Source organism: Colias croceus, chromosome 17, assembly GCF_905220415.1.
Source record: "Colias croceus chromosome 17, ilColCroc2.1".
In the NCBI taxonomy this organism is placed as follows: Eukaryota; Metazoa; Arthropoda; class Insecta; order Lepidoptera; family Pieridae; genus Colias; species Colias croceus.
The window spans coordinates 6225137-6509038 of record NC_059553.1 but is presented as its reverse complement, the minus strand read 5'-3'; the positions used below and the strand labels follow the sequence as shown (position 1 = coordinate 6509038).

General features: G+C 34.0%; 13 protein-coding genes and 2 long non-coding RNA genes across 20 annotated transcripts; 9 read left to right on the top strand and 6 right to left on the bottom strand.

Moving 5' to 3' along the window:
• The first annotated feature begins 5059 nt into the window (after nucleotides 1–5059).
• LOC123698849 lies at nucleotides 5060–15279 on the top strand. Its single transcript, XM_045645633.1, has 12 exons — nucleotides 5060–5750; nucleotides 6164–6396; nucleotides 6685–6815; nucleotides 7267–7365; nucleotides 7789–7911; nucleotides 8154–8325; nucleotides 8651–8866; nucleotides 9265–9475; nucleotides 9705–10287; nucleotides 12968–13120; nucleotides 13233–13366; nucleotides 13454–15279. The coding sequence occupies exons 1-12, from the start codon at nucleotides 5186–5188 to the stop codon at nucleotides 15178–15180; spliced, it is 4347 nt and encodes a 1448-aa protein (XP_045501589.1). The 5' UTR covers nucleotides 5060–5185; the 3' UTR covers nucleotides 15181–15279.
• A 4890-nt stretch (nucleotides 15280–20169) lies between these two features.
• On the bottom strand, nucleotides 20170–22938 carry LOC123698860 (tRNA selenocysteine 1-associated protein 1). Its single transcript, XM_045645656.1, has 6 exons — nucleotides 22705–22938; nucleotides 22488–22619; nucleotides 21634–21862; nucleotides 21283–21500; nucleotides 20754–20919; nucleotides 20170–20358 (listed from the first exon to the last, which is right to left on the bottom strand). The coding sequence occupies exons 1-6, from the start codon at nucleotides 22729–22731 to the stop codon at nucleotides 20237–20239; spliced, it is 894 nt and encodes a 297-aa protein (XP_045501612.1). The 5' UTR covers nucleotides 22732–22938; the 3' UTR covers nucleotides 20170–20236.
• Nucleotides 22939–25019: 2081 nt separating this feature from the next.
• Nucleotides 25020–26322, bottom strand: LOC123698861. Of its 2 annotated transcripts, none has more exons than XR_006752470.1 (3): nucleotides 26281–26322; nucleotides 25629–25823; nucleotides 25020–25181 (listed from the first exon to the last, which is right to left on the bottom strand). It is a non-coding gene; the product is annotated as an uncharacterized LOC123698861 (long non-coding RNA). The 2 variants fall into 2 exon arrangements; XR_006752469.1 differs by lacking the exon at nucleotides 26281–26322 and adding an exon at nucleotides 25925–25962.
• Nucleotides 26323–26725: 403 nt separating this feature from the next.
• On the top strand, nucleotides 26726–28730 carry LOC123698857 (lipoma-preferred partner homolog). The gene has a single exon (XM_045645653.1). It carries the CDS (start codon nucleotides 26870–26872, stop codon nucleotides 28283–28285), a length of 1416 nt encoding a protein of 471 aa, XP_045501609.1. The 5' UTR covers nucleotides 26726–26869; the 3' UTR covers nucleotides 28286–28730.
• A 566-nt stretch (nucleotides 28731–29296) lies between these two features.
• Nucleotides 29297–34851, bottom strand: LOC123698851. Its single transcript, XM_045645637.1, has 7 exons — nucleotides 34491–34851; nucleotides 34202–34385; nucleotides 33796–33983; nucleotides 33419–33622; nucleotides 32732–33022; nucleotides 32445–32646; nucleotides 29297–32291 (listed from the first exon to the last, which is right to left on the bottom strand). The coding sequence occupies exons 1-7, from the start codon at nucleotides 34621–34623 to the stop codon at nucleotides 30173–30175; spliced, it is 3321 nt and encodes a 1106-aa protein (XP_045501593.1). The 5' UTR covers nucleotides 34624–34851; the 3' UTR covers nucleotides 29297–30172.
• A 1288-nt stretch (nucleotides 34852–36139) lies between these two features.
• LOC123698856 (angiogenic factor with G patch and FHA domains 1-like) lies at nucleotides 36140–66008 on the top strand. 2 transcript variants are annotated; one of them, XM_045645651.1, is made up of 11 exons: nucleotides 36140–36571; nucleotides 36668–36961; nucleotides 37366–37512; nucleotides 37766–37813; nucleotides 37897–38104; nucleotides 38573–38739; nucleotides 38943–39071; nucleotides 39520–39625; nucleotides 40028–40232; nucleotides 40694–40793; nucleotides 65266–66008. In XM_045645651.1, exons 1-11 carry the CDS (start codon nucleotides 36389–36391, stop codon nucleotides 65431–65433), a joined length of 1755 nt encoding a protein of 584 aa, XP_045501607.1. In that variant the 5' UTR covers nucleotides 36140–36388; the 3' UTR covers nucleotides 65434–66008. The 2 variants fall into 2 exon arrangements, with proteins under 2 accessions (XP_045501607.1, XP_045501608.1); XM_045645652.1 differs by lacking the exon at nucleotides 37897–38104 and having other exon boundaries at nucleotides 37766–37841.
• A 27690-nt stretch (nucleotides 66009–93698) lies between these two features.
• On the top strand, nucleotides 93699–121086 carry LOC123698858 (follistatin-A-like). Its single transcript, XM_045645654.1, has 6 exons — nucleotides 93699–93935; nucleotides 107237–107428; nucleotides 109995–110204; nucleotides 118265–118480; nucleotides 118772–118999; nucleotides 119323–121086. Exons 1-6 carry the CDS (start codon nucleotides 93731–93733, stop codon nucleotides 119397–119399), a joined length of 1128 nt encoding a protein of 375 aa, XP_045501610.1. The 5' UTR covers nucleotides 93699–93730; the 3' UTR covers nucleotides 119400–121086.
• A 6-nt stretch (nucleotides 121087–121092) lies between these two features.
• Nucleotides 121093–121681, bottom strand: LOC123698862. The gene is made up of 2 exons (XR_006752471.1): nucleotides 121325–121681; nucleotides 121093–121192 (listed from the first exon to the last, which is right to left on the bottom strand). It is a non-coding gene; the product is annotated as an uncharacterized LOC123698862 (long non-coding RNA).
• Nucleotides 121682–123772: 2091 nt separating this feature from the next.
• LOC123698854 (mitotic spindle assembly checkpoint protein MAD1) lies at nucleotides 123773–139258 on the bottom strand. Its single transcript, XM_045645648.1, has 14 exons — nucleotides 138992–139258; nucleotides 138747–138907; nucleotides 138485–138673; nucleotides 138014–138172; nucleotides 134069–134263; nucleotides 132809–132991; nucleotides 131855–132028; nucleotides 130138–130280; nucleotides 129670–129833; nucleotides 127844–127977; nucleotides 127245–127322; nucleotides 126444–126544; nucleotides 125776–125874; nucleotides 123773–125394 (listed from the first exon to the last, which is right to left on the bottom strand). The coding sequence occupies exons 1-14, from the start codon at nucleotides 139134–139136 to the stop codon at nucleotides 125190–125192; spliced, it is 2130 nt and encodes a 709-aa protein (XP_045501604.1). The 5' UTR covers nucleotides 139137–139258; the 3' UTR covers nucleotides 123773–125189.
• Nucleotides 139259–142611: 3353 nt separating this feature from the next.
• On the top strand, nucleotides 142612–146281 carry LOC123698859 (probable protein arginine N-methyltransferase 6.1). The gene is made up of 6 exons (XM_045645655.1): nucleotides 142612–142784; nucleotides 142998–143234; nucleotides 143402–143595; nucleotides 144149–144360; nucleotides 145672–145894; nucleotides 146072–146281. Exons 1-6 carry the CDS (start codon nucleotides 142728–142730, stop codon nucleotides 146259–146261), a joined length of 1113 nt encoding a protein of 370 aa, XP_045501611.1. The 5' UTR covers nucleotides 142612–142727; the 3' UTR covers nucleotides 146262–146281.
• A 1119-nt stretch (nucleotides 146282–147400) lies between these two features.
• On the top strand, nucleotides 147401–154017 carry LOC123698855 (gamma-tubulin complex component 4). 2 transcript variants are annotated; one of them, XM_045645650.1, is made up of 13 exons: nucleotides 147401–147586; nucleotides 147657–147789; nucleotides 147907–148201; nucleotides 148398–148578; nucleotides 149166–149374; nucleotides 149544–149670; nucleotides 150065–150221; nucleotides 150996–151136; nucleotides 151866–152040; nucleotides 152433–152631; nucleotides 152999–153162; nucleotides 153494–153641; nucleotides 153676–154017. In XM_045645650.1, the coding sequence occupies exons 1-13, from the start codon at nucleotides 147527–147529 to the stop codon at nucleotides 153688–153690; spliced, it is 2004 nt and encodes a 667-aa protein (XP_045501606.1). In that variant the 5' UTR covers nucleotides 147401–147526; the 3' UTR covers nucleotides 153691–154017. The 2 variants fall into 2 exon arrangements, with proteins under 2 accessions (XP_045501606.1, XP_045501605.1); XM_045645649.1 differs by having other exon boundaries at nucleotides 153494–154017.
• A 4894-nt stretch (nucleotides 154018–158911) lies between these two features.
• Nucleotides 158912–228978, bottom strand: LOC123698850 (dystroglycan 1). Of its 3 annotated transcripts, XM_045645635.1 has the most exons (20): nucleotides 228887–228978; nucleotides 216950–216985; nucleotides 187684–187731; nucleotides 175277–175433; nucleotides 174468–174614; nucleotides 173246–173413; nucleotides 172619–172783; nucleotides 170861–170980; nucleotides 170339–170494; nucleotides 169709–169834; nucleotides 166955–167113; nucleotides 166247–166519; nucleotides 165617–165759; nucleotides 165106–165246; nucleotides 164106–164457; nucleotides 163398–163628; nucleotides 162935–163105; nucleotides 162297–162535; nucleotides 160977–161350; nucleotides 158912–160430 (listed from the first exon to the last, which is right to left on the bottom strand). In XM_045645635.1, the coding sequence occupies exons 4-20, from the start codon at nucleotides 175379–175381 to the stop codon at nucleotides 160144–160146; spliced, it is 3357 nt and encodes a 1118-aa protein (XP_045501591.1). In that variant the 5' UTR covers nucleotides 175382–175433; nucleotides 187684–187731; nucleotides 216950–216985; nucleotides 228887–228978; the 3' UTR covers nucleotides 158912–160143. The 3 variants fall into 3 exon arrangements, with proteins under 3 accessions (XP_045501591.1, XP_045501590.1, XP_045501592.1); XM_045645634.1 differs by lacking the exons at nucleotides 216950–216985; nucleotides 228887–228978 and adding an exon at nucleotides 202285–202419; XM_045645636.1 differs by lacking the exons at nucleotides 166247–166519; nucleotides 216950–216985; nucleotides 228887–228978 and adding an exon at nucleotides 202285–202419.
• Nucleotides 228979–237789: 8811 nt separating this feature from the next.
• LOC123699308 (carboxypeptidase B-like) lies at nucleotides 237790–241588 on the top strand. The gene is made up of 10 exons (XM_045646235.1): nucleotides 237790–237864; nucleotides 237976–238003; nucleotides 238083–238184; nucleotides 238483–238608; nucleotides 238997–239047; nucleotides 239116–239170; nucleotides 239483–239836; nucleotides 240072–240317; nucleotides 240834–241022; nucleotides 241412–241588. Exons 3-10 carry the CDS (start codon nucleotides 238111–238113, stop codon nucleotides 241586–241588), a joined length of 1272 nt encoding a protein of 423 aa, XP_045502191.1. The 5' UTR covers nucleotides 237790–237864; nucleotides 237976–238003; nucleotides 238083–238110.
• Nucleotides 241589–247975: 6387 nt separating this feature from the next.
• Nucleotides 247976–254026, top strand: LOC123699248 (carboxypeptidase B-like). Its single transcript, XM_045646159.1, has 7 exons — nucleotides 247976–248121; nucleotides 250981–251035; nucleotides 251391–251603; nucleotides 251815–251896; nucleotides 252400–252550; nucleotides 252917–253077; nucleotides 253379–254026. The coding sequence occupies exons 1-7, from the start codon at nucleotides 248094–248096 to the stop codon at nucleotides 253982–253984; spliced, it is 1296 nt and encodes a 431-aa protein (XP_045502115.1). The 5' UTR covers nucleotides 247976–248093; the 3' UTR covers nucleotides 253985–254026.
• Nucleotides 254027–254174: 148 nt separating this feature from the next.
• On the top strand, nucleotides 254175–258110 carry LOC123699174 (zinc carboxypeptidase A 1-like). Its single transcript, XM_045646064.1, has 5 exons — nucleotides 254175–254295; nucleotides 256161–256260; nucleotides 256467–256562; nucleotides 256681–256896; nucleotides 257061–258110. Exons 1-5 carry the CDS (start codon nucleotides 254213–254215, stop codon nucleotides 257676–257678), a joined length of 1113 nt encoding a protein of 370 aa, XP_045502020.1. The 5' UTR covers nucleotides 254175–254212; the 3' UTR covers nucleotides 257679–258110.
• Nucleotides 258111–283902: the final 25792 nt, after the last annotated feature.

Genomic DNA, 283902 nt, shown 5'->3' with positions numbered 1-283902 from the left:
GAAGCATGGTGCGTGTCATTTAATTATTGTACTGTTGTAAATAAAAAATTAAATTATTTTAATTCAGTGTAAAGTCGTTGAAAATGTGAATAACTATTCGGCACAATTCATTATTAATGTGCCTCTGGAAAACATACAGCATTGTTATGAAGAAGCAATGTATACTCAACCATAGATACGGAATGATTTCCATAGACTACATACAAACTCTAGTTCCAATTTATTCCGCTAGAGGTCGTCGCTGTCACCAGCAAGGTGATGGGGGAACCAAATTCATTTTTCGAATCATAGCGTTGTGTACTCTCGCCATAGGCGGTCGTTTCAATAAGCATTACTAGTGTACAAGTGTTCAAAAGTTTAAAGTGCTAGTGTGTGAATAATTTAATAATTTTTCAAAGTCAACCGTTACTGTTCGTAATGAATTCGCCACCTAACGACGACTTCGAGGAGCCTTCTGGGGCCCCTAGGGGCTCAGAAGGTCATTGTTCTGCTGCTTCGCCCTCGTCAGCGAGCCGGAGCGACAACAAACGGAAGAAATGTACTTCAAGTTCGAGTGACAGCGACTCGGACCCGGAGGTCGACGTGCCGACGACCAAGAAACAAAAATCGAGTACTGAGGTAACCGCCGATCCTCGGATCGACGTACTATATGCCCAGGTCAGTTTTCTTACAAATTATTTAATGCAGCAACAAAGTGCTCAAAATATAAAAGAGTCTAATAATAATGTTGAAGTACCCGCAACCGAAAATATCGAATTTTTGTCGAATCCATCAACGAGTACAAGCAAATCAATAGATTTAGGAGTTTGTAAAACGGTTTTTGACGAGAGAAAAGTTCTTAAACCCGCGAATGAAAAATTATTACGTCAATTAATCGAGCTTCAACAATTTAATTCGCCAACGTGGCCTCATATTCGCTATTCCAAAGCATTAACGGACATGCTAGCCGCGCCAGGGTTTTGTAGTTTAAAAATTAACGACGAAATGTGTTCTTTAAACAAAGGTAAAGATTTCTTAGCATCAACCGAAGAAATTATGGCCGCGGTTACAAATGCATTATTACAACAAAGGGAATTATTACAATCGGGCTTACAGGAGCTCATTAATTGGGCCCACAATTGTCAATCAGAACTTAATCCAGATAATCTTTTTAAAAAAATTTCTGACGCGTTTGGTACTTCATCTCCGTCATATAAGCTATCGGAACAAACATTACAAATTGTGTGCGGTAAAAGAGCCGAGTGTATCGAAATTAGGAGAAAAAGATTATTAGACGGAATTATGGATAAAAATATTCAAAGCGCGCTTAGGAATATCCCTCCGAGCGAAGAACATTTATTTAATAAGACTAAACTCTTAACGTTTATACAATCGCTAGGCGGCCCTCACTTTTGGTTACTGCCCTCACAATCACAAATTTATAAAAAAACGGAACCACTTAAAAAGAAGTACAAGGATTCGATACCTTCTACTTCCAAGGCTCAATACCGTTCGAATAAAAACGTTACTCGAGATACATTTAAAAATTCGCAAAGTAATTTTAAAAAGACAAATAATTTTAAACAAACTAAAAATAATTCCTTTCGAAACAAAGAAGATAGGAAGTGACTATCCGACACACTTCAGGGGGGGTTGTTTAAAAGCTTTCAAGAGCCGTTGGCAAGCATTGGGCGCGAACAAGTTTATAATTTCGGCAATAACACACTTTCGATTACCCCTGGTAAAAAAACCACCATTAATAATGCCAACAAAGGAAATTATGAAACAATATTCAACAACCCCGTCCCCTGCAATGTCTCAATCAATACAGGAGCTTCTGGATCAAGGTGTACTGAAGATCGTCACCAAAAGAACTCCCAGTTTTATTTCAAAGCTTTTTCTGAGGAAGAAAAGCGACGGCACTATGCGTCCGATATTCGACCTGCGGGAACTGAACAAATTTATAAATGCAAAGCATTTTCGCCTGATTTCGCACTCCACGGTTCCCGAGTTTCTCCAGCCAGGGGACTGGATGGTAAAGCTAGACATCTCGTCAGCCTATTTTCACCTGGCCTGCGCCAAGTCTCACCGGCCTTTTATGAGAATAAGTTACCAGCTCCAACTTTACGAAATGACGTGCCTACCCTTTGGCCTAGCGTCAGCGCCGTACCTTTTCTCTTCAGTAACATGTTGGGTCGCGGAGACCCTGCGTGCAAAAGGTTGTCGAGTTCTAGTGTATCTAGACGACTACCTTCTGGTCAATCAGGACCAGTCCAAGTTATGTCGTCAGGCTGCGGAAGCCGTGCGGCACTTGGAATATCTGGGATGGCAGATAAACTACCAAAAATCGGTTTTGACCCCCACTCAAGACTTGGAATATTTAGGCATACGATGGCAGACTGCAAAAAATGTTATGTCACTACCAGAGAAAAGGAGGGACAAGCTGGACAACGCCATAGCTCAGGTTCTGAAGAAACAACAGGTAAACCTTCGAGAACTACAATGCCTTTTGGGTCAACTGAACTTTGCGAATTTCGTTATCCCGCGGGGCCGATTACATTGTCGCAGAATGCAGATCTTTCTGCGTCGCTTCAACAAGAAGAGATCGCGACAGAATCTGCCAGTCCCAGCCATTGTGGCACAAGAGATGACGTGGTGGCGCGGAGCTACCCGGCACAGCATGCCAATACACAAAAAACCTGCCACCCATTTCCTGGCGACGGATGCTTCGGACTTTGGTTGGGGAGCCCAATTGAATGGGAAGACTATGTCAGGAGTCTGGTCAGTCCGTCAGAGAAGGTGGCATTGCAACAAAAAAGAGCTATACGCCGTAGTAACGGCTATAGAGAAGAATGTAGAACTGTTGCGCAATGCACACGTTCTAATTCAGTCAGACAACAGGACACTGATTGCTTATATTCGAAAAGAAGGGGGGACGAGATCGATAGCCTTGTTAACACTAACTTCCAGGTTGTTACAGATAGTGGACCGCTACAAGATAACGGTGAGCGCATATTACCTACCGGGTCGGTACAATATAATAGCGGACAGGCTATCACGAGGAAAACGTCCAGCAGAGTGGCATCTATTACCAAGAGCAACAGCGAAAGTGTTCCAGAAGTGGGGACAACCCCAGATCGACCTGTTTGCTACAAGAAAGTCTGCAGTAGTACAGGAATACGTGTCGATAGACTGCAGAGATCTATCAGCAAGTTATATAGACGCCTTCAGCAGGCCATGGAAGTATCAGCTAGCATGGGTATTCCCACCGCCAAGCCTCATACCACGGGTGCTAGCACATCTAAACAGTGCAACGGGAACGTATCTTGTAGTAGTCCCAGAATGGCCGAAGGCGTTTTGGCTCCAGGACCTGAAGGTCAGAGCCCTGGAACACCCGTACCAGATCATGAACCTGCCAGAAGTGCTGATAGATGTAACGACACTGTTACCCCCACCACAAGTGCAGACATTAACCCTGAAAGTTTGGAGGATTGGGGGTGGGGCGAACTAATAAAAGATTGGTCAGAGCAGGAAAAGAACCTGTTAAAGAGAAGCTGGCGAGTTTCCACATTATCAACGTATACGCCAGCCCTCAGAAGATGGCTATCCTGGTGTGTCAATTGTTCAGTTAATCCAAAGTGTCCAAAGCCAGCGGATATCGCCCGTTTTTTAATACATCTTAACGTAAATGAAAAATTATCATACAGCACGATACTGGTCCATAAATCAGCTATTTTAACATTCTGCGGTCCTCATATAGAAAAAGAGTCATTTTCAAATTTTATTATTAAACACACCCTTAAAGCAATTGGCGCCTGTAACCCTAAGGCTGTTAGACCGTTGATTATATGGGATCCGAGAACTGTTCTTGAGTGGCTCTCGTCTAACCCGCTAAAGGATACCCTATTTGATATTTCTCGTAGAGCAGCTACGATATTATTACTAGCTTCAGGACGACGAGTTCATGATCTTACTTTGTTAAATATATCGGATAATAGTTTCTTTGATAATGGTGAAAACATCTACCTAATACCAGCTTTTGGTTCAAAAACAGATACTCATAGTTCTCGTCAATCAGCTTGGAAACTTACGAAACATCCGGATAAAAACATCTGTCCAGTCACTTTTGTACGGCTTTTAATACAAAAGAGTTATTCAAAACGTAGTGAAGCTAATAATTTAAAAAACCTATTCATAACATTCGGTAACAAAACTAAAGCTGCTTCCCGTACAGTGATTGGGAATTGGGTACGCTCTGTACTCAGAGACAGCGGAATAAATGCTTCTCCAGGCAGCTGTAGATCGGCGGTAGCATCATTAGGATGGCTGGAGAATCAGCCTATAGATGAAATATTATCACGAGGAAATTGGAAATCCTCCGATACATTTTTTAAACATTATTGTCGTGAAATTGAGCTATCTAATGAAAATAATCGAAATTTGATTTTTAATACTTTTACATTATCATAGAATATATATTTTTAACGTTAATATTTTTATATTGATTGAATATTGATTAAAAGTTAAAGGCTACTTAAAATAGTATATTATTTTAATTTGGTCTAAACATAAAATATTGTGCATATTAATTATGTGAAATGATTTAATGATTACAAGTAAGGAAATATGAAAAATGCTATAATAAATTGTTTGAATATTATATATGACTTTTATTTTGTATATTTTATATTCATCATAGCGTTGTGTCTTTTTATTTCACCAGCAGATAACAAACACGTCTTCATAACAATGCTGTATGTTTTCCAGAGGCACATTAATATAACGGTTTTACATTACAATAAAACCGATATTATGTGCCGAAAAGGAAAACATACAGCATTGCAGGAAGTCCTTCCTGGTGAAGACTATGATTCGAAAAATGAATTTGGTTCCCCCATCACCTTGCTGGTGACAGCGACGACCTCTAGCGGAATAAATTGGAACTAGAGTTTGTATGTAGTCTATGGAAATCATTCCGTATCTATGGTTGAGTATACATTGCTTCTTCATAACAATGCTGTATGTTTTCCTTTTCGGCACATAATATCGGTTTTATTGTAATGTAAAACCGTTATATTATTCTTGAATAACGTCGACGTAGCTTGTTACCACCTTATAATTAAATAGGTATAGGCCAGTAAGTTGTGTGAACAGTTATTGTTAAATATTTTAACAATAGGGTTCTGATATTAGTATTTGAATTAAAATGTCAACAAGAAGAGCAAGAATTAAAGCTGTTACAGCACTACCACCAAGAAGAAAAAACGCAGCCACTTCCGAAAATAATAAACATACTAAAACTGAGAGTCCAAAAAAATCCGTTCCTCTAACTAGTGATCATGATGACAATAAAAATATTCCGCTCTCTGAAAGTGTCGAACCTACCCTAGCCTCGGGCAATGATAATAATTCAAGTCCAAAAACCGTACCTTCCGAAAACGTAGCTACAAAAGAGAAAGAGACGCGACCAGTTACTCCATCACCATCCACTACACGTAATGTTTTCGCCTCTCCAATCATAAGGAATAGTCCGAAAAGGGCTTTCGCTTCACCTATAATTCGCAACAGTCCAAAGAGACCCTTCACTTCACCAAATAGATTAACTCTTCAGAATCCTCCAAAAGGCATAGATACTTCAAAAGACAAAACTCCTCTTCATCAAGCCACTCCTACACGTCATGAACTTACAGAAAATACAGAATTGAGAGTTGCAAGTAATTCTATAAGTAAAATAGAACAAAACAATGTTAGAAGCAAAGCAAACACAGATGGTAAGTTCCTATTTAAATAATGATCTGCAGACAACTGAATAGATATGAATTTCAATTGTTTCAATAGTACCTAATTGAAGAAACAGAAGTTTTAGTTATAAAATTAAAATGCAATGCTTGATGATTTAAATTCTCTTTTTTATGAATATTAAAAAATTATGCGATTAATATTAACTATTTCTGTTCTTATTTACAAATTTCAACAATTTTTAGAGGCGGGACTCAAACCCGTATCCTTTCGCGCCATTCCGGGGCGGACGCCTGACCAACTCACGGGGTCACGATTGGCTGATTTTATTGGTGGTTTTATGGCATTCAAATGCTTTATAAATATAAATTTATAAAGCATTTGCAATTTAGCAATTTTTCAATATAAATTATAATTATTTTTAAATATAAATTCTAAATTACAGATTATAATGTACCAAGTGTACCAGAAAGTATTACTGAAGACGCAATGGATGGGATTGTACCATTACAGCCTGCTCGTAGTGCACCAAAACCGCTAGAAAAATTAAAAAGTGAAATCATCTCTGAAAATGCAGAAGTCTTGTTTGATCCGATTGTCCCATTACCATCTCCCAGTAAAGTGCGGCCAAAACTCCGTCCTGTACCACGCTTGGGACCGAGAAGAAATAGTATACAGGTAATAATTAAATAAAATTAATAAAAAATTGAATTTGTTTCAGTTATAAATAGTGCAAAAGAAATATGATTGAAAGTATAATGTTTTTTTTTCATATTATTTGACATTGCACTAACCATTCAAATGTATTTCTGTCTGAAAACCTTAACTTTTATTTATTCAAGTATACATGTTTATTTTAGTTTTAAGTTCTGATAGCAGTTTGTACAGAGAACATTTTAACAACTTTTTAGTTGCTCTATTCAAAACATAATATTCTAAATTGCTAAAACTTCTCTATATCATTAGGGTAGTGCAAGTGAATCAGAAGATGAGAGTCGCCGCAGTCTCCTAAGTAGTGGTACCACTACGCCAGCCCCTGCAAGACAGAGACATGACTCTCACACACCACACCTCACTCTGCAGGGACTGTTAAATAGGTAAGATATGCCCCAAATTTAAAAATTTGATATCAAATGTTTAAAAATAACTAGTAGATGCAGATCAAAAATTCAGATTTCTCATACTTTGTTTTATACATACTATGTAGTGATTTTGAAATATCATGAAATACATAAAAATAATACACAGAACTAGAAATTTTTAAATTACTGCATGAAAATTTTATATTTATTTTGCTTTTTGTATAAAATAATTACATATATATTTTCACACTATCAATATATAAACTTTAATTTGAGAAATTATCTTTCCTTTATCTACCACTTAACATCATTTCCATTATTTTCTGTACTCACATGTTGTTAAAGCTCTCAAGAAAGATAAGAAAAACATGCACTTAACTATTGCCAATTACTTAAGTAAATAATTACTAATGTAATAATGAATAAATAGCCTGATTGATTTTTATTGTAAATGTAATATTTGCAGGGAAGTGAGTCGGATAAGGAATGATTCAGTGTGTTCAAATATAAGTCAAGCAACAACACAACCAACACCAGCATCTCCACTCAAAGAAAAAATACAGAAGTATGTTATATTTATTGCATACAAGCTTACCGCCCGCGGCTTCGCCCACTTTGTCTAAAACCTAATAAATTATATACTAAAACCTTCCTCTTGAATCACTCTATCTATTAAAAAAAACCGCATCAAATCTGTTGCGTAGTTTTAAAGATTTAAGCATACAAAGGAACATAGGGACAGAGAAAGTGACTTTGTTTTATACTATGTAGTGATTATCATTAAAAAATAATTGAAAAAACTATGGCACGCGTAAACTGCAAATAACTTACTTTTTTACTATGATGCTTATGAAAATTATCCTAAACTTCAAATTCAATACCAAGTTATCCTTTTTTATTTTTCTCTGAAATACCCCAAGTCTATTTGCAAACTTAAACAAAATAATTTTAATACAGAAATTGCATATTTTTTTACTGTTACACTAAGGACTCGACGAATGGAAGCTAGCAGGCGTTTAATGGCGATGAGACGACGACGGGAGGCCGTAAAACGTGAAGCCCTGACTATGTATGATCTCATATTCTACAATCCTACGACAAATCCTATTGTGTAAGTATACTTCTTCTATTTTTTTGTTGTTCCTTGTATATTATTTGCTTTCCAATACAAACCCTACTTAATAAATGGTCTATAATTGTGCCTTGTTCAGTTTGACTAAATAGCGAATAAAGAACTAGCCTTTAAAACACTGGTGAAAGAATTTAGTTTAGTTATTAATTTAAAATTAAATTTTGTCTTTGTAACTATTATATTGAGGAGCCCTAGTTATTAATTTTAATATGAATTTCTAGGCCTGATCAAGATGAACTAAAAGCTAAAGAAGAGAGTGTAAAAGACTTGGAGAAGCAGAAAAAAGAGATGAAAGAAGAAGACGCAGATGATCCGACAGAAAGCGATGCGGCGCCTGTTCCACAAATTAAACTGGGGCCAAATGGAGAAATAGTTCTTGATGAGTCTAGTTTAGTCAGTAATACGAAGTGATATTATAATAAAAAAAGGCGTAGTTAGATTATTAGCACTCCGGGAATCGAAACGTGGCTAATTAGTCACATAATTTTTTTTTTTAATTTAAATGAAATTAAAATCTAGTAATGGACTCGTAACAAAGTAACATTTCTCATAGACACGCAATTTCATTGATATACATATTGCAACATTTAGATGTTAAAAAACCGTCCGCATTGCAATGAATGAATTAATGAAAGAAATGAAATAAAAAAGAATGTTTTATGAAATACATTGATGAAAATAAATGATGAAAAATAAATTGACCTTTTTATATTCCCAGGTGATAAAACAAACGCGAACCCAGAAAGTGTCTTCCATAGTACGCGAGGGTGCGTGGCTAGCTGGTCGTGGTCAGTACAAGCGCAGCGCCCGCTCCGCTGACTGGAGTGCCCCTGAAACCGTGCGGTTCTATAGAGCACTTGCTGCTATTGGTACCGACTTCACGCTGATGGCGCCTCTGTTCCCGGATCGGACGAGACGCGAGCTGAAAGTGAAGGTGAGTGCTGTGTTGCCGGACCGGACGCGGCGTAAGCTAAAGTTGTAGTTGAGTGTGCTGCGTTGCCGGATGGTTGATGTCTGTAGGTAGTACTAGTGTGCTGTGTTGCCGGACCGCTCGCATTTGACTACGAAGACTTTACTCAAATAAAGCGAGTGCATGCTTTGTTGGCGGATCGCACGATACGCGAACTCAAGCGTATATAAGTAATGCGAAGTGCACTATGTTGCCGTTCCCTACGCAAATAAGGCGTATACCCGCTAGCACGCTCTCTTGCCATATTATGGTTCTGTATCGCATTACATTTCGACATCGAAGAAATTTTATTACAATGAAATAATTTTATTATTGCAACATCATCAACTTCTAAAACCAATTATGTAAATGTTTTATTTCAGTTCAAAAAAGAAGAGAAGTTCAATGGTGCACAAGTTGATAAAGCGCTACGATCAAGAATAGAGTGGGACGCTATTTCACTCAAAGACGAATTCACAAACGAAAGAGAAGCAGAAAAGCGTAAAGCGCAAGAAGAGAAGGACAAGTTTATGCGACAGAAGAAAGAAGAAAAGGATCGGTTACGAGCGGCTAGGGAGATTGGACATAGAAGAAGTGAGTTCATTTTAATAATTAATTAAATTTTATGAAGTTTTCATTTTTGATTAAGCTTCTTTTGGTAAAAGGAAATAACTTTTTTATAATGTTTTCATTTCATTATCATAGCATAACATGACTTTTACGAATACGACATTACTTTATACAAATTTTGAATTTATTTTCATAAATTTTAATGCTAAGCATTTATTTATCATTTAATAATTTATTTTTGTCTCTATTCCAGGTCGAGGTTTAAAAGCACTAGAAGTGTCTGTAAAATCTAAAAGTATCCGGCACAAACCAGAGATTGCAACAGCAGACGATTTGCTAGAACGAGCGAAACAAACACAACCATTGAAACGGACAATACCAAAATCTCCAGTACCAATACCACCAAATACTCCAACGCCACCCACGCCAACCCTCACCACTCTAGCAATGATAAATAAGAGACAGAAAACTAAAGACACTCCAAGTCCTGCAAACGCAACAACTTCTAAGACTCCAAATATCAACAAAACACCTGAAGTAGTTACTTCTCTAAACAACATTCCGGCAAACATCGAAACGGGATCGCTCATAGTTCTGACAGTGAACAATCCAAAATCCCCCGGAAAAAAGATGCTCCAAACGTACATAGCACATGAACCAGGGAAATTAACTCAAGTGGCTTTACCTACAGTGTTGTTGAATTCCGTAGTTGGATATATGAAGAAAGGAACTCCAAAAAGTACAGTGTCGAATAGTTCCTCGCCTCTAATGTCTCCGAATAGTGGTGATAGTCGAACTAGTACACCAAGTGCCAAGTGTTCGGATACCTCGAAACGGTCGCGAAATAGTTCCTTTTCCATTACACAGCTTTAATGTTTAATTTTGTTGCAAATTTGAGACTTGGAAACAAATGGATGTTTTATGTATAAAATAGCGGAGTGACTTTAAAAATTTAGTACATATAAAATAGGCAATGTAAACTTAATTATACCAAGCATAAGTTTACTTAACCATCCATTTGTTTCTAATTCAATTGTTATATATTAAGTTTAAGTCTAAAGCTTTAAAATAATCGCACATGGGAAATGAATAGTAATCCAATTTACATTCAAATTTCAATATAGATGCAACTTATAATGTAACAAACTATTAGGTGATCAGGGCCTCTTATTTCCAGACAGTTTACGCCGTGAATTGAACTGACTGGCAAAATCATATTAAGATTTATTTTTTCAACATTCTTATTTTTATTTTTCTCTGTTGATAAATTAAATATTGTTATTATCATTGACTCGTATTGAATTTAAGACTTGTGATCCGCGACATTGGCGAGTTGCCGGTAGACCAGGGTCTCGAGACTGCCATGCATCCAAAAAGGATGCGCATGTGGCCGTAAGTAGTTCCGTAAAATGCTGCAACTTTGCACGGATTTTGACGTTTTCTTCGATAAATCTTTAATCGTTAAGAAATAATAATAATTTCTTCTTCTTTTGAGGCTTAACTATATTACCCCTATTTATATTATTTTCTTCATCAGTGCTACTTAAAGTACCATGAACGTTTACAAGAGTAACAATTTTATTTAGTAAGTTACACTCACTATTCTCATCTATCAAAGATTTTGTGTCTGAAGGTTAATTTAGCGTTGAAGTATGAAACAAGTCAGTATTTATATGAGTAAGCTGTAGAGGTGTGTTTTCTAAGCACCTAAATGGGGTATTGAGTGTTCTAAATTTGATATCTGACAAAAGACCTTTGACTTTTTCATTTTGGAGTTGTTTTCTGAAATTTGTGTAATAGAATCAATTTCACTGAGTGGTGCTGCTAATATGTTATTGTGGTTAATTTCCGAATTTGCAACATTCTTTGCTTTTACTTTTGTAGGTTTCACCTTTTTGATGGATATTTTTTCGTCATCTTCTGTTGATAATGACTTTCCTGGAGTAATTTGATATTTTTGATTTTTACCACTTTTTAACGGTTTGTATTGTCGACTGGTCTGTAAAAAGTCTAAAAGAGCTGTATCAAATTTTTCTTCTTTCTTCTCCGTGGTATTTGATATTTTGTCGTTAACTTTAGATGGATTAAGCGGATAAATGCCAGCTGCCAGAAATCCACTTTTCAAGTTTTCATTGTTATTCAACTCTATTTTCTCCAATAATTCCTTTAAAAGTTGAGGAAAATGGCATTTGTTGATTGAAGAAACACTAGGGTTTGAAAGTTTATATTGTAGTAAAATTTTCCGCCATTCCCTCTTCAGTGGTCTAAAAAAAGCCAAGTCCAGAGGCTCTGTTAGATGTGTGGCATTTTTCAGTAAAAACACAAATTTGATATCATTTTCCAGACATAATTTTATTGTTCTAACACTGAGATGTGACGACAAATTATCACCAATTACAAGTTTTGTCCTATTTAAATCATTGGCCCAGGGTAAAACAATAGATTCAAACCAATCATCAAACACGTTCATGTCAAACCATCCAGACTTGGTTCTGTTGTATCGGGCGTTTGGGGCCCATCTCGACACCAACGTGCCCATAAATGATCGGATTTATATACTACGTATGGAGGTAAACACTGACCAGTTGCTGTACCAGCAAACATTATTGACACTGAAGTTTTGGTTGAATTTACTACGCGCTCCGGATGCTTAGTTTCTCTTTTAAAGATGGCTTTCGTACCTGGGTCGTCACTAAGATTTGTTTCATCAAAATTTAGTATGTTCTGGGGAGGAATGTTTAGAAGAGAATTCTCTAGATTTTTGTAAAATTCGAGCATTTCTGAAACAGACTTTTCAGCGCGACATCTTAAAATATTTTGTGTAGCACGCTTAGTAAAATTATGACGCGCCATAAAAGAACGTACCCATAGTTCGCCGGGCATTTTTCCATTAAAAACTTGCAATTGGTCATTTTTTTCTAAATAATCGTGCAGAACAATACGCAAGTCAATCATACTCAATGGACAACCGAACTCTGCTGATAAATTAACAACCTCAGCTATATGCTTTTCTTCTTCTGCAGATAATTTTGTAGGATGGCCCACAGATTTTACATGAAGATTCTTACATTTTTTAAGAATAGTACGCCTAGGAATACCGAATTGTTTCTCCGCCTCGTATGAAGATATTTTCTTACATGTGACTTAATCTAAATCTACCGCCACATTCAGCATCTCCTGCGAATAATCGGAGTACTGTCTAGCGAGTATCTGCACTGAGTACTGACTCTGACAGTTTGTTAACTAATGACAGTTTGTTAACTAAAATTTGGAGTGACGTATGATATAGATTGCCTTTAGATGTTTTTAGTAATACCATAGACAATAAAAAACATTTCGCAGCGGGAATAATTTACCTTTTGTGAATTTAGGCAATGTTGAGCTATAAAGGCAATGTTACAGCATTATACGGTTCTACTTTAGTATCTTGTCGATATTATTATAGTTTTATGGTTGTGGTATGGTTGTAATACTATATCAGCAAGTGTTAACTTCTGTTTTAAAATCTTCATCTAGATCAAATAGTAGACAATCACCAACACCATCGGTGAAACCACTACCATCACCGTCGATTTCACCACCACAGTCACCATTAGTTGCACCACTACCACCATCGCCATCGGTTGTACCACTATCATCGTTGTCATGTTCGGTGCCTTCGCCGGCAATGTAAGTATCTTACAACTTATTCTTATTTTATTTATTTATTTATTTACATTCACATTTCATAATCTTATTTATCTCTAAAAATATCAATACTACCACACTGCTTTTATTTTAGCTTTGTTGAATGCGAGGGATGGGAGTCTGATCAAAACACGCTACCACCCGACTCTCCGATACAGCATATGCAGCAATTACCTCCTCGCCCACGGTACCTGCGAAATGGAAATATTTCATACCTAATCAACTACGGTAAGAACCCGCTAATATGGTAGTATAATGGTTTAGGGTCGTAGCCAAACTACTGGTTTTTACCAGGTTTTTAACCATTTATTACAGGAAGCGAAGAAGACTCCGACGAGAGCGATGACGACGAAGAGACAGTCGTGTTTCGTGGTATTCCAAGAGTGCTTCAGAGCACCATGGTGACACCCTTGGACCAGGATGAGGATGCTGCCGAAGAGTATGCACCCACTGATGACCCAGTGCCTATCGCTGAGCCAGTGTCTGTCGCTGACCCAGTGCCTGGTGTACCCCTTACGGCGACGAAACAGCCTTGGCGCTGGTATGATTTTGATTGGAAAGAGTTTCCGAATTTTCCAATGCCCCCTACATTGAGACGGGAAACGTTTTCCGAAAATAATGTTGGTCCGACAACTTCTCATGACGACCCGTATGACATTTTTATTGACGTATGGGATCTTCAAATTATGGAGCACATTGCCTCGGAGACGAATAAATATGCTCAGCAGGTGGCAGACCAGATGATTAATAACAACCTCATGTGTCCCAGAAGCCGTATCTCTCGGTGGAAGGACACCGATCCCAATGAGTTATACGCATATTTTGGGATAATTTTGGCTATGGGGGTTATTATTAAGACCCGCATAGAGGAGTACTGGTCTTCCACCCCTGACATATTTTATACTCCCGGTTTTAGCGCACACATGTCTATCGGTCGTTTTTTAATATTAAGCAAATGTCTCCATTTTAGCGATAACGACGACATGTGTGCGGTAGAACTGGACTACTCCGAAGCCAAACTATTTAAAATACGGCCAATACTGTCACATTTGAACAAAAAATTCCAAGAGCTCTATACACCGGCTCAAAATATTGCACTAGACGAGAGTCTTTTAATGTGGAAAGGTTGGCTCGAAATGAGCCAACTTATTCCCAATAAAGCTACACGTAGAGGGGTGAAAACTTATGAGATTTGTGAATCTCAAACCGGCTACCTATGGCGGTTTGAGGTTCACGCTCATAAAAAAGCCCCTCTACAACATACAGAAGATCCATTGGAGGCCTCAACACCATCAATTGTATTGCGACTGATCCAAGGCCTAGAAAACAAAGGATACACATTGTGGATGGACAACTTTTACAACTCCCCAAGCCTCGCTCGACGTCTTAAATCCTTGGGGTTTGACTGTGTAGGAACCCTGCGAACCGATCGTAAGTACGTTCCGAAGGCTCTACACAGTCTCACCAAACGAATTATGCGCCCAGGTCAAATTGCTGGTCTCACCGCTGGGGACGTCGATGTCATGGTATGGAGAGATTCTAATAGGGTGTCTATGATCTCTACATACCATGGCAACGGCCAGCGCCTAATTGAAAGCTCCACCAAACCCATCCTGATATTGGATTACAATATCATTATGGGTGGGATGGACAAAAAGGATCAATTACTGTCAATGTACCCAGTCGAGCGAAAACGGACCAGGGTGTGGTACAAAAAATTTTTCAGACGATTGCTAAACGTGTCCGTTTTAAATTCTTACATTATACATCATCATCACTCTTCTTCTTTAAGTCATCGCAATTTCCGAATCTCCCTTATAAAATCACTCCTTTCAAAGCATTCCTGTCCTTCACCACTTCCGCCTGCACCAACACAGAACGTGCACGTCGACGTTTCTCACCGATTGGCTGAGTTCCCGATGGGGAACCACCAACGCAAACGGCGAGCGTGTACGGTGTGCAAGAAACAGGTGCGTACGTTCTGTGTTGGTTGCAGTAAAACTGTATGTATGGACCCCTGTTTTCTTTCTATTCATTCATAGTCACATAATTTATGTTAAACTAGCTTCCGCCCGCGACTCCGTCCGCGCGGATGTCGGTCTTTGCGTGGATGGTTTATTTCTCCATTTTGAGTAACTCGGACAATGACATCTTATAAATATCTATTGGACCCAAATACGGCTAGGTCTATAATAATACGCAACGTGTGTTCGCGGTACCTACTACAGAACAACGTCTATGGATAACTGAAAAATTGAGATTAATTTTTTTTCTACGTATTTTTCCAGGATAAAAAGTATCCTATTTTACGCCCAGGATAATAAGGTATAATTATACCAAGTTTCATCGAAATCGAACCGGTAGTTTTCACGTGATGTCTTCACATACAGACAGACAAAAATTTTTTTAATCACATATTTGGGTTTGGTATCGATCCAGTAACACCCCCTGCTAGTTATTTTTTCAATATTTTCAATGTACAGAATTGACCCTTCTACAGATTTATTATATGTATATAGATAAGCTTTTGCCCGCGACCCACACCCTGGTTTTACACGCCCTAGATCTATATTTATTTGTATAAATATGTCCATCCACAATTGTATCTTTTGTTGCTGGTTAGGTATTCTTACGAAAAGTTGTCACAACACTTTTTCTAACATTTACGACCCTTTTTAAACCTTCATAATTTTTCTGCTTTCCGAGTCGGTGGTAAATGTTAAAAATATGTATTGACGTTTCAAAAGTGCTTCTCGAAGAAGTCTAATTGAATAAATAAATGTTTGAGTTTGAGTTTACAATAGGAACAAATTATAACTAAAAAAAATAAAAATATTACAATTCCTTCAGTAATTAATCGAAAGGAACTTCGTTCCATCCGGGTGTCCCTTGACACCTCTCAAGATTTTTTTTTTTTTTTTTAAAAGACTCGTCTGCAATTAATGTAATTATTGGTTCAAATAATTATTATAATATATGATGTTACATTTATTACATTATTTTGTAAAATTAAATTGTAAAACTGACATGATTTAAAAGAGCAACTATGGAGTTTCTTGCCGGTTCTTCTCCGTAGATACTGCTTTCCGAATCGGTGGTAAATGTTAAAAATTTGTTATAAATGTTTGAGTTTGAAATGTGAGTCTTGGTCGTATCCATACTATGTTAGTCATGTATTTTTTCCCCGTCTGTTGAGCGATCACTAAGAGATTGATTTTGTGGTGAAATTGTTTAAACTTTCATTTAGTAGTCGATTTTAGAAATATTTTACAAAGGCTTCATGTCTTTTATTGTGCTGATCGATTTGTAATTATCATTGTAGAATATTGATTTTTATTTCAAATAAATGCAACAGAATTCATCCTGTTATCCAAAGTTTAAGAGGATCTTTTTTGCGCTTATTTTCAAGTGCTTTTTTTATTGTTTCATTTCTCGTAAAATAAACACTTCGTACAGCCTAAACTCTTTTTAGGCAAGTATGTGAACCAAACCACTTGACCTACAGTATTCTCAGGATTGAAGAATTAACGGACCTTATTTTTTGCCCGGCGCTCGGACCGCCCGGAATGGCTAATGTACCTATTTGTAAGCCTTGTATTGTAAAAAAATGTAAAGGAATGTTTGTTTTTTTTATTTAATGTGTTTGTATATTTATTACTGTAAATACAGTAAAACCGTATAATAAAAGTGTACGAATAATTGTTTATTTATTTATTTTTAACGACTGTACAATGAACTAAAAAAAAATTTGCTCATCCTGATTTCAAGCTAGAATTATTTATTTATTGAAAGTAATTTAGGACTAAGATATTTTTTATATACATATTAGCTTGTTTCATAACGATTCGAACGATATTAGTTATACAAAGTAGCTCCCTACAAAATTTTAGAGATATCGTCATTTTAATAAGTCGCGCGGGGCCACCCAGAATTGCCTTCCACAGATGCGCGAACCATGCAAAATGGCCACCACAGAAGAAAGGATAAGGCTGGTTGCAGAGCTTGACCGACCGTCAGTGCGTACCGTCGCGTCGGTCCTGACGATACGCATCAACAATTATTGTATGGCCGCCTTTACACCTGTAAGTTACTTTCGTAAAAATTATGTAACTGACTTACGGTTGCATTTACACTTAAAATAAACTTACAGTAAATAATGCTTACGTAATTTTTGTGAGTTTAAACTTACATAAATTATTACACGCCCGTTTACATTAAATCAGTAGGGCAAGTCGTAAGAAAGGGCATTAAAATACCGCCAATTTGACACATAAACTTCGTTAGTACCGCTGCCGCTCTTCTTTTTCTTTAATTTTGTCACTTCTTGGCTAAATTGTCCTTTCAAATTATGCAACTTTCTAATGATTTCATCTGGAGTGATATTAAACATTTCGCTAAGTTCAACATGTAGTGAATTTGTTTTTACGCGGTTTTTGTATTCTTTATTTTTGTAGTCCCACAGTATGGGACGTGCTTCAAAAGCGGTAATTAAAGCTTCTACCTCGTTTGGTGACCAGATTTTATTTTGTTTTTGTTTAGAGGACATTGTTTTGGTGAGTTCTCAACTTATCAAAATAATTCAATAAGCTGCGAGTCGCTTCCGTAAGCAAACTCGAACACGTTTAGACTTGTAATTTTTAAATTTACGAAAGTTGTAAAAAATTACAGTAAGTTACTTACAACGAGTGTTTACACTTGAAAATTTATCGTAAGTAGCTTACGTAAGTGACTTACGTAAGTAAAACTTACAGGTGTAAAGGCGGCCTATGACTATAATGACACTAATGCGCATGAAAATACGCGTGCGTATGGTCGGTCTAGCTATGAACGGTTTTATGAATTTCCATACATATGACAAGCGCGACTGACGTACGCACTGTTGGTCGGTCAAGCTCTGCAACCAGCCTAACTGGCCGTGTTTATATATGGTACAATATAAAATTTCCAGTCAGTTCAATTCGAGGCGTAAACTGTCTGGAAATAAGAGGTCATAATGCGGCCCCAAAAGATATATATTTACATGGATAGGGCATTAAATATACAAATAATAACCGCTATTACGACTCGTGTGAGAGTAGGTAATATAATTCTCATTTATATAATGTGCCAATTGTAAGTTTGTAAATCTCTAGCTTATTAAGTAGGACTTTGAAAACAACTTCATCATCGTGTTTATTATATAAGACGTATTGTACTTGGTCATTTTTGTATCATCACAATATTTTGTTTACAATATACGCCAAAAATGACTATTATTTAAAGGAGTATAATTTTGTAAAATACAAAATTCTATATCAATGGTTATCTTGAAGTAAACAACATAAACGTACATATTTAATTGCGTAATATATTGTTACATATACCTAATAATTATTGTTAGTAAAATTACCGGTTGCTTGAAAAATATAGGTAAGCATTTTATCAGGGTGTAATCGTTAAGTGTGCACAGGCGATTATTCCGTAACTATTGCAGTTATCAAAAAAACTTAAACTGATATCGAAAACCCTTTACATAATGATAAAAATGACAATTATAACTTTAAAAAAATAAAACGGGAAATATCCAAAAAAGTTACACATTATACACTCCCATTTTTCCCATTCAATTTTCCATACATTTTGTGTTTAAAGCAAATGTTCGAAGTGACGTCCTCGTTTTGGAATACCATTGTAATCCACATCGAGCTCTATTTCCAGTTTCTACATGAATTTTTATTAAAAATTGCGAAGTAATTTAAGCACAAATACAAAAAAGAAAAATTTTTTTTCATATTACATGTTTAGGATAATCGTATCTTATACTAAATGTATGGGAGTGATTGATGTAAATTTTTTGGATATTTCACGTTTTATTTTTATAAAGTTATTATTCTCATTTTACTCATTAAGTAAAGGGCTTTCAATATCAGTTTAAAGTTTTTTGATATCTGCAATAGTTACGGAATAATCGTCTGTGCACACTTAACGATTATGCCCTGTATAATGAATAGGTCAAAATAATTTTCTTATGCATGCATAATACTTTGTTTAATTTAAGATATTATTTCCAACCATGTGATATATTAATAGAATGGACACATGATATCATCAAGTGGAAATTATTAAGTTTAATTTGTTATTTTATTGTTAACAATATACAATGTGTTTGTCCTGATTGTAAATAAATATTTATGCTTGTATCCAATAAACGTTTTCAGTAAAACTCGTGTTTCTTTTAATCTCCTTACTGCACTGTTAGTTTACCCGTCCGATTAGGGCCCTTCTGGCCTCCTCCACTCAAGCGACAGCTCAAGCCGAGGTTCGTGGTCCCCGTCAAGGGGGGACGCCCTTGTGCATGTCGCTACCAGGGTGAACCTTCAGTTCACCCCCGCGTCCGCGTTAAAATGTAGAAGCCCTTCTGGCTAACATTGAGAAACACCATACATAAAAAAAAAAAAAAAAAAAAAAACTGTTAGTTTAAATAGTTGATTCATCTATTGCTAAACGATAACATAAAAAGCAAAGAAATCCGACTACTAACATGACGTCTCCTCCGTACACAGCTGCCCGCAAATTCACTTGGCACCATTGTAATAGTTAACTACAAAATTATAAAGGTATTGCATAGCTTCTATCGCGGACCTTGAGCGCGGGGACCAAATCCAGAAATTTCGTAACGAAAAAACCTCACGCTCCCCACTCCGACGGGCACGGAGGTGTGGCTTAAAGGCATCCTATGCAATAGCTTAACCGCTGCAGTCCCCGAGTGCCACACGTCTTTTTTATTCGATACGGGATATTGAGATACCATAATGATTTCGATATCTGAAGTTCTAGGTCTAAAACCATTTTATTTGCACACCTCAATGTACAATTATTATTAGCTAGATGCCCATAGGCCGCGTCCGATAGTTTTTTTGCAGCTTTACTTGCTCACTAACATGAGTTACTATTTCCATTTGTTGTTGCACGCAGTTGCGATTCTGTGCTTTACTTTATCCATGAAGTTATATGAAAAACGATAAAACCTACCCACTAAGAGAAACACCATATTTTTATATTAAAGAAGATTTATTCAATTATTATTTAATTTAAAAACCTATTTAATTAAGTCATATCTTAATGCGCCTCTATAACCTCGTGCGGGAACCACTGCGACGACTCTAGTCCATCCCACAGCGATAGCTCAGGGTTCAGGAATTCTTGATTCATCTCATCAATGTCGATCGGTCGTTTGTGTTCTGTATGTGCATACAAAATGTTTATTTCTAATATTTAGAAGAATCTTCATCGCGAGGAGAGATTCGAAATTTTACGTTACACAAAATGAAACCATTACAATAAATATAACCCAAAACTGTTTCAAATATTTATTTAATACATATTTCTGTATATACTAAAAAATGGTTATGAATAATTAGGGTATACACAAATTATTGTTAAAAAGATCTTTGCTTAGCTGGATCATGGATGTTACCACACCATCACAGAGTACCAGCAGAATATGCGTTATTTTCCTAATAGAATTTGTTTACACATTTTTCACCGCTTGTGCTTCTAGTCAAATAATCACTACTACAAATATTTTTGAAATAAACATAAACAAGTAAAACAAACACATTAAACAGAAACTCACCAACAAGCGCTAATTCATCGCTCTGAGCTTTAGCAGCCACGGCCTGCGCGGGGTCAATTACCGGGGCCGCCTGCACCGTTGCACTCGCGTCCCCCTGCCCATAGTAGCCAGACCACGCTGAATAATTTTGCCAATAGGCTGACGGATCATAATATTGGTTGTACTCCTATAATCACAACTCCTCATTAGTTCAACTACACCTACACTCAAACTACACCAACTTTATGCTCATACTTTCCTGGTACCTTACGGTAAGCAAGGTATGCAGCAATCCATTTAAAACAAGAGAAGAAGCCTGCGTTATGCTGTCATCTGTACAACGAGCTAATCTGAGCAATTTAGCTTGATACAACATTCATTATAAGTTTGCATATGCAAGTGATGCACGAAAACGAAAATTATATTACTTTGGAAGAGCCAATTAATAAGCATTTCAAATTGAAATTTCAGGCACACATTGTGTATTAGTTAATGCTGATTCATATAAATAGTTTATGTGAAATTTGCTATGAAATTGTAAAAACCATACCGCTCCAGAAGTATAAGTAGCATTTGTAGAAGTACTAGTTGTAGTGCTGGGTGTTGTGATAGCACTTTTAGGTTTTGGTACTGCTGTGCATATTTTCAGGGGTTTCGTTCCAAGGCCAGTGTACCCATTCATTGCATATAATGCATTCCGTTGTTCTTCCTCATTACCAAATCGTACAAAGCCATACCCTTTTGTATAACCAGCATTGTCTAATATTACTAAAAATTATGTAAAATGTTAATGACATTGCTTTATCTTAAATTTCATTTAAATACAACAGATATAATATTTTAGTAGTAACATAGCATGGGATGATCTATAATGTATATAATTGGAGAAATAGAATCTTACCTTTTGCTGTCTTAATTGACGAGTACTTTGATGCAAATACCCTATACAGTGAATAGTCGTCAACATCTGGACTGAGGTCCCCGACCCAGACAGAAAATTCTCTTTCTGTTTGCATATTTGCTCTGGCTTCCCTTGAAGCTGTGTTAAGTCTGAACCTAACAACTGGAAATGTTCCCGGTATTGGTTTGCCGTTCAATTTGTGCATTGTGTCAATAGCTTCTTCATCAGTCTGTAAATATGAAATATTTATTATCTATTTCATTATCTTAATACTCTATATTTTGTATGCTTAAGGGTCTCAGCACACATATGGGATCGGAAAGGGATCGGAACCGTATCGCCTCGAGCCGTTCAGAATGGTTTGTATTAAACTTCCTACTGCAACGCACACTAATCGGAATAGTAACGTAATCGCCTCCCCTCGGAACAGGCTCCGAACTTGCAATTCCAGCGCTAACGGCTCATCGTCCCTGCGCTTACGTCTCTCCGTCCCCGCGCTTACGTCTCTGCCCGCTACGACTTGCCGTACTTACCGTTTTTAGGCGTAACGCCGGTGTCGCCTAGCCGTAGCCGAGTTGACGTACAGGCGCTGCTGATACGCTTTCGTCACGTGCATACGGTAGGTTGACGCCTGGTTGACAGCGAAGCGAAAGGCGTTACGGTTACGATCCCTTTCCGATCCCGTGCTGAGACTTTAATTATTATGTGGTTGATTCAGTTCATTGACAGTTTTGGATATAAAGTTAGTAACTATATTTTTGGTAGTGGTGCTTATTTAAGCTGTATTGAAAAGTATTTTCATGTTAATAATTTTAAAGAATCTGCAACATATTATACAAAATAATAAAAAATACCTGAAAGTGAACGAATGCATAACCAGCCGGTTCACCTGTGAACTTATTTCTCATAACTTTTACATTTAATGGTCTTGAACCCATTCTATGAAATGCGGCCAATATAAAGCTCTCAGTCATGTTCGGCTCCAACTGAAAAGGAAATTCAAATTTAGAAAAATATTATCGGCACACAGTTCATTTAATTTCAATGAATTTTTTAAATTTTACTACTTACACTGCCCATCCAAAGTTGACACTGCATGGTGATTTATTTAGTTTTATAAAATAGTTCTTATAAACTATCTATTGCACTTAAGAATTTCTTGACGAGAATATCGCAAACACACGAGATGTAAGATAGGTAGGTACTTATGTTTATTATTTTGTGGTTTGGTAATTGGTTCACGAGTCAAGTCACAACAAAATAATTAGAAATTTATACATTGACATTCATATTATTTCATTTCATAGTAATTCATAGACAAACCACTGACACTAGCTTCCACTAAATAAAGCAAACTATTCTCCCATCGACTTTTTTGAAATAAAATTAACATAACGGAAAATACGAAAATTATTGTTCAGTAATCTGTTCTAAAATTGAATAATTTCGTCTCATCGTCTGTTCACGAATATGAGTCGTCGTGGAGTCGTCAACTCTGTGATTGAGAAAAGACGGGTTGCACTCCGGGAGTGCCGGCAGAAATGAAAACTTGATTATTTATTAACGTTGAACAGTAGGCCCAGGCGTACATTTTCGCCGCGCCGGCCGCGGCCGTAGAGAGGGCCGTTTCCATCCGTCGAGGTAGCGCGCACGAGCAACTTTGTCCCCGCAACTATTTTGTCTCCGCAACTAATTTGTCTCTCCCACCCATGGGCTAGTATGAAAGTGCGTAGTACGCACTTTACGCACTGCGTACACGTAGCGACGCAACTCCCCATACAAATTGATGGGAGACTGTAGGGATGGCGATTCTTTACGAAAAAGATCGATTTTTAAATCGATTCGAATCGTAGTCTAATGAATCGATTCACGAAAAAATCGAGGCCTACAAAATCGATTCTTAAAAAATCGATCTTTTTTTCAAGTTTGCATTTACAATGTAAATTTGTATCAATTTTACTAAAAACAAGATTAATATTGCAATTAACGATATCTTATCAATAAAATCAGGGAATTCAAAAATAACAATTATTTTTATTACCGTATCAAACTATAAGGTCAACTAAAAAAAAAAAAAAGTATTAATAGGTATACTGAATGTTTTTATTGATTGCAAAAAAGTAAAAAATAAGGTAAGAGACACAAATGAATAATGCAATATCAATCGTCACAGATTATAGATACATAAAGTCAAAGACTACAAACGTAACTTTTTTATTAAAGAGAGGCGAGTAAAGGATACTAAACATACAGCCATTTCGCGAGTTTATGAGTAGTTAACTCTGTAATAAGTACTCTTATAATAATTCAGGCACATTCAACTAAATGCAAATAATTGTATGGTTTATACCAAAACAGAAAAAATCGAATGTCGATTTTCAAGGGTGATATATCGATTCAGTGAATCGACACAGTACTTCATATCGATTTAAAAAATCGATATTTTCTGCTCGAAAAATCGATTCTTCGATTAATCGATCTCAGATCGCCATCCCCATGGGAGATACAAAATAGTTGCGTAGACAAAGTTGCTCGTGCGCGCTTGCTCACGCTTTTTCGATCAGGTCACGTGTCCTGACGCGAGTTTAAGTGCCCTTACGCACTAGCGGTTAACCGCTAGTGCGTAAGGGCACTAAGATTTTATACCCATTACAGAAAAAGTGCTCAACGCCGCTAAAGAAGTTTTCACTTCAATAATCACTATCAATTACACTTTTTGAGTCAAGCCGCATGACAACCTTGAAGAGTACCTATCTTTAATGTGTGATTTCAATTGTGATTTGGTCATGCCATTTATGCGTCATGGCTCATGTCAAGTAATAAATCAACTTTAATCAATGAATAAGGAATCACATGGAAGTGACATACCTACAAAAAAAGTGTGGCCGGCGCCATATTGCTTGTAACAAAACATGGCGGTGTTTAGTGCCGAGAATATATCGATAAACATTATTATGTTTATCGATATAAAAATAATATTAATATATTTTTTTTGAAGTTATACTTCTTTTGGCGCGTAACTTGTAACGCGTGTACATAAACACACACTCTTTTTTATTTATTTTAACTTTATTGTACAAAACATAGAAGTAAAATTACAAATGGAAAAAATGACAATGCCAATTAATAAAATTAAGTATGACGATGGCTGCTCGTGACGGTAACACCTATACAGGGTTACTTGTAAAACACCAGCAACCTCGCCGGACAAGATAGCTAACCCTGTATAATTTGATAAATCCAGTTCAATTTTGACTTCGATATAAGGATTACGGTAGACTTACAATTTGGTAATTTCAGTTTTGAGGAATGTAATATAATGAAACAACATAATATATACTAATATAGGTATATAATAGTATTTTATTACGATGAACAACACAATATACAGTAATTGTATTTATTTATTTATAAATAATAGACAAAAAAAAAACAATAATATATAATAATAGAGAAAATTATAGAGCTAAACTATTTTGTGTAGCCTGGAATGCACTCAGATACACTCTGTTCATTTTTGAGTTCGGGATTTGAGGCTCAACTGGTACCTGGAAATGAAATGTCACAGTTTACATTAACTAGCATTGTTCACTTTACATTTAAACTAAAATGCAATACATTTTAATTAAAAGGGCAATGCTGATGGTTTGAAATTAATATCAACATTAGGGCTTACAATAGCGGAACTTGAATTTATATTTTTGGTTTTATGGCATTGAAATGCTTTATAAATATAAATTTATAAAGAATAGAAAAATAACTTAAAACACCCCATGTATTTAAAGTAAATTGCACTTTCCCTCAGTCAATAACATTTCAACAACCAAATATCACCCAAGTTTGTACTCAAAAAATCATATAAAACCATCTCAGTTTGTTCACAGGCCTCCTTCAAAATAGGAGAAACGTTAGATTATAAATGACAGCCCTAAATCTAAATAAAAAGACCAAAAGTAAATTGGAAGACATCACGTGTCTACAGATAAAAACCTCACCCTGTGTGAATGCAGCGGCAGACATACTGGTATAGCATCATCGTGCAGACTAATCACATCCATTGTTCTATTGAAAGCACTTTCGGGGAAATGTAGGGAACATACTATGATATTATATCCTTTACATTTGGCTTGATATTTTCATTTTCAATTGCTTCTAACCATTCTCCTTTTCTATTTTCACTTCTTGGTAACCTTCAAAAAATGAATTTTTAGGTTATTATAATTTTAGTCCTGACCTGACTTATTTATAAATACATTTTTAAAGTACCTACTATAAAAGCGATTAATCTTACTTAAGTTAAAATTCATATTAGGTAAATTTAAGTGTTTTATTTTTCCTTCTGCTGCTCTTGGCAAAATTAATTTGTTATTTTGGAAGTGTATTCACCAAAGCAACTATTCTTAAGATTAATGACACAGCCTTGGGAGACGCACGTCTTCATCGAACATTTTGCTGATGTCGATATTATAAGTCATCACTAGCACCCAAATTCATTATTTTACTAGAACGAAAATATACAAAATAAAGCTATATTTGGTAACAATTTTACACTGAACATAGTCTGTGAATACTCCTCAATTCAATATACATGAAAATAAGTAAATCAGCAAAGTAATAACTAATATTTCAGTCAAAACGTATACATACCGGTGCAAAGACAAACTTTTCTAGTTTTCATTCTTTCCGGAGCCACATCCCACAATACTGCGCTTTGGTATTATGCCACTATTTGTCCTTGACCACTCTATATGTTTTAGACACAAATGTTTGTCACAATCACAAAAATATTCAATATTTTTCAATGTTTACTACGGAGCAATGACAGAGCATGTACATCATAATAACGAGAACATAAAATGGCGCCCGGCCACAGTAGGTATTTGAGCTAACTTCAAATGTCAAACGGTATAGAATTAGCACTGACTGACGTATAGTCATATATTTTCACTTAGCAGAATATTCATTAGTTAGAAAGAGACAGTATTCGTTTTATTATTTCGGTATCGAAATGCATGATATTTGTATAATCAGTTGTTTGTATAGAACATTATGCCCTGTCCATAGGATTCCTTAGTCATTGACTTTAATGCACTTTATTGCCTAGCAGTTGTCACTGTCAAGAAGTGTCTAGTTTCCAACAAAGGGTATAAGGTAGGTATTTAAAAGTTTTTGGTGATTCTTATCTTATTAGTCAATGGCTCAACGAGTTTACACGTCTGCAAACTGAAGTTTTAATATGTCGCGACTTGATAATATAGAAGCCCTAGAACAACAATTAGCAGAATTGCAGGTGAATAAAGATCTAAATTCTCCAGGAAGAATCAAAAAGATACCACCAGCTGTGCCGCCAAAAAAGAAGGCTCAACCACAAGTTCCACATAGTGCTGTGGTGCATAAAGTATGTGAACCATCATATTCTTTAAAAATATCTACATTAACCAACGAGGTTCCGCCTCCACCACCGCCGCCACCACCAACTTACAACAATGTATTGCGACATGCCAATCATATCAACAGCCATAAAGATTATGCTAATGTAACTCAACTCTCCCTTCCTAATGTTTCATTCAAAAACAATGTTCCATTGCCATCTAAGGTTTATAACCCTACCTACAGTAACATACCGCCTTATCAAACTTCCAATCCACCGCCACCACCACCTATCAACATGAGTCAATTAAAAAATTATGATACCAATCATAATCATGAAGAATATTTGCCTCCTCCTTCACCTGTCAGTTCCAATTATAGTGAGCTTGCCAGAGCCACAGCTAACATAAATTACAATCAAGAGAGACCTACATATCCTCCTATTTATCAGAATGAATATCCAGAGTATGGAGTGTCCCAAGCTTCAACCTATGAATCACTTTATGAGCCTATCAGTCTTCATCCAAACAATAAGTCAGCTTCTGCAAGTACTACTCCTACTTTTAAAAATAATTTAATGAAAAAGGGAAAATCACCTCTACCAAAAGAACAGGAAGTGGATGCCTTAACAGATCTTCTTGTTCAATCTATATCTGATAGCCAAGATTTGGATGTGTTTGGAACATGTGTTAAATGCAATGAGAAAGTTGTTGGTGAGAGTTCTGGATGCACAGCAATGGGAAATATGTACCATGTTCAATGCTTTCGCTGTGAACACTGCAATACAAATTTACAGGGTAATCCATTCTATGATGTTGATGGCCAACCTTATTGTGAAGTTGATTATTATGAAACATTGGAGAAATGTTCAGTTTGCAATAAGCCAATATTGGACAGAATTCTTAGAGCAACTGGCAAGCCGTACCATCCAACTTGCTTTACTTGTGTTGTATGTGGCAAAAGTCTTGATGGCATTCCATTTACTGTTGATGCAATGAACCAGATTCATTGTATTGAAGATTTTCATAAGAAATTTGCACCCCGTTGTTGTGTTTGTGAGCTGCCTATCATGCCGGAAGGAGGGGAGGAAGAGACGGTTCGGGTTGTGGCCTTAGATCGCAATTTCCATGTACGCTGCTATAGATGTGAGGATTGTGGTCTCCAGTTATCATCTGAAGCTGAAGGCAGAGGCTGCTACCCTCTAGATGGTCATATTCTATGTAAAGCATGCAATGCACACCGTATCCGTCTTTTGACAAATGTCATGACTACTGATCTGTAGTTAATTGTTTAAAAATTTATATATTTTAATATTTTTTATAACATTTCTACTTATTATATATTTATAGCTATAAGTGGATTGAGATATAGATAAGTATTTACATTAAAAAGTCATTATTTATATATTGTAATGCCAGTCCTTTTATGATGGCAGCTAAGGTTGTTCAAAGTCATGTGACTTATAATTATTAAAATAAATATCTAAAATATATTAAATTATTAATTAATTATTTAGATGACATTGTATTATGAACAAAAGGCTGTTGATATTTATAGGTTGAATCAAAATTGATTAGCGTGATATATCTGTATGAATGCCAAAATTTTATAATTGCATTTAAATGCTTATTCTATTTTATACAAATTTTTAAATTATAGTTATAGGCATATTTTGTGACTTTATACACTTATTTAGTTGGTTTATATTAATAAAGTAATATAAAGCTTTTGTGTGTTTTATTCAGCTAGATTTTGTTTGATGAAAAAGGTAAAATAATAATTATTTCTTTAAAAAAAAGAGAAGTCCCGTGTCCCCAAGGGGGGTAATCTGTTCACTGATTGATTTTGTTTGACTAGAAGGTGATCAGCCTTCTATGTTCTGCCAGACCGATACTTTTTTCCACATGAATCATACCCAGGGCCTCTTGTTTCTACGCTCACGCGTCAACCACTGTACCGACGAGGCGGTCAATTATTTCTTTGAGATCCAATAATCAACATCTATAATATTATTATAGTAGGTACCTACCACAAGTAAGTAAGTATTAATTAATTTGTCTCGTTACTTTTCGTCTTAATCTTTTCCGTCTAGCCCCCTTTCGCAACGCGCGATAAGGAACTTCGTTCCACCCCTTTACCCTTTTTCAAAATTCAATCACAGATAGGTAATAGTGATAGTTTACGAATTACGGTGCATTATTGATAACATGACATATTTTAATAATCACATTAATATAATATTAAAACCAAAGCTTAGAGCATGCGATAATTTATTTTTATTTTTAAAACCGCAAACGCTGAAACTAGGTAGTATTAATTTACATTGCTCAGTCATATTATTTATATACATTATAAATGTATAACTTAACACGTAAAATGTAGGCAGTAGGTACAAGTTATGGAGTGTACCCTATAGGCCATGAGTAAACTTATTACTCATAGAAACTGCAAAGAAACGTATATTTATTGTTGAAAAACTTTAATATAATATCCATAAATTTACAATACTGGCGGAAAAATACATAAAAAGGCACTTAAATCACAGTTTTTTAATAACTAAATATACATACAACTCTTTCCTCGTAGTCTCCTATTTAGCCATTGTGCAGATATTAATGATCACACCAACGATCACATACCTACAACGTGATATAATATCAAAAACTTAGAGCCTTAGCTTAGAGCATTAAACCAACATCAAATATGTCACTCAAACAGCAGCAATAAAACCGATAGTCAATTAAAATAAATCATAATATTTTGAAGGTATTTGATAAATTTATAGTTTAAAAGGCAAGTCATCTAGCTTCTAAATAAAAGTTTACACTTATATGTTTAATGCTAATGGCACTTAAAAGTACCGCTTACATTAGTTACATTCGAGGTAACGGCGCCTAAAATTAAAATGTTTATAAACATTGCATTGACTAAATTTACGTTGAGATCTGTGTTCGAAATGACTTATCGTTACAAAGTCTAAAAATGTATACATTTTATGAGATAGGAACCACATTAATTTGAAGGAAACTGGTTAGTTGTTGGAACTATCAATTACTTACAAAAAGAAATTAGAAATATCATGTTGTACAACATTCTTATTTTAATGAATAATAATAATATATTCTATTTGATTGTTTAATCAAAACGAAAACAATTAAATATTTATCTATTATATTTTATGTCTTAACTTTGTGTTAAATTTTGGCGGACTCAATACTTGTTTCATAAAGATAGATCGTTTTTCTTTTATATGTTTCGTCGCTGAACTAAGTTCATCTACAGATGTAGAAGTTATTTGGTCGGAAATATTAAAAGTCTCGGCATTACAAAACATTCCATCATTCTCATTACCACCATCTACTGTCGTTTCTTTTCGGTCTTGATTGATGTTGTTTGAATTGGATAACTTTGATAAATTATTATCAGAATGGTTGTAAAGTATTTCTTCATCAGAATTCAACTTTGGTTCAAATTTTTCCCGTAGTATGGAGAATTTTCGCCGAGGTCTATTCCTAGAACTCTTTTTAATATTAGAAGATTTAGATACTGTGTTAGCACTAGAGTCCTTCTGAATAAGGGATTGCAATGATGGTGTTTTACGACTTAATGATAAATTTTCAGTGGAATTATAAGGTAATGATGAATTTTCGGAAACTAATTGCCAAAGAAGATCAATATCTTTATTTGAAATATCATGAAGGCGATTTGGTTGATTGTTAATCTTTTTATGATCATTTTTTAAGCTGTTATTAGATTTTTGTCTTCTTGGACAATTTTGAGTATAGTTCGTTACATTATTAGAATACGAATTATCGCCATTGGGTATATTATTCATTTCTTTCATTTGTGTATCTAACTTAGCTGCATGTGAAGAATCTAAAGCAATTTGTTTTTCGGTCAAGGTATCCATCGTGTTACTAGAATCAAACTTGGATGGTTCTTTCCAAAGAGCTTTTTTTAAATTATTTTCACTTTGATTAAAAGTTTTAAACTGGGGAGATTCCCAAGTGTGTTCTCTTCTATGATATAGATTCCTTGGTGAATTTGTAACTGTGGCTTTCCTTATTTCATCTATTGTTGCCACAAGTGAACTTTCAGAATTCAAATGCTTTTTATTTGAAGGATCTATATCACCTAAGTCATCTAACTCCTCTATTATGGGTTCTAAATGATTTGGATCCTTATTATTTTCTAATATATAAGATTTAGTTAAGAGAGCGTCATCACTGGTTTGGCACATCACAGTATTAGCGTAATCATCAGGATTTCTTTCGACTTTTACGTAAACATTTGAATAAGTATGAGGCTTTTTAGGAAATGGCGGAGCGGACAGTATTGCGTTCTTTAGTTCTTGAGACAAACAACTACTTATTTCTGAACTTTCAGACGTAAATGTATCCCGACTCCTGTCCCTCACTACACTGCCGTCGTGCAGCCAATTTTCAATATCACAATATCCATTCCAAGATCGGAGACCCCAAGCTTCTCGCGCAATATTAACGGCACAAATATTTTCATAATCATGTACAGATAATATTTCAGTTGGAGTATCTAAATCACGTTTAACGTGAAAGAGGCCCGTACTTACACCATTCTTCTTCCTATCCTTCTTTGTGTACATTTCCTTAAGAATATCTAATGCTATTCTCTGAATATTTTCTATATCAGCATCTTGATTGCCGACTTTTATATTTTTCAAAGCGCTTAAACATAATTTCTGTACAATATTCTCATTAAATGTGTTAATATCAGAACTGTTTATATCACTAAAACTTAAGTCTAGATCCATATCAATGGAATCAGATGATGTTTTCTTATTTGATCCATCTGTATCGTGGCTTAATTCAGAACTTCGATCAGTCTTTACTTTTGAGAATTCTTGATTGATTATATTAGACGCACCTAAGTTCATATTATTAAAATCATCTCTTAATTCATCAGAGGAACAAATTCCTCTACGTTTTTGCACATTAAGGACATTCGAAGTAATTTCATCGATAGAGCTTTCTAGATTTTCTATAGATGATAGTTTAAGGGTCAGTTCAGTGGGAGAACATATTTTCTTTTTGGGTTTTATGACTAAACTATCATGTCTATTAATTACTGTTTGTGGGGTGTTTTCGATAGTATACAGTTCAATGCTAGATGTATCCATGCTAATATTACCAATAGGTGCTGAAGTGAATGTAGGTGTTCCAGATCTTGCAATCCAATGGTCCAGGAGAAATTTTTTATCCGCGTTTTCGCTTTCATTTGGTTGACCAGTTTGGGAAGCATTGGAATCTTTTCTGTGAAACAAATTAAATTACAAATTAAAGTGACCCAGGCTCCTAAGATAGTAAGAACTGTTTTGTTTGAAACACCGAAAATATGTGCTATGAGTTATTTTATAAGAGTAAATAATATTTTTAATAGTTTTTTCTAAATAAAAAGTAAATTACCTTTTTTCGTAGTTTGTTACTTGAGACAAGTTGGAATTTTTAAATAATCTTAAGTTATTTAAGTTACCACTTTTTTCAGTCTCTGTTTTGGTATTATCACATACAACTTTATTGTTCAATTCCACATCCTCATGCACATATCTCCAAGGAATTGGTCCTTTGGAATGGAAATATCTATAATATACAATCATAGCTGCAATGCCTAAAACAAAGTTATAGTTTTATGAAAAGAGTAATAGAAATATGGTACACAAATAAGCACAATAAACAATCTTCAGATAACATACCAATCAAAGTGCCAAAAATCACACAAACTGTGGCAGCAATTGACCAAGGTTTCTTCTGCCTTTCAATGTCCGTTATTAGCATGTACAGAAGCATACTACCATAATTCTGGGTGACTATCAATGTATAGAACATCATTAGTCTATATCGAGTGTGGCCTTCCTTAACATTTATAAAACAGAAACAATATACAAATCCCATAACAGCATTGTACAGAGTTTCTTCAAATTTGTTTGGGCAGAAAGTTGTTTTTTGTGTGATTATCCAGAATGTCATAGCAGACCAGTGCAACCCTAAAAATGTTTTAAATTTAATTAATAACAAATTATGCCTGTTGTTTTAGAATAAGTAATAATAAGGATTTTACAAACTAAAATAGAAGCGATTTCTTCATGAAATTATTCAGTCCTATGTTTCATGAGTGTTTCGCAGGGTAGACTGGACATCTTAAATTTCACAATTCACAATTAAATTTGTAAGAAATCTTGATCATAATTATTGATGTTGAAATATGTTTTAATCACAGGCAGACACACAGGCTAAAATTTACCTGGTAAACCCAAGTCTGATCAATCCCTACTCTTTGTATAGCAAATAGTCAACTTATAGGTACCAAGTTAAAAAAAAGATTTGAAAAGGTAACTACATGTTATGTTAAAAATTATGTAAAAAGTTATGATTAAACATACCTAGAGGTATGAGAGTCCATACACCAAAAATAATGCTGAACATAAATATTCCAGTTATCCTTCCAATGAGAGTTCCAAAATGCCATGTTAGTTTTAATAATAAAGATATCCAATTAATGCTATCAGACGAGAATGTAGTAGTGCTATATATGTATGTAACACAACCCCATATCACAGATGCTATAGATGCAGTCAATGAAAATACTGAAAAAAAATTTACAATACATTTTCCCATTCCCATGAATGTAGTTAGTTGAATATCATTAATTATTACAGAAATCACTGTTAATATAATACTTTTACTGAGTGATTCAATATTGTATTTTATGAACAATCCCATTAATTGAATAATTTCAAAATCATAATTGTAGTCTTACCCCTTGTTTGGTAGTTTTCATTCAACATCACAATCGCATAAGTCTGTAGAATTATCTGAGGAATTGTCCCCGTAAATGCATATAAAAAATGCAATAAACTCAAATCATTCCTCTGTGTTAAAAGTTTTTGTGATTTAACCAATTCTAAGTTTTTACATGAAAACACTTCATATAAAAATAGTATATACCTGCAATATAAAGAATAAAAAAAAAATTGAGATAATTCAGTATAAATTCCAGTATGTAAATTTAATTATGAATTAGTTAAGGCAATCTATTAATGTTTAATAAATTTAATATGTATGTTATCATGGTTCGCTGCTCCTTTAAGTATATCTATGAAGAACTATACATTTAATTTATGTATGCATGGTATATAAAATACTTATTTATAATAAATAGGTACCTTTCCAATAGTCCAACAAGAAACCCATGTGTAACCCAATGGTGAATATTAATCTTTTTATCAATAACAAACCATCTTAATGAAAATATATTTATTAATATATTTGGAGTTACAATAAATGTAAGGGTTATAAGGGCCCAATCTAAGTATCCATCTTTGCAATATTCTACAAACACCAATATATCTGAAAATATAGGTAAATACTTAGAAGAAATAAATAATTCTTTTTTTTCTTAGTTAATTAAGTAATATAAATAATAAACAAAGTATAAATATAATTGCAACAAACCTGTCGCTAAATCGGCAAGTATTGTAACAAGGGATATAAATACACTTATAACATTAAAAACACAACAATTTTCATCTTGATTATTAATATTTTTTTCCTCTCTGGAACTTCTTATTTTACAGGCATCAGCCATTCTATATAAATTTGCTCATATTGTTATGTTTATTTCATTATTTAAAGTGTTTGTTACATTCAAGCCTGTTGTTTTACACAATTTTATTCATATCTTCAACTTTTAAAAACTTTATTCAAAGCTGCGCAGACGCACCGCAAACGCACATACAAACAAGACAAAGTAACCACAAAGTAACCATAGATGATAGACATCGCAATATATAGAGAGGTAGAACTTGAAGCATAAATAAATAGAGGTATTCATTATCCATCTAAAAAAAATATATAGGTACTTCACCAAATAAAATTAACAATAAACATTACTGTTCAAATTTTAAAGTATTTATATAAACTTAGAAGTCAGAAACCTTTACATTTTCACATTTCTTCTTAAAATTCCCTTCATAAAAGATAAAGGTTTAAAAATATATTTATATTGAGATGCCTGGTCCAAGCTAAGAGGGTCCAAGGCACGCCAACTTAGAGTATATATTATTATTATTACAATAATATATAGCGCGTGTATTGCACAAAATGCTTAGTAGTTAGTGCGGATTTGGTGCGGATCAGGCAGATGAGCTATAGATAATAAATAGATGTGTGTGTGACAAATGGATGGGTAGGTATCAATTTCGTGTTGAGCTATCGTTAAGTTATGTAAATAAATATGTATCATAAGTAAATTTTATGTTCAATATGTTATTAAAGTTACAATATAATACATTCGCATTCATAATATTAGAAAGTGTATGATACAAAACACACCACAAAATTATTTTTAATGCATTTTTAAAACTATCGAGTACAGCCTTGATCAAGTCACATCACTACGATCATGTTGCGGCAGTGAGGTGTGTGAAGGGTGCGCGAGCGAGCCTGCGCGTGTCCGCCTCCCACCTCCCCTTCACCCCGGTGATGCTAGATTTATTTTCATAAAAATAAATACACAAGTCGATTTACCGATGAAATGTGATACTGGATTTAAATTTTGTGTTTTTTTCTACTAGTATCGTTCTTGCACACATTCTTGCAAGATCGAACTGCACATTTCACCGTGTTTATTCGTAAATATGAAAAAAATCCTTAGAGAAACGCACTTCGATAGCACTCAACCACGACTACGAGCGCTCGCGGCGGGAACGTCGTGTTGTTCCCACCTGTTCCCACTTCGTTGATCGCACTTTAAAGATAGTACATATACTCTTATAATGTAATAATACTCTATTATTATTATTGTACTAACTTGTACAGTTTGCGGCTTCTTCTTTATTTTTATTTCTTGTTCTTCTACTTTTAAGCTATTGCATAGCTTCTATCACAGGCCTTGAATCGAGAAATTCCGTAACGAAAAACGCTCCCCACTCAGACGGGCTCGGAGGTGTGGCTTGAAGACACTTGAAGATTTGCTATGCAATAGCTTTACCGCGGCAGTCCCAGAGTGTCACACGTCTTTTTTTTTCTGGCAATACTTTTATTTGCCATAATGACATAATATGATGTCAATATGTCATCAGTCATTTGTCAAAATACAAGAATTTATTTTGCTGTAATCCTGTAATGTCCAACTATTTAAAATTTTACAATTATTATCAATTTAATCAATTTTTTCATGCAGTATTATAAATGGAACATTCATTTATGTGATATAGTACAATTTTTAAAAACTCTTAAAAATTTAATTTTAATTCACACGTTTACTTTATTTAGAAATATTTAATTTACTATATTTCTTATTCACTTTATCCGGCAAACAAAATAAAGAAAATTCAAGAAGTGTACTGAGAATGGAAATTCAGAAACAACAGCATGAAAACGCGAAGCCTCAGAGATGTGTATATAGCGAAAGGAAACTTCGTCGCTCCTTAAAATACAGGCCCGATATACACAAACTAATTTTAAAACTTAAACTATGCTTGTCAAAGAAAAATATACTCATTAAAAAGCTCAAAAAACAGCTCCTACAAACGGTAAGTTAATATAAACTTAAACATACATAAACTTAAGCTTGAAATTGTAACTTATTGTACTTGAAAAGGAAAACAATTGTTTGTAAAATATTTTAGACCAATGAGAAACCAGAACACACACTGAAAACCTGTGAAGTATCCACTCAAACTGATAAACATGAAGAAAATGGACAGCAAAACAATATTTCTACTGACAATACTAAGTCCAATTCCAACAAAGAAAGTGAAACAAAAGATTCAGGTTGGGAGTTAAATGAAGCTGATGGTCAAAAAAGTATAGCAGATCAGGTGAAAGAAGTTGCCCAGTCTGCTATGCAAGAATCGGGGATGGTGTATGTAGAATCTGCTGGAATGTATTATGATTATAAGACTGGATATTACTATAATCCAGTAAGTACTAACAAATTACTATTTCAAAATTATCCTAATGCTTCACTTCCAATGTTAAAGCGAGACTATGGACAGATCAACTGTTTAGTCAATTAATATATGCGCACTTCAATATGTTGCAATACAATATGTGATCAATAGTTGTCCAACTTTTTAATCATAAGCGAATTGATACAGCTTTTTGACTTTTTTATCAATCAACTATTGAGTTGACAGTATGAGTGCGTTTATATTTGCTATATTCTTATAAGACACAATAAAATAGTTGTTCAACTTAAAATTGTATGTATGCGCTAGCCCTTGTTGCATCTATGGCATCATTCAACAACTGTCTTGAATGATAATCATCCTGGTATTTCTGAAATCATGAGTCATTTCTGATTATGTGTCTATTTTTTTTTCAGGAACTTGGACTATATTATCACACAGACACTGGCTGCTATTATTATTATTCAGAAGAAAAGAAGTCATTTGTGTTTCACTCCTATCCAGATAGAAGCGCTGAAGTTCCTGTCCAGAAAGAACACAAGAAATCTAAGAAAAATAAAAGGGTATATTTTATTTTTATATTTGAAATAGGATTTCTGATTACTTATTATTTATTTATTTATTAATAGGATTTATTTTTATTTCAAAACTTCACACATGTTGTATAAACTGTTTACAATTTACGTAGATGAAATAGATAGGTATAATATGAAATGGTTCCAAAGGATCATTTTGATTTGCAATATAATATCTCATTTATATTCTCTTATTTGAGCAAAATACATTAATTTAAAAAATAATTGTTTTTATTTTCAGGACAGCAAATCCGATGATATAGAAAACCTGACGAAAAATCTCTCTCAGGTTTCACTCCGAGGCGTCACAGCCTTAGGTAAATAGAATAGTAAAAGTATCTCCAAAATACCAACATTGCCATTGTATTACAGGATGAGGAACCGAAACAGAAACGGAGGAAAAAAGATCGAAAGAAAGAAGAAATTGATGAAAATACTGATTCAAAATCTGATAAAGAGGGTGTTAATGAAAACGATGAAGTTGTTGAAAAAACTGAGTTAGAAGATGGGGAGTGCAGTGAGTCTAGTGAATCGGAGAGTGATGACGATGGCAATAGTACAGCTACAGCATCTGATGATGGTAAATTTAATTGGGAATGGGTGTTTGTTTTTATGGCTAGTTACTAAGTTACTAAGACTTAGCAGCTTATGTGAAATGTGTATTGTCGTGTTTAAAAATTGTATCGTTATCACATAGATTAATGAAAATATCCTCACTTGAAAGGATGCAGAAACCATAATAAAGGCAGTTATTAGTTAATCTATATTATTATTAACTTCAGTTGCTTAGAAAGTAATCTAGCTAAATGTATCAAAATTTATGAAAAAGATTAGTTTACAGTTATTAAAAAAAAATAAACTTTTGTTTTCTTTTTTTAAATAGATTTACAAAAAAATCATGTACAACATGTCGAATTTCATTTCATATACCCAAATTGAGCAATCAAAATTGGAACATGATAGAGGCTGACTTGGCCAATTTGACTAAAAAAATCCTGTCACAAAATAATGATAATTGACTTAAATTCACTAATAATTTCGTTCTCAGAATCAGTAGCAAAACATCACCCGCCGTGCATGCGAATCATAGTGCGAGAGACGACGTTACCGAAGTTAAAAGTCGGTAGTCTGTTCCTTATCACTAAAGATGGCGGCACTATAGGCAGGGAGGGGGATCATCATGCTGTTGTGTTACGGGATCAAAATGTATCGAGGGTAGGTTTCTTTTGTTAAACAGTTATTTAAAATCTCTGCGATTTTTGCAATTTTTATTTTTTTATTAAATGTCTCCATTTAATGCAAACTTTTTCAACATATCAAATTTATGTAACCTAATTATAATTAGAGTGTGTTTTTAAGTTCTGTTTAAAGTATCTTTTGCATTACTTTCTCTTAAACTGTAGTAACTTTTATTACAGAATCACTTAGATATAAAATACGACATGAATAAGCAAATATATGCGGCTGTGGACCTTGGCTCGAAGAATGGATCAGTTTTGAACGGAGTTAGAATGTCGCAAAGTCAAGAAACAAGTGAACCAATGGAGGTAAATATTATATGAATATTGTCATATATACTAGACCTATATTTGTTATATTTGTTATGTATTGAAAATTTTTTAATTAAATGTCGGTAGTTAATATGAATAATGATATCGTAAAGAAGAAAAGTTCTTTGTCATTATATTCTTCAATTAAACAGCGAAAAATAGTTTATGTTAAATATTATGCTTATTGCAACTTGTTTGACTATTATTTTTTTATATAGTACTCAGTTACTTGGAGCGTTTCTAGTTTTTATGTATCAAACTCAAACTCAAACATTTATTTATTCAATTAGACTACTTTTAGTAGCACTTTCGAATCGTCATTACACAAGTATTTTTAACATTTACCACCGATTCGGAAAGCAGTATCTATGGAGAAGAACCCGCAAGAAACTCCATATCGTTTCTATTTATTTAGTTCTCATATAATAAAATTTATTCTCCACAGATAGTACACGGCAGTACACTACAGTTGGGAGAAACCAAACTGCTTTGTCACATACACCCCGGCACAGATACTTGTGGTCACTGTGAGCCTGGACTTATTATGGAAAGTGAGTATTTTTACATTATAAAAAATTTACTGTCCACAAAAAAGTTCATACAGGGTTTATCTTTAAGCGCGAGTTCTCTTTAATCTGATTTTGTCATATTTCACATAGACAACTGTATCTTTAACAGTTGTCTATGTGAAATATTGTTTTTAGTTTAGACTGTGTTTAATTTGTTTTGAGGTAATACCATTAAATTTTAAAATATTATATTATATTGTCTATGTTCATTTCAAAATTGTTATATGCGATTTCATCCGAAATTCGTATAATATAAAAGCACTTTTCGTTTAGTTTAAATTTAAAACTCCAAAACAACTGTTCTCAATCATCTTTATTATAAATATTAGAACAATTACAAGTTATTTAATTTCTCATACCTCTACAATATTTATACACCAACAGCCCAAGAGAAAGAGAAAGTAGCGTACACACGAACATGCAGTGTCAAAAAGCAACACGAGCTCGAATTGGCGCGACTAAAGAACAAATACGCGCCAAAATTGTTGGAAATTGATGAAATCTCTTACAAGGATAGAGCTCAAGCGAGAAGGGATAAAGTGGGGTCTTCCCATCACGCTGAGAAGACGCAGAGCACTGATATTAATACGTGAGTTAATAGTTATGTAGATTAATATAGAGATATTGAGTTATTTTTCTAAAGAATAGAAAAATTCCATCAAGCGGTGACTTTGCCTTTTTTCAAATGATTGAATATTATAAGTTATCTCTTTTTTCTATTCTTTAAAATATATGTATTTGTAAAGCATTCAAAAGCTATTGAACTAAATATTCAGAACATTGAGTTTTGATTTTTTTTTGCATTCTTTTTTCAAAATTTGATCAGCTGTTCATTGAAAAAACAAAAATAACTTTTTTTTTAGATTTCACTATCCGTTAAACATAGTTTAGCGTTTATAAATTGTTAAATAATTTTTAAAATTATCAGTTTTTCTTGCAAGAATATTGTCACTTGCACATTGTATGCTGTCTCACTCACACTTATGATATAGCATGTAAATTATAATTACGCGACTTCTCTTCTATTTATCATGTACACTTTTATAACAGGTTCATAGCGCCAGAAAACAAGGGTTTCAAGCTATTGGAGAAGATGGGCTGGAACAAAGGGGAAGGTCTAGGAAAGGACAACCAAGGGGAGAGGGAACCGGTATGTTAAGATATAAAATATATAAAAAAATATGTTAGAAAATATTTAAAAACCGTGTGAAAATTTATATTACATTTTAATGTCTTTGAAAAAAAATTTGCTGAACCATAGTTGTATTGACAAAAATTTATCGCCAATAATTATTGATACCTACTACTTAAATGGATTTTCCACTTAAAAAGTTTACTCGTATCATACTTACTCGTATCAAATATGATACGAGTATAGCGTTTATAATAAACTAGCATACCGCCCGCGGCTTTGCCCGCTTTGTTTAAAACCTAATAAATTACATACTAAAACCTTCCTCTTGAATTACTCTATCTATTAAAAAAACCGCATCAAAATCCGTTGCGTAGTTTTAAAGATTGAATCATAAAAAGGGACATAGGGACAGAGAAAGCGACTTTGTTTTATACTATGTGGTGAAGCAGTAGTGGCAGAACGACGCAGACGATCTGCCATATTATAATTTAGATATTCAAACAACTCAATTGTTACTTAAAGCCTCAATTCATTTTCGCTCACTTAATAAAACATGGGAACCGCAAAAAAAAGATAATTAATAGAACCTCTGCAAAACGGACACAGATACAACCCGTACCAAACATACGAAACTACAAAAAACAATGCAATGAAGTCCTCCATCAAAACACGACAGTCGAGTAAAGCCAACGATGTGAATTATTATTTCTCCATTACCGTTTGACGTGACTAATTAGTCCGTCCGAGGGATATATTTAAGGTGCCCGCAAAAAATGGCAACAAAAAGACAAAAGGTAATCTTGATTCGGAGCCGCTTAATTTGGGTGCAATAATTTGCATCTCCTACTGTCTTGAGCGTTAAGGCGACATCGCTCCGTGTCGCACGGTGTTAAGGGACAGTGTGCTTCTAGAATGTTTTAGATGTGGGAATGTCATATCCGTTTTTAACCGACTTCAAAAAAAGGAGGAGGTTATCAATTCGGCCGGTATGTTTTTTTTTGTATGTATGTACACCGATTACTCCGAGGTTTCTGAACCGATTTACGTGATTCTTTTTTTTGTTCGATGCGGGATGGTGTCGAATTGGTCCCATAAAAATTTTATTTGGATAGGCCCAGTAGTTTTTATTTTATGAGCATTTTTGTCTGTATTTGTAAATGTTGCAAGTGCAAGTTTGAAGTCGGTTGTTTTTAACACAGTTATCACTTGTACGAATTATGTTCGTCCGTTTCAGTGGTACTTTCAGAGTTGAGGCGTATTTTGTTCCGTGATGTATACCCGGCGCGGCCTAAGATGATCCCTATGACACTGACAGTTATTCTCAAGAGACAAACTTGTAATGGCGTCACCATTAAATTAGAAACTTAATGGAGGCGTCTAAAAATGGCATTTATTAATTTTTACGTAGCTTTATCCTATTACAATGATATTCCGTTGGAATTATAACAATCCTTATCATTTACGAGAAATTATATCAATCTGACTTTACGTTTACGTCCTTCAAAACTTACATCGTTGGCATTTATCGACTAGTGCGGAAAGTATCGATAAACAAATTTCGATAATGGAAACGAGTTCACATTTTTTCCATGCTTAAGCTATAGTTCATTCACTATTGAATGGAACAGAAGCTCGCAGCATACTTAATTAATAATTACCGTTCGCGTTAATTTACTTACCTATGATAATATAAGTTTTTTAGAAAAATTAAATGGGGGATTCCATTTTCATGATAAAATAATATACACTGTGTTAAACGGGTTAAAAATTACGAGAAAATGATAAGGTGTATTTTTATGTTTTGGAAAACTTTCGTTTTACTTACCGTTTCGTTTACATAATAGACGTTAAAAATTCACTTTATAATATTTGTAAAAACATGTTTACCGAGGTGGCTGAATGCAAACCACGCCTTTGCCTATAAAATAGTAAAGTATCGACACGATCCATCATACGAGCAATCACTAAGACGAACTGTCATAGGGATCATCTTAGGCCGCGCCGGGTATAATTAGGTATAAATTGGCGTGCTTTAGCTGAATGTGGTTTGTATTTTAATGACTCGATAAATCATATTTATCTTGGTATATTGAATAAAATATCATAGGTTAACTAAATAAACATAAATATTACGATATATTCAAGTTCTAACTTCTTAGCGATACCTGTATCGCGTTTTTTCCTCAAGCTCTTTAGCCGTTGCGGGCGCGTTGATGTGACGCCTTAAGCCCATTTAATTACGTCTAATCTCAGTCACTTCGACCACGTATCGGATCGTTTATGCGCGCCATTAAATATTTTACATTCATTAACGAGAAATCATTTTTCAATGATTGTTTTATAAGTACAACGATTATTTTATCTTTAACGGCGAGACCCTAAAAGAGGTTTTTTATTCATTTTCGGTAATAACAGGCAGTCTGTAGGTCAAGCGGGCGTGGGCCTACCTGGTCATTTAAAACAATTTGCTTACTTTTTTTGTCCGCGATTCGTATTAGGCTCGGGCGAATGACGGCTCGCCATTAACTTGCGGCCAGACGGTGACGTTCGGGACTCGCTGACTATATAATTATTGCGAGAGCTATAGAGCTATGCAGGCTGTACGGCTGCGGGAATTACAAGCCATCGGTCGAAACATGACCGAAATACAATACTTCGGCTACCAATGTATACCCGCTCTTGGCGGGTCGGAATTGACAAGCGAACTTTCAAGGTCAAATGAAGTGTGGAGGCACGTGAAATGTATAAAGGTACTTGAAGTTTGGAAAATAAATAGATTCTATCGTATCGCTATTTGGTGGCAGCACAACTGTCAGTCGTAGTGACGAGGAACGCTACACAATACCGATTTCCGATATTATTACATTAAATGAAAGGTATTGTGTATTGGTTCGGTCATATCAATCGTATTGAGTCGCTTCATCGCTTGACTGAACGTTCTGTCGCATTGTATATCTATGCTTCTCGTCTCGAAGCAGAAAACATACAATCATATATATTATAACATATATATTATCCAACATTATAAATCAAACTTCAAAATAATAATTTCCTCCGTCTCGCCTGTAACATACGCAAACCAGTATTTCATAATATAAAACAATCATACCTAAAATATACGGCGAAGACAACGATAATAATCAGTCATTTGTCGCAGTATATTAATGTGTTTCAAAAGTAAACTTTGGGTGGGTTCGGCTCGCGCAGAAATACATTTTCTCACCGTGTGTTTGTATTGTCTGTCATCAATCATCCTATAAGGATTTTGGATAATGAAATACTTTGCGTAGAGCACGGCAAGCAATACTGGGCTGGATGTTTATGGATGTGTTTGTTTTGACGAGATCGGAATTGCCTTCGTTTTAACTTGACTGCCCAAATTATGGGCTTGGGAGTTTCTTTAGCCAACTGTTACTTTATAATTAGTGTGGAAATGATTTATTTATATTCTGTAACGATACATTAATTATTATGTAGATTTGCATATATTCTCTTTGCTGATATTAGTTCAGGATACATCGCCCATTTTTGCAAGTGACTACTATCAAGCTAATTTTCCGTTTGTAGCTTTATTTTGATGAGACGCCCAATAATTTCGTGTACGAAAGTCTCGATTGTGGTAGCTAACAGAGATAACAAGGATAAAAATTTTTGATTTGATGGTTCTCAATTTATATTTATTACTAACTGATTTTTTTTTGTTCAATCTCAAGATAATTACCTAAATTATTCGATAAAATATTTGTCCTACAAAATCTAGGGTTGGTTCAAAGAGTCCCCCTTTCCAAAGTGTATCGATAACGAGGTCATCATAAATGATTACTAACAAGCTGATTTTTTTGTTTTCACTTAGTTAATGTTTATATAATTCAACAGACATATTGTCCTACAAATTGCGTAATAAATATTTGAGAACCATCAAATCAAAAAATTTTATCCTTGTTATCTCTGTTAGCTACCACAATCGAGAGTTTCGTACACGAAATTATTCGGTGTCTCATCAAAATAAAGCTACAAACGGAAAATCAGCTTGATAGTAGTCACTTGCAAAAATGGGCGATGTATCCTGAACTATTATATACTATTCGATTTGTATAAAGATTCAAAACTATGATTAATACAACTATTGTCATAAGTCGCGTCTCACGACATATTTTTTCTTCTATGAAACCGTGTTGTGAAGCGTAGGCGATGGTAGGTGGTATAGTTAATGTTCAAAATGCAAACGGCACATAAAATATGGAACAATTAGTTCTTATTATTCCCATTTCTTATTACGTAAAGTTTTATATACGTTTAAATGTTATAAAAAAGAGTATTTTATTTTAATATGCGCAGACGCAACCTGATCCTTTGTCATTTATATCGCTCAACATATCATCCCTTAATGTCCTTGACAGCAGATGAATGCAAATTGCTTTTATAATGTTCCCTTAAATTATATTTAATGCTAATTTTTTATGTTTGCAACAAAAAATATTTATGTTATTACTCCTATGGTTAATTTCATATACTGTGTTGGCGAATACAATTAATTCTTTGATTTTATGATTTTTTATGCATTTATTACTTGATTTATGGTGGCCGTTTATGGTTTTATATTCTGAATTGTGTTCGATTTTCCTTTTGTGTATAAGCATTTCGCATTTTTTGTTAGATTACGACCAGTATATTATACCTGTATTTCTAAAAACGCTATCTTGCACAGCTTTTTTTGCAAAATGACGCCTTTCACATTTTGAACCAATATTAACATAGTGAATGCGAAATAAATAAATAATAAATAATAATAAATATAAATATTATAGGACATTATTACACAAATCGACCTAGTCCCACAGTAAGCTCAATTAAGGCTTGTGTTGTGGGTACTAGGTGACGATAAATATAATATTTAATAAATACATATGTATATAGATAATAACACCCAGACCCAAGAACAAATAATTGAGTTCATCACACAAATATTTGCCCTGACCGGGGATCGAACCCGGGACCGTCGGCTCAGTAGGCAGTTACTTTACCACTGCGCCAACCGCGTCGTCAAAATAGAAACTTATTAAAATTCCAAAATAACTAAAAACTAGAAATAATAGAAATTCCTCAGGAGTCAAGGCATGTAATTAGCAAGAATAAATTGGATAATAATAGCCATAGAGTAAATAAATCCCCGGCTCCGGACCGTTATATTTACCGAAGCGATTTAGTCATTTGTCGTGTGTCAGGCAACATTGTAGCCGATCACGTTTTGCACTTCATATTTCATCGTCCGACCAGATAATACTACGCTTGTCAAACTTTACAACACCTTTTATCACGCACCGATGGAGTATTTGTGAAAAAATGTACGTAAAAAGCGGTCGGTGTTTGTAAATGCATTCCCCGTTAGTAACGATGTAAACGGCGCTCATTTTTATGGTGAATTTTTTGTTGGCGATAACTCGAAATCGCTGTTTTAGTTGTAGTTTTTAGTATAGTTTCTAATGATCGCAGTCATTATAGTCTCGGCTTATGAGTGATATGAATGCATCTATGTCTAATTAAGAACGTAAAAAGTATTATTTTTTGTCTGCTTCAGTATACCAATAGATTATACTTTTCAAGTGAATGATTCGTGAGGCGTTTTTTCTAAAATAATTGTTAAGTTGTTTTCTAAAATTTATAATGAAGATATTATGTATGTCTAACCGTATGTTGAGCTTGACGATAATTAAAGTAAATTTCCACTTCTAGACCTTCAAGTTCAACAAGTTCTTGCTGTTTTTCTGTAAACGTTTTCCTTTGAACTCATTCAATACCGAGTAGTTTTTACTACAATCTTCGCAAGGTTATAAGAAATCGATCTCGCATTTATGCATGTTGAGAATCGCCGGTCCAGACGTCCGCGATAAAACCATAATATGCATTAAGTTACTTGTGCACAATATAAGTAAATTATTCTAGAGATTAGATGACGGAGGTATAACCCGAGACACGTGTTTTAGCGCTTGCGGTTGCATCAGGCATTCTTTGTGAGATCGAATTAAGATAAAAACTCGCATATAATATATTACTTTTATTAGACTTCGGGCCTTATGCGGATCCGTTTATCTAAAAGTATTACACGTCGCCGTTTATGCTGTATAGATAAAACATTTAAGTACTTTAATAAAATGAATGTCAAAATAATGGTTAAATGTAATTGCAGTTATTCTTTGCAATAAAAATGTAATTTTTTGTATTGAAAAAAAGATTTCAGTCATAAATTTTCGTTTCCTTCGTTAGCGAATTATACAAAAAATTCCCGAGAAGGTTAACTATTTCCATTAAGAAATTGTATTTTCTAACTTTAACGCATGAAGTAGGAATGGTAGTTTATAATTTCGATGCATAGATTCTCTTTTTTTCGTTTTAAAAATTTACAACACATCTCTCATAGGCCCTATTAGTTCTTAACGGTGGTACATGTCGCTTAAAGACAGGAGATCCAAAAGCCCTTGCCCACTCTACTATAAAAAGTCCACATTACCTACTTCAAACTATTGAGGCCAAGTCCCATGCACATTTGACGAGTTTCTTTACAAGTGACGACTCGAAATCTCGATATGCGCTGGCCCTTAACCCGTCTGCATGTTACTTGTCATGCACTTTTGCATGTCGCGATGGGTTTGCACACTCGGCGTTATATAATTGACACGATGCGACAACGACACGACAGATACGATATTGGATTTTGTAGGAGATAGTTGTGCGATAGATCGGTAGGTAGGTATATTTTGGTGGATATGGATGGGTCTGGAGATAGATAAATTGTTCAGGTTAGGTACTGTGAAAATGTTTAGATTATTTAATCGTATTTAATAAGTATGATGGTATGATTGTAATTAGTACAGATGTAGCATGAACTGATTTGTAAATTGTTTAGTAGATAAACATTCTGTATTTTGGCGTACTTATATTGCAAAATTGGAATGCATGAAAACTTATCACTTAATTTATACAGAAAAATTGTATACGATAGTGACTTCTACATGTTTTGTTACATCAATAGAGTATGCAAATTCAGTGTATTTAGATACTACAATTATTTATTTTCTTTTTTGAAAGCAAATACGCAAATGCTATATACCAAGGATGCCATCCCTCGTACAGATATCCATACCACATGAAACGATTTATTATACTACATTTAGCCTATGACTTGCTTCCATCGCAATTTACGATGATGACGTATTATGTGGCTTTTCTAAAGTCTAAATTATATGCATCCGCACGACCGCTCTTATCGTAAACTTTATGTACGAATTTATTATATGCGACTGTGCAATGAATCTTAAAGTTTCTAATATCCTTTGATTAAGGCTCTGATAAATAAAGTTTCTTACTTTCTCACTACAATTTTTCGTCTTTATTGTATGGTTATTTATTATTTTGTATATTTTCTTTATTCTCCTATATACGGGCCTGGGCTTATCATCACAGAGATCTCACAAAGTTTGATATGTAAGTACATAGTTATTTTCCGAACAATTGAAGTATCGATCTTTTCGTATAATCTAACCTAACCTAAACCAGTCAGCAAATTAGCTTTATATTGTTTTAATTTTTTTGTATTCTGTCGCAAAAAAATTCCCTGACAAGTCGTGTCCTCTTAAGGGTTGTGCGGTCTGTCGCCTCAGTCGCGCAAACAACTGTGAGTGTTGTGTCAACAGCACGGACACTTGCTCGCCGTTAATGTGTTTGGAGTCAGTACTCTGGCTAAATTATTTGTCACCTGTTTGTATGTGAATGGGGGAATGATTTTTATATGGGCTAGTTGTGATTGTTATGATGTACTTTAATGAATAATTTAAATGTTAAGGGCCCTTAACATTTAAATTTAGTAGGTGAAAACGGCAAAATGGACTGTTTTCTATGAGCTATAATTGAAAATATTGAAGTTTTTTCGCACTGAAATTTCTAATACGTATTACAGAACGTATTTGTGATGGGATGACTGTTTCCAAAACACGATTGGAAAAATTTTGCTCGATAAAAAAAAATCCTGAAGTTACCTCTAAAATATCATATAAATGCTCAATACAACTGTAATTTACGATAATAATTCGTATAAAATCACAAATACATAGGTATTTACCTTCCCGATTTCTTGACTGTTTTAGATTTCGAAAATACTAAATATTTTCATTCACTTTTTGATAAAAATGTGAATGGCGCTTACGATTTTTAGTTTCGAGCACGTTGATTCCATACTAAACGCGGACCCCCTCACCGCTTACCTCAGGCCCGAATAGCTGAATTTTCGCTGACCGCTTAACCCCCCTTAAATTGATGATTTGGAAGCAACTAGGTACTTTCATGCTGTGTAGATGTTTTGATTCAAAAGTGCTTCTTCAAAAATAAATCCTAAAAGGTTCTAGTTACATATATGTACATATAAATTTTTGATGTAAATGTAGAACTTTTACAAATAGTCACTATTATTATGATTTATAAATCCGTTTATTGAAATTTAAATTTTAAGTTACGGTAAGGATACGTGAAAAATTTTAATTCATAGCATAGCTGACTACAATTTTCCATATAGTATAATTGGCTCGATTAATTACTAATTTACATATTGACTCGCACAATCGATAAATAATAGGTAGGAACTGTGATGGTATAGGAAGTAATCATGTGTTGGATTTGCAATCAAACATTAATTTATCTTTGTTATAGATGTACAGTATTTCTAAAAATAATAAGATATTTATAACTTATAACGATCTACGAAATTATTATAAATACTACAATATTTTTGAAGCAATCCACTATCATCTTATTAAATAGCTTCCCACCCACGGCTTCGCCCGCGTCGATACACAAACACTCGCATAGTTACCGTACCCGTGGGATTTCCATAATAAAAATATCCTAGGTCCTTTCTCAGGTCTCAAACTATATTCGTACCAATATTATATAAGTAGGGATTTATAAATGTTTGTCCTTAATAATAAAACTAAATAACTCAAACTTTATTATAACGTGGTATATGAGTAAGAGTTTAACGGTTAGACATTTCCACGAAATCCTAAAGGAAGTTAGAACAAATACCGACAAACACACGTGTCACCATATTCGGTTCCTTTATTACCTCTTTGGTCTTATATGTTATATACGTGTTTATTTGATGACTAAAAATTACACTTTGAATCGTCTCATCTTTATGACAAAGATTGAAAGACGAATAGCATTCATTCTTTTCTGTGCACACATTTGGAATTATATTTGTAGAAAATAAAAATACACATTGAGTACCTATACAGTCCATTGTTTATTTAAGACTGTAAAGTAATTGTGCGTATGTGTCATTTCTCATATACTCGTAACATAATGAATTTGGTAAGAACAAAATGCTGAAAGCCAGCCACTTTGTTTCTCATTTACTCCTGACGAAAGTGATTTAGAAATGAGATCATTCATCAAATAGAATTATTCCTCACTTATGTTTTCGTTTATATTTTTATAAAATGATGAATACTGGTCGCATGTAAGCAGTCGCAGTTGTTTACTTCGAATATTATTAATTTTGTAAATGTTCCCCTACATCGTCCATACAGTAAAGAATTCTAAACTACATTTTTTACTAGGCAATTATAGGCACAATTATAGTATACAACTATACAGGTCGGTGAGTCTCAGATTTTACATGTCCCATTTAATTACTCACGACACATACTACAGGATATATAATTCCGCCGGGCCGTGTAATGTTTCGCCTGTTATGTTCTATTAGATGTGTACCATTAACTAATGAGTTCATGATCGTGAGATGAAATTTCATACACGGTGCGTTCGTACGCACCTTGCATGGAGTTTTTTTTCTCGGCTGACCAACGCAACGGCGTCATGTGGTGGATTACATTGTAACGTAATTTATTAAAATATTTCGTTATTAAATAATCAAGAGTGTGAGATGAACTAAAAAGTTGTTTAATGATCATATCTAAATGAAACAATTAGTACTAGATCCCACCCGCAGGATAGTCGTTCATAGTTTTTTTGATGAAACTGAAATCTTAGGCTGGTTGCAGAGCTTGACCGACCATCAGTGCGTACGTCAGTCGCGCTTGTCATATGTATGGAAATTCATAAAACCGTTCATAGCTAGACCGACCATACGCACGCGTATTGTCATGCGCATTAGTGTCATAGTCATACAATTGTTGATGCGTATCGTCAGGACCGACGGTACGCACTGACGGTCGGTCAAGCTCTGCAACCAGCCTTAGACTAAATTGACAATTTGGTAGATCATCTTACCAACACTTTGTCTGGTTTTGATAGTAATTGAATTTCGGCATAATTTAGTAGAGCTCATTTTTAAGCAAAAATATATCCTGCGGGTGGGATCTAGTACTAATTGTTTCATTTAGATATGATCATTAAACAACTTTTTAGTTCATCTCACACTCTTGATTATTTAATAATTTTGGAAGTGGGAGTCGAGCATGCTTCGGCACGAATTGGGCCACGCTCGCACCGGGGAAGGTACCACACCCTCACAGAATATCGGCGCCATAGTGACAGTTTACTGTCGCGTTCCGTACGGTGAGTGAGGGGTCCGGAGGCCCACATCCCTTCCCATCCCCTACCCATCCTCTCCTTCCCTATCCTCATTCCCTCCCATCCTCGCCCCTTCTCCCTAAATCCTTCCTAATCCCTTTGAGGATAGCAACACATCCACTTCCCAGTGGAGTGGATGCTTATGGGCGGCGTGTATCGCTTAACACCAGGTGACGCGTCTGCTCGGTTGCTATACTATAGCATAAAAAAAAAAAAAAAAAAAAAAAAAGCAAAAATATAAATGAAAGTGGTAAAACAGTATAAAACATATATGTACTTGATTACGGGGAACTCTACAACACCTAGAGCACAAACTCTTGGGCGGAAAATTAAGTCATAAAATGCTCTAATCGACACGATTTAAATTCATAAAATAGTTTAAATTAAGATAGCAAAATATAATAATAAAAAATTATAATGTATAATATTATTTATTATAAATGGTTATGAAATCGCTGTCATTTCAGAATCAAGCAAACATGTAGGTACCTTCATTTTATGGACACATACCTAGATTTTAACAAGCACTTAACCCCTTTACTGTGTGTTGTTCAAACCACGTTTATGATGTGTACTTGCGTATAAAATATTTTCACAAAATGTTTAGTTAAATATTAAAATTACACCCATGTATGATCAAATTCTGTTTAGATATGGAGAGTTCTAGTGTAGTCCTTACTCTGGATTACATTAAAAATTATTTTTTAAATGTGCTTGAATTTTGTTCACTATACTGAAAGTACTACTAGGATAAAAAATTTATTAATAACACATATTCGTTTATCTTATAATATCATCAATACATCCGTCTATCTACTAGTAATTAGTATACTAATAAAACATTATAAGAGCATAATTTTATCTGCTATGATCTATCCCAATACGTGACGTGCGAACCCTAACCTACCACCATATATATAAGATTGCGTACATAATATATCTACGTGGTAACTTTATATATTAGTATATTATATTTCTATTAATTTGTTCATATACTTATTAGCATTATGAAAGTACATAGTAGATAGGTTACTATTGAAGTCACGGACCATAATTTTTTAGCATTCTATCACCAGCAGATAGCTACGTTTCTGAGTTACATAGGCTATAGGTACGTATATTTTCGATGTAGGTACCCTGCCTGCCTCAAGCCTGGTTTAGCAGCTAACGTTAGAATTACGTAGCCCCCAATTCAAAGTAAACTAACATGCTAGATATATGTGCACAAACAGCACAATGATGCCGACTTGCCGCATCTCGCATACGTCACGTTTCGTCGGTTAGGAATAATAACAATGCTTAGATAAAATCTGGCTCTCGACAATCGTCGACATAAAGTAAGTATTAGTTGAGTGCAGTCGTATGCAAGCTCTTCAGTTAATGAACTTATGTGAATGGTATGGCAAATGTGTTTGTTACATTATAAAGGGTATGTCGCGACTTGAGATCTGTTTAAGTGTACTGTCTAGGATGGTTTGGAATATGTTAAGGTCTGCGTTTGTTTGTCTGTTCGGATTGGAGTAAATTTACAACCCAGTGATATTTGTACCAAAATTGGATGTAGAGACTATATGAATTATACTGTAGACTAGTTGTCATAGGGTGCTTTTCCACCAATAATGTGCGAAGATGAGTAGCGAAGAATAAAATGGATTCAAAGTTTCCTTTACCATTTGTCTTCTCGACTCAATAAAACTCTCATACAGAAAGAAAAAAGGGATTTTAGTTCGATACTAAATAACGAAATAAAAATCTTCATCATAGTTAAGTTTCTTAACATTTTCATCAAAATGATAAAATTTTATTGCCGACGCCAATGTAAAATGAAAAAGGAAAGATTAGCTTGATTGTAACAGGACTTGGAAGCGATAGGTGTAAAGAATTGGAGATCCCGGGCAAGGGATCGCGGGGTCTGGGAAAAAGTACTGGACCAGGCCAGGGCCCACTCGCGGCTATAGAGCCTCAGATAGGATAGGATAGCTTGATTGTAAGTTTTAAGATAACCAGTATAAAAACATCAAGGATTTGAAAATTCTTTTCGCAAACAAATGAGCATTATTCCTGAGTGCCGCACCCACAGCCGCACCATGGCCGATCCTGTCAAACGGTTATTATTTATAATTAATATCAATCTGAATAATAAAATAGAATAGAAAAAATCTTTATTAAAAAGTTATAAAATAATACTAATAATAAGTTATGAATATCATTAAAAGTTATAAAATAATACTAATAATAAGTAATGACTATCATAAAAAATTAACAATTTGTTCAAAGTAACACTTTTCAAATGGTGACACGACCGCAAAGCATATGTTGTAGGTAATATGCTAAATGATGCCTAGCGACGCTAAATAGTCAACGACTGTACCTCCGCTGCCCCATACAAATTACACGTGCCAAAATTCACATAAACCCGATACAACATTGTGCTCAAAAATATACAATGTTGCCGAATGGGCAGATAGCTGGACCTTTATATATGAAAAGCGGACGCGCGGTCTTTTATTTTTTTATAATAAAAGCGAGTCCCATCCCACGCCCGCTGACAATAAACTTTATTTTGGGACTTCAAAATGCAAGTCTTACAATTTTGCTCATTTTTTCCTTTTACTGAAACTGCACAACCGGTTCAGAGAGAATAAAATGAAAAGGTAAATCTTGAACAAATGCTTTCATCAATCCAGCTTTGACTTCATTTCGGTTTGATGTTATTAAGACGTGTATTATAAAATATGTGGTATACATTTATATTGCTTACATCTGATGTTATGTTTTATAAAGCTGCCTTTATATTACTTTGGATAATAAATGAAAATATATTGTATAATCTTGCGTATCGCCTTGAATTAATTAAGGGATATAAACTTTATTTCGTCGCATGCGGGTTTAAAAATATTTTTTGTAGTTATTGATTCATATTCCCGTCCATGGATCATCTGCCTTAATGTTAATAGTCAGACATTTTAAAAATACATTAAAATTGAGAGCAACAATTTAATGGTTTTTAATTATCTTTTATTAATCATCAATGTATTGATTAGTTGCTAATTACCGCGACCTTTTGCGATACATAAATTATAGTATTTTATTATAAGTCCTTCATTAGAATTCAAAAAAGTTACGATGTGCACTAATGTGACCTATCTAAAGATTAGAAATTTACATAGCAGTAATTATATGTATCTGTTAACGGAAATGTATGTAATCCGTCATTGTATACAATTCCTAGGAAATGTAAATGTATGCAATTCCTAAAATCACATGGAAATGTGTGAAATAAATAATTTTATACTTACATATTTCCCAGGAAATCTATACATTTCCTAAATAGCAATCGGAATTGTAGGTACACATTTCCTAGAATTTGTACACAATTCCTTGATTTCATACATTTCCGGTAACATATCTACAACGTAGCCGGATATGATGAAAAACGTGGTCGTTCGATTAATGATATCCAATAGATAGGGGACAGAAATTTATTTTTTTATAGTTTAGTGATGTGCAGGTGGAAATCTGCGCAGAGGCAAAGCTATGTATATAGCCGATACACACCTCAATGTATAGGTTAATTGTAATTACATTGCGTAGGCATGCTAACCTGCATTTATAAATAGGTATCATTTTTATTTCAAGTATTATTTGAGCGCAATTTAGTTCAATTATGCAGACTTTAGCAACATATGGCCACATTTTAATACAACTCCAATTAATAAAATGTCAATTTTAATCAATATTAAAAAATAAAAACGTACTTAAACAAAACGAGTTAACAAACCATTTAAATATAGAACTCGACTATTCGTAACTACAAGATCACGATGTTTAAATTCGTAAAATTTTATTTGCTCGTTCAATAAAAATATTTCTCTGGGCAGTTAAATAATAACAAAAGGCTTATAAAAGCGCGAACGCAGACGGACATTTAAAAATTCATGTATTTTCAAGTTCACCTTGGCTCGTATTGCAGATAAAGAGCCCGCTACAGCATTAACGACCTTTTCAGCGTAATCTCATACAGATATTTTCTATAAACCCGCCCGCGCAACTCATTTTACATTTAATTTATGAATGAATAGTATAAAAACATTGTCATATACATTTCACGTTTTTGTCGTGAACTTTACGTGTTTTAGCGCGTTATCTGCGCTTTAAACGTGCAAAATATTGTCACGATGTACTCCAATTGAATTTTTACGATTGGCTTTTATCGATATTACATTTGTATGGATAAACACGGGACGCGATGCGTAACCGATTCAAAAACAGCGGTCGCGTATCATCGACTTATCTATTCCTTAAACGACTGTTATTTATGCGAATAAAATATCAATTTTATTGCGAATGAGTGGATATCAGTATTATATGAATTTAATAATGTTGCTGATTTTGTTTTGATTTTAATATTGAGAATCGAGTTTGTCGTGTAAGTTATGCATAGATTACGCTGCTATCCATCGTCTTTTTTCGTCTTCAGCCCAAGAGAGTAAAAATCTACACAATAAAATTATATCTAGGACTATTCACAATTTCACTAGGTTTTAAGTCTGCGTAAAAAAATAACAAATACATATGTACATTTTCTTCTATATTTATTTGAATCGATATATTTTGTTTCATTTTAATTGTGTGAATGAACTCGGAATAAACAAACAATAAAAAAATGTGTTACCAAAGTTATTAGCCCGTTCTTCAGTTATGTCTTATTGCTTTTCAGTCTATTGACTCATTTATATATCAACGTCAGCTTCTCATAATGTCAGAATTATTCAAATATACGTAGCTTATTTTTCAGGTACATATTATAGTGTAAACGGATTGAGTTCCATACAACGTATACATTTATAGTATCTAATTATGTGTGCTAGCTATACGTCAAGTCTGGTTACATAAAAAAGGAAATCAATTTTACTACAAGCGTCGCGTCGGTGCAATCAAGGCGAGCTTTGCATGTCGGTCATACGAATGTTACATGTATATAGAGAAATTATGCATTTTAGAATTTTGCGTGGTAAATTATATGAAATATTGAAGTTCTATAAAAATACTGAACCTTTTTGGATTGTAGATGGAATCGATAAGCGGAGGATAAAATTTATTTTTTTAGACAGGCGTTTCCCGTATAATTTTATATTTGACCTCTTTGTTTTAGTATAAAAATAGCAAACTTTATAAAGTTTTCATTAATCCTTATATTGATATAATAAAATTAATCGTTAAGATATTACAAGAATATTATAATTGATGTAAATTTATCTGTCGAATTTGAAGCAGCCCAGCAACTTTTCCGAAAGGAAAAGGGGAGGAATAGGTAGGTATGTTTGCAAACATGTTTGTTTTAGCTTTTTCAAAATTTATTGTTACATTAGTCTTTTATACATTTTTAAATTGTTTAGAATTATTCTAAAACATCAGTTTTAGCTCATCCACTGCGACTATACAGTTGACATTAAATCGTGGCTACCGCTCGTAAGGCGCCGGGCAAAAGATTAACAATTTGTATGCAGATTCATATACACCACGCGATTCTAACTTTACTGTCACCTTCTATCTGAATAGGTTTGATTTTATTCACAAGTACAGACATTTTACGCATAAATGGTTGGGATTTTAAAAATATCTACGCGTAAAGATGTTTTATTTATTTTTCATGCATAGATTTTTACGTTAAATGCGTTTTAAGGCTATGTTATATATCTTAGATATGCAGGCCAGTTGAATGAATGATTAAATGAAATAAATTTTTATTGCAAGAAAAGCTTTCTTGCCGTCCAGTTAACAGTTAACTAAATCTGAATTTTTAACGACTTTTTCAATCGAATTTATTTTGAAAAAATAAGTGTTAAGAATATAATCTACTATACAGGGTGTAATCGTTAAGTGTGCTCAGGCGATTATTCCGTAACTATTGCAGATATCAATAAACTTTAAACTGGTATCGAAAGTACTAAATTATTATGGCCATTTTACTCATCAGGCTAAGTACTTTCGATATCAGTTTAAATTTTATTGATATCTGCAATAGTTACGGAATAATCGCCTGTGCATACTTAACGATTACACTCTGTATAAAAATGAGTCGGGTTTTCCTTCTTGACGCTATAACTCCAGAATGCAATAACCGATTTCCACGATTTTGCATTCGTTGGAAAGATCTCGGTTTTCGTGAGGTTTATAGCAAAGAAAAGGTGTCTCTGCAGGTGGCGAAATGGAGTTCGCCCGGTTTACTAGTAGGTATATAATGAAAATAAAATCTATAGACTATAGAGTAAGTGTCCAGAAGTAGGTAAAAAAATTATAAAATAGAGATAGTGTAGAAGTCGAATATAGTTCGTTACAAAAAATTATAAAATAGAGATAGTGTAGAAGTCGAATATAGTTCGTTACAAAAAATTATAAAATAGAGATAGTGTAGAAGTCGAATATAGTTCGTTACAAAAATTATAAAATAGAGATAGTATAGAAGTCGAATATAGTTCGTTACAAAAATTATAAAATAGAGATAGTATAGAAGTCGAATATAGTTCGTTACAAAAAAATATGAAATAGAGATAGTGTAGAAGTCGAATATATATGTAGTTCGTTACAAAAAATTATAAAATAGAGATAGTGTAGAAGTCGAATATAGTTCGTTACAAAAAATTATAAAATAGAGATAGTGTAGAAGTCGAATATAGTTCGTTACAAAAAATTATAAAATAGAGATAGTGTAGAAGTCGAATATAGTTCGTTACAAAAATTATAAAATAGAGATAGTATAGAAGTCGAATATAGTTCGTTACAAAAAAATATGAAATAGAGATAGTGTAGAAGTCGAATATATATGTAGTTCGTTACAAAAAATTATAAAATAGAGATAGTGTAGAAGTCGAATATAGTTCGTTACAAAAAATTATAAAATAGAGATAGTGTAGAAGTCGAATATAGTTCGTTACAAAAAATTATAAAATAGAGATAGTGTAGAAGTCGAATATAGTTCGCTACAAAGCGCGGTAGAGCAATGCAAACTAATAGTTTATTCTTATTGATGAGCTTTTAAATCAATGTCGATACTAGGTGGAAATTATTATTATTTTTTATCTTTTAACAGATATTATTATGAGTTAAATCATACACGCAACGCTACTGTATATAATTTTAATGAATATGTTTAAAGTTACGTTACCACTTTCATAAATAAGTATTTTTATTGAATTAACTACGTGTGCAGTATGGGAAAGGAGAGGATAATTTCTTCAAATAAATATGCTAATAAGACAAGCAATAACTTGCTATAATGAGTAGAGTTATCATTTAATACCTGTTTCAATTCTTGTTTGTAACATAAACTTATAATATTATTTTCACTCATAAAGATTTATCTTTAGGTTATAATTTTATGAACAGTGTTAAATAGGTATATTTATTTGAGAAAGTTATGATATGTTTTCTAAATACATTTAGAAATTAAAGACTTTTTAACGGATTTTAAACACGATCAGCCAATACTGCCAACATCCGGAACAATACTCCACATACCAACTACGGAGAAATAGGTGGAGGTAGTTTACAAATAGCAATTTTTGAATGACCGTCAAGACGTATAACATCTCAGTCTCCCCGTGACCACGCTCGCTGTATAGTATTCGAAACGTTGGGAAAATAATATAATGAATAAATCGCGTTTAAAATCCGTTAAGAAGTCTTTAATTTCTAAATGTATAATACTCGCGTAAAATCAAACACTAGAAAATACTTTCCAAATACATTTCAAAATTTATCAATATAATAATAGCCGTTTGCGATTCACTGGCTTTAAGTCATTGAAAAGATCACTATTATACATTTTTCTGGATGAAGCCGGCATTAAACAAAATCAAATAATACAATCCCATGATTTTTTTTTTTAATTTTTAATTTAACATTTAACACAAAGTATCCGCTTTTTTTAATTGTAGAATATTTAAATATATATAAAAAAAAAATCAAAAATTTTGACAATTTATAATATGTATTTAAATAAAAACTCAGTCATTTATATGTAAATCACGAACAAAAATCACCGCGGATGTTGTTCGAAATAAATAGTAAACGTTATTCATACTGAGAAACGATTATTTCGAAGGCGATCGTACATGGGACAGGCCATTTTTTGAAATCTTATTAGTCATGAATTCCTATGACTCGGTCACGAAACCGCCGCATGGTAATTTGTCGCAATTATATTTGTATTTCTGAGTATTTACGGAAACTGTGTCCAATTCATTGCGAAGATAATTGTTGGAAAGCCTCCGAAGTATTCCACAGTCCACTAAAAGGTAGTTAAACGTCTAGACTTCACCGGTCGGGCGCCGACGCCTCTTAGCAGACGTTTTAATCGTTCATGAAAGTTATATGAGGGATTGCTTTATTACCATATTGTAAATGTGGATAATAATAATAATTAATACATTCGATGAGTTCTTGATATATTATGTTTAAATGAAAGGATTATAGATATGACCGTTTAATATTTTCTTAAATATTAAACGTTCAACAATACAAGCAGTGCTTTAAGTTTCAAGCTATGGCTTACATTTTATGTTTTTCAATGAATATGTAATTATTAGTTAAAATATTTAGTGGAATAAAGACCCGCCTGCTCTCACATTCTTAGAAGTCGCTTAATAGATAAATGAAGTGCTTTTCTTCCTGTTTGAAAAAATCCTACTTGATTATAAAAGCCAGTACCGTTATCCTTTAAAGCTCTTTATAAAATAGTTATACGCTTATGAAATTGTGTTTCCTTGCGTCCTGCGGTATATAGTATAGTCTATAGACTATAGGTGCATAAGCTTATTATGACGGTTTTTGTCGCAAACGATGCATCAGCTATCTAAACTGCATCGCGCCTTACGTAGCGCCTGCGCAGCCATTTGCTCTCCACGCAAAAAATAACCATAATGCCAAAACAATAAACGCAGTAAAATATTTGCTTTATAGTCCCTTATTGTTGTTATGTGAACGCAAAATGAAGCGATAACTTTAAGCACCATTAAACATTACTTGTTCGTAGATAGGTCGAACGGTAAGGAATTCACTGTATTTTTTAAGGGAGTGAGTTTGTATGTTTTGCTAACAAATGTTGAATGCGCGATCAAGACAATATTAATGAGTTTTTCGTTTTTAAATTTAATGAAAGGTATAATAAACTTAACAATGCAGGCAATAGACGAGTGTATGTGCTATCCTTTTAAACAAATTGGTAAATTGTTGAGCATTTCACAAAATCTCTAGCCGACTGATAAACTACGTACGATATGCTTCTATAGTTTAATAGCTGCTTATTTTCCTCGTGCATTTTATTATTAAATATAATAGTGTAATTTGTATGTATGGCAGTCTTGTATGCACATGCTGCATCTACGGCGATATCGCTTCGAACGAGCTCCATCAGCGACCGTATTCGTAATTTGTATAGGAATGAACATCGTGTCGCGGTAATTTATCTTTACTGACCGAGCCAAGATCTCAATCATGTTACAATACACTCATATTGAGTTAATAACTGTGTACAGTCTGGTACGAGAGGGCTCTTAGGTTTTTTGTTTGGTGGATATCTGGATATGCTCGTAGAAGCAAATATTCAGTAAAAGCAGATGAGGGGTTTATAGATTTTTCGTATTGCAAAGGCCGATACCAGATTTCATAGAAAGTTATGCTGCCTCTGTTGTACGCTTGCCTCGAATTTATAAATTCATATAATTTCTGGGTGGAAAATGGAAAATTTTTATACATTTTTTTTTGATGTCACAAATCTGCAATCAGTCAAACAACTATAAGCAGATCGATTGAGTTTATTTGGACGATTGGACGAAGGTACGGCCAGTTCCTTAGTTCGTCTTAATAAGGAAAATTTTATACATAACAAAATTTTTATTCGTTTAACCTTTTTAATTGTCTTAATCTTAGGTCTTCACGTCCAACGTCGGCATTCGTATAAACAAAATGTAGGTATAATTATAAGGACTATCAAAATAAAGAGCACGGATGGTTCCCATTTATTCACCGCTCATGGTAATTTATTAAAAGTTGCAATTAAAAACATTTTTTATGACGTGTAGGTATCACGGTGCAGACCACTTCTTTAGGGTGCCGTTTTTGGAACTTTTTATTACCTTATTTTACGTATAAATTCAAGAAACTGGGTGTCGTGTTACAGAATATTATAAATAGGTACTCATTTTAAGATTAATACATACATGTAAATATGTACGTATATAGTCATTAGTGGTGTTGAGAATGATACATGTTGTGTAGTTCTAAGTAGAGTCGGGTCAAAGATTTATAATATGGATGAATATGTTATTTATTAAGTTCAAAAAAAATATTACACAAAATATTTTTTAAATATTGTTACAGGATTCATTTATCAGTAGATATAAGTAGCAAGTTGAGTTAGGAAGGCGTGAACGAGACACCTGGTTTAGATATTTTTATTAAATATTTTAAGCAATATTTTCACAATAAATTAGAATTAAGTCATATACAAAATCCACAAATTTTCAAATGTGCCGCACATTAAACAAACTTATTATTCAGATCAGCAAAATAAGCTATAAATTAGGATTAAATACTTGTAAAGTACTACACGTGTTGACGACAAAGTGACTCGAGAGTCGAGAGGCTAGGTGGCATTGGATGCGCCATACATGGTGTTGTTTTGATCTACTACATTGACCCCATGGATCACCATGCCGCGACGCGATTGGGACAGGAAATCTGGACTTCCGTCCGTCTAGAACGTTCGTAAAACCGACTAGACAATGAACTCCTAATAACAATGCGGCTGTCCGTCTGTCGTTGTATGTAATTGATGCATACGTACCGCTTATGGTCTAGTGCTTTCTGCAGTTTTTACTCGAGACATGATATGGCGAACATTTATAATGTGCTCGTCCCGTTTCGTGATTCATGCCAAGACACGTCTCAGGCATTAGGTGCCATTTTAAACACCCCGTACAACTATGGTATGCTAAAGTTCTTGAGATGACAACATTCACTCACAACAATGTATGTACCAAGAAGCTTATATCTAAAACACTGGAGATTTCGGTATGAACATTGACGTGTAACAAGAAAATATTGCCCAGTTCATGTTTTTTATCACTTTCACACCTAACTTGGTATTGCCACTGTTAATACGAAGTTTTCCCAAGGCTACTATGTATGCTGTAATATTCTGTGCAAAAGGTTAGTTTTTGTACATGAGTTTGTTGATAAATTGCCAAAAACGTCATTCAGAAGCATTGTTGGATGAGACAATTATTATTTATGCTAAATAAAATAAGTATCTGAACCAATTATTAAAAAGCGATACTCCCTGATTATGGGTAGTCACAATAATAAAATTGTAGCAACTCTCACTTTGTCAATATGGCATGTGTGTCAAAAAAATTGCGTCGCTTCGAATATTTAAGTTAATATTGTTGCTTATTTAATGAATATTTTCCGAATATAAAGAATGCATTGTATTGTGCAAAATTGCAGAAGCGTTTGGACACCGAATTCTGGCATAGAATTTCACAGGCAAGTGTATATTTACGTTATAAACAATATTCCTCAATACTCCTGCATTTACCTGTTTAGAATCATTTCAATGGCAAAAATTGTCTAATTTAGCATCATTTTAGTAAGCAGTCATGTTAAATTTGTTATTTCCCCAATACTTTATCATTTTTCAACAAGTTTTCAATAAACAAATTTAACAAGTAAGGTAACCATGATGACGAGTTTTTATGGATAGCGACTAGCGAGGAGAATGTATTGTAATAACAATATTATGATGAAAATTTAGAACACCATTTTAAAGATTGTTACTAGTAATGAAACAACACACGACATCGGTATTGCACTCACATGTAGTTATAAGATTGTTCGTTTTTACATTGAAATTTATACTTTTTTAACTTACCTTATATTTTTTTGTTTTACGTATTTCAGCTTTCCAAAAAGTAAAATAAAAAGAAATATATGTGCCCATCAAGGTTACTGAGGATTACGACCCAGAAAAAAATACCTTTTGAAAAATAAACTTTGTAAAGTTAGCTGAAATTTGTGCAAGGCCGCTAAACAGTTTTTCTTTGATGATTTTGGCTTGAAATTGACCAGTCGAAGCAACGCGTTTCAAAAGAAGATCTGAGTAGCTTACAATTTGGTAAACAGCATCTGATGCAAATCACAACTTTCCTCTATTTACAAAGGATGTTAATGCTATATATCGGTTCATATCCAAGCTTTGTAGCCAAAAGTTGTTTAAAACTATCATTCTATACCAATTAAAATTGTATGTACCTATAAAGTATGACCATAATATTATAATATAAATACTGTTAAAAATATACCTTTGTCGTTATTATTTATAGACCATGATTTTTAGTTTTTTCTATTTTGAAAAATCCTGAATTTAAAAACCAGCGTGGTCACTCAACAGAAAGAGACAAAAAACATAACTGACGTCATTCTAGATCATATTTTCTTGTTACAAGTTATTGGTCATAGTGCAATCTCCAGTGTATTAGATATAAGCTTCTTGGTATGTACTGAAATTGATTAATTAAATGTCAAGTAAGAATTTATTTCGTCACGTGGCGTAACGAACTTTAAATGTGAAACTTTTTCAATTAAAATTCCGTAATAGGTGTATTTAAATTAATCTTTTGAGCTATTTTTGTAGCCTCTTTATGTTTTTATAACATAACGTTTTAATAATTCAACTATATTTTCATAATTAAAAATGAAAATCATAAAAGTTCTGTACAATATTACTTATTAATAAACAAGTTGAGAAAAAGTTTGAATAACAATGACGAAGCATCTTTTTCATTTGTTATTGGTTATTACCGTAACAACCTTATTTGGAATACTAGAAACTTTCTAATAAAAAACTGTCTAGCCTTACCCAAGTTTACCAAAACAGATATATCATTTTATATTAATATTGATAGCATTGGAATATTTATATATTAAGTTGAACACTCGTCTGCATGTTTTAACAAATATATGTTGGTTAGCAAAAGCGGCATGCTTTTAAAATAGGTTAACGATTTTTGATACTAAGGAATGACATTATAGAGTTTCTGCTAAAAGCCACTAGTCACGGCCCAACGAGCGTTATCCTTACATGAATGGTTTTTGCTCAAAATGGATAATTATTATACTGTTACTTTCTCGAGTTAGTGTTTGTAGAACAGGTTCAGTAGTCGTTAATTTTTCTGTTCGACTGTTGATGCGTGAAGTTCGGTAATTTTATGCTAACGACGTATAAATTAAGTGAAATAATTATCTCATGAACTGTGTGGATCGAATTATAGGTAAGCTGCAGTTTATCTAGCTTGGATAAAGCGATATAAATTGTATACAATGGCTGCAGTGTCGGTTTTTACACGCCGTTTTGAACTTATAGTTTCGATATAGGACTATGTATTTGCGAAGACCGTTAAACTATTTTTTGTAACCTTTTAGTAATGTAGGTTTTTGCTGGTGATTTGTAAGTGAGTGGTAGTTCGTTAATAATGTATTGTATTTTTGATATTCAGAAGGCATTTAAAAAAAATCTCGCAGCGGTATATAAACGAATAGGTATAAAAATGTTAATATTGTAATATCGGAATGATTTTTTTTTTAATTAAGAAACGATTTCAATAAAATCAGTACAAACTTATTTAGTTACTAATAGCCATTTTTTTAATATTAAAAGGAAACTGGATTTTTTTCTTTATGCATCAATGACGGAGCAAAACGTGTGGTACCTATTTATTTTTATTAACAGAGAATGAATCAGTCGATTTCTTGTTCAGTACATATTATGAATGTACCGCATTATACCCACCTGAAGTTTATTACATTACACGTATAAATAAAGTACTTTCTTCCACAGATACCGCTCGTCAGCAACGAAGGTAAGGCAGGTCTCGGTACGGTACCAGTGCCCGAAACACCCATAGGCAACCTCGGCTCTGCAACATTACGACTTGCAGCTAGAACCAAAATGTTGCGACCACCGGCTAAAGCGTTTCAGAACGAACCTGATGAAGATTCTGAATAATTATTGTATAGGTGCTATTAAATAAATGTAATTATAATAAATATAATATAATGTAATTGTATTTTGGTTGGGACATACCAGCTCGGACCTGACCTCGGACCATACATATAACGCCTGTCCTTAAGTCTCACTAAATCTTAAACATGGAGAGTAGGCGGCGACTGCACTAGCTTAGCTTCTCTACTTTTTTAAGTGATCCTGACTAAAGCTCCCGCCTACCTCTACACCAAACTCAAGTGGATGGATAACGGCAATCGGTTATATGAAACACGGGCGTCTATGTATAAACTCTCAGTTCCCAGAAATTGCACAGCGGTTTCAGGGGAAGCTTCACATACAGCTCTACTATCAAATTATAATTTTAATAATTGTAATATTTTTTTACTTACATTGCTTTAAGAAAAAATATTTTTGCAAGAAACTGAACTGTTAACGTTTTATTATTTTAAATATAGAAATAGATAATTAAGACTTATTTGCTTGAGATATATTATAAATGTACATATTATATTTAAACTCATAAGATATGTATCTTTATAGGCTATTTAGTTAAAATAAAATTGTATATAGAAGTATTTTTTGTTTTATTTTTTCCTTTTTATTCATATTTCCGAAGTTTAAATAGTTAATTACTTAATTAGCTATTTGGGCCGGAGACGTGTATCGCCATGTCAAAAAACACGCAATTTTCCAAAAGATAAAGGTTGTTAAAATTTGGTCCCTTGAATTAAATTCCGATTTTAAAAACTCCAAGAGCACAACCCTGAAATTTTTATAACACAAATTAATTATGGTACACCCATAGGGAAAGTCAACTATCTCGCATAACCTGTATCCGAACTATCATTTTCCATTTTGACACACAAGAAACTTTACTAAGAAATTCATTACAATCTTACTTTCCACGTGTTCTACGAACGGAGGATGTGGCGAGTCTATTGCGTATAAAATTCCTTTTAAATGAATACAGTATAATATATTCCCATATGAATATTTTTGCATTGATACTTCTGGAATTTGTGTATTGGAAAGAGCTTCGTACAATATTTAAAATTAGAATAAAAATTTCAAACCTTACACAAAATCTAATATATATTATAAAGGCGAAAGTTTGTAAGTATGGATGTATGGATGTTTGTTACTCTTTCACGTAAAAACCACTGAACCGATTACAATGAAATTTAGCACACATATAGAGGGTAACTTAGATTAACACATAGGATAGTTTTTATCCCGGAAATCCCACGGAAACGGGAACTATGCGGGTTTTCCTTTGCAAGCGCGGGCGAAGCCGCGGGCGGAAATCTAGTTATACATAAATTGTTAACAGCTCTATCCTTAGCTCTATCTCAATTATATGCGCATATAAGTGACATAATATATACATTGTACCTCTATATAACACGCTATAAAACTGCACATAAGTATTCGAACATTTCTATCTGTAAACCCTGAAAGTACCTGATGGGCGTTTTGCGTGTACTATGCATCAGTGATAGTGGCCCGTGTACTGGGTGATTAGTCGAACATAAAGTACCTTGATTGCAACCGGACACGCATTCAATTCATGCAATGCATTTCCACTCAGACAGAAAATTATTGACATACATGTTTCATACGATTTAGAGGGTTAGGAATTAATCCGTAACCAGGCTCAACTGTACCGTTAACTATTCTGTGGCTCAACATAGTAGAGTAAAAACGTTAAATTTTCAAATTGTAATATCGTTTAATTACACAAATCTTGCCTTATCAAATAGTGTATCTGTAATATAAAAATAATATGGGTTTATATAAATTATGATTTTCCATTTAAATTTTTACAGATTTTATATACAGATATAGGTTTATGCACTTAACTCCTTTTATTATCTATATTTTATTATTAACAAACACATTGGTTAATTCTTAATATCATATTTTTTAAATCTCTCTAAGAAATAAATTTATTGTCATGTCGCTCTCCATTAGTTTGTGATCACCAATATTCAGAAGAACGAGCTATGGGACGTATAAAGCATTCCAAAATGGTAACAGAATAGCATAGTATAACACAAATTCGAAAGCACGCAAGCCTTTTTAGTCATTGAAACATAAAAAAAATGTATTGCAGAAAGCTCCTAGACCATAAATAAAGTTTTAATTCAACGTCGCGAGGATAAATTGAACAATTTATAATCCAATAAATGCTATCTCGAATGTTATCTATTTAATTGAACAGCAAAACAAACACGAAACAATGTATCGCAGAATTTCATTTCATTTAAAATTGAAACGTGCGTTTTCGAAATTTTTTTCAGTGGAGAAAGTTCAGGGTGACCTGCGGCAGGTGGCGCCGCGGTCATTAGTTATGCGTCGACTACTACGCTGTCTGAACCGTTTCCTGTGCACCCCGCGCCCCCTCGCCACCCCTTACACCTGTAATTAACTCGACCTCTGGTATTAAATTCACCCAGAGAGCTCTAATTGTATAGACTACTTGCTAGATGTTACAATTTAATGTTTAACGAGTTGCCCGGTTAAGTCTTAACAAACGTTAAATCTGCTTGCGTTTTTCATTTGTGAAAGCTGTTTGAAATTATTGCTGTGTACCGTAAAATAATAAAAGATGAAAACATTCCTAAGCTTATTCAAAGAAAACATTTCGTAAACAATGATAATACACACCATTAGATAAACCAGAGCTAAAGTTCGCCAAAAACACAGACATTGCACTGAAACTAAACGCCAATAAAAACATCCGCATGCAAACATGTTTATCGTCTAGTTACGCGATGTCTATCGAGGCTCATTCATAAGTGTTTATTTCGCAGAAAAGTTTGTAGAGTATGAACTAAACATTTCAGTTTGAAAATAGCTTTCCCCGACTAAACAAAACTAAATTTAGATGATAAAAACATTAACCAGTCTATGACGTGGCCTTAGATCGAACTATTGTGTATGTTTAGTATTACAGAAATTGTATAACCGACAAAAGGAAAACTGAAGCTATTTAGTTGGTCCGAGTGTTTTAAAAATATGTCATTTTGATCGCGCCATATTTTTTTTAGCTTTATCTGTGCTAAGTTTAAAGACTCGTTCCTGTCTATGGTACTCTGAATTCGTTGTTCGTTAAACGCAACAGATGTCTTCAGCCTTGAAGGGCGTATCGCCGACTACGTTACATATCCTTTGGGCTTACCTGATTTGTTAACATGTCTATCATTAATTCAACTGCAAGTTGCAACATTGTAACGACTGCAGACGTACATGATGCGAAATTCTGCGCTGTAGAGTTAAATAATAGGGATTAAATGGTACAGTTAATACTCCAGTAAAGCCTCTTTCAGATGTATACTTTATTTGTTCAAGTTGCCTTTCAAAAATGTATATTTTTAAATCTACAGATATTTAGTTTTTCTTAAGTAGTATAGGTACTCTGAAGTCTGAATTGGTAAGTAGTTTAGAAAGAAAATTTATATTCCTAAACATTTCTGAACACTCTACAATTCTACATGATTAAAATAATTTCAAGTGAAGTAACTTTTACAATACTTATGATTAAAATGCTATAGGTTTTTACGTTACAATTTTAATTGTGTAAGCATTTAATACTTGCAAGTGTAAGTAAAGTGAAGTAAAAAGTAATTAATAACCAACAGATGCGCTAGGAAATGTTCATCATTTTACTCGTACACTATAATGGTTCTACTACAGTGCTAGACTAGTGCTTCTATCAAGCTTTTACGAATATAAAATATATTTATCAAATATATTAACAATAGATAAGATAGATATAAGGTAGAGTCAAAAGTAGAGGTAAAGTCTCATATTAGGTAACTACCTATACAATTTATACCCATAGGTTTGTGCAAGCATGTATCAAGCACGTCTGTCTGTCTGGACGGACCACAACAGGTGCACGTCAAGGTCGAGATTGGCAGACGCCGTAACCGCCTCGCGGTGACCTTCGAATTGATACCCTGCACTTTTTCAACCGCTATTGCACGCCGGTGAAAGTTTATAATGGGAACTTTACTTGATATTTTTATACTTTTTTGCGAGGAAAGCCGATGCCTGACGCGCCGACCTTCGAATTTGATACATCCGCGAAAATTTTAAAGAATTTTGCACGAAATTAAGCAGAAATTCGTTTTTTGTCCCGTCGTATTAGATTACGTTACGTAAGCGAAGATATTAATATTTTTCTGTTTTAAACGCATCATGAATGAGTAAACCTTATAGAAATATGATAATATTTTTATTTAACATACGCATCTTCTCAGGAAAATATTACAATATGATTATTCAATTCTGCCCATTAACAATCAGCTCGTTTATTCATATTTATGTGGCTTTATCTCCAGAGTCAAGACTGGCATAAAAAGCAAAAATAGTAACAATATGTTAATTTTTTGGTTTTAGAACCAAAAAATTACATTTACATTACATTAGTGTAAAACATGCTAAGTGCGTGTTTCGGTTATGCGTGAAGCCAGTGAAGTTAAACAACGAACTAACGTATTTATTTTACTTTATTTTGATGCGAAAAAATTTTTCTAGACCTCATGTTTTAAATATTTAATTAACTTGTGTGTTGATGTGTGCTGTATGTGGTGCTGTATGTATTGTTTATGGAATTGAAATAGTGTTTCTTTTGTTTTTTTTTTGTATCGATAGTTATGGAACTTGGAAGAATTATGTAGGTACACAGACATCACAATCCATTTATGCTATACATAGCTTTATATTATAAAAAAATATTGGTTCATTAGATGATGTTCTATATAAACGGTATAAGCTACTAGAACAAAGATTAAATTCTTAATTACCTATCTAGGTATTTTTATATAATTGAGAGTCATAATTTAAAAAAAAAACTTATTTAATTATTATTAATGCAAAAGAAAAGCAGTTCGGTATGTTCGTTAATCATTTTTTATTAAAAATATTTATTTAAGTTTAAGTTTATTTAACTTTAAACGTTTGAGTTTAACATATAATATTATTTCACCAGTTACTAGCTTAGATATCACGTATCCTAATGTATATAGAACCTTAAAAATTACACCATCAGGCCATTAAAGCGTACCCAATACATTAGGTACATGACAGATCCATTAGATAAATCAATTTACTATTGTCTTCGTCGGAGGTGCGCATTTACGCAATCAAACATTCGCCGGCCTACGTACAAAAGCTATCCATCCTTGCCCTGGATGTCAGAAAATTCTCACGCACTTGTAGATACGGCATTGCATTTTCGTCCTTGGGCAGAGACGTCTCGAGCACGGCCGTTGACCGATTCGGTCGTGTGCTATGATTACGAATCTGTACACTATGTAAGTGGCCAAATTGAAAAGTCGTAAATCATTCAATTTCGTTGTCTAACATAACAATTACCGTGTGTCGCGATGACGCATTTTGTTGGGCCAGTGGTTTAATGTTAGGACGTTGCTTTATATGATATTTTTTAAACTTTATATAGAATCATCTAGACTTTTTTCCTGCAATTTTTATGAATGACTGTCTTACTTTTATAGTCTCAGAAGATGTTCAAAAGTTTAGGTATAATTCATTTATTAAATATCAGTTTATCCCTACTAAAAATATAACAAATGATTCGCATATTATGCACTGAATTATAATTGGCCTCTTATACTTGCTTAACAAGTACCTATACAAGTTAAAACGGTTGTTTTATTCTGTACACAACAATGTAACGATGCTGGAGCACGCGGCGTGCCGCAGTTGCGTGATCGGCAATCAAACTGTCACATCCCGCACGTTTCATGGATCCGCGGTCCACGTATGATGCTATGCGGCCAGACATGCACTTAGCATGTTCGTCCGGCCGAAACGTGATCTCGCAAATCGCAGTGGACCGTCTAGCGTCTAGACACCGGAGGCCGTCTGTCTGGCCTAGCCATACTCCGATGGCCCATACAAAGCCACCAATTATCAAGCCAGTAGCACACGAGAACAATTGCGCGATGTATGCGGCGCGGCGCGTCTGCACGCAGCGCGTCCCACGTCGCCGTAAATTTGCGCTATAACTAATTCCTCTCGAGAATAATTATAGCAAAAAAGCTCTTTTCACTACATCAATGACCCTAACGAGGAAATTTACAATTCTAATTGCGGAATAAATTCTATATACGGAATAAGTAAATAAAGCGATCACTCGCTCGCCGGTACGGTAGCACTTTTTTATCTAATAAAAATTCCACGACTGGTTTCTAAACGGCTACCGCGCTACGCTCTGCTATTTAATATTGTTGAAATTAGACGTTCGCCGTGTAAACAAACGGGCAGACGTGGTGTAATCAATCGAGATGTTCAGAAAAACATGCAGACGGAGAGGCGGCATAAAAACTAGTACAGACGCGGATGTTGCTTCTATATGAAAAAAGTAGTTGCAACCTCTCCCGTGGCCTGCCTATGAACGGTCCTGCGTCGATGCATCACTAGGCATTCAATGAGATATCTATCGCGCTATTTGTAGCGACCGAAGGAAATGACTGGTGTTATAAACAAGTGTAAAAATAAAGCACGATCTTGTATGAATTATTTATTTATACCTTAACAATGTTACTTCTGAGATATCGTCAACCTTACGTTTTAAGTGCTTATTCCTTGAGATTTTATTTATTTAAGCTAATTCATAAAAACTGGCTAACATGTAAAGTTTTAACAGTTTGATTTAAAAAAAAAAATCTAGATTTTAATATGAAAAGTCGAATGTGACCACACCTTTCAATATTCGACCCATTCTTTTTTCACCGTTTTGAGGAATGTTCACAAAAACAGCGTGGAATTGCACCTCGACATTTATGATGTGTTCGATTCCGCGCTACTCTAAACGATTTAATAAAGCATGTCGATTTGCGTGAAATTTTTAACAATTTTAAGAAGATTACTGAAAAGTGCGATTCAAAATAAAAGGAAAATTTAATTTAATAATACACATTACTTTGTCAAATAGAACGCTAATTGCTCAGCAAATTAGAAAAATAAAAAATATAATGCGACATAAATTAGGTAGGTAAGTATGTAAGTTTTGTATGAACGGGCTAGGTAGTTGAAATAATGAATAGGTACATTGTATTTGAGTTGTTTGAAAGCCTCATTAAGTGTAACGTAATATTTCCAGTAAGCTATCGTCTTATTATAAGTACTAAAATTACGCTAGGACTCTAGGGAAGACGATGGGTAGGTGCACTGAATTTTTTTTATGATTCTCTAATACAATATTAACAAAATCGTTGATAATGTGTTGTATAAAGTTAATTATCTCTCCGAAGGCTATTATAATATATGAGTATGAGTTTACAGCTTATGCATATTCCTCAAAAAACACATTACAATTTAAATAGTTAATAATATACCTAGTAATACCTAAGCTGTATAGGCAATGTCTTTCATTTTCCTTACAAATTAAAAATATCAACAATAACACGTGTATCATACCTATTTTAAGCAATTCAATTATATTCTTATTAGTATTTGTTTTGAGACAGGACGTGACTAATAGTTTACATAGATTACATCCCATTACATGTACCAGTTTTTGCGGCAGACTCAGGTGTAGTGTGCACATATAATTATTTATTTTTTGTCAACAGCGAATTAGTTTTCAATACTTCCCAGAATTATGGGTAACTAAATATGTAGTTACTAATATTAGTACATATATTAGGTAAATATCGGAAGCGTAAAGTAACTATATTTACTAAAAATAGTACCTAATATACCTATAAGATTGTTCACATACGTTTTTAAAACAAAGATGCGAAGAAACAAAATGTGTATCTTCGCATCTTTTATAATAATTCACAGTCTATTTATATTTTATCAGGCATTGGGTAACCTAGTTCAATCTTTCTTAATTCCATTTATCTATTCAATTAGAGGTACTTATTCATTTATACTTTTTCACTTTCTTTACTCTCGGTTTACCATTTATAAGATATTCTGTATGATCTATAATTAAACAAATCCGACCATTTCAATCCTTTTCAAATAAAAGAATACCAATAAAAGTAGTTGATAGAGATATAAACTTAACAACTAGCCTGCATTATGCACATAAACTAAAAAGAAATATAAAACAACGGATTCCCATAGTCTAGACATTTTTCTTTAATTATACAACTCGTATTTGTAAATGCCTCATGTAAACTAGCTTGTAATGTTTAATTACATGTAGTTATGTCAAGAACGGATGTACAGCCATTTGAAAGTATTTGCAAGAAAGAAAGTTTTACCACAAACATAAATAATTCATTGGCCTTGGTGTGTAATGTTAAGGTTATTATATATAAAGAATAAGTTTTTATTGTTGCTAACAATTAAACGAAGACACAATAATACTTTAAAGGTAGGTATATGAAAAATAAATGAAACAAATCTATATTTGTATACCTATGTATAGATTGTTTTTATGTCTGTGACGATAAAATTATTCTATACTCCATTCATTATAATCTTTAAAAGATTTGCCTTTATTATGGATTGTTAACAACTGGGCAGTAAATCTGGCTTGAGATCTAACAGCCTGTTTATTTCGTAAGAGGCAGCAGCAACTAATTACAATCAAACAGACATAGTCAAATAGGTACGCATATTTGGAGGTTTTTTTAAAAAATTATAATTTAATAACCTCTACAGTAATAATTATGCAACACTATGCAACATCATTTTTTGTTTTTATGGTATTTTTATTGTAATACGAAATAAATGCCAAATGGATGACATCAATGAAGTTCAGTCAGAAGCATAAATATATTACTATTTGCAGATTAGCAAAAATATCTGTCACAAGAACGAGTTCAATAAAATCTGTCTGCCCGTATACAGCAAAAATATCTGACAGTAGTAGGCAGCATAATAAAGTGGCATCAAAATTATGTGACGAAAATGTACAGCAAATAATTGTGATAACCTCACACAGCATAAATATGTGACGTCACCTAGGAGGCAATAATATCTGACACAATTTTATATATCTATATTTCGATGTGATTCCTCATATAAACCATAAATATGTGACATCAACTAGGTGGCAATAATATGCCGGGCGGTGGAACGGGGAATGTAATCCATCGTCCGGTGCGGTGAGGCGACTTGAGACGTGTTCCGCTCATGCCGCCAACGTGGACGATTTCAAAGGCCTTTGACACACTAGACGGAAACTCCGTCGCCGAACTTCCGCGGCGGTCAATCCGTTCTATACGGTACCAGCCACACTGAATATTCAGTGGCAGATCATCAGTCGGCTGCCTGCGCTTATACGGTGTGCTCGTGAATTCGTCGTCACTGCGAGTTATCCGCTGAATGTGGCGCGATGCATACAAATACCTGTAATGCGACGTTGCCGATCTTACGCTGACGGAAGATCGGTGCGCGGACGACCGATCAGACGCGAGCGAGTGACGGTCCGCTCGGAACGCGGGATCATCCGCGACGGAACGACCGATCTTCCGCGTAGTGTGCCCGTTATTTGTATTTTATATGCAATAACATGTATTGGCGTTCCGCCGCGGAAGTTCGGCGACGGAGTTTCCGTCTAGTGTGGCAAAGGCCTTAGAGTACCCGCGGCCCCGGCTAACTGCGCGGCTCGACGGAACACAGTGGGGTTTTAGTCGGTAAGAATCCGACATAACCCTTGGCTCCTTCCCCGGGGGCCGTGGGTATCTTTGGAAGATTTCCCCACTATAAAAAAAAAAAAAAAAGGTGGCAATAATATCTGGCGTCCATGACATGTTTGATATATTATAACATAGAGCGCCGGTATATGTCTAACGCGATCATTGAATGACGACATTCAATTGAATGACTAGGCCGAACGTTGATTTTGCAACCGTCACTCAACGTCCAACTAGTTAGCGGATTATAACATAGCCTAAGGGCTATGTTATAATCCGGATGTAAGGCTCAGCATATTGTTGAACTAGCTTCCGCCCGCGACTCCGTCCGCGCGGATGTCGGTCTTCGCGTGGATGGTTTATTTCTCCATTTTGAGTAACTCTGACAATGACATCTTATAAATATCTATTGGACCCAAATACGGGTAGGCCTATAATAATACGCAACGTGTGTTCGCGGTTCTACAGAACGACGTCTATGGATAAAACTGAAAAATTAAGATTAATTTTTTCTGCGTATTTTTCCAGGATAAAAAGTATCCTATTTTACGCCCAGGATAATAAGGTATAATTATACCAAGATTCATCGAAATCGAACCGTTAGTTTTCACGTGATGCCTGAACATACAGACAGACAGACAGACAGACAGACAAAATTTTTTTTAATTACATATTTGGGTTTGGTATCGATCCAGTAACACCCCTTGCTATTTATTTTTTCAATATTTTCAATGTACAGAATTGACCCTTCTACAGATTTATTATATGTATAGATAGATGACTATTGCGTTCATTGAAAAACAAAAGTTGCTGAGAATTTACACTATCCACAAGAAGACGGTTGCGAGCAGCGCTGGCGCCTATTTCTGTGTATTTATAAATTATATCGAACTCAACCACACCACCATATCCAGACCAACGACTACTGTGCTAAATGACGTTTAGAAATTGACGAGTTGTCCTTTAGTCATTAAATAAATGTCGCCATGAATGAAATGAACGCGCCAGTCATTCAATCAAATAGCACATTCTACCAGATGACTGCGACATAGGTATATAATTATTATGTCAAAAGCCGCTAACGTCAAACAAAACAAAATAAATTCGAAATGTGACATGCTAGCCGCGGATAGATCATAGAAAATATATCACTTAGTGAATATTTCAATTTAATCGTGATATAATATTATGATATATCTAGACATAAATGTAGTATGCATACAATAAATAACGTAAATAATATTTATTTGTTTTGTAAATTTTAAATTCAACTGAAAATATAATCGTGTCAGATATTATTGCCTCCTAGGCGACGTCACATATTTATGCTGTGAGAGGTTATCACAATTATTTGCTGTACATTTTCGTCACATTATTTTGATGCCACTTTATTATGCTGCCTACTAATGTCAGATATTTTTGCTGTATACGGGCAGACAGATATTATTGAATTTGTTCTAGTGACATATATTTTTGCACATCGCCCCCTAGGCATATATTATTGCTCGTGACTGTTCTCAAAAAATAATGTTACAAAAATGAGTGATGACAGCTCTACTGATTAGTTAAAACAGGAACTTTTGTATTTTTTCGATAGTTCAACACTGGCTGTATGATGGCAATAGACAAAATATGAGTGAAGTTCCTCATAAATGCGAAAAATTATGTGTCAAAGTGATCAACACAACGGCTCTGATTTTGTGACGAAAGAATATTTCTATTTTTTTATTTATTCATTCATTTATACATCTTTGACTTACAGTACAAAAACATACCAAAACGCACAAAGATAACAATTATTAGAAAGTCTGACTTAAAAATAAGGTACAATTAGAGACAAACGATACAATATTAACATTAAATAGGTCAACTTCAGATTTAGCACGTAAAAATTTATTTAACAAATTGAGTGCATGATGGGTGGGTGCACTCCAAGCGGCTCGCGTCCGGAGCAGGCTCTCCGCGAACAGCGGACGCGAGCGCCACTGCACGGAGCAGCTCGGTGCCCACACACCACAGGCCCCCAGTGCCACGGGATTGTCAATTTTGTTATTTAACAGCAGATAATAATGAACCATAAGCGCACGCACGCGTCGTAGTTCCAGTGTATCCATTCCAACCATCCCCGTTACGTACAAAGATGGATATAAGTAGGGATAATATCCATACATCTTCTGGAAAAGGCATCTTGAGAACTTACGTTGAATTTTCTCAATCATTAACGTGTAAATTTTTTCATGTGGGCTCCACACGATAGCGTTATATTCGAGCTTACTACGTACAAATGCATAATAAAGGCTAATGATAACAGTTTTGTCATTAAAACGAGCAGTCTGCCTAAAAATAAATCCAAGGGCTTTATATGCATTCTGACATAAATCAATTATGTGGTCATTAAAACTTAAGGTACGATCGAATAATACTATAATAATAATATAATATTTTATTGTTGTCATTACAATTAGTGATCAATACGGTATCTCCGTGCAGTGTTATTATTTTCCTGTTGTTGAAACATAAGAGGGTAAGTCAGAGTTTTATAGTTTTTGAAAAAAGTGTCTAAAACTGAATTCATTCGAATTAAGAAATATTTTGGGGTGAAAAGAAGTCGTCTGTGGGGTCAATAGAATCTAAGTATGGGGCTAATAGAAACGAGTAAAGGCTAAATAGAAACGCTTGAGGTGTGAAAAGTAATGCAAATGGGGTGATTGAAAATGATATCGCTAGGGCTGTTACGCAAAATTATACCTGATACTTTTTTGTAATAGTTAGTTTATCTTTATATTTTCATTCGTATTGAAAATAAATGTTTATTTTTTTGTTTAGATTACTTTGGACAATGCCGCGCATTTATAAACCTGAACCTGGAGGCTTATGGCCCGCTCCAAGTTTGAACTCTCAACCAATGAGAGCGCCAAACGTGATCGATGTGTATAATGAAGTCTATCGTAATGACATGGTAGAGGCCCTGGATTTTAATGCGCTTTAACCAGCGTCAAGTTTTATGGGATTGTGAAATCTCTTTATACTAAAAGTGTACTCATAATATTGTGACATCAATCGAAGTCTTGTTGTTGTATCATCCTCATTTTTATTTGTGACAAAATAAAAATACGTTGTTACACTATGGTTTAATAATCTAACTGACAAACTAAACATAATTTTTCAGTAAAATCCACTTATGTTTATTACTTAAAAGTTTTTTTTTTTTTTTGTATGGGTGATTTGCCCTAATTGTTTTTGCATTGTTCATAATATAATTAACTACCCCTGTTCTATTTTTTTAAAGTTGATGGTACTTACTTTATTAAATAATTTGTAGGTATATGTACTAAGTACCTACATAAATAAATTTTGACAACCCTGGCATTTTTTTCTATTGACACCCTTTTCGTCTCCATTCACCCATATCGCGGGTAAATAGAAAACGTGCACTTAATGTGATTTATTAAATAAATGACGAGGAAATTAAGTTAGTTTTTCATTGAAAACAGTTTAATACACTTTAACTCACAAGACTCAATTACTGCTACCTTCGGAATTTGCTAAAAACATACTGAAATATCGATTCAAAAGTTGAAATCGTTTCTATTCACCCCATTTTACGGTACTAAAATCTTATTGCCAATCGTAAAATGCATTTTACGGCGAATAATTAAAATTATTTTTTCATTAAACAATGAATACACTTGAGTGCTAGAATTACCGGGAGATCTATAAAAGGATTTTTTTTTAACAATTTCCGGCGGTCGTTGATGGCTTTTTATTGGATTGTAAATACATCTCTGACCGGAAAGAGCGTTTTAATAGTTTCTTTAGCGCGTCACGTAGCTCCAACAACATTGCATTTCACGATAATTTATTTCTTTAGGACTGATAACACATCCGACTCACTGCACTCTGTGCATCACGATTGTTGCTTTATTAACCGAGCAAGATAGCCTTTTTATGCGTTTGATCGATTTGATTTTGATAAGCGTTAATGAGGCAATCATCGATTCAGAATGTTGCTATCAACTACCAAGCATTGAGTAAAAAGAAGTAAAGTCTCAATTCTTATTTGCTATATATTTTATCATGATTAGGCATAATTGAATTACTAGGTTTCCGCCCGCGGCTTCACCCGCGCAGTCAAAGAAAAACCCGCATAATTTCCGTTCCCGTAGGACTTCCGGGATTGCGTCATTTTCCCGGGATAAAAAGTAGCCTATGTCCTTTCTCGGGCATCAAAATATCTCCATACCAAATTTCATGAAAATTTGTTCAGTAGTTTAGGCGTGATTGACTAACAGACAGACAGACAGAGTTACTTTCGCATTTATAATATTACAATATTAGTATGGATGGTTAAAAACTATGGTTACTAAGCAGAATACCTACGTATATGAAGGAACGGATTAATTTTCCTTTACTGTGAAATGTAGAGTTCTGTATTCACAGAACTGTATGAAATTAGTTCTGTGAATACAGAAATTTTGAGTGAAGTTTTGAAATCCAGAAATTGAATACATAATACAGAAATTTTGAAATGTAGGATTTATGTATTCACTTCACAGAACTCTAAATTTTACAGTTTCACAGAACTGTACTTCTTCCTTAGTTCACAAAAAAACAAACATATCCAAAGATACATATTTAACACAGCCATATAAGTAAATTCAAATGAGAACACTAGGTCAACAAGGACGCGTGTAAAAGACGCCAGTCAAAGTCACATAACTAAATGCATCATCACGGCTATTATATTAAATGCACAATAAACCGAAATGACTATAGAAATCGTTTTGTTGCTAGCCTTCAGCTGTAGATCATGTCTGGGACTGTCATGATACATATCTACTTGTTATTATACTATACAAGAATATACTATATCATTATATGTATACAACTGCTAGCTACGGCTCCGCTCAGCACTCCAATAAACATTTTTTGACATTTTGTCAAAATTACAACACATTTTTCTAATCCAGATGGGAGACAAATCCAACAGAACAAAATGTCGTTAAAACTTTTCAGCGGTTCTTAAGTCTTATATTATAGGTAAGTGGTGTTACTAACACGACTTTTTATATAAATATACTTAGATATAGAAAAAAGGACAGGACCAGGAAGTGTCATTTCCTTCGCCTCTAGGAGCACCTAAACCGGTCTCGTTTCTCTACAGTAGATGTCACATTATTGGAATATGTAAGGGTTATTTGCTTTTATTTTTATAAAGTCCCGAGCCACTGAACTATACAATATATTTTAACTATACATTATAACAAACTAAGTGTACAAATTTTTTGATGTAATTTTGTTGTTTAAGTAAGTATTATTTTCGTGATCAGTTTATGCAAAACTACAAGTCCCTTCGCGCTCAGTATACCAATAGTGGGACATTCTGTATAATAAATAATATTATAATTACATTGTAATGATTAAAATATATACTTACTTACAAAATCATATCGTTTTCACTCATATAAAAAAGTTAAAGTCAAATTATTCAGTGGTAAAAATATTATAAAACACCGTTCAATTTAGAGACAACTGCTGAATAGATGATTCATTAGGACCAAAAAATTTTGCGAAATGATCAAAATTTCTCACCACATCCCTTTCCAATAACAGTAATAAAAAGAACCTAACGACTTCATAGAACTTCGAAATGACAACGTTTAAAAAATATATTTTCGAGAAATCAAAACAAGCGTCCGTTCAAGGAACGAGATGGACAAAGGGGAAATTTTGTAAATAAGATCAATTGGTAGCTTGCAGACGGCGCGTTTCCACGACCCTTGTGTTCGCGGAAACTGGGACAATACATCGTGTATTGGCGACCATTTCATTCATTGTGCGCTGAGAGCTGCCGAACGATTAGATAGGAATAAATAATTAGTAATACGTAAGGAATAGATAACCTTCTTGACTTAAAAATACTAAGTTTGTAGTTACTAATTGTCATAGTTATAGTGAAATAATGAAAAGTAATAAATGAGAATTCAACTTAACTTTGATGTACCTATTCATGAATTGTTATGTTTTCAAGAATTGTCAATATGTTAAAATGTACGTCAATATGTATAATTTGTAGGTAATTCAATACTAATCATTATCTTGCTTGGTGTAATTATTTTTTAATTAAGTGAAGTTTTTAGTAGAAGTAATTTATAAAGAATACGTGTGTGAAGGAACTATTCATCCAAAACAGTGCAGTTTCAAAATAACTATTAATTATTTATTCTGTAACTGATTGATATTCTTATAACGCTTATTGTTTCTTAAAGTAGTTTATACTTAAATTACACACAAGTAGATCATAACACAAAAAATCTCCGACATCTCTTACACAAAAGCGTACACGTGTAAAGTGTAAGCTTTCATAGAAATAAAATTTTATGTCCTTATTAAAGGCGTTTGAAAAGCTCTTTCACAGTCTGTAATCTAATACAGTTTTGTCTAGCCGGTGTGTTTAGGGAAAGCCTTGATAAAAGGCTGAGTATCGAGAGAATTTTGTATATAAACGTAATATGAGACGTAATAATGTTTAGAAGTTTTTTACTTAGAAATTATTATACGATGATTATGAAATTTGAAATACTTGGAGAAGGAGAGGTCTTTATTACTTAGTTCTTTTGTTTTTAATAATGTTTCTACTAAATATAAATATTGAAAATAGGACATATTAAGTGAAACCCGTATTCTGGAATACGAAAACAGAACCCATTTTGGGACTTACAACAACAAAGTAACCGCTGAAGTATCATAATAAAATGTCAAAAATTAGATAAATTTCGTACCTAATCTAAAAATTACACAAACAATTTTTTTAGTTTTTATCTAAATCTTCATTTTTATATAACACCAATACTTTTGAAAGTATTTCTTTGAGCGAGATAACATCTATAAGAACAGGTCAATCAGCAGATAAAATTTTATGAAAAGTTTTAGACAAATATGTAAAATTTATTATCTTACTCTAGATCTTGCTATGTACCTACAGATTAACTATTATATAGTATCTAAACTCAAAATATTGTTCTTCCAATCAATTAGAAAGAATCTTCTTCCTTCCATCTTCTCCCATGATAGGTTTCATATGCCTTCATTTTTTTTTAATTCAACGATAGCCTTAATTACGTCTAAAATAAGCAGACTTTACTTATATTATGAAGTAATAAATAAACACTCAACGACGTCGCCAGTAAAAGGGAATTTCGTTCACAGTACTTTCAACTACATTTTATTTGAAGATTTGCTGATTTATAGCAGTTATATCGTTTTTAAATATAATTTTATATGTGCAAACAGTGAAGTTTTGCAATGTCATCACAGTCAATTAAACATTTCCATTATTTATATAAAATTACAAATTAAGTAAAAGTATGCAAGTATAAATCTTTGAGTGACGTGTGATCTTCATTTCAAAATACCATTCTGTATAATGTGTTTTGTGTAGATAAAAATATACTTTCAGAAGCAGTTGTCACGATTGCGTTTTCAATGATTGTTTAAAAATAATTTTGAAGGTCAATAATTTTTGGCAATTTTTTTTCCATTCGCATGTAAAAAAAACTCATGTGTCACAGTGACAATGTCTTTGAAATCCCCACGAAAGAACTCGTTTGACAAGTTTTCCACTAGAACAACACAAGTTCGCTTACCCTATAATTTCCTCCGCAAACAACTCTCATTAAAACGCGGTAGCCTCACAAGCAAGCAATAAAAAACATTAAATTATAAATTAGGGCAGAGATTTTTATCAACATTTTAAGCCGGCCATAACTCTTATTTTTGAATATTTTGTGTCGAAATAACATATTATACCGTACAATTATTCGGCTCATAAATTACAAGAACAAGGTTTTTATTTCACTTGTTGTCCAACACCTTATTTGTCGATGTGTATCTAAAATAAATTGTAGTTATAATGTCGGGTCCGTGAATATATTATCAATTTACATTATTTATACATTTGGTGCATTTGATCGTGTGAGGTTTTGAAAATGTTCATTTCAAATAGCTTGTATTTCCAGAAAATATCTATCAATATCTATAAAATTAAAAACCTGCAACACAAAATTATAACCTATATTGTGTTGTCAAATAAAAACCACTTGCACTTCATTTAAATTTTTACACATTTGGTAGAGATTTTATAATGTATAAAGAACAGGATTTTGACGGAATCACAAGAATTTTGCGAACTTTTTATTTGTCAATTTAGAGCAAAATAAAATAATCCGGCCATCGTAGGTACCGACAGGAATCTCACCTTCCAAACACCGAACAAAAAGTTATAAAAATACAAAATCCGCAGGTACCATTTGTTGTGCGGCTAATTTGACAAACGAAGTCTTAATTCGTCTAACAAGCAAAAGGTGTTGAAATTTAATAATACCTACCCTACCTCCTACCTCTACGTGAGTCAACATTACATTGGTGACAAAAAAATTCTAAGAACGGTAACGTAAAAACCTCGTTTGTCAAATTATCAACGAAATTGCGCTTCTAAATTTGCCGCTCGTACAAGATTATGGGAAAACAGCCGGTGTTTGTCAACTGCTCTGTGTCTAGACATGATGACATAATGATTGTCTGCGCTGCAACTGCATGCCGCCCGTATACTTGCGCGCGCCCGCGGCTTTGATCGCCGTATTTATTTTTGAAGGCTGTTTTATAATTTTCGTTGATATTATAAAGGTGAAAGATTATTTAGTATGTTTGTCATGGACAAACTCTAACTATTAAAGGCATTAAAAATTCGGATCCATTCCATAAATTTTTCCTTCATCACAGTTGCAGTCGTTTAATACGGCGAACAATCGTAAAAATATTGAAATTTTTACGATTAAACATTTACTAAATATAGAAATCTTATCATACTTTGACACTTTTATTAGGAGAACCAAGATCTGTTAGGATAACAAAAAAAAAATTAAGACCGCATATTGTTATTTGACATTTATTAAAAAATATTGAACGTAGGACGACTCTACTTCAAGTTGTATTTATTGTATCGTCGCATACACGCATAGGTATAATACAATGACGTAATAAATAAGTGTGATACTTATCAAAGACTACAAATTAATTCCAATTTGATGGGTGGTGACTTAATCAGTAGGTACCATCTTATCTATATGTAAATGGTGAAGATTTATTTGTTTTGAAAGAAACCGGAGGAAATCGATCAATGCAACAGATCTCTTTTTGAGCTTTCCTTATATAGATAAAATGGAAAGTATCTATATTCAATAGAAAACATAAATTAAATAATAAATAAATAAAATCTTTATTCGAATTCATACATAAGTTTGTCGTCATATTGGATTGGGGTTCAGGTTCAGGCCCCAACCTGTATTAAGGGGACCTGTTCCTTCCCTAGTATTGATCCCTTGCATGAATAAAAACATAAATTTAAAACATGTAAAAACATAAATTTAAACATGTAAAAACTTTATTTATTTGCGTATGATTGAACGAACCCAAAATTAAATAAGTTATCTATCCAATAGACATTTCACATATTACATCGTTTAAAATAAGGTATAATTTTTTAGGGATGGAAAAAAAAGTTACAGCCTGAAATAAAAATGGCTAAACAAATTCGTTCATAATGCAGGGTATGCTGCTAAATAAGAGTTATGGCCGGCTTAAAATGTTGATAAAAATCTCTGCCCTAATTTATAATTTAATGTTTTTTATTGCTTGCTTGTGAGGCTACCGCGTTTTAATGAGAGTTGTTTGCGGAGGAAATTATAGGGTAAGCGAACTTGTGTTGTTCTAGTGGAAAACTTGTCAAACGAGTTCTTTCGTGGGGATTTCAAAGACATTGTCACTGTGACACATGAGTTTTTTTTACATGCGAATGGAAAAAAAATTGCCAAAAATTATTGACCTTCAAAATTATTTTTAAACAATCATTGAAAACGCAATCGTGACAACTGCTTCTGAAAGTATATTTTTATCTACACAAAACACATTATACAGAATGGTATTTTGAAATGAAGATCACACGTCACTCAAAGATTTATACTTGCATACTTTTACTTAATTTGTAATTTTATATAAATAATGGAAATGTTTAATTGACTGTGATGACATTGCAAAACTTCACTGTTTGCACATATAAAATTATATTTAAAAACGATATAACTGCTATAAATCAGCAAATCTTCAAATAAAATGTAGTTGAAAGTACTGTGAACGAAATTCCCTTTTACTGGCGACGTCGTTGAGTGTTTATTTATTACTTCATAATATAAGTAAAGTCTGCTTATTTTAGACGTAATTAAGGCTATCGTTGAATTAAAAAAAAATGAAGGCATATGAAACCTATCATGGGAGAAGATGGAAGGAAGAAGATTCTTTCTAATTGATTGGAAGAACAATATTTTGAGTTTAGATACTATATAATAGTTAATCTGTAGGTACATAGCAAGATCTAGAGTAAGATAATAAATTTTACATATTTGTCTAAAACTTTTCATAAAATTTTATCTGCTGATTGACCTGTTCTTATAGATGTTATCTCGCTCAAAGAAATACTTTCAAAAGTATTGGTGTTATATAAAAATGAAGATTTAGATAAAAACTAAAAAAATTGTTTGTGTAATTTTTAGATTAGGTACGAAATTTATCTAATTTTTGACATTTTATTATGATACTTCAGCGGTTACTTTGTTGTTGTAAGTCCCAAAATGGGTTCTGTTTTCGTATTCCAGAATACGGGTTTCACTTAATATGTCCTATTTTCAATATTTATATTTAGTAGAAACATTATTAAAAACAAAAGAACTAAGTAATAAAGACCTCTCCTTCTCCAAGTATTTCAAATTTCATAATCATCGTATAATAATTTCTAAGTAAAAAACTTCTAAACATTATTACGTCTCATATTACGTTTATATACAAAATTCTCTCGATACTCAGCCTTTTATCAAGGCTTTCCCTAAACACACCGGCTAGACAAAACTGTATTAGATTACAGACTGTGAAAGAGCTTTTCAAACGCCTTTAATAAGGACATAAAATTTTTATATTTCGCTACTGTATACTCCAACTAATAAATACGCAATTTATGTTCTCTTGTTCATTTAAAGGTATTAAGAAAGATTTTACAGTTGACATTAGCTTTTGTTTTCAAATCTAAATGTTTTAAGTCCACCCTTTATGATGTCCCTAATTTTATTTTATAAATTATATTGACTCGAAAATGTCAATGTGGAAGTTTAAATCGATTTTTCTTTGTATGAATTGAGTCGGGTTTGTAGTTGTTTCCAAAAAATAAACTCTTACAAATGACAATAAGTAGGTTTTTCTATATCAATTTTGGCAGCTCATAAAGTAACTAATACTACCTATGAGATTATCACACATTATTTTTTATTTGTTATCCTAAATTAAAGGTGTTAAAGCCCTTCAATTACAGTATTAATTTATTCTAATAAAATACGAAATACTTTGATTATCATAATATTATATCGTGTGTTACTTATCAAGGAACGGTACTGATATTGTATATTCAGAAATAGCCATACTGTGGAGTAAACAAGAGCTATGTAAAGTTGTCGGTTCGACCAAATTCTTGGCATCGCTGGCCGACCCGCATATTTGTCCGGTTTAAGTCTTGTTTCGGAATTCGTTAATGGCTAATATTTTGCCGTAGGAAATGGAACACACGTCGTAGTATTTTCGGCGTTTGTGTCGCTTTTTTCTATTTAAGGCGTAGGATTTATGTAAATAACCTATTGGTGTATTTAAGGCGCTTTTGTTTTTTTTAATAGGATTACTCACAACGTTTCAAATTTCAATAATAAGTTCATGAGATATTGTTATTCTTAACCGATTTCTTCGCTTTAACACATTCCTAGGTTAAATATAGTAAAGCTGTGTGACATTCTCAAATTCTCTTAAAATGATATTCCAGTTAAATTTCCTTATGCATGTTTTCCATTTCTTTTAATATTATGTGATGTAATGGTACATAAAATAGTTAAATAAATATAAAAAAGCTCTTGGTAGGAAACTGATGATACTTCTATTTATTGCACCGTTTAATCTTATTTCCTTTAAATTTATAACATGTGAACTCATTTCCTAAATGAAGATAGACAGGACCTCAATTAACCTTTAGATATATGCTTTTAGCATCTTCAATTCTTTATATTTCTTTAAATTCTATATTCTATATATTTGTATTTGTTAATAGAGCTTTTGTGGAACAATTTAAAAATGCTGTACAGTTAATTGTCAGCAAATTACACGAAGAAGCTTATTCTAGAAATAACCTGAATGAAATATATAAGCTGGTGATGTTTAAATATTACGTGGAACAGCTTAAAACGTTTAACTGTGAGCGGAAACGCGCGTAATAATATGTCGTGTGTTAACGGACTAGTAAATGATAAACAGTGTACACTCAACCGGTGTCCGTACCTTAGGGGAAGTTCATTTTAATACTTTCAATCCACTTTAGTGTATAAATATGATAATCTGAATATGAATTTTAAATCACTGCTTTTGCAGCGAATGGCAATCGTATTTTATGAGTGGAGATAAATAAGATCTTTAATCAAATTCTCAGTTTGTAAATAGATATTTTTACTTAAAATTAACAACAAATTTTATAATTCTGCCCATTTCTAAATAAATATATTATTTAATAATCATCATCATTATCATAATCAGCCCATATTTGTCCAATGTATTATTTAGGATTACCTATGTATATTAGGCGAAAATCAATATTTTTTTTAATGTGAGAAAAAAGTTGTCCCATATAAGTGATAGAGTATATCCTCCCATTGCAATGTATGTACCTAATAATAATAATCACACTTTACAGGAGTTTTCTAATTGTAAAATAAAAAGTGCAAGATACATTTTTCCTAAGCATTTTTCCTTTAGGTATTTCCTTATAAAAAGTTAGATTTGCGTGAATAAATACTGTTTCCAACTCGTAAGTCCATGACTTTTTGAATGTAAAACGAACCGCAAGTGGGTCAAGAAATAAGCAGTACTTAAAATTCCATAAATATTGCAATTCCACTTTTTATACAAACCTTGTACGTTGCAGACATTGTAAATTTGACACTGTAACGTTATTTTTTTTATTAAGAAAAATACAAAAAGGTACAAACAAAAACTATAATTTTATCGCGTGCCGTCGAATACATAGTCAATTAAATTTTAACCTACATTTTTTGCGGCACTATACTTTGAAAGGAAAATAACCAGATTTTCTCAATTTATGTGCATAATTCAAAAATTTTGCAATATAATTTTGCGGAAAGGATAAAATGTTGACGTCATTCCTTGCCCCAAAATTAACGTCAGCTCTCCATTTTTGATTTTGTTCTTGTATTATTGATGTTGATATTATGTAGGTACGTATATGGATTTAATTCAATAATACCATATATAATTATTTGAACGATTAACTAAACTTACATTGAATAATTGAATATTGTCATTTGTCTCCATCTCGGATCCCTTGATTGAATGTACTATAAAAATGAATATACTGAACAGATGCAATTCTTCTTCTTCTTGCTTGTTAAAAGATAATATTACTTACCACCACGGTGGCCTGGAAGAAATCGCTTTTAAGCGATAAGGTCACCTGTTGTACTTTACCTCGAATCTGTACAACTATATATCATATACTGTAATGTTAAATGGTGTGGTACAATAAATGGTTAAATAAATAAATAAAATAAATATTTATATTTATAATGGAAAATATTATATCTAAATATTGAAACACCTGTATACATCCTCAGTTATGAATTACATCATCCATTCCATCATATATTTATACGATGTAGATACCTACATTTTCAAGAAAATCCATCATTATAATCGAATTCAGATTCAATCTGTTCTTTATCAATCAACTTATAAAAAATAAGTTTTTATGACTGCCCTTTTGAATATTTTAATTTGAACACTATAAGAGCAACAAAATTGTGTAAAATTAATAGCATTGTTTGTGTTAACAGAATATTTTGCATCGCAGACAGAAATAAACGAAATAGAAATAAAGAGCTTGTGCGAGTTAATAAAATGCAGTATATCTACAAGATGTGCATATTACGTACGATGGACGATAATGATGGACCCATGGAAATGTTTTTCAACAAATCTGTTGTATGTTAATGTATAATATGATATCGTCTTTATACACGTTTGCATTGCAAATGATTGTACTTGTTATTTCTGTGAATGTGTGTGAACTCAATATTTTTATGATTATTCGGTATTTGGCAGAAATCCATTGATTTACTACCTATCGAAGTAAATCAATTCAGGAATCGACTGACTTGATTGTAAAATATTTTATAGATTTGCTTTATGTATCATAACCTAGTACCTAGTAGTTCTTTCTTGTTTGTGTATGTGTAGGTATTGTGTACCTAAAACAGTTTATAAAGGTAACCTAACAGTAGGTAGTACACATTTTGTAACAGTTATATGCAATCACATCATAGATATATATCTTTTTCCATGTTAATTGGAAAACAGAAAATTTGTTTAAAATATTTTAACTCAATATTTTCCTGCATGTATAGTGTATACGAGTATACACAAGCTTGTATGATTATTACGTGTCATGTTTGAATAATTATGTCGGTTTAATCTTTTAATAATAGTGCTTCACATAATTTGCTAGCAATGATGATATAACATCGACTAGTCTTGTGTTCTTATATTATTTTAATCCAAACTTCGCTCAAGTGAAAAAACAATCTTAAAATAATCATCAAAAGCGAGACATCTTACCGTCAAAATTCAAACATTTTCGCGCTAAGACGCGTCAAATTTTACGGCAAATTGTATCGGCTCCTTGATGAATCGTGATAAATTGAGATGTTGATAGTCATGCTCCATACCGTCGTGCCACGTCTCAGAGTCTGCGGTTTGCTTGCATTTTGTGATAGATAAAAAATGACATTTGCGTGAATGAGGACGCGTCGATCACGAATGCTTTTTATGCACATTTAATTTGACAATAATAAATGATACGGTGATCGACGCGACGATTTGTTTTAACATGCCTCGGGCCCTGATTGTTAGACAATGCTGTTCGACAACTTTATCCAAGGGCGAAAATTGCGTAGGTATTCATGTTTCTTTAATTGCTAGGCAACGATTGTCTCGCATGTTCGCTTGGAATTTTAATGAAAAAATTGTTTATTAGCGTAGGTACAAGAAATAGATTTAATTACGAGAATTGTGGCCAGCTTGCTTGGACTTCGTAACTCGGTGTAGAGTAGGTAATACATTTAGCCTAATTAGCTAACCGCTGAAAAAAAAACAAAGATTGTCAATTACTAGTTTAGTTTTGAACAATTTATAACATCCCACAAGTGTTGGTGCTACATTTTTCATTTACTTTTATAAATCAGTAACATACAGAATCGCTTAAAATAATAATTTTTCATCTCGTAGTCATACCTACTTCCTTTTTCTCGCCTATAAATAATAGTGTAGTCAATAAAATTTCGTAAACAAATTTTTGTAAAAGCTTTTTATTTTTATATCACTGGTCTACATCTATTGTACAAATGTATAATGTCAGCTCTGTAATAAGTTTCATAATAAACCGACAAAAGCGCATTTTGCAGCAGTAGGCGTACTCCATGACATAGTTAACAAATTTCTAATATTAGACGATTCTCAGAACCAATTCGGCTCACATTTTGGCATCTACTACACGGTGTGTGACGTCATCACTAGAGGTATAGTTTTCATTGAATGGGGACAGTAGGATATCCGGATTCCCGATTATCCGGTGATGCTACTAGGCAAAGTACTTAATGCCTTAGAGTTGACGGTTTGAATCGAACTTCATGGGCTTGAATTTCTTTTCACAACATTAACTTCGTGAAATTATTAAAATAGAGTCTTGTACAAGAGCGAATTTTTGTTTATAAAAGTTTGCGAAGCCCGAAATTATTTTATAATGTATTCATAAAATAAATTCTAAACTAATAATTTAAAGAACGTGAATATATTTTATAAGTCACAGACCTACTATTTCCCAAACATCGTAAATTTTTCCATGGTGAGAATTAAATCTGAGAAACACCCACAAGACAAGGAAATTCAACATAGAAAGTGAGTCACTATAGCAGCCTGTATTATGGATTATCAAATATTGTAAGAATGTAATACAGGAATGTAAACCAGACATTTTCATGAATTTTGATAGTCGATAATAACGGACTGGATTACTCTATCACCTAGGAATGTACCACACCCCTAAGGATGATCTGTGTCTGGCACTTTTCCCAAAACATGACACGATAGAACATAAAAAGTAGGATTGTTATTTTATAAGGTGTTTCAAGGCATTTCATATAATCAAATGACTAATGAAAATGAGAAAGGACCGACAGAGGTACCTTTGATCATCTGTAAAGGGATATTTTTTTGCATAAACTTTTATCGAGTATCATGTATTATTTGCATGCATTTAATTATATTTCAAGTAACTCATACGGTTAACAATACATATACAATGTTCTAAGTTAACATAGAAAGATCCTCAACTAATTACATGAAAATGATTTCCCATCGCGACACATAATTTTTGGCAACACAAACACCTCAACGTGAATCGCGGTGACATTTTAACAGATGTTTAGTTAATCATGGTCTACTTAAACACTTCAATCGATGTTTATGTCAAGATGTCAGGTTCATTAATATTTGTAGATGAAAGTTCTACTCACTTTATTAGTGACTATATATTTATTGACACTTATATAAGACAATGAGATTAAATGAGAGAAAATGAGCAATTATAAAAATATTAGGCTGGTTATAGATGGTCTATTAGGTTAGTATATAGGGTTTAGATATAAATTATTTTTCACCCCTGTGTACGTTCCCTAGAATAACGTATTAAGAAAAGGGCCAAAAACTGATACACTTTTAAAAATATTGTGCCTTATTTAGTAGATATTTCTGAATACTCCAATATCATATATATAATATAAATCGACGAGCATATTTGTATATAAGACGTTTTATAATTTCTACTTTAGTGAATATTTATGTGAATATAAGGCAATATACCAATTTTCGTTTTGGGGGATATAATATTATAAATCCAAATAACGTCACAGAAAATTATATTTACTTATCCTATTAAATTCTTACTAAATAGTTCCGTTCACATTGAACTGGTCAACGAAATTGTACTTCTGGTACTAGTATATATATTATCTATGCTTCTGGTAAGCAAATCGTTTAACAATCATAAATCATATAAAATCTAGGTCAGATTTTAATATGAAACTTCTATTCTGCAATGGAATAAACTATGTTACTGCTTATTAACTAGCGGATACTGTTACTACCTACTTAAAATATTTAAATACATTGATGTGTAAATGGTTGAAAATTGTGTAATTTAAAAACATTTTAAATAAGATTTTTAATATAAACTAGCGGTCCGCCCCGGCTTCGCCCGTGGTACATATTCACGTTTCCGTACATAAGAACCATCCTCGAACTACAGGGAATATTATAAAAAAAGAATTAACGAAATCGGTTAAGCCGTTCTCAAGTTATGCGCTTACCAACACATTTTGGGATTCATTTTTATATTATAGATATAAAAAAGTCACATATATATACATAATATACAATTTCTCTTGCAATATTTAGTCTACAATAATAGAGTCAATGATGTTTTGATGAAAATTAATAACGAAGTTTAAATTGTTAAATGGGTAAGGTTTCAGGTCAATGTACATTGTACAAATATTAATCACTATGCTGGTACTACGTCTATAAATTATAATAATTTGTTATTTATTTATTTTGCTTTAATACACTTTTCACGCTCTAGCTTACGTATCAACGAAGATAGAGTCGTACGTTTATTTAGTTAATAGGTACATACTTATGTTCATATTAGTAACGGAAAATTTATGAAATTAATATTACCTATTAATATATTGTTTATTTAAACCAAAGTTCTCTATACCAATTACTTACCAATTAAAAGTTATTCGCAAGAATCGCTGAGATATTCCTAACTTAAAAATGTGAATTAAATGTAAACAAGAATTATAATAAGTTTTCATTTATTTAAACACGATTTTAACTTTAGTAATGTAATGTTGGTACTTATGAAAGTAACTTTTTGAAATATAAAATGTATTTAATATAAAGTAGGGTTAGTCGCAATGAGGTCCAAAGCGAGGTGAGGCGAGCACATGGCTGGTAGCGAGCACATACTCGTTACATAACGTGGTGTTCACACATGGCTGACATGGCTCACTCTCATATTGGAAGTGCGAGCATACCAGGAGAAATACCTGTTCCGCTTATACTTATTATTACTTATAAAAATTCTTGTTGCCAACCGCTTTTTATGAGTGATAACCGAGTTTTTGCAGTTTAATAAGCGCCCTTGAAAAGACTTCAACGCTTAAGTAACGTTAAGTTCATTGATCTGCTACGATTCGGCTTACGTAACGAAATTGACACATTTAACGTCGCTCTAGTAGTTTGGCGCTAAATTTTTATTTATCGGGGAGTATCGAGCATGAATGGGGAGCACGTGCCGAGGGAGAGTTGCATAGACGCGTTTACGGTCGTCGACTCCGGTGCACTTGCAGTCAGTCGGCGGCGACTCCCCGATAGGGCAACACCGATGGTAAGCGCGAATGCGGGTGTCGTTTGAGGCGGGCACGCGTTCGCGGCGACGGTGCGCGCACGTGCGGCGCCGGCGAGCGCGTCGCGGCCGCAGTGCCGCGGCGGCGGGCGACGAGGCCAGAGCGCCGCACGCGCCGGCATGTGACTCTATCCCCATGCGGCTGCCGCTGCTGCCGTTGCTCGTGCTGCCGCTCGTGCTCGCGCGCCCGGCAGCAGGTGAGAATACCTTCATAAAAGTGTTTGCGACCTCTTGCATTTAGCCCGTGCACGCCGGCACAGTGCTAATTTTTATTTTAAACTTTTTTTTAAACTAACTGAAACTGTCCGCACAATATTTTGTAAGTAATTTCAGGGTTTCGTTAGTAAATTTCCGATAGTGATTTGTGATTAGTTCACCGCGCTCCTCAACAAGTAGTGGCGTTCCTGCTTAAATTGTTATTTTGAAATTATTTATACGAAGTGCACTGGTGTGGTGATCCCCGGTAACGTAAAATAATAATTGTTTTTGGCAAGTATGTTGTGGCTTTTTGCACTTTCCAAGGTGACATTCTTGTTGAAAATTACTTTAAAATCTGTTTCATTTTTAATTAAAATGCATTTGGTCGATAAAAATAAGTTTCTTAAAAGTGACAATATTATTTTCTATAAAATAAAAACTCTACTTTGTTAGGTAAATAAGTTTCTGAACTTTTAATATAAGTAATTCAAAGGATTTAGAATTTTTTTTCAAATCGATTACAAACTTCAAAAACTGAAGAACAAATTTACTGTCTATATGTAATTGTAAAAACCGTAGAGTCTAATTAATTTATAAATCTTAGATTAATATGTATTTATATGAGATTGATTATATTTTAAAAGAAAATGCAACAACTTTAAACTTGAATGTCCGCCAAATGAAAATAGAGTTTTCCCGCACATAATTCGTAAACAATACAATTATAAAACTACAATATTATGAAACTTCAGCTTCCTCAAATAAAAAATAAATACCCAAATAAAACTAATACAATATAATTTTATTATCGATATTAAGTATATTACGTTAGAAAAAACTTAGTACAATTTATATATATATATATAATTATTTTTATAAAAACCATTATAAAAAGCTTTAAAAAATTTTTGCAAATCTATTTAAAAATGACAATTTTAACTCTATATCTACGATGGTACTTTACACATTAACTTCACATGTTATCATAGTATTCCTAAGATTTTGTCAAACTCGTTTTTAAATAAATTTCTTATGAGTATCATAAATCATAATAAAATTTAATATAAAGTAGAGAATATGATATTTTTATTGCACTTTTATTTAAATAATAGAGTTATTAATTTACGTTTTAACATTAATTATTTTTAGTGACAAGTATAAAAGGATAATTCTTAAAATAAAAATATCATTATTATTTAGAGATATACGCATAATAATGTCTTATGTATATTAATACTAGCGGTCCGCCCCAGCTTTGCCTGTGGTACTTTTTTCGCAATGAAAGGTAGCCTATGTTCGTTCTCAGGGTCTAAAGATTGTCTGTGTCAAATTTCATCAAAATCAGTTGAGAGGTATAAGCGGGAAAGCGTAACAGACAGACAGACAGACAGACAGAGTTACTTTCGCATTTAACCAAATGCGAATTCTTTATTTTAAAATTTTTAACGGAGACTATCATAATTATTTAGGTACTTACTTTATAGAAGTTCACTTATTAACCGACTTCAAAAAAAGGTTATCAATTCGGCCGGTATGTTTTTTTTAATATGTATTTTATTTTCGTCTAAAATCCACTGCCAGAAATTATTTACAATTTTAAATTTGAATGTTTGAAACATTAAAAATGTGTCGATCTTTAATCAACAAATCGGTATTTATTATAGATATTAGATAGGTACAATGTTGTATTCTCAAAAATAAGTACCTACTACCGTTGTAGTCTGTTGATGTTAGTTCGACGGTACGCTGATTCATTCGCAGTAATTCGACTTAATTACCTGAGTCCAGTATAAACGTATATCTTGTATTCACGTATAGGAATTGACCAAATAATATATCTTATATACTTAACAGCTCAAGAAAAATCTTATCTTACTATCTTATATATTACTAGAGAGTAATGGATAATATCCATCAGCTTTTGCTTTAAAAAGAAAACATTTATGTTCGTCACAAAAGCTCTTTCCCAGAATTTTAATTGAATAAAAACGTTATCGGACTAAAATCATCAAGAAAGTAATAAGTATCGATTTATCTGTGTATCTACTATAAAGTGTAAGTACATACGTGTGTAACTATGTAAATAAGATATTGTTATTTAAAAGTCAATATGTTTTTAAATCGTTGATATTTTTATTAAAATTTCAGAGAAACTTGATTGAAATTATTTTAACGAAATATTTATTGAATATTATATATTTATAGCAATATGAAGTACCTACCTGAATCATTCAGATTCTAGACTAGACTAAAACTCAAAGAAATTTTTTTGTTTGTTTATTTCCACAATAGTTTAAATATACAATCAAAGTAGCGTATTCCCGGTAGCCTTAACAAGTTTTCGCACTAATCAGACTACAGAGAATCATAAACGCAATTAATCAGCGAATACACAATGAGCATTGCATATTTAAATAATAAATTATAATTAGACAAATTAACTATACGTTATTCAATAATTGTTTATTCCTTTTTAAGCATATATTATGTACATAAAGAATGTGGTCATTTAAAAGCAAAGTGCATTACATTCCACTCATAAACACGTCTATATAATTCACAAAAATCAAAACACTTGACCAAAATATATTTTGCCGTCATCAATACTTCGAACCGCGAGCGTACGAGACCGATTAAAAGTGCTTCTTGTCCCAATTACAATCTCGATTTTTTAAATATTTTTACCATAAACGTAGCTGTTAAAGGTAAGCGCGGATGCTTTAGTGAAATTAGAGGTAGTTAGAGCCTATATGTGCGTGTTTCATACGCTTAGGTAAACAGCTTTAGAGGCCGTCTACAAAACATCCGTTAATCTGGGCTCGAGAACTATTTAATATACAATACGTGGGATATTTTGAATTATATCGCTGTAAATCTAGACTATAAAGTATGTTGTCTTGTTATAATTGGCCCTTGTTGTTGTTCTTTATGCACTTGATAAAACTTAATGGACGTACTGATTTTTTATGTGATTACTTTAATGGAAATATCGTTATATTAACAAGTGATAACTGCGTTAAAAACAACTGACTTCAAACTTGCACTTGCAAAATTTACAAATACCTACAGACAAAAATGCTCATAAAATAAAAAATTCTGGGCCTATCCGAATAAAATTTTTATGGGACCAATTCGACACCATCCCGCATCGAACAAAAAAAGAATCACGTAAATCGGTTCAGAAACCTCGGAGTAATCGGTGTACATACATAAAAAAAAAAAAAAATATACCGGCCGAATTGATAACCTCCTCCTTTTTTTTGAAGTCGGTTAAAAATATCTGACAATGCATCGACTGCATATAACTATAAACTTCGTTTATGTAGAAATTTAACAAGAGAAATTTAGTATTATGTAGAGACTTAAAATGAATAGAAAGGCACATCCTCATCATTAAAGCTATGGAAATGAGAAAAACTAAACGGATACTCGAAGTATAATGCATGGTCATTACATACTTAAAATAATCACTACGATTGTAAGTGTTGGTACGATGCACGCGTTTATACGCATACTATGTTAACCCCATTCGCTCTTTCCCTGAAGCAGCACTCGAAACTAATTTTCAATTCAAGATGGCCTATTGTCATTTCGATGCAAGATCGTTGTGTTGTTTTGGTCGATCGCACGTATTTGCATGTGTAAATAAATATTAAAAAGCTGGGTCGTCCGGTCGTCGCAGCGGTCCGGCGCCGCCACGATATTTCGAGAGGAACTGCATATAAGACACCTGAGGGCTGGTGAAGCGCCCGATAGGCAACTATCGATATCGATATTTCGATAAACTCAACTGTCATCACTAGACGTAACGTATATTCTGTAAGATGGAAGCGAAACGCATTACCTAACCAGTTTATTGCATTCTGTGCCCACCAAGTCGTAAGGAATTCCAACGCATCCTATTCGAATGACGCCGCTGCGAATATAGAACAGCGTTGCACTCGCGTATGTATGTCTTAAACAAATTTTATGTTCCACTACAATACGTTGTTTAATGTTCTACAATATGCATATTACGTCGTCGCTAACGGGTTTATTGCTTTGGAATGAACGCGACCGTCTGCATGCCAAACGGCGATTCCTGGTGATCGCCCCTTTGAATTATGCGCATGGGCACGCTTATGGCCTCACAAGATTTATGTGCGGCCAACCAGAATAACATATGCAAATATTTCCTCGAAATTTGATCTTTGCATCTAGTCTTTACACCATAACAATTTATTTATATAAAAATTGGGATTATGAATCAATATTTCTGAACGAAGCTCTATATATTAATAAAAATAGTCATTACTAATCAGGTTTAAAAGTTTAGTTTAAAACCTGATTAGTGAAAAACCAGAATAGACATAAAATTTATTTTTCCGCCAAAAGTTAAGTAAAACGATGTATGATACTTTGACTTTTTATTTTAAAAATCAATGAGTACTTAGTGTTGTGTTATCAATATGTGTTAATCGATATAATGTCGATCATCGTCGCGTCACTAGAGTGAACGCACTACGTTGCAAAAGTGACCGAACGCTGACGTTCTTTTATCATTTACAACTTATGAATATTTATTGCGACGAAATATTACGCTTAATATAATCCACTTAGCAATCATTAATTATATTAATTTGGGTGTGTTACAATAAAACTATATAGAGAACAGAAATTGCCAAAATTTTTGATGGGTGTTTAAATTTGTCCGTTGTTTATTTTGTTCAAACGTTTAGGTAGGTATAGGTTTAACCTTAGGTGATCTACGCAATATAAATGCATAAATTTGAATATTTAGTTTGAGTTAAATTTATTTTCAAAAAAATTTATATAAAATATCCCTAATAAGGACGATTACAATTTTATCCGTTTCTAGGTGTTTGTTCCAGCGTATCTTTAAATCGGTTAACCCACAGGGTTAACCTGAAAATAATTCTCATTTAGGTCTCCGTCATAATTTGTAGAATAACTTTTTTCTCTTGTTACAAATAATTATACAAATTAAAAAATATTTATGTTCACTCGAAATTCAAAAATCGTCTATAATTATTATTTTTAAAGAGTGAACAATAAACAAAGATGGTTGCAAAAAATTTACCCTGCTCTACAATATGTAATCAAAGATACATTATTTTTTACCTACTTTTTATTTTCTTAATTATTGTTAACATCCTTCTAATTTTGTGTTAATAATGTAAAATGTCTAACAGCTTCGCTTCTTCTGCAGGATCTTTTAAAAAATCTTAAAGAATGGATTTTTTGCATTCCTTGCAGGAAGGCCTAAGTCATTGGCCAACCGGAGCCTTTACAGTATAACTAATTGAAAGATAGATACTGAGACGTCGATATCTCGTCTGATAAGATAGAGCAGTTGAATCGATGTCAATGATCATGCCACCAAGTAGATATATCGTATATAGGGTTAGTATATAAGTAATAGAATATTAAATAAGTATTCTACATCTATTGTTGTGAGTTTAGTTTGACACTTTTGAAAGAGCGGATTGTGTAGTATTTATCTGTGAGTTTTTATAAAAGAATATTTAGTAGGTAATCTATGATATTGGTATGGGAAAATAATTCTTCAAAGTTTTGGTCTCTGCATTCGTAAAGTTTAATATTACAGTTCTGTTGTCTATTTCCTAGCTAGGCTCTGTATTTGATAAAATATTCTCGCATTTTATCAGCTTCGTTTTCTTACTTCTGTTGTAAAGCTGGCCCCTGCATCAAGTTTAAATAAATTGACTATTGTTATAAATTTGGCAAAAAGAATCTCCAAGAAAATATATAATTTTTAACATAATACATATAATTTACACATATAATTTTTCACATACTTAATTTTAAGTATGTGTGGTAAATTTATTTAAAGGCTTGAAAGTTAAAAACAAAAAAATAATTCTCACGTAGAATTTTGGTACGTACAAACGTGTTAAGTACATTATAGAGTAAATAGTAATTTGACATAAATCCAGCGAAGATCCCAGTATCACTTCCTTTAATTTTAAATTCATTTGAAACATTCATTTAAAATTATTTGTTGGCTTTGTGCCTATAAGCTATCCGGGGTCACTAAACTGCAAAAAAATCTAGGAATGCTGCGCTTCCGGTTATATTTTTGTTAGTAATTAATGTTTAAATTTCAAATACCAATAATGTTTCACTTCTTTTTTTAATAAAAACACATTTTCTTAAGTATCTTACATGATATTTCATTTCAATTGCTTCCATAAAGTATTTAGTTAAAAAATGATGAGAAATAAATGTCAGGTAATTCTTTCTAGTTCAATTTTGACGTTTTGTAAATATATATTCGAACACCGCTAATCACTAAATATAATACATTCATTGAGGCAGAACAATTGTTTTAATTATTTGATTTATGTCACGACGGTTATAAAATCATCTCGTCAAACCCACATAGATATAACACATTGTGATTCACGAACATAAATTTTGGCAATTTTTCAGGAATTCACATGCATGTTAATATTGTCTTCATCTTAAGAACGACGTAAACGCCAACGGTTGACATTGAATGACAGTGTTCATTATTTACACATAGGGATTATAATTACACAGTTTTCTTAACATTTTGCAAAATTTTTATCATATGTTGCTTTTTTGAGTTTTGTCAGTAAAGTGTATATGTACCTTAAAACAGGATTTTGTATATATTGCAGATGTCGAAAAAATGATTTATTATAATACGTACTTCATATAGTTACCCTCGTTTGAGCCAGTAAATTCTTATATAAAGTACATTAAAATATTTTCCGAGAATCTACGACCAATGAATATACTCATATAAGAAAATTATATCGATACACATATATCTCATTAAAAACATATAAACGAATTCTTGTATTTTACCAGATTTGGAAATTACTATAATCCACCACGGACAGCGGTCAAACAGGGTCAAACAAAGATTATCATATTGTGACGGCGGATGACAAATATTATCCAACAAACATCGATAACGTACCTACTGAAAGAGGATCCAATACAGCGTCAGGTTATTCACTGAAAATTCCCTACACATTACATCAGTAATTAAATTTAATAAATAGCTTCCAAGACACTACGTCACGGACCAAAAAAGCAAATCCGTGATTTTTTGCCTGCAATCCTTACGTCATGCATTCGACTTGTGATCTCACGGCAAATTGATGAAAATTAATTTAGTATATAACAAATTAGATTTCACAGGGTAAAATAACGCGCTTACTCGCATAACACCTTTTTAATGACCTTTTAAATTGGATATAGAATGACGCTTGTTTCTAACCTGCTATCATTTATGAATTTTATGTTAACCACGAACGATTATAATCTGTTTTATTACAAGGTACTTTTACGTCAGCATTGCTTTCATAAAAATAATAATGCTAGGTGTATTTAAAAAGACATCCAAAACGAACAACGATTAATTATGTATGAGGTGTTGGAGTAGACGTAATTACTCATATTACATCACAATCAAGCGGCTAGACGGAGGTTTATCGTATTATACGATCACTTCTGCTCCAGACACCTGCTTAAATACGTCCTTCATTGTCCCAGAAACGAAAACTAGGTCGACTGAAGGCTACCAGACAATCACAATTTTAAATTAAGCCTCCCTAACTTTTCGTCCAGACGGATAATGCATTTTATTTTGTCCCTTGGTAACAGTTCACGCACATTTTAATAGCTCTATAAAACCCTAATGGATTGACAAATTTTGTTATAATTTTTATTGCTCCGTTAATTCAGACATTAAAGTTTTATAGGCGAGACGACATTGATTGTTGGTCAGTAGGAAATTATTTATTTCGGAGTTTGTCGTCGAAGTACAGTTTAATATTATACGAAAAGCTAATTATAATTAAAAGCACATTTCAATATATTAATAACTCAGCCCCCGTAATCACAGACACAATAGAAAATCTATTATGTCGTGGACCGATCGGGCCGCTCGGGGCTCTTGATGAGTGATAAACGACTTGATGAGTGATAAACAAAAATCAATAGAAACCCTCAGCCTGTATTTATTAGTGAATGTGGGCACATAGATAACGTCTAAATACTTAAAGTGGAAATGCGGGATAAAGAAATATACTTATTTGACTTATTTTCTTGTTTCAGCATATGTAATTATTTCCTATTTGTATTGAGTTTTTGCGTGTGTGTAGATACTTCGTTTAAAAGTTATAGTTTAAAATAACAAAAATCTTCTCGTTCTAATTCGATACCGTCGATACGGCTTAGTTATATCTTATATTATGTAGTAGGTAGGTATATTTAGTTCAAAACAATCCGGCTTATAAATAAAAATGACTTGACATCGTTCCATTTACCCAAAATATGAACCCACTAACAATATATTACTGGGAATCAAATTATATTTTGACGTGATCAGTCGCCGTGGAAAATTAAATTAATCCATCGATGCCTCAGAAAGAAAACAAGCGGCGCGTATTATTAACTGCACCGTTTTAGGTGTCTATTATTGGACCATTCATGTGGCCACAAATAACGAGTGGTTGACACAAACTCACTACCTCCGTCCTCCGTCTATTTACGCGCTTGCGGGATTTCTGACGCAAACTGTTTATTTCTCTCAGATCTCTCTCAATTTGTTGGCTAATCTGTAATGTTCTTACGACGCTCGGAATTGTAAACGCCGCCAATAAACTTGGAGTTTTATTGCCAAAAATTGAGTTCTATTAAATGCTTGGTCTGTTATCAAATTAGGTGAATGGTGCACATCTGTTTTGATGTCGTTAAGAATTAATTATTTTATATATTTTAATGATTTTAATGTTCTTCTTTTTTATTTAATAAGTTGATTGTTTATTTTGGCCTATCATTATTAGTGAATAAGGTTTAAAAGCATATCGATATCTTAAGGCAATATCGGCAGCCGTCTACGCTCTACTGCGTTCAGTTACTAATGATGGATTTTATCAAACAACTTGACAATGTCGGAATATTATTCAATCATGACTTTATAAATAGTAACGACACTACAATGAGCTGCATTTCGTAACGGTCTGCGAATTTTAATTGTAACTCTGTATGCACTGGCTGAAATGTATATAATTTCAATTAAGTGAGTGTTAATTAAAATTCCATTGGGTTTTTTGTGTCTATAATTATTAAAAATGCGGCGAAAAAATGCGGCCGTGCATAGTTCGTAATTTTAAAATCGTCGAGCAAAAAACGATAGGCATGTGTTCTATAGCAAGATCCGCATTCGGCACCGAATTGTGGCGCCACATCTGACGGAACTTGACTCAATATCATTATTTATACGACTAGCGGCCCGGCGATACTTCACAAATAAGTATAATAAAACTTTTTAATCGAATGAGATCGGATGTTATTAATATGAGGAGGTGATTCAGAAGTTCTTTGCCAGAAATTACGATTATGGTATTGCGATTTATAATATTCTTCTTTTCATATTTAACAGCATAAACTCTAAAATTTTAAACTTTTATAAATTACAATGTTTCTAGTTTAATTTCAACTGAGTCACGTCTTTCTATACCCATAAGTAACCTGTTAATATTTGCGGTTACATTTGCCGTCCATTAGCCGTCCATACAATAAAATTATTAACAATTTTTTTTAGTATTCAGCACTATACTCCCCACGTTAACCTAATCAAATGAGAACTTTTTATCAGTTCTTGAGAACAAATGAGTGTAATAGTAGTAAGAATACTTGATATAGATAGGGTACAAGGCGTTCGGCTTGCGAGTCAACGGCCGCAGCGCGCCGGCATTAAAATCATTATTCAGTTTCATTTGCATTTTTACCGCTGATCACAAATACAACAGGTATACAGAGAAATAAATGCCCATTCAGGACGTTGCATTGCATGATCTGAATTTAAAAAAATTGCGCTCCGAGGCGGACACTGCGTGGATGCTGTCTGATATCAAAATGTTAAAAAATTACTAGGTTTTTTTTAAATCATACTTATATTCGGTTTTAAAACGAAATCACTTTTAAACTTTACGACCTACCTATAGAAAATTATTTTTATTTCAAGATATACGAGTATTCCCACGCGTTATTTTATTTTTACATATTTATTTGTAAATTTTTACGGCACTCGAGACTACTTTAATTTAAATGCAACACTTGTTTCTATTGTATTTTAAATATGTTTACCGTATCAAACTGAAAAAACAAGCAAAAAACGTGAAATATCTTAAATTCAAAAGTTTAAAACCTAAACTACAGCTAACTAAAGCTCAAAATTTCCATAAATCGACATTTCAGACAGTCAAATTCCATAACTCAAGAATTTGAGGTGCCGCCGACACGCATACAAAATACAAATACTTCAAAATTAACACGTTTAAAAGGACAAGGAAAATAAGTGGACTGACGCGGCGCGACGGGTGCCTAACGGCTGGCCATGTACGGCACAGGCCGCTATGAAAAATAGTGTCTGGTGAGCGTCTAGCGCCCGCCAGTGACTCATGGAGGAATTTAAGTGCGGTCCTACACATCTGCTTGCACCGTGCACGGCCTGTATCGATGAACCATTTGATGTAAAGGATCCGACTTGCGTATACGCTGGTTTCTCTTTATTCGCTTTTGAGGTTTTGGCCGCGTTACTTTGTAAGGTTTAGGTAGTTCGGTTTTTGTGTACATTTTAAATATCATTGGTGTTGGTAATAATTTCTAAGATGCACATAATTTTAAAAGTTTGCTATCTTACGACCTTCTTTATAATTTGTCATGTTTATGTGAACATTTAATTTAATTCAATTCATCCATACTAATATTATAAATGCGAAAGTAACTCTGTCTGTCTGTCTGTCTGTTACTCAATCACGCCTTAACTACTGAACCAATTTGCATGAAATTTGGTATAGAGATATTTTGATACCCGAGAAAGGACATAGGATAGGTTTTATCCCGGAAATCCCACGGGAACGGGAACTATGCGGGTTTTTCTTTGACTGCGCGGGCGATGCCGCGGGTGGAAAGCTAGTAGAATATAAATCGTGACTTAAAAAAATAACTTTCAAATTTTTAAATATTTGTTTAATATAATATGATCTTACTGTCTTACACATTAGCTTATCACCGCTAATAAATAATTAAATATCAAATATTATTCACACATTTTTATTTCATACGCACCGTCTAATTTTATTTAAAACAAACACGTAAAGTAAACAGAATCAACGAAAACAGAAGCAATAAATAAAGTACAAATGTTTAAAAAACAAATTAAAAATCATTATATGGTTTATTACATATGGTGGTATTACAGGGTTTACTTGTTTAAGAAATAGAGAAATCTCGTTAATAACGAGGTCTGGTTAAAAACAATCATAGCACACATGGTGGGGCCCTCCAGTGCTCTCGTAACTCTTTATAAATTATTAGTTTATTGACGTTATTCTGTTCCCCTTTTACATTTCCTATTTCATTGTTCGATTTATCGAAAGCGTTTATTATTCTTTTGTTAGCGTCTAGCTTTCATACTATTTTTAATTTAGCGTAGTTGGATTATGTTGTACTATTTTTTGCCGTGAATGACGCAAAGATAATTACGGTTTCATGAATTATAATTTAAATTAGGGAAAATGTATAATAGTATTAAATTATCAGTGGTTTTTACATGAAATCTAACTAAGTATTCTTCGTTATAATAAATCTCTCCTAAAATAAAGAAAAACACGTTATTATTAAGAGGTGTAATAAGCTACCAGCGGTCTGTCCCGGCTTCGCCCGTGCTACATATTTACGTTTTCTCTACATAAGAGCCATCCTCGTAATTCAAGGAATATAATAAAAAAAGAATTATCGAAATCGGTCCATCCGTTCACACGTGATGCCGAAACGGGTTTCATTTGTATACATAAGCTATAAGTTAGTATTTAATTAACAAGAGGGTAATCAACGTAACTTCCCAAAATTTAAAAATTACTGAAACTGGTTAATTCCGGTAGTCTTGACCTATATGGTATAGTACATATAAACATATAAAACAGGTTTCTGAAATAAAATCCACGTTTTAGTTGCATTTAAACGTCGAGAATTAAATTACATTTGCATGCAAGTGCGGGCAAACGTCACGTTACCGTGATTACGGTAACTAATTATATGTACTATAGAGGCTGAAACAACCGAGAATTTTATATAAAAGAAATATATTTCTCATACTTATTTTTCACCTGATTCTTTTGGTTGGATGAGAATTTTATGTTTGAATTTACACATTTTACAAATAAAATACGGAAAAACAAGCTAGGTACCTATATTTTTTTCGTGAATAGTCATTGATTTTTTCAGGACATAATATTTTCCCATATTAGATTCAGCATTGCACTGTTATCCATACTAATATTATAAATGCGAAAGTAACTCTGTTTGTCTGTCTGTTACTCAATCACGCCTTAACTACTGAACCAATTTGCATGAAATTTGGTATAGAGATATTTTGATACCCGAGAAAGGATATAGGCTACTTTTTACCCCGGGAAATAGGATAGGAATAGGTTTTATCCCAGAAATCCCACGGGAATGGGTTTTTCTTTGACTGCGCGGGCGAAGCTACGGGTGGAAAGCTAGTAAGCAATAAATGAACCACCAGACTTATTGCTTCCAGAACAGAATATTTTTGTCTTCGTTTCTTTGATAACAATTTGAAAAAAAAAATGGCTGCACATGTTAAAACAAGAGTCTAGAATTCGCATTAATAACTCCACACTTCAATTAATGCTACGTTTAATATATTATAGGTTAATTAGACATTTGCGAGTAATTATTGGATACTAGAAGCTCTACATCATTATAATTTCTTGTTATTTAATATTTTACCTTCCTATAAATGTGGCTTACAAAGTCAAACGGTTGATTGAAGGTTAAGATATTCTGAGGAGTTTTTTAAGTGCACAAAACTTCAACAAATAAGTATGTCCTTTTAAAATATTCCTCAGTAAGGTCTCAAACTCCAAAAAGTTTTTTTTCAACTTCAAGCAAACATTTAACAAATCTTTACACAACAACACAGTTTCTTAGGTTTCTACAAAAAAGTGTCAACAAACTCTTGTAGTCATCCCTATAAGTATTGTCATTGCCAACATTTTACTTTGAGACTTAAGTACACGGAATCTTTTGACCAACATCAATCTAAAAATTTCCTTTTAAACTTATTATTAACTCAGGCCCTGGAACCACAGACACAATAGAAAATCTTTTGTGTCTGGGACCTATCGTGCCGCTTGGGGCTCAATGGGTTATAAAATTTCCAATCCAAAACCGTGAAGATATTAGGTACTAAATCATCTTATATCTGCAGCCGGGATCTGCTGGTCAGGCATGGAGCGTGGTGGGCGCTGCAGCTCGGTAGCTGCACTGCGCGTGGGCCGCGCGGAGTGCTGCGCGGGCGGCGCGAGAGCCCCCGCGGCTTGGAGCCCCCGGGACCTGGATAGTGGCGAGATATTCTTCTATAAGGCGCTCTCTGGAGGCGTGCCTTGTACTGCTTGCGCGGGTGAGTTGCTATTTGTTGAAGCTCAGATTAATTGTCAGAAATCAGAATGTTTCGTTTATACACGTATAACCACCGTAATTACCAGGAGCAGTCGAAGAAAAATATGCGTTTAAAAAAGATGAATTTCGAAAGTTTTTCTTTATTCATAATATTTGATAGTTTGTTCAGGCTGATGAAAACAAATCGGACCGTCTTAGTATCAATGGACTAAGCCTTAGTCACTAAGGTATTGTATGATATTAAGTTAGTTGTAAGCCCTTTAGGTAGTCACATTTTTTCACTACTTTACCTTAAAAAATAATCATTTTTTTAAAGATTGCTAGTATGTGTTATTTACCTAAGTATTTTGTATTAATTATTTATTATCTACAATTTATACATACACATTATATATGTACAATTGAATCCACATGTTGTCTTTATATAATTCTATGTTATAGTTGTTAAACAATTCGACCTTCTCGACCTTTAGCCGACAAATTTGAATTTATTTATTTAAATATAGGTAGGTACACATCAATCTCAATTTGATAAGTTACCTTTTTATCTAATAGGGAAAAAACCCATATAATTCATACGGATATTTAACATCTTTGAATATTGATATGTGAACTTTGAACCTTATTATTAACGAATGAAATTATTTGATGAGTTACGCAAATGTATTGTTTAAACATTTAGAGCAAGAAGTTCATTGCACTCGAAACAGAAGCCTACATATACGATTTAATTAGGAAAATTTTGTTCTATTCTAAATAATTAGATATGTCTAGACTATTCACTATTGTTTATAAACGAAAACCGGGCTAATAAATAAAATAATAAATAAATGTTAAAATTTTCTATAATAATTTAATATTTTCTTTAATAAATCAAAAAATTGTCAGGCACTATAAAACTTGGTTTCAAAATTTAATACTTCTAATATTATAGATTAGGTAGTAAGCGTATTACTTACTTACTAAAATAAGTAAGAATTAAGTAATATGTGATAACATCAATCGTGCAAATGAACCTCATTAAAATTGGAATCTAACTCTACTCTGTAGAAAAATATTTAAGGATTACTAATTGATGATGTCTCATATTACGTAACTATCTACCTTAGTAATGAGAGAATTTATATTACCAAAAAAGATTTAATTTTATTGGCAATTAACTTTAACAATACCTTAGTCATGATAAGAATATATTATCCTTATCTTTTGACAAAGTATAATAAATCTGTTAATATATTTCTCAACACCTCTACATCAAATAATTTCAATACAATGGACAGCGTCGGGACAGCATACGATTTAAAAACTAGTGTGACCGGATCGCGTAATAGCTTCTCTTACTCACACGTGTTCTACTGAAACTGTACTAAACAAAAGTGAAGCGTATATTGTACTTACGATTCATTTAACTATGGAGAATTTTATTTCAAGCGCTTCACAATAGCTTATTAAGACCCATTGGCGGGGAAAGCTCTATTCAAGTAATGAGAGAGCACAGAGAATAATCCGCAAACTGCTCCATTTTGCGGTCATTCAGCTATAACTCTAGGTATTTTCAAGCTGGTTCTATTTTAATTACTATTATAAAGCGCGGGGAAATTACTTTAGGGTTGCGAGACTTTCAAGTGAACAGTTGCTTTGAGGAATCATAATGCATGCATGCTATGAAAGACGATTGATACAATTGCTTGGTACAATATGCTGTAGGTATGTATAATGATAAATTTATTTTAAAGATTTAACATAACTTGATATTTAGAATAAATTTGAATGTGTAGAAATTTAATTACCTATGTATAATATAATAAAAAAAATATGCAGTGTAAGCTTACATAACTTTCATTTTTTGTGACCAAATTATATTTATTCTAATTGAATTTTAATTAAGAACTATATATTAATGAAGCACTTAGACACTTTCATTATACAATAATGTATTAGTTATGTTACCTGTGTGATTTAGGGGTTTAAAAATAGCTACCTATAAAAGACCGAAATTTTTTAACGTATAGTTCTAGACATTTCTGTAGATTATGACAACTCTTATTTACTCAGTTTTCTTCTTGTGCCGTCCGCTACTAGATATAGTTGTATTAAGTGAGAGCGTTAGCTGCTTATACCCTTACCAATATTGTAATGTTTTGCGCCTACTAACTACCAATATACAGGGTTACTTGTAAAACACCAGCAACCTCGCAGGACAAGATAGCTAACATCATAAGTAACAACATTTGTTCTACGACTTTTGGCATAACTTAATAAATTATTTTTAAATGATTTTTTAAACTTTTATTGTACTCTCCTAACATTTGTCAGTCTATGTTCTAATAATTATCGGATGGACGACGCGACACCCCCTTCCCCCTCTCGTTCGCTTCTTGTTTACTAATTTTTGGGAGGCGTAGAGTTTATAATATTCAAACGGAAAATTAAATGAATATTTATTTTTGTATGAAAATAAAATCTAACAAATTATCAAAAGTCGTAGAACAAATGTTGTTGCTTATGATGTTAGCTATCTTGTCCTGCGAGGTGGCCGGTGTTTTACAAGTAACCCTGTATTATAGAATCATGCGCCGGCGTGTCATGCGGCGCTGGCCGGCGTTGCGTGGTGCGCGGCGGTCGCGCGCGGTGCGTGTGCGCCGCGACGTGCCGCCGCGCGGGCTCCGTGTGCGGCAGCGACGGCAAGACCTACCGCTCGCTGTGCCGCCTGCGACGGAGGGCCTGCAGGCGGCCCGCGAAGCACCTCACGCTGGACTACCCTGGACCGTGTAGAGGTAGGATAATGTGCTTTATAAGGCGTGGATTGGGAGTTACAGCAGAATTTGGCAGCAGCAAGCTATGCAAATTCATCAACGCACTATCTTTTTGTACGTGTAAAACAAAGTCTACCAATCACAGGATGAATTCACGAAGTTTAACAGTAAACTTAACTAAGACTAGGAACAAAATCGTAAGAAATGTTTCATGTAGACATAGTTATGTGTTCTCAATGGTTTAAGATTTCATTTTTATGTGACATGATTAATCTATCTAGATTGAGTCATGGCAAACTAAGTATGTTATCTTCATTTAACTTGTGCTATCACTAAATCAAGATAGAACTAGAACTATAGTAAGATAAACACATTTTAAGATGACACTTGTTGCATGCAACTTATCTTCATTTAAGGCCGTCTGAAATAGAGCGATTTTAGAAATATAAATACTTAGTTACTTATAATTTAAAGCTACAGTTTAAGTAGATGAAGGTATACTAATCCAGATAAACTGAAGTGGCATTGGAGATTTCATTACAATTAGTGAACTAAAAGTTCCAAACTATTGTTATAGATATATCATGGAAAACTTTAATATTATTTTCCATATATGCATGCATAATATATGTATGCAATTAGGTTTTATATTACACAACTTCTCACCATACGCACACATTTTCATTTTCTATCCTTTTAGAGAGACACTACATAAATACTCGGGTACGTTAATCTGTCAAAGAAACAGACCATATAAGACTTAAACTTTATCTAATAGTAGCAAAAAAACAAATTACCAACTTTTTGTCTAACTAGCACAGTCCGTTTCTTGGGAACATTCCAAGTAATTAGTCTAAGCTTATTTAAACAGTCTGATTATTTAATAGCAGATAAATGTCCAGAACTGCAGACACGATCATAAATTGCGCCACATTTACCAGATATATTAAATAATAAAACCAATGCATTTGGCACACTTCAATCTCGATTTGATTATCATAATTAAATGAATTAATCAAATATTATTTGAGAGCAGCATTAATTATAGAAACCTATTGTAGGTACATAATGTTGTTACCCAATTTAAAAAACAACGATTTGTGTCCTCTAAACTAATAAAAAATGAATAAAAATCTACATATAAAATCATGATGATAATTGTAGCGTTAATGACATTGATTTGGCTTTTTATTATTTTTAAGTAGGTAGTTATTAAATATTTTATGGCCTTTAAATTAATATCATGTCTGCTGCTGATCTGGAATTTATGTAAATAATATGATATTTTATGCGCCGGTATATTAAATACAGACTCGTATTAACAAATTATAGTACTAAAATCCAATAAGCAGTAATTATAAATTTGTTAACTAAGCTGGTTTGTTTTAACCAGCATACATTTAAAGCTGGTTGAGGCTGACCTCCATTATCTGTGTACGCAGAGCTTATGCCGATTTCCTTTTACCTGCTATCTTAATGTCCAATAAATTCAACAGAACGCAATAAACGTGATAATCATAATCGGGCAGTTGAGCTATATTAGAGTATCATTGGCTCGATCGTAAATCATTATCGCACGTAGACACTAGTTACTGCCACGCGACGTATTAATTATTCGAATTATTCATAGGACCAGACGGTAACTCATTGGCCGTCCGCCTAGTAACAACATCTATCATTCTAAACGTTTAGCCACCTAGCAACCGTTTCCCGAGAACTATAGTACAATTCTACTGTTGTTTACTACCTCATCAAACTTAACTGGCTCATTATTGGCGCGCTCAAGCTTGACAGGCGAGCTGACCCGACATGCTACTCGCTTTTAAACGATTCGAACGCTCTCTGCGAGAGCCACTCGTCGAGTTCTCATTTACCTCTTTCTGCCCGTCATATGGAACCTTTTAAAATGTCCCGTAAGCCTCGATATTATGCACATTCGCATCGGAATAAATTTAATGACTGTAGATTATTATTCGACAAAAAGGTGATCGGAGCTGTCTGGGTGAGTTCTTTTATTTTTCGAGACGTGATAGCATAAAGATCGTCGAGATGACTGTCGCTGTCAAACTTGAATATTAATGGCGAATGGATTTCATTCGCGCGAATCATTGTGAAGGTTACAAAACTCCGTGTTTGCGCACAATAGCGTCGCTTACTCCGTAATGTTGCACATGCGAGCCGCGAGGAGCGGAGTGCATCAAGATCGCGCCGACTTCAATAAGTTTTTACGTCGTGCACGACAGCATACCTACTCGCCTATCCTCTCGTATTCTATACAACTTTTCTATAAGGTGTTTTTAATGGTAGCCATTAATCAAACATGGGTTGAAGCGTTCTATCAATGGAGCACAACTATAATTATCGTCTGGTTTCTGCGGAGGGAAGCGCGGGTTTTGTTTTATTCACTCTTGCGGTCCCGCCTCAGAGCATTAATCCCTGTTCCGTAGAGACCGGACACTCCCTTGCTATCGCACTAGTAAATTGCCCGATCCAAGAAGGTTGACTACATCTCTATTGGCATCGAACCCAATAATAGTTCATTGCGATGCGCGATGCATGCTGGAGCATCGCCTGAGGTATATGAATGGATGATCCGACCACGATTATGGATCCAGTTTGTGTACTTTTAGTTTTGTGAACGCATAAGATACATGCGTGTGTATCATTGTAAGTGTATGCGGTGAGACACAATGGTTACGCTACGAAGTACGAAAGCAATGACTGTCCCGGCTTGGGCAACTTGTTTTTATCGATGGGTACGCCTTCAGTAAATAATGGCTAGCAAACGCAAAATGCACTCAAATACGCACGCAATACGACGCTAAATGTGCTACCGATACGGCAGTCATTCATTGGAACTTCGCTGAATTAAATTTCTGGTTTTTGTTCAATTAAAGAAATTTAATACACTTAAAATTCCATAACCTTTCTTGATATGAATTCCGACATTATCGAGTCACAGTCCCAGATACGATTAATTTGTATACGTTTTTAAATACAGGAATTTCGTTATCTATTTGAACTGTAGGTATCGTGTTTTCCTTGACAAAATAAAGTATGCATTCATTTAATATTCACTTGGAGGGCTGATGAAATTATTCGTAACCATATACTTCCAATAAATTATGCTACCTTTTCAATAATAAGCCTTAATAATACTTGACCATATTTACATATTCTCTTTTTCGTTGCGTTTAATTCGCGCGTTAAAATTTAAATTTATTCAAGTCATTAATGCCTATCAGTTATCACGTTAATATCTTTTAATAAATAAAACAAGCAGACTGGTATAATGGTTTCCTTCTTGTAATAGATTTTATATTTAAATTAATTTTGTTTCACAAGTGCAGATAATCTAAAAATATAAAATCTGATTAAAGAAAAAACATGTTTTTTATATTTTTAATGACGACCTTTTTTGATTTTTCGTGTAGTTAGGTTACAAGAGATTTTTCAATTAAACATAAAGACCGTATAGCTATGCCTATACTAGGTATACCTACAATTATAAAAGCACCATACTGTATAATTCAAATTTCTTACAATAAATATACTTAAACAAATTGTGCGCTGTTGAACATGTGACATTCAAACATTAAACAGAAAGAGCAACATTGTAACGACACGGCTATCGGTTACTCGTCAACTGCAAAGATCTTGCGTAGGTGCTAATAACTTAAAACGACATGCTAAGAATAGAATTAGAATATTCCTAAAACTTCTACGCATATGTCTTTGCATTTATTTTGCAAAATATTTACGAGTTTGGAGATGAGTTTCGATAGTACAGAGTAGTCTTACTTTCTTCTTATAGAATTAAAATTTATGTTTATTTAATCTGGCATATTTGCGAAAATTCGGACGGAATTATAAGATAGATTTCTTTACCCGATAGTTACTAACAATACTGAATATAAAAAAAAAAACGATAAATGCAATCGTTGCTTTCACCAATAATACCTGGTTGGACTACGGACTACCTTATTATTAAGTTAATAGAAAATTATAAATACCCTAATCGCTATAGAAACTAGTTTCAAAAAGAAAATAAAGACCTTCTGAATGGCACTAGAATTAATATTCTAGCTGCGTAATCGCTAGGTTCAAAAGTGCTAATTATGAGCACACGTAATTACAACGAGGAAATGTATTCACATGTAGCTTTTGAATAATGGTATGTATAGCGGATGACATCCGCGAGCAAATCAGTGTAATTACGGAAACTGGCCACGCCAGCTACGCACTACACAGCAGCTACAACACTGTTAACAGATTTACAGTTCAGACATTTCATTCCTATTTTGTTGAGACTTTTTGGCCTCAAATGTAGATCTTTGAGTGTGCCGAATATTAAAAAAAAACGTACCGCTTAAAGATAAACAATTTGCAATAATTTTAGTCTGAACGTAGTTAAGCACGAGCGAGGTAGAGCGAATATAGAGAATATATTGGTAATAAAAACTGCTATTTAAGAATTTATGATATCGGAACTCTATCCCTATCATTGCATTTTTTGTGAATTCTACCTAATTGAAAATATTTATTTTTTTTCGGTGTATCTTTCCATTAATCCAAAAATATCTAGGTAGTTAATAAAATGCTCATAATAATAAATTCATGTAAAACAACATGGTATTAAACATTAACGAATATTAAAGTCTTTCACCGCGGGATATAATAGGTACGTAATAAAGTACGAGTATTTATTTTAAACGTTTAAAGTTGAATATATATGAATACGTTACTATTCACGAGTGTACGGTAAAATATGACATCTCAAATATACATTTACCGAGTGCGTGGGTGGGTGTTTTGACAAATGCCGGTACGGCTATACTCGCAAAGCGTTTCGGTTTCGTAACAAGTCCTTTGAACAATTGTGTACGCATTGTGTAATGCGAACTAGGAAATGCAAGTAGAACGTATTAGTATATTTTGCAAGTACCCACGTACAGATGACAACGGTTTGAAAGTTCAGCCGGGGCGGTTACGAGTCGCAATCGTGTGGACTGCGGTTTACGATCAATTTAAAGCGTGTGAACATTGTCGCTTTAGTGTTACAATATGTGCGGATTGTTTTACGAGAATAGGTATGAATATCTGGTAAATTTCCGATGTTAGTATGAGTATAATATGAAGATATGTATACCATATTGATAAAATATACTATATTTAACTTACTTGGTATGTTTTCAATGAGTCCGAAAAGAGACATAAATTTATTATTGAATGAGACTTTGTCAAAGCAAACAAAATGAGATAACGATTGCTTTATGTTGGGATTTTAAGGTAGCCTAAAAAGAGCATAAGATAAATAATAAGCAAAGCAACCAATATTTTAACAACAATACCTTGGTTATCGATTTAACCAACATGAATAACTAAGACTTAAATATATAACTATAAATATATAACTTTTTTGTATATAAATCCACTTTTTAAGTTTATCCTATCCATAGTTAAATCCATACTTAGTAGTTCCGTTTTCCAACTGATAGGTAAATCATAATTGTCACAGTCGATTTTAGCCCTAGATCGGAACATGCCGGAACGGACAGGCGTCCTCTTTTCATCACAATAAATTAAGCATAATACGGAACGATAACGTCACTATAATGGTTCTTCGCAGGAGCCAGTTGCGAACAATCGGATGCTCGTGATAACAATCACATCTAAATATGGATGCATAATGCAAGTTGGAACTGCTAATCCATAGTTTACTTTTTGGTTCAAGAATTGACGGTACATATGAGCTTTATGTTATGATTAATCATTTTGTGTCTCTATGTCTTTATACTCTGATGAAAATCTATACATATAATAAATCTGTAGAAGGGTCAATTCTGTACATTGAAAATATTGAAAAAATAAATAGCAGGGGGTGTTACTGGATCGATACCAAACCCAAATATGTGATTAAAAAAATTTTTGTCTGTCTGTCTGTCTGTCTGTATGTGAAGGCATCACGTGAAAACTAGCGGTTCGATTTCGATGAAACTTGGTATAATTATACCTTATTATCCTGGGCGTAAAATAGGATACTTTTTATCCTGGAAAAATACGTAGAAAAAAAATAATCTTAATTTTTCATTTTTATCCATAGACGTTGTTCCGTAGAACCGCGAACACACGTTGCGTATTATTATAGGCCTAGCCGTATTTGGGAATTGGGTCCAATAGATATTTATAAGATGTTATTGTCAGAGGTACTCAAAATGGATAAATAAACCATCCACGCGAAGACCGACGTCCGCGCGGACGGAGTCGCGGGCGGAAGCTAGTCTGTAATATATTTTATTCAATTATATCATATATGGTACCTATGGAGCTACTGCAAAATATATTTAGACACGGTAAAAGCCTAAGTTAAAATCTACTTTGAATTGAAAGCCTCAAATTCTAAAAAAATAAAACAAATTTTCACACAAATAAACTGTCAGAAAATATCTCGCAGTAACTACTAATAGTTACAATGGAAAAATAATTTACAAGTTTTGTATTATCGAATTTTATTTGTAGGTTAATAAAATATGTTTATTAAAAAGCAAAACCAATAGATAAAACCGGTTGAAATAAAATATATTTACTGCTAAATCACCATACTACAATGACGTTATACCAACGGCACGGTACAAACAAAATTCCTAGACATCAAAATATTCGCGGCACCTACCACATTTAGATGTACGAAATAAACATGTTTTATGATAATTGCAGTTCATTCACATGATCTATAAAATGATTCATGTGGTTACAAATATTCTATTATTGTGGCGCTAAAAGATAAAAAGTATTTCTTCACTATGTTTTACGAGTAAGATTTCCGATCCGTAAGATCTCTGAAAAGCTGAAACTTTTAGTAATTATTTCGGGATCTGTCTTTTGTTCTATAAATAGGTGCACTGAAATTGTGTTTGTTATCAAGCGCCTACGCAACTTTGTACAAATACGTAGAATATAAATGCAACAAGCTTTTAATTATCACAAAACACCACTGTTTGTTCAGAAGCGTTATCTCTTGTCAATTGATTAGCGTAGCGCGTAAGCTTTAAGTTTCTATAATGTCGACCTGACTCCATAAATCTATAGTTTTAAAAGTAAATTTAATGTATAGCGCAACGAGAATTCAATAAAGTACCTGTGTATGAGATAAAACTGTGCTTGATAAATTAATTTCTTATTTTTTGGGTGTCTGGATTATTTAATATGTGAGAAATATTAATTGATGATCGTATATCTAATATATAAAAATCAATGCCACTTTTCGTTGTAATTCCATAACTCGAGAACGGCTGAACCGATTTCGATAATTCTTTTTTTATTATATTCCTTGAAGTACGAGGATGGTTCTTATGTAGAGAAAACGTTAATATGTACCACGGGCGAAGCTGGGGCGGACCGCTAGTCGATAATATTAATTGGTGACGTTTTATACTCCTAATTGTGAAAAACCAAAGCCCTTCTAAAAAGCGCATTTTCATAGAGATCTATGAATATTTTATCACATTTCTCTATAATAGTGTATTGCGATAAAGCTGTGTATAGCTTACACTTGTAAATTTCTAGCGGTATATGGATACAATATCAATATTCCCAACAATGCCCTAGTTTCTTGATATCTTTAACTGATCGTGGCTCAATATAATCTGATGTAAACACGACGAAGAAATGCAGGTATTGCGTATTTACATAAAATCTAAATTAAATTTGACGAATTATCATATTCTATTTCCCGGCAGCTCATGTTATCGCAACCGCCAGATATGAAGCGAATATACGCAGCCGCCGGCCCGATTCGTACCGTGATAAATTTGCTGTAATCTAAGCTCTAAAGTGGCCGCACTTGATCGCCGTCTAGACTAGACTAACTATCGCTCTATAAACCGCAATACGATACAATCAACTGGGAAAGGCGTCAGATATTTACAGAACTCGCTCGTTTGTCCGATTTCTACTCCGTTATTATGTTACATTAGGCGTCGTATTTCCCGCGTAACTGTCGGTATGATTTTTATCTGGTGTGAATTATTCGTTCGGAGGGCGTGCGATCGCGGCAGTTGAAAGTGTTTGTTTGTTTTCAGTGGGCAGCTGTGAGGGAGTGCGTTGCGGCGGCGACAAGCGTTGCGTGTTGGACGCGGAGCTGGGAGCGCACTGCGTGCGTTGCGGCGCGTGCAGCGTGGCGGGTGCGCCCGTGTGCGCGGTGGACGGGCGGACGTACGCGGGCGCGTGTGCTTTGCGCAAGGCGGCCTGCGAGCGGGGACGAGCGCTACCACTTGCCTATAAGGGAGCGTGCATTGGTAAAAACAAATTATTATTTAACAGTGAAAACTTTAGACTACATTATTATCAGATCTGATTGATAATTTTTTGTACAAGATTCTTAAAATGGATTTGTTATAAATTAATTGCCTAGTTACATATCAATACTGTATCTGACGTCCAGCCAATAACATCTGCTAACTCATAAACTATACCTACCTACTATGTTTTTGTTGTAAACTGTAACAAAATTTGCTTTATGTATAGTTATATAGAAGAGTTAAATAACGGTGTATGCCTATTTCCTAACATAAACCGCATCACATCAGCGAACGCGACATGCTCATCCATCTGGTGCGGCGCGGGGCAGCGCTGCGTGCAGGGCGGCGCGAGCGGCGCGCGCTGCGTGTCGTGCGGCGCGTGCGGGGGGGGCGGCGGCGCGCGGCGCACGCTGTGCGGCTCCGACGCGCGCACCTACGGCTCGTGGTGCCGTCTGCAGCGCGCCGCCTGCCACGCCGGCACGGTTGTGGACCCGCTGCACCCGGGGCCGTGTAAAGGTAAACCCTACTTACTAGTACATTTGAGTTTGTAATAGGTACGCTATTCGCGGGTAGCTAAGAGAATACAAATACGGGTAGAAAGCGTTGTTTATTTGAAAAGAGATGGAAACATTTTTCGGAGATTTTTTTATTTGAGATCTTTGTTATAGCGCAAGTATTAAATTTAATGCAGGTATTGATAAGATTCGGAAATCTATGCAGAAAATACAGTGTTATGTTAATTTATACTTATTAGAATCTGAAATTGTAGATGATTGTTTATTATTTGGTTATTCTCAAGCAATGTTGCAATTAATAAATCACGTTTGCTTCACTTACAGGTACTAAAAATATAACGGACAATATTGTGACTGATGAGAAACATAGGAAACATGTGGATACAACGAGGGTTCTTTAAATGTTGAGTGCTGTTGATAGCTTCGGATGAATAGTGTTGGTGGCGAGTGAAAGATGCGAGTACAAGACTGAGGTGGGCCGCGGTAGCCCACGAGCTTGTCCAATGTTTGCGTGATTGTTGGAGCAAAATTGTCGCCAAAGCTACAAGAATTTACATATTGTCTACACGTGTATGATCACATACCTTCAATATTACTCTCGAATAATAGAAATAGACAGTGTAGATTTTTTCTGTGGTAGCGGTATTTAAAAAAAATGTTCGAATTTAGAATTGTCTCGAAGTTGTTAAACTTCAGACGAATTGTAAACTTTCAAACTCACTTCTAGAAACGAAGAGTTTTATCTCAATCGAATGTATTTAGATGAAATTTTAACCTGATACACTGTTTGTAGATAAATAATATTTCTATAATTTTTAACTATTAACACTTTTACATTAAAAAAATTTGAGCACCAAATCGTACTTAATATTTAGTCAAAATGTTATAATTTAGAAGTGTAGTTAGCACAATATGGTACTTCTATGATGTAGGTATTTCGTATTCTAGAAAATTCTATTTTCCGTCTTGACGACGTCACCACTGTGAACGAAGCTTGTAGGATGAACTTTCATCGAACTGACATTTTTTAATTTTATTAACTTTTAGTACATATTTTAAGACTTTGATTATTTTCACGACATATGGCGCTTATGCAATATTTATTATTAAGTTATGAATTATAATGATCTAGTGCAATAATGTTATTGAAAATTGTGTGAAATTTATGTTAACGTTTTTTTTTTTTGTGTTTTTTTTTAATATAAAATTTGATTTTGTATCGCAAAGGTCATTAAAATTTAATTCGAAAATATTTAATAATATGTTGTAGAATACTTTTTTCAGTATTATGTCTATGTAAGATTTAGAATATTTTTTTAATTATTAATTTCGAACATTTTACATTGAAAAAATTAAATGTGTTATAGAATGTAGTTAAAAGTAAATTATTGTTACTTTTATTTATATCCAAAATATTTCAGGATGCGTGGATGTAGTGTGTTATATGTTTAATTGATCTTTTGAAGTGGTTCGGCTCTCGTACACGAGTCTTGCCTAGCTTTAAATAGTCGAGTTAAATTATAAGTTAATGAGTCCACATTAGTCTATGCCAATTTAATTTTATATCAAGCTTAATATCGCGTATTAATTTCGCTCACACCGTTTTGTAACCAACATTATCCAAAGATGTTTAAAATTCACTCGACGAAAAACAAATGGTCTCCGAGCGGTAAAACTTTGCCTGTTCTTAAAATTTATTTGTGTATAAAATAATAAGTATTTATAATTAATATTGTATACTTTATAAGTTAAGATTATTTAACACTATGTGGACACTTGTGCAAAAACACTATTGTCAATTATTTTCCTAGTAGGCGTAAATGTTATAAAAATTTAGGTAGACTTGTAAATTATTTATCAAAAGTATATTTTGTAGTTCTTCATACATTACGGTTGTTGCTTGCCGTTGACTGTAGTCTATTTAAATTTAAAAGACGATTCATATTTTCTTATGTTTAATTCTACCATTTAATAACGCTAACAATGTCTAATAGTTATGCCCTAAGTTTATCTTTAAAGCGAATTGTTTATGTATTTCTCGAATTAAAATAAACTTTAATCGTGTATTCAAATTGGAAAGTTTATAAAATTAAAGGCTGCATATTTGATTCGATGTCCCCGAATTTCATTATTTTTTGCTGTTTAGTCGATAGCTGGTAGTGGATTTTCTTAACAAACTGCTTTTCTTTTCCAACTAAAATGCGTAGTTTTTGTGAAAATCGAAATTGAAAATGATATTTTTCAAGGTTATTTTTGTACTAAAAACGCAACTTTAAGTAAAATCTTAAGCCATTATAGTATCAAAATGTCTAAATATCCCACTCACACGCATTATTTTTAAATATATTCATGTACCTATTACTTTATTTACATATTACAATTTTTTTTGTTAAAATATTATTTTAACAATTTATTATAGCCAAAAATCGTTCCAATAATTTGTATTTACAACAAGCCACAGATTAGTTAATATGACGCAGATCACAGATTAGCAATACAAATATACTAGCTTATCATAGAGTATAAATGATACATTTTAATGTTATTTTTATATCTCACTTTGCTTCAGTTTTTAAAAACGATTAACTTTTACTTTTTTTAGTATTCAAATAGGTAGCGAGGAGCGAAGCGACGAGCGTGTTAGGTTAACTCTTGAACTGCCGCACGAGCCGAGCGAGCGAAGCGAGCGTGCCGCGGCAGCGGCCGGCGAGTGCCAGAAGCGACTTTAGGGCGATTCCCACTCAAACAAAAAAAAAACTACTTTGGTTTAAACAACTTGTTTGTATTTTATTTATGTATCGTAAAATTATTTTTATTAAGTATCAAATGCTTTCTAAGTTAAAATTATTTTTGACAAATTCATTTTAAAAATCAATTTCTAATTATGTTTAATATTTACAATCGTGAACGCGTCATATAACATTTATTATCTATGGCATGTCGTCAGTCGTAAGTACGTGGTAAATACAAACTTAAATTTTTGGCTATATACCTTTTCAGGTAGTTAATATAATTTTAGAAATTGTTATATATAAATTAATAATCCGGCAATCTATTTAAAAATATTGCCTGTGTGCGAGATTATTAGAAGTTTTGATACGACAATGGTATAAAAGTGTCGTTTTTAGTACAAAAATAACCTTAAAAAAATTATTTTCATTTTCGATTTTCACAAAAACTACGCATTTTAGTTGGAAAAGAAAAGCAGTTTGTTATGAAAAGTCACTACCCTCTACCTATTTTACAACTCTAAACAATAAAATTCGGGGACATTGTTTCAAATATTTAACCAAATTAAACCTATTAACACGTATTTACGTGTGATGGTGTAATACAAAAATGTTTTTGATAAAGAAATCATAATTTTTTAAACATAAACAAAATGCTCATTGTAGTATTGAAACTGGCCTAAAATAAATTCAAATATTTTTTTTTTAAAAAAAGAAGTAAAAACGTTCTAAATTTGAATGCACGCAATGTTTCCATTGATATAATCCACAAAGACCAGTCAGTTGTTTAAATCCACAAGCTTACGTAAAATATTTCAAAGTCAATTTTCTGAACTACTTATAATAGGTATTAGCCAGTGTACGCGTACTACTTGAATTGTTATCTTGTTTCAACTTTGTTGTGAACTACTTGATTGTTGTAGTTAACGCAATGAACTTAGAGATGATGTATAATATATTTTCCTTGTTTCTTCATAAATATTTTACATGACTTTCGTTTTTATTTACCAGTACCTCCCCAATGTATTCCTTTAAAAGAAAAAATCTAGTAAAATCGAGTAAAACAAGAAAAATACTTAGTTACATACAAAAACAAAAATACATTAAAAGTATGAATTGAAATGTTTATTGAATATTTACATAACATTTTATATTTTCTCATTTATACATATTTACTAAGTATATTAAAAAATTCAGAATGCACATGAATACAAAAACACATTTTAATAATTTATTTTAGTCATTTTAGTCATATCACTCATTTAAGTCATTTATGTCGAATTATATTATTTTTAGTGAGACATGCATTTTAACAATTATTGTATAATAAACAACTAGACTCACTGTCACCCTCAAAAATTGTCCGAAAAAAAACTCTACCCACACGTTTATTGGGCAGAGTTTTAATGAGCGTATACAATAGACTCTGAACATTGCTGCTACAAAATAAGGTGTAGATTTGAATGAATGTTTTATACAACGCCGCTCGGATATTTTTTGCTGGCCTTACAGTAAGTAGGCTATTGTGAGTCCAGTTTTGAACAATATGTCAACGATTTTAAGGCAAAAACTTGAGATTGTAACTCTGATGTAGGTACTACATATTTATAAAATGAGAGAATATAAGAAAAACTTATTTAGAACTCTTATAACATAAAGTCTGAATATACAAAAATCCTTGACCTCTTAGAATCTATTTTATCAGCTTACTTAATATCTAAAAAGAATACCAAAGATAACCCAACTGTATTAGGAACACCTTAACAGACATCATATCTCAGCATTCAATTTTAATGAGATTTATTACTTATCAAATGAAATTATTAACTACCTGATACAATTATAAAAAAGAGAGTGTGTGCCTAACACACGTGTTAGAAGTGAAACTTCTTTGTCAAGATTCGTCGAAAATCGTCGCCTTACTGACTCCATGACATGACGCGAGTTTGAAATTTTAATCTCAATGCACCTAAAGAAGTTTCACTTCAAAAACATCTTAGCCATAGCAGACAAAAATAGGGGCAAAACAACGATTTTTATTTATGGCTTACAAATTTCATCCAAATTGTAATACACAGACAGCCAGCTATCACTTTTACAATTTTAGAATGGATACCACAATGTCAAGAAGAAAAAAGCAAATGTATATTTTATCAGAACTAACTAGTGGAAAGCAAAAAGGCGTATGTAATCAAATGTTTTTTTCCTTACTCTCAACCTTACACTATTTTCATAATATCAAATGCTAGCATGCTAATACTACATAAATGATAAAACATGAAAGATCTTATAATTAATAATAGACTCATTTGAATAAAAAAAACGATTCTATGCGTAATAAATACATTGTCCTAAATCATATAATATTATGTAAGGCCAATTGTCCGTATTCAAATATATCCAATGCGGAATTAAATCTAGAAAATACAATGTAAGAGCCTATCTATGAAAACATATTCTATAATCTGTATCTAAAATTTGCCTAATGCTTGACCTAGATGATGTGTATGGTCCGAATCAATTACAGTAGAATCCTTTTATTATGACTCCGGTTATATTGACTAACCGCTTATTATGACGTATTACACAGCAAAGTTTCGTTTTCATATAAAATTCTTAATGAAAGTCGGATAAAATGACTTCGTTTATAGTGACATATCGTTTATTGTGACCAATTGTTAATGAATTGTCCGGTTATACTGACCGAAATGAATTCTAAAACTTTCAACACTAATTTCTGTTTGGGAAAATTGTGATATCCGACAACACTTTTTTATGTTTGTTTTGTGTCTCAATGTGTAGGCTTCTCTATTTTGTTTCACTGTATTGAATACTAACAAAAACGGGAGATTGTTTATTTTCTACAAAATGCTTTGTATGACGTCCGTTTATTATGACCTGTTTGATATTCCCCTTCAATGTCATTGTATAAACGGATTCCACTGTACAATTTTAAAAATTACCCAATAATCTTAACGACTTATAAATTCTATGTAAGTAAAAAGTTTGTTTTAAATTTATTGCTTTTTGTTCCTTAAACACTAGCTCGTAATTTAGTATATATCACTAAACACACTTCAAAAAGCCAAACATTTCCATCTTGCTATACATCTTTCACTCGAAACTTGCTTGAGTAACTAAAAAGTTATTCTCTATAACAACAAAATGCGCACACACAATCCATATATTGCTCAGAATCTATATACTATAAGTCCTCACTACACAACACAACACTATCACCCAACTAGCTCGGAACACTATCCCTAAACACTATCACGCACCTTGCATGGTGCGTTTGAACAGCTCCATAGTGAATTTAAGAAACATCGGTATTGAATAATTATTCTGTAAATACAGTTGCACTATCTCACCCAGTGAAGATTAGTTCATGTGCTAACGCTAGCGGGCTACTTGCACTAACACTTTCACTATCCCCAAACCCATCACTATCAGCAAACACTATCACGCCACTTGCATGGTGGTACGTGTAAATAGCTCCATAGTGAGAGCACTAAGAAACACTGGTATTGAGTGGTGTTGGTGCAAGTGCAGTTCCACCAACTCTTCAAGTGTGGAGGAATAATCTGTGTGAACCATCTCTATACCATCCTCGCAGAGTGTGAATGTGAGGTATTCATCAGGTGTGTCTGCGTACATGTTGGATATTCTGGAATACGACATTTAAAATCAAATATTTATATGTATAAAGAAGTCGTGTTAGTTACTTACACTAATCATTATAAATCAAAAACGGCTATTTTAATGATAATAATTATGGTTACTTGGATTCGCACCAAAAAAAAACTAAATATTGTATATAACCTTTAAATTACCATATACGAGCAAATAAACATATTTGATTTGATCTGGGCGGAGCTATACTATGTATAAAAGTATAATTAATGCATTAAGACTAAGTATTAATAGTAATAAAATAGTGTAATACCGCAATGAGCTACTTAACAAATTTTCACAATATGAAATTGATTTCTCAAATGTGTGTGTGCGTGTATGAATTGCCAATATAACTGTTGAATGTTTTTTTTACCTGTAATTTTTATGACCAGTCCTGTCTATTTTGTAACCGAGCAGCATGTAGCAAACATCTCTGTACTCCTGGGCTGATGCAGTGAATTCTTCTTTCATCCTACAAGTTTGAAAAAAATGCAATTATAATATGGTATGAACAGCTGTAAATAAAGATTATTTTCTTCAGAATTTGACTTAATTTTGATGGAATGAGAATTTACGAAAAACAAATAAAGGTAAATATTTTAAACTCCCGGCTTCGCCCGTGGTACATATTTCGCAATAAAAGGTAGCCTATGTTCTTTCTCAGTGTCTAAAGATTGTCTGTGCCAAATTTCATCAAAATCGGTCCTGTATTTTATGAGCCTATTCATTACAATCAAACAAACAAACAAAGTTTTCCTCTTTATACTATTACTAGCTTTCCACCTGCAGCTTCGCCCGCGTTTTCAAAGAAAAACCCGCATAGTTCCCGTTCCCGTGGGATTTCCAGGATAAAACCTAGCTTATGTTACTCGTGGATAATGTAGCTTTCGAATGGTGAAAGAATTTCTAAAATCGGTCCAGTAGCTTATGAGCCTATTCATTACAATTAAACAAACAAACAAACAAAGTTTTCCTCTTTATAATATTAGTGTAGATATAGTGTAGATAATATCGTATCGAAGTTGTTATTAAAAAACTTACCGTTGCAATTTAATCCTGCTATTTTCGAGTTGTTGCTTCAACTGCTGCATGTCTTCAGGGCACGAGCCGCCTTCGCGAAGGGCTGCTTTTAACTTCTTTATCTGTTCAAACAAATAAAATACAATAACTCTTGCACGATTACACGTAAAAATGACTTGGCATATTTTCATGATGATTGCATTTTGAAATTGGTTTTTATAACTATGTAACAAATAGTGTATTTGACATTTTCTCAATTAATTTAAATAAATACAATTTCTTTTAATTGCTTTAATGATCCTCGAACTTTGAAACAGCTAGAGCTAGAGTTGTGTCAATGGAAAGATGACTATTGAAAATTATAATATACTAGCTTACCGCCCGCGGTTTCGCCCGCTTTCTCTAAAACGATTTGAGATTTAAACTATCCTATCTCTCAAGTTGGATCGAACTGCACATGGTGTGCGAATTTTATTATAATCGGTTACGTGGTTTAGGAGTTCATTGAGGACAAACATTGTGACACGAGATTTATATATATTAAGACTAGATTTCCACCCGCGGCTTCGCCCGCGTTTGCAAAGGAAAACCCGCATAGTTCCCGTTCCCGTGGGATTTCCGGGATAAAAACTATCCTATGTGTTAATCCAAGTTACCCTCTATATGTGTGCTAAATTTCATTGTAATCGGTTCAGTAGTTTTTACGTGAAAGAGTAACAAACATCCATACATCCATGCATCCATACATCCATACATCCATACAAACTTTCGCCTTTATAATATATATTAGATTAGATATTAGATTTTATCGAAATCACCAACCTCTTCCTGTGCGGTTTCCAAGTCCATTTGCATTTGTTTGTGGGCCACGTCCGCTGGGTTGTCCGCTAGATGTAATATCTGGATAAAGAAACATACAGTTAATAAAACCCAATAAGCAGAGTTATTTTATAGTTTTTCATTTTAAACCATCATTAATCATATTTTTACTTAAAAAAGGAGGAGGAGTTATTTATGCGTCGGCATATTTTTTAACCATTAAGTATTGGTAAGTATTATACTACTCTTATTTAATAAGTATACTACTATGAGATTTTTAAGCTATTGCATAGCTTCTATCGCGGGCCTTGAGCGCGGGGACCGAATCGAGAAATTCCGTAACGAAAAAAACCTCACGCTCCCCACTCCGACGGGCGGAGGTGTGGCTTGAAGGCATAGCATGCAATAGCTTTACCGCGGCAGTCCCCGAGTGCTACACGTCGTTTTTAAAATATGCTTTGAAATACAAAATCGTCCACTACTATAATAAAATCATGGTTATCTGAGATTTTATTGGGAAATTGAGGTAATTGATAATTGAATCATATTAAAGAAAAGGCCTTTTAAAATAAACTTTTTATTTATAGAAAAGACAGTCTCACCTTAGTAGGTGCAGCAAGTTTCTCCAAATGCGCGTGCATCTGATCTCTCTGCGCGCGCAGTTTGCTCACTTCGCGTTTAGCCGCCTCCGCCTCTTCGCGGTATTTGCTTACTTCAGCTCGAGCTGCTTCTAAAGCTGTTTGAAAAAATAATATAAATATAAGATATATAGCACATTGCCCCGGAAAACTTAGCGAAGCGCGTTAATGCGTTCTAGGCCTTTTACCTTTCCCCCGCTGAGTAAGTGAGTAACACATACACACAGAGGTGGCTCGTCCTAAGGAGCGCTGGTGCAGTGAACTCCCATAAATATTATAAAGTTATACCTCCTCATTCATTTAATAATTGATATCACTATCTATCGAAAATCTATCGTAAAAACTCCATTATTAATATGAATAAAATAAGTACCTTACAAATAAAATACATCATTACACTCTTGTTCATTTCATAAGTAACGCGCGAAACGGAGTTTACGGAGCGCTCTCGATTGCGCTCCTATGAAACAAGATTCAGTACATTGCCTAAATACGAAATCCAATAAGAGTGAAAGAGAAATTTTGCCACAGTCCTGCGCGTGAAACAAAAGATTTACTATGGTAAAATAGCAATTTTCGGAGCGCCGCTCACACGCGACGTTGCCGCATCGCATGTCGGCAGCAATTGCGCGCGACGTTGTCACACCTATATTATAAACAAACACTATGAGTACCTACGCTCGCTGCAAATTCGGGGATTTTCTAATTGTTAATTGATAATCAATAAATTTGTTTTGAAATAGCCTGTACTTTATAATTTTTAGTGTTTAAATATTTTATAATGTGGTGCTCATTTTTTTTCTTCGTAATAAATTATCCCGCTTACGCTATTGTACTTTAGTTGTTTTATTTCAAGTGAACATCCATACAATTTTGTCATGAGCCGCCTCTGCATGCACACAATGCAAACCATCACAATTTACAACACAATCTGCTGTTGCGACCCTTATTGTATCACAAAATTCGAATAACTTTCTAAATTACACCGGTATAATCACCCACTCAAACAAACAATAATAACAATAATATTCACGACGTTAGTTCGCGCAATCGTATCTGACTTAATTCTGTAAAGCCCGGCTTTTTTCGCCATACAAATTGCTATAGACTTCTATAGGTAGGTATGTAGCTACATCGACGAAATGTCATATGTTAGAAGAGATAAGCGCAAAGCCCGGTAAAAGCCCACGAGTGCAAGCGAGAAAGCTATATGTCACTCAAGAACGACACCGCACTATATATAATCCATCCAAGTTAGATTGTAATGTCAAAATAAAAAGTACGACCTTATTAAGATAGCAAGAAGGATGAAATTAAAAAAATTGACACAAATTCGACATTGTTTTATGTTGGGCGTCATCTAGGCGTATTGTAGGTTTTCATTGAATTTCGGAGCAAATTTTGAATTGCTCATTGCGCCCGAGTACTCAAAAGTGAATTTGGGTATTTTCTTGTTTCGTGGCGAATTTCTTAGGCAAGCCGGGCTTTTCGGCTTGTATTACTTGTACGTCCACTGTACTTGTGTGTGTATAGTCTATGCATGTGTTTGATTATTTTGTCGTGTGCGTGTGTAGCGGCGATATCTCAAATAGTTCGTGTTAATACTATTTGTATGTGTTGACTCGTTCCCCCCGCAGAAAATGACGGACTTTTTGGCTATGAAAGAATTGCGCGTGTTGTCCAGTTTGTTTAATGCTCTAAGGCTGACAATAATGATGATTATGGTGATGGCGCTGGTGATGATGAAGACGACGACGTCACAACATCGACGGATGACGCCGAAATCTCACCCTTCGAATGGCCCTCCTGGTCGTGTGTAGACAGCAGGTCTCTGTATCCTTGCAATGCCTTCTCCAACTGTTCGACCCTCGCTGACAATAAAGCTGCCCCACCAGCACCAACATCTCCGCTTAATGTCACTGTGAGTTCCTTTTCGTAGCTGTCTAGTTGTTGCCTGAAAAAAATATCGTATTTGTTTTCGGAGCCATTAAAAAATGTTGATTCTGATTGATACTAATGCAGTTACCAAAATCTATTCAGATTGATATTATATATTATGTTGAAGAATATGCCTACAGATTATTTATTTTCATAAATTCTCATCTTATGCAAGTTAAAAAGCAATGCAAGACAATAAAAAATTATATGTATCAAAATATATAAGAGCATTTAATGAATTTATTTTGCACATAAATTATTTAATTCAGTCATTTGAATAACCCATATGCCAATTTAATCTGTCTTCAAGAAGTTCTTACCTATAGCTGTCCCTTTCTCTAGTTACAATAAGAAGTCTCTTTTGCAGTCTGTGTATTAGACTCTCTTGATTCTTCCGCACTGTTTGCAAATCGTTCAGTTTTGCTGTTGCCTTATCTCGCTCGAACTTGAGTGTTGCCACTTCCTAAATAAAATATTAATTATTAATTATGATTTTAAAAACATGTTTGAATTATAATCAAATTCTTAACTACAAAACAAAAATAAGTATAGAATATCAAATAGTATAGAAAGGAACCGTTACGAATTGGCTCCTTTTACATTGATATACAGAAATAATATTTATTTATCACATTAACACCTGATTTACTTCTATTCTTGCTGTCATAAAAAGCAAATAGACTTAGGGCCGATTTTTCAATGCCCAGATAAACAGCTAGATAGACTTTATTCTTCAGTTAACAAAATATTCAATTTTTCAATAGACGAATAGGACTTATCTATCGAATAACTACGTTATTTGAGGAATAAATCTATCTGCTGCTCCAACGGCCAGATAGCGTGCTATTCGACGATTAGACGTTTGAGTTGACAACTGACGCGTCAAATTTGGGATATTTTCGTATGTAATAACATAGAGCGTAGAATTTTTACAATAAAGCCTCTTTCTATAAAATAATTATCAATTAAAATCATATTGAAATTGATGTTTTTGATAGTACCTACTGATGATCATGCCATTGAAAATTTGCCGGACGCTGCCTTTATTTATTTATTTATTTCATAATAACAAGTAATTAACAGGTGTAAAACCCAAAGCATTACATGTTTAGTTTAAAATAAAATATTAAAATAGGATAAGTTTACAATTTTCATTAATTATCGACTTAAGAATTTAAAAACATTCGATTATTTAAGGTCGTATTAAATAAATCTGTCTCGGGTAGCAGAGCGAGCAAGTCGTTTACCAATTTTACCGAGCGCACCAAGGGGGCGTTACGACCAGACACAGTTCTTACACCTTGCTGGACGGCAAGGAAATCACGACCCCGACGTAGTCCCAACCCAGAAGGAGCCGCTACACTATAAATGAACTTTGGAGGAATTTTAAAAGAAATTCGTTCAAGACTAAATGGGTTATCTATACCACCATTTAGCAACTGAAAAAGCCTGTCATACCGTACACATACAGAGATGGGTACATGTATGGATAGTACTTTATGTCGTTTCCATCGTAAAATATATAAATTTTAACACAAATTTAATCAAAACTCTTTACTCGAATCAAAACAATAATCAACAATCATAGAACACAAGATAAACTTAAAATGCACTCCTGACGTGAGTCATAATGACGGTTGTTGACATATTGCAAGTTGACTCTATCCCGCTCTAACCTGACTAATTTAATATGTTTGTTTCGCCACTCCAAGAGCAGAGCTGCCAATATGGAAATATTTGGTCAGATAGTTATTCATCAAATAAATCACGATTGAAAAATAGGCGAGCCGTTATGAGTTAGATAAGCAATTGAATAAATCTATTCGAGGGGTAGTTATTAGACTGTTTATCTGGGCATTGAAAAATCGGCCCTTAAGAGTTTAGAAATTAAAGACTTTTTAACGGATTTTAAACGCGATTTATTCATTATATTATTTTCCCGACGTTTAGGAGCGTGGTCACGGGGAGACCTAAGAGTAAGAGTTGTCAAAAGATTAAAAAAAAACAAAAAGTTATCTCCATTTATAACGATGTTACCTCAGTTAGTTGAGCAAGTTGCGACTGTGCCTGTGAAGCGCCAGCCACAGCAGAGAGTTGTCCGCTCAACGCATTCTCCAGAGCTGAAGACAGCGCTCGAGCCGTTTCTACCCCGTGCCCCCTAGCTGCACTACGCCATTCTTCTAGTGACGACTCTAGTGATGCTATTTTCACCTGTATTAGTTAAAGACATAAATCAATACTTAATTCACTTCACTTAATTCAGTGTCCAGTGACACTGGTCTGTGGTCTTACTGGTCCTGTGGTACCTGTGTACATCTAATTGTTACACTTGCTGTTTTATAAGAGACTAGCTTCCTCCCACGACTTTGTACGAGCATCACCGTTTTTCCCCGTTCCCGCAAGAATTTCGGAAAATCCTTTCTTAGCTGATGCCTACGTCACGCGCCCTATGCCTGCCTGCCTATACCTGCATGCCAAATTTCAGCCCGATACGTCCAGTGGTTTGGGCTGTGCGTTGATAGATCACTATATCAGTCACCTTTGAGTTTTATATATACATATATATATAGATTCAACAAGATCATACTAATATTATAAAGCTGAAGAGTTTGTTTGTTTGAACGTTTGTTTAATCTCAGGAACTACTGGTCCGATTTGAAAAATTCTTGTGGTGTTAGATAGCCCATTTATCGAGGAAGGCTATAGGCTATTATATATCATCGCGCTAAGACCAACAGGAACGGAGCAATGCGGATGAAACCGCGGAGCTCAGCGAATTGAACATAATATTGAAAATGTAACCATGTGAAATCTAAATTTTTGTTGAAACTAAAATGTGTTATGTCTAAGGTATGTGCAGTATGGTGTCCAGTTTACGAAGTTTAGCTAAAGTTAAATTTGTTTTTTTTTTTTCAGAACTACAATTTATGCTATTTGAAAAAAAAACATACACAAAAAATAAAAATAACAAATCAGATATTTTCAACTTACTTTAGCCTCATGTAGCTCTTGTTGAACTGGCTGTAAAGCCTCGACCTTTGTCGATAGTATGTGTACTTGTTCCTCCAATATCAACTTATTGCAAACCGCGTCTCGTAATGATCGCTCTGTGGCGCGTAACCTGGCCACTTCCTTTTCTAAATCCGCCATGTTTGATAGCCGTTTTTGCGCTGTCTAAAAATCCGATTGAAATAAAAAGAAAATTTACAATTAGTCCATAGAATACAGATTATTCAAAATTTTCAAATAACATTTACACAATATTTTATTAATTTTACAAATTTTTAACAGATTGATTGATCATTATGATTAACAGATTGATTGATCATCCTTCTGTGATCAGCCTAACAGCAATTGTTTTATTTATTATGAACATTGAACAAAGAACCTTGAATTTTGAATAGTAAGTACAGAATAGTAAGTACAGTAGAACAGTAAGTAGTTCTAAAGAGACTACAGGCCAATTAAGGAAAGCTGGCATCTTCACAGTACTCACACTTATGCAATTTTACTATACAGTATGTGCAAAAATAAATGTGATTCTAGTTTAAGTGTAGGCTTGAATTGTAAAATGGGTGCGTTGTAGATAATATGAAAGCTCTCATAATTTATATGTAAAATTACAATTAAGAGCAACTCACTCAATGAACTTATTTATTCTCATAATCAATTTTATTGTAATATAGTATTGATAATCATTCAATTATCAAATAATAATTAAATGTCATGTCATATTCAAAATAACGATATAAATAACACAATACAAATACACTCCCAAGAATAAATACAAGCGAAACCCTAGCACGTACCTAAGAGATAAGGCTACAATAAAAGCTGTATTGTTCAGCTATGCATGAAAATTTTAACTTACGGCGTTTACATTTTGTTTACAAAACTTATTAAAATTATTACATAATTTAACCTAGAGGTAAAGTAAATAAATATTCTAAACCGCGTGCCGCGAAGTATCTCGTCGAATATAGTTAGTAGTATACCTAACGTCTTTGTTTAAATGACATCACCCTGTATTTATAAACAATTGCAAAATAAAAATAATAATTTTCCCCTTCACAATCATAAGCTAGTCTGCGCGCGAGAGAGACGGGCAGACTTTTCATGATGTGTATGCAGTATGATGTCACGCCGCGCGCGCCTTCATAGACACTACACAAGTCATGTGCTACGTGTAAATGTGTTGACGTTCCAGCTCTTCTTAATCGGCCTGTACTTACAAAATAAACAATACCATACCTTTGCCTGTTGCTGCCAGTCTTTATAAGAATCCCTCTCATATTCAATTTCCTTTAATTTATTAGTGGCTTGCTGCATTTCAAATGCTTGTTTCTCTAGTTGCGCTTTTAAACTAGTACATTGGTCAGATTTTTCCTTAAGCTTTTCAACCTCTCCTTTCAGAAATTCACTTTCTTCTTGTGCACCTTCTAAAGCCTAAAACCCATGGAACTAGATTTTAAGTATAGATAGAATTTTACAGAAAATCTCCACCATGCCTTTAAACCTCAATTCAATACTCTTTAATACACATATACAAGTACAACTTTTTTTTTTGCCTTAGAACATTACTCACAAATTTTTATTTACGTTTAATTAAATAAGTCATCAAGTGTAATGTAGAACAGAAATTATATCGTCGTCGTCGTCGTCAGCCATTGGACGTCCACTGTTGGACATAGGCCTCCCCCAAAGACTTCCAGAACGGCCGATCACCAGCGGCCTGCATCCAGCGGCTCCCCGCCACCTTGATCAGGTCGTCTGTCCATCTAGTTTGAGGCCGTCCTACGCTGCGTCGTCCTGTACGTGGTCTCCATTCAAGAACCTTTCTGCCCCAACGGCCATCGGTTCTACGGGCTATGTGCCCAGCCCAGCTCCACTTCAACTTGCTAATCCGGTGGGCTATGTCGGTGACTTGAGTTCTTTTGCGGATCTCCTCATTTCTGATTCGATCACGCAATGAAACCCCGAGCATAGCCCTTTCCATAGCTCGTTGAGCGACGCGGAGCTTGTGCACAATGCCTGCGGTTAGGGACCACGTCTCAGATCCGTAGGTCAACACTGGCAACACACACTGCTCGAAGACTTTTGTCTTCAGGCACTGCGGGATCTTGGACGAAAAGATGTTGTATAGTTTCCCGAACGCTGCCCATCCGAGTCGGATTCGACGATTGACCTCTTTCCCGAAATTGGACTTACCTAATTGGACAGTTTGTCCCAGGTAAATATACTCGTCAACAATTTCGAGAACAGAGTTTCCAACTGAAACCGGAGTGGGCACAGCATGGACATTCGACATGATTTTCGTCTTGTCCATGTTCATGCTAAGGCCCACTTGTTGTGAAACTCTGTAGAGGTCACCGAGCATTGTATTGAGGTCCTCCAGGGACTCCGCCATGACTACGATATCGTCGGCAAATCGAAGGTGAGTGATGTACTCGCCATTAACATTGATGCCAAATCCTTGCCAGTCCAGGAGCTTGAAGACATCTTCCAAAGCAGCGGTAAAAAGTTTTGGAGATATGACGTCTCCTTGTCTGACGCCGCGCTGCAGAGGAATTGCCTTCGTGCAATGCTCCTGAACCCGGACTGACATAGTGGCGTTATCATACAAGCTTCTCAACACTTCGACATACCGATAGTCAATGCGGCAACGCTGGAGAGACTTCAATACGGCCCAAGTCTCAATCGAATCAAAGGCTTTTTTATAGTCCACAAACGCTAAGCATAATGGCAGATTATACTCCTCCGTCTTCTGTATAATCTGCCGCAGCGTATGAATGTGGTCCATGGTGCTAAAGCCTCTTCGGAAACCGGCTTGTTCGGGAGGCTGGAAGTCATCTAGCCTGCGTTCGAGACGATTCGTGATGACTCTCGAGAACAGCTTATAAACGTGGCTCAGCAGTGATATTGGCCTGTAGTTCTTCAACTGGGTTTTGTCTCCCTTTTTGAAAAAAAGGACAACCATACTGCTGCTCCACGCTTGTGGCGCTGTGCCCTCGAGTAAGGTGGAAGTGAATAACCTCTGTAGCACTCTGAGGATTGGTTTGCCACCCGCTCTCAGAAGCTCAGAGGTGATTCCATCCTCACCCGGCGCCTTGTTGTTCTTAAGCTGTTTGAGAGCCATCCTAATCTCGTACAGGCTGATGTCCGGGATATCTTCGGTGTAATGTCGGGTTAGTCGGGCTCTAGGACCTTTCGCCGGACTCGCAACAGGCTCAGCAACGGAGGTGTAAAGGTGTCCATAAAACTTCTCGACCTCTCCTATTAGCTCCGGTTGAGACGACACAATTTTGCCACTTTCCGTCTTCAGCTTAGTCAGCCGGCTTTGCCCAATAGATCCATCTCTTGCGAACACTTTTGAGCCTTTATTTCGCTGTATCGCTTCTTCAATATTTTTCGTATTGAAGGAGCGGATATCGTGTCGCAAGGACTTAGTAATTCGTCTATTGAGCTGCCTATATGACTTCGCATCATCGGAAGTATTCAGTAGCAAAGAGCGTCGCTCTGCCAGGAGCTTGAGGGTATGGTCGGAAAGTTTTTGTGATTGATTCTTACGGGGAATCTTGCAGTGATGCAACCCTACCGTACGAATCGTTTCGATAAGCCTGTTGTTCAGATCGTCCACAGATACGTCATCGCCTAGGCAAGCGAAGCGATTTTGGAGCTCGAGTTGAAAGCTTTCGGGGTTCTGAATCTGGGTGCGGAACGGTCGAAGAGTTGACTTCATCAAGCGAGACCTTTCGAGTTTTACATCTATATTCAATGTGCCTCTTACCATACGGTGATCGCTGCCGGTTTTCACCCTGTTGATCACAGAAACATCATTGAATATATGTCTCTTTGTTGTCATGATAAAGTCAATCTCATTCCTCGTTTTACCGTCGGGGCTTATCCAGGTCCACTTCCTATGTGGAGATTTCTGGAAAAAAGAATTCATCATAAAGAGTCCTTCTCTTTCCAGAAACTCAGCGAGCCTCTGACCCCTCGGGTTGCGCTGCCCAAATCCAAATTGCCCCACTCTCAACTCATCATCGCCTCTTTTGCCCAGTTTCGCGTTGAAATCCCCCATCACAACATTGAAATGTGTTTTCGAGGTGTGTATGGCTCTACTGATGTCCTCATACATTACCTCCACATCTTCATCGGAGTGTGTCGAGGTCGGCGCGTAGACCTGAATGACCTTCAAAGAATATCTATCTGATATTTTGAGGATCAGGTACGCTACCCTGCTCGACACACTTTCGATGGCTAGGATGTTGTTGATGAGGGGTCTGCGAACGATAAACCCTATTCCACCTTGGGCTTTTTGGTCGCCCTCCCGGTAGAAGAATAAATTACCAGACGTCAGGGTTACCGTGTCCTCCCCCTCTCTTCGGACTTCTGATAACCCTATAACATCCCATCGTAATTTACTCAATTCTTCTTCCAGCTCAACAATCTTTTCGTCCGTCCTCAATGTGCGTGCGTTGTATGTTACCAGGGCCAGGGGTCGTCGGGAGTGGTAGCCGGATCGCATCCGGTGATTCTTAGCACCCCCCACCCCGCCGTTACCATGGCCGCTACCGTAGCCAGGAATAGCGGGGCTGCCGGGTACTAGGGGCCTGGTTGTGGTCGTACTTTTCATGTTGTTTTTGAGTCTACGGGGGGAAAAGTGCCAATACTCGCCACGCTTGGCAGGCGGGTTGGCGAGCGCAGTTGATGGTGAGGGAGATCATGCATAACGCTGCTGCCCGTTTGCATGTAGTATAAACCCTTAGTCGTCTTTTACGACACCCACGGGTAGAGATGGGGTGGTGCTATTCTAGGCCGGCACCACACGGCAAGAAACGGCACGGCAGAAATTATATATATCTTACATATTTCAGAAAAATTAAATAAGAACTCCATTTCAACTTTGACAGGTGCACAGACATAACACCATTAATTACAATTTCCATAGATACAAATTCCAACTAAGACCGGCTACTCACGTACTTGCAGCAGGGGCAGTATTGGAAATGGATCCTTAATAGTGATATGGAAAAGCAAATAGGGGCAATTTAGAGAACAACTGCCATTGCTTTGACCGCTGACCAACCAGATTGTACCAATATCGCTCCTGCAGCAGGTACGTGAGCCGGGCATTACTTTAAAAGCCAGATAAAATCGTATTAAAATGATATTAATAACAGCCTTATTACTTACAGCTAACAATTCATTCATATCCTTCTCCATTTCAGACAGCTGGTCCTTATTACTAACATTGGCCTCAAGTAACTGGTCCTTTAATTCTGCCACTTGTCTCTGCAATTCCAACCTTTCACTCTCCCATTTTGCTTTGCTATCTTTAAATTCTTTTACAGACTGTAATAAAAACAATAAAGTGTAAATAATTATTTTAGTTTACAAAAAAGTCTTAATTTCTGTTTGTGGGGTAATACAATGACATTTAGTATTAATATATTTGTGGAAAATATAATAAATGTAAATTTGATACAAACATTCTCAAGCTTTATGCTTTTGCTTCAATAAACAAGAATTATAACAGGTTTAAATAAATAATTGTTGCATTTGTCTGTTCAAAATAATAGCACCAGTGACTAACTATTTATATTTTCTGAAGGGGTTTTGAATAACAGAAAACATATTAATAAATCATAAAATAGATGATATTACCTGAGTGAACTCATCTCTCAAATCTTGTTCTCTCTTCCTCACTAATTGTAGTCTATCTTCTAAGTTAGACATTAGTCGCTCATCTCTCTTATGTTGATCTACTAAAGAGGCCTTTTCTTCGTCAAACAATATTTGCATCTCCTTCCGAATTGCATGCTGATGATTTATACGAGCTTCTAACTTTGTTATCTGTAAAATAAAATATAAATAATAGTTGGCTTTATTTAAAGTGAAGTTATATTTTCAATAAATAGTATCATACTTGTGCTTTCATAGCGATCATGTCTGTTTTCAGTTTTCTAGCTTCCCAAGGTGATGGAGGAACACTTGCTGAATCTATGCGCGTTCGTTTTCCTGGGGTTTCTGCGTCCGCACAAGCAAAGCTCGACTTGCGTTTTCCTGAATTTAGTAGGTTAGATATGCCTAAACAACACAACAAAATTTAATTAAACCCATAAATATTGTTCTCAAGCAAGCAAATCATATTAAAAAAACATTATCTATTACCTTCTTTTATAGACTGATTACTACTGTCTGAAAAATTTAACTTCGCCGAAGAGGATAACTTATCTTTTGGAGGGTCGGTGTTTATAACTCGCCGAAAGGGCTCGAGAACATCATTAAATAACGACATATCGCTTTCTTTAGCCATGACTATTTGTAATACTTCACCATTAACTTTTTGTTGAAAATAGGTTTTTGTGTAGACGTATATTAATTCAGAAATAGTTACGAAAAACAATTCCGAAATAGCGCTTGTATTCCCAAATCCCAATCCGCAAATGCAAACGCTCTAATGTCAACTGTACCGTCGTCTGTCAAAAGTCTGTCAAGTGTCAACGTAAAAGTGACACTAGTGCACAAGTACCTAGTGCACCATGGACGCTGGCGACAAGTCTGCTGACTAATCTGCGTGTGAATGGGTTGTTTTAATATTTAATTTAAAATATACTGCGAGGCTCCCGGAGTCACGACACGATACTTAAACCCAATGATAATCGTTGAACTACTCTTGAGCTATCTTAGCCTTATGCTTAGAGTATAATATTATAAAATACTATCTATAGAGTACGAACAACAAAGTGGGAACAGTAGGCACAGGTGGGAACAACACGACGTTCTCGGCGCGAGCGCTCGTAGTCGTGGTTGAGATAAGAGTGCTATCGATAATCGAAGTGCGTTTCTTTAGGGATTTTTTTCATATTTACGCTTAGATCATTAAGTAATGGATGGAGTACGCTGGCAAATGTTCTAACTAAACTTTCTGCTGATTTTGGTGCTTGGAGGGTACCTAACTCACACTATGAAACACAATCACACATTCACAAAAATAATTTATGTCACGAAAGTCGTAAAATTTACCACCTTTTAAGCGACGAGTTTTTAAATTCAACTCTATCACTAAGTTCATAAAGATTAAATTTGTATTTCATTCCAAGATAGTCTCGTAAGGAATGCGGTTCATTACCGCGTTTTAAATTAAACTTTATCTCTTAGTTGATAAAGATTAAATTTATATATTTTCTTTCCATGATAGAGTCGTGGGGCCGCATCAATGATCGAGTAAACATGACTCGATTATTTGTCTTGATCATATCGCTAAACGTATCGTTTAGCCGTTAGCGATCGCGATATATCAACGATCGACGATTATTAGAAATTGCATTTAATTAGAAATGTACGTTAAAAAAATAAAAAAAAATATACACAAATGAAAGGTTATTCCATTTTTTTTAATAATCGACATGTTTGAATTGCTTCTGCAAGACTTGACAGTACAAAACGGCATTTTTAGCGGAGCACTGGCAGACGTCCTTTCGATGTATTAGGGGCTGTCCATTAATCACGTGAGGCTCGAAAGGGGGGGAGGGGTCCATCAAAATATCACGACATATCACACGAGGGAGGGGGGGTAAAGTAATATATCACGTGTATTTATTTTTCGACAAGCGCGCAATGCTCAACCGAAAAGCGGCGTTACATGTATTTATTTTTAGTCAAACGCGTACAACTTTTTCGCATATCTTTCATTATTTTTATGTCATTCAAAAACTGCAATCTTTCTGTCTACCTGTGAACGTTTATTATATTGGTCTTTAATTTACTATAATAAAATTAGATGATACTTATACCCATGGGCGTAGCCACGGTGGGGCAGGGTGGGGCGCTTGCTCCACTCTAGCTTTGACCTGGAAGGTGGGTAGATACCTAACCAAATCTATTAAAAATCGAAGTACCTACTAACTACTAAGCTTAAAATCCGTAAGAAATTTCACACTCAATTCTCGAAAGTCGACAGGCGACACAGAAAATGCGACCTTTATAATTAGTATTATATTTACCTCTAAATTGACTGACTAACAACTAACAAGTGTCATACGCCCAGCGACCAAACGGCTGAAGATTTTTGGATATATTTCGTGGTGTGGTAGGTGAACAATAAGGTGTTTTGAATAATAATAATTCGAATAACGAATTACACACGAAAACAGAAAATAGCTGAGGCTTCTATGTTACATGAACTGTAAGAAAAATGAGTATAGTACCCCAATTAGTTACCCCAATAACTTATCCAATTTCACTTTTGTTGTGTTACACGTTCTACAACTCACTGATACTTTTTACTTTACACTTTTTTTTTCTAGTGCCTACACTAGAAAAAATGCATTCGCGAATGCCTTCGGAAATGCCTTCGCAAATGCCTTCGCGAATGCCATCGCGAATGCCTTCGCAAATGCCTTCGCGAATGCCATCACGAATGCCTTCGCAAATGCCTTCGCGAATGACTTCGCCAATGCCTTCGCAAATGCCATCGCGAATGCCATCACGAATGCCTTCGCAAATGCCTTCGCAAATGCCTTCGCGAATGCCATCGCGAATGCCTTCGCAAATGCCTTCGCGAATGCCATCGCGAATGCCTTCGCAAATGCCTTCGCGAATGACTTCGCCAATGCCTTCGCAAATGCCTTCGCGAATGCCATCGCGAATGCCTTCGCAAATGCCTTCGCGAATGCCTTCGCAAATGCCTTCGCCAATGCCTTCGCAAATGCCTTCGCGAATGCCATCGCAAATGCCTTCGCAAATGCCGGTGGTACGGCCGCCGGCATTTGAAGACCTGGATATAACTTTGGGTACATACTTGGTACATACAGTTGCTAGTTACATATTATTTTTTATTGTTGCCCCACCTTGAGCCCATGGCTAGCTGCGCCCATGCTTATACCAGTATTTTTTTATAAATAAAAAATTGATTCTTTGCAGGTACGAAAAAATACACGTGATATAGGCGGGAGGGGGGAGGGGTAGTCTTAAACCTCACCACGTATCACCAAGGGGGAGGGGGGGTCAAAAAATACCAAAAAAAAACGTGATTAATGCATGGCCCCTTACGAATTCGCGGAGTATTGAATACGTTACGGGAAATAAAATGTATGGGAGGGTTTAAAGTTACATTTTTAGATATTTCTCGTTATATTAAAAAAAGTTATTATTGTTATTTTACTCATTACGTAAAGTTTCATATCAATATCAGTTTAAAGTTTTTTGATACCTGCCATAGTTACGGAATAATCACCTGTGTAATCGTTAAGTGTGCACTTAACGATTACACCCTGAATATATTATATATTTTGTTTTTTATTGTATGATAGGGAAGCGCAAGACCACGATCTCATATTTCAAGTACTCTTAAAAAACTATTTAAGGGTATGGAATAATAAAAATATTTTCAGTGAACCGATTTCATTATTTTTTTATTGTTATTGTATCTTATAATTTGCAAATTTGTAAAGGCAGTTGGCATTGTAATGATAAATAAATATTATTAAAACACATTGATATTTTACTTCATTAATTCTTAAATCTAGTATTACAGTAAAATTTTAATACGAATAAAATTGATGTATCCATAATTTTTTCCTTAATATCCTGAATTTTTTATCTTTATACTCACCCCACGGAAATATAGATATACTATATATATTTCCATGACTCATCCTAGCTAGAAAGAGACGGAGGGGAAACGATAATTTTCAAGGTCAAATTTCTTGACTGCACTTTTTCTTTGGGAGTGTGGGTTCCAGTATGACTATAGTTCCATGAATAGGACTCAAAGATTGACATGTTTTGAAATAACCTCAAATTTCAAAAACCTAAAACAAACTTTAAATATTGATACATACGTTTTACAATTTTAAACACAAAAATATTTATTTTCTATTTGTATTAACTATTACATGCAATTATGGAGTCCAACCTCATACAAAATAGTAACTATTTCTCTAGTTACGAGGATTTAGAGGTACCTAAGATTTTTCCATATTTAACATAAACCACAGAATACTTAATAGTATGTAGCTAACGCTTACACTTCAATTTGTCTCCTCTTGCTGAATAATATTAGATTCCTATGGGATAATTTTTTTATAGGAATGTAATATTGATTAAAATTTTGTTGTGTAATTTGAAAAGTATATAGTAGGTATGTAAAATAATACTTTAAATAATATTTCAGATACACAAATTAATGTTAGAAGATCATCAAAGAACACTATCATACCGAAAAGCAATATTGGAAAATAAAGAATATTTTAAAGATAAAGTTGTCATGGATGTGGGGTGCGGTACAGGAATATTATCTATATTTTGTGCTCAGGCTGGTGCTAAGAAAGTGTTTGCGGTTGAAGCTAGTAATATAGCTGGATTAGCTAAAGAAGTTGTTAAAGAGAACAACTTTGAAAATGTTATAGAAGTAAGTGCATTTTTAAATAATTATATTTGGGTTTCATACAGTACTACTCAAAAACTGACATATTTTTTTATACTAATTTACTATGTGATTATTATGAAGTTTAAGATATATTTGTACATGTGATCAATATGTAAACATAATTTATATTTAAACATTAAAAATTACAGGTAATTCACAGTAAAGTTGAAGATGTTGTTCTACCAGATAATATAAAAGTTGATGCTATAGTATCTGAATGGATGGGTTTCTATCTACTCCATGAAGGCATGTTAGACTCTGTGCTGCTTGCCAGAGACAAGTTCCTGAAGGAAGGCGGCGAGATGTTTCCAGAGAGTGCAGTTATTTATGTAGCTCCATGTAGGTGAGACTGGTATTTAGTAGTTTGTTGCATGTTCCATAAAATAAAGATTAATAAGTTTACTGCCATAATTCTAGCCATATAATATTATTTATTTGTATAATCCATACTAATATTATAAATGCGAAAGTAACTCTGTCTGTCTGTCTGTCTGTTATTCAATCACGCCTTAACTACTGAACCAATTTGCATGAAATTTGGTATAGAGATATTTTGATACCCGAGAAAGGACATAGGATAGGTTTTATCCCGGAAATCCCACGGGAACGGGAACTATGCGGGTTTTTCTTTGACTGCGCGGGCGATGCCGCAGGTGGAAAGCTAGTATGTAATATATGTTATTGTTAAATTGGTAATATGAAGGTCTATATTATAATTATAGGAGCTTTATAGAGTTTTTAATTTTTTTGATGTTAATAAACAAGGAATATGTATTGTCTAGAAGTTAAAAACAAAATTGGAACTTAAGTTTTTCCTATGAGATATAGATATCACATTTAAATTATTTTAACTGAATACTTAGTTGTATTTATAATATACTTTAAATTTCTTCTAGTGTGTCATCATTATATGAAAAATGGGAAAATTTCCATGGAGTGTCATTATCATCATTTGCAAAACACCTAAGATCAGATAAAAGTGAAAAACCTGAGATTATGCAGATTAAACCTGAAAATTTATTAGGGGAAGAAATAGCCTTAAATTGGATTAATTTAAGGGAAGATACTGTACAAGACTTGGACTCTTACAGTGTCCAACATGTTGTAGGTATGTAAGAATATGAACAATTAGACAAAACAAAGTTTAGTTTTTTATTTAATTGTAAAAAGCAAGGAACCTAACTGGTATACCTAAAGTTGGAAATTTTGAAAAAACTTCATTTTGGCGGCAAGAGATGAAACATGTGCCAATCGATAGTACATCAAAATACAAATAGGAAATACTCTTTGGTAAAATGTCGTAATTGATACGGTTTCGGAATAAATAAGGGTTAAAAAAAAATATTTTTTTTTTCAGTTTTTTGAATTATTTGTTACTTCTTACACTTAAACAAAGCATATAAAACTTCTAATTTGTAAAAAAAGGGTTTTAAAATGTTGCATTACTATCTAAACCAAAGTAATAAACCAACTTTGGGCTAGGGGTAGGGATAAGCACGTGCGGTGCGTCACTTATTACAAATTAGAAGTTGTATATGCTTTGTCTTAACGTTTAAGTGTAAGAAGTAACAAATAATTCAAAAAACTAAAAAGAAAAATTTTTTTTTAAACTCTTATTTATTCCGAAACCGTATCAATTACGACATTTTACCAAAGAGTATTTCCTATTTGTATTTTGATGTACTATCGATTGGCACATGTTTCATCTCTTGCCGCCAAAATGACTTTTTTTTTTATCGCAAATTGGTAGGTATACCAGGCTTCATACTAAAATGTCCCATGCTCTTACATATTATTTTATCTAGCTGCTGCGGCAGACACTGTTCTGTCTTAGGAACCATCCATAAAGTACGTCACACTAATTTCATGAGTTTTTGAGCACCCCCCCGTCCTCCTTGTCACAGGTGGTCACAATTCTAAGACCCCCCCCCTCCCTAGTGTGACGTCACATGTTTTGCAATTTAACATCGAAAAATTATTAAATTAAAACAGCAGTTTCAAAATAGTTTTATTTCCATTTAAATTAAGTACTTTTTTATGAAATCAACATAATATTAAATATTTGAAACAATAACAAAAAAATAAACTAATGAATAAATATAAATTGTCAACAAAACAATTTAAACCGTATTGCCCTAAAGATAGAGTTGGACATATTTTTTAGTTTAATTTATATTTCAAATTAGGCGATTAGTACCTCTAGATTTTGAAATGTGATGTCACGAAACTTAGGACCCCTCCCACCCCTTGTCACACCATGTCACACTTTGTCGACCCCCTCCCACCCTCTTTACGTGTGACGTACTTTATGGATGGCCCCTTATTGCCCCTTTTACGTGCTTTCTCTTCATAGGAACTGTACTACTTACAAATTTTATTAAAAAAGGGGTAATAACTTAACTTGCTAAAATAATTTCAGGTGCTAAGAAGAATGGTCGCTATCATGGGATTTGTGTGTGGTTTGAATGCAACTTTCCAGAACTAACAGGTGAAAATAGAATAGTGCTCAACACAGGACCATTCCACGAACCAACACATTGGAAACAAACTGTTATTCTGTTACCTGACGAACAGACAGTGGAAGAAAAAGAACCAATTGCATTTAAGTTGGATATGAAAAGAGATGAAGTGAACTCAAGAAGGTATTATTTTTTTTTTTTGTTTTTAATATATTTGCAAGTAATTAACGTAATGTGTAAAATAACAGTATTTCTTTTAATGAATTCACAAGATTAATAGTCAAATTGGTAACTAATTAACACAAAATACTGTTCATGTTCAAGCCAGATGTATTCAATTCAAGGGTATTTCTATTCAAGGTATAATCTACAACTAACTCTACTCGACCCAGAAGACATAGAACATCCCATGCCCTGTTCCTGCCACATGACCAAGTGTATCCTAATTAATGCTGTGATGGAACAGCAAACACAACATGCGTTTAAACAAGGAAATGTAGAAACACCTAATGTGTTGGAAGAAGAAGAAATTGATGATGATGATGATTAATTAAAAAAATTGTTTAGTTATGTTTTGTTTTATTTGTTACTAGAGGTCCGCCCCGGCTTCGCCCGTGGTACATATTTCGCAATAAAAGGTAGCCTATGTCCTTTCTCGGGTATCAAAATATCTCCATACTCAATTTCATGCAAATTGGTTCAGTAGTTCAGGCGTGATTGAGTAACAGACAGACAGACAGAGTTACTTTCGCATTTATAATATTAGTATGGATTTGGACATAAAAAAATAAACATTTTTAAATATACGACGTCACTAATTGACACTTAATGTCTTATTTTTATGCCGGCTGTACACATAGGGCCAAGGTGTTGGCTTAATTGGCCTAGTTGGCGCTAACTTTGGCAGGCCATCCGATTGTTGTCGCTTTTTTGTGTACAGATCAAAGGATCTTGGCGCGCTCGGCAAACAGCGTTCACACGTTGGTTGGTGTCTTGTTCAGTTCCTTCGTTGTTTCATTATTCATACTAAAGTAAATGTAACGTAACTCTGTCTGTCTGTCTGTTACTCAATCACGTAAAGTAACTCTGTCTGTCTGTCTGTTACTCAATCACGTAAAGTAACTCTGTCTATCTGTCTGTTACTCAATCACGCCTAAACTACTGAACCAATTTGCATGAAGTTTGGTATGGAGATATTTTGATACCAGAGAAAGGACATAGGCTACTTAGTATCCTAGGAAAATGACGCAATCCCGGAAATCCCACGGGAACAGGAACTATGCGGGTTTTTCTTTGACTGCGCGGGCGAAGCCGCGGGCGGAAACCTAGTATACTATATGTACTTGAAACTAGAAATACACTCCAAATAATATTATGTAGTTTTCTCAGAAAAATCTAAGTTTCAAATCGTGGGATAACATTGTACAGCTGTTTAGCCCGGGCAAGCACTAGAAAATAGAATACCTAGTAGCCATTTTAATATTAAAGTGATAAGATTTTAAAGCCTTTTATGGCATCTTACATTTACAAAATTTAAAAATTCAGTGAATTTAAAAATTGCCCTCGTGTAAGCTGGCACCTCAAAGGGCACCATAAAGGCATTAAATGGGCATTAATACAGCGCTCAGAAGTCAGAAGTGACAAATGACAGACGACACTCGACAGTTGACAAATTTTAATGACTGAAATTTGAACGAAGCCGAAAGTCGAGGGCAGCTGTTTATTTTGAAAAATAAAAAATATCTTATAGATTAGCACTGTATGTAACATTTAACACTTAAAATAATTGGATACCGAACTGTTAACTAGCGCGAAATGATTCACGATGCGTTATTAATACTTTGGGATTGTTCACAAGTATCAGAAGGGCTACAGGCAAGTATATATTTTTTTTTGTAAAAATAACATCAGAATGATTTAAATAATTAATGTATTTACTTCCCAGCAAGAGCCAGTAGCTTACGGTCATGAGGGTGATGCAGCTATTTTTAAAAGAATTTGCGGAATCGCAAAGAGTCACCACAAGATTCAAAACTTTATGTTTGCAACTAGTTTCCAATCGAGGAGGGAACATTCAGGTAATTTACAATGTAACTATTATGTAAGATTTTTGATATCATTTAATAAATTTGTTAAGCAGTCAAATTGAACGAATTTATTCTTTAAAATAACCATAAGTACTTTTTATTTTATAGCATCAGGACACAGGATTTTTGGCTTATACGGCCAAGCTCTTAGTGAAGGAATTACAGAAGTGTTACAAACTTATAAGAAAACCCTTAAAGATGTTGAAGAATTAGTCATAGCCAACAAAAACTATACACTTTCATTTGTATATAGCTATGTTGAGAAGTTTCAGGGCTTATTTAACACATTGAATAGAATTATAACAACTATCAAAGAACGAAGATTGGTTGGTTGTCAAATATTAAGCCTCCTGCATCAATATATTTTGAGCGGTAATGAAATGGTGCATGAGGCAATTGTCAAGTAAGTATTCAATAATTGTATTGAAATCTGCTAACTTTGAATCTTTTGTTACCTTTTTTATGCAATGCCTGACTTTGACTCTATTAAAACTGCATAAGCATGCATATGAGCACAAATTACTGCATTATAGAAGTTGTGGAAATTATGTTTTTCACTTAGTAATATAGATAAAATATAATCTTAAAAATTTTTTCAGCATTTTTTCTTGTATAAATGCAGTATTTATAAACCAACTGTGCACTTGGCTGCTGTACGGAGAACTGAAGGATCCCTATGAAGAATTCTTTGTGTATGGTGTAAAGAAACATGATTCAAATGACACATTTTTGTCTTGTCCGTCTACAACTAACACTGGAGACAAGTCTCTGGTTTCCACTGTGAGTGTTTCAAAGATCTTGAACTTGATTTAATTAGTATTTCATTAGTTCTACTATAAGTCTTTTAATTAAAGTTTATATTAAGCAATGAAATGGACTAAAAATACCATTTTTGTTATCCTAAATGATAGATGTCTTTGTCCATGGCATATTTTTTGTTAAATTCATAACATTTTGTGTATAGTTCTGTGATAGTAGTAGTTTAAATGTATATGTATAAATGGGGGTCTTCAAACGAAGAGTGAACCGATACCTACTAGGAAAGCGCGTACCATCTTAGACCACATCATAGCTTTCCATCAGGCGAGATTGTGGTCAAGTGCTTTCCTATCTAAAATAAAAAATGATAAAAATATATATTTGAAACCAATTTCATCATCACTTTATAGTTTACTAGCCTACCGCCCGCGGCTTCGCTCGCTTTGTCTAAAACCTAATAAATTATATACTAAAACCTTCCTCTTGAATCACTATCTATTTAAAAAAAACGCATCAAAATCCGTTGCGTATTTTGAAAGATTTAAGCATACAAAGGGACATAGGGAAAGAGAAAGCGACTTTGTTTTATACTATGTAGTGATTTTCAGTTGCAACAAACTCCCCTGGATTGTGGCTATAATTTGAATCCCACTATGATACCATACTTTATACCATTGTCTTTGGCACAAGAAATACTATTTGTTGGAAAAACTGTTATATTGTTTGGATTTGATCCTAAGAAAGTGAAGAAAAATAATAATTTCAGTATGAATAGAGCTGTTATGCCTTTGCAGAAAATAAATATTGAATCTAGGAGGTAAGCAAGAGGATTCTTGATTTTTTTATATCTACTTTCCCTTAAAAATATTGTTCTAGTCATTTATTAAAGTCAGATGCATAATTTTTTTAATCTGTTCATAAAGTAATCTCATTTAACGACAATACATATATTCTAATTCATTCTTACTTATTTATTTACATAATAGGTTTACAATTTGGGAAGAAAAAGAAGCTGAGTTTCATGAAAAGTTGCAAAAACTGAAAAATCCTGACGAGTTTGAAGTTTGTAACTTGAAAAATGTGGTTAGAGATATCAAGGAGTGTGTTACAAAGGTTTGTGATTACACTGTTACGTATTTTATTTGTAAATGGCTGTGGTGGATTTACATATTACAAAAATATACATGATTTTAAAAGAGCAACTATGGAGTTTCTTGCCGGTTCTTCTCTATAGATACTGTTTTCCGAATTGGTGGTAAATGTTAAAAATATGTAATGAAGATTCGAAAGTGCTTCTAGAAGAAGTCTAATTGAATAAATAAATGTTTGAGTTTGAGCGAGAAAAATTTATTGAAAAGAAATAGAGCACAGTGAAGAAATTTTTTTTGGGTAAAAAAACAAAAATTTGAATCCTCTTTTTTCATTTTCATTTAATATTAAAAGTTTGTATTTTTTTTTTAAATTTTTAAAAATATTTAATTTTTATATTTTATTGATATAATTTCAGCATCTCTGGACTGTAGCAGTAGAAGAAGCTCAACTCTTACATGAGCTGCGTTTAATGAAGGACTTTTATCTCTTGGGCAGAGGAGAGCTATTCCTCGAACTATTAAGACTCACTTCTCATATTCTGGACAAACCCACTACACGCACTTCTACTAGAGGTAACAATAAACATAACCACAAAATACTTAATAGTAGCTAACTCTTCAGAACGGACACTCTTCGCCTTCCGCCAAAAGTGAACACTTACGTCACCCTGCTCGATCATGAGTAATATGGTTGCGCTTACCGCAGGGATGATACGCAGCGGAGATTACGCTAGATCACATATTATAATGTTTACAAAGGCAATAATTTGTGAAATGTACTAAGTATATTGTGATGTGATGAATGTGTTGGTGATATGGGTATTTAAACCTAGTGTTCTAAACATAGTTTCTAAATAAAAAAAAATTCCGCGTGCAAAACTCGCGAGTCGCGGACATGTTGTGTTTTTGTTTGAACGTACCTACTCGTACCGATGTTGGAAATTTGGTGCAGGGCAATGAATATTTTTGATCGATCAATGTGACATGAACACGTAAGTTACAAATGTGCCAACCCTAAAGCGTTAACACACACATTTTCACTCTGTACAAATGTCTAATGCTAGTGTGATATATATTATAGTCAAAACGATAATTTTGTATGGAGTGTCCGGGGTGTGACATAACTACAACATTTAGTGTGTAAAAGGCTTCTTCATATATTGCATATTGTTGCTGCAAATACTGAATACATGACATACTTACCATATCTACTGAATTTGTAGACAAAGCAGTATATTGGTTTAAATAATATATTGCTAATGTTTGTAACCTTAGGAAAAGTTTAATGACAAACAACAGTTGTATACCCTCTCTTTGCTATATCCGATTTAATATTTATTGTTATAGATATGAATCAAGCATTTCAACTAGCGGCTCGAGCTGTGTTGTTGGGTAACAGTGCTGATATCGAGAAATTCAGTTTTGAATTGCCATATGTTAAGCCGAATATATCTGCTAATTCTTCTCTTGATGACAGCAGTAGTACAGGTATGGATACCTATTATTTTGAATATGATCTTTACAAAAAAAAGTCTCCCTTTCAACGTAAGAAAGTGTAATTAAAAAATAATTGCTATGGAGATGTAGAAGAGTAATGAGATTTTGATGTTAGTATCTCATCACGATATTATTACATTTTATTAATGTACTAGCTTTCCGCCCGCGGCTTCGCCCGCGTTTTCAAAGAAAAACCAGCATAGTTCCTGTTCCCGTGAGATTTCCGGGATAAAACCTATCCTATGTGTTAATCCATGTTACCCTCTATATGTGTGCTAAACATTGTAATCGGTTCAGTAGGTAGGTATTTGCGTGAAAGAGTAACAAACACACACATATCCTCACAAACTTTCGCATTTATAATATTACTAGCTTTACGCCCGTGGCTTCGCCCGCGCAGTCAAAGAAAAACCCGCATGGTTCCCTTTCCCGTGGGATTTCCGGGATAAAAACTATCCGGGGTAAAAAGTAGCCTATGTCCTTTCTCGGGTATCAAAATATGCCTATACCAAATTTCATGCAAATTGGTTCAGTAGTTAAAGCGTCATTGACAGACAGACAGAGTTACTTTCGCATTTATAATATTAGTATGGATAATATTATATTAATAATGTATCAATCAAATACATCAAAAAATATTGAGCAAAATAAGTAGTTGGTTAAATAACCAGCTTCAGATAATGAATTCATTATAAAAATAAGATTTTTTCCTTGTACTAGTGGCAGATGGTTGGTCAACAATTATTCTCAAATACGACTTCAAATGGCCGCTACACTTGCTTTTCGCGCCAGAAGTGTTGGCCAGATACAACGATATGTTCCGACTTCTCTTGCGCATTAAGAAGACGCAACATGACTTGCATAAGCTATGGAAGACGTATAAACATTCTACACGGTAAGATATTTTAAATTTGCCTCTCGAACATTCTTTCTTTTTACTAGTTCAGCATTTATATACATACATACATTTTGTAGTGGGACCTTAAAAATAATTAAGACCCCTAATTGAAAAGGTGTAAACACTTGATTTGAAAACCAAACTGCATGTAAAAAAAACAGCTTTTTTTTTTATTAGATTAAAGTAAATATTTCAAGATTAGCAACATTTACAATATGGAGCTATTTCTTCTCTTAATGAATGTTTAAGACATTTTTAAATCGTTTGTGGTTTCGAGGCCTTTTTAATACAAACAAACAATCAAATCTTTCATCTTAATAATGTTAGTGTCGATAAGAGCTCACTTTTAAACCACAATAATTATCTTTAAATAATTTCTCCACTCACAGTTTCAGTACATGCCAACTGCACAACAAGCTAATGTTCTTAATGGACAATCTGCAACATTATTTACAAGCGGATGTGCTAGAGACCAACTTCTCTCGTCTCATGGCTGAGGTGGAAAGCACTAATGACTTTGAAAAATTGAAGAGGGCCCATGCTAACTTTCTGGCTGATGTACTGAGCCAGTCGTTTTTGACTGTAACGGTATGTGGGAAAATTTTTGTGTACTTGTTGTTTTTTATTGTCAAATTCTACTCAGTATGTATTCTGGGCAGAATGTATTCTGGGCAGAATACATTCTGGGTAGAATTTGAATTAAGGTGAAATTAAGAAATGTGTTCATGAATTTTTTTTCTATTTATTGTTATCTTGGTTTTTTAGGTGAATCGAAATGAATAATATTTTTAATTTACTTAATTATTTTTAGGTTCTTTCGAAAGGATTTTTTTTAATATTTCAACCAATTATATTTCTCTATTTGATTTTATATTTGCACAATTATATTTATACATTACAGATATGTCATTAGAATTCTTTCTTTACTATCCAAAAATCAAAATGTATTTTTCAGTCGGAAGATGGTGACGCATCCAGCGACACATTGGATTGCCTCAACAACCCGGTACTAAGTAATATAGTGGAGCTATTGCGTTTGTGCCACTCGTTCTGCAGTCTCAGTGAGTTCGCAACCGACCCTACTAAAGAAGATTATTACATACGGGGATATTCTGAAAGGTAATAAAAAACTGTGTACGAATGAAATAAATTTATTTTTAAGAGTAATTATATAAACAGTTTAGAGTGTATTCGCAACCTGAAAATTTTTATTGTATTCTTATCAGTAATTTTTCCAAATTATTTACCCCCGTGGCTCCACTCCTGTTGGTTGTAGCGTGATGTTATATAGCTTTACACCGAGAGAATCTTTTAAATCGGACCAGCAGTTCCCGAGATTAGCGCGTTCAAACAAACAAAAAAACTCTTCAGCTTTATAATATTAGTATAGATTTATTATATACAAAACTAGTATCACACACACATTTGAATTTTCATATTTATTTTAAAGGTTCAACAAGCTAGTAACGCAGCTAATGCAGTTACTGGCGTCAGTGCGCGAGCGGCCAAGTGGAGTGCACCTCGCGCGGCTGCTCATGCGCCTGGACTACAACCGCTGGCTCAGCGCACACGCGCACCTGTCGCGCTCCGTCACCGACATGCTGCGCTACTGACGTCACGTCACACGTGTACATGCTGCGCTACTGACGTGACGTCACACGGGTACATGCTGCGCTACTGACGTGACGTCACACGGGTACATGCTGCGCTACTGACGTGACGTCACACGGGTACATGCTGCGCTACTGACGTGACGTCACACGGGTACATGCTGCGCTACTGACGTGACGTCACACGGGTACATGCTGCGCTACTGACGTGACGTCACACGGGTACATGCTGCGCTACTGACGTGACGTCACACGGGTACATGCTGCGCTACTGACGTGACGTCACACGTGTACATGCTGCGCTACTGACGTGACGTCACACGTGTACATGCTGCGCTACTGACGTGACGTCACAATGTACATACTGCGCATGGTAACACTATGTACATGCAAGCTACTGGCGCCAGTGCGCGAGCGGCCGAGTGACGTTGACTTTTTTTTATATAAGATGAGACAACTGAGCAGTCGCGTCACCGCATGATAATAACCGCATAAAAAGTCTTAATTGCTTTACTACTGACTACTATTATAGTACGTTCAAGTAATGACTAATGGAAGAGATCAGAGAGTCGGCACTAATTTTTGCATTCTGCAAGACAGTTCTCAAAATGTACTCGATACCTCGAAATGTGGAGCTTCGACTGATAACATACTTTCATGTAAACTGATTTGAACTTCTAATAATTGCACAATTAATTAAATAAGCCTTTGTTGTAAACATATCAAATGCTAACTAAATATTTTTTGTTAATTTATGTTATACTTCTATTATGAATACTTTAACTACCGACGTCATAACCTAATCGACACCGAACACGTTTATACAAGACCTTTGACTAATGAGTACAACTTACAAGTCACCACTAGAGTAAATATTCGACGCCACGCGTCTGACTTTGTTTAATATCAACCACTTACGTGATCCGGTCTCAATATTTAGGTTATGACATCGTTGACTTTAACTTTATTAAAAAGTGTTAATTGCAATTGTGTATATTTAAAAATGATTTTTTTTAATGTCCAAGTACGTAACAAATAAAACAGCAACATAACAAAATAAATGTTTTATTTAAAATCACCATCATCAATTTCTTCTTCTTCCATCACATTAGTTGTTTCTAGGTACATTTCCTTGATTCAATGCATGTTGTGTTTGTTGTCCATGTACCATCACATCATTATAGGTAAACCAGAATCTGATGGCAATTAGGGAAATCAAAATTTGGAGTGTGCAACCCTAGGGAAAATGGACTGAACGATCTTGATACTGCTTATTTTTTATTTTGTCCTCAATATCATTAGTCACATTACATAAATGGACAATACTGTACTTAATAATGAGATATCCACTTAATATTATGTAGGTACATACTTACATGTATAATATACAATTATACATATTACTTTTATACAGGTAATACATATTATTATTAACACATACCTATATTTGTATATTATTCATTACCAGTATGCCATGTGAAAATATCGATATAATCTTAATGTAGATCAAAACTGCTCATAATTTTTTATAAAATAAAATAAAAAATAAAATAAAACTATGTTTATTTTCGTAAGTATTAACAGATACACACATTATAAAATTGACTTGGACAGCTTGGACTTGACTATTAGCCGTATTGGAAACTCCTGTAATAAGTTTTCATAAAATCATATTCTAATCAACAAACAATATTATAGTTACCTACATATAATATTATTTTAATTTAAAGTATCAAAACGGGTAAGTCCTATGTACCAATAAAATCTTCAAATTTGAAAATTGTGATGTGTTTGACCCTTCTTCATCGAATGTTTTTTTATACATATTATAAACAACACCTATTGCTTGTGATCGCAGCGGCTTTTTCGACATTTTCGAAGATTTTTTAGACAAAATCCTAAAAATTATTCATCAACTGCAAAAAAGACAAATAATTTGACAACCAATTTGATAGTTGTCAAATAAATTGCCACATGAAAATCTTTTATTTCTTAAATATAAATATGCCATCAGATTCTGGTAGACCTATAATTAGGATTATATACTTGGTCATGTGTCTTGTCTTTGTTTTAACTGTTCTGTGGTTATGATTTTTTTAATCTTGTTTTTATTGACTCACCTGTACAAACAAACACCAAACCATAAACTAATAGATATGGCACAATAAAAATTTAAAACTAAAAAAATATAAAATTTTCGAGGGCCAAATATTGTAGTCCGTTAGTACTAGATCTGTGTCCGTTAGGACATTTAAAAAAAAGACGTGTGGCACTCGGGGACTGCCGCGGTAAAGCTATTGCATGCTATGCCTTCAAGCCACACCTCCGCCCGTCGGAGTGGGGAGCGTGAGGTTTTTTCGTTAGGCCCCGTTTCCACCTGCAAGAAAACTTCCGCGAGAAATGTCCGACAGTCTGTCTGACAGCAACTTGCAAGTCTAATTCCGCGTTTCCACCTGCAAGTAGACGTGCAAGTTGCTGTCAGACAGACTGTCGGACAGTTCTCGCAGAAGTTTAGGTACTTGCAGATGGAAACGCGGCCTTAGTACGGAATTTCTCGATTCGGTCCCCGCGCTCAAGGCCCGCGATAGAAGCTATGCAATAGCTTAAAAAATCTGTTCTGTGAAAAAATAAACTTTTTGACAGTTGTTTCACTTGTTTGACATTGACATTATATTTTAGTCCTGACTCCCTTGCCTGACTCCTGATTGTTGATTATTGATCTGTATTATGTGATTGCTCTGAGATTCTGTGTTACTGTGGTGTTAATGATAAGTCCCCGAGAGTCTCGTAGCCCATCATAATATTATGTATTACACTTCTCTTTGTAGCCCATTTTAGCCTGTCATCCACTGTCATGCACCTGTCATGATCATCATTGAATAATTCGTAACTTGTAAGATTTTCTGTAGAAATATTTGGAAAGAAATATTTTAAATATGATATTGTATAATTAAGTTCAACTTTTAGGAGAAATTTAAAACGAATTTTCGCCAAGGACCAATATAAAGGAAATTTCACAGATTGGTTGACGACTGAGCACCGGGCATCGGCTCATCGAGTATAAATTATTACAAAATCCTTGGATCCCTTACTTGGATCCCTTTGAAGACTTTCATATAGAATAAATCCAAAAATATGTTCTGTTTGTGATAAATATATTATTATTACCTATTACATTTTTATTTTATTTCGTAAGTCCTAATTCAATACAGAAATCCTCAATGTTGATTAAGTTAGTTTTTTTTTGAGCGAAGCGCAGCGTAGCGAGCGCCAGCCCACAGAGGGGGGAGGGCAATTATTATTGGAACTTTAAAAGTCATAATTGGCCGTAGATAACCAAAAAGGATCCAACCCACAAAATGTTACTTTTGAGTTATTGAAGTTTGAAGTTTAACCTGTGTTTGTTCATATAAAGACTTGCTTGTGTTAATTGCTTCTTAAGGAAAAGTGTGTGTGTCAATGTATATTTTATTCTTACAAACAAATTTTATTGAATTTAGTTTTATTTCTTGAAATATTCAGCTAAATGTGTGTTAGGATCCTTTTTGATAAAACCTATTTTCAATTATGTTATGTGAATTTTCATTTCGCAAAAACGATTCAAAGTAGCTAATTGCTACTAAGATCCTTATTTTTTTTTATAATTTCATAAATAAAACTACTAACTTTCAATTTTTTTTTATTATTTATATAAAACATATTAATTCTATCCGATTTACTATTCTTCTTCGTGTGCGAAGTCCGGTTTATCGCCATATCTACATCGTCATGAAGTCTTGGATTGCCCCCTTGGATTGATTTATAGAAATCCAGGCAGTATTTAGATAAATAGTCAAAGATTGACTCCAAATCGTCTAATTGGGCTTTTCTTTAACATTTGGCCATAGTCATTGAAAATCATTATTAGATACCTCCGAAGATTTACCTTTCGAGCCCGCCCATACATACAACTTTTGCATCGACTAAACTGATCTGTCGAGCTGTATTCTCCTCTTGAATTCAACATGACGTTTAGTCGATGGAGGTGCGCATACAATCGATTTCAGTTTTAATAATTTATATCCCCAACAAACCTTACAGTCTTCTATAGGCAATTCTTGAATGAAGGTAATAAAGATCACATGAGCGCGTGATCGATAGTTGTGCGAGTAATTTTTTTTTTTTTTTTGTTACTTCGACATATTCGTCAGCTTCGTAAATTTTTTCAGGTATTTTCAAAGTGCTTCTATTTTAGAAAAATCGGTATAAAAAAGGCAAAGATGTGTGACCCGATCAAGATACTTGGAGTGTGAACTTAATGCATGCCTAACGCCTCAAGCTTTAAATACATAATATTCAGTCTATCCAAATGTTCTGAATCGTTTTTGTTATTAAACCAGTATACATTTCTACAAAATTCAGTTTAACAAAAGAGATCCATGCTTTCTGAATCTTTTTAGTGATTTATCTATTGCATCATAATATCATAAAAATTAAATATCTAAAAGGATCCACATGCTTTGGATTTTTTTAAACATTTTAGTTTTGTGTTAGTTTCTTAGACTGAGCGTTTTACAATATGATCCAAGAAGAATGGATCGTTTTTACGAAACTAAAATATGGCTTCTCCATACATGTGGGTTGGTACCCAGTGTCAATTTAACGTCAAAATATTCATATTTTACTTGGATTGTTTTTGCTAATCGAAAATATAGACCTAGACGAGCAGTTTGGTATATTTAACTCATTTTCGGTCATGTTGTGGGTTGGATCCTTTTTGCTTATCTACGGCCAATTAGCGATTTCCCCTTTTATCCTAAAATCATGGGATTTGACTAATTAAATCTAACCTCACCTCAAATACTAAACAAATAGCTATCGTTTGAGTTTGAGTATGAAGTAGGTATTCGATATTATTTTATTCATAATGCAAGCTAAAACACATCTGACAAGAAAATATAGTCCACTCATACTCATGATACCTACTCCTAAATGTTTCGAGTTGGATTTGTTATCATCGTTTCCTTGTAATGTAGGTAGTTCATTAGTTTGTAGCCTCATTTGTTCATTAGCCCTTTGAGATATTAAAAAAAATATATTTATGTGAAAACCTTAGTGAAAACTAGATGTGTGAAGCTTATAGTGTGATACAAGAAACCACAAGAAACGTCCTAAAGAAAAAAGTATCTTCAACTAAAAAGGTATCAATATACTTACATATAATATTTTAAAGATTTTCGTATAATAAATTAGGTATTAAGGAGAATAAAACAAATTCATCACTAGACCATTTTATTAAATTAGAAAAAAACTCATTAATGACAAATTATGTGCGTTCATTAAAAGTGAATAATTAAATAAAATAGCTGTCATACACAAGTCTATGAAATAATCAAAATGGTACGGCTTCTTTGTGGACATCAATTAAGTACAACTACAGTTTAATAACATAATATATTAATAAAAAATAAAATGAAGAATAGAATAGCTGTCCTATAAAATTGTATAATACTAAAAAGATCTATAAATGCAAAAATCCTAAATGAGTATACGGTCGAAAAAAATACATCCAAAGAAAAAAGTTATTTTATAGCTCATTTCATATAGTTACATTTGTTAATCTTACTTCTATGGTAATTAGACAAGTACAAAATGATATTTTCATTCTTAAAAATATATATTCGTAACCTAAAACTAGGGTCAGTTGTATAATTCACGACTCGTTACAAACCACATGCCAGATAATCATGCATTCAACATACGCTATACAAAATCGATGCATTTGTTTAAAAATTCAAATAATTATTGAATAAATTATGTCTAGAAGCGCTGACGTCATTTATCTCAAAGTGTCCATACGAACACGTTCCGATACATTCTTCTATAACTATTTGCACGTACACACATTATCTATTCAGTGTTGGAAGAACTATGCTAATGGCTAAAACGTTACATTTTCGATATGTTTTATTTAAATTACTTTTAAAACAAGTTTGCACACAATGGCACATTCAGCCAACGTCGTATTAAAAGGCGAATAGATTAAGAAGCGTATCGCCATAATAAAATTTCGTGTTAGTACAATATCTAGAGACTATAAACGCCACCTATAACAACCCACTAATTTATACGTGAAGTCTTCAATTTTTACACATAATTGATACATTCTCAACGCCGTAAACACCTTACACAATATATCAACTACTCACAAATTGTGACATTACTTAATATAAGAAATTCGTAGTCACATAAAATTGTGCACAATTCCTTTACGTCCATGAGGTCATTCGACGGTCTATCTAAAATTTGAAAATAAATGCGATTCAATCGATACCGTAAAATCGTAAATGCTTTCGCCGAGATAATAAATAGTGAAACGATCGAGCTGCAAATGTTTTTTAATCAGTTAATCGACTAGTTTTCTTACAAAAAAATATTTTATGAAATAATTTGTCGACCCGTCGCGTCGGGACGGGTGTTACGAGCTAGTTTGGGAGGAGGGGGGGTAGTTTTATGGGGGGACGTATGGCGGGGGTTTCCTGTATGTGGGGGTGGCTTTGGGTCGGGGGGGTGTGCGGGAGGCGGCGAAGGGGGGCGGGGGGCGGTAGGGGGCGTCTTCCCCCGATCTATAGTCGGGCGCGGGGGGTAGGAGGGGGGGCTTTTCTTCGCGCATGATCACCGGGCTCTTATCCACCGGCTCCGTATCAGTCCTCTCTTCTAACTCATCTTGGAAGATAACTGGTATACCCTTCGAACGGAACGCTTGGCGCTCTTCCTCGTCGCCGACGCTCATTTTACCTGTAATTATTTATTGCAATATAGTACTTATTGTGTAGGAAATAGAGACAACATTTAAAGCAATTATAAATACAATTTGACGTTTTCTACGGTATTGAGTTCAGCATGTTATCAGTGCGCAGTATATTTGAACAAGCTTCGTATATAGAAGCGTAAGCGTACTTTTTAAAGTCACAATAATTGTCTAGTGCTATAAATGAAAGGTGCATGATAGTTAAGCAGTCGTCACCTTTTTCTTGTCAAGAATTCGCATGACCTAAGATTAAAATTTGTTTTCGTTAAATCGCTTGATTATAATTATCTACAAATATAAAATCGTTTTAAAAAGACATACATGTATATTTATCGACTCAAGATCGTTGGAAGTTCGAAAATTTAACAATTAAAAAAAATATATTTACAAATGCATACTTTTATCAATATATTAAAAAACTGGGTATCTATAATAAATTTTCTCTGTAAGGGCAAAAAAAAAATATGTAAGGATAGACAATTCTCACATAATCAAAAGTGTAATTTGTAATATTTATCACATAAAAAACATACCAGTACGTCGTCGTCGATACAGCACGCACGCAATGATCCCGGCCAGCAGAATCATGCAAACAATCACTACGGCCGGTATAACGAACGTCACCAAATAGTCCGAGTACTCCGGACTAGCGTTTGGTGTCTTGTTATTCACCGCACCACTCGAATGTGGCGGCACCATTGCTTTTGGTGTCTTTGTGTTTTGTTCCGCACATAAACCAAGCGGTATTAGTCGTATGGACATCACTTTTAGGTCTTTGTCGAAGATCTGGTCGACTTTTTCCTTAAGGTTGCCCCCCATAGTTCCCCTCTCGTCGACGATAATCATGTTGCGTAGTTCTTCGATCTCTCGTTTCGGACATCTGTCCATTGGTAGACTTGTGTTGTACCTATAAACGAAGATGTTATGTTAAAAATATGTTAGATAAGTTACATAACAACTAAAGGAAGGCCAACGAGAAGCGATACGAAAGGTCATTCACCTTGAAAACAACTGTGGCGTTGACAAACTAATATCTATCTCTTTCCATCTTGTGCAGTTGCCGTAATGTCTCGTTCTCCCGGTTGTTCACATGACAAGTCAAGCCGGGTTCGCCAACATTCGGCCGGCAATTTTAAAAAGATTTATTCTGTTTCGGAACGCGCTCGTGGTGATACAAATTATTTGTTAAAGTTTTGTTATTGTCAGGGCCGTCTTAGACTATGTCTTATATTTCTTATATTCTTATATTTCTTGTTTAAGTTTAGTTAATTTCTTGTTTTAGTTACTACTACATTATACAATAATTCAAATTATGATAAAATTTATAAAATAGACTATCCTTTTTTGGATTATTACAATTTGCCGGATATTTAATAAAAATATATTTAAATCCAACTTTAAAAAGGTTACGCACCCCTGCTATTCCGAATGACCTTGACTGTGGTTTGTTTACATTTGGTATCGCTTCTCCTTGGACGGGCTTTATACATGTAGCACGATCGCATGACTTTCATAAGAAAATGGAAAACGTTTTCTGAACTTATACAATAGGGTCAGATATCATACCACAATAATCGATCATGAATATGAAAAAAAAAATCAAGTTTTTATTTAGCCTTTTAGCGATATTTTTTACTGCGAATTAGAAAAAAACATAAACAAGAACAACAACAACAAGATGGTCACATCTTCAATGTATTTTTGTTTAAAATTTAATAATAGGTGAAAGTTTTGTACTGAAACATCACAAGAACATTATTTTTCACATTTAGCAAGCGTATATTAAAGTCTACGTAAACTTGATAATACAGTACAACTACAACCACTACCATAACACCAATTATCACACTCACCATATAATAGTCGGCGGGTTATCACTAATGCTCTGTATCCTGATATTATCCGTCTCCTTCTGGTCGAACAAAGCAGCTAATTTCTCAACAATCTTGCGCTTATTGGCCGCAGTTTGCATGAGATTGGGAGATGGGTCCATTGTCATTTGGAACTCGACTGTGGGTCGGATGGTTGGGGCTTTCGCTACTTCCACTATGAGACTGTCGTATGCGCTCTTTTTGCTTGAGTCTTCAGCGATCTGGAATTTTAATTGAGATTGAGCCTTGGAGACGTTTAACACATCTTTTTTTATCATTTTCAATTAATTTTTAATACAATCGTCAATTTAACGATTAATTATGTGTAGAACAGCAATCTTGCTAAGGTTGCTCAATTCTACACAGTTTATTAAAATTACGACTAAAAAATAACGGTCAAGTTTTTATTCTGCATATAAATAAAATAAAATTTCTCTTATTGTCAAGCTTTTCCTATTGTTCATAAAAACATACTTTTCAGTTTTTTTTTTTTAACTTTATTAATTACGTTAGCAAAATGAATGTCGCTCTGCTTATCAATTTAACCTTGATAACATTAAAAATAATAAGTTTTTAAAATTTACGGTACACAAAGTTAAATTATGATCAAATCATCTTACCAGTTGGTAATGCACACTGCCTTCATCATTACTGGACGGCAGACCATAGAACTCCTGGTTGTTAGCGTCGAATTGTAGCCAGTGTGATGTTTGTAGTTCAGAGCGGTCGCTGAATCGCAGCGAGAGGTGTAGGTTGCGGGTACCACCGTCTTCTGGGTCGAAGAATGTATCCTGAAGATGAAATAAAAGTTTAAATATTTTTTGTGAAATATATGATATGCTTAATATTCTTTGTTAGATCTTTTGTGTTCGTTGCAAATAACAAACAGTGTGTATGCGACTGCAAGGACTAGGCTGCACGAGCATAATATGTTTGATAGATGCATGCGTGTCTACTTATGTCCGGCACTAATCTATAACAAGCATAAGTATGGTGTGTACTCTGTACAAGTACAGATCAATGTCTTTCTGTAGACGCACAATATTATACTATGTAGTGATGTATGTATGTATGCACACTCACCTCGGGCACCTTGTACACGAGCAGGTGTCCCACAGTGGCGGTGAGATGGTCGACCTGGTTGCGCGTGACGGGCGGGTAGGTGTCGGGCGGGGAGGGGGGCGCGGGCGGCGCGGGGGGCGCGGCGCAGCGGCCCAGCCCGCGACAACGCACACTTGACACTTTGAGCTCGGGGGACATGGCCCGGGAGAGCCCGGCCGACGGGCTGCCCGCTTCTGTGTCCGATTCCATTATCTGTAATATAAAAAAATCGATCATGAGACGGGATTTAAACGTGCGTCTCTCGCTGTAGGTATTGGTAGGTATTTGTGATAAATCAAAACAGAATTTTTGTTACCAGCATATTTAAAAACAAAAGTAACTCGAGAAAACATAAAAAATATTTATTTCATTCAAAAAAGACCGATTACTCTAGTCCTAGTCAGTCAAAACAATCATTTCACAATAATTCCAAAAGTTTTCAAACTTCGGTCAAGTGAATGGTACATTGGGACGACAATAAATCTCATTTTGCAACCTTGTCCGCAGTCCGGAAAATTGTTAAAATTGCAATTAAATTATTTTTTGCTGTATGGTCGTGAAAAAAATTCCAAAAGTTCTGCAAACTTGACACAGATATCGGAAGTATATACCGAACGGTTGTATAAATTTGCAACCAACTAATGAAAATAAATATGAGTTATATAACACCAAACTAGAAACAACGCCCACCTTCATCAACCGATGTATATCATCCATGGGACACGCTGGATCTTTCGGCAGCGTATCATTAGTCCACACAAACTCGCACATATCGCCATTAACCGTCGCGTTAAGCACTGTCAAGTGATCCATATCCGTGTCCCTGAAGAGATTAACTATCCCTTCCAGAGCTCGTATTTGCCAATCTATCGTATTCGTGTACTGTTTCATTAGTTTAAATTCCATAGTGAATTGGTGGTTGATTGTTCTGGCACTCTTGTGTTGTTGTACTGTGATGTCAAGGGGCCCTCTAGCTACGAGACCTTCGCTGTCTTGCGCTTCCACTATGAAGTTCCAGCGGGACACGTGCGCTTCGAGTGGCCTGGGAAAAAGTATTTTAAACATTGAGATATACATATGGAGACGACACCGCCAACATCACTTATGTTCCGCTCACCATAAGCCATATGGCTTAACTGCACGCTCATTTTTTATTTGTTTTAAAGTGAAACGCATCAAATATGCCTTGGTGTGTGTTACGATATTGCACAAATAATACAAATAATACGGAAAAGTGCAAAGGAATAACTTTTCATCGGTAAGTACCTAACTAGATAATAATTTTTAAAACTTAGAGCAAAAAAATGGCGAACAGATTTTGTTCGTGGTGTCTCCTCCATACGTATATTATCTCAATGATTTTAAATGGGTTTATAATATTTGAATAAAAGTCGTAGGTACAATCTAGGTAATATATATTTTTATATTGTATATGAAATGTGAATGGCATAATTATTATTTCAATCCTTTACATTAATATCCATATTTGGTTTACTTGTAAAGGTATAAATTTTAGTATAAAAAAATCGACTATTGGAACAATTATCACATTGCAAGGAGGCAAATAGATACAGGATTTTTGTAGAATATGGAAACACGCGGCAGCGTCCTCGTGTCAATGCAATTACAAATAATATTAACTTTTGTAAACTATAAGTTTACTTTTAATTTTTAATTTCTATATACTTACAGGCCATAAACCTCCCTCTCTGACGGGATAAACTGTATCCACGAGTTCTTGCTTAGTGGCACATTTTCAGCTTCATACATAGTAAATGTAAGATTGCTGCCTTCTTCCGGATCCGTGAATAGGTCGGCGGGGATGATGTATCTGTAATTCATATTTCATATTATTTACCTCTTTTACAATACAAAAAGGAATGATTGGCTTAATTATGTATTCTATATTGTTCAATGAGAATGGAAATACAGGAGTCAAAACCGCAAATTTTAATTTGATTATTACATTTTGCGTAAAAACAAACATTTGTGATGACCATCCATGACCATACATTTTGCGTAAAAACAAACATTTGTGATGACCATGACATCAACCATGAATGATGAATATCAAAATCATCTACAATACATTTTGAAGTGTTATTTGTGTTGTATGGAAAGGTATAGTATTTACATCATTTCAACAATTCCACAAGATAGTTAAGCATATAAATTATATAATTATTTTTTGAAGTTTATACCTAAATGCCTTTCCAGCGGTGATAGCAAGTTTCTTCATATGATGCTTGAGTGTTGGCGGCTGGTTGATCGGCATCGCGAACGTCACCGTCTCCGTAGTCCTGCCTACTATTGTGCTCGTCCTCTCCGATGATGTTATGCTCTCCTGGTACATTTTATTTTGTGAGTTAGTATATTTGTTTTTTATATTACCATTTTTGTACAACTACTTGATTTTTTTACGTTTTTTTTATTTGCGTTGCACAATATTTAAGTGTTTATATTTATTTACGCAAAGATTTTTAAAATAAATAAATAATGTTTGATTCAAGAAAAATTTCACACCCTTGCAAAAAGCAAAAAGAGGTGCTTGTGATATTTGAAGAAAATACGCATATGCACATTAAACTCGACTCTTAACACTACGTAGGTATAAAATTTTAAATTTTGAAAAGTCACAGGCCAAATTATTCCCAATCCATTCAAAGGTTAAGAGTTCTAGCTAGGTTATACCTCCACTTGTATCTTTCGATCCAAACTATACGATATCCCTCACCATGATAATATGACGTTAAAACAATGATAAATGACTTGTTAACTATTTGACTATAATGTATCGAGTGTGGATCGAATTCAGGAAGTTCGTGACAAACCTGTTGCGTGACCTCTTCCGTGACCGTTTCCAGTGTTGTCGGAACCGTAGTGGGCGTGGTCAAAGTGACCGTTGGCAACGTGGTCGGCGCTTGCGTTGTCGTCGTCGTCGTCGTCGTCGACGTCGTTGACGTTGTTGACGTCGTTGATGTCGTCGACGTTGTTGACGTGGACGTCGTTGCCGGCGTCTCTATTTCCGTGGTTGCTGGCGACGTGGGGGGTTCGGAGGAGGACACCGGTGGTAGTTCGTTGGATGCGCGGATTATTACTGTTTGCTGAAAGTGCCATGCGGACGCTCACACATGTGATTGTGATTACGTAACGACAACGCTTTTTTATTTGAAATTTATAAAAATTGAATTGTTTACAATAAGCAAAAGTTTAAAAAGATAGTTTCTTGTAAATTGTAAATCAATTCTCTTAAACATATTTTGGAACGTTAGCTTTGCATACAAAATAAGATAGAATTCATCTACACATTTTTAAATGTCCTTTGAATAAATGTTTTTACTTTTTATGCGTTGTCCTTACGTGATATATTAGTCGATGTATGTACAAATTAATCTACATTGTGAAGTTGATGGGCATCCTGAACTAAAATAACCCATGTTAAGAAATTCCAATCCCATTCAAGATAGATTAGTGTTCAAAATTCTACACACGTGAGTTAGATTTTGTGAAAAACAAACTGCTTTAGGAAAATTGCATACCAATTCGGGTTCAGTTGACGTTGTAATATCTTCTGGGACGATAACTATTGGTGAATGTTCATCAAGGTTTCTATTAACGGGAGCTGGTTCCTTCGAGAAGCTAACGCTGCTTGCTTCTGAAGCAGTCTCCGAATATGGAGTGATTTTCACTTTGTGATCCTGTTGGAGATTAAACATTTCAATAAGAAAATATTAACCGAAATATATCTAAAAGAGAGAAAAAGAGCTTAAAAATGTTATAAACAGTGAACATTCATACTAATAACGATATCGATGCAATATTAATATTCAACACACATCTATTAACTAATACTACATAACATGACCATTAGAATCATAACCAAAACTCACACAACCGTAACAAAATAAAATATATAGCGACGGAGAAAAAATCTAAACTAGCTACTAGTACATACGTGTTAAAAACAATTCGGGATGAACAAACAAAACGCCACATGACATTCCTACATCGTGCATAAACACGCAGACATGCGGACGACAAACCTCTGTTGTATACGAGTTAGAGACGGCGTCCTCTGTGGTGGCCGTGGCCGGCGTCAGGGGGGACGTATTGTGGGTTTGTGGGTCGGTTTGGGTGTTGGGGGTCGGGTCGGGGGTTGGCGAGGGGGAGGGGTCAGGGGGTTGCGTGAGCGAGGTGAGGGGGGTTAGGGGTTCCGTGGCCTCCGTCGCGGGCTCGGTCTGAAACGTGTCGGTGGTGGTGTGTGCCGCGAAGTCGTCGCCGTGGTGGTGGCGGTGTGGGTGCGGGGGAGTGGGGGGGTCCACCTGCCCGCGCGACACTACGTTAGTACTGCCACGTGCGTGACAATGTGCTTTGCGGCCGTGGATTACGTACATGTGGACCATTTATTTAAACTATAGCAACTCACATTACTTGATTTAACCAATTTTTGCAAACTAAAACGGCTTTGATATTAATTTATAACGTGAAAGAACTCTTTAATATCATTACATATACCGAAAAGTTTTCAACTGATTTATTAACGTTTAAATAGTCGTGATTGTTCTATTACCACATAATGTAAATAATAAACGGCCTCAAAATAAATTATCTGTCCGATCGTACATGGAGGTATGTATGACCACAACAACCCAAACATTAAATAGCGTGTAGGTTACTGTAGTTAGTTAGTGGCAATTGTTTGTGGATATTTAAAGCGTTCCGATGTTAATTAATTTGTATAGATGTGGTTTTGATTTTAAGCTAATAAGGCATCGAACATTTCATAATTTTGATGAGCAGATAAAAACATTTAATATAATTATCGAATCGATCAGATCTAATTTATAATTTTAATAAAGTGTTTGATACTGGTTTGTCTTTTTTATTGGAAAAGCGAGACCATTGTTATTACTAGTCCCTTTTACTCGTATAAAGCGGCATTAGGTCATTTTCAATAAACAGTAAGTTTTTAGAAATAAATTACACTACATATCAAAATTTTACTATTAAATATATTCAATGTTTTAAATCGAGGCCTTATTAAAGTTAGTATTTATCATGACACAATAAATCAACCACACACAAGCTCACAGATTAAATAGACACCTGGAACACGTTTATAGACCTTAACACGAGTGCAAATGAAATGAATGAAAGATGTCTGACTTTCGTAAGCAACAAAATATATTGAGCGATGGATAAAAAGCGTTTAGATTGTATGTAAGTGATAGGTATGATAAATGATTTGATGACGCTATGTCATTCAACATTCCATGCTGTGGGAATACTACAGAACACTTAATGTACATGATGCATACAATAATTGTACTTAAAAACCAGGATTGTTTGGCTGTAGGTCTCTTTTTAACCGACTTCAAAAAAAGGAGGAGGTTATCAATTCGGCCGGTATGTTTTTTTTTATGTACTACTTTTTATGTACACCGATTACTCCGAGGTTTCTGAACCGATTTACGTGATTCTTTTTTTGTTCGATGCGGGATGGTGTCGAATTGGTCCCATAAAAATTTTATTCGGATAGGCCCAGTAGTTTTTATTAATGGGCATTTTTGCAAGTGCAAGTTTGAAGTCGATTGTTTTTAACGCAGTTATTTATCACTTGTAAATAATGCTGTAAATAAATAGTGGGTATGTTAAATGTATATGCAGATGTAAGCGAATGGTAATGGATAATGTAAGGGTGGTTCTTGGATGGAATGAATTGTGTTTGAAAGGTGGCATTTTTGCTGGCCCTTTTGTTCTTATGCTGATTATACATAATATATTGATAATCAATTATGCCGTAATTATGTAATGTAGGCATTTGCATAATCTATCCTTTCTATAAAACTTACAATTCAATTTTTTTTTCTACCCAATTCTGATCTAAAAAGTATGTTTATCTATAGACTATAGCGAATACTGATCTTTCTCCGTATAACATAATTTCTAGGTATTATACTATTTGGATATTGTGACATAATATTATATTGTAATCATACTAGGTATAATTCTATCTAAGAATCGACACACGTATCACATTAAATATTTTAAAGTTATTATAATGAAACTTTCATTATATGTATAGTATAAAATTAAAACCTAATTTCATACGATCTTTTTTCTAAACATAAACAATGTTAAATTCTCAATTAACGATCTGTCCACAAATACTAGACTTTATAAAATTTCAGGACTTTTAATTCCAACCTACACACGATTATGAATTCAGATCCATTTTTTGCTAACTTAAAAAAACATCACCCTTTTTCAAACAAATTCCTACAAGTACTCACCAAGTCAGGTACAGGTCCTAGATCAATGTTGTCAAAGTCATCATCATCATCATCATACCCGCTGTACTCCGCTGGATCATCTTCACCGTCGTAGTTGTCGTAGTCCCCAGAGCCTTCGAGGGGCGACTAGAATTTTATATAATAATGAGTAAGAAAATATAAAATTTTGATTGATTACCTTGTGTTCGAGGTATTTATTATTGAAAAAGAGATAAAGAAATTATAATGTTTCTCTCAGACATGAAAATTTCAGTTAAATTGAAGTCGGAAATAATTTGAATTATTGAAAATATTGTTAGCACATTATAGTTCATTCAAATTTAAAAATATTATGTTTTAAATTTTCTCCATCAAGAGATTATGATTGCAATATTCATGGCTGGTTATTGCGATCATAATGTGAATTTGCCAGTCAGTTCAATTCACGGCGTAATCTGTCTGGAAATAAGAGGTCATAATACGGCCCCAGATTAGTATATTGAATAGCTTATAAATTGACTTTCCAATTGTTATTCATGAACATTATTTTTATAAGACTCCTGTCTTAATAACACGTTTCCTTCACTCTGAATAACAAATATATCTAGGAAGTAAATTTTTAAATATTTTAAATTTAATATTATTATTCACCTGTCTCTTAAGCCTGTACGTTGGTTTGATACCTAACAGTCTCCAGCCCAGTACTGGCAATTGCAAGAGCTGATGCAAAGTACCATCTCGAGATTGCTCTCGAAGACCAGCTACTAACACTTTGTGCCTACTCCATAGTTTTTCGCCACAACCCACCTGGAATAGAGAAATAGAAAATTATTGAAGATTCACTAATAGATTAAAATGGATAAACTCAAAATTTCTAGCAATTTTTTTTTAAATAAACTAGTCGTTTGTCCTGGGTTCAACCGGGTGAAAACAAGATAAAAATGAAACGAAAAATATAGCCCATGTCTTTTAGGAATAATGTAAGTTAGGTACATTATCTCTTCCTGCAAAACTATTTTCAAAATTTGGTTAATTTATTTGAAGAAGAAATATTAAACATGCTTAAAATTAAATCTTTTTCTTTAAAGTATATATAATACCATTTTATATTTTCATCATACTTAAACTGAAATTATAATGTAAAACTTACTATGTACTAAGAAAATCACTTACATTCAAGAAAATCGCAGTAGTAGCTTCACTGTGCCTGCGTTTGGTCGTGCCGGGCCCGCTCAGTAGCACCGAGTGGCCGTGCGAGTGCTCAGACTTGTATGGCTCCATCCAGAATTCGTCCTGGAAACACATTTAATTTAATTATTATCATGTTTTCTTTTATAGAATCAAATTCTGCATTTTTTTGCAAATTTAACATTCGCAAAGGAACAAAACCTACAGGGAACTTCCCGTGAACACAGAATCTTGAAATTTGGTACGAAGTAACGTTATATAGCACAGATAGAGTAAAAATTGTGAAAATTATAAGGTAATGCGCGAATCCGACGTTCATTTCTTAGTGGCAATACTTTTTAAATAAAAATGTTTGTATCTAAAACCGTGTCGACTTCAACTACCATTCGTCAAACAGGATACGTTAAAAAATACATTTGAACGCAAATAAGCCATTAGTTAAAACCAATATAATATTCAACATCCGTATCATAATAATATGGTCATAAGTTAAACGCACAAAACAGTTAAGACTCAACGCAATAAATCACCACGGGCAAATAAACGTCAATGACAATAGAACGTTAAATAAAATCGCATCGTTAGATGGGCCATTGAACTGTTTGAGTTATTTTTTTAATAAAGGGTCAAGCATCACGCATGCAAACGAGTGCGTGCATATACGCACAATACGTTGACTAAACGAATATCGTGTGTCACTGTCATTCACATTGTAAAGGAGAGAGACAAACGTGATTGCTCTCTGTAAATATCTGTTAGAAGTCAAATCACGGAATGCACGTTTCCTTTCGAATTTACCAACGCTAATATGATTAGGAAGCGCTCAGGCAATTGTACTAAATCCCATATATTAATTGAAACTTAAATTATTTATTCATTAAAAATTAACGGCGTGTAAATTGTAATATATAGTTGGCAAAGGTTTCTTATTGACGCGGTATTTCAATTACGTCGTTAATTAAGGAGCGCCCTCGTAGAACTTTAACCGAACTAATTAAAGTCGATTGAAGCATGGCGGACCGATGTTACAATAAATTATCAATAGCCCTTTTACATTCCATCATGATTCCATCTTACGTTTTAATAAGTATTGCGACATTGTCATCGGTCTGGCTCATTCAGATTTCAAACAATTGGTGACATACGGCGAATAATATAAGCGAAAACTATTCAATAGCAAACACAACTCGAAACAAAGAAGCTGTGAGCTGAACTTGACATTTGGCACAAATGATTCTTTTTCGGCTTTTAGAAAGCAAATGCACCCCTTTCATTTTCCTTTATGGGAATTCCCATGTTTTTGTGAACTTTTCTAAATACAAACAACAAATATGGTTGTTGTTTTAATGTACTTTCAATCTACTCTATGAGGCGTGCATGCCCTTTTGCCTATACGTATGTAAGTATTATTTGGAAATTGTTTGTTTGTCACACTTTTCGGAACGCACATAACAGACATCTTAATTATGTCGACACATAAGCCAGTAAAAAGAACAAGGTATTATTGAAAATTAATAATAAAGGCAAAAGTGTTTTCATAATACCGCACAGCATAAAACATTAAAACTCTTGGAGATAGACATAGAAATCGGCTTTTATTAACTTTAAATTTGTTTCACAATTATGTCCAAATCAACCACGCCTTAAAGGTAATACAAATCTATAATTTATACGGTTGTATATAATAATTATACACACACGAAAAACACCTTTATCACAAAGGACTAAGAACTAAAATCTCACCCCATCAAGCGCCATGAAGCTGGCCAGTTCCATGAGCGCGCGTATCCTGTGCCTCGGCAGTATCTTGTGGAAGGCCGCGTCGATCAGTATAACTAACACTAGTCTATTTTCGTTGTGGATACATGTGCCGTACTTTGACTGCGGCTTCTCTTCTGCCTTCTTTACCTGCGATTTTGAAAAATTATTAATATTACTGAGTTGGCGTTAATTTTAAATTAAAAATTAATACTTGTTAATATACCATTCAGGATGATGGAATTGTTTACTTTCCAAACAATTATCTATATGTTACGTTTTATGTATCTAAGTACCATTAAAATTTAATGATTAAATAGACTTGCATGATCTTTGGCGTATACATAAATGGAACTTTTTTTCGCAAAAACTTAAATTGATATGAAAATGCTCTGCTTTGGACGGAGGACCTGATTTATGTCATCCTTTAAATCATATGAGACCTACAAATCGATTGTACAACTCGAACCCAGTCAGTTCACAGCTAGTGACGACAGTAATGATTTTAATGATGATGATGAAAACAATGATCATAATGATGATAAAAACAACGTGCATAATGATTTTAATGATAAAACTCATAATAATATAAATAACAAATTACAAACTAACTTCAACAGTAAACGTATCGGTAGCGGTTAGCCCGTGCGTCCGTCCGTGCGCGGTGACGGTGAACGCGTGCGAGCCGACGTCCTGCTTCTGCGGCACCCCGCTGATCAGGCCGTGCTTCGTGTCCACGGCCAGCCAGCTGGGTAACCGACGACCGCCTTCACTTCGAACCTAGAATATATATAATAATAGAAAATAGTTGTTGGTATCATATTCGAATTAGAAGCGTTTGTACGTTGATGGTGTCGGGAACAATCTTCATGAGTCCTTCATTATGATACCTGTTTACTTTATTGTAATAGTTTAACTAGTGTAATAGTTAGATCAATAGAATCAAGAAAGTTTTCTTAGATAGTCGACGATCTCTTTCACTTCAAACCCAGAAATAATTCTAGGCAGAATAAGTCTTGGTCCTACCTAATGATTATTATTAATGCGATCAACGTATCTATATGCCTACCTACTTTTGTGTTTGGCGCATAATGCTGAAGATGCTCCAATAACGTATTAGTTATTTAAAAACTTAAGGCATTGCTGGGATTGATTATCTTCACATACAAAACTGTTCATGCAAGAACAATAGAAGTAAATCAATAAACCTTAGTTCCCAATTGCTTATATAAATACGTACGGTTTATTGACCAACTCAACTAAATTTAATTAAGGAGTTGTTTAGTCAAGACATGGAGCTTAAGGCTAAATATTTCGAGATACATAATGCGAAGTAAGAATAACATCCGAATCTTAATATAAAAATGATTACTCAAACAATACGTTTACTTAAATAACGTATGCAAATATTCACGTAAATTGTATTTGACTCTGTTTCGTTATTAATACACACAATTTCATTTCAGTTTATCTACATGATCTAAGGCAAACAGCGTAGGCCCTCACCTCAAATGGAGAACAAAACCTTATAAGTTATACGTATAATGGAGGTAAATATGAGCAATACAATGTAAACATAAACATCAAACAGGTTATTTGGGCAGAGAAACTTCAGCTCGCTGAAATTCAAACAAAAGACAGGGACCACGGATCAGAATCTAATTAAACTGAGAGAGAGCTATAAAATTATAATGCCTTTAAAATTATAATTTCTAAGAAAAGGATGGTTTTAAACATTAACGTATTTTGCTTTAGGCAACCAATTTCGTTCATTAAATGATCTGTAGAGAAATAAAGTGTTAGTAAAATATTCAAATGTATAAAAAAGCAGTACCTTATACGCTAAAACTTCTCCGGAAAACGCTTCTTTAGGGATTTCCATCCTGAATAGGTGTCCCACATAGGCCGATGTGTCGGGAACACCCCATAACCTTTTTAGGCCATTTTTTGCTATTTCTGAATGATTTGCTGTCAGCTCCACCTGTGTAACATATCCTTAGTATAGATTATGTAAATAGAACCATAATATTTTATGTAGGACAGTACTTAATTTTACGCCCATTTATGTTTTTTTATTTCACATATTGATACTACACTTGAATAATTAAAAAAGGTCATGCAGCTGGAACAGGTATATGTGAATAATTCAGTGTGTTTCAACGGAAAAAATCTAGATTACCTACTCATTAATATTAAAAGGGTTGGAATACAAAAAATGGGTTATATTTGTAGTGTCTATTGTTATGAAGTAGTTAATATTGTTATGAATGAACAGTCTGCTTTGTTATTTTACAAAAAAGTGTAAATTTAAGAATACTTTATATCCAGATCTATAGAATGGTTAAATGTAAAATCCATACTAATATTATAAATGCGTAAGTAACTCTGTCTGTCTGTCTGTTACTCAATCACGCCTAAACTACTGAACCAATTTGCATGAAATTTGGTATGGAGATATTTTGATACCCGAGAAAGGGACATAGGCTACCTTTTATTGCGAAATATGTACCACGGGTGAAGCCGGGTCGGACTACTAGTTTTCTATAAACTGGAATTTTTAGGTCTTTTTAATTTTGCCTCTACAAACATCTACATAACCACAATTTATCGTTATCACACGTGATAGAACATCCAAACTCATACCTGGAACTCCTCATTGTTATCAAACGCGAAGTCATCATCGTGCCGACTCAGTGCCCACGGACAGAGCAGGAGTATAGCACAGGCCACATATCTCGTGTGCCCCATCACGAACCAGGCGACGTCCCGGGTCGCGTCGCTCTCATAAACTCATTTCGATCTGTTGACAAACATTTACAATGATTCGCTGTTGAGTGGTTTGTTTGTTTAACTAATTGATAGAGTAAATAATATTGTTTCTGTATGAATAAGCTACGCGATCGTACGCATTCCGATCTTTAAAGTATACTTTGTAGAATGCATCGATAGACTTCTAGGTTTCATTAGAAGTTAAGTTATGTTATCCCGATACTAAACTATCTATATTAAACAACATGAATATAAGGTCCAGTTACAAAGGCCAGTGCGTCATTAGTAATAAGAGCCAAAAAAGGATCAAACGTTTTATGAAATTGTTAATAACTCCATGTGCTTGTTTACACGAGGAGCGTTTTAAAATATCGCTTACAAATGAGTAATAAATACAGCTAGAGTGGGGTGGAACAGAACGGAAACGACTGATACTGTTACACAGTAAAAGGCGCGTGCTGGCGCATAATTATACATAAATAGAAGCTTTTGATCGCCTTCCTTTAGCTGTTGCGAACTTATTCAAGTACGGCTAATGGATTTGTGGATATACTGGGGCATTCGTTTGATGACCTATATATGCTTTACTATTTTAGATGGCCATACGTTCTTACATGTATATTCGTAGACAATAGCGCAATGATACAAAGAGGGCTTAACTTAGCCTTGCAATAAATTGCTCTACATAGATGTCGTCTTGAGGAAGGGGGTTTTTATTGAATATATTAATAAAATAAGTGGCCGTTTTATTGGATAGAGTAGGTACAAGTAACCAAGATAAAAGAATATGTATCTTATTTCTTGTTCCTTCAGCTTCTGACGACAGAACGGCTAAATAACCACTTTATTACATACAAATAAAACCATAAGGATTACCTGATCAAGCTATTGTAAAATTAACTGAAACAATTGCCCAAAATAACGGATAAACTTTGTTAATTCAGTATCGATACGGCAAGCCAACCTGAAGCAACTTAACTTAACTGTAAGTAGTCTAACCGCAACCACAGCAACTTATGTTGCTCAACCGACGGGATGCCAAATGCAAATTGTATACGAATCGATGAGAACGAGACTAATAATGTAGAAAATAATATATCGAATACTTTAAAATAAATTGTGTAAAGTTAAATTCAAAACTAGAGTTCAACCTTTTACTTCTGAAATACAGAACGATGCATTGCAAAATAAACCAAACAAAACATATTTATATGATGTACTAGCTTACCGCCCGCGGCTTCGCCCGCTTTCTCTAAAACGATTTGAGATATAAACTATCCTATCTCTCAAGTTGGATCGAACTGCACATGGTGTGCGAATTTTATTATAATTGGTTAAGTGGTTCAGGAGTCCATTGAGGACAAACATTGTGACACGAGATTTATATACATATATTAAAGATATGAACACGAATTCCAAACGCGCAAAGGGATAAATTCATTACTAAGGTACTATTATCGTAAATCAAGCAATTTGTGTATGCGCTGTAGTCTCTCACAGATGTTTAATATCGCAACGATTTGCTAAATGTAAACACAAATCCACTCCAATTATTTCAAGATGTGCTGAGAGATTGTAGATTGAAAATGTAATAACGTACAGTAAAAATTACATGGAATAAAAATGTAAGAATCACGTACAAAATGAATTTCAGGACATCGTGTCTGGATGAAGAAACAGTTAGGAAATCAAATTAGGGTCCGACAAAATATTCATAAGTACACGTTATATACTAAGTAGTTATGTGAGTAGAATGACAAAGCATAAATAGTGTCACGTAAAGCCAAAACTATAGGGAACATATACATATTTATGTAAATTAGCGCCACAAACGTTTCTACTAAAATCAGTTAAGCGTGTATTGTGTACACAGCTCGTTCATACTAAGCCCAGCTTCATAAATCACTGTTATCGATAAACTGTTAGTTTTCCCAGAAGCGATGAACTTTATTGTGCAACTAGTTTGCCTAGCTTGCTTCTCTTAATAGTTTCATGTTAGTGAATACCTCAAATTAGGATTGTTGTTGTAATGATTAATTAATTGTTAACGAGTCTTTTTTTTATAAATAGGATTAAATTACACGCTTAAAGGCTAAACTAAGATTCGATAATATTACTGATACCGTAACAATAAATCATTTACACTTCAGAGGTAAAAAAGTCATCTGCAACATAGGTTAAGATTACCTGCTTGCGCAGTAAAAATCTATCTGCCAATAAATGCAAAAGACATCTGCTAACGGCCATGCCATGTGCTAACGGCCACGAGACAGGCAGTTTTATCATTTGTGTCCTATCAGAAAGTTAGATGTATTACTTTTATCTCTGAACAAGCAAACGGGCAGGTAGTCCGTAAGTTAACATTCCCGCCCGCAGGCGCTCATATATTTTTGTTTTTCTCTCTATAATCATGATGTTTGATTTTATCATGGCTTGTAAATATTACCGTTAGGTATTATCATTGATTACTCAATTCGCCTTTCTAGCTATTTCCATACCTCCATCATTTAACTAGTAACTATGGCTTACCAAAGGATTGAGCACGTCGCGTTTGACGGGCAGTGTAACCCGTATTTGAATTTGCCACTGTGTCAAGATTTACAACGTAAATTTTAGACCAACGTGCGTCAAACTAAACTACAAGTTATATTACAAATGTATTTAGGTACTTGTATTCTCAGCTCCGGGTCCCTTTGAGCATGGCAGCCCCAATGAGGGGTGAGTTAGAGGGTTGGTACAATGGATCTCTTCCCTCGACTAAATCTTAAGTTTCCCCCGCTATGAGAGCTTACCGAATTTAACATTTCGCTGTGCAATGTACTAACTTACAGTTTATCTGAAGTAGGAATTTTGTTTACTAACAATAGGGCCCTACGTAATGGAGTTGTTGGTATTTTCGAAAGGCTCAAAATAATCATGTTATAACTACCTAGTACTAACAACAAGACGAACCATAAACATTCCACTACTGATTAGATTCGAGTGGCAATTTAATGCATTTTTAGCGACGTTGGAGATTTTGAATGCTTTTATTTGCGACGTAAGCTTGCTTCCAGCTCAATTATAAGAGACACCTGCGTCAAAATTTATATCAGTGCGTATAATCATACTTAATTATACATGTATGTGTGTAATAATATCTTCTTACAAAATGAGCCTAGCCCTTACGGTTTCTGTGACCTTTATAGTCATGAAATGTTGCGGTTACAATGAACGCGGGGAGAAGTAATATTGCAAAATGAAATTTATATTTACTTATCAACTTTTCACCGACGTGCGGCTATTACAAAGTAAAATAAGGAAGGAACAAAAATAAATCGCAAAGAAATAGGGACGGCTGTAATCGAAAAACGGTTCATAAAAGAAACTTGGTCCCCTGCATTTGTTGGGCAAACATAATAACGTGGTTTATTTAACTTTGGATGTATTGTATCAAGACAAAAACAATTAATTACAATTTTTTGAAACAAAAAATTCATAGGGTCATGATTTAATAAACATTTTATACAGAGTGAAAGGAATGTCTAGTTCTTATTCATAAAATTAGTGTAGGACAATCCTTTAATTTTACTTTTAACTGCTTATTAAAAGCAATTAAAATATTCTACGATTGTGTGTCTGTCTCGTTATTTTAGAATTATATTAATCAACTAGCTTTTTTTAAAACTTGAGATTAGTTATGATATTCACCTCCATACCCACGTTATAACAAGACAGGCAACTTGTAGATAGCTTCATGTTTATGTCCGAAGTTTCATCGTTAATATTCAATCAGCTGTCTCTTGAATTATTCAAGCTGTATCAAACCTGATTACCAGCTATCCCTGCTAACCTAAATACATAACATGGTGCAGTGGCTTCATAGAGATTGCGAAATTGTTCACCCTTTTTCCTTGCTAAAGCAATTACCTTAACAGAACGGAAAGCGACCTTTAATTAACATATTGAAGCCAAAGGATCATAAAAACCCATAGTTTTAATATGGGTTAGTAAATTAAATATAATTTCTATGATAAATACAAAATATTTTGTCCCACAATAAATTTTGATACCCAAAATAGCTGCTTATTTTTAAATTAAGAGCTTTTGAGCAGTCCAACCGGGATTTGGGCGAAAATGGAAACCTTTCCTTTGAATACTTTGACAAAATCTGTTAAGGACTGCGAAATTCAAGCGGCATTTATGAAACCCGTGGAAACTACGATAAAGAGAAATGGGGATACTATAAATTTTAGGTGAGCATATTTTGAAAGCCTTTTTATGCAAGATAAATCACATACGACTCGATTAAGAAGTATAAATTACACTGAGCTGCTGCTTTACATTACAAGCGTAACTTCAATTAAAAAAAAAGTATGACGATATTTCTAGGAGCTTATTTCACTTGCCATGATTTCACTCATTCATAATGAGATATTTTTAAATGCTACCGTTTCGACAGCGGAAGTCACGTGCTGGCTGCATGTGCATCGTTGTCATTCCCAGTATTGAGGTGCTATAAATATGTATGTGACTTACTCTCCTGTTGTGTTTATATCTGTGAGGCGGTAGCCTAGCCCACCCATGTCGCTATTGTTACGTAAAGGGCAAAAAAGCCTTTGTTTCACCCTTGGGCGACAGACGAGCACCGCAGGTGACGTTCGAGGTAAAAATGAAGCTTAAAGGTTGGAGCCTTTTTCCCAATAGATGGATAACTAGGGGTAAAGGTTTAAATTGTTAGCGAGGGTACAGTTCATGGAATACTTTGCATTTACGACGATATATGTACATACATATTTGATCGTATTTATTATCGAGCATGGATCTAAAATCATAATGTATTTTTGAAGTAACTTTCTTTTAAATATTAAATGAAAATAAATATTCAGCCAGATATATACTAACGAAGCTACGCTTAAAAGATCTTACAAGTTGAATAAAGTCATATCTGATTCAAGGAAAAGGGACTGATTCTTTTGGTGTACGTACTGCCCTTTAAAACCGACCACGTGTTAACGGATATTTTTTATGGGGCCGTCAAAATGGCACGTCTATTTTCTGCCCATGCTTTATTGTTACTGGTGAATTATCGCCGTCTGCTTTATGATGGAATTTATATTTTATCGAGCCGTGTAAATGTTTGTTTTAGCCTGGATATGACACAGTTTTCGCTGCGCTACGTTATGATAGAGACACGAGAGATAAATATGAAATTCCATCCTCCATACACGTGCGCATTGTGGATTAGAAACTTGACTGGGCTTTGATCTGGTATTTACTTTTCCATTTATGTCGAGTACATTTCCACTTGAATTGTTTAAAAGTGAAATTATACTTTGAACGTTCATTTTTCAAAATGCAATAGACGACGTTGTTGTTGACGATTTTTACATCGCATGAAAAGGCATAAAGTAAACATATTCAAGAGTCTGTTTACTTTCAGAGACTTAACAGGATAACCTGTTACTATGTAAATATACCGTATAACTTTTTAATGAAGCTCTTAAATGTATAAAGTTAGTGAGGTAATACGATGCAAACTCCGTCGTCGTTTGTTAAAAATTCTCCTTTTCCGCCTGTAATAACGCGGAAATGCCATATTTCTACAGGAAATAATATTTCAAGAGTTCCTAACTAATGGAACTAATTAAAGAACTAGATGCTAATGAGCCAGCTTCGATAATCATGCATGCTTTGGTTCTATTACAAAGGAATCTTCTTAGAGCTCTTAAATGAACGCATTTTAAATGAAAGCGTGTTTTAGTTTTCAGAATTACACCATTCATATATCATTGCTCGAATAAAACTGTTAACAGAACAACTTCATTTATATTGCTATACTATAAATAAAAATCTATACTCGCCATAGACGTAGTTTATTTTCAGATGAATAGGCACTTACGATTAGCTTCATTCAGAGTTTGCGCTAAGTTATTTTCGATGAAGAAAAATAGGTTTTATTGATGAGAGATTAAACATAGTGTTTATTAGTGAGTTATGTGACAACCCTACGCTACATGTAATGTGAAGCGCTGACGGTGTGCTTTCGTTCGTGAGAACGTTTTATTCCTTTAAATTATAATATTAGAATAAAAACATATTGTGAAGCATCGTGCTCATAATAACACGTATAATGTAATTTTACTTTTTAATTAAAATCATTTAAGAAATATGATTCTTTTTATTAATTCACTGGAAAGTGAATTTAACTGGCGCAGTCGGTAGGATACTCGGGTCGCCCGCGGGAAGATATCCGAAATGAATATGGGTTCCGAGGTGCCGCGCGGCCGACCGGTTTTTTTAAAAACCCAAGCGAGTATCCAGAACATCAGCAGTATCCAGCCATCGATACAGAAACCATGTCAATGTGAGTTGCACAGAATTATTTTATTGTGTTGCTTTCCTATATTATATTCCTATATTAATTTTAGAATAAACCTTCACGATTTTCCATCCTAGGAAATCCCGGGGTACCGAGGCTGTTAATACCCAACAGTCCTCGAGAAATAGTTTAGTTGATAGTATTAGAAGTATTGATAGTTTTAATATGTCGTTTGACACGGAAGAAATTTTTAAATGCTTAAGGGTGGTCCCAGATTTTGATGGTAACCCCCATGTATTAACAAAATTCATTAAAATATGCAACCAATTAGTTATTATAACCGTACATTATTACTATATAAAATTAGGGTTCAACATTTAAACGAAAAATTGGATAAGGCATCGTCCTTGTTAGAAGCTTTAAAACCAGTGTAAAACGTAGATTGATAAATGGTTTAGGTTCTATACAGAATTAGCGCAATTCCTAGACTCCTTAGACGATAATATTAATGATTTACTTTTAGTAATAAGAAATATAGAGGATAGTTTAGCTTTTATGCGTACATCGCGAGCGCACCATGTTATGTTAGGGATAGATATATTAAGTATTATATTAGTTACTTTACGTTCCTTTTACGATTCAGAACAAATTATTAATGTAGATCTCCGCGAATAATTCGCACTGGATCATACTTTAGTAAAAATAGGATAGTAATTATATTAAGATTCCCCATTATAACTCCTCACACTTTAATCGTACAAATCATATCATCATACCTCCCTATCCCTATATAGCAACCAATAAAGATATTTATGTGCACATAGAGGCTGAATGCCCGAAGTTCAATCGAAGAGCAATCGGTTTCTATGTGAAGTCGACCCTAAATCATCATACAAGAAGTTCACCCGACTGTATTGCAAAACTCATCACCACGCAAGAGATATCCAGCGACTGTGAATCCACCTGCCTAACATTAACTAAGCCAGCAATGGCGAAATTGGACGACAGTCACTACATCATTATTTTTCCTCATCTCACAAAGGTTAAATTATCCTGCAAGCGTAAGGAATAGCTTCATCTCCAAGGCAGTTTCATAGCAACGTTACCTACAAACTGCTCTCTACGTACTAGGTATGTGCGCCGATCGGCGTGGCGCACGCCGCCGGCCGTTTTACTCACGCCGACGCCGCCGATTTTTTTTCCGGCGTCATCGGCGTATATAATATATGGGTTGATTTTTCAATCCTTGGTTAAAACTTATCCGTCCAATAAATTATTACACGATAATATTAAAATGTCACCTGTAAACTGTCAAATGCAGGTAATTAGAATACATTTTTGAAATGGATACGTTATTCAACGAATAAATTTTAACCTAGGATTGAAAAATCAGCCCTAAAAATAAAGCACTCTATCTTACACTTATACTTACTTAGTATTTTAAAATATAATAATAATCAATTAACAGGACAAGACTATTCTAGCGAATAGAGCTGATATTGTGGTGGTGGACCGAGCAACTTCTAGGATTTTCTTGGTAGACATCACTATTCCACATGACGACACTCTTGTTGAGGCCGAGTCAGATAAACGGCTCAAATATCTGGATCTGGCGCACGAGGTTGTCGAGATGTGGGACGGTGTGTCTGCCGAGATAATCCCCATAGTTATGTCCACCAATGGGCTGGTTCCTACCTCCTTAAAACAATATTTAAGGAGGTTGGATTTACCGGTGAAGCCCATGACAGTGGGGATACAGCGGGCAGTCCTGCTGGACAACGCTCGGATAGTCCGTAGGTACCTCACTCAGTCGCCCTAGACTCCGGCCGTCTGGAGTTTTTTTCTTCAGCACCGCCGCGAGGCGAAGATACTTGCCTCCCCCCCCCCCCTCAATAAATTAATAATAAATTAACAATCGCGGCAGCTCTTCTTGATTGCCGTTTCCAAGGAATGTCGGTTGACAAAGACCTTGAGGAAAAAGGGGAAACGAGAGTTTCCTTTATATCTGCTTTGTGCGAGAAACCGTCAGGGAGTCTGATATACAAGAAAAGAAGGCGAATGGGCACAGTGAGATAGTTTCTTTCGCTCTAAGAGAAAAATATAAATGACAAGATTATTTTACCTTTTGTACTTGTTTCTTGCACATGTCATAATTGGCATGTATAAATATTATTCTGTCGACTGAAGTAGGACTTAACCGTGACCTTTTAGCCGTAATGGTTAATCCTGCGACTGAAAAAACTTGGTCGCTTGGTGTGCTCGTGGCGGTAACGCTCAATATCGCCCTAACGCAGTTAAACAGCCAAGGATAACTCATAGCAGACTATCCTTCTTTTCCATCCAATAACGAAGTATGTTTCCGTCGAGCATATCCTTGGGGTCACATCCACTAAAATATTTCCAGCATTCGGCCACTATACGATCATCGTTTCTAATACCAGTAGGTACCAGTTGTATACTTCTGGGACAAAGCTAAAAGAAAGTTTGATGAAGATGATGTGGACGGTTGAGTGAGTACTTCTCTATTTTATAATTCCTTGTTTTTTTTCTGATTTTGATTGTCGCCATAAAGATTTTTTTTTGTTATTAATATAATTTAGATTTTATACAATGTGTGATCTCAAATAAACGCCATATTGATGTTATATGGAAATAAATAAGAAATTTAATGGAGATTTAGGCGTATTTTACTCATTTTCCCCATCCACGCCGATTACGCCGATGACGCCGCCGCCGCCGGCAAATTAGATGCTAGACGCCGCCGCCGGTCAAATGAGCATCGGCGCACATGTCTACTACGTACTGACGACCTCACTATTACAAATATTAATAATGAAATTAAAGATACACCTACAAAAATTTTAATTGCACCAATCAGTAATATTCCGACGAGAACGCTAAAAAACCTTGGGACTGCACTCCATCTACCATACGACAATACCACTTTACATCTTTAGCTACTGAGCGCAGCGGCCACTTCAATGTTCCTGTGCTATCGTCGCTACAAATTAAAGAAAATGAATATTCAGAAAACACAGAAAACATCAGCCCCAGAAGTTGATCCTGCCGCAACATTTTCACTCAATGTCCTAAAATAGTTGCGGATCTGCGGGGGGAGGAGTTATGTGACAACCCTACGCTACATGTAATGTGAAGCGCTGACGGTGTGCTTTCGTTCGTGAGAACGTTTTATTCCTTTAAATTATAATATTAGAATAAAAACATATTGTGAAGCATCGTGCTCATAATAACACGTATAATGTAATTTTACTTTTTAATTAAAATCATTTAAGAAATATGATTCTTTTTATTAATTCACTGGAAAGTGAATTTAACTAGTGTCTATGAAAATTATATTTATATACAACTTTGCTAGTAAAACTGTATTTACTTCTAGTAAAGTTATTTGTTGTGTGCTCGACAAATTATGCTTTAGTTACGTGTGTGATATTTCAGGAGATTATGCAACTTCTATATAACAGTCAATGACTCAGTATCTTAATGAATTGGCAGCCGAAATCAGGTGATAGGCCTAGCATGTGCCAAGTCGTAACACTATTATTACACGCACTAAACTGCTCTATGAGGCCTAGTTTTATGATCTGGTAAGGTCAACGCAGTTGTTAGAAATTTAATTAGTAGTAAATGTATTTTGCAGGAAGCTTTTATTGAACATTTTTTCGGATTTTTTTTTATAAATAAGTAGGTACGCGTTGATATGTGAGACCTAGTTAGGTCCACTAGTTTATAATAATTTGTCAGCAGTTTTAATGAGTATGTTATGTATACTTAATTATTATAATGTATTGTAACGTTTCTATGCTAATTGCAATTATTAATATATTTAGCAATGTGCAAACATACCTACATATAGGTATACAGTATAAGTATCTATATCAGTTTTACATTTATGACCAATTATGTGTCATAGTTATATTTATTTCGTGGTGTAGGTTTATGTGGGACAAAAGTTCTATTGTACATTTTTATGTCTTTTGCCCATGTTTGAGATCTGGATGAACATTTTTATTCAATGATTATCCAGTACCTATACCTACCTAAGGGCTGATTTTTCAATCTTTGGTTAAAACTTATTCATCGAATAACGTATTAAACTACCATTTCAAAACTGTATTCTAATTGTCTGTATTTGACAGTTTACAGGTGACATTTTAATATGTTCGTGTAATACTTTATTGGACGGATAAATTTTAACCAAGGATTGAAAAATCGGCCCTAAGTCTAATTATTATAATTGCGCCTTTCATAAAAGATTTCATATTCTTAAATAAACTAATTTCTATATTTATTTTTTAAACGCCTGTGAAAAAGGAGGAGGTTATCAATTCGGCCGGTATGTTTTTTTTATAATCGGAATGTTTCTGGTAACTATAAAAGATGCGACGAGAATTCCCAAGATACTGTACCTATCTATAAATAGCGGAACTAAACAACTGTTTCTTTTAAAATTTATGAAGGGCCATGCGTTTCCAAGCTACCAGATCGAATAGATGCGTTACGTGGACATCATTAGTTATTTCCTTTCATAACGTTTTGATCCTAATTATGTTAATGTATTATTAGATGGTTCTTTAGTATTTATATCCATGTGTTAATGGTTGTCTATTTCTCAAAAAATTTGGAGCTTAACATCATTTCATTCTCTTTCAACACCAGAACTTTTCTTCAAAATGTTATCTTATAGCCATCGTAGAAATTTCTAAACGATGAGCATGTGTAAGACATAAAAGCTAAAAAGAATACATTCTATTATACTCAAATGTAACCAATTCTCTCCCATTCACCATAAATCTCAAACTCAGTTCGAAAGAGCAATAAACCGTGGCGTAAAAAACACGATAAAAGCAGCATTTTTTGTGAGTCCATTTTAAAATGAATTCGCTGGCAATTCGAAGAGCTCACTACATAATGTGATCGTCAGCCGTGATTTACACCGCACCAGACCTATATAGTCCTTTATTGTGGACGCATCGGATCTGGGATTTATTTGTCTCTCTCCAGACTGAACGTGGTTTGCATGTGTGTGTATAACGTATACGTGTATATGTATGGATAAATACTATACTCGTATAAGGGTAGAGAATTGAAAGATTTCCATGGGATTTTGACCAGATTGTTCTTATCATAAATTTGCTTCGAACTTGTATAAAGTGTTGATATTTGATAACAATTAATGCACGTTTTAATGAAATACTGTATAAACTATAAATGCACTTTGTATGCATTCACAAAAGGAGAAATACATTAAGGTTAAGGCTTATGATATTTATTTAACCAGTTCCTCAAGAATGACCCACATTTTCAATAATTGTATTGTACACAACAATAACCTTCAGCAAAATTTGCAAATACATATAGGTATTGTATTTTCTTACGATTACTTTGTCACTACACGATTACTAAGCAACTTGTAATTAAAACTTTAAAAGTTTTTATGTACGCTAATCTTAACAACTATTTCTTATAGACACGTTCAACGTCTACGATACTGTAGATCCCCTGCTAATCGCGCAAATGTTTCAGCAGTACCCAGACTTGTATGCAGGAGATGTCGGAAGGAGTGATTTACGCGTTACGAACACCCCGTCTAGACAGTGCACTAACCCACGCTGGTTAGACCCACAACAAAGTGCCTGTAACACTTGACAGTCATTTGTACCCACTACAATACAAACGTGGTACAAACAGACACTTCGATTTTAGCCCCATGTCATACACGCTTCAATAACGCTATTGTTAAAAATCGTGTCGATTTGATCAGGAAATAATTTTCTTTTTTAAGCACGCAAAACATAATGTAACATTGCCACAATTCGGTTCCTTTATCATACATTTTTTACTATTATGGTAAAAAGCCTGGTAAACATTATTCTATATTCAGTGGTCATAAACCTGTTAATAATAACTGTTGTTCATTATTCATCAGTTATGAACTAGTTTTTAAACCAAAATAGCTTACTTGTGTATATTTATGCCGCGATGGACGGCGTTGCAGGAACTTTAAAACCTGAAACAACAATAGCAATAAATTATTACAAGAGTTGACCTCGATTTAAATGAATATTGACTTGGCATGATTTGGCGAAATTCAAGTCGTTGTCATCACGCAAATCTGTAATCAAATACGAATCAGTTAGATTCATTATTGCTTGTAGGGAACTAATAAAAAAGTATAAAAATTTCTAAGTAGAGCTTAGGATTAATCCTGGAATATAGCTATAAAATTTCAACGTAACGTGGCATATTATAAAAGGGAAAAATAGCTGACGGATTGCGTGTGCAGCGAGTCGTTTTATAGAAAATTTTATAACGTAGTACGAAGAAATAGTGACAATTTCAGTGTAATTCAAAACTTAAGTAACCGTCTTTGTACTACGAAGTACGACTCCAACAACCACAGCACGAAGAGCGAGCGGAATTAATTATTAACTTAATAAGTCCAATTATTTTGCGCAAAGAACCGCTCAGGCGCTCACCGCTCTATAGAACTGTTAGACATAATTTCGTTGGATATCTGAGAGGCTATTAAAACTTCGCGGAACGTACACAGGGCATAACATCCGTCGTACCGCTGTATGATGGTTATGATTTCATGACCGCGGCACAGCTTTGCTCATTTTGCAATAAATTATGTATATACATTTTACTTGGAATTCTGGCATTTTTCTCACATAAATTATAAAGAAATCGTTATATATGTGCGAAAACGTTGTACCTACTATACGCCAAATGTACATAAAGTATTATTGTGTTCGTTAAGTACCTACATCATACACAGACAACTAGCAACAAACAACATTTCCGCCGCCACAAACTCAAGCGTGTCGCATTCTGTCCCGAGTCCTGGCACAGTTTGAAACAAAGTGGTTGAAAAGGTTCATTCAATAAACTTCATGGACTCTACAGAGGATAGAGTTGGCTTTTACAACGGCTGCTAGATTTAAAATATTTTATCGAGCGGAATTCTATTTGAGAATATTGCGTTATACGAGCGGAATAAACGTTTGGAATTTTCTTAAGGCTTTGTAACTCACAATGAGCGCATAAACTGAACATTTTTATTTGAACAATGTGTTCCCGTTTTTACTAAGATAGGTAGGTATACTTTTAAATTTTTACTGTTTATGGTTTTATAACGCCTGTAAACGATAAAGCACAAATAGTCATTTATAGGCAATTAAGTGAATGAATTTATTAGAGCACATCAAAACATAAAATAATTTTGGTCTATTTTCACACACGTCATGAAAGTGTTAGTTCCCTAAAACGAAACAAATTTAATCTACAAAATATCATCTATTATGTATCAGCAAGGTTAATAAAAACATTGTTGATACACACAAGAATCTCTCCAATATAATAAAAACAAGAAAAACTCAACACCACCTTTGCTGTTTTCAATTTATTATTCATTAAAACTTTCCCAATTACTTTCGCTTCTAAACGTTTAAATATTTTAAGAATCGTGAATATCTCAAGAGATTAATAAGGAAGTTGTAAGCTTAATGCTATGCGGAAAATCTTTCTGGGACATTTTACATTAATTATAATAGATTTTAAAGTGTAGTAGGTATAAGTATCTACTTGTAAACAAATGTTCTAGTCTTTTGTAGCTTTATACCAGGTATACGGTTCATTATAATTGAACTAAAATTAGTCGTAGTTTTATACATACGTTTCATTATTTTACTATTCCTCAATAATGACTACGTTTAAAAATCCCTTTAATATACAATACTTTAACTTCTTCTTCGAGCGTGTCTGCTGAGCACACGTGTCAGAAGTGTCAAGTTCTTTAGCAAGATTCAAAGTTATACCAAAATCGTCGCCTTACTCCATGACGTGACGGTATTGTCATGACGCGATCTTGAAATTTTACTCTCATCGCGCCTAAAGAAGTTTCACTTTAAAAAAATAAATTGCAGTCATAAAATGATTTACGTCTTGCACACATATGCGTTGGTTTGATTCAACCACAGATCACAGAAAAGATCTCTATGGATTCAACCCAGTGTCTACATGAGTTCACTGATGAATCACTATGTACCAATATACTTAGCAAGTTCATGCATCCTTCACGTCGGTAATGTAAGCAAAGCTAAAAATAACTAATCTCATGTGTTAACTTGTGAAAAATGTTCGCTTGTTCGATTTTTATTGATCTTAACGAATTAACGTTTATGAATTGAAATAAGGGAAAGGGGCATATCGGTCGATTTTAAATATTTCGCGATAGTGTGCAAGTATGAGTTGTTTGTACCATTGTATACTTAGTTAAGTTTTATTGAAATATCGTATTTATCGTATCGTATATCCATCTGAATAGTTAACTTTTACATTGCTTCTAATACATCTAACCTTTATAAAAAGGACACATGCATCTAAAGCTTCTCAAACATTCACACATCACGTCTCGTTACAAAATAAGATGCCTCTTGGTCTTTTTGTAGAGAAAGTATAAAAGAGTCAATAAACCAGAAAAACTCAGACCACCAAATTGTTCAATCCATTATATTTTATCCCATGGCAGTTAAAATAACACGGCGATCAATTTTTCTTATTGCCTTTTAATTGGCTCGTAAATCGATAGCAGCTGTTACAGTAATTAATTTAGGGAACAATTATACAGAAATTGAAATAGGGGATGTAATGGAGCATGTCAGTGGTATTGTACAAATATCTATTCGTTGTTAACTTGTTAAACAATTAATGTGGGGGAGCTTACGAATAAGGCTTATACGAATAAGCTGAAACCCTAACGCGGACTTTTTCGTCCGTTGAAAGCTTCACTTAAGAAGCTTAGTTGTGACAGCTTAAAAAGACTGGGAATTCGGAGCCGTTCTTATTACAAAGATTGTGTAACATTACCTTAATTCCTATACCTATATTATTCAGTAGACAACATTGTTACTAAAATAACATTGTACTTACACGGAATATCGTACCAAGAATAATAACTGCATTATATCCACTCGACGTCTTGGAAACGCTTTATTTATTCATATTTCACCTGTCTTTCATTAAGAACAGGTTCACCGACACTAGACGGTCTCATTCATTGAACAAACAATAACTTACATATCTTTACGTCCATTAAGAACTTCTTTGAATGTGTTTTACCCGTATTGACTATTCAGACAATTTTAATTAGGGATAAAATATAAAGAAGGGAACCCTACACGACGTTATACCTACCTATAGGTATATAAAAGTTATACCTATCAATGATTTCTTAATAAATTAAATGGAAGTTCATGTTTCTCAAATACAGGTGACGTAATAATAAATATGATGTGTTAAATAGATCGAAACGAACTAAATGGGCGCAGTCAAACTAGTCAAGAGCCCTATGTTTCGACACCACCGATTAATGTACATAGTGACTTATGGAGTGTGGAGGCCGGTTACATGATGTCATCCGTGTCGGTCAATTGTCGCAGCCGTGTCACATTGCGTAACTATTCCAATATTTTGACTTGCTTTCATTCACTTAAACGAACTGCTAGTTAAAACACATTTGCATTTTCACTCTAATGCTATTCAATCCATTACTATTCACATATTGCATGGATAAATATATTAGAAATCATTTATAGATTAAATCGTTTAAATGAAGCAAAAACTGAACGTCAGACGAACGTACGTGTTATCGCTATCGGAATAATAAATACAAAGTCGGCTCTGTAAATGCAATGCATGGTTGAAATTATGCGAGATTCTTATAGTGTGGTCTTGTTAGATATCTTACATTACATATTATGTACGCGTCGGGGAACTTAAAATATTGCACTTGATACATATGTATCAAAATAAACGTATTTTCCAATATCTGGAATAAACCTATAATTGAGCATGAGAGTAAAGATTATTAATTATGTGCAATCGCTATCTTTTTATCACAGTAATAATATATCATCTAACTTACAATAAGTTAACCAAAGTATATTAAATACAGAGTTCTCAAGTTTCGCATTTGGTAGGTATTACATTTTACGATCATATTATTGAAGGTCTTTGCGTGTAATTCAAACTTTTTACAACTATTACAAATGACACGTATTGCTGATATCGGCTGGGTGTTATGTTACGAGTTTGTTACGAGTAAAACGAGTATAATTATTCGGTTAAATTTGTGATTGAAGACAGATGTAATCTGAACTAATATTAAAGAGAGCATTTGTTTTTATGTTATGTATAATCCAAATACTACGCGATAGTTTTAGATTCTTTCACTGTTAACGTATACCTTTACCGAGTGAATAAATTATTGAAGTTACCTATAAATAAAATCGTAGTTTCACCTTTAGCACAGAATACTTAATAGTACTAACATACCTTTAGATACAGTGGTGGCAATGGTTATACATTTTATATTGAGGTTCTTTGAAGTCCCATAAGAAATTGCGTAATTTATATACATATAAATACTAAACAAATCACTTAAGTACATGTTGGTGAAGAGGAAAATAAAATGAGATGAAAATAAATAGTTTCTACAAACGATAAATAGTCTAATGTATCTAATAAATAGCTGTAACAAGCATTATTATGGGCCGCACGCTTAATTCAAATACATGAACACAATTCCTTATAAATTATTGACGACTACTGCATTTATATGAAGCCAATTAACTCTTATTATTTTCTGACGCAGCAATACTGTATCTAGAGCAAACTCGACACTGTTCAAATCATTATTCGATGTCGCCCTCAAATTGAATTCTATTTGGGATTTATAAACAATTATTTTTTTTATAAAATTTGTAGATTTAGATATACACAATACAATCTAATATGATCTGTTAACTGTAAATATACAGTTCAGCCTCTCAAATGTCGGCAAGATCAAACTAGAAAATCATTGATGCTTATCGCTTGATTAAATGGAATATTTCGTTATTAAACTTCGACTAAGGTTCGTGTGTAAAACGGGTTAATCGAGTTAGATATACTAATCTAATTTATACGCTACTAATGCACTAAGGTTCCATAAGGTTCGTAGGTTAAAGGGTTAGGTGGTCACGCGATTGTTTCGGTATGTGGAAACTACTTCAAGTTATGTAAGATTTGTTTGATCGATACTAAGAAACAGAAGAAAATAAAGTTACTTAAAGTGGAAAAATAGCGATGAAATAAATTAGAAAGATCGCAACGCAATGCAGGAATATTAGGAAATATTCAAGATCGTTTTTACCGACATTCAATAGATACAAGACGATCTTATGTTTTTACTCGTATAGCGTAATTGCTGCAGTTTGCATTATTCAATACAAAAGCAATTAGTCTGTGCACACGTCACGTCATTTATTAATGTTTTGATAAAAAAAAGTTCGTGATCAACGAGTCAAGGTTTTGGATTCAGCCTCGTTGCGAACTTAATTGTCTTCAGCACTAGAAATATGAGCATCATTAGTTTACGAGTAGTTATAGGGGTTGATAATAAAACTAGTAGGTAGTTTGTGTAAACACACTCTATCAGATCACTCGATCAGAGTATGGTTTGTATAGTGGAGAAAATAAGAGAGTTCAGTTGTTCTTTCTACATCAAGTGTACACTTTAATTATATTGAATACGGTTGTTTTCTAAGAGCTAGTTTGTTAGTTCGATTTGTTAGTGGAGCAAAGTACGAAGTCTTTCGTAGGTTTAAAGAATAAATATATAAGTCCAGCTCCAGCAATCCGCGACTCAATAGTTGCGGATTGTTGTCACATTAATAAAATAATATCAAGCAATACAAACTAAATCACCGCGGATTGTTGTCACTTTAATAAAATAATATCAAGCAATACAAACGAAATCAAAAGTTAATTTCAGCCCCTTTACAATTCGCATATTCGACAGATACAAAATCTCGTACCCCATAAATAAAAATAGGCTTCGTTCTCGCAGTTATTGCAGGCGTTGGCAGAGCAGCTGGCTGGCAGCCATTTTGCATAACTGCCAAATATTAGCTTAGCGTGGAGTCAGAACTACCCAACCCACTGGGCACACATTTTTCTGCATTTGAATTCGAAGCCTTCGCAACATGAACGTTTTCAAATATTTGCCCGGTTTATTACTTTTATGAAGTTGAAACTAAATGCTTTTAAAACACCAGTGTTCTGTTTGTATGTAATATGATCGTACATTTTCACACATATTTAAATGTACTTTATAAAGAACTAGCTGCTCCGCGCGGTTTCACCCCCGTGGCTCCACTCCTGTTGCCCGTAGCGTGATGAAATATAGCCTATAACCTTCCTCGATAAATGGGCTTTCTAACACCGAAAGAATTTTTCAAATCGGACCAGTAGTTCCCGAGATTAGTGCGTTCAAACAAACAAACAACAAACTCTTCAGCTTTATGATATTAGTATAGATTTCAATTTCAATAACTTAATAATATTTTATTTCGTTGCGTTACACATTCACAAGGTAACATGAAACATTAAATATGACGAATCTATTGCTTTTTTTTGAGCTTGAAGCAATTGATTGCATTCAACTATACCTATAACTGAAATGCAGTTGAAATAGACGTAGGTATTGAAAGCGGTCTGAAACGATCGAGTTTTGGTCACTACGCGAGATTCACTTTGATTTGATTCAGTACTGCGTAACGAATTTTAATTCAATTTCCTGTTGTTTATTTACGGAATTGGATTGAAAAAAATAAACAGTTTTAGTATAGGTAAACAGAAATACAAAATGTTTGTGCCAAAATTACTACTCAGCTACATCAATAGCTTATTTGTATATTATTAACATATGAGTTCAAACTCAGTGGTCATAGAAGAAATCTTCTATATTAAATGTAGTAATAGTTAGTTGGATTAATATTTTGTCACACATTTGGACTAGACGACGGATGTATTTAATTACAAACACGTACCTACTAGACTGCAGACGATTTTACATTCACAGCTAATTGTAGAGATCGATAAAATTGATAGGTATATGTAGGTATAGATAGCGTGGTCGCACATTGTGTAATTACCGTTGAATTTTAAACTATATTCATTATACTTTTCGTGTACCTAATTAAGCTGTGTAAATGTGACATCGTATGTTTACTCATCAACGTAATATATACGAAAGTAATCATTGCCATCAGTTCTGTAAATCTTTAAATATGTATTATATCGACAAACTTTTCAATTTTGATGGACTTGAATCTCAAACCAAATTTTGTATGAAGAAAATAGTTTAAAAGCAAACTTGTAGCTGTTGAGATCATGTCTAAGGTAAAATTACACGAGTCTTGTTTGCTGAGGTTTTTCGCTTTCCGTCTGCTCTCTCTTTGGGATAATACGATTTCCCTGTTAGACATTTCAAGCTAATTGTTGCGAGGCAATTATATTCATCACCGCTAAGTAAGCAAATACAAATAAGGATGGCATTTTAGTTGGCTCACATCAAAATAGAATCTAACTAGGTGTTAAAATTTATTTATATGTTTAAAGTAATGTGCTTCATAATATTTATCTAAATGGTAAAAATAAAAACCCCTATGAGCGACAAAGTTAAGCCAAAATCGACACTGTTGATACTTGATAGATATAAATTGTATTAATCTAAACGTGGCGATCTTCACGGTTGGAATTTTTAGTGTAACACTAAATCGTATAAACAGGAGCACCTGTTCTGACTTCTGAGTAAAATAGATGCCGGGAACAATCGATATAGCGGATGCGTGAGGCCCGGAGATCTCTTCGTCGAGTTGCTATCGATTTTATGCTTCGTCAGCTTGACACGATGAGAATTGGGGAAAGATTCGATTTATTCCTTCCCACTCTCAGCTAAGAGGATTGAGTAGTTCCGCCTCCATTTGGGGCAATTGTTATGGGTGCTGAATTTTAAAGGGGTGAAAGAAAAACCAATTAGCAGCTCTGAGATTGGGTGCGACGAATGTGGCGTTATATTTTGAAGCCGTGAAATTATTTTTGTATTAAATGCAATTGAAAAATGCAATATAGGATGTCATAAAATATTATCAATGCCCATAATATGACTCTAATATTTTTTTTATAAATAAATGAAATTCATTACATAATTGATCTACGTAAATTCAGTTCGTACACAACTTATCGAGTTACGTTAATAATTCATAACGTTGCGTTGTTTTACACATTACCTTGAAAATTTTAAGAATAACAACTGAAGGAGAACACAAGTAAATACCGTATTAAATAAACAAAATTCCCGTTTCTAAAATACAAGATGTCAGAACAAATGAAACACATTTTCGACACATGCTTGCGAAGGCAGAATGCTCGGATTTGTTCAAATATAACAAAGCCCTTTCATGCTAAGGATAACAAAAATCTATTTCAATATCCATTCTTACGGCATAAAGGAATAAGTTAATGATGTCAATGTTATGTGAATGTTTGTTCGTGGCTTTTTCGCTTATTTTGGTAAGCCTATTTATTAAGACGTGAGATACTTACAGACATTTACTTAAATTTCATTGAGTATAGTTGCGAAAGATCAAAAGTGAAATACAAAGCGGCGTTTGCAATATAAAAAATAATTTTAGGCGAACACCTATGTCTTTTTATATTTTATTCTATTACTGTTATTGTTAGCGAAAATATATACATATTTTCGCTAACAATAACAGTATCGTTTACAAGCAACTTTTCTTTATATCATATTAACATTTCCTATATTCGTTACCGCCGTATGGCTCTAGGTAACCTGCTTTTATTTTATTGGAGGCATTAGGGCTGAAATGGTTACAACAGATATCCCGTATCTTCTAGTTTCTGTGAAATTGTAGGAGCAATGATCTCGCCAATAAATGTGTGCTAAGGGTATAATGATTTCTACTTAGCCCTATGACTCTTGTGAAAATTCGCTCATTTAATAATAACCATTTTGTTACACTGAAAAAACGTGACGGCTATAAATAAACAAGTTGCTGCTATTTACAACCGAGTAACTTGCTTCGGAGGGAGCCTGCAAAGTTTGTTGCTAAAATTATACAAGTCAACTTTGTTAACGTATGTTGGTAATATAAACCCACTAAGCTGGTCAAAAAATACGTATTAAAGGTTTGTTGCTTTTAACCTATTCACTCAGTAAATATAACTTACCTACTTACTATAGTGAATCGCGTTACTCTGTTAACAATACCCAACGTGCTCTGTTGTTTTTAGCAAAGTAATTCAGTGAGTTCAAATATTTTGCTTCGTAAAACTAGCTAAGTAACACGATAATGTTAATCATATTTATTGGGTAGGGACAGCCAATCTACTTTGTTACTTCTACTCAATTGAAAATTTGTATACGTAGCCAAGTTACTGGGTACTGTCAATCGTGTTCATTGGTTAACTATAACTAAATATACTCTGTTCTTTCTAGTCAATTAAGATTGGTATATTTAGCCAAGTTACTTTGTATTCTTAGGCGGGTTTATTAAGTAACCATAGCTAAAATACTTTGTTGCAAGTACTAATTCAAACGACACATAGCTATATATTTTCAGTATAAGCTGACCTGTGAATGTTTGTAAAACCTATACAAGGTATAACAGAAAGGGGATATACACATCCGAACAGGGCGTGATGCACTGATGAAACTGAACAACTTTTCCCAAGGAAAATGGGTCGAAAGATGAAAAAAAAAATTAAACCTCTCCATTATTTTCATCTTTTGACCTTATGTTCTTTGGGAAAAATTGTTCAGTTTCATTAGTAGGTACATCACGCCCTGCTTAGATGTGTAACCCCTTTCTGTTACACCCTGTATGCAATGTGAAGTCAGCTCATACTGAAAATGTTTACCTAGTTCGATATGTTGTCATTTGTACCATTATAAGTGCAGGGGGCAAAATTTTGGCATGTCGGAAAAAAAGCCAATGAAACGTTCATGTAGGAAAATAACACTCATTTTGCCGACACACCAAAAACTTATAAGAAACTGAAAGAAAATTATGCATATTAATGAAATTAGCTTTATTCAGTACACGATACAATCATTTCAAGTAACATACTACTTACACTTAGATACTACTACTTTTAAAAATAGTACACAATTCACAATGTCAAGAAACGATAACTATTTTGTGTTTTAATTTTCACAATAACAGGGTTAAATATAAATCATGAGTAAACTTTTAAGGAATGACTCACACTACGAACCTGAACAACTTTAATTAGGTATAGGGCCAAATCCAACATCGTAAAAGAAATATCAGCTGTTTCATATACAAAAGTGGAATTATCTACTCTGCCAAAATCTACGGAACAGCTGATTTTATTTCGCGATGTTGGAGTTTGTTCTATAATGAAAGTGGTTTAGGTTTGTTTACATAAAAACAAAAAACTATTATGGTAATGTAAGCAAGTTACTACATCTAAATATTGTACTTATATGTATTTGTTAAGTCAAAAGTTTAGGCAAAACCTTTAAAATAAGTTAGAAGAATAAGTAATCTTTTTGATCTAATAATTTAATTACAACGCAACAAGTAAAACCGTTATTTTAAACATTTGAATTTATTCTCATTGAAACATAATTCACATTCGTCGTCGGGAAAATGATCATAAATGCTAAAAATTAAACATTTTTTGCACCAAAAAAAAAATTAAAGTACAATAAGCTCTTTACATATTATATGGGAACTATATCCTACCTAATGTAATTTACTAAAGTAATAGGTATATGACAATATCTTGCTTGATCAGAAGTAACTTACTAATTCAAATATTTTTGGCTTGATTGTGGGGAAGCTTTCAGTGATATATTGTCCTTTGGTTTTCACAATCTTTTTCTAGCTGTAAAAAATAAAAAAAACCTAAGTAAATATTATACAAAAGTAATTAAACTAAAGCAGACAAAAAATTAAAAAAAAAATGAACTCACCAGAAGATATCCTTTGGGTTTTTTAAGAGCCGCATATTCATTGTATTGAGGTATTGGAGCTATAGTTAACTATTTTGCAGCAATTAGCTTCGTCTCTGTAGAGTCTTGCCACTTTAGTTCTACGGCTGTCCATGACTGTTTTTGAGCCCTAATAGTTTGTCTTCTGCATCTTGCTCTTCTATAGTAGTTTGATTAAAATTCAAAATGATGATGAAAAGTTTTTAATGTAAATTTGAATCTGCCTTGTAGGTGCTGAGGCGGCCGGCGCTTCAACAGACACGTTCGTCACTCGACTATGATTTGATAGAAATGGCTGACTTTGCGGGCTACGCAGCCAATTCCTTGTTTAATTTTTATCAAGTTACTCGGTCAAAAATAGTATTCGCTCCATTGTTAATTGCCGAGCTGTGCTTATCTCCCAATAGATAAGTTACTTGTTTGTTTTTAAGTAAGAAACACGGTTATATGCATCATAGAAAGTTATTTAATTTTAGCCAAATAATATTATGTTTAAATTTAAATGATTTACTTGTCATTCAATCAATATGTAAGCTTGTTTATTTTTAACCGAACTTTGTGTAAATAGTAGCCAACTATGGTTAAGTCTAAAATTAAATAACTTGCTTATCATTAAGTAATAACGTAAGCTTGTCTATTTTGAACCTAATTCGGTAAAGGTAATATTGACCGAGTCGGTAATTTTGAAATAAATAAGTACTTTTTTAATAATAGCCAAGAATATTTAGCAATACTTGCTTGTATAATACTAGCAAAGCTTTAATGCATATTTTAAATTGAATGCAGCAGAATAATTTTTAACCGAGCTAAATTGGTACTTTGCTAAAGAAAATTTTTCTCAGTGTAGAAATATCGAACCTCAAACGTTCCAACGATATTACTTTAGAAAGTCCTACTACTTAGTGAAGAAGTAGGACGTTTTAGTATAAAGGTTGATTTAGGCTCATTTACCACTTAACCTAAATGTGATTTATTGAACGTACTTTTAATAAATAAAAGTTATTATATACTTTTATTTAAGTAGAGGTTAATGTTATTGTGCCATGAAACTGCATTTGACATGCATCGTTGCGACCACCGTATATAAACTACCGTTGACTGACCACCGGCAAAAGTGCAACGTACGATATTAAAATGAAATTCATTTATTTGTACTTTTGGAATGTGAAAGCCAAATTAATGAATCGCTTTCGGCATCCTTTTTAAGTTAAAAGTGTTAATTTTATGTGACTTTTATGTGAAATAGTATATAACATTTAACATTGGTCGCGACTCTCTTTATATGTTATCTGTGGTCGCGACGTAGAAGTGAAGTAAATATTTGTTGTACTAACACAAACTTTAATAACTCTGTTTGTTACATGTCTAGGTTAAAAACCGAAAGATCCATTATGAATTCTGGGAAAAGCTTTTTATTTTAATTTAAAATAACAACTCAAAAGTTAGGAACATAATATAGTTTTTACTTTTTCCGAAGCTTTAATTTTCGACGATTTAATAATTGGAATAATTTACTCAGATGAGTCGATTTCAGTCGGTTAAAGTTGTTCCCGAAAAAATTGTGTAGCTTCTATCGCGGTCCTTGAGCGCGGGGACCGAATCGAGAAATTCCGTAACGAAAAACCTCACGCTCTCCACTCCGACGGGCTCGGAGGTGTGGCTTGAAGGCATGCTATGCAATAGCTTTACCGCGGCAGTCCCCGAGTGCCACACGTCTTTTTTTTTAACAGGTTTTATTATGAAGGATAAAGTAGAGTAGCGGTGAAAACAAAAATGTGATATTCATCTGAAACTTATATTCCCTTACCAACCCATGAAGTTGTTTTTCAGTTTCAGTTTGAAATACATAGGCATAAGCAAGCGGTACAACCGGTCCTAAATCAAATAAAAAATTAGAACTAAATAATATGTAGGTAGTTAGTTTCTAGTTACAAATTCTACCTAATGTTCTAACAATTAGATGGATGAAATTATAGCCCGTAATTACAGGCTCACAATATCTGGAGTAAAATTTATTCTGTAAAATGAAACTATTAATCTAATTGAAGTTTAATATATAACTATGGTAATTCGGTAATTAAGTTTAATCTACATTCGAGTAGATAAACGGTTGTTAGAAATTTGTATCATTTTATGAATAAGATATAAATTGACAAGAGACCAACCGCAACATTAAATATATTAAAAACATAATATAATATTAAATACTTATTATTTTAAATACTCATTGGATCATCATGACGACCTAAATAAAAATAAATGTTCAGTAATAAATGTGGTTTTGTGTTGATTTCACTTTTAAGTTGAATCATCGTGCCTACTCAGAAATAAGTAATTGTTTAAAGACACTCTGGTGGTTTTTATTTGCGCCTAATTCTAAAGCTTTCTGCATATTTTCTGAGTAATAATGTTCTCAATATAGTGAATAATTACTAGATCAGTATGTTTTACCTTATTCCTAAGAAATAGCACCAAGAAATCCTTTTATTCGTCTGCCCTGGTCATCCATATAACCGATCACTTTTTTCTTTCAGTTAAATAGTAAATCAACTGTGAAACAGACATTTATTTCCGGCGATAAGGTTACCTAAGTAGGAACTGTTAAAATGATATCACGCAAACTAATACACCTTCTTCAGTTTAATAGATAAATAGTGCATTGTGCGTGCAGTTTTTGTTTCAACAATACAAATAAAACAAGTAACAACATTAACCCGTGCTGAATGTTGCGTGTGAGATGACATTCAATAAATTTACCAACTTTTTATGGCTCAGAATATATTTCACGTCCTAAGTTCAAACTACTTCTAAACATGTAAATGATGACGTAGACTTAAGAGGCTTGTAATTACCTAAATACAGCCATTATACTTGAGTAGCTCAATGTCGTTAAGCTTGGTATAAAAAACAAAAGAGTTTCTGATTGGTAATGAGTCGAGTGCTAAGTGAGAACCTGGCCAAGGTTTATAATTTTAAAATATACTTTAATTAAAAGAAGGACATTAATTTAACACGGCGTCATAATTTTCATAATCACCGGCCTATTAAAGAACTTAAGAGCCTCTTATTAAAGCCTTTAATAGCATCGTAATGGCAAAATGAGGACAATTGGGTAATGCTTGCTCATATAAGGTGTTAATCTAACTCGATAGAAATCGAGCTTTTGCACCTATTAGTGTCTAGTGTGTTCCATAATGTGGAATCTCATAAATCATGACACACCCAGCAACAACGGAAGAATGGGCATTGACCGGCCGTCTACCTGATGTACAATCAGTCACATAAACCCTGATTGCATAAACATAAATGTAACATTTAATAAATTCCATCGTGTTATTCTAAATAGAATTTAATATTCATGGAAATAAAAGGTTAAAAACTAAAAATTAACTAAAAATGCTGATATTATGATCTTTATTATGTTTGGAAATCAAGCTAGTTCATGTCACGTAAAAATAATTCCAAGATTGACTGCACCGAACCCCAAGTGTGATTCCCTCTCAATTTATGAGGAACTGGGAGCAGTTCTCGGCGTGAATTTTATTAGGGGTGCGAATCAATAGCCGACCTCGCTATCAACCCTCTCAAATTATCACGATGATGATTACATTACCATAATGCATTATTTGACCGCATTTAAATTGAAACATTACAAATTACGGTGAATCTTACACAAACATTAGACAAGCGTACCTCGAAATTTGCTGGAATAGGCGGGAAATTAGTTCCAAATGCACTGAGAACACTTAGTAGTGGCAAGTTCACAAATAGTCACTTCACCGCAGTTAAAAGGGACACCGACCGATACGTCCACCGTCGCTGACGGAAGGGAGGCGACTGCACTCGCTAGGTTATCCCCTTCCCCCGCGTCTTACGCACTTGTACAGTATAGCCCCCTTGAGATCAGCTGAGTATCCTATATTATTTCACCAAACATTATGACATTAATTATATTATGCTAAGTGTCTTCAATGGTTAGCTAATGTTGATAAATACGGGTGGAATAATATTTTGCTTTTTCTATGAAATTATGTTGGTTGTCATCGCGGTTTATACCTATGTTGCTTTTCTGCGAAATGTTATTAATTATTATGCGTTAATTGAAAAGTAGGTTGAGATAGTTGATACCTGTTTACCTTTTTAATAATGTCTCTTCCCTGTTAACTAATTTCGTTTGTTATTATCTCCTAAAGATTAAATTTAAAAAAGGTTCCTTAACCTATTTTTAATGAATACATTTTTGCTTACGAATAAATTCTTGAGTGATCACGAGAGCAAGCATCAAACATATATCACATTTAACGATTAATATGTGAAGAAAGCGCTTCTTAATATTTTCAAATATTCCATATAGAATGTGTTAAAAATATCAACCGCAACTCAAATATAAATACAACAAAGAAACGATGATTTACGAGACATCGGTATCTCAAAAGAAATTCTTGTAAAGGAAGTGAGCATTAGAGACAGTCACGCAATTATACTCGTCCAGGCAAAGAAATGTCGCAACGCGTAAAGTGTGAACGATTGCAATTACGAATAACTTGTCAAATAGTATTATGAACACTTGGCTTACTAACATATATCGTGAGTCTAGACAACACACGAAACAGGTTGTGTTCTAAAAATACAAACAAAAATATTATCATAAAACGCAACATTAGTGGTATTAATCACGAGCATCAAGCACGCCATATCTAAACGCTCTATTGCTAAACTTGTCCTTAGGGAGTTAAGTTGCTAACTGCGTGCCCAGGTGAATGTTCGAAATATGAGATATAATATATTCGGAGACAGTGATTACAGAAAGTAACTAGCAAGCTGTGACGGGCCGCGTGAAATTACGAAGCTGAGGCGACGGAGCTTTTCATTATCAACTGTGCAATTTAGGTCAGACATCGCAGAGCAAACAAGATCCAAGGTACTACGTGAGTCTTGACGAAATTGTGTATGAGGAAAAGAATGAATTTGGTTACGCAAACGGAATGGTTTTAATTGCATATTTACGTGTCTTCTTTCATCTTTGTTTATCTTTTGTGACAAGCCCTTATAAAACAGAATCTTTCGAAATGGAGACAGGTAAACTATGAAAATCATAAGGTTTAATTGAAACTTCGTGATGTATTAATTACCTACCTCATTATGTTTTCAATTACGAAATTAATAACTCTTAAATGAAATTTATAATGAACAAAACTTAATTTTAGATTAGAGAGTATAGATTAGAAATGCGATACAATATCCTTTGTGGAAACAATGGATAGACTAGCTTTAAGGTGCAAGTTGCAACAGGTCGTAAATGTTGTGGTCACTAACACGTCAACTGTAATTACATAGCTTTGTTTTCTTAATACGTAACCCAATAGTGTTCGGTTAGAAGTCGAATAGTGTGCAACATTGTTCGAATTAGATGTACTTTGCTCAAATAAAGCAAACATTCATGCGAAGTACCTAGTCAGACTGAACAAAGTACGACATATTCGTTAATAAGTTGATTATTCCAATTTTTATAGCGTTGGTCGAACAAGAACCACTTATAGATTGTAATATAAACAAAGTATGGTTATTACTGAATGTAACGTGTTACGTGATCTCATAAAGTAGTTCATAAATGATCCATTATGTGCGCAAATGTTTGTGAAATTATAAAATTTATTCGCACATGAATCATTTGGTTAATGACTCCATTAGTCTAGGTACTGCCCGGGTCTTATGAAAAAGAAAATGTCTAGATATTAAAGCTTTCCTGGAGAGTACTTCCTTTATAAATAAATAACTATGGCACTTTATGAATGCCTCATGTCAAAGAGAGGACGTCTAAATAAATTAATGGACCTAAATGTGATTTTTTTAGCAATCGAATAAGACAGCTTCGAAGCTGATATATTAAGGAAAGAACAAAACCTTTATAGGTACTATTAATTATTATTTTAAATCGACCTACGTATAACTACGAGAAACAATCCTTGAAAAATGCTACTAAGTTGAACTTATATCATTTATAAATGAATCCATAAGGAAATATTGAAACATTATCGTTTATTTTTTGCATTTGGGGGATGTAAGTACTTCTAATTAAATACAGATAAAGCAATAAAGATCAAAAGAGCAGCGCGATTAAAGTATTTCTGTTTTCCAAGATATCACATGAGTTCTTGTTAACAAGCTAATTAGAAATAGAATTTTAAAATAATGGTCTGTGGGTACTCGAGAAACTTTCCTGGTTGAAAGTTTTTTAATAATGTGAAAATTAAACAAGTTCTGGAGACCAAGTAGGAATTCCAGCACCAGTGAAGAGTTGTGAGATTGTACGAAATTCGCCAACCAACAACAGTTGTACAATGCCAAAAGTTCTTCAACATGGGTCTTATTTAAAATTATATAGCAACAAAATAATACATTTCATGACACAAAACTCGTAAATATTTTTGATAGTTCTATAAAATCTTAAAAACAGCATTGTTAATAATATAAACGGTCAAATTGGAAACAATAACCCGTAACCACATATACACGCGTAGCCTCGTTCTATGATACATAATATTTAACCTTATGATTAGAGATGATATCTTTCAGCAATACATCCTATTTTTATCTTCCTGCAGAGATATCAGTTACTACATTTAGGAATTTTAAACTAAAATATACAAGTATTTTGCGTGTAGTTCGAACCGAGCAGAGACATAACGTATGTTACATCGCTTTAATTTCCTTTACAAAATCGAGATTGTAAGCTCTTCAGTTTCTATGTCGGTTATCTAAGCTGGCTACTATTACGCAACACCATATTCTCTATTTCAATAAACAATGTCCTATATTTTTGCAAGTTTTGCTTGTATTATTCAGTACATTCAACTCTATAATATAATATTCGTTCGTATTGTTTGTTACCTATAGCTCACATTTTATGAGATGGTTGACCAATGAGGTACGGTTTACGGTTGGTATAATTTAACTTAATATTATATCGATTATTTCAGAAGCTATAATTAAATAGAAAGCTTAGAAAGTATCAAAATAAGTATAGGTAATTAATGAAATGTTTTAAATATTTCACCGCTTTATATTTGACGAGTTTCCAGGTAATGTAATAGAAATAGGAAACATAATATTCGATATTCACGTTACAAATTGAAATAGAAGCCTCCATTATATAACTTTTGCGCCGCGTAAATCAATATATCTGGGGTAAGGAAAAACAGACCGCTTTCGTGTTTCAAACCCGGCATATACTTCTAAGTTCTAAACAAGCGGATAATTGCGTAGGCATAACAAGAGAATGAAGCTAAAGTTTCTGTTTTATAAATTAGTTTAGTGGAACTATGTATTATGACGAGGATTACTTCTGTATTCAGATTGTTCTCAGGCTACTTTGTCTTGGAATTATCCATCAATTTTTAAACAGTATTTGTAAGTTTGCTTTGTTGATGCCAGTGTATAAATATCCTACCCAACATAATTTGAGTGAGCAGAAATGTGAACTGCTCGAGCGTTCGGTATTCAATTTCGCATAGATGACTAAAATTTTTTTTTATTGAAATTCCGGTAGGAATATTGTTTTTAAAAGCAAAATAATGTGTCTCGATGAGTTTTAAAGATTGGAAATGTATACTTTAGTACTATCTGCATAATATACCAAGTCCAAAAACTTTTCAGTCAGCAAATTCAAATGATTACCTATCAATACTCTCCCATTGCAGGTTGGTTCTTTTTAAGTACATACTTAAAAGCTGTAGTTAAAGTATTTTCGATCACATTTTATAGCAGCTGCAGTATCCACACTTGAACATCAAGTTTTTTTTATCAGATACGTAGGTTAAGATGACCTTTCTTTATATCGAAAAAACTTAACCTCGATAAAATTGTGCATATCTTCTACAAAGTATATTAAAAATGTACTCATATCAGTTACGTAACATATTTCATATTCCGTATTCAATAAAGATGTCGGAACGCCACGATTTGTGCCCTGCGGTATACATTTTGTGAATATGTGATTTCATATAACTAGTAATGACGACGTATAAAAATGATACGTAATAAAAATGTTTCAGTAATAAAGCGTACATTTACAAAAGATAACATGGTTCCGACTGGCGACCCTCGACGACAAGCAGCCAACATTTCCTTTGTTACCGCGCGTTCTATTCAGAAATAAAAATACATAGCGTTATGTTAATTAATAGGGATGTGGAACTGGGTAGGTGGAAATTTTCAGAGCACAGAAATAAAGCATCCATTTGTTTTTACAGGATATAAGATTAACAATGTTCTAACACAAACATGGCTTATGAATAGCCATCCTAATTATAATCCTGACAAAAATAGCGTAGGTACCATTTTTTTAATAACTGAAGTTAAATTGTATGCCTATGTGTACTGAATGTATGTTCCAAATGTATTGTTCTGTTCCTGTTATTCCAAAAACATTTTAGTTGAATGGCAACCTCATAACACACATATTATTTTGTAGATATTATAAAGCAGGAAATATCAAAAATAAAGATTTAATTGAAGTGTAGATACTATAGGTAGGTACTATTAATTAAAAAAAAGTAATTTGCTAGTCAGTCATAAACACTTGTGTAACGAAAATTATTTTATTTGATTCCCCATATTATTAAGTTATGAGTGTTATTAATATTAATAGTCTCTTACTGTAACCCATAAAAATAATGCTTATCTGATCCGTCAGTTGTATATCCGAGTATCAGTGAATCATCTCAGGCGATGCGTATAGTAACAGGTCAACGGCTTCTGCCAGAAATAGCTTAAGTTCGTGCTCCTGGTTTGCATCACTCGTCGCGCTCAACTAGCAATCCCTTCTGAAATCTCATTAATATGTCAACCATCAATATACCAAGTTCACACATGTCTACCAGATTTATACGGAGCTTGTCCTATTTCTCGCTAGATGGGCCATGTTTTATAAAAAACTGCAGTTTAATTGACACAAGTAACGTGTTTGGACGTTTGATCGCGTGTTTTGAAACATGAAAGAGACTGTGATTCATCACCTTCATGTTAAATTGCAGGACAAGACAGTGGGCTTTTTGATTAGAATAACATAAATCCAAGGCATAAAATATTCGTACAGTTATAAGAATCCGTGAAATAGATTCCGCGATCTACCGTAACCTAAATTGTGTAAGATTTCTTAAAATCAAAGCAATAAGCATCGAAGAATATATATAAAAACGCACGCTATAAGCTCATAAAGTAAATATTAATATATATGTATTTGTATACGACCCATTTCATGAACGGAAACTTAAATATATGTTATGGACATCATAAATAATTGTCACGGCGTCTTTTATTCGTAGAAGTAGAACTTACTAAAACTGAGTTCTAGTAAAAAGTTCAGCACTGTAATTTGTCACATAGATTAAACCTCACCTTAGAACTAACAGGTCCCACAGCGCTTCATTACGGAATCGCAGGTCGCCGACCGCTGACCCATTTTAACACAATAAATAGGTGATAACCATCAAGCCGGCCATTTTCTCTTAACAATGTAACGTTTACATTCTTTCTTCCATTTCTGAATAAGCTTTTAGGAGACAATTCTTTTGAACATTCGGGACGACGGGTACAATTCGTAGAATTTAGATGTTGAAATCGAAACTCTTTCGCCAATTTACGGAGCAATTAAAGAAGGAAGTAATTTAAGCTCAATTTAGGAGGGAGACCTTACATTAAAATACATTTTCAATCATTTACGAATGCGTCATCAAAATGTTTTGTGAGATCTAAATGATAAAAAGGGCCTGAACCCTCATAGGAGGCCTGCAGTGGGAACATAATACAAGGGATGGTGTTGAATACCTTAAAAATATTAATTTTATTAAGTGTTATATTTATTATTATCTCACCAATTTTAATTATTATAATGACATATAATATATTGAAATATTATCTTGAGGTGTTCTACAGCAATAAGTACGACCTAACGTTCACCCTGACACACTATGACAATGCTTTTAAAATTAACATTAGCAAATAGAATGTGCTCAACAGCTATAAGCCAATCTTATCTACTGTTTATATGGCGTCAATCCATCACTGTCTTGTCGTCTGCCGGTCGCTTATGTATTAGTGGAAGTGAATTGATTTCATTACGAATTGCGATGTGTTTTTGAAAATTACACCACCCTATCCATTAAACTTGGGGCCATATGCGGTGCAAGTTGTGCCAAATTGAGCTGCGCTTTAAGCGATGTTACGTTGCGTACCAATTTCGTAAGTAAACTTTCAGTTTGGCAACAGTTTACGTTCCTTGCTATTTGTCAGTTGCAACTTCTCTGTAGGTATGTGCTTTAAAATTATTTGTAGTTGCATGAGTCTTCGTCAAACGACGACAAGCTACATATTAAATTCAAATTTATAGAAAAAGCTTGTTCTGTATAATGTAGAATTCAAATTTAGTTTCATCTTTGGGCTCTTCCATCCGTGATGAAGTCAGTGCCTATTTTGTAAATTGCATGTTTTGCTAGAAAAAAACCCCGTCTAGTTCTAGATGGGAAACCGAAGCTAAAAGAAGACGCGTGGCTACTGCGCTAAAAATAAATAAAAAATAGAGCGCAGCACATAAATCATTCCGAAATAACTGAACTAAACATCTCATCCTTTACAATAAAATTGATTATTTATAAAGAGTACACTATAAATATAAAAAAGAAATAAAATAAAACAGTTGGAAAAGTAAAGAAAGCGGTACCTACCGTAATAATTGAGCTATTTTTCTTGTGGCCCCACCTAGATGTGAAACTGCGCAGGTTTAAGGGACTGACTACCAACTTATTTTTTTAAACCTTGGCTTATAGTATAAAGAATCGAGTTTATAATGGTGAATTTTGAGTACACTATAAATATAAAAAAAAATAAAATAAAATAAAGAATATAATATATATATACTAAAATTATGGAGAACAGTCGATATTTTTTTTTTGTTTATTTAATAACAATTAAACCACATCGAATCAGACCCTGAAAAATGAAAGGGTTCTATTCCTGAGCATACTCAAGCGTAAGAGAAAAAAAAAAGACTCGATTAGTAAAGTATTTCGGTCGCTATCATGTTAACAAGAAAATCCTCCGCACATACAGACACACGGACGTCCAAGACAGAACTTTTTTAAACTGTTTTTTAACTAGTTTAAATAACAAAAATGACATCAAAAATATCATGAATGTTAAAATAGTGTTTTTTCTTAATATGTTTGTGTATGTATTATCTTACAAGTGAAATGTATGATACATAAAGACATTTTAAGTTTGAAAAATCAGATGTTTTGCGCGAAGTGACAGTAGTACCCACCTCAACGCTTCGCTTATGAGGCGTGCAAAAAATCATATTTTGTTTCACTTAAAACATTTTACAAATTAGAAATACAAAGAAATTTAAACAAATTAAAACGCATTATTTATGAACTAACCAGCTGTTGTTATTTTTAAATTCTTACACATAAGGGAAGGCTGCATGAAGAGAGACGCAAACAAAATACACAATTGTTTTATTGGTTTCCCGAACGCCGGCTGGTTTGCGAGCGACAACGAAACACGAGAAACGTCCATATGCTGCAGCCGCAGAATAGCGGTCGCCGCATTGTCCAACTTTGAATATACTATTATTCCTTACGTTCATTGTAATCTACGTAACAACAAAAAGTAATCTGACTTCGTTTGTTCTACGCAAAATAGCACAACGGTTACAAAATCGCATATTTAACAGGGAAGTTAAGATTGTGCATGCGAATTACGTACGTCCTTATCAGGGCGGCGACCTTTCTTTGCATTTAAGGAAACTAGATTCGTCGTACGCGAATGGTTTAGCGAGGTGCTCATGAATGCGGATTCCCGGGCTCTCGAGACATCAGCTTTACAAACATGTACTACTCCGTTTTTCTGTGCATTTACGCAGAGGTATTTCTCTGCAAATGAGCTCAAGATCGAGCAAATATTTTAAGTAAATTTCTACGACAGGAAATCCGAAATAGGATTGTACAAGGGCAGTCAGAAAATACTTGTAAATGTTCAAATGTAAAATATTGTTGCGTGCTTTTAGTAGTCGGTTCTTTTATGCTAACGTGACACGTTTGCAAATGTTGCAGATATGAATCTGTAATAATGCAAGCGTACTGGGTCGCTCGCGTTGCTCCTTCCACGGCTTCTCGGCAAAAAACAGGACGTAGCGACGCGACGAAATTAAAACAGTTGAGAAAACGTTTCCTGCCTCACCTAAATATACGTGGACCTGCATATGCTGTGTGGGAAATGGTCACGTGAGCTTTAAGTAAAATGTGTGTAATACCCTAAGCGTGGCTCGAGCGAGGCACGTTCCGCCCATGCTATTCACAACCGGTTATTGTATGCAAACGAATGGCGGGACATTTTTCAAGCTGACTGCCGGATTAGTGATATTAGTAGGCGCTGTTTTGCGTTATTCCGAATCGTGTAGGTCTGAACGATAACGCCCGGTTATACGCTAATATTGCGTTTCAGCTCGGCTGAACTGCGATTAAGCCGCGCATAAATCACGCTTGTTAATGGATTTTATTTCTTTTTTGGGTTTCCTGTCCATCTGTACGCTGTTTCTTACGTTTCACTTTTTATAGATTACGTATTTATGTGAAATATACATTTCTTTTCGTAAAACAAGACAGTAAAGGTAACATTTTCACCCTTTTTAGGCCTATCTTGTATATCCAGGTTTCGCATACTAACATCACAATTACTACACAATAATGCTGAATAGAACAACGAATTCGTCCAGGAATCCATCAAAGTCAGGATTAGCCAGTAATGGATAAGACAAAGGCCCACTGATGACTGAGCTTAACCATTGTTGGTGGCAATTCAGGCGTTGCACCAATCATCGCGACCCAGATATTTGAATAGCTCATGTAAACACTGCCATGAGTTTCATACACATTAATTTAAGCCAATAGAGTTGCTTTAATATTTCATTGTTGGATTTAATGGAATGAGTTGTGAACGTGTTTTATTTTCATAATTGTTTCAACCATCGATTTTATAATAGAGAGAATAGATAATATGCTATAAATATCGTATTCGTAAATTAAGTTCAAATTTATATTCGTAAAACACCAATAACCTTATTAAATAAATTATAAAGCTATTATTTTCACGCAATTGAATATTGAACAATAAAAGAAAGAAGAAATTGAATAAAGAAAACTCATAAAAATTCAAGTTTAGTAGAATAAAAATCAACATTTGATACTGTATTAATTAACATAAAATTTGTATAAGATTATTTGATCTTACATAACTTAGACATGATCGTCAAAACGCTACCTAATTAGTTCAAAGCTAACGTATTCATTAACTGGAGCTAGAATACTTACGTATCTAGTGTCATTGACCTCAGCTCACTTGCGATCGCATTGATTAAACGATATACGTTCATAGATACCCGCCTTTTAATTGGTTCTAATTTCTAAACGGCGATGCACTGAATTGTCACAACGATGCTAATATGTTGACGCCCTAATTGTGCTTCCTAGATACATTATACATTTACAAGTAATTATTACTTGGCATTTTTTTATTGCAGTGTTCCAATTTATTTGTCACAATTGATATTTTAATGATTCTTTATTGCTTTGCACGATATATTATAATACACTTATGGTAATGTGGTCATTGGTCGCTGTTTCGCTGATATATATTCCTGATGCAGTTTACATGTTTACAGTTTACACAGTATATGAAGTAGACTTAATAGTACAAATATGTCACACCGTAAAACACATGGATGTTACACGCATAATTTGAATGAGCAGGATGTACAACACACGCTCAAAAGCATTCACTGGAGTTCCAGCGAAGAGAACTGTAGAACTTCCACTGTAGAAATAAAGCGGGCTAACTATTTAGGTCTGGTCGACGGTAATTAGTTCAAGTGGGTACGGAACGATGTATCAAGGGCTTGTTTCTTCGGGAGGTCTATAATTACTATCATTAGCGAAATATCCATCATCGAACATGAATTTACTTTAGCGTGTAGTTTAGCAGTATCGAAGTTTGGAGGATTTCATAGAACATCCATCATTAGTCAAATGCCTGCACGTGCCAATTTATCGAGCAAACATGAAATATGTATTAAAGAAAGATTGTGTACATTATTCGTATATCAATGAAAATTCATTTGCACATGGTTTGTATAAAATATAAATCATCGTTTACACATCAAAGATCTCAAAATAGCCGATGACTCAGGCGACCTAAAGCTCTGTGGAGGCAAAACAATCCTTGATTTTCTCTATTTGTAAACTTCGTCGAGCATTGTGGTGCGACCCATTGAGTAAGTATTGTTGAAACTATTGTTTGAAAATGTTTCAGAATGACAAAAATATGACGGTAGTGTTGGAAGTATCAAAGTTATATTGCCAAGGTCACGTCACGAAATGGGGCATGGAATGAATTGAATTTTTAAGTAACATTTCATAAACATTAAAAAAATATGATATGTATTCAAACATATGAGTAAATGTTATAGGTAGATAAAGAATAAGAATTTATATTTTTGGATCTATCTGCATGCAGTTTTAAACAAGGTGCTTAAAATATTTAATACCACATAACTGAATCGAAGAACTGGATGCCATATTTAGCCACAGACATGTTAGTAAAGCCGGTAGCGTCTAAAATGGAAGTTCTTAGAAAACTTGCTTCTAAGGACCTAACATTTTTTAAACTATACTAATATGAATCTATCCTTCTCTAATTGGACGTTAACAGATAGGAAAAAGTGAGATAGCAATTAACTTCGTGAGTCGGAACATAAATCTTTTTTTATCTTCAAGAGCCAGTTTAGTGTTTAATTGTTCAAGCCGCGTAAAAACATCAGGAAGCGAGTGCAGTGAGCGAAGTTTCTTAAGAGGAAGGAATTTTCAATTTAAAATAACTTGACTGACTGTCTTTACCATGATAAACTCAAACTCAAACTCAAACTCAAACATTCATTTATTCAATTAGACTACTATTTAGTAGCACTTTCGAATCGTCATTACATAATTATTTTAACATTTACCACCGATTCGGAAAGCAGTGATCTATGGAGAAGAATCGGCAAGAAACTCCATAGTTGCTCTTTTAAAATCATGTAAATATTACAATATATGAAACTTATATCTAACTACATAATATATCATAATATGCCAATGAACTGTCTTGTGGTTTTTACGCGACAACCCTCCATGGGTTTTTATCGTCCATATATTCCTGAATATTGTAGTACGCTCTCTGAACTAATACATTTTTTATATATGTTTTAAATTTAGAACTACTAAACTCTTTAATATTGTGAGGAATTCTATTGTAAAAGCGTATACCTTGACCCATAAATGAATTTTTAACTTTAGCTAATCGGAAAAATGGCATTTCAATTCTATTCCTGTTCCTTGTGCCATAATCGTGTCTATCTCCTACTCTTGTGTGTAAGTCGGAGCTTTTGTGTACATGCAAAATATTATTAAATATTTCTGTGATGGTACAGTAAGGATAGTTGACAGCATCTAGGGGGTCGGGTTAAAGACGTATACAGTGTAATAAAGAAATAAGTGACAGCATTTAATTTACGGTGTAAAGTTCATTTAAATCATACACATGATCTATTCTTTAATATCTTCATGTTTTGAATAACGCCCGTGCGTAATTATTATAAATGATCTAAATCTAAGAAATTGATGCGGACATAAGTGATATAATGTGACAAATCTGTCTTATCACTCGCAGCCACAGACACTGTTTATCTACCTCTAGGTCACAAGTCTTATCTTTGGCGAGTGTCCAAACATTTTGTTACTTCTAGGCGAGAAACAATCGAAAGCGGTTATCAGACAATTAATTTGGTGGAATGCAATATTCGTTCATACATGTGCAATTAAAACTAGATTAGAGAAAACTATACTTGGAATTTGTTTTAATAGCCTCTCTGTGTTATACAAGTAGGAACATATCAATGCGTATATAACACGTATTACGTAAGTTTAGATGTTTACAGTTAAAATAATCTTTATCCTGGTTTGATACTCGATGGTTTGATAATAATATTTCTTAGTTCTTTGTAGGTATCTTTTTATATCCGCTTATATTTCTTTTAAATACCTTTCCGTATTTTATCTTTTCCTATTACTCCAGCATTATAATGCTTTTGCTATCCCGTCTTTATACATCATCTCGACAGCACTCACTTTAATGTAAGGATTGTATTTGGTTTGCGCAAATACGATCATGGCTCGGCTTTCCGATCTAGACTCATGTATTTGCCCTCAACGATATACTCGTCTTTCCTTTTATATACCGTAACCTTGTGAGTTCTTAAACCCTTGGGTATATTCAATGTAATTTCTGAAGCACACGATCCAACAATTGTTAATTTGACCTCGTGTAACAAAGCTGTTATTCCTAGCGGATTACTTTCCTTGACTCTACAACTAAGTTGCAAATAATAATTAATATACATAGCGTGACAGTATACTCATTTATATTATGCCACTGTATAGAGAAATCAAAATATTAAACATTTCAATGACTCTTTCGACCATGAACGTCGGTAGGGAATATTTTATAGCCGTGAAAATTGGAATAAAAGAACACAAAGTCATTATTTATTCCTTGTGTCTTACGAAGTTTAATAAGTTTTATGGCTGTTCAGACATCGAGTGATAAGGTTATAGTAAAACTTTTCTTGCCAAGACCGGCTTTTAAACTTTGCCTGTACATATTTACATTTGACCGGATGTTTTAGTTATTTATAATGCGAATGTAACATTTCTTATCGTATCAGCGGATGCTGATGTAAAGATAAACAAATGTTCGAGCACTATGAATGTCAAATTAGCTAAGAAGTACATTGTTGATGTATTTTGATAAAAAATTTATTCATTCGTATATTTTACAAGTTACTTGACCGCATTTTGATCTTTTAACCTCATCACGAATATAATACAACTCTTTTAAATAGATTACAAAATACATGGATTATTTATTTACTGTATTACAATAATTATTACGAGTCATTGCTTTATCACTACATAGTATAAAACAAAGTCGCTTTTCTGTCCTTATGTCCCTTTGTATGCTTTTAATCTTTAAAACTTCGCAACGGATTTTGATGCGGTTTTTTTAATATAGATAGATTGATTCAAGAGGAAGGTTTTAGTATATAATTTATTAGGTTTTAGACAAAGCGGGCGAAGCCGCGGGCGGTAAGCTGTATTATATAATTGCGTGATTAAAACTTATACCTTGATAATGAACTGAGCGATGAGCATTGACACGTTTATTAACATCTCGTTTCTGTAAGTTATAACTATTTGAACATAATAATTATGTACATATTATCAAAAACGCGATTGCATGCTAAAAACTGGTGGCGAACTAGTCCACTATTTTGCTTCATTCAGTTTTACAAACACATTCGATCGGATCATGCACAAACACTGATTAATTAATCCATTTAGTCGTTTCATCTAGCATTCCGTGCCGCAATAAAAATTTATAAGTCTTCAATCACGTCAATTGTAATTGCTTTACCAACTTATTTGTACTCACAGCACAAAGCCGCTCGACTCCATTAAATTGCTGATTAAAAGGGACATCGCAGACACGTTTTTCGCCGTCCATTAGACACGCGAACGAGGGTAATCTCGAAGTTAGACCGCGATAAAGAACAACTGAAGGCTCAACTTTAACCCCTAAACTTGTAAACTTTCAACGGATTTCAGCGTAAAATTATCCGTATTTTAGTTGAGTGACATAAAGAATAAGTTGTGGAAAACTTAATATAAAGTTCATTACGAAGACGAGATGAATAAAAGATAGTGAAGCAAAAAGCAGATGTAAAGAAACCGGGCCGTATCTTTTATGAAACGAGTAAAAGCTGTGCTACATTTAACTGAACACTAGGGAAGTAATTTAGTAAGTTACGTAAAACATTAAAGAATTCAGTGCTGAGTTTGTGATGCTGAGCACTCTCCTTTTGCCCTAAATTAAATTTTTGCTCTGTTGTTTTAAATAATTCGTTATTCTGTTTATTCAGCTGAATTAAATTTGTGCTCCTAAAAATATTTTACTGTTTGAAATACTAGTGTAATTAAAATTTGCGAAAAGACAAAAAATGCGTCTTATTACCCTCCCAGACATACTTTTCTACAAGAAAATTTACAATTAGATTATTTTTTGCAACAGCATTATCTCTAGAACTTTACAAACCAATAAATAAAACTTGCAGCGTAAATTAAATTGAAACTACACTTAGGAGCGACATTTACGACGATTGCAGTATTATTTTTATGCAAGTAATAACTTAAGTAACTTAATTACTTACCGTGTAAAAATGGTTTCTCTACTTATTGTAATTGACCTGAAACAATAAACGTGGTATTAATTTTTTTTTTATTAAACATAATTACTTATTTTTTTATGAATTCGTTAACAGTGCCTAGTTCCCATAATATTATAATATAATTCAGAAGCACTGACTAGTATGAATAAAATTGTATGGGGTGAACTCGGCGCCGAATGATTTCCAAACGAGGTTATCGAGGTAATAAAATGTCGGTGCAAACATTTGGCTAAATATTTAAACCCAATGTTATTATTATCATAGGGGAAAGGGTTGAAAAGACTTCGTTACGTGCGCCCCGTATTCAAATCTTATTAAATTCTTTAAGACCCCACACACGTCGGGATTTCAAAGCACATGTGTTGAAATGAAATTGGCCATTGTGAAAAAGGTCACCCATCTCCCGGAGGTGACCTGAAGTGGGAATTCAAAGAAACTACGCACAAAAGCTTTTTAGGAGTATATTCCCTCAGCATTTTTGCATGGAATGAGAGGTACGAACCCAGTGTTCATTGGAGTTATCATTATAAATGATTCAGCGGGTTGCAGCCATCGCGAGTGCCCTTGGCATTTATGTTTCTTATTTTTGCCACTATAAACCCAACATACAATTAATTTGCAGATATAATTTGCGACAAGGACCAATCTGAGGAACAGAACAAAAGTTATTATAACACTTTTGTATTCTTCCTAGATTTGACTATAAATCGACGATTACCTACGTAAATTTTGAATTGAATTGTTTAAACATAGCATAAATTTCAAAATTAATACCTCTATTGGTTAGATCCTGAATATTGCTTTCTATAATATTATAACGTGTACGATTAATGTAGTCTTTAGGTTGGCTTATCGCTAAACGTAAGCCAGTAATTAAGGCTACGTTCTCACCGATCCTGTTGAACACGCGAACCCATAATCCATACACTTACGCGATAACGAAATTCACCTTTATCAGTTTAGTTCGTAATTACAGATGCTACTATTAGCTGTAGAAGCATTGGTTTTGCAAAAATTAAACAATTATTTTGTAGCCATTGTTTGTAGCGTGTGAGAGTATCGAATGAGTTTTATTTAATCTTAATATCTTAATCTTAATATATATTATAAAGGCGAAAGTTTGTAAGTATGGATGTATGGATGTATGAATGTATGGATGTTTGTTACTCTTTCACGTAAAAACTACTGAACCGATTACAATGAAATTTAGCACACATATAGAGGGTAACTTGGATTAACACATAGGATAGTTTTTATCCCGGAAATCCCACGGGAACGGGAACTATGCGGGTTTTCCTTTGCAAACGCGACGAAGCCGCGGGCGGAAATCTAGTCCTACAATAATATTATAAATGCGAAAGTTTGTGAGAATGTGAATGTGTGTGTTTGTTACTCTTTCACGTAAAAACTACTGAACCGATTACAATGAAATTAAGCATACATATAGAGGGTAACTTGGATTAACACATAGGATAGGTTTTATCCCGGAACGGGAACGGGAACTATGCGGCTTTTCTTTGAAAACGCGGGTAAAGCCGCGGGCGGAAAGCTAGTTCATTGTATTACATTGAAAAAAAAAAAATACGTCAGAATATATTTTAACATCTTAAACAAGAGATGCATTCATTTCGAATTTATAAAAACTTGAGCTAATACGTGTCTTATCAAAGGCTCGCTGTATCAATGCCAAACTGGCGTCCGCAACTAAATACATTTGTTTACGTTTTTTATCATGTTCATCGTATCTTTTTGCTATCATTTGGCAGTGACCCACAACACTGCGTGTGTGGTCTATCTACAGCTTGAGTCTTCTATTATTTTATAACTAATTTACAACATGCTCTATCGAAGAGCCTTAAGCGGGAATTTAATGGTTATTGCCACATTAAATTGTATGCTCAAAAAATAAACAAACTTGTGAGAAAAAATATTAGTTATAGGGTATACCTATTATCCAGTTACTAGTACATTCATCGATATTTAGGAATACAGATAGAACATTTTATATATATCTGCCTATAAGGCATACGCCTATACATTATAATAAACACTTTAATATGCAATCACCGTTAACATTTTCATATTCATATTCTATGCGACGTTTTAAAAATTATTACGTACTGAATATGGTAACAGAACTACGTATCTAGGTAAAACTATTATACGTATAGGATGGCTGTGCAGTGATGTAATCGCTTCCTGCCTTGCTGTTCCTATGATACCGTACTCAAACAATCCTCACAAGCACACATTGTTTGTATGTTCCAAGATAAGTGCGAAGTGTATTGCAAAATGTATCTTATGTTAGGTAGGTTATGGTTTAATTTATTGTACGTAGGATAAGCAGTTACTCGTTTAAAATAATATTGAATTGGATCTCCAGTTTTGGTGATATTTTTGTTTTATTAGTACCTCGTGACATAACTATTCATAATATTAATTTTAAATTATAAATAGAGACATTTAAATCAGAAATACATAGTAGAAATATAGGTGCCCCGTGTCGGCTAGATTATTAAAACGCTTTATAGTGACATTTTCTGTATAAAGTATATACAGAAAATGAATTCATAATTATTTAACAGAGATTATTATGATCCAAGGTACTTACTACTTTCAAATAAAAAAAATAAATAAATAATAAATGTTAGAACATTGAACTAAAATTATTAACAGGTCGAGAGAATTTGACCTGATTAATCCATTTCTTTGGGGGTCGAGAGATATTTCTGAAATATCGGAAAAAGTACAATATGAATCATAATTGCGATCCGGTTTACGTTAACATGCACCAATAACTTTTTTCCATTTCCAATGCTCTCAATCTTTGATATTATGAAAATCAATAGAAAACTATTTTCAATCTCGGTTTTAAGCAATATATTTACTTAGATAAAATTATTTCCACCTTGTCATATAAACATGTTTAGCATATGTTCAGCGTAATTTTATATTAACGTCTTTTTATGCTAAGGCGTTAAAATAACAGACCAGCTTGACTTTCTAAGCAGCTTAGGAAGGGGTTTGAAATACAATTCTTTAGAGGATAAAAGGGTACAATTGTCTAGGTGAAACCTTAAAACTTATGTTACGCGTTATTTGATAAAAATTTGTAAGATATTCCTTTACTTTCTTAGTAAAGCCGATACTATCTATTCTGTCTTAAAATAATTGCAAAGTGCTACCTTATTTGTTCAGAACTATACTATTGTCTTTTTTAATTTGTTTAGAACTTAAAAGTCCAACCAAAATAAAGCAATCTCAAAGGAGCTGTTCCTTTCCTGCATGTCAAAAATATGGCAAATACGTTTTAAAAAGTTAAAAAGTTCCCACATCTGAAACGACATGAATAATAGCATTGGAATTCAAAATGTCTACAATGTCTTTTGACAAATTACTATACGTTTTAAGCACAGTTTTAAGTGTAACATTACTTCTGTTGACAAATTTATGACCACCTCCTAAACATGCAGGAGCTTAACTAATTCATTTGTATGTCACGACAGAGGGTGGTAATGGTTTATGTTGTCAAGTTTTTTAAATCTTATTAATTAGTGACGATGATTAAAATGCCAGACGTTGAGAGCGGGCTAAAATAAACTGAAGGAGGATTACATTTTTGACATTAGACACATGATTAATAATTAGTTTTAATTTTTATCAGGTTCTTAAACTATCTTCATGTCAAATCACTTCTGGGTCTGGGCTATAAAAATATGTCTTTAACATTATTGTAAGCTCTAAGGCAAGTAACGGTATTGATGGTGGTGTTTGACGAGTGATTATGAATTTATGATGTCAATAGATTATTATTCACTACTTTGCCCAAAATTCAATTCTCTAAAACTCAACTGTATTACATACCTATAATCAATTAATCAAATTGTCCCACCGGAAAGTGGTATTACAAGATCAACAAAGTATCCAGTTAAAACAGAGCGGTTTTAATCTGCGGAAATCTGGTTCGAGTGGGAGGCGCGTAGGAGAGTAACTACACCTAAGGGTTTACTGACATGCAATCAGGCTTGATTTGTTCGTAAAACTGCTCGACAATGATATAGTACCTACGGACGATGAGACTTACACGTTATGAAGTTGAATTATATAAAAGGCATATTGGCTTTTTAACTGCATCTTGAGAATGGGAATTCTTGAGTACTATTTAAGTTGAGCGATGGTGAAAAGGTTTAATTTGCTGCTGATATGTCACAACTCACAACAAATTTATTACATATTTACAAAGATACAAGCTATTTAGAAATAGAAACTGAAAACGTCCCACGGCTGAAACGAACGAACGAACGAAGCTATTTAGAAGTAACCCTTTGTAATTAAATCAAAACAAATCTCGTTCATACTGTCGACTGAAAGTTAAATATTGATAAATGCCTTGGAAGATGCCGAATCATGTACTCGGTGGTAAATTTTTAACTCGTGTAGTGACGAATGATAACCCAACATGCTTTGATAGTCGCATATGCATGTCAACCACTATGGTTCAATGCACTTAAGATAATGTGAGAAAACATTAGACGGTAACTGTTATGACAGTTATTCCCGATAATGAATATTTTATGGTAAAGCAAGAGACGATCACTAGGGATTACAGATATTTAATATCCATAATATTAGACGATCTATTTTAACCGCCGTTGAACTGTGTTATTCCAAGTCGTAAAATAAATATCGATTTAAGATCTATCATATTCATAGCGAGGTTGGAATTATATTTAAATTTCTATTTTGATCATAGAATGGCCATTTTTTAAACACTCCGTAATAAATTGTATTTATTTCACATAATAGCTTACTTTTAGCCATGCAATGCGGGGAATCGGTTAAAACTCACGTAAAACTATTCAAAGCTTTTAAAGCCTTGTTGTACAATTAGAAATAATTAGTCACAGGCAGATGGTGTCATTTTTATCGAGCGTATAGCCCAGCTGGTCATTGTGGTAAACATAAATTATCCAGTCCTGATAGCAATTGTAAAATGTCTGATGCAATCGCGGGTGGCTGTTTTGACCCTAATTCTAAATGGATCGTCGGCCACATTTCTAGGCTGAATTAATCACTTTATAACCTACAACCACTTCGAGAGGAACGGCCAATAAAGTGGTGTATTGTTTGATATAAACAATGGTGTCAATGACCAATGATCTGCCAAATGCTTGCTTAAAGCAATTAACGAAGCACAAATAGTTTTTAAAATAGAACAGATACCAATTGATGTTTTATGGACTGTATCTGTACTCTGTAAGTCTGTAGTATTCTATACTCGAATTTTCAGAGCTAGGCTAACAGGCCGCTTTTAAATGTAGTATTTGTGAGCGCAAAAAAATATTTGTTATGTTATTTTTTTCGATGTATAAGTATATAGGTTTAGATAGGTTTTGCATATTGTTTATGGCACGTACACGTCGAAACTTAAAAGTTTATTTCATTTTTTCCAATTGCACGAAAATAACATTTTTTATTGTTATGAAATCAGAAATAACAAATAGACTACATAACTAAAAAGTATAAAAATACAATTGTAATTAAAGTTTAAACGTTGGAATATACGTTTAAATTACCTTCATAGCGTGATACCTATAAAAGTGAACTACAACATAATAGAAAGATATCACACCATTCCATTAATCAATTCAGAAATATTTTCAAATTAACATTTTGTACACGTACCAAACGTGCGTGCAATTATTGAACTGAAGAGGATTTCCGTGTGAGAAACGTTCACAAATACAAATAGTTTTATAAAAGTTTCGGAAGCAAAGCCATCTACAGTTAACGGTCTATTTCCTTTGATCGATGACATCACATCGGATGGAGGTTGGACGCACATAATTGACGTGAATGACTATCGTTTTGAATTTCCACCGCTAATTCTGTGTGATGTTTTTCACCGATCTATCTTTGAATGTTTGTTTATTCGAACCTTTAACGAAAAAAATATTACTCCGATGGATGAATTTTGATTAGTTTTTCACGAAAAACAAGCCGGAATAGAATTGAAAAGAATACGAATTTACTCAAGACAATCTGATATGTAAAAGTCATTGTATAAAACAGTAAAGACACCAGAGTGTGAATTGAGAACCTTTATAGCTAAAACATAATCTAAGCATACTAGGTATCAGCCTTTATAAATTACCTATGATTAGTCATTCAGACCATGTTAACGTTTAATTTATGCGACTATTGCATAAATAGCAGATAAATTAATCTTTGGCGCCATGCGCGCACAGATACAAATGAAAATTAGTCATTATGGAACTTTATGAATAAATACTTTGGTTGGCGAGTAATTTGTACAATAGGCATGACGACAGTATCCATAAATGATCGTATTAGTGTTTTTAAGGGAAAATGTATAATAAATAAATTCAATATAGTGACTTAAAAATCTTAAAAACACTAAGATTAATGAGATTATCAATAAAATAAAACATTGAAATTCTGCAGTTGGCCATTTTGACTAAAACACACGTGACGTCACGCTTAAGTAAACAACTCACGTCAGATGTATTTTGTTGTTATGAATATGTTGAGAATACGCATTTTTTATTTATTTTCTGTTGTTTCACGTATGCTTTATCGACTCAGAACAGAAATATAATTTCGAATTCACGAATACGTGTTTCGGGGTTCTCCGCGCCAACTTTATACAATCATTTCTTATTATTTTCTCGCTTAAAATAATTACTAACTAACACATTTTTGAGCATTATTTTAATGTGGATTCGCAATGCAATACTGCACACCACTTATAAACTTTGAAATTAGTTTCTATAATACATATTAAATCAATATTTTTTAAATTTTCTTCGCAATGCATACAAATAATTACGTATTTACTAAAGAGTGACGTCACGCTTACGCCATGACACCTCCGAGCTGTTCTGGCACAGTTGATAAATATTTTTTTAAAAATGGCTTTTATCTTCGTTAAATTTAAATATATTACCGAAATATAGGGTTTTTCTTGTATAGTAAACGTATACACACATTATGGAAGAGGATTTCAAAATCATTCGTCATGCCTTTTATCAAAATATATCACTAGTTGCATCATTTAAATATACGTAGCTTATAACCACTTACCCTCTTGGATAAGGCTCCTCAATAAATTAAATAATTTTTCAAACTAAATCATAAACCGGAGATTACCGTGAACATATTTGAGGATGTGTTTTGCAGTCATTTCCTTTAATATATATAGCATTTTTGTATGAACGTAACAGAAATTACTCAGAATTCCGATAGATACCAGACGCTGACGTACGTTTACGGAAAAAACTTTTGTAAAATCTTTATATACCTAGTCACTAAGTAAATGTATGTACAGTGTACGTTTAATAACCTGGCTTGTTACGGTTTGGGAAGCACCCCTGTTATTTTACTGTGCTAAATAACTATAAATAAACAATACGATAATAGAGACGTTTCTGTCTTATGAATAGTCTCAGAAGTTAAAAATTCTGTAATTCCTTATCTACTTCAGAGTAAATTATTAATGGAGAATTATGTTTTATATGTATATTCCCAGTTACAGTCTTGACGAAACAAGCATATCGGTTATTTGCATTGTATGATGAATAATTACAATCAAGCCTTAAATGCTTTCAAGTCATCGTATGACTCAGATTTTATAATATTCATTCAAGACATGACCTATCTACTTATGAGTATGTAATTTCGCACACCTTATTCGTAAGGCAGCGGCAGGTACCTAATAACACACTAATTTCTTTATAAATTAGATAAAAAGATGTACCGAATTTAATTTTCTACCGATAAGATAACGATTTAGGATAGTTTTCTATAGAGTTAGGTTTTGGTTAAGGTGGAACGGGGATATAATCCATCATCCGGTGCGGAGAGGCGGCGTGAGAAGTGTTCCACTCACGCCGCCCCCCCAGGAAGGTAGACCTGGTGGCCTCCCGCCACATTCGCGTTGGGCCTGGAGATAGGCTGCCGCTGACGGGTCCGCGGACGCGGTTCTACCGAATACCCGCGGCCCCGTCTATAAAGCGGCACGGCGGAACACAGTGGAGTGTAGTAGGTAGGTCCCTGCACTCAGCAGGGTGAGTCCGACATAACCCAGGGCTCTTTCCCCGAGTGCCCTGGGTATGCCTAAATGCATTCTCCACTATAAAAAAAAAAAAAGGTTTTGGTTAAAACCCTTGTATTTTCTTGTCATTTCACCGCTTCCTTATACGTCCCTGATAGTTTTTTTAACACTTTTCAGTTAAAACTATATTAACTGATAGATAACCTATGATATATAAAAGAGCTAGATACGTTACCCGCTCTCTATTTTGGCAAGAAAAAACTCAGGTAAGTGCCCGAGTTTCACTTAGTCACGCACCATTCAGCGTCGTGGCTGGACGTTCTTTTTGTATTTTAATCGGCAGTTGTTATTACGAAGTACATGAGTGAGACATGTATTATGTCTCGTGCGTGAGAGTGAAAGAGAGAACAACTGTATTGGTGATAATGCGTTAGTAAGTAGGTATGTATTAATTACGCTGTTTTTAGTGCAATGATGTTGGCGTATGCCGCGTCTACTAGTATAATAGGTCATTGTAGATAACCTAAACGGAACATACCAAGAACTTGGGAAAAATATCACACGCAATGTAGATTTTATCAACGGAAACTAAATACACTAACTATTATTACATTATTTTTACTTGAAAGTATCTATTATTTTCTAACGTTTTTCTACTTTCCGCTCGGCTTTAATTAATCGCTCGGTAATAAATGCCTGCCACTATTTAGACTCGCTTCTTTCACAGATGCATTAAATACTCTATCATTATATTTAATCTCTTTTCAATATTTTCCAATTGAAACAGATACTTTCTACTATCATTACTTCTAAATAAAAAATCTATCAGAGACGTTTTAATTATTTACCTACCTATTCATTACAAATAAAACTAAGCGTAAAATTCAATACATTTCTGAAATCTTCGAATCTAAATATAAAACAAACAGATATTAATTAACAAGTTTAAAGGACTTTTCAATGAATGTTCTTAGTTCTAAACGCAAATGAGTCAAAAGTAGGTCAATTCATTCTCAAGTGAGACGAGAATCAGACGGATGGGATCGGTTTTCATTACAATAATGGTTGTAATTAAGCCTTTTATAGTCAAACTGTTATTATGCTAATGTATTGGATCATAAGTTTTATGGTGGTAAGTGAATATGAAGGTGAGGTTCTGACTTCTGTTGTTTACTATGATATTGAAACCGTTTGGTATCGATCGATATGGGATGAAAGTTTAATCGATTTTTTAAGCTATTGCATAGCTTCTATCGCGGGCCTTGAGCGCGGGGACCGAATCGAGAAATTCCGTAACGAAAAAAACCTCACGCTCCCCACTCCGACGGGCTCGGAGGTGTGGCTTGAAGGCATAGCACGCAATAGCTTTACCGCGGCAGTCCCCGAGTGCCTCACGTCTTTTTTTGTTTACAAATTCAGTGAATTTTTTTTAGGTGAGAAGCCGATTAAAAATATGGTAATTAGTAATTACGATAGGTAGGTAAAAGATCACCAATTACGAAATCGTTGTTTTCTCTGTTATGTACAAAGAGTGTCGAATTTATTTTTACTCCTGATTATTTTTTGTCAATTTTAACAACAACTTTGCTTAGAAGATATGAAATACTTTTTTGTTTTGTTGAAACCTGTTTAATAAGACTCCAAAATGAAGATGAATCTGAATGCTTACCTAGGTATATGATAAAAACAGTTTTGAAAAGTTTTCAGTTTACCACACTAGGTACATATACAATTTACATATATAATATAGGTATATGGATACTGACATCACCGGAATCACAGACACAATAGAAAATCTATTGTGTCGTGGACCGATCGGGCCGCTTGAGGCTCAATGGGTTAAATGCTCCATAGGCATGATAAAAAGCAAGGAACCTAACTGGTATACCTAAAGTTGGAAATTTTGAAAAAACTTCATTTTGGCGGCAAGAGATGAAACATGTGCCAATCGATAGTACATCAAAATACAAATAGGAAATACTCTTTGGTAAAATGTCGTAATTGATACGGTTTCGGAATAAATAAGGGTTAAAAAAATTTATTTTTTTCAGTTTTTGAATTATTTGTTACTTCTTACACTTAAAGGTTAAGTAAAAAAAAACTTATTTACTCCAATACTCAATACTCAATAATTTATTTGCATCCGAAACTGAAACTAAACTGATCTTCATCGTAACTAACCATATCGATAACGGTTGTCGATAAGTGACGCACCGCACGTGCGTATCCCTAGCCCAAAGTTGGTTTATTACTTTCGTTTTGATAGTAATACAACATTTTGAAACCCTTTTATTACAAATTAGAAGTTGTATATGCTTTGTCTTAACGTTTAAGTGTAAGAAGTAACAAATAATTCAAAAAACTAAAAAAAAATTTTTTTTTTAAACTCTTATTTATTCCGAAACCGTATCAATTACGACATTTTACCAAAGAGTATTTCCTATTTGTATTTTGATGTACTATCGATTGGCACATGTTTCATCTCTTGCCGCCAAAATGACTTTTTTTTTTATCGCAAATTGGTAGGTATACCAGGCTTCATACTAAAATGTCCCATGCTCTTTATATTTTGTGATATATAGTTAACAATAATAAATTATTTATTATTATTATTATGTAATCTGTGGTTGCTGCTAGAATTATTATGTCTATCTATCTATCTATAAAATAACTATAACTTATATTTTATAGAGGTATGAAATTAAATTTTGTATGGGTAGGTAATCTATGGATGGTTGCGGAAGAATTCTAACAAATACCCGCGGCCCCCTCATTAAAGCGGCTCGACGGAACACAGTGGGGTTTTAGTCGGTAAGAATCCGACATAACCCACGGCTCCTTCCCCGGGGGCCGTGGGTATCTTTGGAAGATTTCCCCACTATTAAAAAAAGGTAATCTATGGATTGATTTCAATTTTTTTACCAAACAGCCGCAGCTAGCTGTTAGTTAAATATAAATATTTAAGTGCGACTTAGCATTTTGCAAAGAAAGCATAATCAGCATTTTATGCTATTCTCCTTGGCATGTTTAAATAACTGCTGTTACATGGCTTGGTTAATATCGTAAGGATGCTCTTGATTCTCTTAAGAGACATCCTTTGAATATTTAATCGAGCAGAATTCTAATATGCATATTGTGTTCATGACAGTCAGATTATCTTCAAATTATCTTCTCATCTAACTCATTCTATTATTATTTTGAATGTAAATATTTAAATGAAAAACTTATCTGTATCAAGTCCTAACATAAACATTAACACACAACATTGTCAACATTGTCTTACCCTTGAACCTCAAAGTTCTTAATGATGGTGGTATTTAAACATACCATTTACAGAGAATGGTTTCCCTGAGTAGACGTCAGTGTCTTATTAATACACAAGTTACATTATTTAATTTTAAATATATAATGAGGCTGGTTGCCATAAATAAATTCTGTGTGAGTGTTCTTGTGTTTGTACTGATAAGATAATTTTTTATTTAAAAGTAATCCAGAAAAAAAATATAAGACTTTTCTTTACTTTTTAAATGCCTGTATATATGAATATACAGGCATTTCAATAATATTGGAATATTATATATGAATATTAGATATTTAGGTACCAACCTAGTTACTTTCTTATTATATAAAAAGTTAATAATATAAATAAAATAAACACTTTGTGTCGAGGTTAGCTACATGTCTTTACCATATTTTTCACTTAAACTCATACTCAAAGTTGATTAACTTTAGAATACTTGTACCACGGATATTGAATCGGTTAAATCTTAAGATTTATGAGATAAAATGAGCAACTTTACTTCTTTTGATGTAAGAAAATCAGAAGGAACTTTTAATCTACTTACCTATGTGTAAACTTCTTCTTTTTAAGTAGAGGAGAAATTAAAAAACAAAACACTACACAAAACGCTCTAACAATCACTTACACTAAAACCAAAGACTACTATGTATATACGGACTAAAACTAATTAGAAATATAAATTCAATCACTGTCCAACCCAGCTGCCTAAACCATAATGCAAGCCACAGATAATGATAAAGTATCAAGCGTAGAGGGAGAATGAACTATAGAGACGATGTCGGCGTATACCCGAACGAGATGGCGAATCCTTGCGTCAATGTTGCCAACTTTTACAAAAACTTTTTATCCGAAAAACTGGCAAAATATCTTTAAATGTTTGGGTATTTTTTTGTAAGATAGGTTTATGAAGAAAAAGACAGATTTGTAAAGATTTTGTAATTTTATTAACTTACTACCAACATAAAAAAAAACTTATAATTAAGAGTTAAGGACGGTAACATATTCGGGGGTTTGTTTCTTTTGGAAACCTAAAAAAACATATTTAATGTTAATAAACTTTTCACGATTTTGGGGGAAATTTTTACCCAGTACTGGTATCCCTCATGTTAATCACATGATTATACCATAAATTTAAAACTACGTAAAAACAAATGGCGTCCTTAACCTCAAGAACACTTCTTAATTTAGTCGGATAACACAAAAAAATGTTTACGTCTATTTTGATGAAAATATTATATATTTGCAGATAATTTCACATTAGAGAGAATGAAAATGGATTAACTATAACCAGGTCTATAAAACAATATACTTCAAATAAGTTTACTTACGTGTGAAAGGTAATATTTGGTAATCTTCGTTCCGGCCGATTTTTACAACCAATCACACTACAACGCACCATATTTTCACTTTAAGTCGGTTTAAAACAGATCACTGTCAACGTTAATTAAACTTTGAAGTCACATATCAGCGAGAAAAAACAGAAAACTAGCAAAACAATGGACTGTAGCCGTTTGTTTGGGACAAACTAGCTTTGTCCCCAACAAAAGAAATCGCATAACATGAAAGAAACAAAAAACAATGTTTCTGTCTCGCTTGCTCTAAGCTTTATAGTCATAAGTGTATTTCTCTCACGCATTTCTTGTCATTTTAGTGCCTCCTCTATAGTTCATTCTCCCTCTACGGTATCAAGATGTTAGGAGGCAGATAAGATACACTAAGCAGATACAGATTCACTTCAAAGTACAAATAACACACAAAAATAGTATGATTTATATTAAATTTAGTCTATGTCTGGAAATGGTCAATCGGGAACATAGAAAAAATTAAATGAATAAGATACAGCATCGTATAATATAGTACCTAGTTTGATCCATATACTTTAATCATATTATTTATTTATTATTAATAACACTTTATCACACAAACGCAATTATGACAAAAATAACATTAAAAAAGGCATAGTTTGTACAAGAGACGGCCTTATTGTGGCCTTATTGCTGAGCAGCAATCTCTAGCAGAGATTAAAAAGGTAGTACATATATATACTCTAAGTACTAAACTATAAATTCATGAATTATAAAACGAATAAATAAAATGTCAATGGATTAATGTACTTTTGCACCAGAAAAGATTGAGATGAGAATTAAATTAATATTTAGGCTAAAGAATGATAACACAGAGAATACGCCATGAAAGAAGTCCCGTAGATGCTGCGGTGTCGGCGCTTAGGTACCTTTATAGTTGCCAGTATTATTTTTTTGGAATACCTCAAAGATTGGGTGTGTTCAAGAAGCTTCTTGGGTGTGTTGGACGCGGTTGGACGGAACGGACTCTTCTACTTGATATCTTCGCAGTGAACTCGCTAGATGCATTGAGATAATATTAATATGGAGACGATACCGCCTACATCACTTATGTTCCACTCAACATACGTCATGTGGCGTAACTGCACTCAGTCGCTTGCTCGCTCATTGGCGCGAACGTCACGCTCATTTTTTATTTGTTTTAAAGTGAAACGCATCAAATATGCCTACGTGTGTGTTACGATATTGCACAAATAATACAAAGAATACGGAAAAGTGCAAAGGAATAACTTTTCATCAGTTTAGTAACTAGATAATAATTTTTAAAACTTAGTTAGAGCAAAATTTTTGGCGGGCGACATTTTGTCATAGATTAAAAATTTAAGATATGACATTGGGCATGAAATAAGTGTTGTTAGTAATAATTGCTGGCGTATATTTTTATAGTATAAAATAATAATTTTACATAATATTTAGAAAAGCATAGACTGGTTGTTAATTGAAAAAAGGTGAAATCATGAAATATGAAAATCAATTACTCAATCACCAATTTTTTTTTGTTAATTAATTTTAATCAAGTTTTTAATTGATATTGTATAAGCTACTGACTTGAACGTATAATTGAATTATTATAACGTATATACTAATATTATAAAGAGGAAAACTTTGTTTGTTTGTTTGATTGTAATTAATAAGCTCATAAACTACTGGACCGATTTTGATGAAAGGAGAATGCCCATTTTTGGTACTGGTTTTTCTCATGCATCAAGACAACAATACTATTTAAAAAAATCTCGGCAATTTAGAGGCCTTCTTACCATCGGAAAATATATTTTGAACAGGGAATGTTTTGTAAAATCTAATAAGACATGTAATTGTTTAGATCCGTTATTATAGATTTAGTGTCCATTACCGGTTACCACGGTAACCAAGCGGTAACTTATTACATTTACTATGGTAAATAGCTAAATGTATTAATATCGATTATTGTTTTCATTGAATTACAAAAAAAAATCAATTAACATAAAATCACTCTTTAAGGTATTGTTTATACACTGTAGGTTGTTATAACAAAGATAGTGAAGTAAAATAATATAAATATGTATATATATAAAAAAAATATTATTATGACATAGCTTGGTAGGTAACCAGTTATTTCTTATTTGTTTCTTTCTTCGAATATGTAGTGAAAAAATGATTCAAACAACAACAACACCATGTAAACCGAATAAAAACTCAATTGGCATTTTTTAAGTATATATTTAGGTTTTCTTGAAATCCGTCCCGGAAGATTTCTGGTGCCTACCTACACTAGCCGATGAACAGATAGACTTTGTCTGAAAGCATAAGCTCTACGCATAGATTAAATATGTTAATCGAACCTTTGGACGATAAAATGTTACCTAAATCACACATAAACCTAACTAAATCGGGGTTATTTAAGTTTTGAGGTTATTTCACATTTTTCTCAATATCTTGAAAACCCCTGTTTTTATCACAAAAAAATCAATTGGTAAAAATCTTTTGAATATCGAAGAACCCTCCAAAACCACTCTGGCATTGACGCAACACTGTACTGAGGTCCATACTTTCATGGGCATTCTCCTTTGGCACAGACAATCTTAAGACCCTGAGAAAGAACATAGGCTACTTTTTATTGCGAAATATGTGCCACGGGCGAAGCCGGGGCGGACCGCTAGTTCAGAGATAAGTAATTAATATTTTTTCTATTCAAGGTTTCCATGTCTGGGCCGTGAAGAAAGGGAAAAATTATTTTTTTTCTAAAAAAGGCTCAATTTGTAAGGAATAAAATTTCCCATAGCCCTGACTGAACCTAAAACACGAAAAAAATTAAATTATTCCATATGACGTCACTATTTACATCATGCCAGATATTGTTAGCCCCGTGTAGTAAAGTCAGTTTATACCTAAAATAAATATTAAGTAAGTACAAAGAAAATTTCAAGTCAACGTGCATGTAAGGAGTGGCACCCAATAAAATAGACAGAATGAAACAAAGTGTCGCCTCTATAGCGGTGAGTCAGTGACATCGCATAATCTATGACTGTCTAGCCGTCATTCGCGCGTCCCGCGCCGCCGCGCTTGGCGCACAGATTTTGTTCGTGGTGTCTGCTCCATATTAATATTATCTCAATGGCTAGATGGCATATTTTTTATTCGTCCATAGTCATGTTTAGATATATTATGCGTGAAAACCAAGTGAAAACATACATGTTTTTAAAAACTGTGCACCTATTTACAAAAAAAATTACATTTACATCACGGTATTAAATAATTTATGAAGACGAAAAGCGGTTTACCTATTGAGATTGGTATATATAAGCTCCATGGTATAAGATAGCTAAAATATTGTTTTTTGGCTAATTTATCATATTTTTTGTAATAATTTGTGTATTATTTCCATCATAAATATAAAAAAAATTGTATGAAGTTTTAATCAAACGTAGTTTAACAATATTACCTATGAGATAATTATGAAGAAAATGATAGATGGCGCTCTTCTGCATTGGCGGGCATTTTCACAAAAATGTACCCCTTGTAATTATGCATCCTTGAAAAATATTTTTTATTTTAAACTTTTTTTGGTCTCTCAATATACAAGCAGGCAATCATTTTCTGAATACCGGATTAGTGGGATTAATTGATATGAACGCCATCTATATTTGAATAGCTGAATGATATAGAAATGTGTTTGTAGATTAAAACGTTACACTACTCAACAATAGATGGCGTGTGCAGTCTCGTTTAAGAATTAAATTTTATGTAGAGCCTAATTTCATAATACCCAAATAAACATATATATACCTATATATGGCACTGTTGATTATTATTATGAAAGAATGTATATGATCTGATGTAGCTACCTATAAATACGGTCAAGTGTCTAGTTTAGATACTGCTGCATTCCGCGGTTTCACCCGCATTGCTCTGCTCCTGTTAGTCTTAGCGTGATGATATATGGCCTATAAGCCTACCTCGATAAATGGGCTATAATATAACACCGAAATAATTTTTCAAATCGGACCGGTAGTTCCTGAATTAAGCGCGTTTAAACAATCAAACTCTTCAGCTATTAGTATAGATTCAAAAAGTTGTAGGTAGATAAATGTAGATACAAGAAATCTTTCGGAAAATGTAGTTCATGAAATTTGGTATGGAGATATTTTGATACTCGAGAAAGGACATAGGGTACTTTTTATCCCGGGAAAATGACGCAATCCCGGAAATCCCACGGGAACGCGAACTATGCGGGTTTTTCTGTGACTGCGCGGGCGAAGCCGCGAGCGGAAACCTAGTTACATATTATATATAAAGATTTATTTATTTTTTTATATATTAAATATTTTTAGATTTGATTTTGATTTGTGTCTGAATGTCTTTATAGGTACCTATAAATTATAGGTACGTATTTATAATTATTTGACTACACAATGATGTCACAAGATATTCGTAGAGAATCTATGTACATGTTCGTCCAAGCGTAAAGAAATTAAATCGCGCTTGATACAACGGTGAATAATTTAACGATTTGACAGCTCATATAAATTTGCATTATATTGTCAAGGGTTCATCGAGGCTGAAAACTAACAATTAATATTAAAACATGCGCAATAAAATAAAGCCAAGCAGTCGGAAAGTATTCGCATTTCGCCTCGGCTAAGCAGTGCTTTTGACATGGCTATTATTTTACGGGGATACTAAAATGACGTATCCGCCGTTGTCTAAATATTCCATTCTATGTTTAACGAAAATGTTCCAAATTTGTAACGAAAATGATGGAAACATTATGGTTTATGTATACGTAGGTTTTTTGTGGGTTTTTATTGCATTAATCTATAATATAAAAATGAATCCCAAAATGTGTTGGTAACCGCATAACTTGAGAACGGCTTAACCGATTTCGTTAATTCTTTTTTTATAATATTTCTTGATCGAACTTCAAGGAATATTATAAAAAAAGGATGGTTCTTATGTAGAGAAAATGTAAATATGTACCACCATTGGATTTATTTATTATTTATTTATTTATTTCAGTGATGAAGTACCTACCTACAATGTGATTTCGTAAGAACGAAACTAGCGACCAGCTCATACAACTAGAAATTCAACAAACTAATAAATAGATAGGTAAGGTAACACTTAAAATATAACGTATTAAATGTATGAAGATATGTATATAGATACTTGTTACATATTATATTACCTGTGTTAGTTTTACTATTGAATTTTTTTTAAATTTTATCAGTTATATCTACCCATTAACGTACCTTTTAAACATAACATAACATTTATACGGTGTTTCAGGCTACATATAGGAAATTATCAATATCCTATACGATGGGAAGGTATTCTTCTTCACTCATCCTATTTAAATGAGTCGAAAAGTGTATATTTCCACTACATCATCCCTTCAAAGTAATCAGGCCGAGTGCACCAACATTTACAGTATGTAAATTGCAAACATCCTTGCCCCGAAGGAGTGAGATTTCTAATGTAATTGACAGCAAAACGAGATTGTATACTTCAACTACAGGTACTCTATTTTATAAAGTAAAGCTAGGTTAAACCAGTCAAACCTATTTTCACAGAATTATTTCCAAGAAAGTAGGTACATGATATCTAAATAATTATAGTCTATCCATAATTGTGCCGAAGTAAGTATTTTATTCCCATTAATGTTAATTTGAATTGTGAAAAGGTTAGACTATAATAATTATAAGGAGTAAATAAAAAAACGTGTTAATTATTATTGCATTCGCTACATTTTTATTATCATTACACAAAGGGTGAGAGATCCCCACTTACTTTATTACAGCAATGACTTGACGTTTATTATCAGATATGGAAATAAATTCTCCGTAAAAAAAGGAAAAATGAATTAAGCTCAGTTGACTGCGAAGTGTACGCGTTTAGTGCTTAATTGTGCCATATCTTTTGAATAAGGGATGTTTGTTCCGGATGTTATTAACAGGATAATGTTATCATCATTTGATTAAAAATGTTGCTTGTTTTTTGCTTTAACGATTTTTCGGTTTTGAGTTTAATTACAATATCCATAATTTGTATCGTAAACTAAAAATACCGTTTATAGTAGGTACAATTAATTAAATTTAATAAACTGTAGGTATTATATAGATGAAGATTTTATTTGCCACGTATGTATTTTAGGTTACGGGTAGTTAGATATGACATTTTTATAGCAAACTGCAAATAGTACAAGTGGTGAAAGTGCTCGACCTAGGTATTCCATATAAAATCATTTTGATTGTTATAATTAACAACATTGACTGTTAAATATTATGTTATGTGTTATTTTTTACATTTCACAATTAATTGCTGTCTACTTATGAAGTTTACTTACGACACAGAAAACAATTTGTCAAAATTGTGGGTAGGTAATAATTCTTAAATCTCATAGCTTTGTTCCGTAACTGATTTGTACTGATGTGGCTTACGTTTTCGTTATAAAATACAATGTTGTGACTTCATCTAATTCAGTTAAAGATTGTAGCTAGGAGGCTGTATTTTTATATTTTATGCTACAGTTCGATTCAAACTTAATGCGGTAATTAGATGCAGGTGCGAGTGCACGTGCGCACTGGTCCCTTAACGTCCCGCTAATATCTAAAATTGTTTTCTGCGCATTGGATCGTACGATGTTCCAAGCCGCCATTCAGTTTGAATCGTACTATACTAATTTAATTTAAACTGTCTTAACCTTATCTGGAACGTTCTAGGATCAAACCGGAAGAAGAGGAAAGGAATTGCAGAAGAAAATAAAGAAGCCGCGTGCCGCGTGTGTGAAGGTGTTGCAAAGCATGCAGTTTGCACCATGAGCACAATAATACGACTAGAACTTAGTTTCGAAGAAGAATAGAAGAATAGAACCTTTATGTTTCGGGTATTATTATTATTATTATTTCTTTATTTATAATATTATGTAGGTTAAGCTGTCATGAGGATAGAACTTAGAAGAATTCAATCCCTGAACCCAAACTGAAGATATTATAATATATTTTTAGAGGAAGATATCTAGATTTATCACTTAGTACACATTAATGGAATATTACTATTTTTACCATAACATAAATAATATCATAAGAATGAGTATCAACGGAATAATAGCTATAAAATAACTAAGTATATAATGTATTTAATAGGTCAGTTTAACACCTAAAGGCCGGATTTACAGCGCGGCCTTTAGACGAAGATTGAGCTCAGACTCCTAACAGTTTTTTTGTGTAGGTGTAAATCTTAACATGCGTTTACGAGGCCTTTCTTTTTGGTGTAAGTTGTTGACCGCGGCGAGCGATATATCGCTCGTTCTTTTTGTTTTTTTGTTTAATTAATCGTTCAATGTTTTGTTAAATTAAAATTGCGTTGACAGGAGTTTTTTGATAATAGAGAACGGAAGATAAAGTCGTCGTAATGATAATTTAGAGTTGAGCAACGTTAATACCTATTTTCCTCTTAATCATTTAAACGTACTTTCTTTTTATGTCTGTATTATATTCGATTATATCTGTATATAAAAAAATAATACCGCCTCCTGAGAATTCGTAGTTTTCTCCTCTAGTAGGATTTATAATTAGGTATAAATTATCTACTTACATTACTAATATAACTAATAATTAAGTATTGTCATTGCAAAAATTATTTTGAACCGTTTTATTAAAATATAGAACGTCCAGCTCTACATTTTTTGAAGATATTTACGAGTTATATTTATTTTGGTAATTGAAACGTTCATAATAAACAAAACTAAAATAGTTTACGCTTATATATTGTGCACAAACAATCTTTTACTCACTATAGCAGCCATGAACAGTAAAACAACACTTTTAAGGGGATCGTGAAATTTTAATGTCCGCTCGGTCAAGATTTAGGAGAACGCTTATAGAGTGCAGGCACTAACTTTATTATTTAGTTTACTTAATACATAATTATTATTTTTATAATCCTGTATATATTAGTATTATAATTTGTATTTATTTCTCATATTATGTATAAAGTTTTTCTCTGTATATAAGGAATGGTCACTTTGCTAGTAAAAAATATTGTTTTACGATAAATTTATTTCGGCCATAAAAGTTTGTATTATAGATTTTAACAAATACAAATATGTCGGTGTGTACTCTTGTTGGCATTATTGTGTTATTTTTTATTACATGCAATGTAAGGAGTGAAGTAAAGAATGGTAGATACCCCTAATTTTATGTTATTTAGTAATTGTATTAATAAAAAATTTCAGTCGCTGTCCATTTATTAAACATATTTTTTTTTACTTTATCTTTAATCATTATTTCAGTAAACCGGTTTGAAGAATTAGATTTTTGGTACGTAACAGTAAACGAGATCGTATTCGATACGATAGAATTTTTCATCGATAAAACCTAAATTTCTATTTGATTTTAGGAAAGATTCAAGACTTGAATCGTCGAAGATGAATAAGCGTCGCTCCAACAACAATGTAAAAACCGTCAAGAAAAATTTTATCCAAAATAAAAATATGAAAAGGTCAGGTATTTAAATTATAAATGTCATGTTAAATACAATTTTAATCGTCACTTATTTTATTTGAATACATAATATAGGTATACCTTTTTTAATTAGGACATGGATGGTGAAGAAAAAGATTTTATATGTATATGGCAATACAGCTGTTTGAAATTCGAAAAAAGAAAAGAAGAACGGCGCGAATTTTGTTCTATTTTCTTTGTATCTTTAAAAAAATATGTTGAATTATTCTAGTTACAATGGTAATGAAAGAAACTATTGTTGAAAACTGCTGAATTTCTTGTTTATTTTATAACAGAGTTGAGAAAAATAATGTATCGGAGCCTCATTCGCACACCGTTCGAAGGGAACAATCCAAGGCCCGGTGGTCAGTGTTTAATGTTTCATGGCCTAAAGTGGCCCCACAAATGAGAGCAAGGAAAGCGTACGTACCGACTTTTTTTAATTTTTACATAATAGGTATCTGGTGGAGAGTTTAATTTAGGTTATATTGTAGGTACCTATGTACCTCGTGGGGTTCACATTCATCTATATAATATATCTTTTTGGAAATAAAAGAATAATAATAATTCTGTAAAGTGTTTCTGTCAGTTAAAATATCAATTTATGTAGATAATAAAATATTTAACCCAATAGTGTTAAATATAGGCTATAAGATATGTATCGGTGACGGTGGCTCAAATCATCCATATTATCTGTAACTAATTGTCATTAACAACAAATATGTTATTAATAATAATCGAAGCTTTGATTACTTTAATAGATAGGTAGGTTTACCGTTGCTTAGCCTGGTTTTTATTAAAATATTTCAGATCAACACGGATGACGCATATGATGTACCAAGAATTAGAGGAAACTACAAGGTATTTATATTTACTATTTTGATAAACTTGTCAAGTAGGCAAACTTATTAAATAACATATTTCTTCAGCCCTTACACGCCATTGAGCGATGAAGATTTTACCGGCAAATTAAGTCCATATGCGGTAAGTAGATAATATTATTATCAACGATTGTAGTTTACTTTTAAGGAAATTGTTATAATGTATCAGGCGTTAAATGTTTTACATAGGTATTAGGTACCCTCCTTTGTCAATAAGCACTTGTTTTGAGTCCTATAACAAAATAAATTACATAATTCATTTTGTAAGAAAAATTAGTACGTCTAAATACTCATTCAATTATATCAATAATTATAATTTTTAAATTAAATTATAAAATAATTAACAATTATACAAGGTTATATTTCGTTTCTCGAAAATATTAACATTACGATAGATATAACAATTATTTTACAGATAAAAGAACAATTATTACGAGTGGCATCAAGATTTCCAAACGCGAACGTAACTATCGAAGTGATAGGGCGCACAGTTGAATACAATGACATAGTGATGATGAAAATAGCTGAGCACCCAGATTACTCTAGACATTTCCGTGCTGAAGATGATAAATATGCAGACGAACCTCCGCAAAAGAAAATCGTATTTATAGTTCACGGATTAAATGTTATGGGGATATCACATATACAGTGTTTGTCAGTGGACTCGGAGTTTTCGAAACTGCTATCGTATTATCTGAAACACATGGAATACTTTGATATATATGTCATTCCCCTGGCTAACCCAGATGGTTTTGATACTGCTCTACGTGTATGTGTTTTATTTTTTATTTAATAATGATAAAAATAGTTTTAGTAGCTAATCTATAAGTTGGTATAACGCAGAGAATCGTCATCTATATTACCGTCTTCACGTATCGCAGTGATACAGGTATATCGTAGTTATTTTTTTATAATTTAGATGATAATATTATGCCTCCACTAATTTTTATTAGCGTTAAGATTAATATTAGACAGTCAAAATCGTAATCATAAATCAATTTTAGGAACAACTGTGGAGCAAAAACATGTCACCCCAAAGTGCTTGTCCAGGAGTGAATGTAGATCGCAATTTCAACGTTGCCTGGAATGCATCTAACACCATCTCATCCTGTAGCCAGCAGTACCCTGGTTCTGCTCCCTTTACAGAAGCAGAATCCAAAGCTATTAGAGATGTTCTCCATAAATATAGTCACAAAATCATCGCCTATATCAACGTGCACGCTGGATCGTATAATGCTAAAAGCTATAAAGTTTGTATTGTTTATTATTCATATACTTAGTATTGAATTGTAGTTTTCTATTAGATGTAATTGTTTGGATATAATAGGACTTCTGCCCAGTGCGTCATTCTGATGTAAATGCATGCGTTTATTATGTAAAAGATATCATATGATATATTTACGTAAATCTTAATATTATAAAACAATCATCTACCTATAGAGACTAAAATGGTTAAAACACATTATTAAAACTAAAGAGGCAACAATATCAATTATATTGCTAAGAGTATCTTTAGCTTCTTCATCTATAATAACAACACTTTGATCATTGATAAAAATTCACCATGCTACCTCAAAACTAATTTTTTGTTTGTTTGAAAAATGGTTGCCTATATCTTAAAAATTTAAATGTTTCTTGAAAAAGACTCATCAAGTAAAATGCTGGTAACAAAAATACTGTTTTGTTTTAATCCCTGAAATTTGTGTTAAACCTGAATTTAATTATGTTTTAATAGCAAACTGCTAGTAAAACATAATTAAATTCAGGGAGAAGCTGTCCTCTATCCCAAAGGCTATACCGAAGTACAGACAGATGATGACAAATACATAGATTTGCGAGGTGAAATAGACGAAGCCATGCGGAACGCTAGCTTTCAAACACTGTCAGTTACAGTGGACACGTTGCATAGTTGGTACGGGAAGGTGTTTGGGACAAGTGTCGATTACGCTTCCACGGTAATTAGTTTAATAATAGGTATGCGATATTCATGCATGTGTGAGCACTGAGCACTGAGCAGAGTGGTTCAGTGGTTAGGACCTCAGAGTTAAATCGTTGGTTCGATACTAGTCGAAGGAGCAAGAAATATATATATTTTTTGAAATTATCTGAACACTGTCCAAATCACCCATGCTCGAACGGCGAAGGAAAACATCGTGAGAAAATCAACATGTCGTAGAATTACAAGTTGGTTCTGCCCACCTGCATTTGACCAATATTCATTCATTTGCGTATTCGGTCACGAAATAACATTTATATCTGAACCCTTTATCTGAAAACTATGTAATATGTTAAATATTATACGGTTATAATTACATTATTAACTAATGAAAATATTTTTATCCAGGTATATGGTATCCCATACGCTTTAGAGTTGGTGATGCAAATATATGACGATTATTATATGGACACAGATGAAACATACAGCCTTTCATCTCTCAACGAAGTATGGAGTCGAGTTATAGACGTTATATTTAAGAGTATATGGAAGAATTCACATATCAGTGAAAATGATAAGAAATAAACTGTTTTCTGTAACAGGTATTTTGATTACCTACTTATAGTATTTAAATATACAGAAATCCAAAAGTAACGTTTTAAGTTTCCCAATTTTTTTTCCTTATTATATTGTGCTTTTTTCATTCTTTTACATGGAATCTAATTTTTACATCCATGTTCATGGAATAACTAAGAATTCGAATAAGCAATAGTACCTATAGATACATAGTTCATATGCATTCTAGCAACCTCCAGTTTACCGTAACGCATTTGCGCGTTATCATAATAATTATCTAACGGTAAATGAGTTTTTATTTCGCACTAACTTCAAACCGCGTTTTCACTCGCGTCATACCAAAAAAAAAAAGCCCTAAGTTCTATGGTATCTACACAATAATCTATCTCTGTCCCAAATTTTAAACAGACTCAATTAGCAGTTTTGCGTGAAAGAAAGTTCGTAGGTTTTGTAGAAAAAAGTAGCTTAAAAAAATTCCCGAATACCTTTGTATATAATACCTAATGCTTCTATATAAAATACTATATTATGTAAAGACTTTTAGGTTGATCACCCACACGCTTGTTTTCCATCCAATAAGTATTTGAATTGATTTCGGGCTCTGTAAAGTAATACGACTTCAAGGGATAATTTAATCAAACATTTTCATTTTATTATTTTCATTTTTATACGTTCCAAAGAGAAATACTTATTTTTCTGATTACAAACGTAAAAAGAGGCAAGTTAATTAATTAAATTTGTGTAATTGGTTGATATAACTGAGAAATTCAATCAAGTGTAATACGAATGTATCGAAGCCAATAAAATGTGAATTGAATGTAGGATACTTAATTGGAGACAGCAATTGCCAGCGATCAAACGATGACTCAGTGGGAGCAGTTCTTTTATTTTCATTAAATATTATTGAACTTTATATTCTATGTCACTTGTACGATTTTAATTATTGATGATTCGCTTTGCGGATTTGAATAAAATCGTTTGATTCTGTAAGGAGCTTAAAATATGGAAGATGTTCATTATTTGTCTGGGCTTATTATATGTATATTGTATAGGCCTAAATAAATAAATATAGAAAAAAAAACTAGTTTTATAATTATGTTGTGAAATATATTTGTTTTGCGTTACGTCGTAAAGATGAAAACAAAAGCATTCACATTTGGCGAATATTATGGCACTTTCTCTATTTGTTTGAGTCACCGTTTGAACTCGGCAAACTACTGCTGATTGTTATCCAATACTGGTTTTCATATATGGATTTCTAGTGCAATTCATATGTGACTATCAATGTATATCATATATCACATTTTGTACGTCCTAGAAGTGTGTCAGATTTATTGTTGTCAGCGACTGGTTGTGCATATAAACAAAGTTAAGAGAAATGAAGAAAGTAAACGTTTTGAGGTCTCTAAATATTATTTCGTCATTCTCAAACATATCACGTGAGGATCTGGGTTACACTTAAGGATATATTACATGAGGTGATTCCATTAAGAGCAATTTGTTTTAACTTTGATGCATCAGCATAATACATTACATTTGATAACGGTATATGAATAGCAGGATCAGTAATTAGTACAAGGAATAGGTATATGGAAATAGCCTAAAGTAATTGCAAACAGTACATACGGCATTTTACGCAGCAATTCAAATGCTTTCTGCAACAACATCAGGTTTCTGACCCGCATCGATATCATAAAGGTTGTTGGAACTGGTTTCTTCGGAGCTAATTTAATTTTAAAATGTAAGGATGTAGCGGGACCTGCCCTCTCTCGGAGACCTAACAATGAGGCGCCGTTATTAGAGATCCCTTTGAAATAAATTTGCCTTTTTATCTTGTTTAGAAATCAGAACTGTATAACTTTTAGTAATTCTATTGTATATCTTGTATTTGCTTTACTTATTTATGGCGTAAAAAATGTGACATTTAGCAATGGATTTGAACTAAAAGGACTATCGAAATGTAGAGGAGTACTCATAAGTAATTATTTAAGACAAAGTTATCTGCGGTAATCTATGATGGTACATGAGGGCAGTTATTTATAATTATAAAACTTACAATATAAATTATAGTTATTAAGAAAAATGTAATATCTACGGAACTTAAAAGCCATTAACAATTTGAGTCAAGTAACATTACAGGTGTGGGTGGCTGCGTCAGTTCAATTCATTATTTTCTAAAAGATGCGATCATTACCAAGCATTCAGGTTCTTCGGTGATTAATGCCTCGCTTATAGAATAGTTATGAGAATAAACAACGTTCGTTGCTCTACATCTGATTAGCAGTTTGTCCTAGTTCTCATAGGAGTTTTAGAAGTACCGTATTGTAAGCGGCGAGAGTCATGCACCATCTACTTATAGATTTGTATGGTTTTAATCAAGTGAAGGCACTTTAAGACTATTTGTATTCTATGTGTATACATGTTCCTTATTGCATCGAGTTTCTACTAGGCCTTGTGCATCTTCGACATCTTACTTACTAAGGAGTTACCGCAACATTTAAGGATCTCTCCTAATATGAAAGGTTTCTGAATTTGTTTTTGTAATTAGTACATTTTGAAAATCTTAGACATGAGGGAAATAATATCTAACACAAAGGAGCAGTAAGTTTAAATATTAAATATACATTTTTAATTCTACTGATATTCATTTGGAACAAAGAAAAGGTCAGAGTCCTTTACCCTCTTCCCTATGTTTATGTTATGCTCGACGATCGCGATACACCTTCACGACTAACATCTTTTAACATATTTTTATTAAAATCTTATAATTTTACACATACTTATTAACAGGTGTGTAATATTTTCCAAGAGGTTGCATTTAGTATTAAAGTTATTTTTTTTCTCTACCTATTTACATAATGCCGTGCAATGCATGCAATGCATGCCGTGGGGTGCCGGTTTATGAATAGCACCTCCCCATCTCCTCCCGTGGGTGTCGTAAAAGGCGACTAAGGGATACATCATACCGGAACGGGCAGCAGCGTTCCGCGATTCATTACCTACCACCAACTGCGCTCGCCAACCCGCCTGCCAAGCGTGGCGAGTACTGGCATTATCCCCCTCATGGATAGCACACCACTAACCAGGCCCCTAGTACCCGGCAGCCCCGCTATTCCTGGCTACGGTAGCGGCCATGGTAACGGCGGGGCAAGGGGTGCTAAGAATCACCGGATGAGATCCGGCTACCACTCCACACGACCCCTGGCCCTGGTAACATACAATGCACGCACATTGAGGACGGACGAAAAGATAGTTGAGCTGGAAGAAGAATTGAGCAAATTACGATGGGATGTCATAGGGCTATCAGAAGTCCGAAGAGAGGGGGAGGACACGATAACGTTGACGTCTGGTAATTTGTTCTTCTACCGGGAGGGCGACCAACAGTCCCAAGGTGGAGTCGGGTTTATCGTCCACAAATCTCTCGTCAACAACATCGTAAGCATCGAGAGTGTGTCGAGCAGGGTAGCGTGCCTTATACTCAGAATATCTCAAAGATATTCGCTGAAGGTCATACAGGTTTACGCACCGACCTCGGCTCACTCCGATGAAGAAGTGGAGATTATGTATGAGGACGTAAGTAGAGCCATACATACCTCGAAAACACACTTCAATGTTGTGATGGGAGATTTCAACGCAAAGTTGGGGAAGAGAGGCGATGATGAGTTGAGAGTGGGGCAATTTGGGTTTGGGCAACGTAATCCGAGGGGCCAGAAACTTGCTGATTTTCTGGAGAAGGAAGGACTCTTTATGATGAATTCCTTCTTCCAGAAACCGAATCACAGGAAGTGGACCTGGCTGAGCCCGGATGGAAGGACGAAAAATGAGATAGACTTCATTATGACCACGAAGAGACAAATATTCAAAGATGTCTCTGTGATCCATAGGGTGAAAACCGGAAGCGATCACCGAATGGTACGAGGCATCTTGAATATTAATGTCAAACGTGAAAGATCACGTCTAATGAAGTCTACGCTCCGCCCTTGCCATGCCCAGATCCAAAACCCCGAAAGCTTTCAACTGGAGCTCCAAAATCGCTTCGCTTGCCTCGACAGTAGCGTCTCTGTGGACGATCTAAATAACAGGCTGGTAGAAACTATCCGCGCGGTTGGGTCCCACTTTAAAACCCGTAAAGTAAATCCGCAAAAACTCTCGGACCAAACTCTGAAACTAATGGCAGACCGGCGCTCTATGCCACTGCGCACATCTGAAGATGCTAAGTCATATAGGCAGCTCAATAGACGGATATCTAAATCTCTGCGGCACGACATTCGCTCCTTTAATGCTTCAAGCATTGAGGAAGCGATTAAGCGAAACCAAGGCTCGAAAGTGTTTGCAAGAGATATGTCTATTGGGCAGAGCCAGCTGACGAAGCTGAAGACAGATCGTGGCGTAGTAGTGTCGGCCAAGCCAGAGGTATTAGGAGAGGTCGAGAGGTTCTACCGGCAACTTTACACCTCAGTTGCCAAGCCTGTTTCTAGTCCGGCGAAAGACCCAAGAGCCCGACTAACCCGACATTTCACCGAAGATATCCCGGACATCAGCCTGTACGAGATTAGGATGGCTCTGAAACAGCTTAAGAACAACAAGGCGCCGGGTGAGGACGGAATCACCTCTGAGCTTCTGAGAGCGGGTGGAAAACCAATCCTCAGAATGCTACAGAGGCTATTTAATTCCGCCTTACTCGAGGGCACAACGCCTGAAGCATGGAGCAGGAGTGTGGTTGTTCTGTTCTTCAAAAAGGGAGACAAGACCCTATTGAAGAACTACAGACCGATATCACTCTTGAGCCATGTTTATAAGCTGTTCTCAAGGGTTATCACGAATCGTCTCGAACGCAGGTTAGATGACTTCCAGCCTCCCGAACAAGCCGGTTTCCGTAAAGGCTTTAGCACCATAGACCACATCTACACGCTGCGGCAAATTATACAGAAAACCGAGGAGTATAATTTGCCACTATGCTTAGCGTTTGTGGACTATGAAAAAGCCTTCGATTCGATCGAGACCTGGGCCGTGTTAAGGTCTCTCCAGCGGTGCCGTATTGACTATCGGTACATCGAAGTATTGAGAAGCTTGTACGAACACGCCACCATGTCAGTCCGAGTACAAGATCAGTGTACAAAGGCCATCCCATTGCAGCGCGGTGTAAGACAAGGCGATGTGATCTCGCCCAAACTTTTTACCGCTGCTTTGGAAGATGCCTTCAAACTGTTGGAATGGAAAGGACTTGGCATCAATATTAATGGCGAGTACATCTCTCATCTTCGATTTGCCGATGATATCGTAGTCATGGCAGAATCCATGGAAGACCTTAATGCAATGCTCGATGACCTCTACAGAGTTTCACAACAAGTGGGCCTTAGCATGAACATGGACAAGACGAAAATCATGTCGAATGTCCATGTTGTGCCCACTCCAGTCTCTGTTGGAAACTCTACTCTCGAAGTTGTTGACGAATATGTCTATCTAGGACAAACCGTCCAATTAGGCAGGTCCAACTTCGGGAAGGAGGTCAATCGTCGAATCCGACTCGGATGGGCAGCGTTCGGGAAGTTAAAGAACATCTTTTCGTCCAAAATCCCTCAGTGCCTGAAGACTAAAGTCTTCGAGCAGTGTGTGTTACCAGTGATGACCTACGGAACAGAGACGTGGCCTCTAACCCTGGGCCTTGTGCACAAGCTCAGCGTCGCCCAACGTGCTATGGAAAGGGCTATGCTCGGAGTTTCCCTACGAGATCGAATCAGAAATGAGGAAATCCGTAGGAGAACCGGAGTCACCGACATAGCTCGCCGGATTAGTACGTTGAAGTGGCAATGGGCGGGGCACATAGCCCGTAGAACCGATGGCCGTTGGGGCAGAAAGGTTCTGGAATGGAGGCCACGAACTGGACGACGAAGCGTGGGACGACCTCCCACAAGATGGACGGACGACCTGGTCCGAGTGGCAGGGAGCCGCTGGATGCAGGCCGCCGGTGACCGGTCGTACTGGAAATCCTTGAGGGAGGCCTTTGTCCAGCAGTGGACGTCCCACGGCTGAAACGACGACGACGACGACCTATTTACATAAACACTATTTTGTATAATATTTAAGATGAATTTATTTATATTAGCTTATCATAGTTGCTTATTGATCAAGATAAAAAACAGACTAGGCACAACAATTTCTTACGGTAATTAATGATTTTGTCTCTTATATATGTATGTATTTTATACAAAATTGAACTATTATTTTCTTAGAAATAGCTGCATCTTATTCAACACCATCATATGAAATAGAAGCTCTTCTCTTAAGCTTTTACAGAGAGCTTTCTAAACAAGGTTCATTGTGTCAGCCATCCTAAGCCCCATTGTGTATCAGGCCTAAATCTTTCTCCGATTAATCCGCGCTGCGTATGCGCAGGACGCAGTTCGCGCCCAAACGGTGGTGAGAGCGCACGGAGCGCTCTACATAGAAAGTTTAATAAAATAATTTTAATTAATAACAAAATATAGTGCTCGTGAAGTTTAATAATCTCAAAATGGCACGAGGGATACTTTTCATATGTGGTAAGTTTCAATTTTTTTTTCAATTAATTTTTAATTAACAAAGTAATAAGGCAATTATTAGCATGAGATTTTGTGTAGAATTTTTTTAACATTGGCCTAATTTTTAATTCAAAATGATGCGGACATGTTTAACATAAACCTATATAATATAGAAATGGTCGTGAAATCGGAACCACTTGCTATCACTGGCCGCACTGGTTTCGCTGATCACGTGCAAATCAAATATATTAAAGCCTACATTTAAGCCTTATTTACTTTCTTTGTGAATTTGAAATTTCTTTTTGTTATGGAAGGGTTCATAAGATTTTTAAATTATGTTACAAATAATTTAATTTTTGGATGTTTCGTCTAATAATTTTTAATTATTTGAAAAATTCATTCAGATATTTATTAAACAGCTATTAAGTTTTCAACTTACTGTACAACTACAACTTATCACGAATTTTTTTTTAAATATAAATCTGTATTTTTTGATAAATTCAAAATTGAATTCAAACACAATATACCTATTGACAGATATTACTTACAAACAAATAAACTCGTATCCCGACTCAACAACGCAATCTCAACAGAATATATCGAGCAAGTCCATTGTTATATCACCAAATACGATATTCATAGCAATGCAAATGTATTTCAGATATCCGGCTTCACCTTTTAATTTTCCATTCGAACAAGTTCCAGATACGATTTTCACTTTATGAAATTTCTTCCAGCGAGATTGAGCTGCATGTTATTGCGACTCCGACTACAGTCCGTTATGAATATTTTGTGAATACCTATCATTGCGTCCTACGTCCTAAATGTACTCGTAGTCGCACAAACTAAATTACATATTGAAATTGAATATTCAAAAATATCTCTATCATCTATCTATTCTACAAGATTGAATCGGGCTTGGTATTATAAAACCTAATCTTTAAATCGAATTTAATCTAATTTTAATGTGATAGAAATAGAACCTGGGTTAGTTATTTAGTTTGTGGTGCTATATTTATGAAATATATTTACAGCCGTTAAATAAACGAGTTATAACATTTTATGACAAGAATATACTAAGAATAAGTAGTGACAAAAGTAAAAAAGTCGCAATTAAAACTTACTTTTAAGCAAACCACGGAACATAAAGGAAATTGTAAAAAATATTTCCTGAAAATGATTGTGTTCATGTTAATTATTGTGATTTGCATGAGTGTCTCAGTCAATCGTGCAGAAAACTTCGTACACCCAATTATATTTTACTGCGCGCTATGTAATTATCAGCAGGATTTTTTTATTTCAATGTGCAACATAATGTATTATCCTTTGTAATTCTAAATAATATGCATTTAATTTAATATATTTGGTTCTGATTATTTCATACACAATTTAACTAATTATGTATGAAATAAATCCAAACAGAATTATTTTTAGTTCGATCTAGGTTCTACAACAAATAAAGCTGCAACATAATTATTTCACAACTAAAAATAATAGAATAGCTAGATACATTTTAAATAAGTCGGTAAGTAAAGTACCATTTTCACAAAGCCCAGTTTTAGTTTTGCAATTCCCATAACGAAAGGTCAGAAAGGTAATAGGTAAGAATATTTAGGAAGGAAAACGTAATTGCATTAAAAAATAAAGAAACGTGCATTTTTTACACGGCTTGCACATGGTATCGCAAATCGCGATTGTATCCAATGCGTCTTATGACGCTCCGCTGCCCGCAAGTACAGATAACAAGCTGATAACGTACTCGTGCAAACATAAACTTAAAGCTAAATATTTTATTTACAAAAAAATATTTGCAAGAATTAAGAAAAACAAGAGCACAAATTAATGCTGCAAGATTGATAAGGCACAGCTACGTTACCGTGTTGTGAACATAGAGCGTTGGCTAAATGGCTAAAATGTGTGTCAGGTCCTAAAAACAGGAAGTTCAAGTACACTTGCCCACTATACTTCTATTGTATTTTAAATTTACCACGCGTCTTGAATCAAAAGGTGTCGCGTGTTAGTCCAAAATAAACAGAGAAAAGCAAGCAGAGGTATGAGGTCTAGAGGTACTAACTCCACTGAAATCGTGGAAAAAAATCAAAGTTTCAACCAGTCAAATGAACAAAGAAAGATATAGAAACAAATTTATATACTCATTACACTTAAATTCACGATTTAATTACAGAGAATTAGAAGAAGCTCAAATGCTACAGATAATTAAGAGTCTAATATAAATTTATTGCTGTAAATACAATTCCGAACGCAATCAAAAAAGCCAACATCGTAATATCTCATCAAAGCATAACCGTCTGGGCTTCCTCGCCCGCTGCAGCTAATTTCAATCGAAAAATTCCAACTTTATTAAAATCAAATTATCGAGCATTCAAGTTGCGATCAAAGAGCCTCTAATGATATCAATTGCTACAAAATTGGTACATGAAGCCAGATAGGAAATCTGGCCGTTGTGAGCCGAGATCAATTACTCGATGCCAAGGAAACACGATAAATGTCACCACAAATTAAAGAATTGTTCCACGGAAATAATCTGCCCTTGGAAGTTTAAGTCAAGCATTCTGTAGCCGCTCTTAATGGTTGCGTGGCTCTTTCTATTTAAATAGACATTTTCTAAGTAATTTTCCCCGCTCACAATTGATTCGGGAGACGTTTTTTAAAGGCTGTCTGGGTACTGTATAGACCATCCGCATTTAATTCTGCCGTCGATTATGTACATAATTTAAGTTATTTATATACTATGAAAATTTAAAACTCAAAAAGGGAAAAATTATCGAAGTGTAATTTAATAATATGAGAACAAAAAAATATCAATCAATGCTCTTTAAATAAGTATGAAATGAAAAATATGTGTGTTATTTGTTTTAGGTATTTATTTATTATGCTGGCAAGCCGACGGCAATGAAAATAACAAATATGACGAGTAAGTTACTATTATATGCTTTTATGATTGTCGTATGAATGTAACTGTTCTCTTGTTAGTGGAAAATTATACAATATTTTAGAAACATAATTATCATAATTTCTAATAAAAATATATAATTACTAGCTTACCGCCCGCGGCTTCGCCGCTTTCTCTAAAACGATTTGAGATTTAAACTATCCTATCTCTCAAGTTGGATCGAACTGCACATGGTGTGCGAATTTTATTATAATCGGTTAAGTGGTTTAGGAGTCCATTGAGGACAAACATTGTGACACGAGATTTATATATATTAAGAAGAAGATTTAGGTACCTACTAATACATATATGAAATGATAATCATTTTTCCTTACAGTTACTTACTCTTACGATTATACCCTAAAGCCAGCAAAGAAATTGACATATTAAATAACTTAGAGAAGAGTATAGAGGGCATAGAAATTCTCAAAAAAAGTAGGAGCTTCAATGATACCACCGATATTTTGGTGCCTCCAAATCAGTTGGCATTTATACGAGATATAGCCCATGAAAATGGTATAACATTTGACGTGAAGGAAAATTACGGCAGGTAATATTTAAAATATTAGAAATAGAGGTAGAGATGAATATGTTTAGTCTTCTTGACAGAAAATGAATACACACAGATTATTTATTACATTTAACCATTTTTAAATACTTCCTAATTCATTGGATATCGAAATATTCTTACATGAATGAATAATATTTTATATTTTAATTAGTTTTGTATTATAAGTGTTAATGAAACTATTGTATTTCAGGACATTCGACCCAGCAGAAAGAACTCCAAGGAGAAGAATCTTGCGAGGCTTCGATGTGTTTGAATATCACTCATATGCCGCCGTAAGTTATTATTATACTATGATCTAAGTTATACTTCCAAGTAACGGTTCTCATTCATAAATGAATTCAATAAGCCTATTGAATTTGTTGTCACGCTTATCCAATTTTAAAATTACTCTTTTGTGATAATAGCAAAAAATTCATTACGTACACGAGTACGCCTAAATCATTGTAGTTAGTAGATATGTCTGTTGATAAAATAAAAAGATTATGTATTTAAAATATACCTACTAGAAGTAATATGTATCATAGACCAAGTAAGCTAGGTTAACTTTATCATTTGAAACTATGCACATAGAAATTCTATGTTTATACTTGTACTCTATGCACGGTTATTATAAAAATTATTAGCTCGTAAAATATACCTAGGTATAATGTCGAATAGTGATTAGGGTTTGTAAGTCCTTACTATAGTATAGTTCCTTAATATCTAAGGCATAGTCCCTTCTTTTTCCATATACTTTCACCGGTTTAAATAGTAATACTTTATTCATTTTTCTCAGATGCAAGAACATTTAGATATGTTAACAAAACGACACCCAGAATTAATAAGCATGCAAACACTGGGAGAGAGCTACCAAAGGCGGAGAGTGAGACTCGTTAAAATTTCCTCAAATCCGAAAGCAGGAAATCCCATTATTTTCATTGATGCTGGTAATTTCATACTTTTTTATAATTCTAATAAATTATATCATAATACTACTGAAATATGTCCTTTTTCTATTAATTAATTATAATAACTAATAAGTTAAACTTGCGTGTAAAAAATGAAGTTAATAAATTGTTTAGATGCTATCTAATTTGTCTAAGAATTTATTTATTTATTCAGTAAACCTTAAGAGTAAAAAATAACAGATAATGGATTTGTATAAACACTAGCGTTAGAAAATATACAAACCTCGTCCTTTTTGAACTCTGTTCAAAACGGACTAAACGACTAATGGTCTACATAAAAAAAGAATTGTTTTAAATCCGTGGAAATTTGCCATAAACTCTCTATGCACCAAACGAATACTTCAGGTATCCACGCCCGCGAGTGGGTGGCGCCCGCGATGGCGATGTACCTCGTGCACCGGCTGGTCAACGACCCGGACGCGCGGCGGGACCTCGCTGGCGTCGACTGGTACATACTGCCCGTGGTCAACCCTGATGGGTATGAGTATACGCGCGCTAATAAAGTGGTGAGTAGGATTGGGAACTGCTCTATGTGTTGGGATTATAGTAAAATAGCTATTTCGTTAAGTGCCTAGGCTTGTTATTAAGCAGTGCGGTGCTTAGTGAACTCCCTGCATGATATTCATTCAGGCTTTTGATGGCTGATAAGACTAGTTGGCTGATACTTAATAGAATGTAAAGACTAGGATATAATTTGGATAAAAAATATGATCATTTTACTACCGCATTGAAGTTGGAAAAAATAGGTATAAGGAAAAAAATTCGTTTCTATACAGAATGGTTACATAACTGAAATATTTTTTCCAGAATCGTCTCTGGAGAAAAACCCGTTCCAAAAACACGGTGTACGGCTGTTTTGGTGTCGATGGCAACCGCAACTATGGTTACAAGTGGGCGGTCAGCGGGGTCTCTAAGAACCCTTGCGACCAGGAAACATACGCCGGACCCAAACCCTTTTCCGAGCCAGAGACGCAAATGGTCCGTAACGTCATGATGGAATACGGGAAAAGGATAAAGCTATACGTGTCCTTACACAGCTATGGACAATATCTTGTGTATCCTTGGGGATACACCGGAGATTTCCTGCCTAAGGAATGGCAGAAATTAGATTCTTTAGCACGAATGGTCTCGAATGCTGTGGAAAATGCTGGTGGACAACCTTTTAGGGTAATGAGCGCTGGTAAATGGTATCCTGCTGCGGGTGGTAGTGATGACTTCGCGTTTGGAGCTATCGGTGTCCCATATTCATATACCATGGAACTAACAGATGGTTATGAGTTCTTATTCCCAGAACGACTCCTGCATACAGTTTTCCCTCAGTATTATGAAGGTTTCAAGGTCTTCGCCACACAAATAAAGAATGAATTCGCGCCAACTAGACATAAAAAGAGAATAACCGGCCCAGCCCATTGACTCTATATGCTAAACTAAATAAAAAGAAAAATCGAAAAACTTTATTGTTGTTTTATTGATATTCCACATGAATTTTATTACTGGTCGTTTATTCAATACGCAATAATATTCTACAGGCAGTAAAAGTTACACTTACATTTACTGAAATGAGAACAAAAGCAAACAGCATGAAAAATGTTTTAATAATTATTATTTTGACAGGTCTACTTCTTTATTATCTTAAGCTTAATGGCATTGTTTTATCCGCATTTTAACAAGTGTTGTTTCTGTATTGTAGGAAACATTTGTCTAATAAAAGCAGCTCAATGCGGGTAAGTACATATTTAAAAAATTAGAGACAAATATTAGCAAATTAAAAAAGAAAGAAACATGAAAAAATACTTGAATTAGGGTAAACGCAGCTATCAACGACCCATCGAAAATCTGAAGGTATTACCGACCTATAAAAGTAATTCGAAATTTAAACGTTTCCAGAACTATTCTAGCTATAGGTAGGCAAAGTTATACACGAATGTATTACTTGAGCATCGTATACTTTAACGTTAGAGTGAGTAACTGAGCAAAAAAGAGTTAAAATGCGTAAGTTGCTGCGGGGTAGCGTGGAAGCAGGACGTGTCGTACTGTTCCGTTGTTCCTTCGGGTAAGTACTGTGAGTATCTTTTTAAGACATTTACAAACAAATGACATCTATACTTTAATTTATATTACTAAATGTCAATGCATTTAAGTGTCAACTTTTCATTTCTTACAACATTTTATTAATAAAAAGTAATTTGAAACGATAAAACTTAAAATTAAAATGGGACGGTGTTAGCTTCACCAGTTTAAGCCGCGGCAGGTATCAACGACCCGTAAGTCGGCAATGGCAGCAACGTAACTTTTTGTTTTATTTTCTTTTATGTTATTATATCACACTAACACAAGTGGTTTTATGGACCAGTTTAAATCTAAGCTATGAGTCTTCATAAAAATCTATTAGCGACTAAACTTTTTTGTCTAGTGTTGTGTCTTTTAGCGTTGTCAATTTATACAAAGTTATGATATTTTCGAGGATCCCTATCGAATAGTTACAGAAGTAAATCATTGTTTTTTTTTTTTGTTTAAACAATATGCATTTGTTCATATTTTGTATGACATTAATCAATTATAATCTATTTTATAGTCTGATGGTCAAATGAATTAAAATAACCATTTTTTTATGGGTCGGTAATACAATTTAGGTTTATACTTACATACTTTAATACCGACCCATGTGGGTCGGCGATAGCAACTATAGGAAGCTATTACCGATCGAATATAGATTGTTTAGTTTCTCATCTACAAATTCAAATTCAAATTGCTTTATTTGCAGAATGTAGAATAAAGATGTTTGTATATACAGATAATATTGATCCTTAAACATTCTGCTCGTAATTGAGCGTGCAAATATATTTTTATTACTTTTATGACATAATAGGTGCCTATTAAAAATAATATTTTTAGGTTAAATTTAAAAAATTAAAAAAAAAATTATTTTTAGGTTTTTAGGTTAAATTAACATAAAACATATAATTAGGTATATTTTTTCCAGAAATATGGAGCCACGAAAGCGGCGAAAAGTATTCAGTAAAACACAACTCGCCGAAGCAATCAATCAAATAGCATAACGAAATATCCTAGAGTTTGAAATCCTTAATTTAATATATGTACATATATTAATAGTATTATGTTGATTAATTTAAAAGTTTATAATTATTTAGTGCATTACTAAAAAGTACTCATTTGTTTTATTAAAAATAACTACAATTAAAAAATACGAATAGGTATATTTGCATTTTTAATTCATTTTATTAAGATCGGTAATCATCATCATCACTAGCTTCTATACATTCCATTGCTGGAAAAAGGCTTCCTCTCACATACGATCGGGAATAGCTGCATAAAAATCGTTAATAGCTTCACAGCCGTTTTTATGGGTCGGTAATAGCAACAATCGACTAAGTCACATTGTAAATTATTTTTTACAAGATAATCCTTTATTAGAATGTATTTGCTTCAATAAATACATTTTTTATACATAACACTAGCATATAAAATGAAATTATAAATCTTTAGAAGAACCAGTATACTTAAAAAATATGGTTGATTTTGAAATTGCCTTAGAGGGGTCGTTAATACCTGCGTTTACCTATATTAGGTGCAAGTCATTACGCTCATGCTATGCGGAAATGCTGGACAAATTGCTTGATGTAGAAGAAGATGCGTGTGTTGAAAACGTAGCTATAGGACCAAGTACGGTGAGAATCTTGGCGCAAAGTTCTTTTTTGATAATAAGTAGTTTTATAGTGGTTGGAAGGCTCGAATTTTAATTTTTTTCTTCAGTGCCGAGGCAGTAAAGATAAGTATAGATTTATTATAGTTTTTAGCGTCTATGCCAAAGGATGTGTGCTACTTAATTTTGAGTAAATTGTGCGCTATTATAACCTTAACTTTCTTTCTTTAGGTGACTATTTTCTTAAAAGCTCTTAAACAGTTTTGTGGTGATGTTATTGATGTACGCAGTGACGCTTTAACGTATGAAAGTAGAATACTTTATGAGGTAAGAATATTTTCCTCACTTCCTTTAAAATTAAAAAAAGTAAACTATAATAATATGCTCTAAGTAAAGTAGTAAGTTTTATAGGATTATCAATATAATATAAAATAACCCTCCATAGGTTGTATTGAACAGTACAAACGAGGTAGATTCGCCAGAAACAAAGCCCATAATTATGATAGACGCAGGACAAAGAGCCGGCTCCCAGTCTGTTATGTTGGCTCTTTACGTGATTGAACAGCTAGTTGCTTGTGAAGAGTACGAGGACATGTTGGAGAAGGTGACCTGGGTCATCCTGCCTAGTACTAATCCAGATGGACAGGAATACGTTAGATGTGTATGTTAATTGAGATATTTTTTTATGTGCTCTCTTTTTCTGTGAGAATCAAGTTTTGTTGCACTAATTTTTCATAAATTTTTGCATCATTTCGATTAAAGTTATTTGCCTGTTCTTTATATAACACGCACTAATAAAAAAATAAGCCTATTACTATCTTTCAGAAACGAGAACCTTGGAATAAGAATATGTTTCCATTACAAGAAGCCCTCACTTTCGGGGTGGATATCAGTAGAAATTTTGTTGACTCTTGGAGCAGTTGCCGGTCCACTGAAAATATATTTTCTTCTGAATATCCTGGCCCTGCACCAGCATCAGAAAATGAAACAATGTTCATTAGCAGTATCATCGCAAAGTACAAACCAAATATAAAGGCCTATTTGTCAATTAGGCGCGATGGCCATTCAATATTGTACCCATTTGCAAGTATAAGCAGCTCACCCGCAAGTCATGTTCAAACTAAAGCGGGTGAAATTGCTGCAAAAGTTAATCAAAGGTCTGGCAGTCTTCAATGGTTTTCCAATATGAGTATTTACGAGATGAATGGGAAGCCGTGGTGTGGCCATAGCGTTGATTACGCATACAATAAACACGGAATTGCCTACTCTTTTGAGATGCGAGTTTTCCCGGAATCCGATAATACCATAATGTCCAAGTTTCAATCACTACCGAAAGGGTATGACGCCTCTTTACGTAACGGCTATTTTACTGGAATCAGAGAGCTCTATAACACAGTGGTCAGTGAAAAACAACGCAAGCAACGGCGCAATCTAATAAAATAGTGATTTCGCATTGCGTAACTTCAGCAGAATATGAATAGAAACGAGTGTACGAAGAGAAAATGTTAGGAGTTTAGTAACGAACGGCATGAAAAGGAGGTACAATAACTAACGGTGTAAAAATTATGAGCGATTGTTATATAATGCAATATTTATTTAGTACATATTAGTATATCTACGATGTAGGAGTCACTTTTCCACTCCGGGTAGGATGTCGGTCATGCGCGGTGGTGGGTGCCGAGCGCGCCTGCGTTAAGGGAGGGGCCCGTGGCCGTTCAGCCCGCTACCATTCTGTAGTCAGCCGCGGCGGCGGCAGCCGGCTTCCCCAACTTCCCTCTCCCAATAGTAACCCTCTACCCGCGATAACTCTGCCGCCGCACGCGCTAAAATAAATTTACTCTTCGTTCGTTTCTTTCCATTCGCATTTGGTTTTTTCGTAGCGTTTATTTTGTGTGATTTTGTATTTTGAGTTTATTTTACTAAATAATCAGATTGAAGAATAAAATAATTTTATCATTGTTTTGCTGTAATTATTTTTTGTGTTAAAAAAGTTGCTGTCAAAGATGGGAGCTTCCCGGTTTCGAGGTAAGAATTATAAGTAAGTTTCAGCTGAGTTCAGCGGAGTGAGGCGGAAAAGTGGGAAATTCGTCGAAACCGGTAAGTACTTGTAGGAATGGGCGGAAGGCGGTGCCGACGGCAACAGGTTGCAAGGCTTTACGGGCGTCGGGTACAGTCGCCGCCTGCTTCTCTCCACAATTTTATTAAGAGTTAATAAACGCTGCTGATACCGACGTTCTGTACTAATTACCCTAGAGAGACTTATTGTATTAATTTTCTCGCTTTCCTCGCTGAAATTTTCATTTTATTGAGGAAAAAGAAGGTTTAGGTAAACTATTCTAATTTATGTTTTGTGGTAAGAACTTAATAGAATTTTTATTAAATAAGTTGTAGGTTTTTGGCTTAACCTTGGTTAGGTTTTATCTGTTTTATAAAAAGACAGTTACGTTGCATAAATCGGTCCAGAAATCGGCACAATTAATATAATATACATATACCTATAGCGTACGGTAAGTAATGTTATTTCTCTGTTCTGTTCTTAATTTTTATGACCTACATATATTATCTCAAGCTGTTTAAGCAACATTAAATCAGCTTTTTAATTCGTTTTAAATTTGTACATTAAAAACCATTTTTTTTTTATTAATAGAAAGAAGTAAAGAAATACGGCTACAACGGGTTTAAGCAATACCGGTTATTATAAGTGTAAATAATGCGCTTCAAATTATATAAATAAGTGTAAAAATCTCTTTGTAAATGTTTAAAACTCATTTTAAATGGTTATTAATAGGATTTTGACGAAACAATGTTTGTAGAAAAATTCTTAAAGCTTAAAATTGTTCCTAAACTATTTACTATACTAATCATAGCGATTTACAATAAATTATTTAAGTTCTTTATAAAATTGTGTTTACAGTTTCATTCATAAATGTTTAATGTAGAGTTAGGAAACGTAAAATTTGAAACGCAAAATTATATCAAAACTTATATTAATTAGTAAAATTTAATTATCAAATGTTTCTATTTCCTTATTTAGGTATCTTTAATATGTTTTTATTTAATCTTCGGTGCCAAAGCTATGATGATTTCAAATTAATTTTAATAGGAGTAGTTAAAACATGTTTTAGATGATTACGGATTCTTTAAATATATTGCATTATTTTGAATATAATATTTAAACCGAGCTTTATTTTAAGTAAGTTTTATAATCAATTCAAACAAACAAAAATAATACCATGAAATAATTTACCTACTTTTAAAATAAATATATAAGGTAAAATTATTTATCTCTACATAATCATGAATCATCTGCAAAACGGTCTCACATAAAAGCAAAAAAATCTGACCTAACTTAAATGAAACAAAAGTACAAAAATCGAGTACACTGTACGTTATTAATCGTTACACCGGTAGATAATCAGAGGGGGCAGCAGTTTCATAAAGTTTTGAGTGGTGATAAGAGAATCGATCGCATTAGAGAGTCGGCTCACGCGCTGATAAGGCGATGCGGGTACTTGCTATACACTGTCCCACATGCTATGTATATAGAAATGTATGTTTTTAACGTCATGTCAAATAGAGAAAAAAGAAATAATATGAGCATATCCCGATTCTCGCGCATTTTGATGTAGGAGAGTAGGGCTTGGATAGTGAACATAAGATAGATAATATATGGTGGAAAAGGTTGATTTTTTTATAACAAACGGAACTCTCCCTTTGTTTGAAATAGAACCAACTACCTGATAAATTTTTTATTGTATAGCTGTTAGAAGTTATAACCTAATTTTGGAATACTGAATGTAGAAGTTAAATTTCACGACATAGGAATAGTCTATAAACCAATAGAAAATGAGTAAAGCAGAGAAAAGTCTTGAAAAACTTCCTACATAATGTTAAATAGAAATTATAAAAATGTTATGGACTAATTGGTTACTTCATTAATGATTTGAATGAGTTTCTATCTCTAAACTTGGCCAACGCAAATATATTATCTAATATTTGCGTCTAATATGTACCACATTTTAATAAAAATTTTGTGCGTAGGTGTCGTTCATTACGATGAGTGTGTGTCGTTTCATTTCATATACTTAATATCACAAAAGTCTGGATGTTTTGTTTAACTTAATGAAATATTTACGTGTGGGAAAATCAAACAAAACAAGTTAAATTGTATAAATAGAACCAATTCATACAGAAACATTTTTATAGTAGAGTATGCAAAGTTTTTCATGAAATTATTAGATTTTTAAACCGTATTAATTTATGTAGAAACGGTGATCTGCATATTATGACGTGCACCTACACATGATGCGTATTGCTGATTAGATTACTAATTTTAAAGTGAGAATTGAGGAAAATAAGGCAGATATTTCTTATATTACAAAAATAGATTTTCTCATTTTATAACAAAAATTAAGGCCGTTTGATTTCTCGGAGGTTCGAAATTAATACAATTTGTTGAAATTGATATAAAGAGTTCAAAAATAAGTTTAATAGTCTAAATTAAAATCCACTTTTTATTATAAAGTTATTATAATTTTCACACACAATTTTCCATATCATTTCGTATTCTCTACTATCCAAGCTTCTAAATTATTAACATTCATTTCTCGAAAATCGTTTATTCATTCGTATATCTGCGTGTGTTTATCTGCAAACTTCGGCTGAACATTAGTTTGTCATATGGAGTTAATATCGATGCTATCCGAGGGCGATAATTATGAAGACAGTTCAAAAGCCAGACAAACAGTATACAAAGTTCGCTTAAAACGAACTCCGGAGCGGATATTGAATTTCTAACTTTCGGTTCTGTTACGGATTCCACGCGTCCAATTTGTAAGCGTGTCCGCGGCAAGAGGCGCCCCGGTATTAAAATTTGAAGCGCTCAAACTTGCCTCCTTTTAGTGTTCATTACGTCGGAAAGTTGATGAAAATTCATACAAGTCTAAGTTCTAATGAACACCAGTCGGCGAAGTTGGTCGGATGTAGCGATCGCTCACACTGGACTTTTTGTGAGGAATGCCGCAAAATGCCGAACGCTTTGTTTTACAAAATTAACGTTATCTAAGTTCCTCCGCATACCGATTTAAGAAGCTAATGAGAAAGTTTGCATGGAGTATAATAAAATTCATTTTAATATCGAGCTTCACATGTATAGAGTCGGTAAATTGGTACGAACTATGAATAAAAGTCTAACAAAGTAAGTCAAAGTTCAATAAGCATAATTTTTGCACGTAAGCTCAGAGACACTGGATTAATTTCAGCCACAATATTTCCAAGACGTTCAGACGGTACAATAAGATATTTTTGAGTCGCTAGTCGCTACAAGCCAGAACAATAAATTGGTAACAAATCCTCGGGGCACGAGACAATAAGAAACGGGAGATTCCGCGGTAGACATTAGCCCTGTTGTTATTCTAAGTGGATTAAGGCCAACGCATTTCAGGTCTGGTTAAGCTTGGAACATTAAGTCTGACTGAAAGCTTATTGTGTGCATTTAGAGATCCCAAATTTATAAATTTTGTTGATTGTTTTGGCCTTGTGTTAGTAACGAATTAAATTTGGTTATACAAAAATGCAAATATCATACTGGATATTAGAATTGAATGTTTTAAAGTCTAAGTGAATATCAATAAAAGTAAAAAATAATGAAAATGAAATGTAACCAGCACAAGTAATCAGTAAAAGGCTTTTAAAATTATTCATCACATTCGCATGTTATATTAAAAAAGTGACCAATTTTTTATCAGGAATGCATAATATTATATTGAAACCGATTTTAAGTAAGTTTAAACAAAAAGTATAGGTATCTATTAAATCACACCTCGAAATTATAGCCTGATGTTAATAATGTACAAAATTGCATATAAATAATAGCCCTAATTAATTATGTAGATAATCATAAACTTTAACACTTTAATGAAACAAAATTGTTTAAAAATGGAAGCTCCTACAATAAATTATCAAAATGTTGTTTTACGCATAGTTAAGGCGTTGAAAATTTCCTTCTCGTATTTATTTGACCCTAGTATCGTTTGTTATAAGGATTCAACTTTGATCTATTTAGTTTTGCTATTAAGTTTTTATTTTGTTTAAAAATTTTGAGTATAATAATTATTGTAATACTAATAGACCTAAACATGCAACGCTGTTATTGTTCAGCCGAAAAGGAAGTAGAGACTCGAAAAAGTAGCCGTTGCACAATTTCGTTACATCTATATTAATTTATCAAGCCAATCAGTTATTACAAACTCATTAAATAAATGTAAGAAAGAGTTCGCAATCGCTCCGAACGTCGATGATTGATCGGATCCCGAAGTTACCCCACTTTCTCCAAGTGGAATGAAGTAGGGTAAGATGTATATTGGAAGTCGTGTCGAATTACCCATTTATTCACTTATGTCGAGTGTTTATTTGAGTTGTGACATGATATGTTTCCTGAGCGCGATGAGAGCAATAAATTACTTAGTCATTTGGTTTCGTGTGACAACAATCGTGCGGTTGCGTTTAATTTTCAAGTGATAATCAACTGAATTGTAAGCTCTATATTGTAGAGGGAATAATTACGATTTGAGTTTGAAATTTTCAACCTCAAAAGGGAGGAATATATTGGTAGAGAGCCTTCATATTAAGTTATTATTATTATTAGTAATAATGCCTATATTTTTTAAAATTGGCTCTATACGTTTTATCAAATACACTGAAGTGTCCATCCATTACGCCACAGGCCTACCCAATTACATTACGTGAATAATGAAAATGCCATCCCTTAACTAAATCCTTTTAATAAAATGCTGAGAATATCCATCGTCTCAATAAGATGCCCTTATAGCTGAACAATTCATTTTTTCTCCGCGAAGTAGGACAAAACTTACTACTTATATTTTCGTGGACCCTTCCGTACTCCGCTCACAATGAAATATGAACTACTCGAAAACAAAGTCAACAAGCATAAAAATCTATTTCGTAATACAGTCGTGAAGGCGGTCTGGGGTTGACGAGTGTATTGATGCATCGCTAGTTTATTTATTGGAAAATTTAATCTAGCAGATTGGTATCCACTCCATTTAAATTTACAAACGAACAAAGTTTTAAAGAATTAAAACAGAAGCACTTCATCACGTTGTAACTTAAAAATTCTAAGCAACATCACAATTTTATTAAGAGCCCGCAAGTCGTAAAAGAAACCGGCAATCTGGTGCTCGCAATGCAAGTTTAAAAGCCGTGAAATAATTCAAAAGAGTACTCGTTAAAATGCAGCTTGAATTTACAAACCGCGAGACGAGGTTTATCACCTGAAGCAGCTTTATGGCTGGCGTACCATAAACTTGCCGGCGCACTTCTGCTGACATAGAAATAGTTTACAAGCCGACTGACTTATCTCCCCCCTGCAGCGATAGCGCGACACTCCTAATCAGACGAATAAAAGTTTATACGTCATTTTTAGAAGGTTTTACGGTTAACACTTTGTAAACTGAATTAAACCCTAAATGGTTGATGAGTTGTTTGCGAGCGATGCGATTAAAAAGTTTTTAGATGTTTTTGAACGTCTTACGATCTGTTTGCAAGAGGTTGGGCAAATTCCCAATTAAATATCCCCGTTCAAACGGAGGTTTTCCTTTGTGTCTTAACTTTTAAAGTTAAAATCATCTATGATTAGGTTCACATTACGAATATTTAAAATACATTATCAATGGAATAAAAATGTTCACAATAATATTTCGCAATAACACAATACTGATACAATCGAATAAGATATGAGTTTATGGAAACTCAATAATCGTAGTTTCTAAGTGACTTAACATGAACGAGCTGGGGCGAGACGAAATCGTTTTGCAAAGTATTTGTGTATTCTTTTACATGTTCAAACCTATTCTGGTTTATTTGCACTGCAAATGTAGAAATGCTTTAAAAGCCTTTAATGAAATAAGAAAAATAACTATGTTATTAAATACGATCTTTATAAAATCTCTCGACTCTACATAAGTATATCTTCAAACTTTTTCATTCAGCAATTTTATGAAAGTACGAGTATGAGCTGAAACCTTCTAAATATTCAAAAATATTCGAGTTAATCGTATATCAGAGATGAAATAAACGTTCAGTATAGGCAATATCGGGCCGTTTACGCTCCCCTGTCGGAAAAACTCTTATTGTTCAATAAAAATGTTATGAGGTAACTCTATTCAATGAACCCTACTGTTATTGAAATCTGCGTTTCGGTTAAAGTAGTATTTCTTGTGAACGAGCCACAATAAACGGGCTTGTATCGAGCCATTGTTGCTACTCTGATTGCTTTTATGATGATTTCCACCGAAACAATGCATTGCGATAGCGGAGCCTTACGAATATCATATTTAGATGGGGTTCACGTTCAATTTAGGAGGAAAATCTGAGTCTATTTATAGATTAGATGTCGTTATTGTTCATGTAATTATTGTGATCGGTTTAAACTTAAAATATAAATATAGGTTTTAGATAATATTATGTCAATAATGATAGGTTTTTAATTATTTATCATTATATTAGCCTCTTTGTTTAACAATTTAAAATAGTAAGTAACTTCGTGACAAAAATACAACTTGTTGCGAATTACAACATCCTTCAAAATCAAAAATTGTGAATATTCATAAAATGTAAATGTAGAGCAAGAATAATTTTCTAAAATATTCGGGTTCCGAATAAACAGAAAAAATTCAATTTGTTAAAATAACGTTCCTACATATTAAAAAAAACACCTTCTAACCAAAATTAATTTTGAAAGTTTCCTCCATAACGCCACACGTCAAAAAATATCCACGGTTGAACATTTATTGGTGCAATTCCCCAAAGGATTCGTCCATTTCCCGTGCAAAGTCAATATGTCGACGGAGATGAGTTATTTTTCTACAACTCTGAGTGAGATGCCTGATGCCGTATTCCCAAATAAATAATAAATATATCAACATATGAAAATTCTTGAGTGTTTTTGGAATTTTACATACAGTTTACCAATTGTCCATAATAAGTACATTTAGGTAATTTTTTTGTTAATTCCTTCAGATTGGGAGAGCAATATTAGCTATAGCTGAAATACCTAAAATACCTAAAACTATAATTGTTACGTTTTACAAAAAAATACAAGAATTCATAACTCTATTTTTGTCGATTTTTATGAAGGTCTGCGTTTTCAGTTTTTTTTTCACAGGAACATAATGATAGCAGTTATTTTACAATTATAAAATCAGTACACAAGTTTATATATTTCACTCAAGCGCATATAAACTAAAACAAATAATACCACAGTTCCAAATATAATAAGTAGTATGACATGTCATAGCTTAAAATAACTTTATACAAGGGTCCAACCGTTAAATCTTCTGGGAATTCAGCCTTCTGTAAGAAACTTTCACATTTTAAGACATTATTTAGTTTCCACCAGCCCCTCTTGAGATATGAATTGAATTTCGTTTTTAGCATTTATATTAAAAAAATAGATATATGATATATTTTTTAATCTAGTAACAGCTACCTATAAGAACTTTATTTCCAGTGAGTTATGGAAGAAATGAATCAATATCATCATTAAAAAGTTAAATCGATACGGTCCAATTAAACTTTTTATTTAATAGGTATCCTACCTACCTATCTCATGTGTGAATGCATTCGTTATAATATGGATGCGATACGATATATCTTTCATGTTTATGCAGTTATCATTTAACATTCTAACGGTACAGTTTATAAGACCTTCCAAGAAATTACTAATAGCAACCGATATAACTGGTCATATTTTAATGGCTAGTCAAATAAGCTGTTCATTCGACCTTTGAGAACTAAATCCACGAAATCCAAGCTAATGGTCCGCTTTTGAGCTTAGATATCGTTTTCACTGGAATACGACCGCTTAATGAAGCTGTATATTAGTCAGCTGACGTGCAAAGCGATTCATTTAATTAGTGTACTCGCAATTAGGTCAATTACCACAGATAATCTATTAATATAGTAAGTAATTGGGTGTTTGGAACTGTTGAATGCTTTCCATTTGTTAGTTACAATCGGCTTATATGATTGAATTGGTAAATTGTTGTTTTACTATTGATAATAATTATTAGAGGTATTGCTATTTTGATAAATAGGGTAATTGCGCCAGTTCGCGTCCACTTAGTGCAGTTGGAAAGTTTGAAGGAGAAAATAAAAATGTTCCAGAACAAATTTCAAAGCAAAATTTATGTGACGTGTTCATTACATAGTCTATTTTAAGATTTATTTTCGATTGTGTTGGAAATATCATGTGGTTTTTATTTATCTAGACAAATAGCAGAATTAGGCGTTTTACCCAGTTCGCGTCCAAAAATTCCAGTTTGCGTCCACCTGTGGACCAGTTCGCGTCCACCAGCTTAGAAAAGGAATTAAGAATGTATTGGGTAATATTTTATCAGATAAATGCAAATAATAATTAGATTTTAATGAATTATTTATTTACGAATATAGCTATATAATAAAAACCGGCCAAATGCGAGTGGGACTTGCACATCGAGGCTTCCGTATTAACCTGTTTTTTTCGTATGTTTTAACTGTAAATGATTATTTTTTTCAATGTTTCCCTTATTTGTGCTATAAGACGTTGCTTCGTACCAATTTTCAGCATCAATTCAATCTGCTGATTTCAGTTGCAATTCAGCGAAAATTTGCAGCATAAACGGCTGTATCTTTTGCTTATAAGTTTGATTTTTTCACTGCTTCAAGGGACCGTAGATTTGAGTATTCAGCTTTATACCTCCACGCGTTACTGAGAAAAAGGGACTTGACAGAAAGAAAGACCGGCAGACGGACATACAGACGGACGGATATCGAATTGATGATCAAGTCTCATTCACAGAATACCCCTTATAAAATGAAAAAATAGCATCAAAATTTGCTAATTTGAATGAAAATTTAAATTATCAACTTGTGGTCTTAGTCAAAAATTTACAATCTATTTTAAATTACATATTTTAACAAACAATTCATTGCTACGTAATGAAAAACAATGTGGACGCAATATGTTCTATTGTTATGCACTATAGGTATAGTTTGCGCCCACCGTGGACGCAAAATGGAAGTTGTACAAATTCGGTGTAGTAATTCGCGTCCACCTTATTTTAGCTATTAATTGTAAAAGAAATAAGCTGATTTATAATCCATACTATTCCATGTTTTGTTAGCAAAGTAAAGAAACAGTCACATATTCAAAAATTCACATTTAACAATAAGATACTTACCGTCAAATGCGACGCTGCGCACTATTTTTTTTTTTAAATCCCGCGCGTTTTAGCTCTCTCGTTTAATAGCCAAAATTAAATATTTTTTTTTAATAGGATAGGCGGTCCGCAGGCATATTTTGAATATGTCTGCATGTCTCTTATACATTGAGGTATTATCTGAAATTTTTCTTATTACAATTTTACTTAAAGTATACTTATTTTCGTGAATTTTCTAAAAGATGTCCGCAAAATGGACGCGAATAGGCAGGTGGACGCGAACAGGCGCAATGACCCTAGTTAAAGTAAGTAAAAAATAATAAGATTTTCACGAGCTTTCATTGTGCTAAATCTAGACAAAGATTTAGAAATTATTTCCAAGATTGGTACAATTGTATAAGTTGATGATATATATCAATTTTAAAAGTTTCTTTATACATCCCGTAGCATAAGTTCCCGCATTAGACACAGAGTCTATACCAAAGTGTGTGTCTAAGGGATGAAAAACGGAACACATAAAATAGTCTTTATTCTTTAACATTGTTGGTAGATCCACACATAACGGTGTAAATGGGTTAATAAAAGCAATTCCTCTCAGTCCCGGCAGTGGGGCACAAATTACATCGTCCCATATACAATTTGGGGTCACTGTCTCGACGACAGGGTTGTCACTTTGTGGTTAACAATTTGACGATTTGTGATCATTGTTTTAAATTTTATTGTTATGAATTATGAAGAATGAAATGTAATTGTTATTTTATATCTGATTTAAGTTTGTATGTAATACGAGATTAATATATCTAATTATACATTGAAACTACATGCATAGATTTATAAAAAAGCCCAAATAAAATTTTAGATATCGTTCATTAAGTGCAATTAATACTTTGTATTTTACAAATAGCACTCTAGACACGGTATGCTAATTAAAAATCTGTACTTCAATGGGTGTGACATGGCAACCCTAATGTTGTAGGGAGGGCTACAATTTGCACCGGACGCCGGTCGCTATGCACGTGTATTTTACTGCAGGCTGTATTAAACGGTGGCTCTTCTGTACATGTCCACTTTATTTCCTTTACATTTCAACGATTTTTATCTCTTGTCCGACTCGTATGGTCTGATGTATGATGCAAAAATAAACATCTAGAAGAATACAAAAATTATTTTTGGAATGAAGAGTACCTACTTTATTGTAATTTTAAATCGAAAACATCGTATCTTGTTTAGTGTAGCATCCATATTCTTTTTCACATTAAAAGTTCGTTTAAAAATACCATCACAAAAATAAAATATCATTTAATAATCCAAATTAGCAACCGTATTCGACTTATCCAATAAACCAACATTCCTACATCCCATTCATGCAAGAAACACAATATTTTAACGCATTTTTCGAGGAACAAATTAAAGGTTGTCAACAGATTTATTACTCGCTCCAGTGAATTCGACACCGTCTCGGGGGAGTCGATCGTAATTATATCCACCTCCAAGTGTTTGCTCAAACTTATCTAGATGTAATTAACAAGTCTTCTACATTATAACCTGATCAACACGGTTATTGGATATTATGATCATCATTATATAATTTGTTATTTAAGATTAATAAATCCTAGTATTGGGTTTTGGACACTAAACAAATTTGTTTGGTCTTAAACCTTATTTAGGTACTTATTGACATTCGCACATTCGACAAACAACATGTTACTTGATCAAAAATATATCAATAACCTAATTATGCATAAAATTAAGAGCACGTATTTCTAAAGAAAGACACACCAAATAGGGTATTATGAAGTCAAGCTTACACCCAAGGGCTGCAAGAGGGAGGTATGTAAGGTATCTGGATGGTAAGCGAGGGAGATTATAGATGGCAGGATAAGCTACGAATTAGATACAACGAATTTTGTATGAAGTCATACCGTTCGCTTTGAGAATGAAATATTAGCTTTGTTTTACAAAAACCTCTTAAGTGAGCATTATGATCTTAATGCGATTGAAGATAATGTTTAACTTGTGTTTATTATTTAACGATGAATGTTCGCAAATCGTTTGAGAGATATTTTATGCTTTAAATTTGGAATTAGCGGTTTGATGTAGAGTGAAATATAGTATAATAGGTATATTTTTTGTGAATATACGAGTGTAATTTAGCCTAAGAATTTAACCTACGATATCGAAATATGTATTTAAGGTTATATTAGAACCAATGATAATATATTAATAATTAACTTCTCGTTACAATTGACGTTTATTCAGGGAATATAAGTTACAATTACAAACTGTTTGCTCATAATACGAAATATAAGAACATGTACAGGCGAACAAGACGAAGGTAATCTTTGTACATTTACAGGCTAAGGTTCCCGCCGCGGGCTGCACCCAAACAAAAACCCACCCTCAGGCTTCTTAAATCTCAATTAAGGCACAACCTCGTCTCAGACCCGCACGTACCTTGAATTAAATTAATGACTACACATATTGCAACTGTACTGACTTCACCTGAATTAATTGCTTTTTTTCTAGCCAAAGGTTAAATGTTTTAGTGGATAGCGTGTTAATTTATTTAGTGCTCCGAATGGAATTGGTTTGTAATGTGATGAGGTGGATTTGTTCTGTGTTTTATTTGAAAGTATCTGAGAGAGAATTGAGGTTTTACTTGCTTTTTTATATTAAACAGTAATAAGAGTAATGCTTTTATAAGGTTATAAAAACGTTACTCTACAACTCGACTCTACAAAACAGGAAAATGGAAATGGGATTTTTCTAATTAGTTAATGCTTTTAAGATGCAGTTCTGCCAAGATTTCCATTACATATAATTGAAATTAGGTATTAAAACATAAAAAATAAATAAAAGCTCTCTTTGACTTTTTTAATGATTTCCTAAAACTTCAAATGTATTTCTTTACAACTGAACATAATAAAAATTGTTTCGATGTTATTATAAAAATAAACAAACTATTAATACAGTGTTATGCGACATAATCTGTACGTCTGTCGTATTTTCCCCAAATCCGCTTGTTTCTATGACAACGGCTCAGAGCCCCAGAGTCAAAGCGTGAGGCGAAATAATGACGGCATGAAATATGGCAGCCGAATGTGACTGTCATACAATAGGACTTCTCACATCCCTTTTTAAGTTGGAAAATTTACAGAGCCTCTCACACGTTCTGAAGATCTCGTTTCTTTAATAAAAAATTCACAAAGTAAACTTCACAAAAAAAAATTCTGAATCCTTGTATCAATTCAAATTATTACAATTTTATAACATTTAAATTTAGCTTCTATTTGCGGCTTATTTTTAATAAAATATGCTTATGCTTATATTATTTCTGAATCCAAATGATATTTGTGAGAGAAAAATATTTCTTTCTCGGCTCATTATATGGTATCATCCCTGAGGGAAATTCTAAATACAAAATCTGGTAGGCATATAACGATGTTGAAAAACAAAGTTATCCTGATATAGGGAGAGTTCGCAGTGTGGAATCATAACAGCGATTTAGGGTCAAATATCAATACCTAATTACAATTAGTCCTAAATAATATCAAATAATTCCGGTCATGTACGCAGATGTAATTTTGTTAAGCGTTCGCATAGCGTTGCGACTGCCACGCATTCCGATGTTGCACACAAATGTATAACTGTGTATGTATTACGGAAATTAAACTGAGTATTAGTGCCCTGCAATCTGCTGCGTGTACATATTATGTTGTGTTTATCCACAATTGAATAGTGGAGTACATATGTATGCGTTAGAATGGTATGCAATAATTAGCTAAATGTGAGAGCTATTAAGGCAATTGCTTTTATCGATGGAAATTAATTCTAAACATTCCTTATTTCATGTTCATTTGCACATTTCAGAGTTAGATTAGCTCATTTAGGTTATGCGATTGAATGGTATTTTAATTCAATGTGATTTTGATACAATATATTCATTTAAATATAATTTCTAGTTATCGTTAGGTTAGTATATGTTTACATACTTATATTATGTTTGAAAGAAATTGCTCAGCGTGACTCGCCACCGAGGTATATGGTATTAATTATGTTATCATGCTATGCTCGAGGGTTCAGAGCTGTTATAAGTTTTTATAAAAGCTATGTAACTAAAATAAATACTATTATATCCGCAACAAAGATAAGTGACTAAAATATCTTTTTCTAAATTAAAAGTCTATTTCAAATCCTAATCAATACCATATAAGCAATAAGTCCTGACAAATTCATAATAGTCGTGAAGGTTTATTGTCCGTCCGTCAAACAAGGCTTGGGTTTGCCCTTGCTTACATAAGTATAATCCCTATAATACACCTTCATATGAAAATAACATTACCTGTAGTTATTACTCAATTACGATGTAGAGCTATATTCCTCGAGTTCCCAAGAACGACGAACCGATCAGTTTTCTGGATTAAATTTAAATATCCGGCATCCATTTGTATGTTCATAACGAATGCATTTTAAAAGCCTTATTACAGCACGCCATGACTTGTGATAAACGAGTGCGAGTGTCACGTCGTCCTGCTGATGATAATAAGCCATTCCACTATTGATGATCTGAAAAAACTTGATTATGTCATATGTTATATGATATGTTCTTTATTAAAGAAAGCTCACTCTTATATCGATTAGCAGCAACTTAAGGATGGGTTAAAACTACAGATTAAATTTAATCACATCACATAGTACCTATCTGTAAATAAACACTGTATTGAATAAAGATGTACTTACACAATATTAAAGCATAAATTACCTTTATTATTATTTTCGTAGAGCCAGTCTCAGATAAATATTATTCAAAGTTATCCAAAATGATTTAACGCTTCCATGCAAATGCGATGCAATAAATATTTAAATGGAATTCAGTAATGTTTATTATTATTTTTCGATAACGCTGAAATCAATAAAACTCTATTTACTCTTTCGGCCCTACTAATTGAATTGAGTTTGTGCACTGTCATACGCTTCGATCAAATTAATTAAACTTTTAAGTGCGAGCTACTTCAGGGTATACGAGGATCGTTCTGTTTTTATAGCTGATAAAATTTACGGTAAAATACTCCACATAACCATCACTCTTTCGCATTATGCCTATAGACGTATACGAAATTACAATTAATTTATTACGTATTATTTCAGTTCGTGTCGTTTTACGACGGCTTTGAGCGGCGTGCGTGCGAGCCCGGTCGCAGGTATTGTTGCTCGTGACAATAAATAAGACGTAAAATTTTATTTTACAGCGGTAAACGAAAGAAGCTAACGAAATTACATTCAATTACGGGAGTCTGCGGGCGCATTCTTCCTCCGCAATAAAGGCCGCAGAACAATGTTCTTCGCGTAAATTTTTCGGACATAAAACTCTGAAAAGTTACTAAGACGTAGAGCGACATTAAACGTTTATTGAGGTAGCTATCGCTGAATCGCGATGTCGCTCCTCCGACTCAATTAAGTTTCGCGTAAGAAAAATAAAAATTTCCCCACAAACGTTCCTCATTCACAATGTAAACAAGGATACGGCAAATTAAGTGAGCAAAATAAGGTCCCCTTAAATTAGGTCACGCACCGGAGTGCGACTTTTGAGGATTCTTGATGTTGCTATAAAAAAACTTCATCTGCAAAAATGCTTTGATTGTTTTGCAACTACATATATTGATATTTTATAGGATTATGAACTATATTTGCTAGTTATTAATGGAACTAGTGATCGAACTATCAACTGCTTAGCAATAATGTTTGAATAAAGCAACTATGCAATGAGTGTCAAACATAAAGTAAAGCGAAACGACGTCTAATTCGCACGAACATAATTCACATATCTGTCGGTACCCGAAATTACTCAGTAACGTAACCAATTTTCTTACCTTTGACAAAATCACAGCTTCTCTCTGCCTATTACGTAACATTACCCAAAGGACGCACGCGGGGCGAATACAGGAAGCATAAACATGTGTCAACTTACGTTTACGCGTTTTGAATCATATAAATGAGTGTTAAAGTTCATTTTCGCCCGTTAAGGTGTCACCGAAAGATGAGCATGTAACAGACGATCTATAAAGCACTCTCGGGGGATGACGTTAGGCCTATAATAGGTCCTTACGTGAAGGGTCTCGTTCGTGCTTGCGCCGCTCGTAAAGGAGTGCGAGAGGAGCAAATTAGAAAATCTTTTGGAGAATAATTTAAGAAGTAAGCCCGCCGCGGTTACGGAGTTAACTTTGTTTCCCGTCTCCGCAGGGAGGCAGCGGACGATCAAAGATTGCCGCACTCGGCACTGCTCTTTAATTTGTAGACGCAACGGCGTTGTTAATTTATATTAGCCGAGAACGTTTTAATTATCATATGTTTTTACGTGTAATTATGTGTTCGGGTGTAAACAAGATTGACGTGTCGTTGAGGGTGTCTTTATCGGTTTTTATAAATGGTAATTTTCACGATACCAAAATATATTTAGCCATCCCTTCGTCGGGTTGCTATTATACATTTTTAAGGCATGTTCTTACACTATATAAAAATAGTTACCATAAGGTTACAATAAGATTATAATTCTCATAATAAATTTAATATGTAAAGCAAAGTAACGTCGGTTAAAGTGTGTTCCTAATTTCACAGAAACCAAAAAGTTATACGAGTAATAAAAACATGCTTCGTTTGCAAAGAACACATTACACATGTTTGACTTTACTATATATCATAACAATACTCGAGTCGCTACGTATCACAAAGCTATCCAAACTTCCCCTGTGAAACTTTATCCTTCTTCGCGATCATATTTTTGTATTTTTCTTGGTTGTGACGTGAAGCGTTAAAATGTATTCCATAAATCTCGATATACTTACTTATGAATTTTCAACGAGGCCTAACAAAAATACTTACTTAACAATTTGTCGGAGAACTTGAAAACGATTAACAAATGTACCGCTGTTAGCTTTCAGAGTCGGAAATTAATAAAGTTCCGCCGTCGCGTCTCGGCTTGGGCAATACAATGTCCTCCCGTGACGGTCGACAAAACGCTACGTGGGATTGCGAGCTATCCTAGTAAAATATTGACACAAATCCCTTAACTTATAAAATTGTGCTTCCGTCTTCGATGTGGGCAATATGGGATTTCCGTCAGTTTGATGTAGGGCCCGGGGCGGCCGCGGCGCGGGAGTGGGCCGTGTTTGCGCGGGGGACACCTGGGCCTCTACGTAGGGCTGCCCCTAATTTATAATTACAGTCAACTTATAACATAAAAGAATTGTTAAACATATCCTTGTAAATTAAAAACAATTTAAAGACTAATGAAAATCAGTCTTTGCCAATTTCTTTCAAAGATAAACTTCAATCTAAATACCTACTTAAATAGTTTTCAAATAGCAATATATCCAGGCATATTTGTACAAATCGCCAACCCTATGCTTCCGGGGCTGTGTAGATCGATATCTTTCGCATTGTGGCAGTCTCACGCGCTAATGCACTGCGATGAAACGAAGCCACTCGTGAAACTCTTCAAACCACTTCAGGATTCAAGATGTAGGGAAATGTGGAATATAGTAACACTATCTTTTTATACAAATACGGTTTTTTTTTCTCTCCGTACTTTTACAGATTTGTTATGGTGGTTTTGTTTGTTATAAACTCTATGTTGAGAATTTATATTAAATAATTTGGAATTGCATACTTTGTGCAAATAAAAATATAGGTTCTTAGGCACTTTCAGTCTAAAACTTTCAGTTTAATATTTTAAACTTTCATTATAAACATTGTCGGTCATAAATAAAGGTATTCCTGGCAATAAAAATTAGCCGAAAAGCCTCAAAGTTTACTATTGGTTTTCAAAAACTCTGTCACATAAACATTTTAGTGCACGGAAACAATACGCTTAATCCCACTAGAGGGAGCCGGGAGGGGTTGGAAATGGAAAAATATTTGTCTGGCAGAGACCGACATGGCCATTGTAAACTTTGCTCACTAAGACTAGGCACGATTTATTAACTGTCAACTGTCTGTTATATAATGTACTTTCATACTCCGATATGTTTAAACATCGTATCTATAAGTACTTAGCAATTTATTATAAAATCAAAATACTAGTTTAAAATATTGAAATTCATGATTCTCCACTTTTATAAAATACAAGTTCAATTTACATATTGTTTAATATTCACAATCCAAACAAGAGCATTGTTCGTTTTTAAATATAGTTTTATAATTTGTGTGGTTTTTATAATTAAATATTCTATTGCAGTGAAAGTGGAACCCTGAAATTATCCTGGTCTGCTTTAATAATACAATAGTATATACTGAAAATGTAAACTATTCTAAATGTTATAAATTTCAAAAACCGGTAAAAAAGATTGGTTTTCAATCTATAGTGGTTTAAAGTTAACTCAAAAATGGACCATTTTCGTAAATTTTCTAAAAAATCTTAGAGAAAGTGTAAGAAATGTATATAGTATGCTATTTATTCGTGATCTACTCAATAAGCTCTTTCATTTGATACCCCACACGGCATGTTTTGGAAATTTTTATTTTTTTCTTTGTATGCCATATTTAATTACCGGGGTGCGGGCAGGGGGACCACAAAACTGGTTGGCAACATCTATCTATAGGATGTCTGGGATCTATACAATATATATCAGAAGTCAGATTTAGGTCCGCTATTTTTGCAAACGAAACTCCACTGAGAGTCCGGTCTATATTTACAACAAGCACTGTTAATACTAATATTAGGGAAATTAAAGCCTTGAAAAAAAATTAACCAATAAAAAGACATCAATCCCGTTCAACATTTATAATCCAACAAAATTTTTAAACAAACTAAAATTAAAACACAAAATAACAACATAATCTGTGAAAATTTCACGGAGCGACACCACAACTAGTTCACAATACATCGAAGTATTTTGCGCTCATATTTAGGACATAGTTGAGCCGAAGTTTGTGTAAGCTCATTACACCTTGCACGTTCACTTTACAGCTTTTAAATATTTGCGGCGGATTGTTCGCTTTTATGACGGCATTATGCAAACTGTAGCTCGCATCAGATTGTATTATTATTGCTTCATAACCGTTTTGTTATGGAGCTACGTAAACTTATTAAAGTTTAAATTTTATTATTAATGAAGAAATTGATTAAGTGTATCTTTTTATCTTTTGTGCGTTTACTAGTAGCATCTAATCATGCGCAATATTGTTTTGTTTTCAACTATAAATTAAGAAATATAACTATCACTTAAATTATTTTAGAGACTATCATGCATGCATAGAAATAGGAATATAAAAAGCTCTACATATGTTTCATCATGTAGCCAAGACTGGAAAATCACTAATATCGATTTGATTTCTAATATCATATACCCAATTTTATTCGCACTAAATCCATATGAGCAATGAACGCGGTGGTGTACCCGTAGCGCACATTGAAGGCGCAGCAGTCTGTAGCCCAGTTTAATGCCTTTTTATGTCGTGTACCAGATTGAATCCTCCCGTCCGCCATTTAAACGGGATCGCTTTACACTCATCAATTCCGCTTTAATAGAGACGTTCGCTTTATACTTAATGACCGTGTAAATACGGCGGGTGCTATTCTTGAGTGTATAGTTAATGTCTTAAAGGCTCTTAAATAGATCCTGAATGGAATTGTTTAGAGCTGCTCGCATATGTTTAGTTAATACACATTATTTACTTCAGCCCTACATATACAGCTACGTTGTTATAATTCAGCTTTCTATTTCAACACAACTCTAACTTATGTTTTATTAAAATAGAACAAAACGAATAAATCCATTTTTGCTCAACTCATATCTAACTGAGAACAATGAACAACGAAATCCAGTCAACTTTCCAGCCAACCGAAAACAAAAGAGCAACTTGTTGCACTTGAGAGAAAACTAATAAATGTTTCTCTCGAGAATAAGATTCTGGAACGTGACATTAAAGTTGAGCAAGTGAACGCGGCATACCGAGTGAGCGGCAAACCAAACAGTACGGATTTTCGACGGCAACCACTTAAATCTTGGAGCTGGACTCTTGAATCAACTTTGTCGCCCAACTGGATTTAAGGCTTACAGACGTTATGCTACGGTATAGATTTATAGTCTTTGATGCATTGTTCACCTGCGTTTGTTTAATGGAGGTTCGGAGTTGGCTAGGAACTTTATATAACTGTGACTAAAAGTGTCGTGCTATCCTCCTTGGTTACCTACTGCACTGAACGTCTATTTTTAATTTTAAACATACTAAATGCAAAGACTTAGAGATAAAGTTTATGTTAAAAAAGCAGTGAGAGCACCTACAAAAAGCTGAGGTACTGACTGTTTTATACACGTCACTTTGTATGTTCATTTATTCTGCTAGTGGGTCAAACAGTATCTTGTCACCTTTCGGAGATAAACGGTGAGCTTTCATGTTGATTGACACAGGTTTAGCGCACCGTTTGTCGCTTGTGACGGCGCTTGTTACAGTCTAAGTGGACTTACCATACTGCTTCAAAGGGAATATGTACCTGCAGGGTTACTGGGCCGCTGTTTCAACAATAGATAAATTGTTTTAATTTTTATATAATATATTATAAGAGTCCCTTCTAATGAAGCACTTTAAAATAGTTTAAAAATTGGTTTCTTATTATCACATTCTATGTAGAGTGACGACATAATTATAATACACTTAATTGAAAATGTTTTAAAAAATTATTTATTATTGTTTCATTTTGTAATTATTACAACTCTATTATATTCGTTTCACTGAAAAAAAACTGACGTTAAAAATCTTCATGGAAGCGTAAATACCAAGTGCTAAAACATTACGAAAAATGTTTTGCCAAAACATTTAACTGTATCAATAGACACATTCGAATCACAGTAAAGCGATCTCTCTGAAACTGATAAAAAGAACCACCTGTTGACTCTTTCAAAGCGAATAACGTTAAAAGATTTTATTGAGAGAAAATGTTGGCAACACCTGTTTTGTGGCGTATTTGACTTGTAGGATACCTATTTCTATTTGGGCAATTTATTCCTTTTTATCTTTACGTACTTTTCAGTTTATTCCATAATGAATCATATCATTTCATCTTTTTAGATAATTTACTAGGTTGAGTTTTAATCGGTTTTTTACTGACAATCATTTTTATTAACATATAGAAACAAAGTGCTTAAACATTACCCCAAAAACTTAACTGAAAGTAAAAATTTACCTTGTAATTTTTGTTTGTTAATGGAGAGTAAATAAAACAAACGCATCACATAAATTTAATACAAAAAAGCAATGTATTGTTTTAAAATCCTTGTTATATTCGTTATCATCTCAACCAAAATTATATTACTCAATGTTGTTTCCATTAAAATGAAAATGAAAATCTTCATTACATCATACCCTAATAAATGTCACAAACATATAGCTATATATATACAACACTCTCAAAGTATTGCAAAGTAATTAAATAACGATCATATCTAATGCTAAAATTCAAACAAAAAGTACGGCGAGTGAGCCGGGGCTGGCGTGCACGACGCACGGACCAATTACCGGGTATACAAACATTTAACCTCGAATTTCACTAATGAAAATTTCCATACAAGTACACCATAAGGGCGCGCCTTATCGCCTATCTGTGGCTTATTGCTTTTGTCCGTTTGTAATTAACGTATGGTGTTCCCGTGTTCGACCTCACCTCGCTCTAATTTACTAGCTTCCAATGTATGCTTTGCGGGAACTTTATTGGTGCAAGCTCAGAAGTTTATCGCTCTGAAACATATTTATTTAACACGTTATTTACTCTACTTTATCCAGTTCTTACACTTTGTATCCAATTACACGATTCTTGATATTGAATTCTTGGAAAAACGCAATACAATGTAGCCGCAGTAAATCCACCCCAGTTTTACGACGGGCTAATTTATAAAACATATTTCAAAATGAGGGACCGCGAACAAAACGATTTCATTACAGGAATTATCGCTGAATCTTTATGAAGTAACAGAATGATTGCATCTATTACAACAATAAGTAAATTTACGGCCACAAACGTAAAGAGGGGCAAGGAAACAATTTATATCGGCGAGCCCCACCGGTCGCCTGTATCGATGTCGTTTGCATCTGAAATCTTTCCAAGCAGGACTATATTAGAGGGGGAATTGGCTGGATCTTAATTTATCGAAGTTTTTATGGTTTAATTAACGGAATTCACTTAGGAGAGGGGCCGCGCGTCGGCTGGCTTGCCTGTCTACGCCGCGGTAACCACTTTATTTTATACTAATAGATGTCCTCCGTAGGCCAAGCTATAATTAGCACGGACGCCATTGAAACTTTTAATTGAAAAATACTATACAGTTTTACAGTTTGTGAACAACTTTTAACTATTTTTCATGCGGCGCGTCTTATCTGTGCTTACCGCTTAATCGATGATACGGGGAACTTCCACAATTTATTATTTTATGACAAAAGATATGAAATTTTTGAATAATGCAGCGAGAACTTAACTTTACAATATTTAAACATAACCTGAACAATAGGTTGTAGAACCTTATCTTTTTAAAGCAATTTCCTTGTTATTCCATCTTATTTCTAAGTACAATATGAACTGAAAATTCGAAAAGGCATCGACTCCGTTTATAATTGAATAAATTATGCATATTCATATCTTTAGCTTCGTAAAGGTAACCAGAAGTATTTCACTGTATTGTTATTGCTACGTTGTTCTTGAAATTCAAAATTAATTCACCCTTTCAAAACTCTGAGCTGTAAATTGTAGATTGGCCCAATTATTATAACGTTTATTCTTTGCGGGGTAAACAGATCCCTATTTATTAGGGTATATTATTTGAATTAATTTGTTTGTGTTATGTTGCGGGCTCGGCGGGAGATAGACTGAGTGAAACGGTCCATAAAGAGGCTGTTTTCATATTTAAATGAGGGTCGATGCCTGATTGTAGCCATTCACCTATGGGCCAGGGGTCCCATCGACACACATAAATTAAAAAAAAATCTTTTGTTTAATCAATATCAATTATGACAGCAACATGCTACAATCTTACCTACATTCACAGTAGTTACTATTACATAATATTATATTTCCAATAATATTTCCTTCAGTATTTAGTTTAATCTAAACTCATATTGATCTTAGAATGTCGTGCTTTAAGCACAGATTAGAATATATTTTATAATAATATTATAATAGTTCTCAAATCATAAATATTAATAAGAGTTTGGAAAATGAATATTAACTGAAGGACGTTACATAAATAAAAATTAAATCAAACACTCGCCTATAATATATAAAATACTAATATAATAAAGAGGAAAGGTTTGTAATTATTATGTATGTATGGTTATGTTTGGTTTTCACGCATAAACTACTGGACCGATTTTGATGAAATAAGGCACAGACAATATTTAGACCCTGAGAAAGAACATAGGCTACCTTATATTGCGAAATATGTACCACGGCCGAAGCCGGGGCGGGCAGCTAGTATAAAATATAAATATAACGCTTCACTAATAAATTATTTCTGTAACCAAAGATTGGACGCTTGAAATACCTAATAATTATGAAATTGGACCAATAGCTTTCAGGGTTATTATAAAATTAACAGGTTTATTAAGGCGTATCGCGGTAACATTGGAGCCGCAAATTTTTAATTAGGGTTTTGTATAACCGAAGTTGGGAGCACTTCGGATTACAAAGCTAATTACTGGTGTCGTCGCGTCTTACCCCTCCGTCTTTGTTTGTTACGTTCGACTTCTACGCTGATAACTTTTGAATAAGTTTGGGGGATTCACTTTTGAATTATCTAATTCTTTAATTTTTTGGTTATGTCTTTTGACGAGGAGCCGGTTGTAAAATATTACGTGCAACAAAAATTCTGTTGGTATGTAATTTTTATCGTAAAAATGTATATTAACCTAATATTGTTACGTAAAATTCATTCGATTCTATTAACTCGAAACCGTAAACGATTATGTAAAAAGAATTAAATCAAAGAGCGGAAGAAGAAATCACATATTCAAACAAATGTCAAGCTTTGGAGCGGAACAAGTGGAATTGAATGCAAATCGCTTCAACCTCGTATTCACAATGAATAACTTTACAATACCAATATAAGAGCCCTTTCGGCCCTGCTTACAGATTTTTTGAATTCTTTTTAGTACACACGACAATATTTGAATTCTTTTTGGTGAATGTGCTCCTTGTTTGTGAATTTTTGTATTGTGTCCAACCCCTGGTTAAATTGTATGATGTGTATCTACAGATAGATGTTTGATAGTAAGGTATGTATACTTACCATCTTGTTCACTAATTCTAAGTGTGATAATAATATCTAAAGTCAGTTTATCTCTGTTATAAATTTCATACCATACATACGTAATCCTATTCGAAAATAAATGAATCGAGCATGAAATCCCGTATGAAGCAGCGTGGTACGCGAAGCGTCTCGACATGTTTTTAATAAAAGACAGATTACGAAATCGCCTCATCGCTTACATTATAGTAGGTGCAAAAGAATGTCATATAAGGCGTAGAACGCTCGGATACATTTCACACCTCGCTTCACGCTTTCCCTAAATCTGTTGTCATTGCGACGCGATCCCGGCGAAATAGGGGCAGAAATCCCTTGGATAGTCGCCAGATATTCGGAGCCATTCCTCACACGAACGCCTACCTCGCAAAAATGGTTACGTTTTAATATTTCATCGCTTAGAAAGTAAAAACGTGTTACCTTGTTAGCTAATGCTATGTCACATATCTCTCTAAAAGCGTCTTAAAAGTATATTGTGTTGTTCTTTGAATTGTAAAATTGTTCCCAAAATTTTCCTGTACGTCCACGAATGCTTCTAAAAGCGTGAAACATATAAGTCGTAATTTTTTTACGTAATTATTACGAGATAAAAGAGATTTCCTTTTTCGAATGAAAATTATCAACGAGACTATACTATAATTCTTTAATAGCTTTTACGAACTAAAATTACATTCATTATTGTACATAATTTCACAAAATTTAAAAGGAAATGCTTGCCATTATGCACTTTAATTAATTGATCAATTTTCTCAATTAGCCAACAAGCATGCTGATGTGTCCGGAGACCGCTGAGATATCATTTACATCGGCGTGTTCGATTAACAAAGAGCTTAACCCGGCTCCGCGCCATTTGTGTTTCCCCAGGCAGACAAATCGGTAACAATAAAACGCGGGTCCTCCTCACAATGCCCGCACGCATGGCCTGCTTTTAATTTGCCCAACGTATATCGGATCGTGCGCTCGGTCGCAGATCGCTTAAAAACACTTCCCGGAAAATCCCCGTCCGCCAAACTTCTATTTAAGGCATGCTCGTATTACCGCTTTTATGGCGTGTGTAAATTTAGCGGGAGTTTGGGACTTCGTAAGATAGGAAAGTCGACATTCGAGAAGTGCTGTCTCGTGATGCTTTGATGGGTTAAGTTTTGTAGTAACGTTCGTAGCTATCACCGGTTTATTAGATCTCCGTTATACCTTTATTTTTCATGCAGCCGGATCAATTAAAACTCATCAAGTCTGAACTGATTTGGAAACGATACTACCGGGTGGATTGAAAAGTAATTAGAGCGGGTAGGCTCTCAAGCGTACGATGTTTTGTTGATAATTCAATAATCCTGTCCCGAGGCAGTTCGCTTTACGTCGCCCCCCTCGCGGCACCTCTCAAGATGAATCCGATAATGTCCTTACGTAATCAGTTAACTTGTTTTTTCATTTCCCGCACAATATCTAAGGACCCTTTAAGTACTTAAAAAAGTTATTTAAGTCCCAAATATTGGCTCGACACAAATAAAGTTAAATTGATAAAGTTGTTTTGAGGTGCAGGTAAAAGCGACTTCCATTACTTTTGAGTATATTTTATTTGTGCCTGATGAAAAATGGGGCGCTCAAATTGTTGTAAAGTTATACACATTCATACTAAGAATTCGAAAAAGATGTTTAAAGTATATTTTCCTCTAAATGTATCTTGAAATTTCTTAAACAAGATAGTAACTTTGAATTTATTTATATCACGCCATAATAGAGTTGAGCTTGCAAATTCTTGCGTATATTGTTAGATATGGCAGGTTGAGCTCCGTAATAACGTTACCAATTTGTTGGGTATATACGTAAGTGAAAAATATTGTCGGTGGTTAGGCGCGGTGGGTACGACACGACACACGATATGCAGGTAAACGTAGCTATTAATTGAATTAGCACTTTAAACGTAACCGTAAATTAATGGCCGGAATGTTGCGGGCTTTTGATACACTATTTTAACGTACTTTATGGGTCACCTATTCTGGTGTTGTAGGTTGATGTTTTAATACTGTATTGTGTAGGTTATGAAGATAATATGCAGTTTTACGTGATGAGGTTAAAGTTACTTTTAAAGGCTCTACGCCTTTATGGTTATTGGTGGCCTATTGGGTTAATGGGTACGCGTAATCGTTGAACGTAAGTATA

Coding starts and splice junctions, on each gene's coding strand:
- LOC123699308 (XM_045646235.1), top strand. CDS start 238,111: ATGAATAAGCGTCGCTCCAACAACAATGTAAAAACCGTCAAGAAAAAT. Junction 239,048..239,115: donor GAATTAGAGGAAACTACAAG/GTATTTATATTT, acceptor ATATTTCTTCAG/CCCTTACACGCCATTGAGCG. Junction 239,171..239,482: donor GCAAATTAAGTCCATATGCG/GTAAGTAGATAA, acceptor ATTATTTTACAG/ATAAAAGAACAATTATTACG.
- LOC123698856 (XM_045645651.1), top strand. CDS start 36,389: ATGGAAATTCAGAAACAACAGCATGAAAACGCGAAGCCTCAGAGATGT. Junction 36,572..36,667: donor AAAAACAGCTCCTACAAACG/GTAAGTTAATAT, acceptor AAAATATTTTAG/ACCAATGAGAAACCAGAACA. Junction 37,814..37,896: donor TGACGAAAAATCTCTCTCAG/GTTTCACTCCGA, acceptor ATTGTATTACAG/GATGAGGAACCGAAACAGAA.
- LOC123698849 (XM_045645633.1), top strand. CDS start 5,186: ATGTCAACAAGAAGAGCAAGAATTAAAGCTGTTACAGCACTACCACCA. Junction 8,867..9,264: donor GACGCGAGCTGAAAGTGAAG/GTGAGTGCTGTG, acceptor GTTTTATTTCAG/TTCAAAAAAGAAGAGAAGTT. Junction 10,288..12,967: donor TGTTCGGATACCTCGAAACG/GTCGCGAAATAG, acceptor ATCTTCATCTAG/ATCAAATAGTAGACAATCAC.
- LOC123698855 (XM_045645650.1), top strand. CDS start 147,527: ATGATTCACGATGCGTTATTAATACTTTGGGATTGTTCACAAGTATCA. Junction 148,202..148,397: donor GTGCATGAGGCAATTGTCAA/GTAAGTATTCAA, acceptor AAATTTTTTCAG/CATTTTTTCTTGTATAAATG. Junction 152,632..152,998: donor AGTCGTTTTTGACTGTAACG/GTATGTGGGAAA, acceptor TGTATTTTTCAG/TCGGAAGATGGTGACGCATC.
- LOC123698858 (XM_045645654.1), top strand. CDS start 93,731: ATGCGGGTGTCGTTTGAGGCGGGCACGCGTTCGCGGCGACGGTGCGCG. Junction 107,429..109,994: donor GCCTTGTACTGCTTGCGCGG/GTGAGTTGCTAT, acceptor CCTGTATTATAG/AATCATGCGCCGGCGTGTCA. Junction 118,481..118,771: donor CTATAAGGGAGCGTGCATTG/GTAAAAACAAAT, acceptor GCATCACATCAG/CGAACGCGACATGCTCATCC.
- LOC123699248 (XM_045646159.1), top strand. CDS start 248,094: ATGGCACGAGGGATACTTTTCATATGTG. Junction 251,036..251,390: donor GAAAATAACAAATATGACGA/GTAAGTTACTAT, acceptor TTTTCCTTACAG/TTACTTACTCTTACGATTAT. Junction 252,551..252,916: donor CATTATTTTCATTGATGCTG/GTAATTTCATAC, acceptor CGAATACTTCAG/GTATCCACGCCCGCGAGTGG.
- LOC123698859 (XM_045645655.1), top strand. CDS start 142,728: ATGGAGTCCAACCTCATACAAAATAGTAACTATTTCTCTAGTTACGAG. Junction 143,235..143,401: donor ACTTTGAAAATGTTATAGAA/GTAAGTGCATTT, acceptor TAAAAATTACAG/GTAATTCACAGTAAAGTTGA. Junction 143,596..144,148: donor ATTTATGTAGCTCCATGTAG/GTGAGACTGGTA, acceptor AATTTCTTCTAG/TGTGTCATCATTATATGAAA.
- LOC123698851 (XM_045645637.1), bottom strand. CDS start 34,623: ATGGCTGATGCCTGTAAAATAAGAAGTTCCAGAGAGGAAAAAAATATT. Junction 34,386..34,490: donor ACTTGCCGATTTAGCGACAG/GTTTGTTGCAAT, acceptor CTATATTTTCAG/ATATATTGGTGTTTGTAGAA. Junction 33,623..33,795: donor TGAAAACTACCAAACAAGGG/GTAAGACTACAA, acceptor ATTTTTTTTCAG/TATTTTCATTGACTGCATCT.
- LOC123698854 (XM_045645648.1), bottom strand. CDS start 139,136: ATGGCTAAAGAAAGCGATATGTCGTTATTTAATGATGTTCTCGAGCCC. Junction 138,674..138,746: donor TGATCGCTATGAAAGCACAA/GTATGATACTAT, acceptor TTTATTTTACAG/ATAACAAAGTTAGAAGCTCG. Junction 125,395..125,775: donor ACTGGTCATAAAAATTACAG/GTAAAAAAAACA, acceptor GTCGTATTCCAG/AATATCCAACATGTACGCAG.
- LOC123698860 (XM_045645656.1), bottom strand. CDS start 22,731: ATGCAGTGTCAACTTTGGATGGGCAGT. Junction 21,501..21,633: donor GTCAATTAAGACAGCAAAAG/GTAAGATTCTAT, acceptor CATAATTTTTAG/TAATATTAGACAATGCTGGT. Junction 20,920..21,282: donor CTACTTATACTTCTGGAGCG/GTATGGTTTTTA, acceptor TTGTGATTATAG/GAGTACAACCAATATTATGA.
- LOC123698857 (XM_045645653.1), top strand. CDS start 26,870: ATGTCGCGACTTGATAATATAGAAGCCCTAGAACAACAATTAGCAGAA.
- LOC123699174 (XM_045646064.1), top strand. CDS start 254,213: ATGGCATTGTTTTATCCGCATTTTAACAAGTGTTGTTTCTGTATTGTA. Junction 256,563..256,680: donor AAAGTAGAATACTTTATGAG/GTAAGAATATTT, acceptor AACCCTCCATAG/GTTGTATTGAACAGTACAAA. Junction 256,897..257,060: donor GACAGGAATACGTTAGATGT/GTATGTTAATTG, acceptor ACTATCTTTCAG/AAACGAGAACCTTGGAATAA.
- LOC123698850 (XM_045645635.1), bottom strand. CDS start 175,381: ATGGGGCACACGAGATATGTGGCCTGTGCTATACTCCTGCTCTGTCCG. Junction 174,615..175,276: donor ATAACAATGAGGAGTTCCAG/GTATGAGTTTGG, acceptor TATGTTACACAG/GTGGAGCTGACAGCAAATCA. Junction 170,495..170,860: donor CTACTGCGATTTTCTTGAAT/GTAAGTGATTTT, acceptor TCTCTATTCCAG/GTGGGTTGTGGCGAAAAACT.